The sequence below is a fragment of the Hakea prostrata genome, chromosome 4 (genome assembly GCF_041222555.1).
Source record: "Hakea prostrata isolate BN-2017 chromosome 4, UWA_Hpros_2, whole genome shotgun sequence".
NCBI classification, from domain to species: Eukaryota; Viridiplantae; Streptophyta; class Magnoliopsida; order Proteales; family Proteaceae; genus Hakea; species Hakea prostrata.
The window spans coordinates 1,576,695-1,834,289 of NC_142603.1; the positions used below are offsets into that span (position 1 = coordinate 1,576,695).

Here is a 257,595-nt window from a genome sequence, read left to right on the forward strand (position 1 = left end):
ATCATATGACATAACGATCTCCTGAGTTGGTAGAAGTGTAGAACTACCTACCAACCTTATGTTTCATAAATATCCTTTTCAGATTATTTATACATAAATAAAGAATGTTGACGAAATTGAAACTCTCGATAATAATGTTGTTTAAGATTTAATTAAAAAAATAATGCTTACTTCAATAATTCCAATGTGAATGCCAAAGATGTTAAGAAGTCATCAAGTTCCATTAAATTTAGGATTTGTATGACTTTGTACAGTAATTGAATTCTCCACCAAACTTTTGAGAGCATGTATAGAAGCATCAAGAAAGTAAAGAAATTAATGGACCGAAAAACTTAGATATAATGCACCAGAAATTAATGGCTGAATGAATCCTCTACGCAACATAATGAGTTGAAAATGAAAACAGATCTCCAGAGTCCACGGGGAGTACACTTTTTTTTTTATTTTTTTATTTATTAAAAAAAGGCAGACACGTAAAGTGTGAAAGTTAGGTTAGAAAACCTAAAATGAAAAAAATAACTTAGACTTGTTTAAATATAATTATTTGAAAAAAATGTAGTTAGTGGTTATATATATAACTTAGTTAAAAGATGTGGAAAGCAAGATGAAGATACCTAATCAAATAAAAAGTGTCTTCTTCAACCCAAACTGAGTTTGGCCATTTCAATATAATAGACACTGTGATATCAAACTGAATCTTGAATTTGTGTTTGCATTAGTAATATATCTATCTATTATATATATCATTACAAATTAACAAATCCCACAAGCAACTGATATCTTTATTAATTATCTTGTATTCTAAGGATGATCTTAATGCGACAGTAACATGGATTTGCTCAGAGATTCTCTCTTTCCTTTTTTTTCTCTCAAAGCTGGATATGAAGTCTTGGATTGGCATGGATGTGGATATATATATATATATATATATATATATATATATATATATATATATATATATATATATATATATATATATATATATATATATATATATATATATCTCCAACAGTGAAGTGACCATTACTTTTTTTCAGAAACAAAGATGGAAGCTTATGGGCATTTGGATCCTATTTTCAAAGTATTGGTTTTCAATATTAAATTGAAAGACATGAGCAGGTTTCGAGAAATATCCAAACCAAGCATCGTTCTTAAAAGTCTCATAAAAGAATAGTTTGATTTCATTGGAATTGGCGGCAGCAGGTCTGCCTGATGTATATGATCACCTTGACTTTCCAGTAACCCCAGCTATTTTAAGAAAGAGAATGAGATTCTCATCTACAAGTAACTCATATATATATATATATATATATAGAAACAGTGAGAGTCTGATGATAGATTCTCGTCTATCAGAAACCAATGTCGCCCACTCAGAACCTTATCCACATCATTCTTTAATTCATGAAAACTTTCGTTCAACATATATATCATATGACAAAACTCAAGTTATTAATTTTTATCCATCAAGTGTTATAGTTTATAATTATAAATACATTACATGAAAATGTTTACTTGTTATGTGTCTAATAGGGCTTACTTTAGTGTGGGTGTTAGATTAGACTATCATAGTATGGCTCAGTTACTAGGCTTGATTCAATATGTTCTCTCAGTTTTGGAGCTTTTGACACACCAGTCAAGTTTCTAATATTTGGCACTGCATCAAATGTTGAAAACCCAAAAAGAATTACTTAAGAGAGCTAGGGAAAGTGAATGAGAACCATCGTGGTGCATTGATCAGTCTCTCTTAGATCCTAAAGTGCCTTGGGCATTTAGGTTTTGTTAAGTTAGTGAATCTTTTAGGCTAAAATCCAAAAGAAATGGACAATTTTAATTAATTGCATGTGTGCTGTACAAGAAAGAACCATCCATCCAAATGGGTTGGTGGGCGGGCATATAGGAATATAATCTTATTGACTCAAATTTGGACTGTATCAATTCATTCCTATATACTTATATGGTAGCTAGAGAAAATTTAGGTATTGACCATTACTTATACGGTCGTCATACCTTCCATATATAAAAAGTGTTTTGATAACATATGATTAAGTAAGTTAATTATTTTATAATTATGGTCCCTAATTACTCCAATGGAGGGACCATTAATATGGATTTCTTGGATCACAACTGTCTTCTGTGGTTCAACCAAATTGGGTAGATTTGAGTGATTAGCACACAAGTAGTGGATATTGTCAAATGGTATCAACAAAGACATCAAGGTAGGTCATGTAGGTACAAATGGTACAAATGAAATATAATTGAAATAAAGATCTCAAAATAAGATCACTTATTATTTACCAAAACTAAAAAATAAGATAACTAATTCATATAAATAAGATAAAGCTCAACCATTAACTATGGGAAAAAAAAAACCCCTGTAATTCAAATCTTATTGTGAGGAGGACTTTACAAACCATATTGATGATAGGGTAGAGAACGGCATCATCCATTAGTTTAACATGGTCAAATCAAGGAGAGAGACTGTGTCATGTAGCACCATAGGTTATTATGTGAAAGGATGTATGATAGAATCTACAATATTCTATATTATGTGCATTTTTTTCCCGATAAAAATGATCATTTAGTGTTATTCTTTTTCACAAGAGAGGTTTCCCACAACGTAAGCGTGGGGAGGACTCAATTTGCACGTTACACTAATAGTTGTTCTTATATGTATATATATAGAATAACAGAGTATATGGTGGAAGTTACACGCATGTCGTCTAAAAAAATTATTTTTTTCCCACTTGATTTTTTGATAGACTAAATACACAATTTCGTTTTTTTACCAAAACTATATGTACAATTTGAAATCAAAGAAGTTCTTATTTTGACTTAAATAAAAAAAAAATAATAAAGATCCATACATTTTGAATAATTCAGATTACATTAGATCCACTATAAAGCATATACTAATTGCATAAAATAGTATAAATAGTATAATATTACCTACAAAAAGATAAATAAATTTCAAACAAATTAGTCAAACCATGAGTTTTTGCATCCAAGTATCCATTCTTTCTCCACCCATCCATTTAAAAGGAAATGATCAAGTTTCATTAAGCCATTGAAGAGGAAATTCCTTGAATGTCCATGGCCTTTGGACGAAAGGTAGAATTCTTTATGCAATACGAAAGGGCATTGTTGACTTCCCAATAGAGAAAGGGAATTATATATATATATAGAACTCTATGATCCTAATTAAATTCTTTCCACACAATTAATAGAAAATTTATAACTACATAGTTGGTACACTGTAAGCATGATTAATGTGTTTTTTAAAATAAAAATATTAAAATGATATAATAATTAAGTCTTACAAACGTGACAAGATTAAATGGTATTCTCATTATTAAAAATAATAAAAGACTTTATAGTCTTCTCTTCTCTTATTATTTTTCTTCTTTCAAGTAAAATTCAATTGGCTTAAGAAAGTAATATAGGTCTGACAATGCTAGTGTGATGAAAAATTTGGAAATAATAACAACAATGAGGGTTAAATATGGAATCGAAGACTACATGGGTCAAACAAAGGACTCAGGAAACCTTAGAGAAATTGCACTATGATATAGTGAAACAAAGAAAAAGACTTTTCTTTTGTCTCCAAGTGGAGAATAGCCAATAATTTGTTACATAGAAAATCAAATTTTCATGTTCTTAGAATGATTCAAATTACAGTCACGCATGATAGTATTCAAATTTTCCGTCTGTCCTGTCGACATAAATTAATTTTACCATGTAAATGCCTATTCATAGGATGTACTTGATTGACAAACTCAGTCAAAAGAACAAGATTTTTGTTTTTTTACTTTTATCTTATAATTTATCGGGACAAGATAAATCTCATCCGTCAAATAAGGATAAGTGGATTTTACCATCACACACGTTTTTTGCCAATTAAATATTATTTCATACGAGTTTCACGTTAAGAAGAAAATTTATTCGAGAAGGTAAGGCTATGGGCGTTTGGTTGGATTGTGAGAAACTCGTGGTGAATTGATGACGATGGGCGTACGTTTGACTGTTTGTGATGTTTCAAAGAAGGGTAGAATGGTAAAAGAGAGAGGGAAAGAAAGAAGTTAAGAAGAGATTAGAGAAGAAGAGATAATCATTATTGGTTTGGTTTCAGGGTCTCCCTCCCTCCCTGCCTGTCTGCTCTGTGGAGCTAGCGTATTAAATTTCCCTATTTGTTATTAATGATAATAAAATAAATAAAATAGGGGTAGTAAAGTAGAACTGTAGAAGAAGAAGAACCGTTGCAGAGAAGGGAAGGGAAGGGAAGAGAAGAGAAGAGAAGAGAGAGTCGCCTTCTCTTCCCACACTGCATCCCACGTGAAGGGTTCCTCGCTCGCGTCCCCACATGGATCCTCCGTATCCAAGAGTGGGCCTCCAATCTCTGCATCCTCACTCCTGGCCCACCAACTTGATTTGGACCTAGCTCAGAGACTTTGCCTCACTCCTCCCTCACACGTGTGATCTAACCCCCCCCCCCCCCTCGCACGTGAATGCCAACCGTGGCGCTCCCACCCTCCTCTTTGCTTCTCCCAAGTCCCAACCAACCAACCCCTCTTTGTCCCTATAAATAACAACGTGTATCTTTTATCCTGGACAGCAAGCACCACCACAGAGACCCAGAAGAAGAGCCTTCCTTCCATCTCCCTCCTCCGTTCACAGAGGCACAGAGGAAGAAAGAAAGAAAGAAAGAAAGAAGAAGAAAAAGAGAGAGAGAGAGAGAGAGAGAGAAAGAGAGAGAAAGAGAGAGGAAAAAGAGAGCGAGATTGGTTTATGATTTTGCTAAACCTGTAAGTAATAGGGTAACGTGAAAAAGCAGAGCAGGGAGCGAGGGGAACTGGGAAAGGAAAGGTGGGGGCGATAGGGGACGAAGCGAATCTCTTCATGTTGCGTATAAAATCTTTAAAGCGCAATCCAGGCTTACGTTAGCACCACGACTCCCCACGCAGTGTTTGCAGCAGCACAGCAGCAGCTGCCACAAGATTTTGTTCTCTTTCTATCCCCTCCAGAGTCCAGACCAGAACTTCCATCTTCTCTGCACCTTCGGGATGCGTAGTTTAACACTTTTCCCATCTTCTTCTTCTCCGTCTTCTTCTACTGCCTCTCCTGCTTCCTCCACTACTGCTATAAATTCCCAACACACACCGCGAGACACGCTGCCTTGCTACTCCCTTCTCCTACCAACTACAACTACAACTACAACTACAACTACAACTACAACAACAACAACAAAAGCAAATCATCCACCAGCACCACCACCAGCAGCAACAGCCATGTCTTTGATGGTTACCAAGCTGAAGCTGCTGCTCCTTTCTTTCTTCGTCAGCCGATTGATCTCCACCGTCGGATCAACCAAAGAAATGGTGGACCTCCATGAACTTATAAAGCTGGGATTGCAGACTCAGCTTAAACTCAGCGTCGACCCCACCGACGTGGAGGCGGCTTCTCTCGATTTTGGCGGAATGGTCCGTGCCAAGCCCCTTGCAGTCTTACACCCCACTTCCGCCGACGAAGTGGCCCGGATGGTTCGCTCGGTCTACGATTCGGGTCACGGTTGGACCGTCTCCGCCAAGGGTCACGGCCATTCCACTAACGGTCAAGCTCAGACAGACAACGGTGTAGTGATAGAGATGAGTAGCCACCGCCACGGCGGCGGCGGCGACAAGAAGACAATGAGCTCTCTCCGTCCACCGTCGCCTGTGGTGGCAGGGATTGATTCGAAAGACATGTACGTCGACGTTTGGGGTGGAGAGCTGTGGATAGACGTGTTGACGTCGACGCTCGAATTTGGGCTTGCACCAAAATCCTGGACAGATTACTTGTACCTTTCCGTTGGTGGAACTCTTTCCAACGCTGGCATTAGTGGCCAAGCCTTCCTTCACGGCCCTCAGATTAGCAATGTCTATGAACTAGACGTCGTTACAGGTTCGTTCATTTTTAGAGCTAGCTTTTCACTGTTGTTGTCTGCTATATACTTGTCCTGCATTTTGGTTGATCAATTTGATCTTCATGGGCGGGCTTACAGGAAAGGGAGAGCTCTTGACGTGTTCTGAGGAACAAAATTCACAACTCTTCCATGGTGTTCTTGGTGGTTTAGGACAATTCGGGATCATAACCAGGGCTAGGATTGCCCTTGAACAAGCTCCACAGAGGGTATATATCTCACATCCCTGCAGAGTTCAAGTCATCTTACAGTATTTTCTTTTCTATATTTTTGAAACTTCAAAGGGGTCTACTTTGAACAGCCAGAAAATCCATGAAATTAAGTTTTGAAAAAAAAAACTGCAAGTTGAAACAATTATTTTTTTTTACCACCCCACTGTTTTCCCAGTAGTAGAGAATCCTGATCATCAGACCTAAAAAGGCAAACTTGTAGCATGACCTAACAAAGTTTAAGCATTGGGGTCCAGTTGGGATGGGTTTTATAAGTTTCTTTTGCCTTTATTTATTTTAACCCTAATTGATCTCGAAATGGCTGTGACAAAGCTGGCAATGTTATTGACGTGTATGTCTCTCTTCTTCAGTTCTTTCTAATAATCTAACGTTTGTTTTATCCGGAACTGGCCCACTTTGGGTTCGTATAGGTAAGGTGGATTCGAGTACTCTACTCCAACTTCGCAACTTTCACCAAGGACCAAGAGTATCTCATCTCTCTGCATGGACGACCCGCCAGTGAGAAGTTCGATTACGTGGAGGGTTTTGTTATCGTGGATGAAGGACTCATCAATAACTGGAGATCCTCTTTCTTCTCCCCTCGTAACCCCGTTAAGATCTCTTCTCTTTCTTCTGATGGAGGCGTTCTCTACTGCTTGGAAATTACAAAGAACTACGATGAATATACAGCTGAAACCGTCGATCAGGTAATTCTTATTCTATTCTATTATGTGACCCGTTCAAGGGAAAAAGGCACCATGCATGCACGTATAAAAATGTTTATCTTTGGGTTCATTAAAGTCTCTATCTCTCTTACTTTATTATTATTGCTTTTGATGGTTAAGAATATTTTCTGAAAAAACAATATTATTTTTTGGGGGTTGTTGCAGGAAGTTGAAGCTTTGCTGAAGAACCTTAGTTTCATACCGTCATCCGTCTTCACAACTGATCTTCCTTACGTGGATTTCTTGGACCGGGTTCACAAGGCAGAATTGAAGCTCCGGTCCAAGGGATTGTGGGATGTACCACACCCATGGTTGAACCTCTTTGTTCCCAAGTCAAGGATCGAAGACTTTGACCGAGGCGTATTCAAGGGCATTTTGGTTAACAAGACAAGTGGGCCCATCCTCATCTACCCGATGAACAAAAATAAGTAAGTCATGACTTCTTCTCCTGCATTACTTTTGACATTTGGATCTCAATGGTCGAACCCCCGGTCGCCGGTCGGTTTTCCATGTAGCTGCCGCTCGTACTGTAGAAACGACAATGACTGAATGGGGCCCTTTCGATTCTCTCTCTAGATCTCTAGCCATGAACATACAGGGATGACCCATTAGAGGCCCATAATGACAGGGAAATCCACAGAGCCCATCGAACTTGGTTCCAACTTCCAACTAAGATGGAAGCAAAATCCAAAATACCCAGAAAACGTTAAAAAGGAGAGAGAGAGAGATTATGATTCCATGTGTTGATTTGAATGTATGTGTGATGCAGATGGGACGATCGAAACTCGGTGGTAACAATAGCCGAAGAAGAGTTCTACCTGGTTGCGCTTCTCCGATCAGCGTTGGATTCTGGGGAAGAGACACAAACATTGGAGTATCTGAAGGATCAGAACCGTCGGATCCTTGGGTTCTGCAAAGAAGCTGGGATTGGAATTAAACAATACCTACCAAACTACAACAGCCAGCAGGAATGGATGGACCACTTCGGTGACAAATGGGATCACTTCACCCAACTCAAGATTCAATTCGACCCCAAGCGCATTTTAGCCCCTGGCCAGCATATATTTCCCTCTTCCCTCCTACCTTTAACCTCTTCTTCCTAGTTATAGTTAAATAATTCTTTTCTCCTTGTATAGAGAATTTAATCTGAGAAAAAAAGGGAAGCTGGAGAGGTGGGGCCTTGAAAAGTTAGAAAAGATATCTGACGGCGGAGGTGGATTATATTGATGATTGGGTGTGGTGGCCCACATGAGTCAAAGTCTCGCACTCATGCACATGTGGCCGTGGCCGTGCCCGTGATCCCGACCGCCCGGCCCACACGTTGAATCCTGTCTCAACCTACTCTTCTCCAATCAAATGGAATCCCTTCCCTTTCTCTTCTCTTCCCTTGTTTGCCGAGAATCCTTATTGGACGGTCAATTTTTCATTTTTTTCCAATTTATCTTTACAGATGTAATAATTTTCCTGTTTAAAACTTAAAATTACATTTCTAGCTCTCTTGTTTTTTACTGGCTTGAGTAAAAGTAAAATTCTAGTTTCTACATCCAATATGGTACTACTGATAGTTACTGATAAAATTAGCCCACCACCAACCGGGCCCAACCTGTCAATTTATAATGGGCCAGTGAAAGGTGGACTTAGAATGGGGACATGAAAATATTCGAGATCGGATAGAAACCATTTGATAAAATAGACCAGCCAGCTCTGAGGACTGAGGTGGTTTTGTAACCATTCTATTTTCCAAACCGTGGGCATGAGCATCAGATTTTTGTTGAAAGCTATTGCGTTCGTCGATTATGTAAATGTCAATCTTTTTATATCTGGGTTTTGGCTGGCAATGTGATTAGGGTTTTGTCAACAATTGATTGACCCACATGTTGATCTGATTGATACCTGAGACTACTGAGTACTGACCTCACAAATTACTGGTATCTGCTGCACCCAGTTCAAGTACACCATTCAATTGATAATCTGGAATTCGTGGTGCCAAAGTTAGTTTTGCCGACAGAACAATTGACACTTCATAGTTTTAATGGTCAGAAACTGTACAAGGTTTTAATTGGTGAGGACTGACTAGACCCCACCAGTGAGAGTTCATGAAAGTCCAGGGGAAATCCAACTGGGGCCTTGCGTATTTGAACCGACTGGACTAAGAAGCTGGTGGGGTTCCAACTTCCAACCTCCAGGCTGGTTCGATGTTCTTATTTGGGGGGGTGTTGTCTGTCATCTCATGGACCTGACCATTAAAAAAAATACATTTTCATGATGTAAATGCATCAAAGAGAGTGAGTGGACTTGGGGATCTTTTGTCTCCTAGCCATGGTTACTTTCACACTGTTGGAGACAAAGACAAGAGTGTAAAATGACTCTTAAGGATACTAAAAAGTCTTAGCATAAGAGATTCACAATATACATGAAGGGAGAAGACCTCTTTGGACTTAATTGTATCTATAAAAGAGGTTGCTATCACTGTACTAGAAGCACATCTACTGTGTAACAAGAAAGATGAAATTGTATCATTTATAGGAAAAAAATATAAGTAACTTGATAGATGAAGATTTTCATATTGTGGACCTAAGTTCTCTACACTAGAAGACAAAACCATGTAAAATCTTGCTTGCTTTGTTTTTCTTGTTCTCCTTGTAAAGAATGAGTTTAACCACGGAAAGAAATGTCGGCAAAACATGGTAATATTTTGTCGGCTCAGTAGGTAAATGTATTATAGAGAGTGAGTGGACTTGGGGGGGGGGGATCTTTTGTCCCCTAGTCCGTGTTACATTCACACTGTTGGAGATAAAGACAAAGTGTCAATGACTGTTAGGATATTAAAAAGTCTTAGCATAAGAGATTCACATTATACATGAAGAGAGAAGAACTCTTTGTACTTAATTGTATCTATAAAAGAGGGTGCCATTACTGTGCTAGAAGCACATCTACTATGTAACAAGAAAGCTAGATTAAATTGTATCATTTATATAGGGAAAAAATATATGAGTAACTTGATAGATGAAGATTTTTATATTGTGGACCTACGTTCTCTACACTAGAAGACAAAACCATGTAAAATCTTGCTTGTTTTGTTTTTCTTGTTCTCCTTTTAAAGAATGAGTTTAACCACGGAAAAAAATATCAGCGAAACATGGTATTATTTTGTCGGCTCGGTAGGTAAATGTATTATAGAGAGTGAGTGGACTTGGAGGGATATTTTGTCCCCTAGTCTGTGTTACATTCACATTGTTGGAGATAAAGACAAAGTGTGAATGACTCTTAGGATGATAAAAAGTCTTAGCATAAGAGATTCACATTATACACGAAGGGAGAAGAACTCTTTGTACTTAACAGTACCTATAAAAGAGGTTGCCATCACTGTACTAGAAGCATATCTACTATGTAACAAGAAAGATGAAATTGTGTTTACCAAAAAAAAGAAAGAAAGATGAAATTGTATCATTTATAGGAAAAAAATATATGAGTAACTTGATAGATGAAGATTTTCATATTGTGGACCTAAGTTCTCTACACTAGAAGACAAAACCATGTAAAATCTGGCTTGTTTTGTTTTTCTTGTTCTCCTTGTAAAGAATGAGTTTAACCACGGAAAGAAATATCGGCGAAACATGGTAATATTTTGTCGGCTCGGTAGGTAAATGTATTATAGAGAGTGAGTGGACTTCGGGGGATCTTTTGTCCCCTAGTCCGTGTTACATTCACACTGTTGGAGATAAAGACAAAGTGTCAATGACTCTTAGGATATTAAAAAGTCTTAGCATAAGAGATTCACATTATACATGAAGGGAGAAGAACTCTTTGGACTTAACTGTATCTATAAAAGAGGGTGCCATCACTCACTGTGCTAGAAGCACATCTACTATGTAACAAGAAAGATGAGATTGTATCATTTATAGGAAAAAAAATATATGAGTAACTTGATAGATGAAGATTTTTATATTGTGGACCTAAGTTCTCTACTCTAGAAGACAAAACCATGTAAAATCTTGCTTGCTTTGTTTTTCTTGTTCTCCTTGTAAAGAATGAGTTTAACCACGGAAGGAAATGTCGGCAAAACATGGTAATATTTTGTCGGCTCGGTAGGTAAATGTATTATAGAGAGTTAGTGGACTTGGGGGGGGGGTTCTTTTGTTCCCTAGTCCGTGTTACATTCACACTGTTGGAGATAAAGACAAAGTGTCAATGACTCTTAGGATACTAAAAAGTCTTAGCATAAAAGATTCACATTATACATGAAGGGAGAAGAACTCAATGGACTTAATTAACTGTATCTATAAAAGAGGGTGCCATCACTGTGCTAGAAGCACATTTACTATGTAACAAAAAAGATGAGAGTGTATCATTTATAGGAAAAAAAATATGGGTAACTTAATAGATGAAGATTTTCATATTGTGGACCTAAGTTCTCTACACTATAAGACAAAACCATGTAAAATCTTGCTTGTTTTGTTTTTCTTGTTCTCCTTGTAAAGAATGAGTTTAACCACGGAAAGAAATATCGGCGAAACATGGTAATATTTTGTCGGCTCAGTAGGTAAATGTATTATAGAGAGTGAGTGGACTTGGGGGGATATTTTGTCCCCTAGTCCGTGTTACATTCACACTGTTGGAGATAAAGACAAAATATCAATGATTCTTAGAAAATTAAAAAGTCTTAGCATAAGAGATTCACATTATACATGAAGGGAGATGAACTCTTTGGACTTACTATATCTATAAAAGAGGGTGCCATCACTCTGCTAGAAGCACATCTACTATGTAACAATTGAAATTGTAAAGAATTCTACCTTGTATCATTGATAGGAAAAAAAAATATATGAGTAACTTGATAGATGAGGATTTTCATATTATGGACAAGTTCTCTACACTAGAAGACAAAACCATGTAAAATCTTGCTTCTTTTTTTTTTTTTTTTTTTTTGTGCGAAAAGAAAACTATCATTAAGTAAGGGTGTTGCAGTTACATCCATCATGTTCTATAGTTGCCACATAAGATAGTCCTAAGTGTTGCCTAATTAAGCTGAGAAGCCATAGTTTGGCAAAGTTCCTACTTAATGTAAAATCTTGCTTGTTTTTGTTTTTCTTGTTCTCCTTGTAAAGAATGAGTTTTAACCATGGAAAGAAATATTGGCAAAACATGGTGATATTTAGCCAGTTTAGTAACTAGCAAAATTAAATGGGGACCGAAAAGAGATTTTCAAAATATCCTTGATTTTTCATTTTATCGCGATAAATTCGAAAAAATAACGTCATTTATAATCTAATTTTGGTGCGATTATTCAGGTTTTTAGGAGTTTCTCTCATATTTTCTTGCATTCTTGAATTTTTTCTAATTAAGAATATACAATCATAATGATTTATACAATATTACAAAATTAATACGAGATATAAAAAGATGAATTGTAAGGATAATTATGTGACGAGGGTGGTGATTAGAGGATCGTGGTAGATATGGAAAGATGAAGTGGAAGGACAATATGATGAGAATGGTGATTGGTGAATCTTGGTAGATATGGAATGATGAAGTGTAAAGATGTAATGAGGGTGGCCATACTAAAAGTATAAATGTACAATATTTGTTGCATTCTTGAATGTTTCTTAATTTATTCAACACCACTTAGGAATGTACAATCATAATAATTTACTAGTTCAGCAACTTAGGCTATTAGACGTCAAATTTTTATCCAAAAATACCTAAAATACCCTCCAAAACTGATGGCCAAATTTGACCGAAACCCCCTGAAATTCTGGGGAATTTTGCTTCACCTAGTCTTATTTCTTTTAACCTAGATCTAGCTAATTGCCCAGAAAAATCTAGCTAGTCTACTCAGAAAATCAAAACTCTTGTATATGCTCATGCGTCAAAGCTGAATAAATTGATGTTATAACTGCAATTAAAAGGAAAGGAACGACAAGATTGTTTCTAAGTGTGTTGTTTATCCTCTAACCGTCCACGCTCCATCTTAACTTTGTCTGCCTAAACGTACCTTGGGTGATTTGATCACACTAAGTAGTAGGTCCCATGATCATTTCAGCTGGCCGGATATATAGAAATATACAAAAGAGCAGGTAAAATTGAGTCAAGATTGGAGACTTTGAATGCGCATGCCTGAACAGGTAATGAATTCGAAAGATTGTTTTCAACAGAAGAAGAGGTTTTGAATGTTTCTTATGTAACACAGACAAACCCACATGTAGTTTGATAAATAATTTGGATCCAACAACGATACGGTGACAATATATATAAATGATTCCAGATCAATCTATCAATGGTTTACAGTTTCTGACGCCGGTCCTAACCAATGAGATCAACTGGTTCCACCTATATTCTTGGCTCCCCAGAGAACCTGCAACCCACGTAGATCATATACAACTGAAGAGCTTTGGAATTTGGAGAAGTTTGGCTGTACTTGTGGAGAAGAAGAGGGTGGTGCAGAAACAAACAGAGATACAATACACTACGATGTAAGTCAATTTATGTACAGCAAATCAGGTCTTTCATGTCATGAAACCAAGGGACAATCTCGATCACCATCAGCCAACCAGGTTCGTCGACCCTTGCTCTCTGAGAAATGGACCGTATGTCACTAATCTGAACCCTACCCAGATGCGATGGGCATCTGGGTTTCTCCATTGGCGGCATGGATTGGACTCATTCGGGTAATTAAACAGGAAATCATAAGGGTATTCAAAGTCACTCAGTTACTGTTCGGTTTCTCTCAAAAAAAATCATTTGGGTAATCAAGGTTGTGTATGGTTTGTTTTCCATTTTCCTCTTTTGCATAGAAAGTCCGTAAAGTTACAGCCCAGTATTCTAAGTGAAGAAATTCAAATTCTGTTATAATGGAATGATTCCAGTTCCATTAAATTAAGCTGAAGTTGCATTATTATTTAAGAATCGAATTCCCCTCATAGCAGGGTGGAATATATAGGACAGGAATATTTATTGGGTTGATAATTCCAGAAAATAAAAATCCTTATTTAGGGAATTCTCCTAGCGAGTGTTGCATTCATCTTGTTGGAGATAAAAAGACGGGTCAAAACTCTTAGTATATAACAAAAAGTCTTAGGATAGAAAAAGTCTAATCATACATGTAATGGGAAAATTGAAATTATTAGGGACTCTACCTTGTATCCTATATTAAAAAACTATAAGTATTATTCATCATCAATAACTTGATGAGATGAGAGCTTTCATACTATATATAAGTTTTCAACACTGGAGGTCGAATTGAACCACATAAAATCTTGCTTGTCTTTCTTCTTCTTGATCTACTTGTTAATTATTGTGTGGAAGTGTGAGTGTGAGTTTTAACACATACACATTGACAGAACCAAGGACTTTTAAATACATGAGTCTCAAAAGGTGATTGACCTGCTAGTCTTATTTCTTGTAACCTTGATCTAGCTAGTTGCATGCCCAGGAGAAAAATCTAGTTAGCCTACTCAGAAAATCAAAACTCTTGTATATTCTCATGGGTCAAAGCTGAATAAGTTGATGTTCTAACCACAATTCAAAGGATAGGAACGACATGATTCTTTTAAGAAAAAGTGTCTAGTTCATCCCCTAACACCCTAATTAACCGTCCACGCTCCTTCTTTACTTTGAGTAAACTTTCCTTAATTGGGTGATTTGATCACACTAGCTAGGTCCCATCCATAGCTTCAAGACTTTGAATGCGCACGCATGTACAGGTAATGACCTCGAAAGATTGTCTTCAACAGAAGTAGTAGAGGTTTTGAATGTTTCATATGTCTCTTATGTAACACAGACAGACCCACATGTACTTCGGTAAAAGAATTGGATCCAACAACAGTATGTATGGCCCAGTTGTATTTTCATGCAGTGAAGAAATTCAAATTTTGTAATGGAGTAGGACAGGAACAAGTATTGGTTTAATAATACCGGATATTAAATAAAATCCTAGGCTCTAGTATATTGTACATTCATTATTGATCACCAGAGTAACTTATACATGGATGAAATTCTTTTAGATTACACACTATGACATTTAAATAATTACATATATATAATATATTGGGCTTGCAGTAGGTGCTAGCTGCTCATAAGGATCAGTTGAAAATTTTGTTGAGCACTGTCTTCACCCGACCTTGATCACCTAAACAGTGTTGTATATGAACTCCAATTGCATTCAGGTAACACCCACTTCTACCATGAAATCCAATCACTTTTCCTTCTGTTGTGGAACTGAAAAAGGTTCCAATTTCCTCCCCAAAGGAACCATAACTCGCTTTATTGGTACAAAATGAGAGAGACCTTATAACTTTTGTGAAGCCATCAACTGGGTCAGGGTCAGGGCCATAGTAACCACTAATGCGAGTAAGGACTTCATGTGGGTATTCAAATTTTATCTACTCAGAATCACCATTAGTTAGAAAGATTATGAGTATAACAAAATTCATGAAAGCATAATATTAGAATTTCACCATTGTTGAAGAATTGGGTTACCTTGTGGGTGCTATATCCACTTCCACCTCCATGTCTTGGAGACCAGATGGATTGTCCATTCATATCATACTCAATCTGTATCGAGCAAATGCCATCGCCTTTTACCAAATGAATCTGCCTAACCCCAGAGAATGCTCCGTCATCCCATGGGTGACCTCCGCCTCCACCCCATGGCCTATTTCCTTCCCCTACATGAGGCGCCAGTACAGCCAGGGATGGACCTTTCACCATCTCGTAACCAAGCTGAAGCCACAACACAACAAATAAATGTCAACCTCCCGTGCAACAGTTTGTTGACGTATATACATATATTGACGGTCTTGCTTGTTGAGGTATTTGAGTTATACCGAACGTAGGTTATTATATATGCCATTGCATTGGTTACAATCCAAAGGTTTAATGGGCTTTATGTGAGAGTTCAATTAACTATAAAACCTAGCATTGTCTATAAATACTAGCTAGAAACAACAGTGTAGGTATTCCAAACTAGATACTCAGGATCTAATGCTTCAAGCAAACTTGAGCTTAAACCCTAACCCTAACACAACCCTCATAGTTTGAGCTTTTTAGGTTATTACCTTGGCATTCAAGTAATTCATACTATAACCATCATCAATGGTAGGAGGTCTTGGTATTATAAAATTCCCTTCAAGAACATGAACACCAATGCTGTCCACAAACCATCCTTTACTCCCATGAAAACCCACTATCTTCCCTAGTTTGGAGCCCGAAGTGAAAGAAATTCCTTGTTCAACTCCAAATGGTCCATACTTCTTTTTTGTTGTCTGAAAAGTGAGAGACCTAACCACTGTAGGTCCCTTAAATATTGCTGACCCGTAATAGCCATTTATGTGGGTTAAGATCTCTGATGGATAATCAAACTCAACCTGCAACAAGAAAAACCCAACAAATGCGTCTTAGCTTAATCACCTTAAGGTGTAAGAGAGAATTAAAATTGAAGCTTCGGAATAGGAGATGGAGTGGTAGTTCATTCACCTTGTCAAGTTTGAGTCCAGCCTTTCCACCATTCTTGTTCCCCCAGAAGGCTTGACAGTTCCTATCATAACAAGCCTTTATGTAAACAATGCCACCATTATGAGCTATGTGAATTTCGCGAACACCTGTGTAGATTCCATCGTCGAAGCCCATCCCACCATCACCTCCCCAAGGACCACATCTCAGTACTGACCGTTTAACGTTTGGGGATGCTTTCTGATTATAGTGAGGAACAACTTGAACCTGGAATGAGTTCTACCCAAATTAATCTCTTAACAGTTATACAATGTTCAATTGAACCTTAAGAAGACGATCTCTTACCTGTGGTGGGTAACTGTTTGACAAGACCTTACGAAATTCTTCCTTTACAAGCACTACGTCGTAGGTTTCCTCTATTTCTTGAGTTACTGTATAGCCAACAATGTTGGATGATGGTGATGAACATTGAAGAATGTTGGATGATGGGAAGAGAGCTTTGGGTGGATTAATTTGATGTTGGAGTAGAGGCTTCAAGTAGACTCCAATTGAGTCAAGATACAAACTGCACCGGCCATGGAACCCGATGATCTTACCACATGTAACAGGGAAGGAGAATTTTGTTCCTTCTTGGGTACCAAAGGGACCATATTTCTTCCTATTAGTTTCCAATGAAAGTGATCGAACTATAACGGGACCCCAGTGTGTTAGACAACCATAAGAACCACTAATGGACATGAGGTATTCTTGTGGGAAATCAAGCTTGATCTGCAAGAGAAAAGGGTCCTTAGAATCTGAGATTATCTAAAATGAAAAACTGGAAAATATATCAAAAGCAAGAAATTCGTTAGGTGAATGTAGGGATTCAAGGTTACTGAACTCTATGATCTTAGAACCCATTTCTAGATTATTGTTTAACAGTGTGACAGATAGAACTAGATAGTTTTGCAGATGTTGGCATGTAGATTTAGAGAATACGAGTGTGAAGGGTGGACCTTATCGACTCTGCAGCCACCAGTTCCACCGTGCTTGTCTGACCAGATGGAGCAACCTCTCTCATCATACTCAATCTGGATGGAGTCAATTGCGGCACCGTGGCTTATCACCACTTGCCTTACACTGCTATACACACCGTCGTCCCACCTTGCTCCATCTTTCCCTCCCCAAGGTCCAAGCAATACATTTTGGTTCTGGATCTTCTCGTAGTCCTCGCAGTGCTGTTACACGATTAAAAATCATACAGTTTCCCCAAAATATATATAAAAAAAAAATACTCTAAAACATAAATCGAGTGCTTACCATATTTTGCACCGAGAAGAAGGGTGCAGCAAAATTTTGCAGAGAGAAAGAGAAGATCGCGATCTATGAAGGTCTTGAGTGGAAGGTGGTATTCATGCAAGGTTCTTATAGAGATGGGCTACTGGTACAGCTAACTAGTGACGCTGCTTATTCCCACTTCGGCATTGACTGCATTTGCGTAACCCTAAGTGATAGAAAAAATTGGGTGCACGAAGAACATTTTCTCATACTGGAATTGGGTGCACGAAGAACACAAAATGATAGAAAAAATTGGGTGCACGAAGAACACTTTCCCATACTGGAATTGGGTGCACGAAGAACACAAAATGATTAAAAAAATTGGGTGCACGAAGAACATTTTCCCATACTGGAATCACGCTACACACACGGGGTATGACGCCACCATTGAGAGAAACAAGGAAAAATCAGAATAGATATCTTTCTTTATTTGTTTTTGGGTAAAAAATCAGAATATATATCTAAGAACAAAAGATGGAGAGATAGAGAAGGATGGATTCCAACTACTGAAGGTCCATGTATTGCCACCTGGTCATTGTGCATTAGTTTTGGAACTAAACAAATCTTACGTACTCTTGAGGATTCATTCGGTCTGGTTCGAGATGTCCAGCATTGAAACCAAAATTGCATCCGATGGTATTCGGTTCACATCTTGAAATTGTAAGTGAACCGGTTATTATTTGGTTTGGTGACAACCAGTTCAATTTGAGATTTTATTTTGGTTTACATTCTTGATGGAGCTGATATCTTCACTCTCTTAGCTTCGTTTAGACTTCGGTTTTGCTGTAATTAAACACCTGGTTCCAATTCCGGGTTAGTATTTCGGACTATTAGTTGAAGTCCTTGTCGACACCTAGTTCGTATATTCTCTAAAACGAAAGTGGCCAAAAATATGAAAATTTGGCACAATAATCGGTTTATTTTAGATTCTTGAAGTTGGACGGCATCAACAAAAGAAGTTTGCTTAGGCCTATTTGGTTACTTGAGCCTAGAGATCTAAAAAATATAAAGATTTCAAATCTATGTTGTGAAATCTCCTAGATGTTTAAATCTAAAACCCATAACCCAAATCGGCGACAACTGTAAGCCATTTGAGTTGAGTCCGAAGATCGAAAGTGATCTCAATTCTAGTGGATGAACCTTTAATGACCCAACTTCTCTCCTAAGATTTAAGAGGAGAGAGAATATCAATCATGAAAGTATTAAAAGACGACTTTGGCACGTCTGAAAACCGATAGTGGAAAATCCAATTGACGAGGTTAATATACCCAAACGAAGAAAATCAAAAGACATTTCACTCAAGCTAAAACCACAGGAATCGAACCTTGGTTGAGGGGTCAACCAAGGGCCGGTCGATTGGATTGGTCAACCGGTCTAGATCGACCACCTCTCCCCAATGTCTGGGCATATTCGAGAATTTGTGTTTTAAAACTCTATTTTAAGTTTCTATTGACTTTTACACGTGGCTTTAATAATGCTAGTGCAACGCTAAAGCTTTGGGAGGAGGGGAAATCAAGAAGAAACTTGGATTCTATCCACACGAAGGCGTGCCAAGACTTGAATCATAGAGGAATCGTTGGGAAATGTGAGAACTCTTCAAACCCTCTTCTTTAAACCTACATTTGTGGAGTTTTTTTTTTTTTTTTTTAAATAATAATAAATACTAGATTTTAGTAGTTGGGGCATATTAGGTGTAATGAATGCTTGTAAATAGTTTTATTTATAATTCCCCTTTAGTTTGTGAGTAGTTTGTGCGAATCGTTACAAATGATTTCGCGTTTTGACTCTTAGAGATTCCCGCTGGCACTCACGAGAGCCAAATTTGGGGCATTTTGATTGAGATCGAATTGGGTTGAATTGATGATACATTTAGGACCCTATTATTGTTAATTAAATGTTTTCAAAGTTTTGTTTCCATTCAACTTAGAATCGGTGGTGAAATAATGATTTTTCTCCGAAACTAGGTTGAGAACGACGAGTTTGAAACCACATGATAGATTGGGTTTTTGTATGATGATTTTGGATCTCTTTTGGAATCCAATTGGTTTCTAATTAACGTATATTAATTCTCTTATATGATTAGGATTACTTTGAGTATAACCACCGGCTCTTGAGAGTGAATTTGTGACTTTGATGGATGAAATCAAGTTGGAAGGTGAGTAATAAACTAACCATGTTTAGTATGTTTAAGTATTGTTATTCTCATTCTATTAATGATATAAATTGCTTTAGTTATATCTATTATGATATGCTTGTGTGTGACTTTGCGCGAAACGAAAGGTAAGATTATATAATTGTGTATTATTCTTTCTTTTGAATCTTATATTATCAATATGATAATAATATGAGAATTAATGATATTGAATGAGATTATTCCTCTTATTCTATTTTTACTAGCTAGGGTTGTGAGTTCACCCATTACCTTATCAACCTTATGTGATTTCATTTAGATTTAAATACATGAATGTTAGGTGTTTAAAAGTATTGGGCTAGGTATCCTTATAAGTGATACTATCATTTTATTGTCATCATAATTTAGTAGGGTTGCATATAATAGAAAAGGGCTCCTAGGCGCTCAAGACTGATAACTAATCCGTGAAAGGATATGGAGACATCCTGTCTATTATATGTGGATGATCGTTGGATTAAAGAATGTGATCTAACAGACACCTCCAGACCTCCAGTTGAGGGTACCATTTATAGGTGGGAAAATATGGAACCAAAAGGACACTAGGCATGAGGGGAAGATATCTGAACCAATTATCTCTTTATGGATTGGCAAGGACTGGACTCATTCTTGTAATTAAATATGAAATCACATGGATAATTAGGGTTAGGGTTTGGTTTCAAAATAAATCATTTGGGTAATTTTGGGTTGTGTTTGATTTCTTTTCTATTTTTCCTCTTTTGGGTAGAAAGCCCATAGAGTTATCACCCAGTTGTATTTTCAGTGAAGAAATTCAAATTTGGGCCCATCAAGAAAGCCCATAGAGTTATGGCCCAGTTGTATTCTAATTGAAAATTTGTAATGGAATAGGACAGGAATAAGTAATGGGTTGATAATACCAGAAAATAAAATCCTCATTTAGGCTCTAGTATAGTGTTACATCAGTTCATGATCACCAGAGTTAACTTATACATGGATGCAATTTTCTTAGATTACACACTATGACATTTAAATAATTAATATATATATATATAGGGCATGCAGTAGGTGCTGCTCATAAGGATCAGTTGAAAATTTTGTGGAGCACTGTCTTCACCCGACCTTGATCACCTAAACTGTGTTCCATATGGACTCCAATTGCATTCAGGTAACTCCCACTTCTACCATGAAATCCAATCACTTTTCCTTCTGTTGTGGAACTGAAAAAGGTTCCAATTTCCTCCCCAAAGGAACCATACTTTGCTCTATTGGTACAAAATGTGAGAGACCTTATAACTTTTGTGAAGCCATCAACTGGGTTAGGGCCATAGTAACCACTAACGCGAGTAAGGACTTCATGTGGGTATTCAAATTTTATCTGCTCAGAATCACCATTAGTTAGAAAGATTACGATTATAACAAAATTCTTAAAAGCATATATATTAGAATATCACCATTGTTGAAGACTTGGATTACCTTGTGTGTGCTATATCCACCTCCACCTCCATGTCTAGGAGACCAAATGGATTGTCCATTCATATCATACTCAATCTGTATTGAGCAAATGCCATTGCCCTTTACCAAATGAATCTGCCTAACCCCAGAGAATGCTCCGTCATCCCATGGGTGACCTCCGTCTCCACCCCATGGCCTGTTTCCTTCCCCTATAGAAGGCACCAGTACAGCCGGGGTTGATCCTTTCACCATCTTGTAACCAATCTGAAGCCACAACACATACAAATATATGTCATATATCCTCCCATGCAGTGTTGATGTATATACATATATTGATGGCATCTGCCTATTGAGGTATTTGAGTTGTACCGAACTTATGTTATTCTTTATGCCATGGCATTGGTTACAATCGAAATGTTTAATGGGCTTTATGTGAGAGTCTAGTTAACTATAGAATCTAGCATTGTCTATAAATTCTAGTTAAAAGCAACCGTCTAGAGATTCCAAACTAGATACTTGAGGGTCAAATGTTTTACGTGAGAGTACAATTAACTATAGAACCTAGCATTGTCTATAAATACTAGTTCGAAGCAACAATCTAAGTAATCCAAACTAGCTAGAAACTCATGTTCTAATGCTTTAAGCAAACTTATGCTTAAATAATTTGAGCCTTTAAGTTATTACCTCATTATTCGAGTAATTCACATTAAAGAAATTATCAGTGGTAGGAGGTCTTGGTATCATAAAATTCTCTTCAAGAACATGAACACCAATGCTGTCCACAAACCATCCTTCACTCCCGTGAAAACCCACGATCTTCCCTAGTTTGGAGCCCGAGGAGAAAGAAGTTCCTTGTTCATCTCCAAATGGTCCATACTTCCTTTTTGTTGTGTGAAAAGTGAGAGACCTAACCACTGTAGGTCCCTTAAATATTGCTGACCCGTAATAGCCACTTATGTGGGTTAAGATCTCTGATGGATAATCAAACTCAACCTGCAACATGAAGAATCCAACAAATGAGTCTTAGCTTAATCACCTTAAGGTGTAGAGAGAATTAAAATTGAAGCTTTGGAAGAGGAGATGGAGTGGTATTTGATTCACCTTGTCAAGTTTGAATCCAGCCTTTCCACCATTCTTGTTCCCCCAGAAGGCTTGACCGTTCTTATCATAACAAGCTTTAATGTAAACAATGCCACAATTATGAGCTACGTGAACTTCGCGAACACCTGTGTAAATTCCATCGTCAAAGGTCATCCCACCATCACCTCCCCAAGGACCACACCTCAGTACTGACCGTTTAACGTTTGGGGATTCTTTCTGATTATAGTAAGGAACAACTAGAACCTGGAATGAGTTCTACCCAAATTAATCTCTTAACAGTTATACAATATTCTATTGAACCTTAGGATCGAAGACGATCTCTTACCTGTGGTGGGTAACTTTTTGGCAAGTCCTTACGAAGTTCATCCTTTACAAGCACTACGTCATAGGTTTCCTCTATTTCTTGAGTTACTGTATAACCAACAAAGTTGGGAGATGATGATGAACAGTGAAGAATGTTGGATGATGGGCAGAGAGCTTTGGGTTGATTAATTTGATGTTGGAGTAGAGGCTTCAAGTAGACTCCAATTGAATCAAGATACCAACTGCACCGGCCATGGAACCCGATGATCTTACCACATGTAACAGGGAAGGAGAATTTTGTTCCTTCTTGGATACCAAAGGGACCATATTTCTTCCTATTACTTTCCAATGAAAGTGATCGAACTATAACGGGACCCCATTGTGTTAGGCAACCATAAGAACCACTAATTGACTTGAGGTATTCTTGTGGGAAATCAAGCTTGATCTGCAAGAGAAAAGGATCCAGAGATTGTCTAAAATGAAAAAACAGGAAAATATATATCAAAAGCGAGAAATTCATTAGGTTAATGTAGGGATTCAAATCCTTTGCTTCCATGCAGGGTGTTTGTCTAGGCGTTCAACTGCTGGATGCCTTATTAGTGGTGCCAGACTACTAAGGTTGCTTCTCGAGAACCACGGGCAGGGCATCCAGCGGTTGGACACTCGGACGGATCACTTTGGTCTCATTGCTGATTTGAAATGAAAAATAACGTGGGATGCAGGAATACTTGAAGTAAATCAAGGAACACAAAGTGTCACCTCTTGAGTCTAGATCTACTGCATTTTTCATGGGCACTGAGCTCTATGATCTTTGAACCCATTTCTACATTATTGTTTAACAGTGAGACAGATAGAACTAAATAGTTTTGCAGATGTTGCATGGTATGTAGGTTTAGAGAATACGAGTGTGAAGGGTGGACCTTATCAACTCTGCAGCCACCAGTTCCACCGTGCTTGTCTGACCAGATGGAGCAACCTCTCTCATCATACTCAATCTGGATGGAATCAATTGCAGCACCGTGGCTTATCACCACTTGCCTTACACTGCTATACACACCGTCGTCCCACCTTGCTCCATCCTTCCCTCCCCAAGGTCCCAGCAATACATTTTGGTTCTGGATCTTCTCGTAGTCCTCGCAGTGCTGTTACAACGATTCAAAAGCTTACAGTTTCCCAAAAAACAAAGAAAAAAAGAGAATCTGAAACAGAAAAACATCCTAAGTTAAGAGGATCGAGTGCTTACCATATTTTTCACCAAGATAGAAGAAGGGTGCATCAAAATTTTGCAGAGAGAAAGAGAAGTTCAGATTTATGAAGGCCTTGAGTGGAAGGTGGTACTCATGCAAGGTTCTTATAGAGATGGGCTACTGGTATAGCTAGTGACGCTTATTCCCACTTCCGCATTGACTGCATCTGCGTAACCCTAAATGATAGAAAAAATTGGGTGCACGAAGAACATTTTCCCATACTACACACAAAACGCCAACTGGGTATGACCCACCATTAAGAGAAACAAGGAAAAATCAGAATATATACAAGAGCAAAAGATGGAGAGATAAGGAAGGATGGATTCCAATTTCCAACTACTGAAGGTCCATGTATTGCCACTTGGTGATTGTGCATTAGTTTAGAAACTAAACAAAGCTCACTCTTGAGGGAATTCATTCGGTCTGGTTCGAGATTACTAGCATGTAGAAACCAAAATTGCATCCGATGGTGTTCGGTTCAGATCTTGAAATCGTTAGTGAACCAGTTATTAATTATTTGGTTTGGTGTCAACCAGTTCAATTTGAGATTTTGTTTTGGTTACATTGTTGATGGAGCTGATAACTGTTTTAGTTTGGTTAGAAATTGGTCTTGCTATAAACACCTGGTTCCAAGTCGCGGTTAGGTTTTTGGACTATTAGTTGAACTCCTTTTTGACACCCAGTTCGTATATTCTCTAAAGAAAATGGCCATAAAATATGAAAATGGCATAAGAATCGGTTTATTTGCTTTGATTCTCAGGTTCCCCACACACATCACAGAGTGTGGATCAAGATAGAGTTCTTGCTCATCACCTCACATTTGAGAACAAAATAAATCAGAGATTGGACACCTAGGGGCCCTTACATGAGCCCCTACTGATATACAAAGGAAAAGTGTGAGGAGAGAATAGACCTCTACATACCTTAACAAGTATGTATTTTATTTTATTTTATTTCGATTAGAATATTGTGCATGCATGCTAATTGATACTAGAGATAGTTACTAACTTGTATTGATTTTCACGAGACCAACATGCATCACAGAGTCTCAATCCTCTACTAGTCAAGGCAAAGATTTTTGTGCTTCTTTCACACTTTTTTATCACACATTAAAAGTGAAACTACATTTAAGTGTTAACAAAATGAATCAAATGTGGAGAATCCCATTTAAACCCCTTAATATGTGATGAAGAAATGTGAGAGAAGTACTATAGACAATAAAGAATTAAGACCCAAATTCCGCATCACTTACATGTAATAAAGAGAAGAGTGACCGATGAAACCTGAAAATAAAAGAAAATTCAGGAGAAGCATGTTTGGGCATCATCATAGATGGATGTCCAGTCTTTGTCTGTTCATATGAACAATGCATGGGAAAGAGAGAAATACTTGTTCATCGCATCAAAACATTATTTAATTCTTGTTGCTCATGAAATTATTGGAACTTCTTTATGGGAGCACAGTTAAAAGCTCACTAAACGGAGATCTCATTTACAACCCATATTGAGATCATTCAAATCAGTCATCAGTTGAACAAAGAAGACCCACCCATATATATATTCTTGAAATCTCAAGTTTAATTGCAAGGAGTCACAAATTGTGGTAGCTGGGCATCTTTAATTCTTTTTCTGCTGCGATCATAACGCTCCCAACCACCTTTCTGTCTGCTCATAATCTCAAGTTTGACATGAAATAATGCGATTAAAATGATGGAAAATCAAAACGGTGTTTAGATGATTTTGTTTTTGCCACTTTAACGACTACTTCATCCCTGTCCACATGCATGCATGCTTTACAAAAAAAATTAAACCGTTGGAGCAGTTGCTAATCTAACTATATATCAACCATCATTTTATATGGATATAAGCCATAAGTGGGTAACGGAATTAATTAAAGATCCGGAGTAGGTGAGTATAGCTTTTAATTAAGGAAGTTAAAAAGTGCTAGCTGAAGAATTAATCTAACTCTTATATTCAGCTCAAACATTAATAATGAAACCCCATTTTAGTTTACCCTACCTCAGGTCGTTTGATTTTGCCTTTCACAACACTGAGATTTTTCTTACATATATTTTAGAGCAAATTGCACTGGTATCTCCAAAATAGATGTCTTAAAGCATTGATACTTCACTTTATGTTTGAAAAACACGAACAACCCAAAATTGATCTTCATTGGACAAATTAATCAAATTTATCATTGAAAATTGTTAAGAGCCTGTTTGGTTACATGAATCCAAAGATTTCAAATCTCTAGATTCACAAATGGGAGATTAATACCCATTTGGTTGTGTGAATCTCTGAATTCATGAAATCTAGAGATTCATTTTTTTACACTAAAAACGTGAATCTATAGATTTATAGGTATAAGGTGAAACCAGAAATTTCATTTCTACTACAAAAATATTAAACATTTGAACCATGACTTCATAAATGTTTTTTAAGAATGAATCTATAGATTTCATTCTAATGATTCAGGCTAACCAAACAATTTATTTTATGAACCATGACTTCATAAATTTGAAATCTTCAGACTCCAGTAACCAAACAGGCCCTAAAACAATTAACTAATATGTTCAATGAAAATTTAATTTTAGGATGTTTATATTTTTGAGGTGTCAATACAATTTGCTCTATATTTTACAATGGTAGAAGGATTTGAAGATTTCGCACAACTCAAATTCCTATTGTTTTTTTGCTTTTTTTTTTTTGATAAAAAGGGTCTAGAATCCAGATAAGCTCCAACGGTCAATATAGTTTTGGAATCATTACAGTATTGATGCGTAGTGCGTACGCTGCCGATTCCAGTGACGTGACGGAACGGTAAATGATACCGTTGATTCGAAATTTACCGCGTTGCAAGTTGCAACGGCCAAAGTCGACTCATTAATGCGTTCGAGTCTTTTTTTTTTTTTTTTTTTTCCGTTTTAAGGAAAAAAGGAAGAAAAAAAAATAATTGAGACGGCGTGGGGGTTACGCGAGAATGTGAGGTATTGTAAAAGATCGGTAGTCTATATCAACGGCTATATTTAGAAAGTAAAGTTATCCTTACGGGATCACATAAGACATAACCATTCAATATGGAAGAAAATAATAAAGGATTACATTTGTATCACATAAATAGTACATATATTTTTTTGGTAAATTGAAAAAAATATTTCATTCTTCAAAGTAGCAAGCGTTGGAAACTAAAGTATACAGATCAATCATGCATGAAGCGGATAATGTAGGAATAAAAAAAAATTTATAAAGTAGGAATATTGAAGAAATATCAAGAATATCTTGCAAGGGAACACTAACATCTAGCAAACACAGGAGAGAATGGTCCTGAAGAAACTCATGAGGTCCCAGGCAGTCAGTTTAAATAACAATGGTCCTAAAACCATGATTATAAGCCTATAAAGTCGCCTCCCTCATCGCACCAAATTGATCAAGACCTTCACATTGATAAATTGTACACACGCATCATGTGAAAACTTTTTTACATTTAATAGCAATTAAAAGTTACATTAATTTTATGGTACACCTAAAACAAAGACCCTTCACCAAATCGATCAAGACCTTCACCCTTGAGAAAAAGATATGGAAACCAAACCAAGCTTGTTTTCTATTTATTATTTTTCTCTCCTTATGTATTTGTATATGCTTGAGTGTCAACTTATACATACATACATATATATACATGGACGGCATGGGTTCTTCCATGTTGTTGATCTAACGGTACACAAAATGTTTACCAAAAGAAAAGTGATATATAAATCCCTCTTGATTGATGATGACAAAAGACTAATGCATTGGATGCTTAGAGAATTTAAGTCTTATAATTATAATCTAGAGAGTAGTAGGGTTTAATCTAGGAGATGACCCACCAATTGCCATTTAAGTGGTGGGGGCCACACAAAATAACAAAAAGGCTTTGGCCTTCCTAGCTCCCACACTAGCTGCTACTCCCCTCCGTCAAACAAGTAGTCTCGTTCTTCCTTTCTTTCTTCCTTATTATTATGACTTCAATAGAAAAATCTTTTTGTTGGTTTGTGTATTAGAAAGGGAGAACAACACATGGAATCTTATGCCTTTTTGAGCATTTATAACTGATATTTTTTTTTTTTTTGGTAGAAAAGGGTCTATATATTAACGCGTGACCCACGCAAGGCATCCAGATTACAAAGATCAAGAAACCCAGGATCTAACATAGGCCAAAGAGTCCGGCACGCTACGGACACAGCCTTACCAGCAAGGAAGTCTGCTACAGCATTACACTCCCTTTTAACATGAAAAAAAGAAATATTTGGAATTCTAGAGGAAAGATTCACCACATCCCAGACTAAGTTTTGAATGTCCACTGGAATCAGTTCCCTGTTGGTCACAAATTCGATCGCCTCCGCCGAATCTGATTCCACCAGGACATTAACAAAGCCTTCCTCTAGAGCCAACAAAATACCTTCTCTAATAGCCAGCATCTTGCCCATCAGGACAGAGTCAAAAAAGGCAGGGATCGCAACCCCTATAATGGGTTTTCCATCTGAATCCCTGCAAACGAGGCCCAGCCCACTTCCACCCTCACTTAGAGCTGCATCCACATTAATTTTGACGAAGCCCAAAGGAGGAAAAACCCATCTTACCAACATTCTGGACGATTCTTCTGCTTGAAGACGATCTGCAACCCGAAGAGAAGAGGTGAAGCTTATGGAATACTCCGCTGCCTCCATTGCTGCTTTCTCCACCACCTGCTCAGGAGACCATTGTAATCCCTTAAACACCAGGTCATTTCGGGCTTTCCAAATTCTCCAGCATATGTATGCGATGAGAGATGATGCTTCTCTGAAATCTGATTTCTCCTCAGGTAGGCATCTCTTCCAATTTGAAATCGCATCATGCATCAAAGGATTCACCGGAGGAGAGAAAGAAAAGGGAGATGCAAACCATACTCTTCGGGCGAAATCACAGTCCAGTAGAAGGTGATCGATTGATTCCAAAGCTCCACATCTGCACACTGACTCGGATCAAAACTTTCGATTCTTTTGGAAAGCTCCTCCGCCGCCGGTAAAGCCCTAGCACACACTCTCCATAACATGTTTTTAATTTTTGGAGCCGCATGACATGTCCATATATTTTTCCATACTCTAGAATCAATATTTGTTCTACTGGATTCTCCCGATGTTGAGGCTTGTTGTACTTTTTCTTTCTCCCTGATATTGAGTAAGTGATGGTATGCTGATTTCACAGAAAAGCTTCCATTCCTCGCCGGACCCCATACAATTCTGTCCTCCCTAGGAGTTAAGGAAATCTTCATCTTCAAGATAGCCTCGGCATCCCCTTGATCAAACACCTCCTTGATTAAGTCCTCCTTCCAGGTTCTAGACCCTGCATCAATTAGATCTGAAACCCAGCAAATATCTCTATGATCTCTGTTGTGGCTTCTCAGTTTGAAATCTGAACTCGAGATGATCCACTGGTCCTCCCAAACTCTTATAGAATTTCCATTCCCCACAACCCATACTAAGCCAGATTTAAGTATTTTCCTTCCTTCTAAAACACTTTTCCATGCCCAAGAGGGGTTTGTGCCTGCAGGGGTAGTTAGAAATTCTGAATTTGGAAAGTATATCTGTTTAAGAAATTTGACCCAGACTGCCTCAGGATTGCTCCACACTCTCCAAGCTAGCTTACATAGAAGAGCCAGATTCTGCAAATATGGATCCCGAAGCCCCAAACCTCCTCTGTCCTTAGACTGACATAGTCTCTCCCATGACACCCAGCAAATCTTCTTCTTGTTTTCCTTTTCTCCCCATAAGAAATTTATGGCATCCTTCCTAATCTTGTTATGATGAGATTTAGGAAGGATAAAATGGGATGCTGCATAGTTGTTTATGGTGAGCCCCACAGACTTCAGCAGAACTTCTTTTCCAGCCATAGATAGAAGGTTAGATTTCCAACCCTGCATTCTCTTACTTGTCCTTTCTTGTATTTCTCGAAAGCTCTCCTTCTTTGAAGCTTGAAACTCCGAAGGGAGGCCCAAATACTTTTTTGGTGGACCTCCATAAGGAATCTTCACAATTCTTGAAAGCCATCTTTTGAACCTAGGAGCAGTGTTAGGGCTGAAGTATATAGATGACTTCTGTTGATTTATTTGTTGGCCACTAGCAAGACAATAGAGGTCAAGACATGCTTTGATATTCTGGAACTCCTGTAAGTTGACCTCTGAAAACAACACAGTATCATCTGCAAATAATAGATGAGAAATTGGGTTGGTCCTGTTTCTGACTCTCAAACCAGAGATAAGATTTTCATGAAGGGCAGCTTTGAAGACAGCATTTAATGCTTCAGTGCACAGGACAAAAATAGCAGGGGATATTGGATCTCCTTGTCTAATGCCCCTCGTGGGTTCAATGGATCCCCTGGCAGCTCCATTAACTAACACATTGTAAGAGACTGACTTGATACAAGACATCACTAGAGACACCCATTGATCACAGAATCCCAGCTTAGATAAAGTCCTTTCGACAAAGTTCCATTCCAGACTATCATAAGCCTTCGCTTTCACCCAAAAAAAAAATGATATTCACTTTGAAACCTTGTATTGTATGGGAGAGTGAACTTAGGTAAAAGTACCATTAATTCTACATTTAGTCGACCAGTTATGGGAAGGGAAAATATGATTGGAAACGTCACACGATATTCCAACTGATTTAAATCCTTTGTACCTAAGTTGAGTGTTCACTTGTTTTTTTTCTTTTTCTTTTTGGGGTATAAAAACAAGAGATGCAGTAGTGGTAACCTTGTGTCCCTCGCTATGCAACGTTTTCAGTTTGACCTATGCAAAATTAACCCTTTGGACCCTGGGGGCGGGCGTGGGGTGGGGGGGGGGGGCCCCACAAGGGGGGGGGGGGGGGTGAAGGGGGGGGGGGGGGGGGTGGGGGGGGGGGGGGGGGGGGATACGTGGGGGGGGGGGGGGAAGGGGGGGGGAGGAGGGGGAGGGGGGGGGGGAGAAGAAAAAAAGATGGAGGGGGGGGGGGGGGGGGGGGGGCGGGGGGGGGGTGGGGGGGGGGTGGTGACCACTTGTTAGGTTATCAAGATTCAAGAGTTGCCAAACACACATCCATGCTCCACACACCAATTTGCTATGAAAGAGTCTAAGGTGTATGAATCTTGGGGGTCACGTGTTAGATTCTCTTGTCTTCACTTTGAAGACTATGATGCCCCTTTGTCCTATTTTCCTCGACCTCATTCTCTTTTTTCTTTCTTTTTTTGGTAAATCAAACTTTCATTAAGAAGTAGGGCAGGATGACACGGCCCAATTAGAATGACAAGATCCAATTTATCATAGGCCCAATGGTATAATATTCATGGGCCACACATGGGCTAGCCCAACTTAGAAATAACACTAATGGGCTACTCTTAGCCCACATTCTAGAAGAGAGGGAGATTCTAGAGGAATCTACATCTATAAAGTATCTTGTCTCTAGAAATATCCCTAGAAATATCTAGACCCACTAGAATATTCCTAACCATTAGATTCTAGACACTTGTACAAATCACAACCATTCATTGTATCCTACCTCACCTATAAATAGGGGTGGGACTCATTTGTACAAAGCATCAAGTAAGTGAGCAATACAAGTTCTCTCAAGGTTCTCTTTGAGCTCTAAGCTTTCTTCTACTCTCTCTAGCTGGGTTTTAGGCTGACTTAGTGCAAGAAAGTGCTAAGTGCCGGCACGGTTGGCTTAGTCAATAACTAAGGCCGTGACATTTGTGGTATCAGAGCTTCGGTTGGGTGTGTCAAGCGTGTGGGAAAACACGATGACGAGCGAGTCCGAGACGTTCAATGGTGCACAAGAGGAGCTAAACCGTGGGAGGGAGACCCACACCACCAAGGATAGGCGCAAGAGCAAGGAGAAGTCTGTTGAAGTTAGTGCAACTATGGAGCCACGTCTAACGCGGGTGGAATTGGCGATGGCCGAGGCAAGGGAACGCCTTGACGTTGGGGAGCAAAGGACCGATGAGCTCGATGGCCGGATGGACGAGCTCAAGGAGTTCCTATTGGGTGCTCTCAACACCATGGAGCACAAACAACAACAACAGTTTGAGGCCCTTCAGACCCAAGTAGTGGAAAGGATCGCCACGGTGGAAGCTCGTGTGCAGGAATTGAGTAGAGAGGTAGCAACGTGCAGGAGAACCACGACTGGTGGGAGTGTGTGGCGTGAAGCACCAAGGGTGGAGGTGCCAAAGCCTAAGGCATTCGAGGGAACAAGAGATGCTCGGGAGGTTGACAACTTCCTATGGCACATGGAGCGGTATTTCGAGGCTACGTCGATGGAGGACGAGTCTACCAAGATCAAGACCGTGCAACTCTACCTCACCGAGACCGCAGCTCTATGGTGGAGACGAAGGTACAACGACATGCAAAGAGGTACGTGCACCATAGACACATGGGAAGACTTCAAGAAAGAGCTTAAGAAACAATTTTATCCGGAGAATGCTGCATTCTTGGCCCGAAAGAACATCAAGAGGCTAAAACACACGGGGTCGATTCGAGACTACGTGAAGGAGTTCTCAACACTCATGTTGGAGGTCCCGAGTATGACCGAAGAGGAACTTCTCTTCAACTTCATGGATGGGCTCCAAAATTGGGCCTCGCAAGAGCTACAACGTCGAGGTGTACAAGATCTTGCTATGGCTATAGCGGCGGCGGAGTCCTTAATAGAGTTTCGAAGGGACGAGTCTAAGGCCAAGAAGAGCAATAATGGCAAAGGTGGGGGAGAGAAGGGGTCGAAGACCGACCACACAAGGGAAGGCACAAACAAGTTCTCTTCAAACAAGGAGGGTGGCAAGCAAGAAAAGAAGAAGAAATTCCAGCCCAAAGACAAGTGCTTCCTTTGTGATGGACCACATTGGGCTAGGGATTGCCCAAAGCGGAAGGCCCTAAGTGCACTCCTTGAAGCGCGGGTGAAGAGGAGGTGCACATGGGATCATTGCAGCGGCTTGGTGCTATCAAGGCCAAAGAAGACAAAGCCCCTACATCAACAAAGGGGTTGATGTACGTAGAGGTGCATATCAACAGCAAAATGGCAAGGGCCATGGTTGATACGGGGGCAACACACAACTTTGTCTCAACGGAGGAGGCAAAGCGTTTGGGGCTCAAAACGAGCAAGGAAAGAGGGAGCCTTAAAGCAGTCAACTCGAAGGCACGCCCTATCGAGGGAGTTGCCAAGGGAGTCGAGATGACAATTGGGGCTTGGAAAGGCACCGTGGACTTGTCAGTCGTGACAATGGACGACTTCGACTTGGTGCTTGGCATGGAATTCTTGACACGGGTCAAGGTCGTACCTATGCCATTCTTAAACAAGGTGTGCATTATGGAGGAAGGAGCACCTTGTATGGTCCCAACGATACAAGGGACTAAGGAGGGGCCGAAGCTTCTTTCGGCCATGCAATTGAAGAAGGGAGCCGAAGAGGGGCAAGTCACACATTTGGCAGCACTCTTGGAAGACAAGGAGGATGTCCCCAAGGCAGCCAGACCGAAGGAGGTCAAGAAAACTCTAAAGGAGTTCAAGGACGTGATGCCCCCTGAGTTGCCCAAAAGCCTACAACCAAGGCGAAAAAGGTTGGACGTGGCTAAGTCATACTTAGACAAAGCCACAAAGAAGATGAAGAAGTGGGCCGACAAGGATAGACGACCCACAAACTTCGGAACTGGGGATATGGTCATGGTGAAGTTACTACCCCAACAATTCAAGTCCTTGCGAAAGGTACACAAAGGACTGGTTCATCGGTATGAAGGCCCGTTCAAGATCATGAAGAAGGTGGGTAAGGTTTCTTACCAACTAGACCTCCCACCAAAGCTCAAGATCCATCCTGTCTTCCATGCAAGTATGTTGAAGCCTTACCAAGAAGATGCGGAGGATCCTAGTCGTGGGACTTCTACAAGGGCATCTACGAGCGTAACGACATCCTATGACAAGGAGGCAGATTATATAATGGCGGACCGAGTAATACGCAAACGCGGGGTGCCTCCGAGTCGAGAGTATTTGGTGAAGTGGAAGGGATTGCCCGAGAGTAAAGCAAGTTGGGAACCAGAAAACGCATTGTGGCAATTCCAAGAACATATAAGGAGGTTCCACGATGAAAACACGACGAGGACGTCGACGGAATAGGTGGGGGAGAATGACACGGCCCAATTAGAATGACAAGATCCAATTTATCATAGGCCCAATGGTATAATATTCATGGGCCACACATGGGCTAGCCCAACTTAGAAATAACACTAATGGGCTACACTTAGCCCACATTCTAGAAGAGAGGGAGATTCTAGAGGAATCTACATCTATAAAGTATCTTGTCTCTAGAAATATCCCTAGAAATATCTAGACCCACTAGAATATTCCTAACCATTAGATTCTAGACACTTGTACAAATCACAACCATTCATTGTATCCTACCTCACCTATAAATAGGGGTGGGACTCATTTGTACAAAGCATCAAGTAAGTGAGCAATACAAGTTCTCTCAAGGTTCTCTTTGAGCTCTAAGCTTTCTTCTACTCTCTCTAGCTGGGTTTTAGGCTGACTTAGTGCAAGAAAGTGCTAAGTGCCGGCACGGTTGGCTTAGTCAATAAAAGGGGGTGACAAGGAGCGGGGAGGGGAAAAAGAGGGGGGGGGGGGGGGGGGGGGGGGGGGGGGGAGGGGGGGGGGGGGGGGGGGGGGGGTGGGGGGGGGGGGGAGGGGGGGGAAAAGGGGGTAAGAGGAGAGGGGGGGGGGGGGGGGGGAGAGGAGACAACAATAAAAAAAAAAATATAAAAAAGAAAGAGGGGAGTTGGGGGGGGGGGTGGGGATGTCTCTAATAAATAGTTGACCAGTAGTTGGGAATCAGTCTCCATCTCCACATACTCAAAGCAATTAGCCATGGCTTCTAACTCATTAGCCCGCATTGCCTCTGCCTCCCCCTTCAATCACCGATGAAAAGAATTTGGGGATGGAGGCTACCACCAGCGGATTACCTTCCCAATTTATGATGATAATCCCCATTCCACCCTTCCTAGTCTCTTGATGCCAAGTTACATCAGTATTGATCTTTACAAAATGATAGTTAGGTTGCTTCCACTCTTCTCTTACCTCTATTGTTCTTCTAATTTTAGTAGAGACAATTTGATTTAGCTTCCTAACCGATGAATGGGCTATGTTCACCATTTGCATAACCTCAGCAGGTGATTTCCTTGACTCACCTATTAAACTTGAGTTTCGGACATTCCAAAGGGACCATAAAATGAAAGATATTAGACTCTTCATCACTTTTCCCCTTCTTTCTTTTCTAATTTTTGTAAATCAGCCCAAGTCTTCATCCATTTGGTCATTATTGTAAATTCTTTATGAGCGTCTCCATATTAATGGGCTACCATACCACACTGCTTTAGCAAATTTAGAGTGGAGAAATGTGTGAGTAATAGTTTCTTCTTCCTTACAACATACACAATAAAGCTGATCAACTTTCATACCTCTTTTACTCAAATGTATAAAAATGGCTAGACTATCATTACAGACTCTTCACAAGAAGTTCTTTACTTTTGGTAAAATTTTACACGACGTCCATCCAATTTTCCTCTACCTCGTTCTCAATCCAGCCATTCAATCTAACCATAACTCAAAGTATTAGATGGAAGAGTGGAAGTGGGGACCAAAGGTAAACTGATTCAATGGTTGTGATCATGTAGAGAAGGACTAAGTGTACGATCACCGACCATCTAGAAGACCCATTTTTTAACTTTCGGTTAGCTAAAAGACCCAATTCATGCGTTGTAAGACCCATGTTTCCAAAAGTTTTAACTGCTAATGCATGGCGGTAGGTGGCAATACCTTTGTAGTTTAATAATTGAAACACACAAGTGACTAAAATACACCTTCTCTTTAGTGGGATTAAATAAACTAATGCACACTTAACTAGTGCTTTGGCCTTTTAACTTTTAAAGTTTCAGTGCCCTAGAGACATAGGTAACCCTACCAAAGAGAGATCGAAGGCGACTATCAGAATTGGGATCTTTCATCCGTAAAGATAGAGTTTTGTGTTATTCTCATACTTTTCTACTATATATTAAGATGACTGATTACCTGTGAATTCTAATAAGATGAATTAGAGATCGAATCCTTAATTGATCATTCTTCTAATATATCATGAAAATGTGTGAGAGGAACACAAACCTTTATTCTGTCAGATAGAAGATTTGTTCTCGCAACGATAACAGTGACTTGCTTACAGTGACATGACAAGCTAGCCATTAAATCCGGAAAATGTAGCTTTGTGTTTGTGGATATGTTCCTCTTCCTTCTCATCCTCGGAATTTAAGGGAATGGGGGAGTTTGGAGGAGAATTGGGATTTGGAACCTCTGTTTTAGTTTTGTGCCCTAATAATAACCTTATTTTAATAAAGCACTTAGCCCACTTTGGTTGGCGGGAAATTGAGTTGTTTCGTCTTTCCCGCCATTCGTGCCGTCAAGGCTATTCTAGTAAAAATAAAATATGAATAATATATAAATTTAAAAAAAAATTCCTCCATATGGATCCGGATTCGGACACGGACTTTATCCGACCCAACCAAACTATACCACCGGAATTAGTGGGTAAGCACAAGAGAAGAGAAGAGAAGAGGAGAGAGAGACCGGCAAGGATTTGAGACCAAAAAGAGGTGGGCCATGGAAGCATCACATGGGACGCTTTAGCTCATAATGAGGAAGCTTCATGGATCACATGGGCTTTGTCCATCTTTGTTTTTCTCAAACACCAAAGCCCAAAAAGCAAAAACCCGAGACAAATGCAGCAAATATAGCCCCGCATCTTATTATTATTCTTAAAATGAGCCTCACTTGGAAATTATGCTCATGAACTACATTTTCATTTTCATAAATACTCAAAACTACAGAGTCCTAGTTCAGTCTACCCAAAAAAAAAAAATGCCCTAACTCACATACTGCAATTAATTCCTGTTCTGCATCTTAAGGAAACCAGAGACAACTAAGAAAAAACAAATACAAGTGGAGCTTTCGAGTCTTCTGACACGATAACCGATGCTGGGTACTGGAAGACCCAAAAAAAAAAAAGAAAAAAAGATTTGCATGAAAAAGAAAATATTTCAATTGGCTCTTTAAATTAATTCTGTAAGCAAGGAAAGTAATGGAGAAAAAAAGGTATCTTTAATATGTTTTTTACCCAAGTGAACTTGCTAAAGTTACAGGAATTTTACTGCTGTTTTCACATTTTTATTCTTTTGTCAGCCTTTCTTTCTTTCTTTTTTGTGGTCTCCGTGTCCAATTCACACTCCACAGTAACAACAAACTAGTCTCTCTCTCACCCCATATAAGTACAACGCAGTGGGGTGTTGAGTCTAAGAAGATGGACCGTTTAGTTGCAGAGTGGTAACCCAGAAGTTTAGAACAAGGGAAAAGGGGCTAGCACTCCCTTCCTGGATTTGCTACTTCCTTACATTTCACCCATCAACACTTCTCCATTTCTATTTTGTCTCCTTTTTCAGAATTCCAATCCACCCACACACATACACAGAAGGGTGTGAAGCAAAATGGAAATTTCCAAGTTCCTTTCCTTGTTCTGCTTGGCGTTGTTCATGGGTTTGGTCCAGTCTAGTGTGACTTACGATCGGAAAGCTGTTGTCATTAATGGGCAGAGAAAAATACTCATCTCCGGCTCCATACACTACCCGAGGAGCACCCCTGATGTACTGCTTCTATGCATTTCTTGAGCTTTCTATTATTCCTCATCTCTGCAATTGTAGACCCCCCCTGTTTGCTTTTCTAGTACAGTTTGCAAATTTAGCTAATTTAGCTTCTAGCTGAGGAGAAATGGTTTTTCTGTAGATGTGGGGAGATCTTATCCAGAAAGCTAAAGATGGAGGGTTGGATGTAGTGGAGACCTACGTTTTCTGGAACGGTCATGAGCCTTCTCCCGGCAATGTACTTACCCTAATCTCTCATGGCTTGCTCTTTTGTTTTTTTCTTATATTTTCTCTTACATTGTTCATGCTTAATGCTGTGGGCTGTCGGGATTTCAGTACAATTTTGAAGACAGATACGATCTGGTTCGATTCATAAAGACAGTGCAGCGAGCAGGACTTTATGTTCATCTTCGAATTGGCCCTTACATTTGTGGAGAATGGAATTTTGGGTACCTGCCATTCCGCCCCAGATCTCCCAGTTTCTCTATTTCTTCTACAGAGTGACTAACTTGATGCGAATGTCTATTCTTCATGTTGTTACCTTTCTTTTGTGAAGTAATGCTTTAGATGAGATGGGTTTTTATTTTATCTTTTCACTTGTGTTTCTATGTAGTGGGTTCCCTGTCTGGTTGAAGTATGTTCCAGGTATCAGCTTCCGAACGGATAATGAACCCTTTAAGGTCTCTTCTTCTACTTCATGCTCCTTTTCTTTCTAAGATCATAATTGGCGAATGTATCTCCAACTACAACCAATACATTGTAGGGAATCTGATTTTTTGTACTCTCCTTTGCTTACACTGTAGGCGGCAATGCAAGGGTTCGTCCAAAAGATTGTGCAGATGATGAAGAGCGAGAAGCTTTTTGAGTCCCAGGGTGGCCCCATTATTCTTTCTCAGGCATGTTTTATGGTATGTTTTATGTGAATTTCATCTTATTGTTTATCTGATCAGTGTACGATAAAAGAAATGGTAGCATTTACGGATTCAGAAGACAACATGCAACTCGCTGAAGGAAAGGCTTGGATGCAACTATTTTGATGTAAATTCTTTTGTTGACCTGTCTTCATTCTGTCCCTGCAGATTGAAAACGAGTATGGACCATTAGGCAAGGTATTTGGAGCTGCTGGTCATGCATATATGTCATGGGCTGCAAATATGGCTGTTGAATTGGGCACCGGGGTCCCATGGGTGATGTGCAAGGAAGAGGATGCCCCTGATCCAGTGGTAAGTAATCTAATGTGCTTCACTCACTAGATCCAGTGACCCTGCGAATTTATTCTTGAATGACTATATACATGTCCTGGCCTTGCAAGTTTTTCATATGCTTGCTCTGATGAACCAATATCTTTCTTGCCAAGTTCATGTTATGCTCCCTCTGTTCTCATGGTATGCTACCATCATATCATAAGCATATAAAGAAGAAATGAATTTTCTTTTTAAAAGAGTAGGATGCTCTAATTTGTTCCTCTTTTTAGTTTTACTTTCTTGGGTAGATAGAAATTCTTAGATCCCTCTCTGAACTATGTTGTTAACAGATAAACTCATGTAATGGATTCTACTGTGATGCCTTTACTCCCAACAGACCTTACAAGCCTAAAATGTGGACAGAGGCTTGGAGTGGCTGGTAAATTACCTTCTGTCTAACCCTTTAAATTATCATCTGAGTTAAAGAAGTGCACTCATCTCAGTGTTTTCCTACTTGTTAATCTGAATTCAAGGTTCACGGAGTTTGGTGGTACAGTCCACCATCGACCAGTCCAAGATTTGGCATTTGCAGTTGCTCGCTTCATACAAAAGGGAGGTTCCTTTGTTAATTACTACATGGTTAGTTTCCTTTGCTGTTTGACTCCCGGTTCCCCAATATTTAAGATTGGAAAGTTCAGTTCTACATTATGAACTTTTATGCTGATGTACCAGTACCATGGAGGAACCAACTTTGGACGCACTGCTGGAGGCCCGTTTATCACTACCAGCTATGACTATGACGCTCCCATTGATGAATATGGTGAGGAGGCTAGTGCAAATTGATCATGCTTTACCCATATGCATTGGCATTAGAGATATGTTGATTGATGGATATCTAATTAACCATTTCACCTCTTCAACTTTGATAGGTTTGATCAGGGAACCTAAATATGGACATTTGAAGGAACTCCATAAGGCTATTAAGCATTGTGAGCGAGCTTTAGTTTCAGCAGACCCTACTGTTACTTCTCTGGGAGACTCTCAGCAGGTTTCTTGGTTCTCATCTGGGATGACTTCTCTGTTTTCATTTGTATTATTCTTTCATCAAAATTTGCCTCTTATCAACTTACATGACTGGTCCAGGCTTATGTGTACTCTTCTAAGTCTGGAGATTGTGCAGCTTTTCTCTCAAACAATAATCCGAATTCTGCTGCAAGGGTGATGTTCAATAATATGCATTATAACTTGCCACCTTGGTCTATCAGCATCCTTCCTGATTGTAGAAATTCAGTCTTTAACACTGCAAAAGTAAGCAAACCGAACCATATCAGGGGTAGATTTTTATTAGCTTCAAATCAGGATGAACTAAGCATTAACTCTGTTATATTCTGCAGTCGTGCAATGCGGGGGATACTAAACCTATATTAGTTATCTTCTGCTAGAAAAAATTACCTGAAGATCATATTTAACTGGCATCTGTTGTGTTGAACAGGTTGGGGTTCAGACATCGCAGATGCAAATGCTGTCCACCAATGCTGAGTTGCTATCATGGGCAGCCTATGATGAAGATGTTTCCTCAGTGGATGAAAATTCAGTGATGACTGCTTCTGGTCTCTTGGAGCAGATAAATGTAACCAGGGACACGAGTGATTATCTCTGGTATATCACCAGGTAAGGCTTATTAAATTCGACTTTTTAAGTAGACATCCAAGTTACAATGTTTGTTGATCCCTGACCTTAATTGGTATGATCAATTTGGGTACCATCTGTATGAAAGACAGTTTAAATGTAACCCCTGAGGTGGCAAGGGATGGTACTCAAGCCCCACACGTCCTATGTGAATCCTTCATGTTTAGGATTAATTTTTTTTGGTTACCTCACTAATATGAATTTATACAAAAGAATTGTTATTTAGAGCTTGAATCTTGAAAGTAAAAATTAATTGAATGATTATTGAAAAGGAATCTCATTCGCCCCAAAATGAGAGTGAAAAAGGATTTCCTTCAGTAAATGGTTACCATCAGGCCATTTGAAATATAGTTAAGGACCACTCATGTTTCGGTAGTTGGTGCAGTATGGTTAGGGATTATATCATTTCTTAGTAGCTGGACCAGTACATCATAGAGTTTCTGCTTTGGAGGTCTTGTTCTATCCTTCAAATAGTGCATGTTTCACATGGAGTAGAACATAGATGAATGCTCTTCTCTTTGTGGCACAGTACATCAGAGATTCAGAAAAATCAGTACCAATTATCTATTAAGGGTTATTAATTTTAGGTGACATTCTGTTTACAGTGTTGAAATTGGTCCACAAGAATCATTTTTGCGTGGGGGTCAATATCCAAGTCTCTTGGTGGTGTCAACAGGTCATGCTTTACACATCTTTATCAATGGACAGCTTTCAGGTATGTTTTCCCTTGAACTTGGTTTCTGTTCTTGGATCTTGTTGGCTGATTTATACTCAAGTGTTGATTAATAATGCCACCCTCTGGCTTACCTAACTGTTGCTTCTCCCAATGTAGGATCTGCCTTCGGGTCCAGAGAAGACAGGAAATTCACATTTGATGGAAAGATTAGCAACCTCCGTGCAGGAACTAACAGAATTGCACTCCTCAGCGTAGCTGTTGGATTACCAGTTAGTCTCCATCGTCATTAAATTTGTTTTCTTTCTTATTGCAATATACGGTTTAGCAGTTCAAGTTTGCAATGTAGTGAAGAAAAAAACTACGTTGTGGGTTTTCAAGTAATTAAATTGTGCTTTTTTATCTATGGGTTTCTGTATTTACGTTATTTCTAAGTCTTAACTACTACTTTCATCTGTTGTGGTTAAAGAATGTTGGAGCACATTTTGAAGCATGGAACACTGGAGTCCTTGGCCCGGTGGTGCTGCGAGGTCTTGACCAGGGGAAAAGGGATCTGAGTTGGCAGAAATGGGCCTACCAGGTTTAAATTGGTCATTTCTACACAAGTTAAAAACAAAAAAGGAATTGATTAGTGCCTTTTGTTTTTCAATATAGATTGATTGATTGATTGATTACTTGTTTGTTTGCTCCTAATACAGGTTGGCTTGAAAGGAGAGTCCATGAATCTTGCTTCTCCAAATGGAATTTCCTCTGTTGAGTGGACGAGTGCATCATTAGTTGCACGGAAACAACAGCCTTTGACATGGTATAAGGTAAACAAAAGGGAAAAAAAAGTCTTGAATGTATCTTTATGCATGCATCTGGAGCTTTACTAATTCCAAATGCAACTTGCAGTCATACTTTAATGCCCCTAATGGAAATGAACCATTGGCATTAGACATGGGGAGCATGGGAAAGGGTCAAATCTGGATCAATGGACAGAGCATAGGTAGATATTGGACTGCTTGGGCAATTGGTAATTGCAATCAGTGTAAATATGCTGGAACGTTCAGACCACTTAAGTGCCAAACTGGTTGTGGCCAACCGACCCAGAGATGGTAATCTTTTAAATGCCTTATCAAACACTTAAGATTCCCTTGAATTTTGAATTTTGTATTTATCTGATCTTCTGATATTAATGATTTTCAGGTATCATGTGCCACGATCTTGGCTAAGATCAACTCAAAATCTTCTTGTAGTTTTCGAGGAAATTGGTGGCGATGTTTCAAGAATATCACTTGTTAAGAGATCGGTGACTGGTGTCTGTGCCGATGTGTCCGAGTGGCACCCCAACCTAAAGGATTGGCATACACAGAGTGATGATGGTAAGGTAGAAAATGTCCACCGACCAAAGGTTCATTTGGGTTGTGCAATGGGACAATCCATTTCTACCATTAAGTTTGCAAGCTTTGGCACTCCTACTGGCACTTGTGGAAGTTTTCAACAGGGAACCTGTCATGCTCCAACCTCATATGCCATCTTAGAGAAGGTAACTCCACTTGGTGATTCATGCATATCCTCTAAATTAGTGAATGAAAGCATCAGTTATTGATCTGGCCAAACCAGACCCTGTCATCAGATTTGTCAAAATCTGGTTTTTGCCAAAAGCCCAAGATAACATGACATGTCACCTTTAGGCTAAGCGGTGGTGGATTATTTCCTTATGATACCGACAATAACAGTTCAGAACTTTAGAGAGCTCAGACTTCTCACTTTAAAAACTCCTATAAATGCGTGCATACCTGGCGTTAGGAAATTAAGCAATGTGACAAAGCTGTATGGCACTTGGATGACCCATGAATCTATCTATATGTATTTTTGTTGACCTGCAGAATTCTTGAAATTTGTTTTCTACTGGTAGTGGTCTCACCTGACAGTTGGATTTTGTCTTTTTTTAATCCATAATATAGTAACCATTTTCAACTTAATTTAAAAGAGAGAGAGAGAGAAAGAAAACCAGTTTTTAGTTTCTGTTTTGTTTTTTTTGGTTCTAATTTATTTAATTACCCCTTCTTTTTTTTTTTTTTTTAACAGAAATGCATAGGAAAGCAGAGATGTTCAGTAACCATATCCAACAGTAACTTTGGAGCAGACCCATGTCCGAATGTGCTGAAGCGACTATCGGTGGAAGCTATTTGTGCCCCCACAACTGTGACAACCAATCAACCTTAATGGGAAGTGTAAAGTACTTTCCCTGTATCAAACACCATATGCTTGCATTTAATTGTATAGTTGCACCGACAGGGGGAAACTACAAAGAAACAAGCAAATAAGGAGGAAGACTCACTGGAAGGTGAATTTGATTCTTAGAAGGCTAGTTTCACTTAAATTTTACATTGGAGGCTGTAGAAGTTTGTTTTCTTAGTTTGTGGGCTAATGTTGTGGTTATGTGTAATAGGGAGAATTTTCTAGGTTTGTAAGATCTAGGGTAGGCATCAGCATCTGGGTCCTTTGTTTTGGTGAGAGGTACCCAGTAAGTAGATTTAAAGTCGTGGTGGTGTTCTCCGGCCATTTAACCTGAAATGGAGAAAAATGGGTGGTGGGCATTTGTCTGTCTGTCAATCTTTTTAACATAAGGAGGAAAGCAAAACCCCTGTCAAGCTCATGTAGGAAATGGGGTCCCATATGAGTTGTGTTTTATATGTATTTTGTTACTGGTTTCTTGTGACAGACAATCGAGAGTTGAATCTCGAGTCATCATCAAAAAATTTGAGGGCCTGAATCCTCTCTATTGAAATCCTCTCCTATCAAGCATCATCCCTTCCCCACAAAATAATCCTGTTTTTTTATCTGTTTTGCAATGTGCTTCTGGAGATTTGTTGACTTGGTTGCCTTTTAAATATGTAATAGTTGCCAGAACAGATCAGAAAGAATTAGTATTCCTCTTCCCAACCTGCAACTTGTTGGTGTTGGGTATTGCAGGTGAGCTGGACTTCTTTTTTCCTTAAATCTTTTCTCCAGAAGTGAGAGCATATGATCTGGGGTGTGAATTCAATGAGATGGGAAGCCCGAGACTTGAACAATAAAGTTGTTCTTGAGTCTCCTGTAGCGTGGACTAATTAATAGCTGTCAGCCAGTTTCTAATTGAAGGCCAAGCCCATATGATCTGACGACCACTTTAATCGGAAAACAAAATAATGGAGTAATTAATAGAGACAGAAAACCAAAACAAATATTAATGGAAACCAAGTGAAACCGACACAGAAGTCAACTTATAGTGTAATCAAGAATCTTTTGAGAGTGACTAAATCTAATCTTTGAATATATAATAATCGAGGACAGTCTTTCAATATCACAGGATTCCATCTCAAGGTTTAGGGGCATCTGTTTTATTGGAGAACCTTAGATTTGACAACAGATTTAGGCAAAATGGATAAACATGTTACAGAGAACCAATCGGTAAGAAGGCACACTGGCTTGAACACAAGACTAACTGAAATGAGACCAAACCATCTAAGAGTCCGACGAAATGTATAGATAATGCTATTAGCAGTAATAAACGAGCAAGCTGACTGAACTGTGGGCCTCTCTGATAAGCTGAGTTGCTCTTCAGGTCTGGTAAGCAAAAGTTAAACCTTAAGAATGGGTTTTCTTGAGCTTCAGGCCACCACATAGTGGAGTTTCTTGATCTTTGTAATCAAGACATCATTAGTCCTCCTTGCCTTCTTCACTGAAATTCTCTTACCAAAGAGAAACCAGATGTCATAAAATGCTCACAATCACAAAATTCGCCCTCAACAATAACCACTTCATACGCCTAAATAACACATCCCTCGTGTATATTAAAACAACCCAAAGCCTGGGAAGTTAAAAAAAGGGAACCCTCGCTGAGAGCCCAACCTGAATAACAGCAGGCAGTTGCAGGATTACCATGGCCTGCTCGGCAAAACAAGAATTTCGGGTGAAAAACATAAGTGGGTTCTCTGTGAAGCAGTATACAGGGCGATCAATTCTACATTTCTGCCTTACAAGAGGGTGGAAAAGGCCACGAAATCGATCTGGGCACTGCCACCGCCCTCCACTCAATTCTTCCAAGAAGGAATACCAATAAAAACTACACGGATTTAGGCCAATGATTGATAGAGATTCTCACCAATAAGTATATATTATTATCGCTGGAGTGATACCAGCAGCTATAAAGCACACAATATTCGTTTCTACTAATATAAGCCAAGTTTATACTCTGTCAAGCAGACTCATATCTCTTCAGAAGCTAGGAAATTAACAATTTAAGCAGCAGCATGCAATGCAATTTTCTGTTGGAGCTCATCTTTCTTTGCACCCACAATCTTGTCAACTATCTTCCCTTCTTTCAGGAACATGAATGTTGGCATAGCCTCTACTGCCCAATCTGTTGCCACGGACTGAAAATGACATTTCTTCCAGTGAGTAACAGAACTTTCAATTGGATGTTACATTACTAATAAAATTATTCCCAGCATGATCTTGGTTGAAAGTAAGAAAATAAATGCAATATTTGTACCTTCAGTTCGTCCACATCAACCTTCAGGAAAATGACATTAGGCAGTTTCTTGGCCATCTCAGCTAAGACAGGTGCAATAATTCGGCAAGGTCCACACCATGAAGCAGTGAAATCCACAACCACCTGCATGTAATCAGGAGCTTGATTAAAAAAGTCAACAACGACAGGGAAAGGTGCCCAAAATATGGTAGGATACTACCTAGTTTGCCTTTGACTGAGATCATCAAGAATGTGACTCTCAAAACAAAATGAGAAATATAACCAAGGCGTACCAACCCCAGAGGAATATGTGAAATTACAATGCCAATTTTTCCCAAACAAAAGGACTGATCTCTGATTTTATCTACCTATTATATCAGGAGAATTCGTTGGTTTGCAAGGCAATGGTATACAGATATTCAATCAAAAAAGACCACAATCCTCGCCTCTCAAGAGAAGGAAAAGATCTCAATGAACAGTTCTCTTCTACCTCCCGTCTTAAAAATCCCTTTTCTTTTTTTCACAATATCATTATTACTTGTTAATTAGCCCTGAAATTTGATAACTAACTTTCTGGCATCATTCCCAATTAAATTCACTTACTCCTAATCAGTTTGTCCACCAGTTCATATGACATATACCTGCAAGCTGCTCAATTTCCCTGAATTCTGTAACTATTCTGTATAATATGTTAAGCCCTGTTATTATGATGTTACCCTTGATGAAAGCTGTTTGCTAGGGCACTTCGTTCTATCCCTATAGTTCCCAGCCCAATCCAGAATGTTTTTGAGCAGTCAAGTTTTCTTGGTTACCTAGTTCACCCCAAGGTTGTTCCAGAGAAAAGAGGGAGAGCTATTTTCTTTATTTCCATTAAAGTCTTACCAATGACTTATCCTATGTTAATTACAAGTAAGCCCCTCTATTGTTAAGTTGTTTTTTCTAACTACATCCCTCCTTCAGGTAAAGCTCCAGAATTACCCTCCCTATTGAAAATTAATTCCTTATATAATCCAACTATTGGTTTCTTACTTTTAAGGGTTTTACCTGTCTTTAAGTTCATACCAAAAAGAACCACTCCTCACAAGCCTAGGAATATTTGGTGTATTTGCCAATCAAAGCACAAATAAAGTTCACTAATATTCTACAGGGCTACTAAAAAGAAATCTTTTGGGTCCACAATGACCCTATTCAGAAACCCAGGGTCACATCATGGTGTCTCAAATTGAATAAAGAATCAAAAGAGAAACACAATAAACATCAATCCAACAGGAGAATCCTGAACTGTGATACAAAGAGCAAAAGCTAACATGAAATTCTCATTTGCCAAAACTATTGACTGGACCATTTGGAAAGTCCACTTGAATCATCCAAGCTGACAACCCAAAGCATTTGAACAGTACAAAAGCAGGTCAGGTCATAATAACAAAAAAAAAAAAAAAACCAGGCAAATCTGTAAAAGAATGTCTTGATGTTCAACTAAAGTTAGGATCTAACAATTCATAATCTGGTACAACAAAGCAAGCAAGACTCGCTCTCCTGCCCTCTAGGATTCACTTGAAAGTTAAATGACCTACCTAGCTCCCCAGCCACCCTAACCACCCCAAAAAAATGAAAACCCATGCAGGTTGTGGCATGCTCAAGAAAGCCAGTAACACTCACCACCCCCATAGTTATCTAGATGGGTAGGCGAACAAAGATGTGTGAGAGGTATGAAGGGTTATTCCTTACTACAAATATGAATCAAATAAGGGCTATAAGGTTAAATAATAAAGTTAATTGGTGCCTACATAAAATAATTCAAAGTAACCGAGCATGCACATGAACACAAATAATGGCAGAGCACATCAATAGAAGAGCCCTCTGAGGGCTCTTGTTGCCTGAAGGAAGGAAGCAGCAAAGACTTGGTTGCATTTGACATCGTGAGGAATCCCAGTGCTCAATTAGGTTGCAATGGAAGTCTGCAGCTGCAGGTACAACATCAATCCATGAAGTTCCATGAAGTAATGTTAGATGGATTTCCTGCTTGGTAACTGATGCAGCCAGCCACACACAAACAGACATATACAAGTGTACACTTTTGGGTCTTGGGATTCAAAAAAAATCCTCATGAAAACCCATGCACAAGATGTATATTACAAATCCACACATGCATAGAGACGAGTGAAATAAGCATGGGAAATCTATTGATCGAATTGAAAAATCAAGGATTCAGGTGGATGAGCAGGCACACAGATTTGGCATGTTTAGTTAACATGGACAAAAGAACAATGCAACATTAGATCTTTCTAAAGTACATATATATTTATATTTAATACAAAATATAAGAAAAAGCAATATATATCCCCTGTCAGCATTGAGTAAACAAAATTTACCAACAAACCAAGTTAAGAAACCACCATGTTGTATAAATAGATTTAAATCTAAAATAGGTGATCAAAGAAAAATCTAAAATAAAGTCATGTAGCGAGGAAGTAAATTGGAGTAAATTGGCAACTTGATTACTAATACTTAAATATGAGGTCAGAGCCATTTTGTCCATGTTTAGAAAGAAAAAAAAATGAGTAATATAGCTGATTGCAAAATTAATGCTAATGTAAATCATGAATATAGGAACATACCCAGTCCCTGTGATACAAAAAAGATAAGGTCGGGGGAGGAGTTGAAAATGTTCTATTCACCTAGCCCCATAAATCTTGATAAATCAAAATTACAATGAGGGTCATGATATAACAGGGCACATGCCAATCAGATGTCATGTACAACTAAAATTGCTGAAAATCCTTGATAAGTTGATATGCATGTACAAATTTCTAGAGTCTCATGGTAGTAGATACTACCTACCTACAAACACAGGTAGAGTATACTTTTTTCCCCGGTACAAGGAAGCTTTTATATATAATGGGGAAGGGAACCATTACATATACCACTAGGGAGAAACCAAACCCATGAAGTATTCACTCAGAGGCGTCGATCATTGTCAACCCAGCCAACCTTCGGTGGTCGCAGGCTGACAAGTTCGAATAGTTTAACTGCATTAGATCACCCATGGATACAAAATTTCAGCAAATGGACATAGATAAAGAATGGACCATATAAATATGATGCACAAAAAGTGAGTCATGTTGGGTGCGCCACGAACACAGTGATCACAAGTTGGATTTGAATAGCTAACAAGTGGTACCAAGACAAGGCATTAGAGAAAATCTCTCAAGAATGATCTTAGTTCCCATAAGTTTACAGGCATGGAGGGGGGAGATTCTCAGGGTTTCCATGCAAAAGTAATGATTCTATGCACTAGTAGCCCGACTTGAAGGTCATAATGAGTTGGGATCCCTCTCTTCAAAGGCTGACTTTTAAGCGTGAGCTACTTAGTCCCAAAAAATTAAAAATGTGCATCACATAATGACCCAGAAACCCATCCAAACTGATAGAACCGAAAATAATATCATGAGGACGACTTCATCCCTAAAGAAGAATCACATTTTGCTTATAATCTGACCTCATATTTGAAATCTGTTGGCATCATAAAATCTCACCCAATAGTGTATTGGATCAGAAACAATCCCCAATACAAACATATGAGGCAGACGGCATTGGTGATAAGATTTTACATTCTGCATGAGAAGGGAAATTGGAAGGATATCATAATATTCAAACAATAAGGATCGACGTCGAGTGGTAGTTCAGAAATGGAATATAAAAGAATACGGTCAGTCATTATTTTCTACAAAAGATCAAAGTAATGATTCACTGAAAGGAGATGTCCAAAAAGTAGCTTTAGATCACAGGACCATCACAATCTTACAATTAAATGTAATAACTGCTGGCAAATCGTTACAGTCAACCATATGCAGAGCTTATAATTCAATTATACTGCTCTTCTCTCTTTAGTGCTGGAAAAATAAAAAAATTGGAAATAGGAATAACGACCATCGACTCTGCCAGCATTTAGGAAGTATATTTGTCAATAAGATTTTATATAGGAAAAGAAATCCACAAGGTAACAAGTCTGAATCTCAGAATAGACTAGCAGATATTTCTGTGAGTAGGTAAAGAACCACAAAAACCAATTTCGACCCAAATATATCGAGTAGAAGGACATAGATATGTTTTGTTTCCCTTTATTAACACGGACTGCGCTTATCCTAGAAGGCTTGTAAACAAAAATACAACATACCAGGCTTCACCGCCAGTAATAACAACAAGCTGGATCATCAATACAAAAATATTAATAAAATGAGGCCCTACCTTTTTTTTTTTCTTTTTCCAACACACAAACATCCAGCCTCAGAGAAGATTAAGAAGCTTCATGTATTAAAGTATAAGAAATAACGAGTATATCAATCGGACAGCAGCATAATAGGAGGAATAATGCAGACTGATCATCGCAATTCACGACATAAAACATTATACATAAACTGCAAGTATAATCACGAGGAAAATAAAATTGTTCCATAAGACCAAAATCCGAAGCAGAGCAACATTTCAATTCATCAAATATTCATCGAAAGAGTGAAACGGACATCCAACAAAAAGAAATCCATGCAGCTTTTGCAGCCCTAATCCCACCGCTCAAGAGAAACATCACAAACCCAACCCAACTTTTCTGAAAACACCTTCAACTGAAATTATCGAAACCTTCAACGAACGGAAAGCGTATCTCCATGCGTAAATCAAGAGAAAAATGGGAGGGATATATACCAGTTTCTTGGATTCGTTTCCCTTCTGAAGCTGTTCGTTCCAAGCTTCAACGGTGTGACAACCGATCACTTGTCCCTCTTCTGCCATTTCTTTTTTTCTACTCTCTCGCCGAGTTCAACACGAAGATGAAATTCAGATTTCTAAAGCTGTTAATCTCTTCCAGACTATAAGCCTGCAGCGCGCACAACTGTATATATAGTCAGTCCTGTACCGGCTGTACGTTTTTAAGGACGAAACTATCCCTAGTTAAAATTAAAATTACGATATTATCACCTTCACAAAGCGTGCAAATTGTGTATGTAGTACAGTATTGTCTCACACGTCACAAGTCACACAAATGACAGCTGCATAACAGATAGACTACACGTTTAGCCTGTTTAGAAGGTGAAAAGCGACGAGCATAAGCGGTTTTTTTTTTCTTTTCGAAAACAAGGGAAAAAATATAAAAAAAACGATAAATGTGAAAGGGAATAATATGCTTTAAAAAGAAAATAGCAAAATTTAGTGGCACCTTAAAAGTGATGCCTTAAAGTGTTGGCACTCATTTTTATATTTAAAAAATATAGAGACCTTAAAATTATATTTTCATAGGATAGTATTTATCTAATTTATCATTGGGCTGTGATAAAAATTTGTAATTTAACTGTTTTTAGTAATAAATTTGACAAATATATTCAATGAAAATTTAATTTTAGGGTTTATGTACTTTTTAAATATAAAGTGTGTCAGTGCTTGAAGGCCTCTATTTTGGGGCAGGAGTGTAATTTTCTCTTTAAAAAAAATTACCCACTATTACCCCACTTTCATCTTATCAAAAATCACCCACCAGTGTCCTTACATGCTTCCAAGAAAAAGAGCAAATCACTGATTAGGGCTTGAAAATGAAGAGATCTAGTTCGATTTCTGATGCTTCTCCTTTTCATCCACTAATTAGGGTTGTTCATTTATGTATGAGTTCAGTTGTTCAGTTCATGAAGTCTTCTTACACTATTTAATACCTTTCCATGTCTGACTGATTCATCAAACAGAAGAAAATGATGTCAATATCGACCTTCTCTCCAGTATTTCTATAATTTTCAGTTTCATTTTTTACTCATTTGGCACTTTGTATAAACCCTTAGAACTCAAGGATACAGAGGTACAAGCCTATAGAACAGATCCTGTTCAAGTAAGGTCGTCAATTTGCATAAACCCATTCCTCAATAACCAACGTGAAGGAATGTTTCAAAACTATAACCCACTAAAATTAAGCTAAAATACTCACCCAAAAGGAATTTAAGTGATCTACAGTACATGAAGCTATCTGCAAATCTGATCTCTGTCTCTAAGCCTTTTATTCGTTGAATAAGAAGAGGGAAAGCTTTATAAACCAGCAAAAACATAGGTATCCTTGGGCTCTCATCCATGATTTCTTTTTTGGGTTTTGAACCCACAAGGAATAAATAGAAATATCGAGTGTGGTGGTTACGAGATGAATTAGAAGAGGGAAAGCTTTGTAAACTAATGAAAGCATAGGCATCCCTGTGTTGTCATCTATGATTTTTTTTAGGGGGTTTTGAAAGTCTCTATTCCTTCTGGTGGCGGTGGCTCCGATGTAGAGGAGTAGGAGTATGCCGGAGGTGCAGCAACATGAGGACTCAATCAGATATCTGGTTTCCAATATTACATTAAGAGTTAAAAGACAAGCATAAATAAATGAATTTCTTCATTCTTGAGAATAAATTGTACTTTTATAAAAGAATCAAAAAATGTTTAAACAAGTGTCAAACAATCCTAGTTAAAGGTTATAAACAATCTTAAAAGTCCTACGTCGAAAATAGAGACGAAAACCAAAACTAGCAAATAAGAGTCATGAATAGTAACAAGTAGGGGTTGCCTAAAGAGACACCATCAACCCAGGGGATATGGTTGCTGAGGGAGATTGACCATTAGGTCAATCAACCCGGGGTATGGGTCGCCCGGGATTTATCATGTAAATCTTACACTAGTAATAATGATAAGTAACTAATCATCTTAAATAAATTCACTTGGTTTTTTTTTATAGGTCAATCAACCTGGGGGTATGGGTCACCTGATTTTTTTTCTTTCTTTTTTTTAATTAATATTGATGTTTTTTTTAATACGAGAAATGAAATACCGTCCGTAAGAGTCAATCCCACAACCTCTCCACTGAGAATTATGGATCTTTACCACTCAACCAAGGTTTAAAGTATCAGTATCGAGTATTGTATCGGTCAGGTGATTTTAAGAGATGTATCGTTCTGTATCGAGTATTGTATCGCTCTGGCTAATGTATTTTAGTGTAATTCAATGGAGAGATGCATCGAGATGTATCGTATCAGTTGGGTCAAATATAGATACGTATCGTGGGATACTTTAAACCTTGCACTTAACCAACCCTACATTGGCAATATTCACTTGGGTTTTGTGACTATGGATTCATCAATAAACCATCCCAACCATTGAATCCATTATATGATCACATCGGTTGGGACGGCTTCAGATTTTAATCCCGGGTTGAGTCTCCTTCAGAGTTGAGAAGGATCGATGAGAAAAAGACTAGATGATAACACCCATGAAGCAGATGAGTCCGACACAGGAGATAAATTGAATTATTCATTGGATAGCTGTCCTCATCACACATTATGTAATGACTGGTTGGTATGCTTCTACCGGTAAAGAAAAACAAAAAAGACTTGACTCTATTGCATTCCGACTCTATTTGCATTCTCAAGTTTCTCTATGTTCTGACTTCAAAATGCCTCCTGAATTCAAAGTCTATTCAAAGAATGCGAAGAAGAACCCCAACGGTACTTGCAACGGTCATCTGTTGCGCTCACGCTGCATGTTAAACGAATACCTCCTCACAAGGAGAATCCTCAGAGCCAATTGTTTCACTTCTGGCATATTCATTTGACCACAAAGGAAAGGGGGAAAAATCGTCTGCCATGCACATGCAGGTTCACAGAAGGACACATGTAATATACCAAATTAATGATTCAGATTGAAACAATATTCTAAATGTAAGTTTAAATGGATCTCATCCTCTACCCGATAGAAAACCCGATTCAACTCCAACCTTGCCTCTCTCATCTCTTTTCTCGTTCCTCCGTCAAGGAAACTTGAACTGTATCCTTCATTAATTTGGTATATTACATGTGTCCTTCTGTGAAACTGCACTGCTGTGCACAGCAAACGATTTTTTTCCCAAAGTAAAGCAATATCAAACATAAAACGCCAGTTTCTTCCCTCTTGCATGGTAGCTGATTTTGTTGTTCAGGGCAAAGAAAGAATCAAGATTTCACACGAGGAAGACAAAACTGCAACTTCAACATGTTACCTCGAAGAATCTTATGATTCAACAATCTGCAAGACATCACACGTCTGAAAATGGAACAATCTCATCTTATTAATTGCAACTGAATTTGTTGCAACCAGTGCACAAAAGTTATACTACGAATGTCACTAAACATGAAATATTATCTTGTGGTAAAGCACCGGGATTTACATTCATGTCAAGAAAAGCTACAACTGAATCAGATCCTTGAAACAATATGTACCAACGACAAACCAACCAACAAGAATGAAGGCAAAGAAAGCCAACCCAGTGAGAAAGGTCCAACCACCAAATGTTAGCCCTAGGCTAAGAACCAGAACAAATGGTAAATAGGACTTCACAATAGCCCCTTTACTCACCCATTGTCCCTTGAGAAAGATAAATGTTGCCAGGTTCACCACATTCCACCTGCCAGTGCCACCATAGCCCAACCTATTGAGATTGTTTGCAACAAAGGAGTGGCAATTACATGTAAACAAGCTGTACGAGTGATGTTGGAATTCCTGTGTGCTCTTCCGCAGAGCATCATCCCATGTCATCATTTCATTAACAAGATCATTTTGTTCATATCTATCAGGAATTTCACGCTCAACAAAAGGAGAGATACAGCACTGCTGGCAGGTGATTTTTGCAACTCAATTAGATACATCACTCATTAAGGAAAAAATTAGATACATCACCGACAATTTAAAGATAACTAAATGAACTGAGAAATAGGAACATGCTATGTTACCTCTTCTCTGTTTATCTGAATGTACCGGGCCGCTGCACCAAATGCAAAGTGGTCCACACATACAAAATTGGGTCCAGCAAAGTCCAAGATGACCCCATCCTCTCGGCAGATACCAATATGGCCAATGAAAGGTAGGAACCATGAAATGACAGGAAGGGGTGTCCACACAATACAATAGGGAAAACGAGCTCTTCTTGGATCAATTTGCACTTTTTCAGGTATAATTCTCTTGGCCATTAAATCATCCTCAGGATCTATATTTAATTCCATCAGTCAAAACTTTACTGTGCTCGATTGCTACCCAAAAAAAAAAGGATCTTGGAGTAAGCATATCAAACTCAAAAATAAATAAATAAATAAAGGATAGTGGGATGATCATGCTAAAACACTTTATTAGTGAAATCATATTTGCCTTGGATCATGTCCTAGTCACAAAATGTACTTTAATACCATAGTTCTTGCACTTTTAAGATGGCCACATTTACTAAAAATTACAATGCTGTCAGATGGATCCAACTATTTGCATAAAGAATGACCACACAATAAAGCGACACAATTATCAACATCTCCCAGAATCTTAATCTGAAGTCAGAAACTGAACAAAATTCTTGATTATAGGTAATATGTATTGGATTCACAACCAATCACCTGTTTCTGACCACAGAGAAAAATAAGATCATCTCCAAACTGGTAATTGGATATTATGAACGAGGACAAATTCATGCAAAGATGTGGATATAAATACAGAAGTTGAAATTAATATATCCAGTCCAGAAGAGATGTACCCCATGCACGAGGCTCCCGCCACTTTGGGATGGGAGGATCGCAATGTCCAGTCATTGAAACCAACCATTGAGGCAATCAAGCTAAACAGATGGCTATAAGAAAAACTAAGACTACTCGCCTAGAAGTAAAGAAAGAATAGCTACACAAAATAGAACAGCATTACTAACAAAGCTCAGTTAACAGAACAGGAAGAACAGAAAATTTCTTCTAAGAATTAAGTTGTATGATAGAAATAGTATATATGACATCAAATGAATCTTTCTTATCCGTTTCAGCAAAACTAAACAAGAACTACTTGTTTGCATGAAGAGATAGTATCAAAGAAGAATACCAAAACAGATCAGTCACACAGCCGAAATCCCAATGGGTTTGCATGCGTGGTGAACAAGTACTTCTGGCATAATGAATACATATCATGTTTTGCGTTGCTTTCTTTTTGTCTGTTTAATGCTTTAAGTGCTCCTTTTGATGGGATGAAGGAGATGAAGTGTATAGGCTGTAAAAATGGATTTGGGAGGATTCCAATTGTATATTGGGAATTAGGGTTTTCAAAAACAAAAATAGAGAAAAGGATTTAGGCTGAGGGGAATTGGGAGGATAGAAGAAAAATCCCATGGGATTGGGTGATTGAACTTACTATTGTTATGAAGAACAATAGGCTGGATGATGCTGATCGAAAGACCTACATATGCAAGTCAGGAAACTTCCCAAGTCTTACCCTTACTAGTAGTATAGAGGAACACACTTCAGGCTCTCTTTTTTGGGTGGTGTCGGTGTGGGTGTCGTGCAGCCTTTTAATGAGGTTTGATTAGACCCTGGCTCAATTTGGTCCAATTTAAGCGGAAGGCAAAGAGGTCTTTTAAATTCTAATTATGCAGGTAATTGGGCCCGGTTTTAAGCTGATTTGAGTTAGATTTAGAAGTCCTAACATCGAAAGTTTTTGCTTCAGTTAGAAGTTAGCTTGGGAGACCTAGTAGTTGGTTACCTTTAGGAGTTCAATTCCTTGAATTTGTCATCAGTTAGGTAAGCCATATAAATACGCCCCTGGATGGGAATGTAAGGAAGATAGATTAATTGACTTTTCAGATTGCTATTGAAGCTTTATTGGCTGTTGCCTAGTTCTCTTGAAGGTTGCTGCTGGGATAAAGAACCCCATTGTTGGACCTAAGGTTTCAAACCTATGCTCCTGTTATGGCTGTTGGACAGCCATCCTAGTTGATTTGCCAGCTGGGAAATTAGGTAAGTAAGGAATTAACAACTAAGCTATGACTCAGCATCCTGATCTTCAACAATCAGGGAAGTTTTCTCAACAGGTTCCCCCCATATCAATGATCTGGTTAAATGGTGCTCTAATTCTTTAGCCTTTGGGACTCTCCTCTGTTACTTTTCCCATTTGCCTGGGATGAAACTTGACATGTGGGCAGACTTCGAGGTCTACCCGTTTAAGCCCCTGCAAACCCATCCAAACATATGGTAAAACTAGGTGTGCAGCTCGTAGATGGCAGATGAATAATCATCCATGGAATTTATCAATATGTACCAGGGAACAGGAAATGAATCTAACCAAAGAATTGCAAAGAGGGGAAACTTCAATAATTTTAGTATCTGCTCTCCTTCCATCAAAAATTCCAATTCTATTTCTTCTTACACCTCATCCTTTTTCTTCTTTAGTAAAAGAAAACACTTGTGAGAGGTTGAAATACTTAAAACTTGGGATTGCAAAATTCATCTCCGCCAACCATAGTACGACATCGACTCCAATAATCAAAACAATACATTAAGGTAGCCAATCCAAAAACCCATTCAGAGAAAGATTGCAAATTTATGAAGTTCCATAAGCATTTTATAATAAGGCGACTATCACGCCGATCGATTAGGAAATAAGGCTTCTTAAACCCCAACCCCCTCCCCCCGAAAGAAAAAAAAAAAAAAACATTTTACGGCAATTTGTCAAGTTGTAGATCATAAAAACCCTAGACCTCCCCTGATCTCCAACCGTCTCATAAAAAAGAAAAGGCCAAGAATTTGACGAACTTTACAAGCAATCGATTCCAAAATCCAAAGACAGGGTTGGATCTATGCGTACCTGGACAATGGTATAGGAGCAGAAGGACTTGAGAGATCTTTCAGTTTTTAACTCCTGCTGCTCCTCTGAACCGTTTGTGTCGCATTATAATTTCTACCTATTCTTCTTCCATCGCCATGATACCATAAAACCAACGGGCTCCCACGAACCTACCCCAGTCATCACAGCCGTATATGAAGATATTCATGCCAAATTTTGGGGAACAGATGTTTGACACGTGTCATGTCCTCATTGTCTCCCTTCATCTGACCCTACAATTTTATCGCGTGAGATGAACGGTGATGGAAACCTCATTCACAATCAACTATATATCTCGAGAAGAAATGAGACCAGTTTCCATTTTCTCGCCCTTTTCTCTTCCCTCCTGCCTCGTCTCGTGTGTGTCTCTCTCTCCTCTGCGCGCCTGTTCTAGAAAAAGAAATCTCAAGTCTTTCCATTTCTTTCTCTGTACTCAGCTTTTTATAACTTAAGAATAAGAATTACATAGTGCATGTCTTTCTTGTTATTGCGCTCTTGCTTCTGTTCATGGCGAAAGCTCGGCCACCGAGAAGGACAGTAGATTCCTACACCATTAAAGGAACCAACAAAGTAGTCCGAGGTAAGAACCAAGCTTCCGACATTTTTTTTGTGGAATTCTGTCTTGTAATTGTTTTTTCTCCTGTGTTTGTTTAAGGCTTTAAGCTTATGTTCTAACAAGCGCACTTGACAGTTGGGGACTGTGTTCTTATGCGACCTTCGGATTCGTCTAAGCCCCCTTATGTGGCAAAAGTGGAGAAGATCGAATCGGATAGTAGAGGGCATGTAAGGGTTGAAGTTCGCTGGTATTATCGCCCGGAAGAGTCGATCGGAGGTCGCAGACAATTCCATGGTGCTAAGGAGGTTTTTCTTTCCGATCACTATGATGTTCAGAGCGCGGATACCATCGAGGGCAAGTGTACGGTGCATAGCTTCAAGAGCTACACTAAGCTTGATGCGGTTGGTAATGAAGATTTCTTTTGTCGCTTCGAGTATAACTCTTCCACGGGAGCCTTCAATCCTGATAGAGTTGCTGTGTATGTCCACTCTGTCATTGACTTGATCTTATTATATACTGTTGTAGACAGATGTTTCAATAATTGATTACTTGCTTACCAACTGGTTCGACTTTGAAACTAAAATTTCCCAAAAAGTTTACATCTTTCTACTCCCTGTTAATGCAAGTTCTTGAGAGAATTAAGAATGGATTCTGATTTCACATGTCCCCTTTCTGGTGGAAAATTTTCTTCTTCCTATCATTAGTCAATGCATGTTTGATCCTGATGAGGTAGGAACGTTTGGTTTTTAGGTCTCTAATTTTATGCACAGAAGAGTCCCCCATTGTTTGTGTGTCTTCTATTGTTGTAATTTGGGGGATGGTGATATTCTTTAGTTCAGTTTTAATAACTTCCTAGTGATCTCTTGTTTTGATTTGACCAATTCGGTTGGATTTGTGGTCATTTTAAGCTGGTGCTTCATGCTCATTTGAAAAGTCATGCTCTCATTCATCTATTTAACTTGGATCAACCTTCCTGTTGATTTGTTTAATCTGTGTGGCAGATACTGCAAGTGTGAAATGCCATACAATCCTGATGACCTAATGGTTCAGTGTGAGGGCTGCACTGATTGGTAAGCTGCAATGCTTATTTAGCTTTTGACTCTGCCCTTTTTTTTTCTTTCTGGTATAATGGATTTTATGTCATGGATGATAGATTATATTGATTTAGTATGAAGTATGACTCTTGAGAGACTTCAAATTTTAGGTTAGCCTATACTTACTTGGAATTTTGCTTTGGATAGAGTGTATTTTATCTCAACTTTTCCGTGATGTGAAAATGTTAGCAAGATTTTTTTTTTGGATTAATTAAATAATTATATCAAATAACAAGAAAGCAAGAATACAAGGCCTTTAAGCAGAAGACCGAAAAGAAGAGCTAAGGCCCTAGGAGACAACATTAAACTTGTTCCTTGGGATATCATCAACAGGGGGTGGGGATAGCTAATAGTCTAGAAGAAACATCAAAATAGATGGCATTCCAAATCCTGCAAAGTTTCTCAAAATCCAAGACTAATCACGGATAAACCCGAAGGATCACCTCGAACGGGGCCAAATGGAAGCTAGGGCTTTTCCCCACATGGATTTAAAGAAAGGGCAAGAAAAGACGTGGTGATCATGGTCTTCCAAACTGTTCCAACAAAGGATGCAGCTGGGGCTATTGGGGATATGGCTTCCAATAAGGAAGGACTGGGTGGGGAAAGCAAGGTTAAGGGCCCTCCAAAGGGTTATGGAATGACGGGGAATGTAGCCTTTGAACTAGACCAAAGGGGGCCAAGGGGGCTTAGGGTTGTGGGATCGGAGAAGGTTTTGGTGGGCGAAGGCAGCCACACAGTAAGGTCACAAGAGGAGCTCAAGAGAGGGGGAGAGACTCTTAAACCTGTGTGAGAATGGGGAGAGGTGCAGGGGACCAGGTGCCATTCAAGATGAAAGCAAACAGGGGGTGGATTTGGGGATACGGGTATTATAGACAGTGCGGGGACCAAAATGGTTAAAGAAAATTTCCATCAGATGCCACGGGTATAGCCAAAAGGAAGTGGAGGAGCTGGAAGAAATGGAGGTGGATATAGCAGAGATGGCGCGGGGGCACAGCAAGAGGATTTTCCTCCAAACCCATGAAGGAAATACTAGAATCAAATACCAATTGCAATGATGGCTGGCTCATTGCTTCTATCTTTGCTTCTAGTGGTGAAACCAACACTTCTTAGTGAAGAGGTCGTGGGTTCAACTCTTGCTAAGACATATTAATATCCTCATCCCTGGCTTAATAAGCCCCTTTGTACCCCCCCCAAAAAAAAAAAAAAAAAAAAAACCCTGGTGATGATGCAGTGGTTTGTAAAGTTTAAAAGGTGGCTTAGACCATGGATTTTTTTTTTTTTTTTTTTTTTTGGGGGGGGGGGGGGGGGGGGAGGGGATGCTTGTAGTCCCATGCAACAAATGTATGCTTGTTAATTTCTTCCAGAATTTGATATTATTTCTGTCTCAAAATATTTATTTTTGAATACATTTGGTAGTAATTAATTGTACTTAATTGAGCCTTAATTGCTGATTTGAGGGTCTGGGTGACTGCACTCCCCTTGATGTTCATAAAAAACCATTGTGCTGGTTGGTTGTAATATCTTTAGCGGGAATGAGTTATAGGCTCTTGTAACTGGTCTAATGAAAGCCTGATATCCTCTTTGAATACTTGCACTGATTCCTTGATCTGATCTTATTAGAGCTACAGTATTATATGAATAGAACCATACAAGAAGTTCTTTTATCGTTGCAACATAAGTTTATTGTTTTTGTTATCCATCTCTGCAGAAAGTGTGGAAGATATATTTTACAATGTATTATATTATCTTCTTAAAAACTTGATTCCCAGTTTTGATTCTAAAAGACTTTTTTCATTGATTCAGCAAACATATCTTAAGTTGTTTCGGACTCTGAATACTAACTTTCTAGATGGATCCATTTGTTTGTTCTTTGAGTTCCTAGTTGTTTGAGTTTGGTCTGAAAATTATGTTTTAGACTGTTAAAATGCACAGTACACTTCTATTCCAGGTTCCATCCCCATTGTATAGAGCTTAGTCCAGAGGAGGCCAAAAGACTTGAACACTTTTACTGTCAAAGTTGCTTGGCTGAAGATCAGAAGAACCTGAACAGCTCTCACAATGCTTCTAGACATCCAGAGACAAAGGTAAATTTTGTGGCGTTTTATTCCCTTATTGCTTTATTATATTTGCAAAAGCACCAAGGCAATGGCTGGGCACTTTTTTACTTTGGAGGGCAACTAGGCAAGCAAGGCGCATCAAGGGAATATTCATTTAGGTTTGAATGTTAGGGTTTATACCTAAATAACTTACATGGTATTGTCTTTATTTCATTGCATTCTATTTTTATTTATTTTTTCCTCTATTTTTGTGTGTGTGTGTGTGTTTTTGTTTGGGGGGTTGTGATACAGGAGAATTAGGGGCAAAGCCATTGCATTGTAATGTTGGTGTATGGCAGCATGTAAAATTGTCAAGCAATAATAATTCCAAGAAAAAAGAAGAAAATTGGCTAATATGGTACCGCAAAACGGTCAAAACTTTGTCAAGGCGCAGAAACTGATTACTTGTGAGCACTGTATTCACCAAAATAAAGCATCCTCATACCTTACCCATCCTACATCAAGGCAATGCATTGAAAGCTATGATTTGTACATCTCTTGTGCAAAGGGTCCGGACACAAGACAATCTTTGACGGTTGGATTCGTCATAATTGGAGCCTTGATTTGTCATTTTAAATGATTACTTTGAAAAACTGACTATGATTTTGTGTTCAAGTTGATTTGTGGGGCCACCCTTTTGGGGGGGGGGGTTGTAGAGGTGTGCCTTTTAGACCCGGCAGCATGTCCTAAAAATTGATACAGTCAGCAATTTTTAGGGCCCAGACTTTTCCATGTTGACATACTTAGCACTATTTTCGTTGTGTTTTTCAGGTGGATACCAAAAGGCGAAGGAGGTGATAAGGTTAGCTTTACGTACATACACATCAAGATAGAGATATTCTTAAGTAAACATGGGTTTCTCTCTCTCTCTCTCTGTGGGAGGCTTTAGGCAACAGAAATGTAGAAAAAACTTATCATTAGCAGCATGTGATGGGAATGAAGCTGGGTCACTTACTGTGATATGAAATTTGATCTGGGTGTGTGTAAATTGCTACCTTCCCCTTGGGGCCATGGGGTTCAAAGAGGTTCTTGTCGGTCTGTAAATAGGTATTATCATTCTCCTGTTTTGTGGGTTTCTGTGTTTCTGAAGTTCTATATATATATATATATATCTCATCCAACCCATAGGATGCTACTCTGTTTTTAAGATTCTCATTTTTTGGTTTCGGTACTCTTTTCCTCTCCAACTCTGCCATATTTTTAGTGGATTATGTTGAAATGAATGGGGATCCCCCCCCTGTTGTGGGGTATATAACATTTAAATGGAAAGGACTTTGATATTTTCTGTGGTCTTTATTCTGACTGCTTCTGTTCTTGTATCAATGTCTACGGATGAAGCAACCTTGGTGGAGTTCTGATGCTTTATCCAGGTTTGGGTGGTTGACCATGTTATGCAGGCATGTGAATTGGGCTGTAAATTGGCCTGAATCTTCAGTAAGGTCTAAGCCTGAGGCTTTGACATTCGCACGATCCAGTCAATGCTAGACTTGCCTGTCATGAATTTCAGTGACTTTCTTGGCTTTTGCTCCAGAACCGGTTTTGACCAGAATTCTGATTTAATGTTTAGAAAGCTTGGGTTTGAATTTAGTGGCAAGGACTAGAAGCAATCAAGAGACGACGAACCTTATTTGGAAAAATGATACATGTAAAGTAGGTCTTTTTAGGGTTTAAGAAGAGGATATGTATATTGCTATGGTGTTCCCAACTCTGTGTCGGCTTCATCCAAAATTGTGCTTGTTGGGGATTTTGTCGGGCAATTGATCATCTTCTACCCAGAAAAAGGTTAAAAAAAAAAAATTCTGTATTTCGTCTTTCGATTGGAACCAAATGATTCAAAACGAAGAGATTGAATCACCAACCGGATAAGCACCTGACATTAGACCCAAACTAATTTAACATCCTATAGTTGGTGTCACGATGGCATCAATATGGTCTTAAATAATATTTATTGAATTTCAATAGACGAAATTTTCTTTTTCTAAGGTACAAATTTTCTAATAGATAAACATGATAAAGGGTTTGGATCCCTTCTTCAATAAATGTCATCGAATTAGAGTATTTCATGTGATTAAATCTTGTTACTCTCACAGAACACTCATTGTAAGTTTCCATTCTAAGAGTGGAACCAAATATAACAAGCACCCATGTCACACATATAGTCATGCGGATAAGCAATTACCACTTGGAAGTGTACAAACCACATCAAAAGACCCAATTAAACTCACAAATCTAGGAACAGTCTTTCACACATTATTCTAGAAACGGATATCATTGCTTTTGTAACCAATATTCTTCAAGTTGTCTCTACTTTCACAAAATGTAATTTGATATTAGTACATAAACTCTCGTGATCAACCAAAAGTTGCAACCCCTTTTAATTAAGAAGAGGCCACTAGAGGGAAAGAGTTTCCCAAGGAGAATATGTAATAATCCCCATGAAATCTGGGAACGGCAGCATATTGGGCACACCTGCTAGATATAGACCCGTAAATCGTATAGGCGAAATCAGCATTTCGCAATTAGCATTAGTTAAAGGGTTTCCATATTTGAAAACTTTCTTATTGAAAGATATCTGTATTTGTTTGCTAAGCAACCGGATTCAGATTCAGATAATTGTTTATCAAATTAGATAATATCCGAATAAAAATTTATCCTAATAGAATAAAGTATTGGGCATTTTTTCCTCTAAAAATGGATGATAATCGGATTCGGATATCGGTAATCGGATAATCTTCGATTATCCGATTAAAGTGAAGCATTAAGGAGAGGCTAATAATCGGATTCGGAAATTAAAAATTAAAAAAATAATAATCACCAATAAATAATTGGAAATCGGTATCTACCTGATTCAGATTCAATTATCGGATATCCCATAGATTCAGATTTGAATGCCTTTCTCAAATAGTGATTTTGATAATTGAATTCGAATTCAGATACTGGAGTATCCAAGTCAAATCCGATCCGTTTAGTGGGAGCCAGAGCTAACCAGAACTGAGTCGCTTATGTTTGCGTTTTTCTCTCGGCTTTCTCCAATTCCACGCTTACAAGTTACAACATCAGAAACACTCACACCACCTTCAAATCTCGTAGAAAAGGAATAAGAAGTGTTGGGAACTGCAGGCTGACAGAGGGAGTGGAGATAGAGAAGCGAGGCGAAGGCGAAGGAGAAGGAGGAAGCATATCATCCATTACATTACATTTGCAAATGGAGAAAATAAAGAATTGCAGACAATCGTCAAAGACTTAGGTGAATATTATTCGTGAAACCTGATCGATCAACCGTTGTCGACAAGACAAGAGCAGTTTGGAGTTACAGGAATGGCACTCTCTCAGCTGATACCCTCATCATCCTCAGCCATTGACTTACAAATCCTCTGTAAATCCTCGTCCTACTTCCTCCCTAAACTCTTATTCCTCCTCCAACAAACTCGATCGTTTTTGTATTTACAAATCCCTAATTTCTCCTTCTCGTATACCAAGTCTCCGTTGCTCCGCCTCTTCCTTCTCAGAGAAGCACCACCACATCGGGAAATCCGATGAATTTGTGGAACTCCCTCTCTTCCCTTTCCCTCTGATCCTCTTCCCCGGATCCATCCGCGCCTTGCAGATCTTCGAATTCGATCATCGCATCATGATGCAAACCATTCTCCAGACCGATCTCCGATTCGGTGTCCTCTACGACAACTTCAACTACGGCACTGCCGATGTTGGCTGCGTCGGCGAGGTTATCAAGCACGAACGCCTCCACGATGACCGATTCTATATAATATGCAAGGGGCAGGAGAGATTCCGTATTTCCACAATAGTTCGCAGCAGGCCTTATTTGGTCGGCAAGGTCAGTTGGATGGAAGATAGACCCTCGCCGGACGGCGACAATAATCTCGAAACCCTAGCCAATGATGTCGAGACCTACATGAAGAATGTTATCCGTTATTCTAACCGATTGAATGGTAAACCAGAGGCTGACACCAAAGATCTGAGACGGAATATGTTTCCCACGCCGTTCTCCTTCTTTGTTGGTAGTACCTTCGAAGGTGATCCCATGCAGCAACAAGATCTGTTGGAGATGGAAGACACTGCTATGAGATTGAAGAGAGAAAAAGAGACGTTGAGGAATACCCTTAACTATTTGACTGCTGCCTCATCCGTCAAAGATGTCTTCACAGCAACATAGGTGAAGTGAAAACAGCAACTTCAGCTTTCTTTTCACTGTAAGGAAGGATGTTTTCCTGTTTCATTCTTTACCAAAATGATCCATTTTTGCTTTCATTGTGAAAATTGATTCCTTCCAACTATTGACACATTAAAGGATGGATGAAAATCATGAAATAAAGTGATAAATTGCAGGGATCATCTTCTTTCATTGTGTATTCTCTTTGATTACAAGTGAACTGAAAGTCTTGTTCATGGCCGTGTGTTCGTGTCGAATATCTCTACTAGAAAAGCCTACGACATCGGTTAAACTCCATGTTTTACATAAGAAAGCAGTAATCACCCAGATAAACCAAAATGCCCCTCAAGATTTGGTGACCGTAGCTTCTCCATTTCGGCTCTGAATTGGGCACCGATCGTCGCCATGTGTTCGTGACGATTGCCATTACCTACCACATCTTCCACATCAATGAATCTATACCATTTTACACAGGAAATCAAATGAAGAATCACTTGAATTGGCCAACGGGGGGGGAGGGGGGGGGGGAGGCCCCCCCCCCCGGGGGGGGGGGGGGGGGGTCCCCCCCCCCCGCCACCGAAAAAACCCCCCCCCCAAAAAAAAAAAAAAAACAAAAAAAAAAAAAAAAAAAATACTTGAATTGACCAAAATGCCCTTCAAATTCTGGTGACTCATAAGTCATCCGTTTTAGCTTCAATTTTTTTTTTTTTTTTTTTTTATCCGTTTTAGCTTCAAATTTGACTGTGCGTCCATAACGATTTGCCCTACCCGTAAGGATTTCCATATCAGCAAATATCATTGTTCTTAACATGAATACAAGAAAAAAGTCCTATTGACCAAAATGACCTTTAAATTTTGCAACCTAAATCTTCTCTATTTCAGCCCCAGATTGACCACCATGTCACGGCCATGCATGCATGACTATTGCCAGTTGCCACTACCTACCAAATGTTCCACATCAAGAATTTGGTAATCCTTTTCAAAAAAATAAAACCCATTTGAGTAAAATTCTTTTAAGAGCATCTAATTAGATAAATATTTTTCAAAATTAGTAAACATTCCCCCTAAAATCTAGAAACTCCTGATGGATGAGTGACATGTCTCCATAAATCACATCAAATGATTAAGATTAAATCAAAATAAAAAAATTTCTAATTTTTTTATCTTCTAAATCTAACCACAATCCATAAAAAATCCATCTAACGTGCCACAACTTCAACTCCCCTGATCCCTTCCTTACTTTATTTTAGTACTATTACAGGCTGGAAGGGCAAATGGAATCATACAGTCAGTGCATAAGACATTTGCTAGGGAGTCTAGATTCCGGCATGGCATTTGATGGAAGGGTAAATGATTAAATTTGAAGCTGAAGATTCACATGTGACCAAGCTAAGCAATTCCCTCAAGGCCTATACAATGGTCAAAATTTTCCATGTCACTCCTCCATATAGCAAAATCAAGCCATGAACATGAGTATAAATCTAATTATAACCGATGTGGCCAAGGTTTAAAGTATCCCACGATACTAGCCGATACGTATCTTTATTTGACCCAACCGATACGATACATCTCGATACATATCTCCATTAAATTACACTAAAATGCATTAGCCAGAGCAATACAATACTCGATACAGGACGATACGTCTCTTAAAATCACCTGACCGATACGATACTCGATACCGATACTTTAAACCTTGAATGTGACTATAATAGATTTTCTTCTTTATATTCTATATTTTGAAGACTCCAGAGATTTGAGAGTTTCACATGAAAAACAATGAGAAATCATATCGGTAATATAAAGGAAAGGATGATATGCTAGTAGACATGATTCATGATCCACATCACCAAGTTTGGAGCTCAAACTGAGCTTATTACAATGCCTCAAGAACATAGAGCATACTTCTACCCAAAAAAAGAACATAGAGCATACTGAATCAATGAAAAATTATTTGCCGTATGATGTACAGATAATTCAAAGTACAGTAAGAAATAATATTGAGTATCACAGCAACAACAAATAATAACTACAGTACCTTTAAGCTATTGATTTTACCAATTCAAAGCCTCAAGAATAGACTTCCAACCTCCGGACTTCCCAAATGACCCTGCCTTCTTAATCCCTTCTACTCTTGAGAAATTCCCAGTACTCTGCAGGCATGTTAATCCAAATAAGCATGAGAAAGAAAATTAAGCCCCAGTATTCTAGTTGTGTGGCTTGTGCCACTATCAAAGCAATGAAAACAACCATTACTAAGGTTGTAGTTTAGCAGTTTCAACCACTGGCTCATGGAATTAGTCATAACTTGATGATGTGCTTGTTAAATATATCAACATTGGCAGTAAGTGAAAGAGAAGAAATATAAACCTTGAGGCATTGTTTTCTTTGGGTGTCACAAACTGGATAATCATGAGGGCAACAAAAAATGCGATCCTTGCAACACACTGCTGAATTTAGCTCGCAACATTTCCACGAAACACATATTCCCAACAAGCGCCAGGAACAGCAGCAGGTTTCCCCTTCTGAGCAGTAGGACAGGAGACTGCATCTAGTTGGACCAGGGGAAGGCGGAGGAGGGGGGTTTGGACTAGTCTTAGTTGGATATGAAGCTAACATGTTTATACCACAAACCCCTTGTGAATTGCCAGTGTTTCGCACCATGTGAATGTAACCATTCATTCCCCAACCTGTACCCCAGGAGTTCTTCACAATCCAGTAATTAACTCCATTCTCTGAACCATAACCAACAATCAGTACAGCATGATCCAAAGAAGTTGAACATGGGCCAGTGAAGATCCCCTGTCAAGAAAGAATTGAAGAGTCCCACATCAGATCTATTAGGTCTAATGGAAAAGTATCACTTCAGTCGACTATTGATTTTAGGAACACACCTTTGAGTACAACTGGAAAGCTCTTTCACTGCCACATATACCGACACTCACAGGTTGAGATGCAACAGCCTGGAGCAGTTTCTCCTCGCTATTGGAAGGCACATCAATGTACCCATCAATGGTTACAACCCGTTTTTTAAGCTACAACAACAGATGATAGTATCAGAACAAACCAATCTAACAACCTTTTAGCTGCACAAACAAATGTGCAAATTCCCCTTTTAATTTTGGTGGATGGGGTATGTTGTGGAGGTTGAGGGTGGAAGGAACACTACCTTATTTTTATTGCAGGCCTTTTCTTCTCTTTGATATGGATAGTCCTGTTCAGTGTCAATTCCATGATTTTCTATAACCCACTCATATGCATAGTCCATAAGTCCACCACCACACCCAGAATTATAGGATCTGTCACAATCAATTAACTCTTGCTCTGAAAGGCTCAAAAGAGATTCTGTAGCAATCTTATTTATGCCTTCTATTGCACCAGTGGCAGAGAAAGCCCAACAAGCACCTGGGAAAGAAACCAACTAGAAAACCCCTCAGGCAATGCTATACAAATCAACAGGAACCTGCTATTGCTTCAGTCAAGCAATAGTGCAGAACCAACAAAATTAAGAAGAAGCAATTATTAAAGATCTTGAACTATGAACTATACAGATTTATTAACCCCCCCCCCCTCTTCCCCTTTTTCCCCAGGTGGGGGGCTGAGAAGGTAGGGGAAGACAAACGTAAATGATATTGAATCGATAATTCATCTGATGTACCAACGGTCTAAGAATGGGGCATTAGTAACGGGCTCATGACTTTCTTATCTGATAGTTTGGCTTCTGTTGGTTCACCTTACTAATGGGTTTACCCTCAAATACAGTTCAACAGTACACTCAAAATCAATCATGAATCAAGTATACTCTTAACAAGACCAAGCATAACGGTTTACTCTCTTTTAAGTTCCTAAAACTAAGAGAATGGCCAGGAAAGACTCTTTTGAGGTCTAATCCATGAAAAAATGATTCAATGTATGTATCTCATTATTCTCTAGCAAAGAGAACTTAAAAGAGAGTAAACCCTTATGAGGAGCCAAGAACACCTTTTGGCTTCAGTTGTCTTCCCAGAACACCTTTTTGTATGAGGAGCCAAGCAATTTGCATTCTGCATGACTAGCAACAGTGCTCCCCCACAAAATACACTACCATAGTCCTGCATTCAGAAGCACAAAAGCCAATTTAATACAACAATCTCAGCAGCGGTATCCACAATAACCGGCTACTCAAAATACAGCCAAGTCTCCAGCAACCAATATGGAGCTTTTCCTACTTCCCACCCCACACCCAAAAAATAAAACCACCTTGCCCATAAGCCCAAAAAAGAAAAAGAAAAAGAAAAAAGGAACACCCAAGTGGACCCTCCTTTCTTCGAGGCTACAATTATTCATTGTATTGATCAATCCCGGCATTCGAATTCTGAATCTTGATTTTTATTATGTGCAGCTTCAAGTGGAAGATATGATTAATTCCATCCTAGGTTTAAGGACTTAATGAAATTATGACTGTTCATTCTCTATTAAGTCATTCTTATTTTTAAAAGAGGAGCATCCCATTGCAAGGGGGGTTCCCACCACTGCAGGGGTTTTGGTAGGGAGGATCATAATGAAAACATCCCTATCCCGGCTTCTACAAAGAAGTTGTTTCCAGACTCGATCCCATGATTACTTCATCAATCAAGCAACTTTACCATCACATCAAGGCCCACCCTATCTTTAAGTCACTTTTATGCAAGAATTAAACGTTACAACTGAAGGTTATTATCTAGTGTAGCTTATGACATATAGGATGGAGCACTTGGGTTGTTCATTAAAATAACATTTGGCATATCTTAAAGACAGCATAGCAGAACTATCTGAAGCTCAACTTTTTAAGTTCTAGTGCTGAGCTTTCAGTTTAGCCAAAGGGGATTCAAATCAACCAAACTGGGGTTCAGCTAAAACCTGTAGCTAGTACATTCACAATATATTTTAATTTGGGAAATCAAATTTCCTGTTAGGGTAAGATAGGACTGTTTCAAGTCCAAATGAAACCGGCATAATGGATTGCCTTTAGTAAGATGACTCACTTTCCTCAAGGGTAGGGGTACTGCCGAGGCAAGAATCAGTGGTTCTAAAAGCCATAACAGAAACAGAGATCATGGTAGACATCAAAAGGAGGAGGATCAGGTAATATTAACGAGGCCCTAAATTGGAATGGTATTTAACACTCAGTATATACATCAGATGACTGGAAAGGAGAAACACTCAGTTTTGGTGTTTGTGGTAAGACTGAAAAGGCTTAAGAAACATCAAAAGCCGACCACTCGCTATAATACTTCCTTAGTATTAGTTGTTGTATGTAAAGGAAGCAACTAAACATTGATGCATAAACAAGATATTTCGTTGTGAAGGCAAAAATGCTATTTAAGATGCAAGTGAAGTGAAGCAAAAGGCCAGAAACATACCACAGCTTCCTTGATCTTTCACCTTGGTGACTGCACCTTTTTCCCTCCAATCGATGGAAGAGGGAAGCTGAGCTGAGGAATGGGGAATTCTGAAAGACGAATAATTTCGCGAGGAAGAAACAAGGGCATCGGCAGAAGCAACACTGAGGCCCAACCTGGACGCCCTGAACTCATGATGGGTGAGGTCAGCGAAAGCATTGAGGGAAAGCGTATAAGAGGAATTATCCGCAGTGTTGTGGTGGGTAACGAAGGCAAGATTGTCTTCAAATACGCGGAGCCTGAAGAGCTTCTCTTCCTCCGAAGAGTAATTCTTGTCAAACTCTTTGCACCAACTGTCGAAGAGATCAGAAATGAAAGAAGAGAAAGAAGGGGGAAAATGACCAAGGAAAACCAGAGCAAGCAGAAGAGAAATTTTTAGAGATGGAGAATACCAAGAAGACATTTTGGGAGAAGAAGACATAGGATTAAATTTACTTTCTCTGGTTGGATAAAAAACTGACCGCCTTCAACTCTGAATCTTTCCGATTCTTAGGGGTCTGAGGATCTCTCTCTCCATCTATCTGAGGCACCCAAGTGCCATGCTGGCGCTGCTATTAAAGGGCAATCTGACTTTTGGTCTTAGCCTGCCAGTAACAGTCATCATCAAATGAAGAAGAGAAATCTGTTGTTGTGGGCCATCAAAATCTGATACGCACGATACTGTTGCTAATAATGAAGAAGATGACGATTACGAACACGGTAGAAGGAGAGCAATCCAAGCCAATTGTTTTCAAGTTCTCTACTTTGGCAGAGGCAAAGTTATATAGTAAAGTTAGTTAAAGCCACAGTACATTTGGGTGATCTAACACCACCTGTTGGAAGCTAGTGCAGAAGATTCATATGCTATATGGTTAAACCATTGTTTGACCTTTCTTTGATCAAAAAAAAAAAAAAAAAATATTTTGGGGACAAGGGGAGACATGTTTTCTTTAAAGATGACAATGACAATTGTGGTAACATAATTATAGGTGAGCGCTAGAAGAAACCAAAATGAATTGAGACTCTCATAATCTCATTTTACATGAAGAGGCCGATGACATTTAAGTCAATGGAGGTTACTAGACAAGGCTGAATCATAAATGTGATCCCCAACAAGGGAAATTTTGTGGAGCCGACGTGCCATAGCAAGGGAACAATGTGGAAACAGAGGCACCGCAGGTGGGACGTGCACCACATTACCAGATATACAATTCATTTCCACACAAGGGGTGTCGATCTTGATTGATGGTGAAAGTTCTTATTATTCAGAAACGAAAAAGAAGGTCGTATTATGCTGGTGGTGATGGAAAGACCCATCAATTAAGTCATTCTATGGTACCCTTATTCAGGGTACCAAGTTCTCTATAAGAAAGGCTGCTCTACATCTTCTTCCTTGTGCTTGTATCACTGAAGTTACGCATTTGAAATGGTGATCCTTTTTTCATAAAAACACTCAACTAGGGAGGCGCTGGAAATTTCCCTTTTTCACCAAAAACAGCGTGAACCTTCTTAACCAAACAAGGATCTTTGATGCATTAGAATCAATCACTACAAAAGGTTGACCTACCGATCTATGAAGTCAACAGTACAAATGGATAAATGAAAGTCCAACATACCCCAGAACGTTGTTTATAAGAAACTCTCCCCGTGATATTTTCCATCCAGAATGTTGTTTACAAGAAACTTTGCATGGGTGGCGATGCACCTTACGTACCATCAACAGCGCCAACACCAAAAACAAGAACCATTTTAATGTTCGAATCAAATGCATTTAGCGCTCCAGAGCATAACACTTCATGCAAGAGTTACTGTGGCAGGGAAAGTGCAAGCAAAGAACAATTTAATGTCAGATCTGCTTGAGTCATACTTCACCTTCAACACTGTCAATAGACTCAATACCCAAAAAATGTAGTTCTTTATATGTGAAAATAATTATCAATTCAAGCTCAAACTTCACATTATGCACCCGTCTCTGGTTTGTGTTGCAATTGGAAAATTTGATTCCAGCCGCTATTTCCTTTCTGTAATGAAATGGTACAAACACATTCAGTTATTATATCTTCTGTACGTATTCTGCGACCTTCTTCTTTTTGGGGGTGAGGTATTCTGCCAAATTGACAAAGTAATGGCATGGCCAGTAGAGCTGGCATTTCTGTAAACTTCTCTTGATGTAAGCGTGGCCAGTAGAGCTGACATTCCTCTAAACTTCTCTTGTGGATATTTTTAGGATCCTTACCTCTGTATGAGTTAACTTGTCTTTGCCCGTTTCCATACAATCACTGTGCCATCAGAATCAGATGATGCCAAAAGATTATCCCCATGGTTCCAAGCAACACCTATGACTGGAGAACCATGACCCTGCAGTCAAAAAGGAAAGGAAAAAAATGTAGTTGGAGTTGAAAAAGAGACATGAGAAATATTTGACAGACCACATTATTAAGGATAAAAATGTGAGCAGATGGACCTGTAACTTGTTAACACAAGTGTGCTTTGGTCGAGTCAAGTCATAGAAGTACACACTTGAATCCTCGCTTCCGGAAACTACATACTCAACAAACAAATTAGATCAGTACACATGAATGGACCTCCAAACGGATTGCAAACAAGGAGCAACAAGGAATAAGAATTATACTTTGGTCCAACATGACATGGTAAGACATGGATTCATTCTACAGCACATAGTACACATCCAAACAGTACGTTGTTGAAATTGACCAACCAAAAAGGTTAAGCTAAGAGGTGGAGTTGTCCAACTGGTTTATGGAGACATCCAAGTTCCCAAATGATCTTCATGTCTCAACTATTGACTTCACCTTAGGATCTGGTCTTGATTAAAGAAGTCAATAGATTGGGTATTCCCTATGTGGGCCATTTGAATGTTGGGTCAGAACCCCCTTGGATGTGCATCAGAGTTAACTGCCACAAAATTATCCATCCTTCACATACACATGCAAACTTTTACGGTATGATCCTCATGTGTGGGAGAAATCATGGGTGAATATACAGTCAGGTTCATTACAGTAACAAAACAATAGGCACCGAAACACATCATTAGGTCGCTATAGAAGATTTGTCACATACCAATCTGACACAGTTTTGGATTCAATCCAAAACCATCTAAACTTGGACAAAGTCGCAAACAACCTAAAGAATTTGTAATTTTGCCTTAAAGACACAAGACTCACAAGAACCCTGTATACCATGCATACGGACCTATAAATTCGCCTTTCTCAAGGGACAGCAGGGGGCAGAAGGAAGCACGGATTCTGTGCACTCGAGGAGCCAATTTGAGAGAACAGCGGAGAGTCAAATAACCTTGTACCTGCAAAGCAACACTATTGCAAACAAAATTATAATTTTCACAATAATCTCCATCTGAAAAGAAAGCCACAAAAAATGAAGGAAATGATAGAAATATAATGGAGTAAAAAAAATCATGCCTGAAGAAAGAAAGACTTCCATCTTGTGTGCATGCCAACAGTACAGGGCCCCTTGCCAGCAGAGAAAAGGTCCGATATTGCACTGTTGTTACTGGTGACTTACCCTTACTGCTATTTCGATTGCGATGAGATCTGGATAATTCACCAGTACGAGAGTCCATACTGACAGTGTATATGTTTCCCTGCAATTTTGCAGCTAGTTCAGCATATATGTTTAGGTATGACGTGTCTTCACCGAACTATTGAAGCATTACCGCCCAAAATGAAGGACTACGTATACCTGAGCATCCCCACAAAATATGAGATTCCCAGTATGATCATGATCCATAGCTGTAACCTCATCGTGAAAGACTGCTTTCTTCACAATTCTCCCAGTGCTGAAATTGATTACCTGGAGTTAAATTTGATCAACTAATCACAACCAAGGGAGAGAGTGAGAGCACCAGAAACCAAAAACAATAGATATACATAATTTGCCAAGTTCAATGATTAAACAAAGCATGTTTTAGAAATTGCAACAATGACTTTTTTATCTGATTCAAATATGTAGTCAGTAAACACAAAAAGAAGCCTAAGCTCAGTAATGTCATCGCCTTCAGCCAGTTGAGTCAGTTTAATCGGTGATGTTACTGGTTAAATTGCTATAGAGAATTGTCAAACCTATTGAACACCTGTTAGACCCAACACCACAAGTTTCGTTTGATCAACATCAGCTGCCTTCCACCAATTTCAACAAATATTTGGATGAGGAGCTCTCACCAAACAAAAAAAATATCTAACCAACGAAGCAACAACTATCATATGAGGCTACTTGAGGTAAGAAAACTACCGTAATTTCTCTGTTTGCATTGCCAACTGAAAGGAAGTTATTGTTGACCTGTAGCCAAACAAAAGAAAGAACACGTGAGGAGTAAATTTCTGACATAATAGTGGTTTATTCAGACAAGTTATGTACCTTAAGGTAGAAGTGAGATTTCATAACTGACCAAAATTAATCAATTAGAATACATGATTTTGAAACGGAACATGCCTTGTCTCACTACATAAGAATCCCTGCACTAAATGGATCTCAAATTTTAAAAATTTTCATGAGAACTACACCATCATTCTAAACTGGTCTCAGAACTAATTATAGGCCTTGTTGATCAACTTTTGACAAATATTCATCCCCCCCCCCCAATGACTCATACTCATCTATGAGACAAGAAGCTTCATTTGTATTATCATGCAACTGGCCCTCATGCACCTTTAATACCACGAGTATACACAGTGAAGAACTGGATTTTGTCTTGACAGCAATTGAAATATGGAGAATAATTTAAGGGTCACGATAGAGGTGCAAATTTGGCCTTGGTGACCCTAACCTCTGTTGTCCCACCCTAACCCCGAATAGGGCCTAGGCTCAAGATTTTGGCCCTGAGGGCAGGTTAGAGCCAAAGGCGGGCCTGAGAGTACCGTTTGTGCCACCCAGCCCGGCTCGACCCATCCCTAATTTTTGGCCTTAGTCCTAACCTTGATTTGGCCCTGCTCCTGGCCTTGATTTTGTCCCTAATCCTGACCCTAACTTTAACCATGGATTTCATCCTAATATTGACCTTCATACCAACCTTGATCCAAACCCTAATTTTGACCCTAAGTCATTTTGATCCCATTAGTCCACTTAGTTTTATAAATATATATTCTTTTGTTGTTATCATTGAGTATAAATAAATGATTTTTTTTTTTAAATGTAACCGTAAACAACGGACTTATTTGTTACATCCTATATTATATTTAACCATATTTATATAAATAATTGTTGACTTACTTGGTCATCATCAACCAATCAAAGTGGGGGCCCAAGGGGTGGTAGGGGCAGAGGTTCAAATGCATGACCTCCTTGGACTTACTACCTCTACATAAGATACTGTCACCACTGTACTAGAAGCGCATCCATTGGACTTAGAATCAGATTTCTAATCAAATATAATTAGGGTGTTTCAAAAATTTTAATTAAACTTGGGTACATTTTAAAGGCCATAAGTTTAAGGTAATAGATTGTTACTCTTAACCCAGGGCATTCTATAATAAAAATTCCAATTAAACTATTCTAGGTGTTTTTTAATGATCAAACCACAAAACAGGTTTAAGAGTGTAAATATGTGTACTTGCCTCATACTATAAATAATAATTGAAAACCAATTCAAGTTGTTCTTGCACCTAAGCGTAATTTTTACATATTGACAATCTTAATTTGGAATATCCAAGTAAAATTTTAAAATAAAAGGTTCTCAAGAAATTTGAATGACATGATCTATATATTAACTTTTTCATACAATATAATGTAATAAAAAAATGTTTTAAACCATATTAATTGTTGATAATGTATCAAGCATCTAATATCTATTGTATATTTTTTTATGAATGAATCAATCGAGTGAATGTGAAATCAACTTGCAAAAAGATTGACAAATGAATCATTGTTAGAATGTAGTTCATTTTTATTTTTTTTTAATAATAAGAATCTTATTTTTCAATTTGGAATTGGCCAGAATTATTGGTATTCTTCGAAAAAATCGATTTGATAAACTTATACTAACCTCTATTCTAAATGTAATTTATATTCATACTTTCTTCTAGGTAAAAACAATTGGGTTTTAATGTAAAGGGTATAATAAATACTTTACGTCATTGGTCAAGTTTTTGTCTTTTAAAATGTATTCTGTTGGGTGTGACTGATATTTTAATTTGTTCCGTGGAGACAATAATATTAAAATACAAATCAGAAATTGTCACTGATAATTTGTCTATATCGTATAAAACTCCCTTCTGTGCTCATTTAGAAAGAAGAAAAAAAATTTAATCTTGTGCATTGATTAGGCATATATTAAGATTGCAATAATGAAAGTTATAAATTCTAAACACTAACATCAAATTGTATTTGTTAGTCACTTAACTACATAATACGTTTATAATATACAAATATTTTTATATATTACATGGTTCAAATTGAAAACTTGTTAGATTCAAAACTAATAGGAAGTTAGCTTATGCATTTTATCAATTATATATGATTCAAATTTGATTGGGGACAGGGTAGGAATAGGGCCAATAAGGGACATGTTAGGGTTAGGGTCAATCAGGGATAGAGACAGGGACAGGGTTAGGAGCAATCGGGCCCAAGCCCAGGCCCAACCCATCCCGACCCAACCCAATTAGGAACAATTAGGGTACGAACGGGCTTGGCTTAGACCCATAGGGCTTAGGGTTAGGGACAAGAATTCTAAGGCCCTGAATTAGGGTCAAGGCGGAAATAGGCTTTAGCTAAACACATATAGGGCTAGGATTGGGATTGGAAAAGCCCGGCACCGCTCAACACTATTGCAACCCTAGGTCACAATCAAGGTAAATGCCTGGTGTTGCCGTTTTTTATTATTTTTTTTAAAGTTTAAACTCACGCACGGGAGTTCCTACAGTTTCGTGTATCCTATAGAGGATATCACTAAGTAGTTCCAAATAATTAAATGATAGCCTTAGGCTTAAAATATAAGTACACGTGAATGGTAGACAACTTCATGTCTGCCACATACGACAAATATATAGTATCTTTTAATTACATAAATGAAAATAAAATGGTTTCTGACCAGAATAATCAAATTGCAAATATCATGTCTACTCACAGGGTGAAAACGGATGCATAATTGTGAAGAGACCCCATAAATAACTCGAATGCAATTGCCTGTTGATATCTCCCAAATTCTCACAGTTTTATCTGTTGATGATGAAGCAATATAGTTGTTGTTGGATGAAAAGTCAAAATCTGCAATAAGAAAGGAATTCATGATTAACAAATGTAATATGTAAGTCAAACATATGAAGATAAAATACTGCAGGGCTACATTATATCCATGGAGCATTTCTCCGGCAAAAACCTGAACACCATCTACAAAGTATTGATACAAGAGAACGAGGCTTGAAGCGCAAGCCCAGCCATGGGACCAGCATGGCCAGCCTTCATGGGCGTGATGACTTGAGCTTTTAGGCCCAACTAATGGGCCATGCATGAAGGGACCCACCAAGTGGCTTGAGTGGGAGATTTTATTGCATCTCTATTTCTAGGTTTAAGTGACTACTTTGTTTCTAGTTTTTAAGTAAATAGAAATAGAAATTATAAGTATGCTAGGTTCGTTTTTATTTTTATAAGCTCGTTATCTTGTAAAGAATATATCAGTCCAGCAAAAGTTCACCAACAAAGAAGTAACAATACCAGTTATTGTTGTTTCAGTTGTTTTTAACACTACTAGGCTGTTAATCGACGACTCCAAGAAGCTGGTTGAAAAAAGAAGGAAAAAAACTCCAGCACTACCTGTAGGCCTATTGCACCCCTCTTTCAAAGCTTTCTGGCAGCAGAGCTCCATGCTGCACTATCATACCGTCTATCCATCTGGCATTCTTTGTCCATATTACAAACACACTTTTACAGTGAGTTCAAGCATTCAAGCCCATCATTAATTTAAGCTCTTAAGCCTGTAGGCTGCTATAACTGTATAGTTTCTAATTTTGACCAAAAGTATTCACACGCAATCTAGCCATCACCTTTAGCTAGTATTTTAAATGGTTACTCAGCATTGTATGCCTTCCCCACCACTCAATAAGAATTTGAGACCCCTTCTACTTGCTTTGATCCCCCATCACTGTCTTGTTTAATCATCCAGAGCCTAAAACAACAACAACAACAACAATAAGCCTTGTCCCAACTAAATGGGGTCGGCTACATGGATTCTTGCCTTCCAATCAGTTCTGTTTCGGAGGCCATGCTAGATACAAGGCCTAAGCTATACATATCCTTTCTCACCACTTCTCTTAAGCCTTTCTCACCACTTCTCTTAAGGTTATCTTAGGTCTACCCCTAGCTCTTCTAGCTCCTTCAATCTGGATTATATCACTCCTCCGTACAGGGGCATTTATAGGTCTCCGTTGAACGTGGCCGTGCCACTTCAAACGACTTTCTCTAAGCTTATCACTTATGGGAGCAACTCCCAAACCAACTCTAATATGATTATTTCTTATCTTATCCATCCTAATTTTGTCACTCATCCACCTTAGCATCCTCATTTCCGCAACACTGAGTTTATCTATATGATTCTTTTTAACAACCCAACACTCTGCACCGTACATCATAGCTGGTTGAACAATGGTCCTATAAAATTTTCCTTTAAGCTTTTAATGAAATACGCCGATCACACAAGACCCGGACGCACCTCTCCACTTCATCCACCCTATTTTAATTCTTTGGAAAACTTCATCCTCTAAATCACCTCTTTTACTTATGATTGAACCTAGGTACCTAAAACAATCACTCTGAGGAATCTCCTCATCGTCAAGTATAACCACCTCATCGTCTGCCCGATCATGACTAAAACCAAGCCCTAATTTCCTTCAAAACCATAAAACCTGCAATTTTAGCTTCTAACACTCTAGCCATCAGAATTTGCTCCAACTTGGAGAATATCACCCCCTCTATAGTCCAACATCCAAACCATCTTTCATCTGCCAACACCCTAGTTCTTGGAAAACCCTAATTCCACCTAAAACCCGAAATTCAAGAGCCATACTTCTAACCATCAGAACCTTTCCACATTTGGATCAAAGCTTGATCCTATCCCTGTAGAACTCGGATTCAATGATAACCCTTCCAATTGAAGATCCTGCACTTGGCCCTCAATCCTATAAAGGCTACATCAACTTCCATGCATTCGATCTTACCATGGGGTTTGGGTTGATGCTGTTTATTGATCCCGTAATCCCTAATAGTAATCAACAACTGAATCCCCCAAAATGGCCACCCTACTTAAATTGCAAACAAGATGACATGCACCTAAATCGGAGTTAAATAAAAGACATGCAGGCAATGAGTATATATAAAAACTTGAGAAGGGAAATAAGTAACAGAAAGACCACTTGATCCAACCTGTGACATCTTTCGAGTGCCCTATCATCTGTTTGATGATTGAAGGTGGCTGAGATACCGTGCAAACAGTCAAGGTTCCATCAGATGCTCCATATGCAAGTAGATCAGAATTCATGTGCCCAAACTTCAAGACCGTCACTGGAAACAAAACTATATTGTAAGCCACTTCGCAAAACAAATTCAAAATCCCACAATGAGATGTTCAACCAAATGGAAGATAGAAAATTTTAGCAAATAATCAATCAAAAATTACCTGATGCTTTGCAATTATCAAAGATACAATGCATTCCTACAAAAGAATATGCAGGTTCAACCTTGTAACGTACACGTTCAGAATCACTTGTACTAGAGCTGAAACTTGTACGGTGGCCGGGAGATTGATTGAACCCGCGTAGGTCCTGTAAAGAATGAAACACTTCCTGAATCTTCAACCTATCATGACTACAACGAATTTCTCAAAAAAATGCAAAACACCTTGTCACATGAAGTAAACTGAGATCAATTTGTCTATGAATGCATTCACCTAGTGACACTGCCTATAAATGCATTTTCTCCGACCTTCTGCATGCAACTAGAAGGATTGACTATTTAGTGCATCAAACTTAGGATGTTCATGACTCCAAATCCTGATGATTACAACCATCTGATCTACAAATAGAAGGGCCAGGAAAAATGGGTATGCTAGTCCAAGGGTCAAGGTGTGTCCTTAATTGTTGCCATCACACCTAGGATGTTCATGATTCCAATCCCACCTTTCCAAAACCAGCATCCAACGGTCAACAAAATTGAGTATCGATGGATCATAGGCAGCTGGATCCACCCTAACATTACCATAAAATATTCCAAGAACAAGCCTGTAACAGATGAGCTAAACAATACAAGCAGTGCCAAGTGCAGCCCCTAAAGTGCAAACCGTTCAAAAGGACAGTTAACAGGAACCTTCGATATGAAGAAGAAATTAATTTTCCATTAATTGCCACCATCCTTCAGTAATTTTGCATTTCTATTACATTAATCAATTAATAACTTTTGCATCCACAATTCCATTTTTTTAATGTTTAACATGTAAAATGACACCAACAGCAGTAGGCACTTAAGCCACTAATCCTTGTATGAGTCCTATCTTAAAACAATGAAAATTAAAGACAGACAAAACATAAATGAAATATAAAGGATCAGGAAAAAGTAAGGACAAGCTTAAGGTGGATTGACGTTGGCGCAAACAAGAGAATTGCGCAGAGCACTCTGTTGAGTCAGTGCAAGCCCAGCAAATATGAAAAACAGAGATTTGGGGCAAGGCCAAGGGCTAATTTTATCCAAGAAACTGATCAATGTATTTGCATTGTGCTTGGGCCACCCTACATCTAATAGGTGTCAAAAATCCAGAGCTAAATCAAATAAAAGTTGCAAAACTTTTTTGAGAAATGAAGGCTCCCTCTTTTTATCTGATATCTGCAATTACATATTAATAATCTGTGTCTAAAATATCTATTTTCATACAAATAAACTATGGAATAGCCTTATTCTTATCTCAGGCTGTCAATTGTGAGTCATCATGACCAACATTGACCCCAGCACTTCAAAAACCACAGCTTGATACATGACCAGTAATCAGTCAAGCTAAGGACTAGGGGCATAAAATCCAGCACACCAGAAAGAGAAAATTTTATACCCAGAGTATCAAATGGGAAAGAATCCATGACAAAAAGAAGAAGATGCATCTGGAGTCGTACTTGATTTTGTATAAAATAGACAGATAGACATAAGATGCAACACCACCCCAACATGTCAACTTATGAAACACCAACCCTTTTCTAGTTTCCATAGTGCCGGAATTATAAGATAGGTTAGACTTGGCACTTGCCAGAGGTTCAGGGCTGTTAGCAGTTCCTCCTACCGTGACCAATTGACTTTCATTGCTGGAAAAGAATTTAAGTAAGAAAAGGAAGTTCAGAATAGTTTCTAATGCTATACGTACGTAAACATATGAAATGGCTTCAGAGAAAATGATGTCATGATCAGATATATTGTTAAAAGGAATGTTTTCTATGCTAACCATTAAGGAAGTGTATCCTTAACAGCCGACATAAATCTACCACGTGGCAAATCAGATGGGGCCCAAATTTTGTGCACACACAGAACTTGACATACCCGGCCACATGTCAAACTTCAGCACAATTGGGACTTCGCCAAGAGGGAAAACAGCTCCAATTATCAAAGATTAAAAAAGCATACATATTAATGGTCAGAATAGCATAAGCGAGCACAGATATACATGGAATTGTGTGCAAGCAGCAGAACGTTTGAATTAGGGTATGAAATTTGACATCTCACTAATGCACACCATACCCTCTCTATCCAAGGTCAGAATTGCTATAGGACACAGTGATAGTGGACCGTGAAGGAAGCTTTTACTTAACTGCCCAGTTTAAAAGAATTTTCCCTTATTTGAAATTTGTTCTTGTGCAAATGGCAAAACATTGTCACAATTCCAACTGTCAGATAGATGATGATGGTTAGAATTTGCAACAAGATACTAGAGCCAATTTCAATCATAAAACACCCTGTTTGAATGCACCCTCTCAACTGTCCATACATTAATGTGCATCCTTTCTGTAATCCTGGATTTTCAAAGCTTGCTACTTGGCATTTTGCCTGAAACTTGACATGTGATTGGAACCATTCACAAAATTTGGGCCCATCTGACATGCCACATGACAGATAATTTGGCTGCCAGATAGACTTCCTTTCAGATATTTGGGCCTACCTGATAACTTTGCCCTGAAAAATAAGCAACAAAAATTTGATTTTCTAATAAGAGATCGTTGAAGCAATTCAACGAACGTTAGAAACAGTTGTATTCAGAAAGAAATCTTATGGAAGGGCTAAGGGAAGAGAGAAGTTTTCACTATCCAGTAGACTTGAATGACTTACATATGTTAAGTTGTTGAGACTTGAGGATGTGGATATTTTAAGAGCAACAAACGAAGCCACATATCCCACAAGATGCTAATTCATTTTATCATATTGCTTTTTATCCAACACAGAACTAGAAAAGTTTTCATACAAAAGCCATCTAGATTTCCCAAGGGTTGGCAAGATGGTTACAATCATCAGAAAATATTGACCAGAAACAGGATATGTTTTAACAGTTTATAAAGTGGCAAATTCTGCTTGCACAGCTGCAACTCTACTAATTGATCTGGAAAATGCATCACCCAGGCCCCAAGAATAGTAACATTTACAAACTCGTGATGCACATTCAACATAGATGGTCCAAGACCTCATTCCATGTTCTCTAAGGCTGCGTTTGTTTGCAAAGGTGGAGTGGGAAAAAAGGGGTGGGAAAAAAAAACATGTGGGTCCCACATGTAGTGGGGTGAGGGAGAAGAAAAGGAAAGGAAAGGGTTTTGTGGAAAAGTGATCGGGTGGGTCCCACTTTTTTACTTTTCCCAACTTTCCCACAAAATCCCACCAAATATGTGGAGTTTTAAAATAGCATGGGGTGGGAAAGTTGAACTGCCACATCAGCCGACAAGGTTCCTTGATTCAAGGAACCTTGTTTCCCACTTTCCCACCCCAAGCAACCAAACACTCTACCATTTTAGGATTTAAAGGAAAAGTAAGAAATTTACACATTTTTCAAGAATTTTTCCACCCCTTTTTTCCCACCCCACCTTTATTCCAGCAAACAAACGCAGCCTAAAGCTCTAGTATATGTAGTCCAAGAGTATAAAGAAGAATTTCTGAAATTTAAGAAATTAAACGCTCCAGTATATGTAGTCCAAGAGTATAAAGAAGAATTTCTGAAATTTAAGAAAATAAACATCATAATTATCATACGTACCCTGCCAGGACTCCAGCTGTCCACCTCAAACAAAATAGAGGATGGACCTGGAGATGGAACCCATCGCCCACTGATGCATCAAGTAGTAAATTACCCTGATGTCAGAATTGTATGAAACATAAATTTACAGAACACTCGTAAATAATTAAACTGAGGTGTTATTAGAACGTCTTAGAGCATAGGATATAATATTTAAGTAAAGGAATATTGACATTGGAAGTTGCTTTGAGAACTTGGAAAAAAATGAGGTTTAGCTTAATGCAAGAAATAGAAAATAAAAACCAACCAGATTGTAAGACTCCTTCCGTTCTTTCACGCACCTGAATGAAGGCGGATAGCAGAAATACTTTCAGACCATATATAGCCTTGAAATTTTATTACCACTGCTGTCATTACAGCTCCTCAATTTTCACTGATGGAGCAAAAGACGAAATGCATGATGACCTAATTCCATTCCTCACTATTGTACCAAGCAGATCAGAGGAATGGCTGCCAACTCAACAAAAGGATAGCTGATTTCAACACCAGGGGACAGCTTTTGAAGACACATTCTATATACCTAAAACAACTTTATCTTAAATATTTCCAACAGAAACTAAGGAGTGCAAAAGTCAGATAAATCTTACTGTGGTCCAGGTCAGAAATAAGCCATGCTTACAGCAATTTGTCTGACATGGATCCAGTCCGAACCCATTATTTGGAGAAGGTCATATGTCCTCGCCTGAACTAGTTTTAATCTAGGTTATCTTTGTCCAAACATTGTCCATCCATAAATATCACATAATGTATGTTGTTGATTAGATTAAAAGTGATGTTAAACATTCTGTTTTCATGGTTTGAACTCAAAACCTAGTAGTCAAATACCAACTATTACCAGCTGCATTAGCACTCATATAGTCAAATTAAATGGGATATCCAGTGCACAAGGCTACTGCCACAAGGGGTCTGGAGAAGGTAAAAGTGTATGCAGCCTTACCCCTGCTATTGCAGAGAGGTTGTCTCCAGACTCAGACACAGCCACTTGGTCACAATGGAGCAACCTTCTCCATTGCACCAAGGCTCACCCTCAAGGTAGTATTCATATTATATCTGCAAAATCAATTACCCACCATGTCTTAATATTTTAAATTTGGATGAGCAGATCAACTTGTCAAATTGTCAAACCTGAAACCAACCAAATTTTAAATCCAGGGGCTGTTCTAACTGGGTCAAACAGAATCAGTCAGACCAACTGGGCTAAATATTCCACTCTAAAGAAAACAACACCCTATCACAATAAGTATTTTACCAGTGTCCTAATTTTCACATAAAATTATGTTACTTACGGAAGATAAACCTGTATGTATACTTTCATTCATGAAGTTACCAAAGAAAGATATTTAGCAGCAATTACCTCAACCAAAAATAGAGGCAATTTCGTCAAATTACCGATCATCATTGACTACAGTTTCACTGACCTTTGTCCAGGTGTGCTTGGATTGCTTGGTATACGCAAACTCTCCAAATTCCTTGGCCTGCGAATATAATTACGGTAGGCTACATAACCTTTTCCATTACATTTCCAGTCCTTCACCATGAAATAAAAGTGGGTAAGTTACAAATTTATCTACATTTTTGCAAATACCAAATCAACAACAGAATTTCATTTCAAATGACATGGGTTGATGTTTTGCTCAAAAGGAACTGAACATTCAAGGATATCATCATATAAGAAAATGGAGAGATTAAAGCACAAACAAAAGATGCTTCATATTTATTTCCTCTCCCAAACCCTTCACCGCACCCCACCCCACCCCAAAAAAAAAAATCCTCACTTCTTTCATAGCTAGATGATTTAGAAGCAGACAGTGACAGCCAAAAACAAAGAGCTTTCACTTTTGAACAAGGCTTAATGAGCTACATAACAAACTTAAGCAAATGACGACTCTCAAACCATATGAAGGTACCTAACTCACTGCATTACCCTTTAGACCACAAGTATACAATTTAGCATCATGCAAGAATCTAGTGAAGTTACTCAGACCTCCACAAGGACATTATCTACTCATAACGCAACCAAGAAGCTACCAAATAATTACCCTTATATAATCCACAAATCAAATTCATATTAACACAAGGAATCACAAGCCAATTTTAAATAGATACAGGGGGGACCTCAAAACAAAATGATCAATTATCCTTCTAGAAAGTTTTAGTATTCCAAATGAAGGTAGCATTACTTGCCCAACCAAATGCAAGATGAGTGGACCAACCTCCTATTCTCGGTCTTTAGATTCTAAGACACACTTGACCACAACATTACCTTCCATTCTCCAATAACTTCTTTGACCATTTCCCTCTTTTCATAATTACTATAATCTACCTGGACATAAAACTGAGTTTCTGAGGTCCTGATGTCCATCTGTGGTACAAGATCACAGCCCATTCACCACAATTATTCTGTTATTCCTACTAACAGTGCAGGTTGTCCTCACCCACGAGCAATGACCTGAATCCCTAAGAAAAACCACTTTAATGAGAACCATAATACCACCTTTTGATCATGTTACTATCACACCTAGAATTAAAGATCTGGACTTTCTTTCCATGCCATGCTTGGAATTTACTGGCATCATTAAATCATATACATACTAAATAAATGTATTGCATCATTGGAAATTCTAAACTTCTTATGGCTAGAATGCATATACTGTTTTAATAGGCCCCCAATATTCAAAATTATGTCTTTCTGCAACTCTCTACAACAACACATGCCCCCCCCCCCCCCCCCCCTTCCCTAAACACATGCTCCTCTACAATGCATTGAAAAACTAGATCAGCCAATCCACATTCACTATTCTTTGGTAAGGCTACTCCTACTAAATTGCAATGTGGTCAGGTTCGGATAAAATTCTTCGTAGTCAGCTACTGGAAACATGTATGCTCAATCAAGCTGATTGATCCTTCTTTCTTACACTCAATCATAAGTCGTAAAAGCTGCACGGAACAGTGAAGAAACAAACTAGTTAGCGAATGTTGTCGGCGGCTAGTTCATATGGTTGACGGTCCACTGTAACTTGCTTTCTCCATTCACCATGGTACAATGACTTCTAACTACCTTAAGCACACTACAGTGGAATGCACAATCCAGACTTTCCGTTTTCATCAATACATAACGGTTGATAAGATGCAAAGATATCATAAATCAATCTGACAAGTTATAGAACAACACAAGATAAAGCAAATAAAAGAAAACGCAAAGCAGATGATCAACACTGAAGGAAACAGCAAGCATGGTACGGATAACCCAAACCTTACGCCGATCGACACCCTGCTCAGCCTTCCTGTATAGAAGAAGCCGGCGAATTCCGACGTACCGGGGATCAGCATCGGCATCGTTAGTCGGAGGCTGAAGTAGACAGCTAAAGAACTCCAGATCTATGTTTTTCTTCTTATCCTTCTCTTCTGAAGAACCATTCTCCAACCTCGTCTCCACCATTCTAGCAGATCTTCAGAATTTCCTTCATCAAATTAGTGTTCGATAGCATGAAGCGACAAATCCGTTCACGAGATCTAACCGCAAATCTATTCTTCAACAAAAACTAAGGCTTTGACATTTGAATTCAGGCAACTGTCCTCTAATTTCAAACGAAGGAGTCGTCTACTGTTCTTCGTTGGGGTCGCCGACGCGGATCCTGAGGGAGCCATGGAAGGTCGAAAGTCGAAACCCGTGAAATAACCACGCGGGAAGGAACATAGATCACAGAATTGGCACAAGTATCGGCCGCCCATAGACCGATATTATCAGTTGTACCGGTTAGTGCCGCCAGATACAAAAGGGCGGAGTGCTGGTGAGATTTACTGATGAAATTCGACATGTGGCATCTATTTGCTGGTACATCCCAATTGTGCGATTCACACTTCACAGACATTCAGACAATCTTGTACAATAACGGAATCCAACGGTGGAGAGCGAGCACGCGTAGATTCTGAATTACGGGTCACTAATGAGGCTCATGGTGATGGGAAATATATCGGGTCCATTTCGGCCAAATTTATCAGGTCCATTTGTAAGTCCATTTCCTTCCAGATGTGTGACAGAGTGTCCTAGCATCACATATCTATTTATATGTCACATCAATCAGTTGATGATTGATGTGACCTGTAAATGGATTTCTATCATTTGATATGATCCTAAGATACCTGTCACACATCTACAAAGAAATTGATGGAAAATTGACCATTCATTTCCTTGTAAGAAGTGGACCTGATTTTAGTCCTATGGATATGGGCAACCTTCTTTTTTTCTTTTTCTTTTTTTTTGTAGAATAATTGCATGTTAAAAGAAACCGAGATACACAGTTGACCAAGACAGATCTCTAAACCAAGAAGTGGAATCCTACTCAGTATGGACAAGGCCTTCCGAGTGAAGGTATGAGCCATAAAATTAGACTCTCTTTAAACAAAACCAAAAGCACAAAGCTCAAAGAGCCCAACCATTGATCGAATATCATCTAAGACACCTAGTACACTCATTAGAATATCCTCCACGCCACAATGCAAATTTGGAATATTGATTTTGATTATTTGAAAAAAACTTGTATACAACCGTAACCACTATGAACACCATCTAAAACTGTTGCACGTAGACATAAAGCCTCCTCCAGCAATGCATAATCAAATCAAGTTGGCACCGAAATAGCAACTAGAATAGCATTATTTGGTGAGAAGAGCACAATACTGAATACCCAAATTGACAAGGATAGTGGGAGTCAAGAAGCTTGCATCATAATAGAATCAAACTTGAACCTCATAGTCAACATCCAACCTCATGCTGTCAAGAACTTCCACCAATGAAAGAAAAATAGAGTGATAACTTGAAAATAACAAGAATAGAACATATTCTAGCCCCTCAAAAAATTCTCAAGCTTATGTAATTCAGGCTGGTGATTTGATTTACTAGTACAAAAAAATCCTAATAATCAACCATATCTTGATTGATCAATCAACCATTACTTGTCTAGTGACAACAAACTCGCTACAAAGAGAGGATTATGATAATTGTCACTCGCAATTTCACTAATAAACAAAAACTTTTTAGTTTCAGTAATATAATCTGTAACCATAAATACATGAATGTTTCTCTACTAGAAGAAATATCTTTCCTTTATCTATGCATGCAGAGAGGTTTCAAAATCTGCTACATGGACATAAGGTCTTCATAATAGAAGCCAGCAAGTTGGTTCAAAAACCTATTGGTGAGTACTCATCCTTTGTACAAATAGTAGTTATTTTACTAAATTCTTGATAGTGTGTCAAAAATAGTCTCCCTTACAAAAATATAATAACAAAACAGATAGTATATATAAAATATGGATCCATTGAGGAGGGAATATTAAGAGATTGTATTATTTAAATGTAATTTTGCTAGAAGCCTTATGTCATGGCATGCCCTTATCGTAACACTTACAATAAAATATGTCAATTTATAATTAAAAAAAAAAGTTATATTAATTTTATAGTAAACCAATTAACTTGGTAAGATTAACTTTACATTACTCCATTTGCAACCAAGTGGTATAAAAGGAAAAATGAATTCTTTCACTTTTTTCTCATCTCTTTTTCTCATTTCTAAAACAAAAATACTTTTTGATGAAAAAAGAAATTCCATTAAATCATAGAGCTATTTGAAAAATCGACCTCTGTGCTGCAAATATGCCCAAGCTAATGATCCATTAGTTGAAAGCTCTACTGATATAGCCAACTTGGACAAAAAAATAGCACATTTTTAACATTCCTTAGAACAATTTCAAAACCACAACAAATATAAAAAATCACAGTGATAATTGTTGCGTCTAGAACTTCTTCGAGGGCCGGATATTGAGATGACTACCTTAAGAGCTCTCCAGCCAAGTTGGAATAACTGGGATGCCTGCACACAAAGAAAGCAAGAACGGTCCGGCCTAGTTTTGGCCGGGGAACCGCCTCCGACGCTCAAGTCAGCCTAGGCAACAATAAGAGTTATTAAGAGAGTTCTCAATAACGTAATGAGTAATTATTCAGATGAAAGTTCTCATACCTTTCTCCATGTAGGAGATGGGTTTATATAGAGGTTACCTGGAGGCGGCGATTCTTTAAGTTTCGGATCGATAGTTGAGGAATGAGTGGAGTAGTGGAATAACGGCTCCTTCTTTGTCGCACCTGATAGTGCCGTTATGCTGACTCACCTCCCCAATTCTCGAAATAGATATGCTGAGTGTTTATGCGTAACTAACTCTTCTTGACTTGGTCAAGAGAGTCTTTTGAGAAATGCTTGAGTTGGATATATATTTTTTCCGAGTGAGGCACTCGGGACCCTTCTCCAAAGAAGATATCAGACAACCCAAAGGGGTGCATCTGTCCCGAGTGAGGCACTCGGGACCCTTCTCCAAGGAAGAGATCAAACAACCCAAAGGGATGCATCTGTCCCGAGTGAGGCACTCGGGACCCTTTATGAGGGAAGAGATGCACCAGCCCGAGGGAGGTGTATCTCTCCCGAGGGGGGGGACTCAGGACCTTAGTTCCCCACAACAATAATCATTACTAATATGCACAAGACAATTATAAGAAATATAAACCATTCAAAGGCAATCAAAGTGCATCAAAAGGACATGAGTCCATGCCACCAAGAGGCTAGAACCTTAAATTCACACCTAAAAAAAAGAAGAGAATACCACATGGTTGAATCAAAAAAAGAGTTTATATAGACTTTATTGTGTCTAACACAGCTGATGATATCATGGAACGTCGCGTCTCCTAAAATTGCTTAGGAAATGCGAAATAATTATTCAACACTGGACGATCATTCTCTACTGTTCATTTTAAAAAAGTGATTTTTAGATTTTTTTAAAATAGATGGTCGATATCTTAATCTCGACCGTTCAAATACAGTATTACGCATTAATTGCACAACACTAACATCGAACTCGTACCCTCGTACTGCTAATGTTCTTTTTGCCAAAATAGCTCACGTGGTATCAAAGAACAGTCAACTATTGACGAGGGAAATCCATGACAATACACATATGTAATGATATGTGTCACGTTCAAACTTAAGTATTACCGCACGTGTAAACAAACTTAGAAGGTCAGAATTGATCCCTTCGCTTGGCTTTATCATTTCTCACTGCTGCTGCCACAGAAATACTCCATCACTCCACGTATCATGGACTCTGGAAACCGTTTCGAGATTACCAACGCGTTTCGGGTGTTGAGTTTATCTTCTACCGTCTCGGATGACACCTGCCCATGCACCAAACTGTAAACGTCACCTAAACGGCTGCAGCATGTTAATTTAGTTCATTGAACGTTCCTCATGAACATGTCGAGAACTTGTGAGTGAAGTAATGTTGAAAGACTAAACAAAAAAAAAAAAAAAGAATGGAATCTGGTTGTAACAATGCAAATAAGCCATGTGTATCTGGGTATTGTAGTGGTTGACAAGTACAAAGCCTGTTGCAGCTGACAAATCTTATCCATGGTTTTTAGCAGGTATAAGAACTGCTACCCGGCCTTCAATGATTTATTTATCCAGAAAAAAAAAAAAAGAGAAGGAAAAAAGAAAATGAAGGCGTGCATAATGGGTGTTGGAGAGAAGAATCTGAAGAGATCAGCTGGTAATAATCAGATTCCAGTTCAAACACAGAGAAGTTCCAGAAAAGGGTGTATGAGAGGGAAAGGAGGTCCAGAAAATGTGATGTGCACTTACAGAGGTGTTCGGCAGAGGACTTGGGGTAAGTGGGTTGCTGAAATCCGGGAACCAAACAGAGGTGCTCGGCTTTGGCTTGGCACTTTTGAGACATCTCGTGATGCTGCTGTGGCTTATGATGTTGCTGCTCGCAAGCTTTATGGCCCATCAGCCAAACTCAATTTACCCGAGTTATGGAACAATCCAGAACCACCACCACCATCATCACTTGATTCAAATTCTGATTCGAATTCGAATTCAACAATCACTACTGCAACAACCCACCAACCCAAGCTTGAACCTGAACCTGAACCTGAACCAGAACCAGAACCACCTCGTTCTTCTCAGGACAGTGTAGCAGTGGTGGAATCTAAACCAGAATGCGTTCAAGGTGAATTTGAGATTGGAAAGGAAGGAGCAGTGGAAGATGGTGTGTGTTTGTGGGGAGAGATGAATTTGAGTTTTCCAGGAACAGAAATAGAAGAGTTGACAGTGTCACCATGGGACCTAGATGAGATGCCAAGTTTGATGGATTTTCCTTTAACAGTAGGGACCCATTACCCTGAAACTTCCACTTGTGAATTAACAATGGGAGATGATGGGGTTGGTTGGGATGCACTGCAGCTGCAGTGGTGTATGTGAATAGTTAATTACAAGTGACCTAAACTTCATAGTGTCATAGAAACTCTCTCTTATATATCCTCCTCTCTCTCATGTATATCAGAGATGAGAGGTGACTGATAAGTATATAGTTATATTACTAGGGTTTGTGTAATCTTTTATGTAAATATTGTATGATTGTGGTTTAGTCAGAAAAATTAAAGATTATGTATACTGTATGATTGTGAATATAACAAGGTTTCACTATTTTCTTTTTTATTAATAACAATTATGAAATTGTCATTTGTTTTCTGATCATTCAGATGTATTAGTAGAAGAGCCAATCATGCATGTGTTTCTTATGTTTGAACGACCATCTCCACTTTCATCATGCAAATGACAATAAAAGTACCCCTAGTTGGTACCAAGGTCCAAAATGTCAACCCCACCAACTCCCGAAATATCGGTGATGTTATCAACACTCGAAATGTTGGCGATATTTCGCTGTTATTGGCGTTAGTGTTGGCCTAAAAAATGTCTCCTCTCCAAGGAAGGAGACCAATCAATGACAAACTGAAATTTTCTTTTTCAATGCGAAGAGTTATTGATGGAAATAATAGTAGATCCAGATTTTCCACGTTGGTAGAAGGATACATGGAAGGTACTGTCAATGGCAAGAATTTACATGGTAATATGTAATGATTTTGACAATATTCCTATGCATGGAGTCATGCATGATTTTAATCAATCTTACATTTAAGAAAACTACCAAAATTTTAGTGTGTGACCATTACAAAGAAATTTTCAAATAGATTGGAAGAGAGTTAGAATGAAAAGAGGAGCTGATGGTGAATTTAGAGACAAAAAGTGGAAGAGACATCCATGTAACCCTCAAGTCAACTTATATGGCAATTTTTTCCTGGAAATTATCGTGATTTATCAATATATTGTCAAAATTATGGATATAATGCCGATATCTTGGCAATATTTGGCACTTCTCATATCACACGCTGGTCTCGTGTCGGGTCCTTCCAATAAAACAATATATCGCCGACTTTTTGTACCGTGGTTGGTACTTAAAAGGTACCTACCACCTGGTATTACAAGTGAGGAGAGAATTTTGAACTTACAAACAAACCCTAATATTGGCAAATTTATGAACCTTAAATGCATCATATAGTTCAATGAGGAATTTGAAAATCAAATTGGGCAGCCTAGATTTAGTCTCATTGGTCCACCTTTAAAAAGGGTGAGTCTGTCGACTCTGTCCATGTCAAGCAAAGACTGTGTGGATCCTATACTCGTATGAGTGTGACTGAATAAGTGAAAGAACATATTGGGCAGAGAGAATCTGAACTATCTAGTTATCTGGTGACAAACACCTCAACCATGATATACATACAATCCATGAAAGTTTTCTAAGTTTCACCAGCGATAGGCATCATATGCAGGGAATGTGCTCAAAGGTCAAAATTCAAAATATTTCATTAATTAAGATAATTTAGAAAACAAAATTCGAACAAGATCAGCACTCAATCTCTGTTGCAAAAGTAGAACATATATAACTCGATAACTTCAATAAATAAACACAAGCCTTCTTCATCTCTTCCTCAGAGTAACTCAACATAATTAACTAAACAACTTTCTTCAAAGACCCAACGAAAGCTTTTAAATTTCTGGGGTGCTGGAAATCAAACACTATCAGTAGGAGTTGAAGAACGAAGAAGTGGCTGGACGAGAGAAGACTTGACATGGCTAGCTGTGATTCCATGAGAATGATCCGCAGCAGGAGAAGATGCAATCACGTTCACAGCCGCTTGTTTTGCGAACTTTGACTCCTCGTTCTTGCCCCATAGAACCAGATATAATCCAATGATGATCAGCACTGCACCTATGATCCTGCATGTTTGTGTAGTGCATCCATTAATAAATTAAGCGAAAGAAACCCAACCGAAAGATAAAAATAGATCGGTGAATTGATTGAATTTCAATCCAAAGCTAATCCAAAATCTCTGTTTATTTAATGGAGGATATCTTAAAAAAGGGTGGGTAGGGGGTCAGAAGCTACTTGAGTACACATACCCTCCCAAGTAGAACTGCTCGCCCAAAGCAACAGAAGCCATGATAGCGACAACTAAGGTCTGTACGGGTTGATACACTGCAACAAACACTGGGCCTCCCCTGTCGATGCACCAGATCTGAACAGCAAATGCGATTCCTGAAGCCACCACTCCCTGCAAGGCACAAAACCACACGGGTTCAGCTTCCTAATAAGTTCCTATGGAGATGTACATCATTCAAAACAAAAAGGAATATATATATATATCAACGAACCGCATAGAAAACACTGAAGAGTTCGGCCCCAGACTGAACAAGCCAGGCATTTGAGTTTCTTTCTGTGAATGCAGCAATGGCTAGGAATTGAAGTACACCAAAGAAGCATGTGTAGGAGGTTACAGAGAGCCTTGCTGGGTACTTCTTCAGCACTGGTGCCTGCAACACTAGCCAAGCAGACCAGCTGAGGCAGTGACCAATTAGGTAAACACAACCCAAGGTCCAGTTCTTCCCATTGGCATCTCCCAGGGACTGAAGCAGAGGATGCTCTGTTTTTAAATGTGGTGCTGCAGGACCAAATAAGGTTGGGCCTTTGTAGAGTGTGATGACAGAAGCTCCAGCCACACATGACAAGGTTCCCACCATCTTGCCTATGCCATCTCTTCGATTTAGTCTCACTTTTTCGATCCTGAGCAGGGCAGCCATGAGAAATGTGATTGCTGGAACAGAGTTCTGGATAGCTGAGGCAAATGTAGGGGAAGTGTTGTCTAATCCCAACAAGTAGAATCCTTGATTTGCTGTTATTCTGTAGATACCCAGAAAAAACCATTCAATCAGGGACCAAAATTAAGTATTTGAAAGTCATCCATGCAGTGAAGATCAAATTTAAAACGTACCCAACAAGTGCAAGGAGGAAGAACTGAACAGCAAAGTTAGCCGTCAGCGCTGGCCTCTCTTTCCTGCAAAAACACAAAAACAAGTATAAACCCATATGGAAATGAACATTAATTTGATGGGTCTATGTCGTATTGATGAAGAGATTGAGTATACTTCTCCAGGAAATAGGCGAACGGAATGAGAAGTAGCAAAGCAATGATGTTCCTGTAGACGGGAAAAACAAGCATGCTGATACCCATGTTGAGAGCAGCTCTGGAAACAACATGAAACCCTGCATAACCAAACTGCAAGGCCAACATGGCCATATGCAGCTTGGCTCGCTCAGGTACCGCACACATTCTCTTGGAGGCAGATCCACCATCCGCCATTGATGAACTGATTAAGCAGAGATTAGAGATAGAGAAAGAAATGAGAGAATAGAGAGACTTAGAGCATGGAGATCCAAAAACACAGATGAGATGAGAAAGCTTGTGTGATCAGTTGAGTTCTAGTTCTGTTCGACTGAGGAAGAGAGTAGGGAGGGGATGTAAATATATAGTGGAAGAGCCAATGGAGAAAAAGGCTATAGTGTCTGTTTGGAACGGTGTCCCACATTCATTCATTCCCTAAGACCTTATGTCAACTCCAACTGTTGCACTCATCAGGGGAATAGAGAAAAATTTTTGGGAATTTGAGTCTTTTGACCCCTTGAATTTCATGTTAGGATAAGAAATATGAAATTATAAGTCGTGTTATACAACACAACCCACACTCTTTACTTCGTTGGGCAACTTTAATGATCATTTAGATTGAATTCTTATTAGAGATTTTAAATTTTGAACAAATCATTTTCTTTATTAAAAGATTTATAAGAAGAGTCAAATCTATAAAATTACTAATCTTTTAGGTGTAATTTAGTAGAATTTAAACTTTAAGTTGATGCGTAGAGGTTGAAAGTCATTGTCAACCTTAAAATTAAAGGTTCCATAAAAAGGTAGAGCTACAATTAACATAGGAGGGGCCAAGTTTTGATAATTTAGATAGAAATGATGAATTTGTCAAAAAAAATTGGGGAGAGAGGGGTCCGAGGAGACCATGGCACCTTGACCTTAATCTAGATCCATAATTCAAATCTACATGAATCTAGCATAACTTTGATAAGTTTCCCCCTCTTTTTTTGGTAAAAACTTTGATAATTATGTTTTTATGGTTTTGATTTTAGTATAAATTATTAAATTATATTTACTAAAAACTATCAAACTATAGAATTATTTTGGGAATTTTTTTTTGATGGAATGTTGGAAAGACTTGATGGAGGATTTAAATGCATAAAAATACCAATTTTAGAATTAATTCTAGAGACAAAGATAAATTTTGTTAAAGTTCATGTATGAAATTAATATATGAGACAGATGAATATTTTACTATCTATGACTGTAATAAATCTAACTTAGCTAGGTTAAATACTTAAATCATGGTTGAGTGAAAGATTAACAGGGAGACCAAGGTTCTAAACCCCGAAAAAGCTTCAGTCCTATACATTAGCGTGAAATTTTAGATGGATGAAATCTCAACGAAATCTCGATCCAACCGTTCTTATATCTTGTGATCCTGCAAATTTATTACGCAAAACTGAAGTAAGGTCCCTAAACCAACATCAACAGTAGTCTTAGAGGGGGTTAGCAGGTTCTGTTTTGGCTACATGCCATTGATGATGATTAATTATTGCAGGGGAGCCACGGAAGAAGAGCTGCCACTGATACATGGCACGCACGAGGGAGGGATGCTAGCCCATGCGTCCCTATCGTCATTAACTCTTGACCTCTCGCCTTCTCTCACCCTTCATTTCATCACCATAATCTATAGGCTATGGCACTCCTAATTCACATTTGGGACCAGCTTTCAATCTCCATCAAGGATTCAGAAAAGATTAATCATTTTTTCTTCATAGATGTCTTCGCTTTTTCAGAAAAATTCGCGCATGTATCTGTTAAACTACCCAATAAATCTTTTCTAGATCTTCTTTCTTGCTTTTCGTTTGCTTTGTTTCTGTGGTTCTTTTATTCTGGAGACCACCCACTCCCAGAGAGGTGACTGAACTGCACTGTCAAGACCGAAAGGTCCCACTAATTAATTGAAAAGAATGAAGAAAAGAGAACCACTGTTTCTTATAGGAGAGGAATCTCCCATCTCTGTGTGTGTGCAATGGAGAAAGCAGATGCCCTGTGATGCTTACTGGTTCTTAAACCTTGATATTTAGTTTTAAGATGATAATTTAAGCAGACCCACATGAGAAAACTAATTAAACGTTTACACGAATGATCTCCACTCCACTCCCAAAGTTGGGCTCTGATGAGAACTTTAAGACCAGTGCTTGCTTTAAGAGACAAGATGCTTGCTCTATTGAGACCATCATCATCATTCCTCAAATTTCATCTCCCCAAACAAGTAAAAGAAATTTGAAAAAGAGAATCAAACTACACATCTCTGAACCTATTCTCACCAGACATTAGCCCATTTTCTATGCTCTTCTTATAATCTCAGAAAACAATCCAAAAAGAAACAAATAAAGTATAACTGTCGCGCTTTTGACACAACCCATGCTCCGGCCAGTTTCAACCAGTCTCAGACACTACTCTTATCCATTCCAGCTTGCATTCTTCCTTTGCTTCCTCAATCAATGCTACCTGCAAACACTGTCTTTCTTGCTGTGATCCACTCCTGTTCCCTTGTTACATTCTTCAACTTCATAGTTCTTCTTTCGGTTCACATAAGTACATGGCAGACAGGTAAAATAAATGAAAGATTCTTGATATACAGCATCTGTAAGACTGTAAACCCACGCGTTGCTGCACTTTCTCAGACTTGGGTTTTGAGTTCTTTTGAATCGACAAGACAGGGTTATAATCGCAACTCGATTGCAAAAGATTCTGGATCTCCTTTTTCATTCAAGATTGGTCCAGTTTTAAAGAACCATCTTTAAAAAAAAAAAATCTATATTTACAGGGCACACCACAATTTTGAAAATTTTATTTTTCACCCACTTAGGCAACATGCTTAGATCCGATAACAGTTTTGCATATTTAGCACTATGAGAAGTATAGAATTGAATAGGTCCGACCTAAACCTAACACACTGTGAAGTTGAAGAGCCCCAAAGGAAAGTGTTGGAGAGAACAGAATTTTCATGAATTTGTAATCTTGGACCATTATCAAAGAGCCAATTAAGAAGAGTCGAACTCTTAACCTCATACTAAGAGGATTTGATCTGGCAGCAAAAAGTTGTTATGATCGATTGACTATTGCTTTTCCATTTCTTCAGTTTTATTCTTTCTCTGGTTCTCTTCTTTCTCCAACCAGCCGTAACCCTATTTTTCTCATTTGATGTTTGATCGGATTTTGGGTTGATCCTGCTATGACCACCAACAGTGAACATCCCAAAAAGTAGAAGTTTAATAGAATGATTCTAAGCGTTACTATCATTTCCGAAAGCGAACCTGAAACTTTAGACCAATCTAGATTTTCAATTAGTTTGATATATGTATCCTTTTGTTCCTTTTGTTCTGCATGTTCCCATCATTCTTGATATTACATCCATATCATCCTTTCTGGTTGAGACAATGATACCTTGAAACCTAAGGTGTGATCTGCAACTTGCCATGAACTTCCAACGAAAATGCCTTTCTGGAAATTAAGGATCCACTGATGCTCACTTCCAACCCTGACCCCATAGATCAACAAATCAGACGAGATGGTCGACAAAACCCTAAAAGGGAGCTACAAACCCAACTTGACAAAGGAAAAAAAATAAATTTGCAACGGAAGAGTAGAATCTATTCATGAAACTAGCCATGGACTACACACCAACGTCGTCCCATGATCATATAATCTGAATCCATTTGACGGGTTAGGGAGGACCAGCAGTACTGTGGTGGAAAAACAAATGAAGAAAAGTAAGGTAAAGAGTTGGCTCTATTGACAAATATCAATACTTTAATAGTATGAAGTCAAAAGTTTGAATCAAGAGCAAAAGAAGAGCTCTATTGACTACTAACATGTCATTTTCAAGATCTTAATCCAAGAGCATAAGAAGAGCTCTATTGACTACTAACATGTCATTTTCAAGATCTTAATCCAAGAGCATAAGAAGAGCTCTATTGACTACCAACATGTCATTTTCAAGATCTTAATCCAAGAGCATAAGAAGAGCTCTATTGACTCCTAACATGTCATTTTCAAGATCTTAATCGTTCTCCCCACACGTCAGATATGTAACAGCAAATCTGGATCAGCTTCCTTTACACTTACCAATCACAAAATTGAGTGGGGCCCACAAATAAAACAAACAAAAAAAATTTAAGAAGTCTTGAATCCATAGTAATACATTGTGAGTTGTGACCCTCCCTGTATTTTGTGGTTTGGAATAGTGTGCTCCCTGTGAAGGGTAACTGATCCAAACTTAGGTATTAGCAGCCACTACTATTATATATGACCCGAATTCTTGTACCTAATTTAAAAAATGAACATATATCGACATATTTTGATAAAGCAACCCGAATGACCTGTTTGGAGATCTACAACGAAAGCCAAGGATTTGGGCCTAACCTACCATGATCTCGATCTATGAGGGGGTGTGGAGGTAACCCTTGTGGTACGATACAACCCAACCTAATAGATTGATCATTTTACCCAATTAGAGTTTATATATATGTATGTTACGTTCGCCTACCACATTATTGAAAGATTTGGAAATTTGTTAGGGTTGTGATGAAAGAGTGCTTGTAAGGTTATTCTTGGCGATTAGTTTTAAAATCTCCTTCCGCTCTTCCACATTGTGAACCACATTAAATCTCTATATATTTTTATTTTGTTTCTTTTCTATTCGCTATTTTGTGATATTCATTTTAACAACCACGAATCAGTGGGCGACACCTTGATACTTCAGCTACCATTCTTTTCGGAAGAGAATTATTTATTATTATTATTATTTTTTTTTTTTGAATCCAAAGAGTTTATATATAGGGAGGGGGGAATATTACTAATATAGGTGCCGCCGGATGGGTACAAACCCAGGACTTCTCCGTGGGAGGTTGGGCTTTTAACCACTCTACTAATCCACCATTGGCAGGAAGAGAATTTGGTCAAGGCACTCCACTGTACAGATTTGAACCATCCGAAAGGCAACTAGTTAATGTCCCTTCGGACGCCTCGAAAGGTGCAAGTTAACCCCCTTCACTAATGCTTACAATGGAAAAAGCCTGATCATTTTACTAGGCCTAAGGGAAACTTTTCCCCTTCCAACCATGTTTAACAGCGGGGTAATCTTCAGCACCATTAATTGAAAGATCGTCATCATAGAGATTCTTCACATGTATATTAGGCTCAAAACAGGTCCTGATGGTTCCAGAAAAGTGGATCTATATCTGAGAAACATCAGAGTGGATTTATATCTGAGAAGCATCAGAGTGAAGAACTAATCCTAAATTGTTGTTTTGTGCATGTACACATGACCCATTTTTCTATGAACAGTGGACCTGTTGTTGATCAAATAATCAGGTTCTATTATGCTGAACAAAACCTAGCAAATTATGAAATGCACAAGTGAGAGTATTAACAGGAGTAACAACGTAATGAGGTAGCTGAGAGGGAAATTGTGAATCCAAAGTGATTCATCACACTTGTTGCTGGAGTGTTAAGTTCTTATTATGCACAAGAAAAGAGCTCATTCTGTCCCCACATACACATCTAGCCGCACTAAATTTTGATGTCATATAGTCTTTACAATGGCAGCCAACCAGCTACCTTCTCTTCTTTGGGTGAAGCACTAAAAGCTCTTGAAGAGTACTAAATAAGGTGATTCTTGTGTGAGTGTGTAGAGAGAGACAGAGAGGTTGACAGAATCTAAAGCTCCAACTGATGGATGGTGCTGTATAACCACTAAATGTTATGTTATCACAAAATGACCAAGAAGAAATCTTGACAGATCTGTGTTATTCCAAGTCCTTGAATCAAAATTATGCCTATCTGCAATGGTAATGTGCTCAGATACAGAAATGATGTTTTGTCTTCCAATAAATCATTGGATGCTAAACTTCTTAAATCAAAACTGTCCTATTAAATAAGCATCCAGGGTTATAATTCTAGAAACCAACTTTTGTGGTCATACACACTGTGGAAAGCCCACAGAAATCCCTACTAACAGGCATCAAGTAAAGGGCCCCTTGCACACATATATAATCAAAACTTAAAAATAATAAAATTCACACGTGAGATTACAACACGGTAAGAGAATATATAACATACGGCAGGTATTCAAGAGGAATCTCATGAAGTGAATCCCGCACTTGTTGCTATACATAAGAAAGAAGCTCAATTTGTCCTGAAGTACATGTCTAGCTACACTAACATTTTGACCTCATACACTTCATTCACTGGTAGCCAACCAGCTCCCTTCCCTTATAGTGAAAATTATAGAACCTTTGAAAAATGATTTTATGAAGTACTTAGTTTTCTGCCACAATGAGGGTTTGAAAAATGCACCTATTTTGTTCCACTGTTCGGGTCTATAGCTCTGCACTGATGTACGATATTATAAGATCTCTGAATATTCTATTTATCACTAATCGATCAAGAAAAAAAAAATCTTGACAGACTCGTGTTGTTTCTTCTAAGTACGTGGATGATAGGGTCAAAGTCCTGCCTGCAAGGGTAATGTTTTCACATATGGAACTGATGTTTGTGTTTCCAGTGAATCTAAGGATTCAAAATTTCCTACAACACTAAGTACCTATGGCATTTCATTTTTTGGACGACCTAATTTGAAGGCACCCAAAGACCAAGTGCAAGGATTTAACTATTTCTTATATTTGATTTACATAGAACTGGTTAATCTAATAATCTCAAAGAAAGAAACTGACTATAAATTATCAAAAGAACTGAAGGCAATTAGTTCCAAATGAAAAACTTGAGTTAAACATATGGTGAAACCATGAAACCCAAATAACATTACATTAAGGAAACAAGCAAAGAATAGACACCTTTAATAATATTAAACCTCAAACAGAAATGGAGAGGTATGAATCTTAAAAGATATATCATAAATAGTATTTGGTTTCAAAAGAAGTATGAATTTTTCTGTCATATAATATTACTAAAGAGAATATTAGCACGAAGTTTGCCCCTAACTTTCTTTATTTGACTAAAATTATATAAAATATAAACAATCATTTATTCTACCAAAATTGTCTAAAGTTCTCTACAGATTTTTTTTTCCCCCTGTCACAGTAATTATCTAACAGATCATGTTTTCCAACTATTTTTCTTGATTTTCTTAATAGTATGGTTTATGTATGCACGTGGTCAATTGACTAGGCAGTACAGGTAGTGCATTGGCGGCTAACAATAAATGGTGTTGCATCACCTTCAGGGATTTTGTAAGAACCCTCCATATCAGGCAATTAGGGGGGCTAAAACTCACCTGTGGAAGCATGATCAAGAACCAAATCAATCAGTATTTCACTTCATGAAAATAAAAGGGAAGAAAAATTGAAGAATCATGAAGAGGTACAAATATGGAACTGAAAGAAAGGCTTCGAAACAATGAAACTACAATGGGCCTCAGGTTTGGACATATCTTCGGCTTAGAGTCCACGCTTTAAAAGAAGGATAAAACTTTAATATCCATCATCAGTGGGATTTTTATTTTGTTTGGCTGGGGGGGGGGGGAGGAATCGGGGGTCTGCCAATAACATTAACCATTACAATGGTTATCTGTTCATTCCACCTAGAAAGGCTTATCCGCCTATCTGACCAGCACAAAAAATTCACCACATAGCCAGTAAGAAGATGCTAAATTTTGTGGACAGAGGCTGCCCAAGTGATATCACCAATTGTAAAAATAAGGTTCTAAAGATACAGAACTAACTTTGAGACTGCCCATCATGCAGCAATATATATATATATAGATATATATTACTTTTTGAGAGGTGGGGGGAGGTGTCCTTGCTAATTCAGCGGAATGTTAGGAGGCATTAAATTATTGATTTTGAAACTAATTCAGCAAAATGTTAGGAGGCTTTCAATTATTGATTTTAGTTACTCAAATCTATGCACAACCAATCAGCCCATACCTTTTTAATCCAATGACTGAAACTGACATATCATTTTGCCATCTGGCACAACTAGGTAGATTTAACCAGTCAAGACAGCCTTCTCTTGCAAGGACCCTATTTCAGAAATACGCCAATAGTTTTAATAAAGTGCAAGAGAAAGAGGGAGAACTGACCATTGATAAAACTTGACATACATGCAAGTATAAAATTAGTCAACCCCATCCAGTCAGGACATTGGACAAGGATTATTTGAATTGAGTGATGTGCAACAAGAGGCAATAACCACATAGGTGGTAAGAAATGCAACCCTGCAAGTTTAAAGCGTAGAAAGTCATGGGAAACAACAAATTAAATGATCAAATCACAAGGCAGAAAGGGTGAGAGATTTTAGGTATACTGTACATGAACCTACAAAGAGAAATATGAAAAACTCACATAACCAACCTCAAGTAGTGCGGATGAGGCTTTGGGAACTTCTACGTCCAGCTACGCTTTATGAAGAAGCTTGGCCCTATTCTTTGGACATACCAAGCAATTGTCCTCTTTCGAAAAACCTAGCCAGTGAAGCTTGTTGCAGTCCACCATTTATGTGATTTATCTCAAGTGAAGGCATACATTACTAGCAACTCAAATACTACCAGTAACTAGCAACTCTATTAGATCTTCCATTTTCAGGAAAGAGCTGAAGCAGCTCTACACATCAGATAAGGTGGTCCACCCTTGGCATCATTAACCCTTCACTCACTAGCCGTCATGAACTCAATTTATATTGGAGTGATGTACAAATCAAGGCAGTGTACACATGGGCTGTATTCTGGATACAAAATATTTATTCAGTATGTCCTTCTTAATTCCTATTTTACATCTAAATTACTCCTTTACCTTGGCTGGGTTATTATTACATTAAATATCTCAGAAGGTGTAGAATCACCCCTAAGGTGAAGCTCTCCTAGAAAAAGTAAGTCATGCTAGCTTGCACAATCAGTGAGTTTACCCAATTATTCAGCATCAACATCCGAAGCAGATTTTTTATATTCTGGCTTGAGCTCATACGTTCCTTGATTTGTTCCTCTCTTATTGTACACACACAGCTCGTTCAATATCTCTTTCAAGAATTGCTGCAAAGAAAGAGAAAATTAGAGCTTGAAGAGTTCACAAGTTCAGTAAGATCTAAGTACTATATTGCCACAAACCCCTAATAAATTTGCAAGGACCAGAACATTATGTCATTTGGTTATGGGGATGAGGTGGAAAGTGCTGCAGTGCATCCAAATGACATTAGAAACTTCTACCTATTTGAATTTGTAATTGACTTGTCCTGAAGTGCACGGGTGAGTGTGAATGCGTAAGTGAGGGGCAGGGGGAGTGATAGAGTTTCTTTCTGAAATCACTTTTGACATATTCAAGATTCTCTCTTATCAAAATATCATTTTTTACCAGTATTACACGTTTATTTTTATGAATAAATAAGCACATAATTTACTCATGCAAGCATTGCTTCCCAAAAATAAGTTATGATTTTATTGCTCATGCAAAATTATAACAACATAAAAACATACCGCAGGTTGGTCAGTCTCTTGGACCAGCTGCTTTAATGCCCAATTTGGTTGCCTCTCAAAGAGCTTGAACATAATTTCTTCCAGCTCCCCACGATCTCTTCTTGTTCTTTTCATTTCTGGTCCTTTCACAGGTGTTGCCTTCTTCTTATCCTAATCAGAATTGCAGTACAGAATTTCATATAAGAAATGTTTGAAAGCAAAAAGTAATTGACTGGACCTTTAAGATATAAAAACTTCACAATTTTGGACACAAAGAAAAGACTAAACTATTTTCACTGGAAAAGCCAACTATGACTCACAAAAGATAAAAGATAAGCAAGAGATGCTTCCTTTCCTCAATTTATTAAAGGTGGGGATTAAAACCTCAGAAAAAGATGCTTAAAAATCAAGTAGAGAAGAACAATTTGAGAAGAAGCTACATATTAGGCAATCAGTCAGACAAACAGCAACTAATTTAACAAAGCGATTAATACAAATAAGTACCTTAGAATTGGGCAACCCAACCATTCCAGGCATTGGCCTCATAAGCACTCCTCGATCATTGTCAATCACCTTACCAAATATACTAATTCAATAAACGAAAAAGAAAAAAGTAGAATTCAATTGGAAGAATGTAGACAATAAACTGTAAAACATCAACCTGTATTTGTCTAGTTTTAATCATGGATTTGTTTGTCCTTTCACGACACAATTTCCCATACTCTTCAATATTGTTATTATGGGGCTTCATGTCAAATTTATGTTCCACTTTTCCTTCAACAGCAACCCTTCCTACAAAAGACATAAGTCTCTTGTAAAGTAATTGACTAGCTCAACAGCAAGCTCAAAAGTAGATCTTCAAAGAAAATGCCAAGACATAGAGCAGTCCGGATTTGGTTAGAAAATAAATGGGCGTCCACTGCATTAGTGCAAATTGATGTCTAGCAATGAGGATCCACGAATGAACACAAAAACTTTTAGCTTGACTTATTTTCTGGCCCTGAGAACCAACATGCAGTTGTACCTAGGACCTCCTACATTTCTCAGATCAGATATAAAGCTGGATTGCATAATGTGCATTTTCTTGCAGGAAATTATATTCTTTCATTGAAAATTTGGGCATCTCCACTACACAGTTAGGCATTTCCATGTGAAAATAATACAGTATGACTCCTGCAAACTCCCAAACTATATAAAGTGCAAAGGTTGATGGCCATATCTTGTGTGGAAACAAGGGGTGAGAAAATGGAAACACTGGATGAGAACAAAGTTTCTAGCTTAAAATTGAAAGCTCCATTTTGATAAGCATGAACTGTCATATCTTTCCAGTCCAATCTTCCAATGGAACCACTAATTGGAAAGACAAATCTGAAGCATCAAATCCATGGTGTACATGACTTGAGCATTGTTCATCTTCATGTATTCTCAACATGGTTGTCAAGGTGGCAGGGCGACCAAAGCTGTTAGGGCTCTGCCTAGGCGATAAGGCGACCAAAACAGTTGGGTCAAATTTTTTCCATACACTTTTAAACTGATAAGTTTCTATTATAAACTAAATAAACTTTCAAGAATTACATTCACCCCCCCCCAACCAAAAAAAAAAATTCAAGAATCATGATTATAAAAGTTTATCAAAAAAAGAACACAAATATAAGTTCATCTCATCAAGCATTGTAACATATGACTATAAACTATACCAAATTATAACTATAAATGAAAGTACTAATTTTACATTTTTACTTACCTCTAGGATAGTGAGATGCCAAATAAGTGTCTTGTCCATCTAATGATTCATTGATTCCCGATTCCGAAATGATTAACTATTAAATTGGTATGTGACCTTGTAGAATAAAATTTGATTAAAAAACAAAGAAAAAAAAATATTGTGATGTACAAAATGTTAAAAAAAGACCACTTTGGCGTCTAGGCGGGCAATAAGACGCACAAGGTGACAAAGTGGCAGCAATTAGGCGAAAAAGCGGCTGAGAAACTGCATGTCAACAAAGCGGTGGCAAATAAGGCCGTTGAAAAACCGCCTTACCACCTACGTGGACGCTTTGAAAACCATGATTCTCAACTGTCTTCAACCCATACAGATTGAAGCAGGTTTCATGCTAATTGTCTTTCCATAAGTGTATATTCACAAGCATGGGCATGCTCAGTGTTGTAAAATTCTGTCAGGCTAAATAAGAGCTGGTTCAACCACGAACAACCCCCACAGCAAGGTAGAAAACTCGTCTTGAAACAGCCGTCTTGACAAGGTCAAAGTTTCTTGAGATCTTGGTGAGAGTGCCTTTTCTTCCCCATCTTGAAATGATGTTTCAGTCAAAAAAATTACAATAGTTTGCTACGAAAAGGTAAGCTTCTATTAGGTTTATAAACTACAAAGTATTTTTAATATTCAAATTGTAAAATAATAATAATGACGATAATAAAACACCTAATTTAGGTTTTGTTTTGCATCCTATGTCGGTAGTAAACTTAACCAGGCCCATATTATAGCACTTTAAGGCCTAGATACTGCCATAAAATGACCTGCACATCTGGAAAGTGACCGAAGAGTGTGGATCACATGAAGTTTTGTGGAGAGGAGAATATCTAGAAGATTTGGTTGCTTGAATTGTTCCTTTTGACTGATTTTGTTAAATTTAATTAAGTTTCCGTATCTTGTAATACTCAAATTAGTTTGTTTCTACTAATTTAATTCATTCTTGTACTGCAGTAATGGAGGAGGCAGATGGAATGAATGGGTTATTACTCCTTATGTATTTGAGTGTTCTGTGGTGATTGAGAACTTTTCACTCTGGTGATGCAGAGACAATCCTATTTTGGTGAATTAATAGGTTGGGATTGTTCTATCACCGCAGGTTTTGGTGGTGAGTCAAAAGTCATATCCTTTCCAAGTGAAATAGAATAGAATAAAATAAAATAAAGAAGTGTCAGAAATTCTGTAATCACGCTGATTCGCCACATGTTGTGAATTGTGATTGATCTCCACCAGATCTTCACTGGTCGAGATTGATTATGCATTACAGATCCATTTGTGAAATTTAGTGAAATCACAAAAGGCTGTGAAGCTAATATAAGCCCTCGTATAATATCAAAACTAAGCATGTGTATCTATGTATATTGTGTATAACTACCAAGAAGGTGTATACATTCGACAAACAGTATGATCAGTTGGACTTCTTGTCACAACGAAAAATTGAATCAAATAACAGAAAGATGGAAGAATATAAAAAATATCAAATGCTAAACAGGAAAAATGAGACTCACCTTGATTTGTCTCAGAAAAAACAGACATTGGGACAAAGTCTTTAAACATATTCAGGGTGTAATGCTTTGGCATATTCGCAGACTCGGTCCCAGCTAATTCCATTGTGAACTGGTTATCATTTAAGAAACGTGTAAAAGAAACAGAAAAAGTGATTCACACAGAGAATGAATTCTAATAAAAATTAACACCAAAATTTTAATTCCATATGGATAATCTTAAGTTGGTAACAAATATGAATTAGCATAAATGCTTGTAGTCCCTGGAACAAAATGCATTTTACCCAAAAAAGAATGAAAAATGCTTTTTGAGGATTTAAATTTGAAAGGTGAACAGAAATGCATTTTATTAATTTATTATAAGAACAAATAAAGCTTTTTTAAGAACTAGATTTGTTGGTTTTCTTTTCTCATGTAAATCATTCCAACAGTGTTTCTATACACATGGTCCCATGCTCAACTTAGGGCAACCACCTAAACTAATGGGCACATTAGCCAAATACTCTCTTTTGCTTTCTCTTCCTGCAGCTTCTAAAGAGGCAGGTTTTCCACAGACCAGCAGAATTGTTCCATTTTAGACAGGAACGTAAAGAATTGGGCAATCTAGCTAAGTTTAGGCCTTTTTAAAGCAAGTGGGAATATCTAATAAGCAATTAGTCAACAACTTAACATTGTGTGGCCGTATATCATGTATCAATTTAAACCTAACTGAACGTCTTTACTTTCTTTAATAATCATGTAGCTTAAAATACAGGAGAAACCATAAAACTTGAATCCAAGTCAAAACTCAAATATGATATCGACAATAAATGCCAAGATAAGCTAAAGAAAAGTGAGTAAGTGACTGGGATTTCACAAAAAGAAAATAATATCATACATAATCAAATGTGTTAACAAACCGATTAGCAGGGTCCAGGGGGCTAAAGGATCTATAGTATTTTAAAACACCTTCATAGCAACAGCATCGCTTGCAGATGAATTACCTTCTTTACCACTCCATAAATATTCCAGAATGCAATATAAAAATGAAAATGAAGAGCATTATCATAAATAGTAAATGATGGAAGTTAGAAAAAGACTTTCACCCAATTTTTTTTTTACAACCATATACAGATAGCAAACTAGTCCTCAATCAAATGGGCAGACCTTATTCTATTCCATCCTTATAGTCAGGAATAGAGCTGATAGAGCTGAGCCCACAAAAGAGCATCCAATGTCCTCAGCTAACAATCCAGCAACTTGAACCCACCCTTTTGATCCCACAGTGGAGTTAAAAAGCCCAATTTGAAACTACAGCTTTAGTAACCACTGGTGCAGAATGCAAACAAAGAAAAAACATGAAAACCAAATTTTCAAATTACCCTAAATTAACACCCAGCGTAGTGATGCTCATTCAACCAGACACAAGCATAATGATGTTGAGGCAATGTTACAGCTGACCAAGAATTAGAGACAGGGGTTGTGCCAAATGGAAGTTCAGTAACTAGGATTCAGGATGCCATATTAAATAGATGAAAGTAGTTTGAATTCAGGATGGCACAGGTAGCAGTATGAGTCAAAGTGGACAAATATCAAATACCAACATAACCTAACAATTGAACTTCTCCGTTTTGTTTAACGGCACATAAAAATAATCAGGTACCACTAAAACAGTAGAAACTGTAAGACAACCAGGGATACTAGACAATCTACATGGATCACACTGACATCAATATTGGGGAAGCCCCCTCCAAAACTGAAAAATTATAGACTCAGACATAAATACTGACAGCTAGGAAATTCTAAACATTATATTTTCATAAATCAGAAGAGTTCAAAAGGAACTGCCTCCTAGTGAAGGTGATTGACCGATAAACCCAAGGATCTTCAGTCAGACGCCACATTAATTAGTAGAACCACGGATTTAAGAAACTTAATATTCATTGGAGCTAAAGAATTATATCAAGATCATACGACATCTAGATACTACATAGTAACTTTTGAACCTTCGTCCCCATACACTATTTGAGTCCAAATGACTTGAAATGGTAAAAAGAGCAGGAAATTCCCTGGCCTCCTCTTAACTAGACTAAGTGGCAGAAAATGAGAGCCAGCATTCTGTTTCATTTAATATCAACAACATTCAACACTCTCTCCAACCTCCTCCCCACCCCCTAAAAAAGGAAGACAAAATCATTCTTTTCTTTTATGAATAAAAGCTGATCTTGCTTGAATCACATAAGAATAAGAAGATAGTGGTATGCACCAGCTTGACAAAGCTTTCCTTACAGAAAAGTTGATTTCTTGACTAGAGATGTTAATAACTAAACAATAATCTAGAGACGTTAATAACTAACTTGACTTCTTGTTATTTTGCTATTTGCGGTATCTTAGATACTTGGTGAAGCACTACTTGTACAGTACTAAGATGATAAGAATTGAATTCCCTAAAATACTCTTTAACAAAGAAGATAAGCGAAACCAACCCCACCCACCCCCCAAAAAAAAGTCCTTTCTTCCATAAATGAAATTTCTCTATTTTTAGACATGTATGCACATATCTGTGCTATTTGATATATGCAGCCAAAACAAACGCTAAAACTGAATTGATGTTACATAAAGCAATACAACGGTGCCGCTGAGAAGTTTACTCTTAACAAATGATTTCCTTACCAGTAGTCGTAGTCTATCAACCATAAGATAAATAGACTGAAGTCAATCATGGCAGTAGCAGAAAGAATTGCCCTATTCTAGATCAGATCGATTCCTTCTACTTACCTCAGTATCTCAATTACAGCTATCAGGTCAGCAATTTGTGTAAAGTTAAAACAGAGCATGCTCGATTCCTCCAAATGAGTCGGTAAATTACTTTTCAACAAATTATGCTAGCACGATACTTCAATTGAAATCAGATTTGTAATGCTTTTGATGTAAGACTAAAATCCATGCAAGATCTTCATTAAAAACACCCAAATACAAGTCATGAACCATACCTCCTTAGGGATTCTAATATATAGAGATTCATGACGGTTTGAAACTATTTCTCCAACCTCAGCAAAGACAAGAAGACTCAGACCAAGAAACTAGAGAGAGCAATTACCTGGAGAGAAGAAGGGCCGTCTGAGTGGAGAGGGTCAACAGAGAGGACGACTTTGGCGACCGGGTTAGAGTTAGATGAATGAGCTTGCCATGACTTTGATACCACCAGCGGGCACTTCATCAGCCACACTGATCTCTCTGCTTTTCCCGTCTCCAGCTGCTTCTGCTCTTCCAACTCCATTACTGCTACTTCTACTCTCTTCTGGTTGCCCTCGCGTAAACCACGTTTGGCCACCTGAGAAGAAAACGAACTTCCGATATTTCCCGACGATGAGCAGCAAATCCAAAGAGCAAACCTCTCCGCTGCGCCGTCTAAAAGCTCTTGACCTCCGATCGATTTTACAGCCGTCGGATACGAATAACTTCTTTCGTCAACCAATAGGACCAGCACAACAAGTTGAGATTCTCCACCGCTAAGTACACTTTCGTCTATCCATCGTATCAAATATTTTGGAGGGTCCATCATCACCGTTGCTTTCATAAATGAGTGACTGAAAAGTGTATGCTAAAATCCTCTGAGTGGCAGAAAATCTATAGATAAATCCGCCCCTCTTATCGTGTAATGAAGAAGTGTCAGGAAAACACATAGATTTCTTTTGACGAGAATGTGATCCAAATTCCTTAATTCTTACAGCTAAATTCGGTAGTAGAACCTGAAGGTTTGTAGTCTTTCCCTAGTCATCTGCTTTTCTATACTTGCATAAACTTAGACTTTAGTAGACACAACATATATTTGGTGATCGAAACTCTAAAGAAAATAGTATAGATTTGGGGGGGAAATTCAGTCCTATGCATTTAACGAGCAGACATTCTTGCAACACTATCCTCGACCATTGGATGGCGAAACTTTGGTCAAGATCGAAATCTTGGCCCTTTGTGCTTTTAATGGTTGAGATTTCCATCTTGACTGAAATTTTGCCATCCAACGACCAACGGTCGAGATTATCGCAAGACCATATTACCCTTAACACCTAACACAAGATATCCCCCAAAACAAGCTAATGAAATCCACTCCTTGATCTATTTCTCTTGAATGCCTGCCCTCCAATTCTTTGAGGTCATTGGGTCTCTCCGATTCCCTTCAACTGTACTACTCGTGCTCAAGAGCAAAATTCACTAAAGACAGAAAGGCTTGCCCAGGGTCCTCCTAGGGATCCTACTTCAATCTTTCCCTCATTGGATTCTTCTATCTCTTCCTCCCTCGATCGTTCTAATGTTGCTTTAGTTGACTTTACAATGTTGCTCCTAATAAAAAGTGAATCATTAATTTCATCTTATTTCTTCCTCCATGAATTCCTTCTTCTTCTTCAATTTGTCATTTTGTATCATAAGATATAGAATATAATACAAAATATAAAAAGAATAATTCAACTAAAAGTATATTTATCATTTCCATTAGTTACTTAAAAGTTTCTAACAAAATGGGTGATTGCTAATTTGGCATAGTTCTATGGTATTTCTACTTTTCACCATATATCTTGGGGTGTCCTTGAAATTAAAAAAAATAAAAAATCATGCATAATATATGAACAAGGATAGATTACTAAATTACCAAAAAATAATAATAATAATAAAATACTCTTAAAACACCTTATATGATTAGCATTTTTAATAAACATCATAATTTTAAACATTTCTTTGTGTTCACTTGTATTCACTACTTCACATTATATAATTCAAAATATTATTTGCCTTTATAATACAGCCAACAACCTTATAACTAATAATCACCTACGAATATTATTTGGAATGGGCTTATCTAATTGAAAGTTGGCCCAATCTAATATTGACAAGCTTTACCAAATGTTCAAACTCCATAAACAGGATATTATGAAATCTATTAGTAATTTTGTACACAAATCTAAAATCTAATTAATTGCCATTTTTTTCTGTATAAATTAATTACAATGCCATATATATATGAGATATATTACTCCCCTCCTCTGTTTGATATTTTTTTATGCCCTCATATATAACTACACATGAAAGTTTACTAGTAAACTGAGAAATGGGATTACAAAGCAAAATTGACTAATGTTATTAAACCACATCATGACAGAATCCAACTAAATAGCATTAGGGCTCCAGGATGGGAAATTACATGGTTTTGGCGTAAAACCACTTCATTAGCCTATTCCAAACAGGAATATACTGAACTCATCCAACTGGAAGGATTACTTGAATCATCTCTATATTGGCACATTCAATTTCCTCTCAACTATTTCTGAGATTCCCTGAGATTCATGCATTAGATAGTCTACTCATCTTCTTCATGAAGCAAAACAAAGGAGAAGGGCAAGAACTTGTAACCATCTCCCTCATAGAACTTGTTCATGAACTCTACCCAGTGAAGACGCAAGGCATGTAGGAACGCACTGAGTGTTTCCATCACTAGCAACACACCAACAGTCGCAAAAATAAATATGATTATGCCGATAACCAAGATAATAATGTTATTGAACCTGCATTTTGCACACACAAAAAGGAAAAATCATCATCATTATCAAAAGTATTACTGTTACAATTATATCTTTTAGCTTCTTTCCAAGGGTATAAGACTGGAAAGAAAAAACTACTGAAATCTTGGCAGTAACTCACCCCCAAGCAAGAAGTAGAACCTTCTCGTAGAACACACTTGATAGCTCCGAATGAGCAAGACTAGAACAAAGTAATTCAGACAATTGCATGATCAGTATTTGCTATCGAAAATGGTGAATGATAATATAAAGCAGGCTACATATTACAAATGTATTGGAGTCAAGATCAAAAGCAGATGCATCTTGCCATATCTCCTGCATAAAAGAAACAAGGTAAAATACCCTTCAATTCTCCCCCAAACATGCAAAAGAAATATTTGGCCCCACCAAGTTTTCATCTTGCACCGACAACATGATGATACAATAGACTGCTACATAGCATAACTCTTCCCACTATCAACTATAAGGAAAGATAAAATAAAATAAATAAGCTCTTCTTTATTCACAACCACACTTCCTGCTGAGTGTAGAACCAGTACTTAATGATCACTGTAAGACAAGGAAGCTTGTGACCCCATCCTTTCATCTTCCCACAAGGATTCCCTGGATATTGGCTGATGCACTGTGAGGAATGTCTTGAATCTGTAGTTAAAAGGACATGCTCTATAGGGAATAGGCCCCCAAAATTTTCCTGTTTCTCATATTTGATTCAAAGGTAAGGATTGGTCCCACCCCCCAAATTTTTCATGTTTCTCATATTCTAATTTGCAGGTAATGACTGGTCCCACCTAAAAAGTTATCACTCAGAAAAGTCAATTGATAACATGATTCACAGATTGGAAGGAGTCCCAATACTCTAAAAGGCAAGTTGGAAGACTCAAGGTATGTCCATACCAAATATGAGGATTTGAACAAGCCACAGCCAGGCATACCCCATGCAGCTCAGGGCACCAGTGGCAAAGATTTTGATGATTTGAAACTTTTATTACCTGAGAGCCCACAACCGGAGATATGAAGCTGTATTTGAGACTGATCCAAGGACAAACTCTATGGTATGAATGAGTTGGTGCACAAAAACTTCACTGAACTCAAATTCCCCATGGCCATGGGAATCATGATGCGCCTCCACTTCTAAAGAATCATCAGTACCGTGCAGTAGTGTGTAGGATTGACTTTGATGCCTCTGAAGAAACATAAGATTCAGATGGTAAAAAGCATTTAACAACACCTGGAAAATGAGTATGGTCCACAAAATATCAACCAGAGAGAGGCATGGGCATACTTCTTCGTGTTGCTTCTTCAAGAGAAAAGGCTTTGGAAGTAGCATCCATGGAACAGCAACTAGTGCCAGCAGTAGCAGTGTAAGCTGGAATGGAGAAGAAAACTTGCTTTAGAGCCCAAGGGAGAAACCAATATAACATAGACATAAGAAAAGACTATACCTGAAGGGTTTTCTGCCCAACAAAAAGCTGGTTCTCACCCAGATCATCTGTTGGACTCAGGAACATGTATATCATTATGTGGTATAAGTCAGCTTGTGAACCGGTACACCACTTCACGATTATGAGGAGAGAAAGGTAGCCAAAAAGACTGTTTAAGAATATCATCTGAGGAATAAATTGAAACCTGGAAGAATCCACAGTATAAAATCATTCATTTTTTTTAGCAACCAATATACAATGATTACAACATGGAATGAGGAGAAAGTCATGGGAGTAAAGCAAACCAGATACATACGCAACAGAAAATGGAAGAATGAGCACTAATTCATCAAACATGCACATACAATATAGAATGTGAATTTTATTATGATGGTTAGGATCAACAAATCACTTGAATGTAAAGCACTTGAATGCATTATATGATGGGGACATCAGTATCTTTCATCAGAGAATCATGCTAGAATTTAGTGATTGCCACATCAGGTGTTTATTGGCATGCAAAATATGCAAAGTAAGTATCTTAGTTTGCAATCTATCGTACCAGATGTTCAGGCTATTTCTAAAGAATTTGGCATTAAAATAGCTCAACACAATTCCGAGATTCATCTGGGATACACCTAGAAGGATTGACATCTTCATCTTCAAAGAATTAAGGAATGGCAATTCACTGCGGCTACCATGCCATGCAGGATCCACACCAAATGGGTAAGTGGAGCGCACTTTGATTAATCCAATAGTTGAAGCATCTCTACATTAAAGAGTTCAAGAATTAAGATGACTCCAGTAAAGAATGCAGAATTAATGAAATGGTCAAATCATGGACAGTCAACATTTTTTAACTACTTCATCCATACCTGCAGGAAGGATCACGACATGCATAGGCAGACTTTCCGAAAAGCTCAAATGGGACTGAAAAGAACTCATTATAGATCAAACCCGTGTAAATTGAGAACAAGGCCATCAGCATAATACAATACCGACCACCAAAAATCATTTCTGTCATGTCTCCAAGCTTCTGTTATCATCAAAATCAGAGGGCAGTAGGAGGTTAGGTCCATCAAACGCATAACATGAAAAGGGGAAAAAAATTTCAGACAGGTAAATATCACTCAATGAATAGGAAGAAGAAATAACAAGCTCACAATAGCAGAGGATGCATGGATAAATCTAAGGCAGCCAAGAACCAGAAATGCTCAAAGCTTCATGTAGAGAAGTCATTGTACTCTAAGGAAGAACTTTATTAATTTTGGTATTAGACTATAGAATATGGTACCTCTAAGAAAAATGACGTTGGAGTCATAAACTGATGTATCCAGCCCCCAGGGCAACCCCAAAAGAGCCTAGAAGGGGCCCAGGCCCATCTGAAACAGGGCCCAAACAAGGGGGCCGAAACTGACCAAAGGGCAAATTGGTCATTTTCACCCCTTAATCCAAGTAGAGTTAGGTCAGAATTATTTCTGAATTTTTTTAATTCTGTTTTTAAATTTTAATTTGGAGTCTTAGTAAGTGATGCAGCACAACCAGAAGTTACTGTTCACGCTACAGTAACGTGAACAGTAACTTAGATGATAATTTCATATTTGGTGGGCCCCAAGTCCATCTTGCATGGAAATAGATTCAAATTTGGTGGGCCCAAACTCCAGCTTGCAAGAAGATAAAATAGGAACTGTTTTTGTGGGAGTTCTAGAGATAATTTAGAATTTGTTATTTATTATTGGGATAATCATGTAATCAAAATTTTTATTTGGGTAGGATATCTAGGATAAGTTTTAGTTAGTTTTAAATTCCTAAGAGTCCAAGTAGGATCAGTCTTTTGTTAGTTTTAAATTACCAAGAGTCCCATTATAGTTGTTTTCGTATCAAAAATGTTTGTTTTGTTATTTAAACACTTGTAATCAGCTTATTGAGCATGGAGTAGAAAAATATGAATTGAAGCTTTGAGCTTTGTGCGTTTGCAGCCCCCCCCCCCTCTCTCCTTTTTTCTTCTTCTTCTTCTTCTTTTTTTTCTTATGAGTGTTCTTCTCTCTCTTCCTCTTCTTCAAGACTAATTCTTCTAAGATTTCCCTTCTTCTCCCTATCTTCTTTATCCTTCTTTCTACTCTATTCTGTCCCCCATTAGTAAGTCTGTCTTGTTTTCCTTTTTAAGAGTCAATGAGTTGTAAATTAGGAAAGAGTTATTTCCTAATAAGGAGTCCTAAATTTTAGGCACTACTCTAGTAGCTTTGGGTTGCTTGGCAATCAAGTTTCCTTTTTTGAGTCTGAGTCTTTTGTTTACGCTATAAATAGCCTATTTTGCATTGTTATTTTCAGACTTGATTGGTGGAAGAAATAAAGTTTGAAATTTTCGACTTGGGAAGTCGTGGGATCCCCAGGAGGGCGACCTGCAGCTGGTTGAAAGTGTCTTCTACAATTCTAATCACCTCCTTCTTCATCTTCAAGTAAGTACTAAGCCCATTCCCTTTAGTTACAGACCTTAGGAACAACCCTAACCTCATCACAGACAGTCCCAGCCCCTTCCCCTTTAGTTTTCTGAAAATTCCAACCCTTTCCCAAACCCTAGAAACCATTAACCATCCCTTTTCTGCTTCCAACGTTTTCAGTCCTAACCCAGTTAGGAAACCTCACTTCCCAGCCCCAAAACCCTCCTATCTACCCCTGTTAGAATCACCCAAGCCTGTTGAACAAAGGTCTAACCTTAGTTTCACCATGGCAGCCCTAAATTCTGGTTTTCAGAATTTCTGCACTTCATCTTCTTTGTTGAGAAGTTGCAGATATTTCGAGACTCTGAAACTTCCCAATTCCCATCCCTTTCTTCTTAGATCAATTCCGAACAGCAGAAAACCATCAAACAGTCCTTAACAGCCACAGAACCACCTAACCCTAATCCATCTCCCAGCCCAACCGAATTCCTAGATTGACCTAGAATTCAAAACTTGAATCCTGAATTTTGAAATCCTTAAAGTTTCAGACCTAGTTCAGCACTCCAGCAGCCTTGTAGACACCCTTAAACCCTAGCCAAAACTTCAAAGACTCCTAACTAGCTGCTGCAACTTTAATTAGAAGATCCTGAAGATAACCCAAAACCTGGGTTTACATCATAAACAAAGCTCAATTTGATAAATGGCTAGTAAATTGGATATTAAACCTGTCACTAGCCCATCCTCTTACCACCTTTCTTCTTCTGTCTCTTTATTCCTTATCCTTTTATATATATATATATATATATATATATATATATATATATATATATATATATATATATATATATATATATAGTTAATTTGGTCTTCACTACTGAATTGATCCTGGCTGCAATCAACCTCCTGCTGGGCTCCCCAGTTCAAGGTCAAATCTTTCATTACAAGCAGCTCTGGCAGGAGGGAATAGGATATGTGGGTTGGCCATCGCACAGATCTTTGAAGGTGGATCACGTTGTTAGCGAGTTTTAAAGTTTCTCACGAAAAACACTAGTGCCTCTCGGGGAACTGTGACTTGTGTCATCAAGAGACCAGTCTAAATTTATTTACAATCAACTATTGATGGAGTAAAAAGCAGCACAACATTACGTACTCCAATGACAGTTTTACCCTTATACCCCATCTTATAACAATCCCCCTCAAGTTGGTGCACGGATATCCAATATACCCAACTCGCATACAAGAGGACTAAAAACTCTACTACCTAAACCCTATGTGAAAACATTGACCAACTGACCTCCAAATTTGACAAAAGGGATGCAGATCAGACCTTGTTCCTTTCTTTGATACAATAGTGATCAATTTCCACATGCTTGGTTCTTTGATGCTTGACCAGATTATGGGCAGTAAGGATCACAGACTTGTCACAGTAAGCATCATGGACAATGTGGGAGGTCCCAAGTATTTTAAGAGTCCCTAGAGCCACATTAATTCACAAATGCTATGTGATTAGGCACGACACTCAGCTTCAGCACTTGATCAAGACACTCAGCTTCAGCACTTGATCAAGCAACAACAGTGTGTTTCCTACTTCACCATCGAACCAGGTAGCCCCTAACAAAAAAGGCCTCCACAAGAAGATGATCATGCAGAGAAAACAAAATTCTTTTCCTTGGAGCAGCCTTCTATGGTATAACTGTAAATGCCATGCCAGGACAAATATGAGAGTACAAGCTCATTTTGGCAACCAACATCTGATATTTCCCTTTATCCACAAGGTCATCTGTTTTCTCAAGAGGTGAACATTTGCTTAAAGATGGGTACCTGAAGGTTTACATCCCAACACACCAGTTCTAGATAGTACATCTAAAGTGTATTTCCATCCAATATCAATGCCAAGAAAGCATCAGACCGTGCCAAGGTCCTTGATTTCAAATTCTTCCTCAAGATATGATGTTAGTTAAGCACTCTATTCAATGTCATTGCCTGTAACTAGGAAATTGTCCACACAGATCATAAGAATTGCAATCTTAGCTATAAATCACTTGCAAAGCAGGTATAGTCAGCATTGCTTAGGATGTGGCCAAATGAGATCATTGCACCATGAAATCTTCTGAATAAAGCTTGTAGAAACTACTCTAAACCATACAAGCCACGCTTCAGGTTGCAACCTTCCCATGAGTTCTCCTGAGTAGCAAAGTTAGGATGGATTAGTGAGTGGGAGATGTATATTAATATTATATGAATTACAATTCAAATATTTGAATTTGAACTTCAACTTGTTGATACTTTGACTATAACTCAAACTCTTCTTGATCGGTTGGAGATAAGATCAATTGAGGATACAACTAGTTACGATGGATTTGAATTTGAATTCAGAGACTTATCCTTTAAACTCCCCCGCAAGGTCATTGGTTGAGAACAGACAATAAGCTTGGACTTTAAAATTTTGAATCTTGGAGCAGATAAGCCTTTGGTGAGAATGTCTGCGATTTTGTCTCCTGTGGGAACGAATCGGATTGAAAGATTATTGGTGGTGACTTATTCACGAAAAAAGTGATAGTCAATCTCAATATGTTTGGTTCGTGCATGAAAGACCGGATTAACAGCAAGGTAAGTAGCTCCAATATTATCGCAGTATAGAGTTGGTGCAAAAGTGACAACCCCAAGTTCAAGTAGTAACTGACGTAACCATATCAGCTCAGCGGTAGCATTAGCAACCCCTTTGTACTCAGATTCTGTAGAGGAGCGGGCCATAGTGGGTTGTTTCTTGGAACTCCAAGAGATTAAGTTAGGGCCGAAGTAGACACAATAGCCACTTGTAGATCGTCAATAAATAGTTGAGCCGGCCCAGTCCGTATCACTAAAGGCAATGAGAAAAAGATTAGTTGTTGGCCGAAATAGAATTCCATGGGATGGGGTCTCTTTTAGATAACGAAGAATTCGCTTAACTACATCCCAATCATCAATTGTAGGGCGACGCATATATTGACAAACTCTATTGACAGCAAATGGTATATCAGGGCGTGTGAGAGTCAAATACTGAAGGGCACCCACTGTACTTCTATATTGGGATGGATCATCATAGAGGGGAGGTTCCTCAATGGTTGCTTTGGTGATGGAGGTCGGGGTTGCTACTGATTTTGCTTCATGCATACTGGTCCTTCGCAAAAGATTTGAAGAATACTTTGACTGGCAAAGATGTAAACCGTGAGATGAGAGAGTGACCTCGACCCCTAAAAGTAGTTTAAGTCCCCAAGATCTTTGATGGCGAATTCCTTGCCAATGGCCATAATGACAAAATTAACCTCAGAAGAACTAGATCCAGTGAGGACAATGTCGTCCACATATACAAGAAGATAGATTGTTTGATGTGCTGAAGTACGAAAATATAGTGCCGTATCAGATGAGGATTGTGAGAATCCCAGAGTGAGTAAATAACTGCCAAGCCGATGAGACCATGCCCTAGAGGCCAATTTTAAACCATATAAAGCTTTCTAAAGGTGACATACATAAGTAGGTCTCTCTGGATCAATGAAACCCTATGGTTGAACCATGTAAACCTCTTCAGATAATTCACCATTTAAAAATGCATTTTGAACATCCAATTGGCGAAGAGTCCATCCTTGGGCAACTGCTAGCGATATAATCAAGCGTATGGTAGTAGGTTTGACAACGGCACTAAAAGTTGTAAAATAATCAATTCTTTCATGTTGATGAAATCCCTTGGCAACCAAACAAGCCTTATAACGTGAAATAGAGCCATCACTGTTTCGTTTGATTCTGTAAACCCATTTATTTCCAATCAAATTCATGTGGGGCTGATGAAGAACTAGACTCCAAGTACCATTGCTTAAGAGAGCATCAAATTCGTCACTCATAGCAAGCCTCCACTTGGGGTCTTTACTGGAAGTGGTATATGAGGTGGGTTCTGTTTCAGGATTATCAACAAAAGAGGTGACTAAGAGGTTCAGTTTAGAGATGGGTTTAGGATGACCCGTTTTGGATTGTGTTAGCACATGGTAAGGTTGAGGTTGAGTTGGTTGGGATGGTGCAGGTGAGTTATGGGCTAGGGTTTCGGGTGGGTTATGGGCTAAGGTTTCGGGTGCAGGGAGAGGTTGAGATAGAGTTTCTGAAATTTCAAAATTTTGAATTTGAATTTTGACTAGGAAAGGAGAGTTCAAAATTTGAATTTGAATTCGAAGTTCGGGTGGGGTGGGAAAATTCAAAATTTGAATTGGAATTGGAATTTCGGGTGGGATGAGAGATTTCAAAATTTGAATTTGAATTTGAATTTGAAAAGAGATTATCAGTTGTAACTATGGTGGGAGTGGAGTGAGGGCGGGAAGGGTGGTTAAGAGGTTGAGTTGCAAAGGGAAACTTGGTTTCCTCAAAAACTACATGTCTAGAGATGTAGGATCGACCAAGAGTTGGATCATAACATACATACCCATTGTGTGAGTTGTTGTATCCAAGAAAGATACATTGCCTGGAGCGATATTGCAGCTTGTTTTTGTTGTAAGGCCGTAACCAAGGAAAACATGCACATCCGAAGATTCTGAGAAATAAAAGATCTAGATCTTTGTGATATAACACCTGAAATGGAGATTTATTCTCAAGTACCGGTGTAGGCATTCTGTTAATTAAGAAGACGGCTGTTTCAAAGGCGGCTGGCCAGAAAATAAGGGGGACTGAAGCACGAACCATAAGAGCGAGGCCTATTTCTACTATATGTCTATGCTTCCGTTCCGCTCTCCTATTCTGTTCAGAAGTGTGTGGGCATGAATACTGATGAGATATACCATTCTCTTTAAAAAAAATGATCAATATATTCATATTCCTTGGCACCATCAGATTGAAAAACTTGAATCTTGGAATTAAAGACATTGGCTGCATAATAATAAAATTGTTTGAATACTAAAATTGCATCAGAACGACGTACAAGTGGAAAAATCCATGTAAATCTGCTGTAATCATCCAAGAAAGAAATATAATAACTATGACCTTGCGTAGATGGTGACGGAGAGGGGCCCCAAATATCAGAGTGCAATAGTTGGAATGGAGATACTGCCCTTTAGGACCATGACATACAAGTTCGACCATAACATTTGGAGCAGATACCGGACCAAGATATTTTACCTAGAATCAAGGATTCTTTTAAAAGGTACTCTGCCTATAGTAAAGTTGTGTAGTGTTGTGTCCCCTCCGGCTATAGAGAAAGGGGCATACTAGTGGAAATCTCTCTAAGGTTTTGAGAAGAGTGAACGTAGATTTATTTGAATCGAACCACTGTAAAATCCTTGTGTCTTGTCTCTCTATTATTTATTTGCTTAAAATTTTAATTGTCAATTAATTGTGAGAACAAGGCATACACTAGTCTCAACCTTTTTTTTTTTTGGATAAATAAATAATATGTTAAAGACAAGGAAACAAAATACAAGGTCTTTAAACAAAAGACCGAAGGAGAGAACTAAGGCCCCAGGAAACAACAATGAGCCTGTTTCTTGGGGAATCAGCAACAGGGGGATGGGGAATGGCACACAGCCTAGAAGAAACATCAAATAGATGGCGTTCCAAATCCTATCTATATAGTGGGATTTGGAAGTCCATCTTCTAAGATTGCGCTCCCACCAAAGATGATGGATAGAGGCACAATACACTAGCTTACCAATCCGACCGCAAATGGAGGTTCCAGCAAAGTTTCTCAGAATCCAAGGCCAATCGCGGGAAAACCCGAAGGAATGCCTCGAACAGGGCCAAATGGAGGCTAGTGCTTTTCCTCAGAGCAATTTGGAGAAAGGGCAAGAAAAAAATAGGTGATCCAAATCTTCCAAACCATTCCAACAAAGGATACAACTGGGGCTGACTGGGATATGGCGGCTGATAAGAAAGGATTGGGTGGGGAGAGCAAGGTTAAGGGCTCTCCAAAGTGTTAGGGAATGACAGGGGATGAAGGTTTTGAACCAGACCAAAGGGGGCCAAGGGGTTTTTGGGCGCGGAGGAGGTTCCAAGCAGAGGAAGTGGAGAAGGTTTTGGTGGGGGAAGGCAACCAACTGTGGATTCATGAGTGGAACTATAGATAGGGGGAAGAGACTCCCAAACTTGTGTGAGAATGGGGAGGGGTGTCGGGGACCAAGAGCCATGCAAGATGAAAGAAGACAGGGGCGCAGATTTGGGGATACGAGTGTTATAGACAGCGCGGGGACCAAAATGATTGAAGAGAATTCCCATCGGATGCATAGGTCAAGCCAGAAGGAAGTGGATGTACCAAAAGCAATAGAAGTGGAGATAGTGAAGATGGTGCGGGGGCGCAACAAGAGAATTTTCCTCCAAACCCATGAAGGATTGGACGGCATTGAGGCAGTCCAGAAGGAGTCAGATAGGAGGAGGTAAGAATAAACCCACTTAACCCAAATGGAATCTTGCTTTAAGGCAATTTTCCAGATGAGTTTGAGAAGCTTTTTCAACACCCCTTTGCAATGAACTATTTTCTTAGAGCAAATTGCTCCAGCACCTCAAAACAAAGGCCTTTAAACATTGACATCCCACTTTATCTTTGAAAAGCAAAGAAGACACTTTCATTGGACACATTTATCCAATCCGAACTGAATGCCGCTAACCATCATTATTTTTTTAATCCCAAAACTACCCTCTGAGTTATATAAGAGTACTTAAATACCCTTATGAAAATCAGAGGAAAAGAAAGAGGTTGGGTTGAGAGGGAAATTGTGAAGAATTGCTGGATAATAAGTCCAATGGAGAAGATTAAACGAGGCCTTCTCACCCCATTTTGCATAAGTGTATAATGGTCTACTATACCATTAATCATTCTGTGAGAACTAGAGACATGTGCTTGTCAAAGGTAAAGTGAGGTGTCAATGTTTAAAGGCCTCTGATTTGGGGTGCTAGAGAAATTTGCTCTTCTTTTATGTCAAGAGAGAAACTAAATCCCAACTACAAATTTTCTACAGGAGCATGAATTTCTTCCATCACGGCTGCTTTCCACTTAGGATAAAAAAGAGCTCCCCTGTCAGATTTTAGGAAGAGAAACAGAGGACAAAAAGGATATAGAGGCACAGTAGTAAGGCTCATAATAGTTGTTGCATACAAGTTCAAACCCCTTTACGAATAACAATAGGCAAATCTAAAGAAAAAATCTGAAACAATGGAGAGAGTGAAGAAAGGTACATGGAGAGCAGGTTCAGTAGTGGAGAAGCCAGTGTATTTAGAGCAGCTATACTGGTGTCTATCTGCGCCCACATGTCTAAGAAGTGTATGTATGAACAATGGGAGGTTTAACAATAGACTGCATAACCCATTGGCAGGAGACTCTCCTTGGATAGGAGAGCTGATGTCCACAACAAAAGGCATAGAAATGACCTGACAAAAGATCAGGCATATCTATACCACAAAGTCACCAATCGGCAATATCTATGTGACTACGGATGTGGTGTTCAGTAAAGTTGTCGATGAAAGCACCGTTAGCAGTTTTGACTAGGCCAATTGCAGCTAAAGATTCACTTCAACCCATAGTTTGAAATTTTGGTTGTCTCGAGGTAGTCGTTGTGCCAGGTTTCGGTGGGTTTTATGCATGTTTTTCACCTGGTCTTCGTTGGACAGCCTACTTTAAGGTTAATAAACACATTCCATGATTAGCTTGCTCAAAACACAAAACATAAATTGGTCTTTTTGATTTGCCCATACTTGATATGTGCATGACAAATACACATAAGCATGGTTTGAGTATCTCACGAGATATCTCGTTTTCTCAAGATGCCGAGACAAGATTAGGAGCAAAATCCAGAAAATTCTATATCTCGACCGAGATCTCACGATCTGGGCCCGCACATAATCATGGCAGGACTGAAAACAAGGGAAATGTCACTTTTTATGATGTAGTAACTAGTAAGTAAATCCAAGTACAGTGCATATGGCAACCAACAAAAGAGAACCATTTACACCAGAAATTGAAGAACAACAGATAAAGGCCCCACACATTAGAATGAAATAACATAAAAGGAGAACTGTCGAAGTACTCGGAACATTAAACTAGGATAAGAAGAAAGTATTTGCTTGGCAAAATGAAGACCTCACAAAAAACATCTTTGGGATCACATTTGGAAAATAAATTTGGGAATGCTTTAACTAAAATTCTGGAACTTCTGGGGAACAGTGACTTGTGTCATTGAGACACTGGTGGACATTTATGTATAACAAATGAATGATGAAGTACAAAGACAATAAAGCCCCCTAGGGTAACATTACATAATTTTATGTACATCACATGTTTTGTAGATAGTTGGTCAACCAATAGCCTTTATTATTTGGAGTGCCATAGCAACGTAAGGATCAAATTTACATAGCCTTTATCATTTGGTGATGCAGACAGCACAGGGATAAGTTTAAGAGGTTTGCCTTCCAAGTTCCATGCTGGATGGTGCCTTTAACTAGTTATTAGTTTATGTATGAAGAAAAGGAGTGGGGGAGTACAAAGAGGATAGCAGGGCTTGGATACAGTAGTGCCTACAGGAAATAGGATGCTAAACACTATACATCCAAAATGTAAGCAACAACTAAAAGCAGAAAACAATACAATTATTGAATATGATTTTTTGCCCATAAATAAAATAACATCCAAATCCCACAAATCATGGTCAACAAACAAGGAGTAATATAATGATTACCTGACCAGAAAATTTCTTTTCTCTAGATATAAAGAACAATGCTGCAAGTAACAAGCATATGCCATGGCCCCAATCACCAAACATGACTGCAAATAGATATGGGAATGTAATAATGGTATATAAACCAGGATTTGCTTCTTGATACTTGGCCACCCTACAATTACAAGAAATCATTAGCTAAATGCTCCAATCAAGATTTCATCATTCAACAAATTTCATCAAACTTCTCAATTTATGCAAAGACTACAAATAAGGATCGTATAGTGTGAAATCCAGCCCAAACCTAGCCAGGACACCCTATCTGTTTTGGGTAAAGAAGGGTTAGTTTAAATGTTACACCTTAAAGTTGGACCTTGATTTCAGTGTTATTATCTTTGAAAGCCTTAGGAAGTCATGCCAGACCTTTCCCTTAGGGTAAATCTGTAATGTCCGGCCTTATCCTAACCTTGACCCGGCCCGGAATCTGTTATGTTTGTAGGTCCGAAGACCCGAAGTGGGGGAAAAAGAGACTTGTAGACCCTTTTGGTTGATGATTCGGTGTCGGAGCCCAAGCCCATGGACATTGACGATGATGCCCCTAACTTGAGAGCATTGTCAATGTTAGTTTTGAATCTGCGCACCGAAGAGGGGTGAATTAGTTGAAATACCTAATGAACTCTTGTGCTCAATCCGAAGGTATCTCCCAAAACTATACTTCTTGATGGACTTGTAGGAGAAAACCCCACTCAATTTGACCCCATATAACCCTCCAAATCTCTGTCCGAAGTTGCTGAACTATGTCTGGCAAATCCTGCTTGTGCATCGAAGAAGGTGAGCTTAGTTGGTGGACCTAATGAACTTCCATGCTTGATCTGAAGGTATTTCTGGAAACTAGACTTCTTTATTGACTTGTAGAAGAAAACCTCACTCAATTTGACCCTGTATAGCCCTCCGAATCCCTGTTTGAACCTTGTTGTTCTGCTTGGTCGACTCCTTGGTCGACTGGGCCAGTCGACCAAGCACTTGACCAAAGGATTGCCAAATTCGAGAAATTGTAATTTTAGGGTTTTTCACTTATATTTAAACCCTACTTCGTGTTTCTTTGTTACGGCTGCCTCCTAAACACTTTTTGAACGTGAGAAGACCTCTCCGAAACTCTCTTTGGTGATTTTGAAGACTTCTTTGCAGATTTGAAGCCTCTCATCTCTGATCTAACAATTCAAGGTTAGTATCTCTTCTGAATTTTAATTATTCTTTCTTCGATCTTGTTCTTGTTTGAGATCAGGAAGAAGATGCTGCAATCTTGCAACCATCTATTCCATGATCTCATTCTATTCTTTGAGATCTATGATCATCATCATGATCTCAACCCTAGCCGGATTAATTCTTGAAACCCTAACCCTTGCTTGATTTCTGGAAAACTTTGGTGACCTCCCATGCGAGGGAAACCTCATGGGTAATGTTTCTATTAACCTAAACTAGAATTTCTATGATTTTCTTATTATGTTCTTGATTGCAATCATTCCCCTACATTCTGTGATCATAACCTTTCCTGTGGAGCCATAAAGGTTGAAACCCTAATTTCTTGGGTTAAATCAAGAACCCATATTTTTACCATGATTTGATGTTTTTATCTTCCCATATGATTCTAATACATCCTAGGAAGTTCCCCTTCGAATTTCGGATCAATCCGACTTCAAACGAGGAAGTTATGGCCAAAGCAGTCTGTACAATTCCGTATTGACTTGCTTGGTCGACTGCTTGGTCGACTAGGCCAGTCTACCAAGCACTCGACCAAAGGAGTCAGTAGCTTCGTTTTTCGCTCGATTTGATTCGTTTGCTCTCTGATCTTTTAGGTATCTTTCCTAATGCTGTATCTATGATTATTAGGAGTTTATTTACTAGGCTTGGAGTTGCTCTCTTTGATCTTTGGATTATCTTCGGCGATAATCAAGGTAAGGACAGTTATTTCATAATAACATGGATCACATACTCTCTGGTTTCTACTTTATGAAACTATGAGTTTATGTACTGTTCTTGTACTTTATACTTCTGATATACTACTATAAGTACAGTAGCACTACTACTGTAAGTACAATAGCACTTGTTTATGTATTCTTTTTCATTATTCAAGCTTATATGAAATGTTTATTACTGCTTGACTGGATTATGCTTTTACATTCTCTTTTATATGATGAATTGTTGGTTGTGTATGTCATGACTGATCTGAGAATGTGTTTGATTAGGTATGGTTTGGGATTGGGAAGTGTCCTTTTGACACTTCTGTCCTTGGATATCGGAGGGAATAGTATGGGATGTTCTCCGAAGATGCCCATCGACGCTTTCCCGAATCATTGGTTGTCATACCTAGGGCTGTCTAGCAGTGTTTGGCTAGGATGTCCCTGTTATATCAGACCCGAATCGGACGGGAATTGAGACCGAACGACCCGTGGTAGCAATGTGATTCACGGGCGCTCAAGACCGGTAACCAACCCGTGAGAGGACGGGAATCATATTGTGGGGGCCATTTATTGGAGGGTTGCATATGACTAGACTTGGGCTCATGGGCGCTCAAGACCGGTGAAATGATCCGTGAGGGGACATGAGAGCTTCCCGTTTACCATATGTGGATAACCAATAGGGTTGATGAGTCCATAGTCCGAGACTATTAGGACTCTAGTGGAAAGGATACCGGAAAGGATCGTCCGGGGCGAGGAATGGAAGTATCTAGACCTGAGTTGATGTAACTGAGTAGATGACTTGCATTGGGCTAGGCTTTTACCCTGACATGCGCCAGTACTTAGACCAAATGGTGATGTGAGAGAGAGGTGACTTAACCCCCAGCCATGGATTGTCCCGAGGGATGCCGGACCCCACTACCAACAGGAGCCGTACGCGTGACCTACCCAAAGAAGTATGGTGCAATGACTTAAAACATGTCTACCATAGAGACCAGCATACATAGAGTTTAGATGCATACATACATTATCTGTTTCATATTGCATTGCATCTTGTTATGATCTGCAGCATGTTATTTATGTTGTTATGAGTTAACTTGCCTTACTGGGTTTCTTTCGAAACTCACTCTTTTTGTACCATATCTTTTGTTAGACTTCTCTACAGGTTCAGAATACTTTGACGGTACGTATGAGGAAGCACAAGGTGAAGAAGATGAAGAAGAACTGACTGAAGATGTGGATTAGATTTCTTTTGTTTCTTCTAGACTTATCTTTTACTTTACTTGTATTTAGAGCTTTATTTAGATTTTGATCTACCTTCCACATATGTTGTGGAGTATATTCCGCTAGACTCTACAATTGTCTTTTGATTTGGTATCTTGTTAATTCGCACTCTGATATTCTTAGTGATCCTTCTGAGATCTTTTCTTGAATTTTATTATTAACTTATTAGAATACAATGATTTGTTATTGCTTTTGATTATGTTATTGTGCTAAATGGATATGATCGTTCCTAAACTTGATCTTTTGGGCTGTGGATCACTCCCCCGGGTAACCCAGATAGGGTATAGGCTGGGTGTATTTGGGTGGGATGTGACATATAGACCCTGTGATACAATCAAACTGTGTGCTGAATTGCAACCTAAAATTCAGCATAAGCAGTACAGATGTAGATATTGCATCCCCTACACCAAAGTTTTGCTTCAGGTGAAGCAAATGAAAAATGGGAATTAATACTGTAATGCACAGAAAAAACCATCTTGCATCATACTCTATATACTTGGGTGACATTTAGAGCAATTCACTTCATTGCATCTTAGGCTCTTAGCTACATCAAGATAAAGAAGGCATTTCTAACATTAACAAAGTCCAACTCATTTCTTTCCTTCTTTTTTTTTTTTTTTTTTTTTTGGGGGGGGGGGGGGGGGGGGGGTGGGGGTTAGTTCCCTTCTAAAGTAATAACAAGAAGATGCATGACAGATTCTTAAATGCTAAAAAGGAGAAAATTATTTCTAAGAATAAGCTATTACATATGCTAACCTGCCAAGTCATTAATCATGAGATTGAAACCGAAACAACCCTAATTTGAGCCATCTCTTCTCGTCAAATCCCTCTAATACAGTCTAGTTGGTACCTCACAAAAACATAAATGTTCCCTGGGTTCTGCCTTAGTTCTAGTTGCATTACTCTGTCCCTAGCTCTTGATGGTTGGGTCCTGCATTGCCCAATTTGTTTTTTCTAGTATTTTCCTTCCCCATTAGGAGGCTTTTGGTAATGAACTTTTTTTAATTCATCCAATCACCCCCCCCCCCCCCAAACACCAAAAGAAGGGAGGGGGAAAAAAAACTCCATATCCCACATGATCCATACCTTTGAGGAATTAGCAAATGATATTAGATGAATTGCTAAAATAAAATGAGATACCAACACCCAAACACACACCCCCCCCCCCAAAAAAAAAAAAAAAAAAAAAAAGAGATACATAATGTACTAGGTTATTGAACCTGACCACCTTTCAACAGCCTGGCCTGGCTGCCGCTACTCCAATGTTTGATTTCATTTGCAAGACACAACAATAATTAAACTTGTGTTCCAATAATCTTACTTATCGGTTTGGAGTTTTCAGGCCTACTTAAGTGATCAAGATAATGGAATCTTTCATGTAGAACTTTTCTTTGGAAATGGCTGAATCTGCCAGATTTTTTCACCAAATCAGTTGGGTTGTTGTCTGCATTTCCTATATCGGGTAAATAGCGCCTTTGATTGATGGTATGAAAGTAAATCAGATAGTTTTTGCCATTCTTTCAGGCTTTTAAATGTGCTTTAAGAAGAAGTTGGGATTGGGATAGATACGAAGAAGTGGGAAAGATGGGTGAGTTGCAAGGCTGCCAAGCATCCAAAGACAGGACAATAATGCCATATTGCAGGTTATTTTTTCCCATCACTGTGCATTACATACATCCAAGACAAGGAATGAATTATTGAATGCACGTAAAAAGTCTAGAAAATTAATTAACGATTATTATATATTTGATTCTTTCTGCATTTCAATGGAAATGATTTAGTAAAATCATCTCTGAAAAGCTCACCCATATGCATCAACAATGGATTGAAATGCATAAGTGAATTTGTTTGTCCGGAAATATGTAGGTGGTGATTCCATTGTATCCAAAATCTGGAGTATTGATCCAACTTGTGAGTTGCTGTCTGATGCGGCCCGACATAGTGCATCCTGAACCTGCAGCAATCAAGCACATAATTGTTCAGTGAGAAGCACACCTTGCTTCTTTTTACATCTCTTTTAGATCCATGTAGCAGACTCCATTCAGTTAGGACAAGGTTATGGTTGTCGTTGATTGGGACCCACACCATGAACTGTAGCAATTAAGCTGGCCTGCTAAGGATTAGTGATTGTTGTGCCAAAAGTCCATAACATTTAAAGGAGGAATATCACAAATAAAGGCAGTAAGTGTTAGCAGGCTTACCACATGAAGCTTTCCTGCAATACCAGCTACTACTGCCATGTACCAATTAGATTAAGTACACATACTCCACATCATTTTCTAATCATGGGGAATTTTGCATGTCATTAAGGTTTCCAAAGTGACTATCTAAATGTCATGTTGGTGCTCAAAAAAGTGTTGGAAAGATGAAAAATCTAAGCCAACCCAGTTCAATAGGAAATATCGAAAAGCCAAGGTCGTCAACACCATATATGTTGAGCCACAAGATTAAGAAAGTCAGGTGGTCTATCCAGAGGTGGACGAGAAGTAGCATCCCAGAGTACAAGCCACACCACTATGGCATCTAGAGAGGGTCTAATATATGCATTGCTATATGCTGTGTCCATCTACTCCAATAGGGCATGTTTTAGGCCCAGTTTCTTGTAATTAAACATTTATGTTCTTTTGTTCAATTGATGTGAAATTGAAGGACCACCACCTCATGAGTAAGTCCCAAGAGCCAAAGGAAAGTATAGGGCTGCTGCCCACCCAGTGGCCTTCCAAGAAGGCCGAACCACATTTAGGGCAGTTTGAATGTTCTGGGTACCTTAGTCCAGCTCAATTTGGTTTTATTACAACCAGAGTCTTAATGGGACTCCAGTCCTAATTCTTTTTCTGATTTGAATCGATCCTTTATAAGTTTTTAATGTGTTCTAGTCCAGTTAGGAGTAGTTAAGTTGGAATCTTATCTTAAATAGGATTCCTTCTGGGAGTGGAAGATGTTTTAATTGCAGATGTATTTAGTTTGGAGTTCTCCTAAAACAGAATTCCTAGTTGTTTCCCTTTCAAAGTGAGAGTCCTTGGTAGATTAGGATTCCTAGATAAAGTAGAAATCCCTATTTGTTTTGGTTTCAAAGTTGAGTCCAAGTTTGAGTTATTCATTGTAGGCTATAAATAAAGCCTCAGGCATGTATCAAGAAAATATTTTGATGAATAACAAGATACTGTTGAGGGAGATATCTGTTGGAGTGAGAGCTTCCGAGGGAGGAAGCCCACAGCAGCCTAGGTTTGGTTACTTGTTCATGTGAATTGCCCTCTTTGTCTTCTCAACTAGTAAGTTCAGCAATCTGACTACTCCCCCTCTCTTTCGTTCCATCGTGGTTAGCCTAAACCCTTTCCCCCATTGATGTCAACACGGTTTTGCACCCCACCAAAACCCTAAGTAGGGCCCACAAAATGGCCCTAAGAGGCCTCCTTAGACTGGCCAAACCTTGTAGAAGGAGTATTTTGGGCATTTTCAGCCCTATTGAGTTGCTAGAATTTAATTCCAGACTTAATTCTAGAGTCCCATTTGGTTAGTAATTCTTAACTTGAGTTAGTAGTTGAGTGCCCTAAGGAGTTCTTTTTCAAGTGAACTTCCTTAATTTAGAGTTTTAAGTTATTTAAACTTTTATTTCAGCATGTGTCTAATAGGGACCCTTAGATGTTTTAGTTTTATTTTCAATGGTTGAGATTAATGTGGTAGGATCCTAAACTATAAAAGGAATCCCACTTAGTCTCTAGTTCCTTTAGAGGCTATAAATTAATGCCTACTTGTTCTTTATAAGTTCAGTCTCATTATCGAATGGAAGTTATTGAATTGAGGACCGTGGTTCCTGTTGAGGGGGGCCCAGCAGATTTTAGTAAATTCTTCTTCAATATTCAGCACCCTTCTTCAACCTTCTTCAAGTTCTTCAAATTCTCCACAGCCTTCTTCAAGTTTCAAGGGTCATTGACAATGACAGCAGCCCCACCCCCTTCCCTCACCTCCCAACCCCATCCCCTCCCCCACCATCGCAGCCCTCCCACTCCCCTTCCCTTGCTGCTGTGACGTAGCAGCAACCTCCCCCACCCCCTGTAGACCTTCCAGCCCTTACCCCACATCCCTACAACAACCCTAACCCCTCCTCTGCCCCTCCCCTGTTCTGTGCACCACCCCAAACCCCTCCCCCTTGCTTCTGCATCACAACAGCAGATTTCCCCCACCCCTACAACTCTGTATCCCTCCCCTACCTCCCAGACACTCTCCCACCTCTCCCCAACCCTACAGCCTTCCCATTCCCTCCCCTCTACCTATCATACCCCTCCAACCCATCCTGACTTGCTGCAGATCTGTTTGGGGGGGGGGGAGAATAATAGAAAAGAAAAGAATAGAAGAAGAAGACAGAAAAGTAAGAAGAAAAGAAAAGGAAAGGAAAGAAAGAAAGAAAGAAAAAAGAATAGGAAAGAGTGCCCAAGATCCATTCCCCAAACCCTAAATTTTTCTACCATTGAATAATCCCTCAATCTACTCTAGACCTTACCAATCATCCAAACTATCTCATTCTTCTCTCTCGTCAAACCTAGAGTATTTTTGCATATCTCAAGAAAACCCTAAACCCAATCCATATCAAAATTAGTTAATTCCTAACTTGTCCCTAGGATCTTTCCATTAAACTCTAGAGATCTACAACGCATTCCAAAACCTTCCCACAATACTTTAGCATCATTTGCTGGAAGATTCTCAGCAAATCCTAAATTATAGGGAAATCCTCTTAGAAACCCTAACCCTGGAATGGGGTCACATCACCCATCCTGCGGCATCCCTTCTTCCCTTCCCCAATCCCCACCCTGTCACACCTCTCCACTTCAACTCTTTTTCTCTCTTGCTGCAGTCCTATTCTATTCCCCAAACCCTATTTTCTGTAACTCTCAACCCCACCGAATAATTATCCCCTTCCCCTGCCCAGCATTCAACCCCAATTCCCCACCCAAACCCTGAAATTTCTGCACTACAACTTCTTACCCAAAACCGTAGAAACCCTAATCTCCTCTCAAATAGATCTCTCAAACTCATCACTGGATTCCAATTCCCTTTTGGATTCATCACCCCCTTCCCATCCTCTACCTTTGACCCAAACCCTAACTGCAGCCACTCCCTGGAAACCCTAGAAGAGAGACCCTAATTTCTAAGTTCCTGAAACCCTTGGACCCTGAATCTAAATTTAAAAATAACACAATTCAGATTTATATTTCAATAAAAACCCTAGCCAAACCCTGTTTACCCTTCCACAAACCCTAGATTGTTCAAAACAGCCCCTACACCATAACCGCAGGGTTTAAGAAACCCTAATTTATTGCTGATTTCATATAATTGATTCCGGATATTGACCCTCAATTTTGGGGGTTACATCATCAATTCATTCATATTCTTTTGTTTTGGTAATATAATTCATTCATAATCATCATTAGATTGTTGTGAGCAATCGGCAAACTGAGACCATGTCGTTATATGACTGTAGTCATGATTAGGATCTCAATTGGGCAGCTCTAACCATGTGGTCATTACATTTTGTATGCCTAGTCAAAGTGGGGGAAGGGCACAAATGTGAGTACGCATGGTAACACGCAGATTGCGCCATTTTTTATGGAGGAATGGACATGTGGCACCTTGACCTTATAGTTGAGGGGACACAAGTCACTATGGTACAAATACTTATCCTTTGGATTATCAATGAACATAGTTCAAGTGAACTTACCCCATTACTCTGGGAATCAAAATATGGACCACAAAAGATGGTGCCACCTGACAAAGTATCTATTACCCATGCCAGAAATATTTGAGATGGAATTCGAGTTCATATATTAAATGATAAAACTGGAACCATTGTATTTTAAGTCTGGTTTTACATTAAAATTTATAATGTGTAATTACTTATTATGTATTTAATCTCATTTGTCAGAAATTATTGTATACTTGGACTTACTAATTGGGCCTAAAACACCAGGAGCTTGGTAGTAGTTAATTACTGCACTAGGGTATATTTTGTAAATATTAGGAAGTTGAGGGTCATATATGTAATCAAATAACCTTGAGGAGGCCTGCATAAATACATAATTATCTAAGGATTTTTATGGAATATGCATATAGATAAATATTTAATTAAAGCTATGCAATTAATTAATTTAATCAATTATCAATTCCTTTTTAGGTTCTGCTTCTAAGCTTCTTTATTATTCAAGTCCAACTAGAACTTCCAAATTAAACTAACCTATGAAAGAGAACACAATCATACTCGCTCCACGGAGCAGCCCATGGGCTGCCTATATAAAGGAACCAATGGGTGAGTGTAAAATACACCAGCAAGCCCCCTCTAGCAAATCCGGTCTACTCTCTTTCCTGGAATTTTTGCAAATACACCCCATCTAAGGTGCACCCAAGGTTTTAGTTCAAAAAGTGGGTTCTGCAGTGACTGACTTCAAGGACCTAGTACAAGTTGGTACAAGAAGAACCATTAGATGAGGAGGTCCGCACTTAAGGCTCTCCAAGAACGCATTTAACGCATAGATAGATAATGAAACAATTATAGCAGGGAGGAGTCAGATAAATTAGTAGTTATCTATTAAATGGTTGTCAAAGTGGTTATATAAGTTGATGATATGCACGTGTAGTTATTGCTTCAAAAGTGGTAAGAGATGGTAACCGTCTAGAACTTTATCTATTGACAAATAACAAAACTATCATGGTGATAAGTTACCTTAGTTACACTCTTGTGTAGAGGTTGGCCTCCTCTTTAGACCAAATATTTAATATCCCAAACCGTTATTCAACCCACAAAATAGGTACACACAAAGATCAGAAGGTGGATGATGAAACCCTAATAATATTTCCCAAAAATTCATACAAGAATGCAAGAAATAACAAGATAACACTGGTTTCTATGGTGCCAGTCACCCCCACACCTCACAGTGTTCCCTCAGCTACGGCTGCCCACAAGACTCTCCAAAATTCGATTCCCTCTCTCTTCCCTCTTTCCCTCTATTTATTATCTCAAATAACCCTAACTAACCCTCATTCCAAAAGGCCTCATCCCTAGGGTAACCCTAACTAACCCTCATTCCACAAGGCCTCATCCCTAGGGTCCTAACACTACCGACCCCTCGAAAATCACCTTGTCCCCAAGGTGATGGAATTGTTGAAGTTTAGTCGTATGATGGTGCCGCATAACCGTAGTAATTCAATATTGTCCTCCCAGGCTGAATACCACACCCACTGCTCAAAATCAGACTTGGAGCGTTTTTTTTTTTTTTTTTTCCTGCAACGAAATTAATCCCCATCGCACCGCTGCATCTCAAGGAGCATACGTGCAGCTGTTGGAAGACGATGGATTTTCCTCAGTCGCTGCAGCCCCAACGTTGTCGCCTCCCTTTTTATTCTGAAGTTCAGAGGTTGAAGACGATGGTTCCCCAACTTGTTGGTTCGGTTGGACCATTTTCTGGCAAGTTCTTGGTTCAGGCTTGGTTTGGGTTTGAGTTATGAAACTGTAATGGGCCCAAAATAATTCTATTACATGGGCTAGACATAAACACTTAAAATCATGGGTTAACAAATATGGGTTGGATATTGAGTTAATGAAATACGATGGGTTGGGCCCAAGGGGGTTTCTTAGGAAAACGTACGGCCCAATCTTTGAACTTGGATCTCTTGGGCTCTAAATCTGATTCAAAGCATACCTGAATTGGGCCCGAATTAGAAGCTCCTTGGCCCTTAATGTTTAAACCAAACTGATTGACCGGTTTGGGTTGAGTCGAACCAACCTCAAAAACCCTAAAACTCCACCGTATTCTTCCTTTCCTGCGAATAGAATTTTTGCCGCCTGCAACTTGCCGTCGATTGTACCTGGCCTCCTTCTATGCTTCTTCACTTCACCGCATCTCGATTTTATAGCAGAATATTGCTCCTCCACTCTGGTCCGGTAGGTATCTTCACTCAATCCTATCTTCATCTTTTTGCTCCACATTTGGTGATGCGTGACTTCCGTAGCGGCAGTACTTCATCCTTCATTCGATACTTCTCAACCTGGTTGTTGTCTATCTCCAAATTTGATGTTGGTTGTCTCCCGTCGCTAAACTCACATCTCAAGGCTTCTTTGAATCCCGTCCAAGAAAATGCCGTCCAATTCTTGTGATAGATCCAGTCAAGTGCCTCTCCTTCTAGATGTTGGATCGCTACCCCCAACCACTGCTCTTCCTCGATCTGTTTCTCCCAGCAGAAGAGAAGAACCTCTAAAATCCATCTCTGAACTCCTCCTTCACCAGAAAACGAATGCAGTGCCATAACCTCCCTGGATCGTTACAGCTCTGATGCCAATTGATGAAACCCTAATAATATTTCCCAAAAATTCATACAAGAATGCAAAAAATAACAAGATAACACTGGTTTCTATGGTGCCACTCACCCCCCCCCACACCTCACAGTGTTCCCTCAGCTACGGCTGCCCACAAGACTCTCCAAAATTTGATTCCCTCTCTCTTCCCCTCTTTCCCTCTATTTATTATCTCAAATAACCTTAACTAACCCTCATTCCAGAAGGCCTCATCCCTAGGGTAACCCTAACTAACCCTCATTCCACAAGGCCTCATCCCTAGGGTAACCCTAACTAACCCTCATTCCACAAGGCCTCATCCCTAGGGTCCTAACAGTGGATGTACCAGATAATACATGTCCTTCCTATTTCTAGATCATTCATAGAACCATAGAAGGGTATCCGAAAATCAATTCAACATTCCACTGCACATTGGGATGCTGAGATGTGGTTTAGAGTAAATCGATTCTGGAAAGCAACCTAATGGAGGACAGAATAGAGATGAAGAAAACAAGAAAGAAACCTGAGAAGACTCAGAGTTGTAACAGGGGAAAAGGGAGAAGAACATTCTTAAGAAGAAGAAAAGGAGAGAGAGTATTCCATCCTCATTAAGCTCAAGTATTTAAATTATAAAATAGACATAATTCAATAAGAAAGCAACGTAGTAAGACCCTTGGCAATTTAAGACTAACTAAAATTGATCCTACAAGGACTATTAGCAAATTAAAACTAACTAAAACTGATCATAAATATTCTACCCAAATTAAAAATCTGATTACATAATTATCCCAACAAATAAGTAATTAAATCCTACATTATATTTATCACTCCCATGCAAAATAGCATCTTTTATTTTATCTCCTTGCAAGATGGACTTAGTGCCCAGCAAACAGGAAGAATAATCTCCTAGGTTACTGTTCACACTTTACATTTCTGTAACATGAACAGTAAACTGGTTTTGCTGCATCAGAACCTCAAGAATTCCTAAAGCTCTCATGGAAAGAAAATTTTGTTTTTCTTCCATGGGGTCAAAAAAAACTGAATCTCATCATCCACCAATATGTGTTGCCATAGTAGCGCCCCAACAAGCAGCCTTTCCCTACTTGTGCAGAGTGAATATTTCCATACTTGAACATGCAACCACCTGGTCACAATGGATTATGAAGCAATCTTTACTGTTGCACCAAGGCCCGCCCTCTAGGTGGTCAATGCAAAGAATCACCCATTTTTTCAATGGTCAAACTACCAAATCAGCCATCAGCTTCGCAGAAAACCGAAGGCATGGAAACAAAAACTGTTTCTACAAAGTGCCACAAACATTTGCCTTTTTGTGGCAAAAAGAAATATGTATCTTTTCTACAAAAGAGACCAAAAGACTACCTGTTTTGTTGCAAAAACAGGGCTCCACCCCTCTGCCACAAGACACTTTCTTGTCACATCAATGCTCAGCATGCTTAAAGTGTGATAAATAGATTTCTCCTTCCTCACCTAAATAATTTCAAAACAAAGTTAGACAATCAGTTAGAAATTTCACAACAAATATTGTATCTACATTGAAATATGGTAAATAAATATTTCCAACTTGAAGGTCATCTGTTGCATTGAGGCTGGACACAAAAAGAAAATAAATAGCCAGTAAAGAAGAGAAGGAAAAAGACACAGATACACTTTTAACATTCTAAATACAAGCAAAGATTTCTTTCTCTGCTTTCTCTCCAGAAAATTGAAGAGCATCAACCTCAAAATGTCTATTTTCCATTCTCAAAAAACTAAATTGCAAATTTTCACCAATGTTTTTTGAAGCTTTCAAACTTCCACTGGACATAAACCACCCTCCCAATAAAACACAAGGAAAAAAATAAATGTCCATGCACAGATTTTCAAAGGCAAAAAATATTCTACTAAAATTAGTCCAAACCAACCAAAAGATCCCACTTCTCAAATTGACAGCTGATGGTTTTTAACAGATTATCCCGGTGTAGTAGCCCAACATCTATTGTAGCCTTCAGCTCTGCGTTTTTCCCAGAGACCTGAAAATGGAATTGTTATTGAGTCAGACTGACAAGAAAACTGAAATTGTAGTGATTCAGACTGTCTTATTAAGGTCCAATGCAGCCATTCCTAAGTCCATAGATTACCACCCTATGTAAGTTCATGCATCAGAATACAACTACCATAATCTTTAACTAAGAAAAAGGTACATTCAGAGTAATAAAAGCAAGAAGCAAACATAAGGCAACAAAGGCCTCCCACTGCCTAAGGCACAATACCAGGAACACACCTGACCGATCGGATGGCTATGTACATGTATCCAAGTATGTATTAACAGCACAGATGGTAAAAACAATAGACTATGTGCATGTTGCCCAAGCAAAATATCTAGCGAAGATGATGAAAACAATGGTATTAAAAACAACATCGTATGGTGTGCCATGAGATTGAATCCAGCAGCCTGATCAAAGTTGAGTTGCCTCCATGCTGGGCAAGGCAGGTGCACAAGGTACAAAACTAATCTGATCTGAAGTGCATTCTATCTATTGGCATTTGCCCAAGAAGCATAAAAATATCATACTAAAAATGTTAGTACAACAAAATGAGCAACCCAACAAACAAATTAAATGATGTCATGAAGCAGTTAAGCGGATAAATGGAAAAACACTTAAGAAACTGAGGATGAAGCATGCTGCGCACCTCAGTGATCATCTGAGCTTGCTTCCCCAAATCATCAGGATACGGGTAACGATTTGCTCCAAAAGCTTCACATATCTTCAGAATTTTGGTTTTAGCCTTTTCTCCAGAATAGAAGACCACAAATACATTTTTCTCAACCTGGAGGATTATATTAAATGAGAATTAAAGCCAAAAGGTGAACCCCAATTTTTTTCATCTAAAATTAAAGCATATGAACAATACAACACCACCAAGAAAGGAGTAACATTTTTCTGCTTATTCAACAAATTTTCAAGAAATCTCAAATTCCTCTGGTCTAAATAGAGGATGAACTAGCAAATATTTTAGTACGGAGCAATTGAAATGCATGCCACCATAATGAGGGTAGAAAATCATTTGAAAATCAAAATGATCAGGTAATGGAATAGAAGCCAGCATATTTAAACATCTATTAGGGCTTAGACCACCTCCAGCATATTCAACACCAAGGATGGCCTTCTATTGAATTCATATCATCAAACATTTAAATTTATTTATTTACTTATTCAATTTTCTTTTTGGGGAGAGAGATTGAAAACTATAATTCCTTACCTGAGGTGAAGTAACATCCCATAACTCAAAAGAAAGTTAGAGCAGAACAGACAAGTTAGCCATGCTGTCAAGTTGAAGTAACATCCCAAAAGAAACTCCCTCAACATGGCATTACTATTTGGTTGCAAGCTATTATGTGGATCAGTTCAACGTGGCTGTCTCCCTGCATATTCACACAGAGGGCCAGTATTGATTCTTTCCCAAAAGCCGTGGTGATATGCAAACTTTTCATATTTTTAGGTTGAACTTGAAAAAAGAATTTGGATAAACATGATATGCAAACTTACACCTTTAGCAATATCTTTAATTTTGGGGAATGAAAGAAACTGAAGGGTGTCCAAGGAGAAGCATCCGAAAAACAGGCAGGGTAAAGGTCCAGACTATAGATGTTGACAATTAATTGGGTAAATGTGCAACCTTTTTGAAAGTCTTAAGGGATTAACACCCAGAAGCTCACCCATAACCGGTCAAATATGCTGTTCTGAATGCAGCATTTCTAATCTTTTGCAGTGGTCATCCTAAAGTAGTAGATTTCTTTTTATAATTTTTTAACATATCAAAAATTATATGTCATAAAAGAGAAGAAACAACTTAACAGTTACTGAGGTCATCTGCCATGTCTTCATTAGTACTGTAAAAAAGAAAGAGCTAAGAAGCATATAATTTTAAAAATCTGTTTCAGCAAGACCGAAATTTCGCAATAAAGTGCATTTTGGCCAGTCTGTTTCACGGAACAAATGAACGAAATATTGAGTGAAATTTAGTGCCAACTCTAGGATTGTCTCTAACATGAACTCAGTGAAATTGGCCAAATTTTGTCAATTTCTTTAACTACGGCCAGAAATCTTAGTGATGAATCTGACACGGGCAAAAACATTAGCCATTGGCAATTCAGTGCACTATCCACTATTATCACCATCCAAATTCCAGCAACCATGCAATGCACCATGATTCAATTACAGGAGTAAGGAAAAATTCTGAGCAGTAAAGAGAAACAGAATTAGCACATGGCTTCAAACATATTTTAAGGGAAGTATCACTAGAAAAATGTTTACCTTCTGCGCAGACACTGGATCAATTACAGGATTTTCCACCACAGCTTGCCTAAGAAACACATTTCCCCTTGTAGCACGAAATATAACCCTTTCAAATGCCATCGACTTTTCCCGAGCAATAAGGCCATTAACAAAACCTAATTTAACTTGCTTTGAAGGATCCGCTGACATTTCCTAGACACGCACCCATTCATACAATTATTTCTGCAGAAAAGCAAATATTTCTGACAATAATAAAATAATTGGAAACCACAAATTTTTACCTGGTCCAACAATAAAGGAGTGTCAATGGATCCTTCACCAACTTGACGAGCTTCAATCTCTCTATGCTGAGCAGTAGCTCTACTCTGGGCTGCAGAAAAGAACTCTCCAGCCTGAACGTTCAAGCGACAGGGAAAAGAAAAAAAAATTCATTTAATATCATTTGTATTGGCAGTAAAAAAGAGAACCCAAAAAAAAAAAAAGTTACAACTGCATATGGGTGAAGACTTAAAAGAGTTCAATCTAATCAGTCACAAGGCATGGAAACAGGTCTTAACTTTCCACATCAGAACTGACTGAAAACAATTTACCAAAGAAATGAATGTAGTACAATACTCAGAATTCCTTTGGCATAAAACACAGGAAAAACTGAACAAAGGATTGTCAGATACCATCAATCAGATAGACCGTGACTCTAAATATGTAAGAAAGTGGACAGGGTGTATCTGATGTTAATCTAATAATTGCATGATCATTAGCAGCACTAACCAGCATAGACCAAATGAAAGTAGCAAAGGAATAATAAATAACTAATATGACACCACCAAGGCACAAACAATAATTACTACCTTCTGCAGCACTAGCTTATATTCTAGAAGCTCATAATAAGAGCGTTGCAATTTTTCACTGTTGGCGTTTATCTCTATCAACTCAGCTTCAAGCTCTCCAAGTTTTATCTAGCAACATCAGCAATAAACAGGGATATTTTAAGACACATAAAACACGTAAACAAGAATGATGAAAAAATAATTGTACAGATACCTCCAAATCATCCAAATCAATATCAACTTCTGTCAGAGGACTGGCTGAAGGTGAGAAGCCTGCCTTTGTCATTTGCTCCCAAAAGAAGCGTAGCTTGCGAGCCATTTCTCCACATCTTTTAATCTGCATCGGAAAAAGAAAAAAAAATTGCATATGTAGATCAAAGACAATATGGGTGTATCAACTGGCAATATACTCCTAGATTCATAGAAGACCCACTAGGAGGCCATATCCAGGTCTTCTATGAACCAGCAAGTTCGAGTAGATTAGAATAGAGTGCTAGATCTGCTTCACGGTTATGGTTTGGCAGCATGGTTATGACCATAGTATGTTTGGGAATGGATACATAAGACAATTAATTGGCCTATCAAGCAATAAGTCATTTTCAAAAATCTAAATCATCACAACAATGATTTAAATCTGGAGCATTCAAAGGCATTAACATGGCCACGACACCTCGAATGAGTTTCCCATAGCTTGTCATGTATTAAAGCTAATCCCAAACCAACTCTAATGATCAATCCCTACTTCAAAATTAATACTTTTTACCACTCATCCATCTCAATATCCTCCATCCTATTACACTGAGCTTATGACATGATATTTCCCAACTACCCAACATTGTGCACCATACATCATGGCCACTTATATGACAGTCTCATAAAATTTTCCTTTAGATATGTCAACCACACAAGACCCTAGACACACATCTCCATTTCATCCATCCTGTTTAATTCTCTATGAAACACCATCCTCTATATCATCTTTTTTATTTATGATTAATCCAATATACTTAATATAATAGTTTTGCAGAATTCCTCTCATGAAGTTTCACTTCTTCATTATCAATCCTTGTATATCCAAAGGTAAACACTAGATATCTTGTCTTTGTTCTACCAGCTTGAAGACTTTGATTCAAAAGTTGATCTCCATAACTCTGATTTAGTGTTAATCCTTGTTTTTGTCTCATCTACCAAAACAATATCACCAGCAAAAAGTATATGTTAGGGAACCTAGCTTCAATTCAACAACAACAAGAGCAACACGCCTTATTCCAGCTAGATGGGGTTGTTTACATGGATCCTTGTACTTCCAATCAACTCTTTTTTAAGCCATATTTCCAATCAACTATTTTGAAGCCATATTTCCAATCAACTCTTTTTTAAGCCATACTAGGTAAAAGGCCTACGCCATGCATGTCCTTTCTCACCACTTCTCCTAAGGTTATCTTAGGTATGCCCCTAGCTTTTCTAGTTCCCTCGATTTGGATTAACTCAAAGGAACTGTAAGAGCTAGGAGCAGACCTAATAGGAGAGCTAAGGAACCTCAGCTTCAATGTCTCTACTTAAATCGTTCATTCTTGATAAGTGGAAACAAATAAGAGCTCAAAGTTAATCATTGATGTAACCCAATTGTAATCAGGAATTAACTACTTGACCTTCATCATTCTTAGACTTGTCATTACACTATCATACATATCTTCAATTATGTCCATAGATCTATTTGAAACTTTATTACTTGCCAAATTAACTCTCTAGTAGCTTTATTGTAGGCTCTAACTGTATTTTTCTGTTTCTTTTCCTTTAAGTAAATAAAATAACCAGCTAACTTTCTCCAAAAGCTTTATTGTAGGCTTTTTCTAGATAAACAAAGACAATACAAAGATCCTTCTTAAAAACTCTAAACCATTTCATAAGTCTCCTAATAAAGTAAATAGCTTCCATCATGGATCTTCATGACTTAAAACCAAATTAATTTTTCGTAATAGTAGCTTCTTGTCTATAGTGGTTTTAATTACCTTCCCCATAATTCCATAGTATGACTGATTAATTGTATGTCTAGTGTCGTTGCAGCTTTAAATATCACTTTTATTTTGAAAATCAGAACCACGATGTTTCTCCTTCTTTCATCTTGCATTTTCTTTGTGTTCATAATATTATTAAACAGCTTGGATAACCAAGATAAATACCATAATAATAATGTGATAAACAATCAAATCCAAAAAGCTTGGATGGACCTCAAAAATAATGCAACCATATACACCAATGCAAGAAAAGCGTTAAATTCATTTACAATGGAAAATAATGGGAAGAGACATCATATTCTAAATTTATTCAGTGAGAGCTGTTTACACTTCTAATTAAAATAAAAATTAAAAAAAAAAAAAAGAAAAATCAATGCGGAATCAGCTAAAGTCTCAAAATATATCTCATGCCTTTTGTGAGAACAAAAAGTCCGCACTTCTGAATAATATACTGAGGTGCTTTTATAAAGAACATTGGATTCATACTCTCATTGAAATAAATAAGCCCCAAAATTTTCTGTTTCTTTTTCTGATACCAACAACTAAGAGGATTTTGAGCACTACAAAGTACAATGGTTACATCTGTGTGACTGGCAACTATATCCGAATAAATGAGGAAATGATTGTACTCAATTTGAACAGGAAGTAGTGGGTCCAAAGATTTCCAATAGCTAATCCCTACAGAGTCTGCAGGTATGTGATGATGACAATCTTAAACAACCCCCCACCCCCACCCCCACCCCCACCCCCAAAAAAAAAAAAAAAAAACCACAACAGGTGTGGGGGTGGGGGGGACAACTCGGATAAAGAAGTTAGAACACAAATGTACCTGAGCTGCATATGTTCGCTGGAAGGGACTTTTTTCTGCATTTAGCTGAAAGAAATATAACATGGAGAAATTTTACAATTTTATAGAAAAGTTGAAGTTGAGAACATCCGCACAAAAACCCATAATAATTGAAGCAGAAAAATTATTACATCTTTGAATTGAACAAGCCCTATATCGCCAAGGTAAGAAACTGTCCGATAAGCTGACTCCATGGGGATGATCAGCTGCACCAAGTGCATTGGCTCCGAACGGAACAGCTCCACCGGCGGACAACACCCGCCCTCCCCCATTGTTGTGTCCCCTTCAAACTCACAGTTCCCACACAAGTTGCTGTGAATTCTTTGATTCACGAAACTGAAATTTCTCCACTTACTGCAATTCAGACTATTCAGTACAGATCCCTCGCTTTCGGTATCACCGATAGTTTGATGATTATAATGCGCGATCGATTTGCGTACACCGCCGGGTTCCTCAGAAACGACACAACACGACCTCTCCGACACGATAGTCGAACCAATCGGCCGGGTCAAAATCCAAAACGGTTTGGTTCCCAAGTATCAAAACCAAAACAGTAACGGATCCAACCGGTCCAATCCTTAGACTAGGACCCAACCGGACCAATCCGATCATATCAGGCTGGTTTGAAATCCTATGATAAAGCTTCATTTGGATTGTTGAACTGGGATTTGGATTGTTTTAAACTCGGATCAATCTGATAAACTTTCATTCGATTCTATCCTAACCGCATGAGTTTGTTATCTAAAACATATCATATTTGTCGATACCAAAAGAGCATATCTTATGGCAAACCTCTAGATTCTTCAGCTTATGAGCCTTTTTCCCAACAAATTAGGCAATATGTAATGTTACTAAATCATCTTATTCTAATAATTCAATAGTAATTGATATTGTAGATATAATTATATAAATGAGACCATGTCGCCTTAATTTGCTCTAGCTTCCAAAGGCAAGTGTGAAGATTATCCCATGTTTCAAAACGATATTGAATTATGGCCACCTTGTGCTTAAAGCACTTGAATTTACTGTAAACAACTATCCACAATGAATATTAGTCCACTGCTTGAAAACGTGAAACCATTCAAGAACATAACGGAACCTCAGTCGTAGAACCCCACATCACATTTGCTCTTTGAATAAATAATGATCAATAAATAACTTGACAGCAGCCAAACCCACATGGTTGAAGTCTAGCACATGTGGAACTCCCTCCCCCCCCCCCCCCCCCAAAACAAAAAAATTAAGCTGCTACCGCCCATTGTTTTAATGGTAGTCTTGCTTTCTGATCTTCACATTGTCACCATGAAAAACCACGACTCCCTCAGTTACAAGGGAGGTAAGTGCATTCCTTAACTGAGCCAATGAAAAAAAGGACCACATCAGCCCACTATACCATACAATACTAATCAATACGCATCCATATTTGAGCAAACTCATACGATACATCTCGATACGTCTCTCCATTGAATTACACTAAAATACACTAGTCAGAGCGATACAATACTCGATACAGAATGATATGTCTCTTAAAATCATTTGATTGATACGATACTCGATACCAATATAGATAGATAATGAAACAATTATAGCATGGATGAGTCAGAGTAGTTATCTATTAAATGGTTGTCAAAGTGGTTATGTAAGTTGATGATCTGCACGTGTAGTTATTGCTTCAAAAGTGGTAAGAGATGGTAACCGTCTAGAACTCTATCTATTGACAAAATAACAGAACTATCGTGGTGATAAGTTACCGCGACAAACACAAAGAGAAACATAAAAGTTGGCACACGAATTTATTAAAAAAAGAAAAACCCCAAAACAAAGAACTGTCCAAGGATAGAGAGAATCAACCAGGAAGTTACAAAGCAAAGAAGAGAGGGAAAAAGTCAATCACATTTAACAACCAACTCCTTTTTCACGTTTACATAATTTAACAATTTTTATCTGACACCAAACATTCCTTCAAATTTATTTCGAAAATACCAAACCATTTTCTTCTTGACCAAAAGAATTGTACTTATTTTTTTAAAAGGCTTAGAGATGAGATGTCCAGGCCTTAGTTACACAGTTACACTCTTGTGTAGAGGTTGTCTCCACTTTAGACCAAATATTTAATATCCCAAACCGTTATTCAACCCACAAAATAGGTACACATAGATCAGAAGGTGAGCGTACCAGATAAAGCATGTCCTACCATAGAAGGGTATCCAAAAATCAATTCAACATTCCACTGCACATTGGGATGCTGAGATGTGGTTTAGAGTAAATCAATTTTTGGAAAGCAACCTAATGGAGGACAAAAGAGATGAAGAAAACAAGAAAGAAACCTGAGAAGACTCAGAGTTGTAACAGGGGGAAGAGGGAGAAGAACATTCTTAAGAAGAAGAGGAGAGAGAGTATTCCATCCTCATTAAGCTCATTACAAGTATTTAAATTATAAAATAGCCATAATTTCAATAAGAAAGCAAATTAGTAAGACCCTTGGCAATTTAAGACTAACTAAAATTGATCCTACTAGGACCATTAGCAAATGAAAACTAACTAAACCTGATCATAAATATTGTACCCAAATTAAAATTTTGATTACATAATTATCCCAACAAACAAGTAATTAAATCCTACAATATCTTTATATCTCCCATGCAAAATAGCATCTTTTACCTTATCTCCTTCCAAGATGGACTTAGTGCCCAGCAAACAGGAAGAATAATCTCGTAGGTTACTGTTCACACTTTACATTTCTGTAACATGAACAGTAACTGGCTTTGCTGCATCAGAACCTCAAGAATTCCTTGAGCTGTCATGGAAAGAAATTTTTGTTTTTCTTCCATTGGGTCAAAAAATACTGAATCTCATGATCCACCACTATGTGTTGCCATAGTAGCGCCCCAACAAGCAGCCTTACCCCTACTTGTGCAGAGTGAATATTTCCATACTTGAACATGCGACCACCTGGTCACAATGGATTATGAAGAAATCTTTACTGTTGCACCAAGGCCTGCCCTCTAGGTGGTCAATGCAAAGAATCACCCATTTTTTCAACGGTCAAACTACCAAATCAGCCATCAGCTTGGCAGAAAACCGAAGGCATGGCAAAAATACTGTTTCTACAAAGTGCCACAAGCATTTGCCTTTTTGTGGCAAAAAGAAATATGTATCTTTTCTACAAAAGAGACCAAAAGACTACCTGTTTTGTTGCAAAAACAGGGCTCCACCTCTCTGCCACTAGACACTTTTGTCACATCAATGCTGAGCAATCTTAAAGTGTGATAAATAATTTCTCCTTCCTCACCTAAATAATTTCAATAAAAAAGTTAGACAATCAGTCAGAAATTTCACAACAAATATTGTACCTACATTGAAATATGGTATAGAAATATCTCCAACCTGAAGGTCATTTGTTGCATTGAGGCTGGACACAAAAAGAAAATAAATAGCCAGTAAAGAAGAGAAGGAAAAAGAAACATACACTTTAACATTCTAAATACAAGCAAAGATTTCTTTTTCTGCTTTCTCTCCAGAAAATTGAAGAGCATCAACCTCAAATGTCTATATTACAGTTTCGAAAAACTAAATTGCAATTTTTCACCAATGTTTTTTGAAGCTTTCAAACTTCCACTGGACATAAACCACCCTCCCAATAAAACACAAGGAATCAGTTGGAAGATCATTAAAGCTCAGGTCATCCAGCTTTTGCAATTCATGGAATGAATTAAGTTGCTGCTGCCCATTGTTTTAATGGTAGTCTTGCTTTCTGATCAAATCCTCTTCACATTGTCACCATGAGCAACGACGACTCCTTCAGTTGCAAGGGTGGCAAGTGCATTCCTTAACTGAGGCGATGAAAAAAAGAATCACATCAGTATGTTTCTTTGCAAGATTATTATGGCTGAACATCTGTAATAGTGCATATGCATGTGGTGGTGGATAGATCCTCGACCCCCCCCACCCCCCACCCCCGCTTTTTATTGGGCTGGATCAAGTGCATTGGTTGGTGAGATAGTGTGCAAGAGGGTCAAAGCACAACTTACATCATTGAGATGGATCTCTCCAGAGCTTTGCTTTTTTAGCTCGTCCAGCAACTGCAGGTGAGAAATATAAGCATCAAGGAATTGGTTTACATGTTTTCTAGCTGAATGCTGCTGTACTATAGTAAAACAAAATTGGATAAAATGAAAAGAGTTGAATACCTCCAACAAACGAATTGAATTTCCTCCAATTTCCATCTTTTCCATAATTATGTTCCGAGTTGCTAATAAGAGATTCTCTCGTTTCATCCTTTCACTTGCAGAAACTCCAGTGGTAATAAGATCCATGTCAATAGTCCCTGATCACGAGAAACATCATATCAACTGTACGAACAAACAGCCAACAGATATATCCTACAAAAGCATGTCATTGGCTAGACATCTACCAGTGGAGTGGTCTGTAGCAGACTGTTGTAGTGCAACTTCTAGCAGTCTAAATGCCTCTGCAACATCCTGCTTTTCAACCTGCACTAGGCGAGACACTGAATCTCATTCTGTTAACGCAAAAGTCCTAAAATTTAGAAACAAAGAGCTTCACTAACCAATTCTGAAAAACGAATCCGAGCCAAAGCCTCGCTAAGTCGTATTAGACTCTCAAGCTGCCTAGCAGTTGCAGTTATCACCTGTTGAGTGAGGACATGAGAAACATGCTCATTGGAGGATGTAAGAAAGCATTGCAAATTCTGATTGAGAATAGGTTAAAAACAAAAAAAGACATGGTCAAATTTCGGTACCTTCTTGCTGCTACCTGGAAAGTTGCCTCTTTTCCTCATCTCAACGTAACCTCTTGTTAATTCCTCTGCAGCTTCATCAGATAACTGTGGATGAATGTGCATTCTGGCATAGCTCACGTAGGCAATTAATGTAGGAAGGTCTAAGACATCCTGCACGGTGCTCTGCATGCAGAAACTAGGTCTTTTCAACATGCCATTAGATCTCTAACAGGCAAAGGCACTATTGGCAATCATCATACCTCAGGATTTTCAAAGTGCAAGGCAACAATATGCTTTGCAAGACGCCTATCAGTTTGTTCATCGGCCTTGTCAAGAATCAAATAAATCAGATCGAACCTACAAGCAAAAAATCTGGTCAGACGAACATGCTACTTCAAAAAGGGGGTGGAAGAGCCCATAACAAACTTCTTGTGGCGTCTCACCTCGATAATAAGGTAGGTGGAAGGTGTATATTGTCAATAACAGACAATCGAGGGTTATATCGTGAACCACTTGGATTAGCACAAGCCAAAACAGAAGTCCTAGCATTAAGAGAAGCAATAATCCCTGCCTTTGCAATTGATACAGTCTGTTGTTCCATTACCTTTGGAGGTTCCATGACAAAAAGAGTAAGAAAGCAAAAATTTGAACAGTGTTTCATCAAGTGATGACAAAGGAAAAGTAGATAAACCTCATGAAGCATGCTCCGTGCACTATCAGACATTTTATCAAATTCATCTATGCAGCAAATGCCTTTGTCACTTAGGACCAAGGCCCCACTTTCAAGAACCTGAAGTTTTTACAATGATGTCAGAAGCCCATTTTGAATTGAATACCGCATCATGAATAATACAAAAATTCCTATTGAGATATCATACCGTTTCACCTGTTTCGGGGTCTTTGGCGACATATGCAGTCAAACCAACTGCAGAACTTCCTCTTCCACTGGTGTAAATGCCACGGGGTGCGAGTTTGTGTATGTATTGAAGCAGCTGAGACTTACTGGTTCCAGGGTCACCAACAAGAAGTATATTGATGTCACCACGAAAGCTAGCCCCAGAAGGCAGCTTCAAAGCGTTCCCACCAAACAACTGAAAAAATGAAAGCAATCTACGACATCAGTGCAATTCTGAATGAAAGGAAGCACAGAAATTAATTCTAGCAAGAAACATGCAAGTGGAAAAAGTTCAGCCAGACAACCTGGCAAAGAAGGCCCTTTTTAACATCATCCAATTCCCATATGCTTGGTGCAAGGGATTTTGTTAGCTTGTCATAGATATCTGGCTGCTTTGCAAGCTCTTTCAGTTGCTCTACCTGGAAATCACAAGAATAAGTATTAGCAGTCAATAACAAAAGAATTATATCACTAAATATGATTGGGGGGGGGGGGGGGAGACTGATAACTCAACCAATCTACCTTTTGGTCATAGTCAACCGGGAAGTCCTCATCACTGTTGCGAGATCCATTGTCAATATCCATAGGATCGTCAGCCCGCATCCTTGATTTATCAGTCTTCTTTAGATGAAGACAATCAATGTATGTCTGCCATTAGTGGATAAACTCTGTAAGTCTTAGTAACATTTTCTGCCGTTAGCTCTAGTAATAATTTTAAGTAGGGTTATAATATGTACCTTGAATAAAGATTTTACAGTTCTGTGTGCTGGCCCAACTCTAACGCTCATTGCCCTGTAAATCCCAGTGACCTGGAGGACAAATCAAGGCTTGACGGTTAAGAGGAAAATTTATACAACTCACATGAATCCCATAAATTTCCAATTTGCTGCCCTACCTCAACTCTGTCACCTGGCTTTCCAGCATCCACGAGTTTATCATGCATCAACAAGCTCACAGTATGAGGTGTTCCTCCCTCGGGGATCTCATCTGGTGTCTCCTGTAACCTCACAATCTGCTTATCCGCAAACCTGGTTTTCACATGAAAACCTAATGTAAATGCAATTACATGGGGCAAATGGACAATCAGTATCAAATTAAAGCTTTACCTGCATCGATTATGGACCAATGACATAGAATTCGGAGTCTGGCACTCTTGTCTCCCGCACTTAGTAGGTTCATTTATTCGGCCTAGAAATTCCATTGTTAAAAAACAAACCAACAATTGGTACCGCAAGTTTACATCACCAAATATGAGAACACGAAACAGGCTTGAACTGATAACTTACCTCGGTCTACAACTATAGGGTCGGAGTAGAACCCACAAACAAGGCATCTGAATACAGCTTCCCTGATTTCAGGTATTATTGAACTACAACGGATGATCATACCTTTCACAGAAACCATCTTCTCGATGTCTGGTCGTATGAAATCCAGAAGCATTAGAAGTCTTAATATGATATACAATTAACTTTCTCAGCGCTGTTAAATTTAAAAAATAAGAAAGAGAAGCTGACCTGATGGGTTAAGATTCCTCATGGAAATTGACGTTTTGAGGTTGAAAATTCGAGCTTGGATGTGCTTCTCGGACAGAGGTTTGATGCGGCTAACCAAATCCATGAGAACAATATCGAAGATTGCCAGCACCTCTAGTGGGTAACGAACCATCTTGGTGTAGAGGTCGGCATCGTAGTCGTATACATCCTGAGCATCGACATCGAGTGATTCCCCTTCCACATCAAGAATGTGATGAATTGCCCTCATGTATTTCCCCTCTGTGTGAGATGGGTGGTCTCTGAAGTGTCTCAGGAACCGGAGAATGGCAGCATTAACATCCTCTACGCTGATGTTGGTTCCCCAAACAAACATTGGAGGGGCTTCTTCCGCATCGTCACCTTCTCCACCCTCCGAAGACGGTGGTGCATCGTCCGTCGACGTGGGAGTAGCGTTTGGGGTAACCCTAGCGCCGTTCCTCCTAGACCTCCTACTCTGAGTACTTGATGGGGTTGGAGTCGCATCCATGGCACCAAGTCGAGAGGGCAGTGGAGAAGGAGTGAGAGATGCGCGTCTTCGCCTTCTGCCATTAGGGTTGCCGCCGGGAGATGAGAAGGTGTTACCAATCGGACTTGAGTATGAATCGTCCGGAGAAGAAGGCCCTGCAGTCGAAATCGTCCGACAAAAAAACAATAGTTAGCACTATGAGGTCATCCTTATCAAATGAAACAGCAAAATTGTCAGCATATTTCACAACGAAAGATGTCGAGGATAGTGTTCGCACCGCCTCTGGTGTTGTTGTGAGTAGAATCAGAAGACATGGTGGCACTCTGGAATAACAGCGAAAACTATCGATAGAAGAATACGCCAAGTGATGGAGTTTCCCTCGCCAGTACCACACAAAGCAGGAGCTTCTCGGACGATGATCTCCGCAAGGGTTTAGGTTTCCGGTGGCTTTGGCGGGAAATGACTTCCTCATTCCCGCCCAAAATGGTTTATAACGTATGGCAGTGATGATCTTTTTTTTTTTTTTTTTTTTCTTTTTTTTTTTTTCTTGGACAGGCGCTTTTTTATGCATATTTGAAAATTATATTGTTGTAATTGTAAATGTTTAAAGGATAGGGGAACTCCCAAGTAACAGGGCAAGGTACTGTCACTCACTTGGATGTTGATATGCTACATGGCACGCTACGAGATATATACTGCAACTCTTGCAGGATCATTGTACAATAGACAATATTTTTCCCATCTTAAGGGATTTTTATTTATAGCTAAAAGTCGAGATTCTACGGTCTTCGACTAATTATAATATAGATGTAAATAACTTTTATTTTTCACATTTAAATGATCTTTACTTACAAATATATATATATTATATTATTATTTCCTACATTTATAAATCAAATCCCTAAAATGTACTCAACTCAATCAACGATTCTCTTTGCTTACCTATTCTTCTTCTTCTTCTTCTATATTGTCATTCATATCTCATTTCTCTTCCTTCCCTAACATCATCACCACCACCTCCACTTCTTCCTTGCAACAAACTTAGTCACAGCTTACATTTGGATCAACCTCATCACATTCTTCATCTCTTTTGGTTATATAACTCCATCTATTGGTGGCTTCTTATTAAGGACACCACTCTTTGGTTTCTCGACCTCTGCAAGTTTTGCAACCACGGCTTCCACTTTGACCACATCTAACCTAATTGTTGGATCTAAAGTCTTTTATGCCCCAAAATACAATGTTTTTTATTTGTTAGTTTTATAAAACTTACTTTTAAACCCATGATTTTGTTTGTTGAAGGGAACTATGTGATACTAGCAGTGCAATGGCATGTGATTATTGATATTCAAGACCAATTAACAAAAAAACCCAAAATTTGAAAATGTTGCAATCCATTTTGAATCGATCGAGATGTTTTGAAGGTTTGATATTGCAACGGATTATCCGTGGAATAACATAAGAATGGAAATACTCAAAATCCCTATTGTTGCGTCCATAGCTAAATTGACTATTGCAAGCCATTGATGAAGGAGGTAATCGTGAAAGCAGTGTAGGTGACCTTGGAGAGTTCCATTAACCAACAGCATGACACTTGGAAAAATTAGGGAGTCAAACCTTAAATGTCTCTGTTTAACTTAATGATCCCCGCATCTAAATCTCTGAAATTCAATGAAGCCGAACAAAGAAGAAGATTTATTTATAGAGTCGGAACGACTCCTTAGGGAGAATCCAACTTACAAAAAGAGGAGAGAGACTTTCAGAAGGGGGGGGGGAGGAGAGAGAGGATTGGGTCAGTAATGTTGGAATACTTGTTCCTTTTAACAAATAGAATCACGGTTTAAAAACGCAAATTTATAATATCAAACTTGAGTGTAACTTAAATATTTTGTATTTACGCATATATCATGGCATTTTGATTTATAACTGTTGGAGACAAATTTGTACAGGTGGCCACCATTGGCATGGTCTTGGCCCCTGGCAGCCAGCAGCAGTCGCTGCTGCAAATAAAAACCCCATCCCAAGTCTCAACTCAAGCTCAAAACTTATTTGTTTGAGATGCAGGGTAAAGAAGAAAAAAAAAAAAAAAAAAAAAAAAAGAAAAGAAAAGAAAAAAAGAGAGTATGTATTAGCATTATAATTTCATATTCTTTAAGGGTCATTTGGTTAATCGACCTCTAAATTTAAAATTTTATATTTATAAAGCAGTAAGGCCTTGTTTGGTTACATGAATCCATCAAATCTCTAGATTCATGAAAGTGAGAATTATACCCGTTTGGTTGTAAAAATCTATAAATTCATGAAATATAGAGATTCACCTTTTTGTACTAAAAACGTGAATATGTAAATTTATGGGTAAGGGATGAAATTCAGAGATTTCAAAAAAAACTATACATTTGTACATCCACATAAAATCATGTGGATTAAATAGTTTTTAGGATGAATACACACATTTAATTTTTTAAATTATGATTTCATAGATTTGAAATATCAATATATTTGAAAATCTCCAGCTCATGTGCCCAAAGCAGTTTGGTTGGTGGTTACGGTTTTAATTCAGAAAAAATGTTTTGATATATATATATACTAAAAAAAGAAAGTTTTGATATATAAAATGGCATACAAAATGTCGGAAAACCCGAGTACGAGCGAAAAACACATGACGCGTAGAGAAGTCTAGAACTTGGCAATTCTTCCGTTCTTCAGTAAGGTCTTGTTTCTGATTGCAAGTTTGCAATCCATATTTCGCAAGGGTTGAAGTTGTTGAATTTAAATATTGTATTTCCCGAAGGGCCTGAACCCCTGTGTATGCGAAAGAAAGCATTTCCTGTCGATCAGGATCTGCAGAGACAGAGGCTAGCGAAAGATGAGGAAACGAGATTTAGCCATTCTGTTACTTGCCGCCTTCGCCATATTCTTCTCTCTTCAGGTGTTTGGTAACTTCTGCATTTTCTGTTAATCGTATTGAAGCTTGTTAAGTTCCACAACCCTAAACAACTACTCGACCATCATAGCTTCGGAATTCAATTTGTTCCGTTTAATTTTATGTATCAAAATGTGAACAGCGTTTTATCTCAGTTAATCCCTTCCTGTTTATAATCAATATTTTCAATTATTCGGATGATGTTAATCGAGATCATAACCCGAGCGAATGTTATTAATGGGAGTTGAGTTTAACATCACACGACTTATGGGGATTTGCGCTTTTGTTTCAGCATGAAGGCGACTTCTCGTTCAAGGAAGCTTGGGTTCATCTTTCCGACGATTACCCTATCAAATATGAAGCTGAGCGGCTACCAGTTCCAGTTGTTGCCGACCTTAATGGCGACGGAAGGAGTGAAATCCTCGTGGCAACCCATGATGCCAAAATCCAGGTATTTTTTACTAAATTATATTGTGAGCTCCCCAAATATAGTAGCAGGACCCATTTCTGTATTGCATTTCATGATTGCGCCAATCAGAATTGATCATGGGAGCGAGGTTTAAGCTAACTGTTGAGGGGTTGGCCTCTATTTCTCATGCGAACAGAATAAGAATTAGTTGGTTACAATAAGAATTTGTATAAAGTTCAAAATATTTTAGATGCAAGCTTACAATCAGATTCTGATCAAAGAGAGATATTTTGCCAATGACAATCAAGAGGTTTTGGTGTCTGCTAGACTATTGCCCCATCAAAGCCAATATTTGTTCATGCTGTTTGGGTGGTGCTGTTCCCTCATTTTCTAAAACTTGTGGGAATTTTTCTCAACAATGATAGAGTTGATGCAGGTGCAAAGTGCACAGCCTTGGACCACCAAACTAATCCGGGCATCCATGTCGTTAATTAGAGACTGAACTAAGAAGGAAATGGAAAGGAGAATAGAAAAAGAAGATAATTGAGCAATGGAATTGGAGGCGACACATTAATTGTGAAGACCTCCTGTGAACCATATATCTATAGAATAAATGCAAAGGACTAACAAGAATCCTCACAAGAAACGAAATAAAAAACCAAATGTGTTAATCCCCTGTCGGGATTTCTTTACCTTTGTGTCCTTAACCTCGTATTCTAATACATGCGAAGATGGATCAGATCCTTGGTTTTTAGATTTTATGTTCAGCAGGATATTTAGGAATCCTCTTTAATTAGGAAAATAATATAATTTTCCTTTTCTTAATATTGATAGAGTCATAACAACAAGTTAGAGTTAGAATTCATTTTAATTTTAGAGTCCAGAGTGGAGTTGATGTCAATCTCAATTTAATGATTGGAATAGGAATGTTGACTCTTAATATACCCCTGTAACCAACATATTAGTCACGTTTGGCTTATAGAATTTAAGTCATTATTTATCAGTAATGATGGTGTTCAGTGCTAGACAATGGTTTTTTTTTTTTTTAATTTTATCTTTTTGTTCACCCCGCCCCTCTCTCTTCTCTTGTGCAATTTCTTCTCCCGGCAACTCTGGCTTCTTCTGGGCTTTCCTCACCTATCAGTGGGACTAAAGAACTCCCAATTATTTTGCTTTACGGGAGGCCATGGGTTTGAAATTTGGGGGTGGCTAGAGAAAGAACGTGGTATTTTAGAATTTGTAAAATACAGCAATTTCCTGCTTGCTTGTTAGATATTCTTGACTATATATATCAAGTGGGGAGGTGCAATTACTTGACAACAGATTTGTGATCGTATTCCTTTTCTTAAGGAGCTCCCATTATTTTGCTTTACTAAAAGCAACATTGGGGAGGCCCTGGCTTTAAACTTGCAGGTGACTAGAAAAGATAGTTTTATTTTACAATTTGTAAAATACAACAATTCCTGACATGCACACATTAAAAAAAAAAAAAAAAAACACCAAGTAGTATAAAAGATTCATGTTGCTTATGTGCTCCTCTTCATTGAACTGCATGCCTACTTTGCTTGTTATTTTATCTGTGAAAAAAGTATGAACAATTAATGTGTCTTTAGGTTTTGGAACCACATGGTAGGCATGTGGATGAAGGATTCAAAGAAGCACGGATACGAGCAGAGATTTCTTTATTGCCTGACAAGATTCGCGTTTCGTCAGGGAGGCGTGCAGTTGCTATGGCCACTGGTGTTATTGATCGTACTTATAAAACTGGAGAGCCACAGAAACAGGTCCTGGTTGTTGTTACTTCAGGTTGGTCGGTGATGTGTTTCGATCATAACCTCAAGAAGCTATGGGAGAATAATTTGCAGGTTCAGTTAAAAGTTTTATTCTTCCTTTGTTTAAATAAAAAAAGCTTAGCTCTGTATCTTATCGAAAGTGCTGCATGGCTGTAGTCACTCTTTAAGTTTATTAGAACTGCTTCTTCTTATGTAGTTTCTACTTTTTTTTTTCCTCTCTCTCTCTCTCTCTGACAGGAGGATTTTCCGCATGGGGCTCATCATAGAGAAATTTCAATTTCCATAAGCAACTATACCTTGAAGCATGGAGATGCAGGGTTAGTTATTGTTGGAGGCAGGATGGAAGTGCAGCCACATGTATGTATCATAATTGTCTTGCAAGATTGCAGCCCTGATGAGCATATCCATGTTCTTTGTTAGAAGTGTAATTTACAATATGTTAAGAGTAACTGAATGTTTTCCTGAAAATTTTGACTTATCCAACTGTTCCTTAAGTTCAAGCTTGGTGATATGGAACACTTTATCTCTTCAGCAGTAAAATTCTGTAGTTGTCGCAGTGATACAGTGTATCTGTGAATTCTGCTTCAGTTGAATGACTCCTCTAATTGTAATTTTAGACCTCGTCAACTTATATTTCACTCAGAACTCGCTTGTCTCCAGGAACTTACAAATATAAACTTTCCAAATCTTCTAGGTATACATGGATCCTTTTGAAGAAATTGGGATGGCAGAGCGGAATGCTGAGCAACACAGAAGAAGCGCTAATGAAAAAGAGGTATTTGAAGTTTGTGATTCCGTTTCGTTTTCCATTGCAAGTCGTTTGTAGGACATGGATATTGATTACTTTGGGGGCAGTACTAGCTATTTGTTGCTGTGATATGTTTCTTTTTCTTGAAGTATAAGTGAAAATTGTATTATAATTGTATGATGCTCTTGTTTGAATAGTAATATTTCCACAAATCAGTTTGGAGAAATCTTGTTTGGACGCCCAAGTTTTGTTGAATATTGACATTATGTCTGTGTCCCTATTATATTACCAGCTAATATGTCCCACTTGGAGAAATAAAATGCCTTAATTTTGTTGAAAATTCTAACTTAAATAAGTGAGCGTGTGTCATCATCGCTGATATTCTGAGAGTAAAAGCCAGAATGGTGAATTGTACAGTTAGGTGGGGCGTTGTTGTTTACCCGTCCACTGGTCGTTGGTCTTCTGTACAGTCCTTCACATGGGTGAAATGGGTGGCTCTCAAGAAACCTTATCTTGATAGGTCATCAAGCAAGTCTTTGTCCATGACATACATGGTTTTCTTTGTCGTGCGTATGCTATTGATGGTGGTCTTAGAATCATGAATTTGAGTTTTATCAAGTGGGTGATATTTTGAATAGGAAATGAGTTGTAACTTATTTTTCAGTTTTAGAGTCCTATAAGGAGATTTTTTTTTCCTCATATAATTTTCTATACCCACTGTTGGAAACTTAAAATTGAATTGAAAAGTAGAATAAAGTTTTGCTGAAGATGAGTTTTTTATTACTTGATTTCTCCTCTCCTGCAACTATTGCTCCTCTTCTCCAGTTGGCCCTCCACCAATTAGGAAACCATAAAACTGGAATATTTCCGTCTCCCTCTAGTTCAATCTCTCTGCTTCTCTTTCTCTCTTCTTCCTCCTTCCCGCCCTCTCCTTTTTTTTTTTGACTGAAATCATCTGGGTAGTCATTGCTGGATGTCTATCAGCAGTGATGTCAAGCCTTCCTGCAATAACCCATCCCACCTTGATGAGATCTTAGCATGAAAAGAAAAGGAAGAAAATGCTGTCAATGTGGTTACTGTTCACTTGGTACTTCTACGTAAACAGTGGTGTGGGCCCATTGACGAAGTTTAATGGAAGAAGACCTTAGTGCATTATTTAGTTTTATTTTCGGCTCTAGTTATGGGTTTTATTTATTTATTTTTTATCTAGTTCCTTTTTTATTCATTTATTTATTTATAGTAAGTGGGTGTTATTTAAACTAATTTTAGTCTCTCTTTCTTTTTCCCTAATTGCTTTTATGAACAAAAAGAAGTGGAGGACACCAGCTTACGATTTTGAGAAAGAAACTTATGCTTGGCTGAGTGATTCAGTTTCCAGAAAAAAACCACTTGCTCATTGAGAGAGTAATGGGGAAAGACCTAGGAGCGAGTGAAAGGCTCGATCTATTCTATCCTTCTCCCCCCCCCCCCAAAAGAAAAAAAAAAAAAAAAAAAAAAAAAAAAGAAAAAGAAAGAAGAAAAAGATTGATTCCCTGTGCTTGTGTTTCTGTGCTGATTTTACTGCACAACTGATTCCCTGAATAAGTTATTTGAAGGGGGAGAGGCGAGCCTAGAATGTTGTGTCCTTGGTTGGTGTATTCCTTTCAATCTTGAAAGGAAAATTGTGATTTGATTAGCTACGATGCATGGCTCAGGATGTTGGGCGGTTTGAAGTGTCTTTTTGGTTCACTAAGTGTAGCAGGGATGAGGATGTTGAGATTTATGTGTGATTGTGTGTTAAAACTTGAGGAGTGACTGAGTAAGGAATGATCATACTAGAGCTGAGTTGGTGGTATCTGTGAATCTGTGATACATGATAAGCAACGAGAAAGTTGTTGGAGGTAGCATGGCCATGTCCAACAGAGGCCTTTAGATGCGCCAGTTTGGAAGAGTGACTTAATTCAGATTGAAAGAGCTAAGAGAGCCAAGGCAGGCCCAAAATAATGCTAGGGGATGTAGTTAAGAAAGACATGCACAGCGTAGGCCTTATATCTTGTAGGACTTCAAATGGAGCTGAGTGGAGGGCAAGGATCCATGTAACGAACCCCATATAGGTTGGAAATGGCTTTGTTGTTGTCATGTGGTGTATCTGGTCACCTAAGAATTAGGTTTAGAAAGCCCAAGTAAATATAGAAGTCATGTGATGCAGTTAAGATTGTCTAATTGGGCCTCAAAAGACCATATGTGGACAATGTTGAGATCTTGGGCCTCATTTTTGGGTTTATTGATGCAATTGCCTAATTTATAAGTCCATAAAATGGGGTAATGTTAGTACATAGGATTAGTATCTAGGAATATTTGCTTTTTATTTATTCTTTATTTAGGTCTTATTTTGGAGTTGTAATATTAATTAGGATTAGACAGTGAATCTTAGTTGGTAATTTAAGCTTTAGTTTGAGTCTGTTAGGGTGATTAAAAATCCCCTCACAAGTCATATTAGGAATTTAAAGGGTCTATATGTATGTAATCCCCCCTTCCCCTTTCCTCAATTAGAAGTGATCTTATTAAAGATTTAACTCCCCCCCCCCCCCCCCCCTTTTAAATATACCTTTTAGTGCTAATGAGACAGTCATATAGATTGACCTTGCACACCTGAGTTGTTTTCTTCCTCCCAAGAACATCTTCAACCATTCAGGTTATCTAATAAAAAAGATCTTTAACCATATTAAGTTGGACCACTTCTTCTTCTAATCCTCTAAACCATAAACCCCTGCTTTTCCTTCATCTTTTGAAATCATCTACAAATCGTGAATTAAACAAACCCAACTATCAGAAACAAACCATCATTTAGATCATTCACTCTCTCCCATAGAATCTCGATCCAAGGCCCATCTCTAAATTTCAACTGCAAGGTCTAAAATTCCATATGTTTCACTTTTCGAAACCCCAAAACCTATCCCTATGTTGCTGAAACAATAAACTAAGCATTATTCTTTTGTTGACAGAAACCCAAACCTTCACTAATAGATCCCTCGTCATTCAATTGGCATGACCCTACCACTGAAACCCAGGTCTTAACAATCCTAGCCCTTGTTTGACTTAACAATGCTTATTTGGTGGTGACAGAAACCCCAAACCTTCACTGATAGATTCCTCGTCATTCAATTGGCATGACCCTACCATTGAAACCCAGATCTTACCAACCCTAGCTCTTGTTTGACTTAAAAATGCTTATTTGGTGGTGACAGAAACCCCAAACCTTCACTGATAGATCCCTCGTCATTCAATTGGCATGACCCTACCATCGAAATCCAGATCTTACCAACCCTAGCTCTTGTTTGACTTAAGAATGCTTATTTGGTGGTTTTACTAGTTCATCCCATCTCCTGGATATTGGCATCTAGCCGGTCTCCTACCAATCTAGGAATACACCACAGGGATAGGAACCAGATCCAGGGGAAAACACCATGTGGGAGGATTAAGTGCCATGGATAGCCTCTTCCAATTCTTTTTTACTCTGCATCAGTGGGCCTACCAAGTATCCTCCCAAAAGCCAGGTTTCAGAATTGGTTCAGTGAGAAATCACTTAGTATGCCAGAGTCGACTTGACTTTTCCATTGTTTGAGCAGCCTGTAATTCTCCATCTTTTACTGCTAAACCATGAATTTTATTTATTCCCATGCTCTGCCTTCAAAAGTAAAGTTGATATTAAAGGTGTAAGTGGATCTGGTGTTTCTGCCCCTGTTATATTCTTACCCTGCAAAAGCGCTGAGACATCTTCTACAGAAGGTGAAATTTGCTTGCAATGTTACTTTTTGTGTTTCCAACATTATTAAATATTCATCTTCTTCAATTTAACAGTTTTTAATATTCTAACCTTCACAGACCCCAGAGAACTCTGGGACAGTGGATCTTCGTCATTTTGCGTTTTATGCGTTTGCTGGTCGCACTGGCACACTCCGATGGAGTAGGAAGAATGAGGTAAGTATTGTCCTAATCGATCAATTTTTATGTTTTTAAATATTTCTTTCTGAATTTTCTGACTCTATTTCTAAGTGACAACTCTGTTCCACTTATTGCTTTGTCTCTGAGAGACTGCACCATATGACATCCAAACCTTTGTTCTGTTTTCTGTAGAATAATGCATTACATATTTACACTTAAAAAATTGTTTGAATTTTTTCTGTTATTATTTCCTTCTGCTTATTATAGTTTTCCCCTTGAATTTTCTGTTGCTTTTATATACTACTGATTTCTAGTGGAAGAGGGGACTGTAATTATTGCAAACAGGTGATGATGGCCTCTGGCATAAAATTTCTTGGTTATGTGACAGCTTATGAAGTTCTTAACTAGAGTTGTGGGGACGGTGAAGCTAGGTGTTTGAAAACAAAAACATTTCTGGTTTTATATGCAATTATGCATGCTGTGCAGCTATATTCTAAACTTTTGACTTTTTGAGTACTCCTTGGATCCTTAATTGGGTTATTTATTTTTTTTTCCTCTCTCACTCGCTCTCTCTCTCTCTCTCTCTCTCTGTCTTTTTGAAAGGGGGGGGGGTTGGGTGATTAACTCATTCCCGTCTTTAAACGATTCAACCCAAAGGAAATTCTTATACTAAGTTACTAACAAACTGAAAATTCCAGTTGCCAGCTATTTTAGCTGCCTGTATGGATCTTTAAGGAGAGAAATGTCCAAGGTGGCAATTTGTAGAGCTCAATAGTGGTGGACAATGGTTATTGGATTTAGAGAAACTTAGGGGGTTATTTATAACAAAACAGGCATTTTTGAATGTATTAGACATACCGGAGGTTTGTAATGCTCTCTTGGTGACACCTCTTAAAGTTATACTTAATGAGTTCTCATTCAGGATTGGGGATTTCTCAGTTGACACTGGTGGATTTGAAGGTTCTTTAGAGTATAGGATCACCAATACTAGGAGCATTCAAGATTTTTGGGGAAGAGGATCACATAAGAGTTGAATTTTTCTTTTTACCTTTGGTTTGGGGTATTTATAATTTTTTTACTGCATGAGAGCTTTTAGTGGGGCTGAATTGTTGTTAAACAGGGCTTCATAAAGTCGCATCTTCTATATAAATTGCCAAAGTGATTTCCCAGCAGAGCTTGGTTTCTTACCATTTATATTCATGTCAACTGATTGGATCACTGGTGATGGAAACGGTTCTTCTCTTGCATTCTGATATTTTCAACTTCTTCTGATTATCTGTGTACCCTTCATCGCAAAGCTTACGGTTGCCTCTACTGGAGACATTTGTTGCCCGTAAGTGGAGATGGTTTTATCAATATTTGTATTAAAACAGGTGAACAATCATGGGATTGTTAGGGTTTGGTGGATATTGGTAAAGATCTATGCAATCTTTCTCATGGATTAAGTTTCTTTCTGCTGGTCGTCAGGAGTGTGTTTATCAATCTTAATTGTCAAGTGTGCCTGGATGCCTTGTCTGTGGCCCTCTTCCAAAGCCTCGTGCCACCTGGATGTTCTGATAACTATGATGATGTAAAAAATTGTAATTAATGTTTCTTTGTAGTCGTCTTCTTTTTCAGAGTATTGGATCAATAATCTTGAGATTTGAATAATACAAGAATTCTTCTTCAGTAATTATTCATAAGTGGTAACTTGGGGGATTCTTGAATTTGATAATTCAATGGATAGTTCTGTTCATGTTTTTGGTCATCCATGAAGTGGTGCTATGATACCCCTTAAGATGTGTAAATGTTTTTCTAAATATTTATTTTGTCAATGATCTTCCAGAATATTCAGACCGAGCCGACAGATGCGTCGCAGTTGATCCCACAGTATAACTACAAGCTTGATGTTCATGCTTTAAACAGTCGTCATCCTGGAGAGGTATGCTTTCAAGAGTCTTTTCTCTTCCAACTCCTGGTTGGTTCCATGTGCATCCCGTGGGCACAAATTTCAGAATGTAAATTCATATTTGTGTAAGAGTTTGTCTCATGCATTCCATTCTGATTGAGTTTCTAATGCAGAACTGACTTTGAATGGTGGAGGAACCAGTGGGAGATCAATTATAATGGGATCAGTAAAATGGGAAAACAGAATCAAATAACAGAATCACCCCGCATGGCTACATAACTATCTTTTTTGATAAATTCTTTTCCATCTAACGGTTCTGAGAATCTTTTTCTCTTTTCATATAATACATATGCGATTGATGATAAAAACTTCATAATCCCAACACAGGTTTTAGAGAGTAGCCCGTTCACTATAATAGATTGAAATAACAACCTGAGGTCGACCACATGCCTGCAACTTAATACAACAAACTCTGCCTTATCCAAACTTAATGGGGCCGGCTACATGGATCCAAACAGCTAAAGGTTGGGAGAACAAGTTTCGACTTAGAAAAATGAGAAGATTAGGCAATTGAAATAGATGAGGGAAATAAAAATAAATAGAAGAAACAGTTTAAGGAGACCCCAGAATTGGAAGTACTCCCTATGCAAGGTAACAGTTGGCTTGAACTTGAAGACAATCCTCAATATATCTTTGCTAACTTTGTCTTCAACTGGGTCCACAATTCCTCCTGTAGTATGTGTCTTCTTGTGCGATAATACCACAAACAGTTCCCACAGTTATGACATTCAGTTGTATGAAATCTAATTTCTGAAATTTAAATCTACCAAGTAGTAGAATTTAATATTGAATAGCTTTTCAATGCTTTTGTCCATTAAAAAAAAGAGAAGAATATTGAAACACTATCTAACATGTTACATGTCAAATTTGTTGAAGTGATTTTTTCTTAAACAAACAGAACCCAAGCTATGCTAATTTCTTCGCAGTTGTAGGTTGCTTTGAATAAAAATGAGAATGTATTAGATCACTTACTGTTTTATATCTGCAGTGAGAGTTACATCGAATGGCAAGTATCAGACCTAGTAGATATACCCTGACCTTTGTGTAATTAATTATGCATATTTTAAGTGTCGTTGGTTTGAAACCACCATATATAATCCTGTAGAGGTGTCCCAGGCTTCCATCTTCTCTTCTGGTTACTGGTTCAAGGACCATGAAGTGTAGTACTGTATATGAATAATCAAAGCTATGGCAAATTACGAGTTCTTTCAGTCAAAGAATAGGTTTGCATTGGAGGGGATTGTAGTAACAGAAATCAGGTGGTTGCATGGGTTAGAACTTAGGTCAGGTGTAGTTAAGTTAGGGAAGATGATGTGCTGAGAGTTGCAACTGAATCAGGTGATTATATCTGGAGTGCTCCCCATAGCGATAGGAATGAGGGTATTTTATATACTGAAGCTAGGGGTTAGGATGGGTAATTAGGTTATTGGTGTCAGTAGTATTTTAATCTGAAACTGAAATCTGAGACTGTATATTTGTGAGGATCAGAATCAATGGAGGCTGGTGGAAGGTCTAATAGGGTGTATTAATGGAGTTTGGAGTAGAATAGGGGTGTTTGATATATTTCCAACTGGAACAAAGAAATAAGGTCTGTTTGAATCAAGTTCTGTTTTAGACTCAATGAAGATATGGTGAAAATTTAAGGTCTATTGGGTGGCTGTTTTGCTTAATCTGGAAAAAGACTTGGCATGTGATCTTGTAGAAAACAGGGGCAGAGGTTAAATTCAAGTTGCAGATTTTCAGGTTTAGACTTGTTAATGGCAGTGACGTGATTTTCGATCTCCCCAACATTAGTGCAGAGGAGAGTAGCCAACAAACCACCCAAGCTTAGAGGTGCTAACCGGATAGATGGAGTCCTTAAGTCTTGATCAAAGACAGGACAAATCTCCTTGGAGAGATGAGTTGCAGAGCTGCAGCTTCATTTCCTTGCATAGAAATTCATGTGTAGGCGAATGAACAAGTAACAACCAAATCACACAAGGAAAAGTCCACTAGCTGACTTACATTACAAGATACAACCTCCCTATGTGAGGAGAGAAATGGACCTCAACCAACCAAAAAAAGAAAAAAAAGAGGCAAGGAGTAGGATCACTTAAATGGGACCACATGTTGGACCCTTGATTTCTTGAGTACCTGCATCAACATGCCTATCAAAAAGCTATACCAATAAATCAGATGCTAATAGGGCCCTGGGATCGCAATATTATGCTACATTGAGGAGAGAGAGCGGAGATTAGGGTTGATTAGGGGTCATAAATAGGGTTAAGATGTGAGTAGTAGGGAGGGATCATTTTATGTGAGTGTTTGGGCAGCCGTAGGCTGTGGGCTGTAGTGTGCTGTGGGGGTGACTGGCGCCATTATAACCAGTTTATCATTGTTCTTTGTTATTCTATCAATTAAATAATATTTGTTTTGCATTCAATTCGTGGGTTCTTAACACTAATTAATTATTATGAACCAGGAATCATGGTTTAACTGAGTAAAACTACAAAAAGCCCAGGGGGTGGGGGGAGGGGAATAGAAAGAAAAACCTTCATTAGTTATTTGATTATTTGGGAATTCAGATTAAGCAAATAATTGCAGGTTGGAGCAAGAACTGAAGGCTGACGAAGGCTATACAGTCAACCTAAAGCACCAGCAAAGGAAAGTGATTCTTAAGTTCTTCCCGCAGCGAAGAGCATTGCTTAACCGTAGTAAGAACTAGATTATTCATCCAACTAAAACTGATTTCACTTACACGAAGGAAATGGGAACTAGGCTTCAAAGGCAGATTGGACAGGAAGTCGAGCTAGCTAGCCTTTCGAGATATCTGCCAGGCGGTACAGATGTTGATATCCGTTGCATGTCTTATCCTTCAACTCCACCTACTCCTAATGAGAAATAACAAATAGGTGGTTTCTGAGTTTCATAGTCTGCCTGGTAATACGAAGATACTCTTCAGAACCGAAGGAATTCCACTCAAGAGAGCAACCACGGGACCCATGCTTTCCTTCCTACGCACTCCTATTGAGCTAGCCCAGCTTCTTCTGTCCGAAAAATAGGATCAATTGTTGGTCGAGCTGATCTACAAGCAAATAAGGAACTCTAGAGCTAGCGCGAATCCGTTGCGCTAACATGTGCAACTCCTCCTTGCTTGGCGGCTAGGAACAAGAAGAGGGTCAGTAGTCTCTGCCCTTGCAGGTCCTTCTCCTTCTGCTGAGACGGCCATCTTCTCTTTTTGGTTTTGTTCGTTCACCGCGGGACGAGCTCATGAAGAAGCTGGAATAACTCAGAATAGAGTGGTGCCTAGCCGTTGAGAGCATCTGTTGTCTTCTTTTGAGGGAGGATCACATCTCACACTTCAGCTATGATGTTGTCGATAACCCAAGAAGAGCAGGGAAGTTGACAGCATTTATAGTTTTGTTAGAATCTGATTCTATGATGCAATCCGAAGCTTCTAAATTATTGGCTAGGTTGATAGTACTGAGAATAGCCATAGCTTCTGCTTCCAGGACTGTTTGGTATTGAAAAACTTTCAAGTACCCTGCGTCCTGCGATAATACTTCCACTCCATAGGATGATCTCCCCTCTCTTCCCGAGTGTGGGCTGGCTGGCTTGATTGCCTAACTAATCTGGTCAGACTAGAACGGGTAGCCGCTAGCTGAAACCTGGATTTGGTAAGTCTTTCATGACACAACCTACAATTCCCAAAGTAAACTGAACCTGCCTATAGGCTACCTAATGTCTGACTATCCTAAGGCGGACACATTTACCTGAATCGAGTACCCTTATGAAACAAATGGAAAACAAGATCTTGATCACCAACCTTACCTCTCACTTAGAGAAAGAGGAAGAGATATACCTATGGAAGACAGAAGCTACCTCTGAATGATATCTCACAGAAAGAGGGATGAGAAATGAAAATGGAAAGTAAATAAAAGAGCGGAGAATCTCCGGCGAGGAGAGGAATGGATCTCATCACACGAGAGTTTTTCAAGATTCTCTGCCATCGGATCGGCGACAACTTCAGAAGTGACTGATTGAATCTTGAATTTACACATGCTTTCGCCTTTTATCTTCTTCCTCTATTGACTTTCACATCTTCCAATTGGCACAAGTCCTACTCCTTAAGCTCATTAGCAGAAAGACTCGAACTGAGGGGGAGGGGAATAGAAGGAAAAACCTTCATTAGTTATTTGATTAGTTGGGAATTCAGATTAAGCAATAAAGCAAATAGGTGCAGGTTGGAACTCAACCATTATTTGGCCATTGGAACCAGATGTAAGGTCTTCCAAGATGCGTTACCTGCTTTTTGAATCCTAAATGCATTGATTACCTTTATCAATTCACTTTTTGGCTTTCACAGGCTAAACCGGAATTCATTTGTTATTCTATTATATATTGCTTTTTGTGGTCTAATGAATAATTTTAACAAAATGATGGTTTAGTGGAATCTTCTCAGTATAATTATCTGTTTCAAAATTTTTTTAATTAGATTTTCATTTTTGGTAACCAAAGTTCAGTTTATGGATATTGACATACTAACAATTTCTAATATCATTTGGCATACTGAGCTAATATGGTTTACTTTTGATCAATGAGAAAACAATGGTCAAACTATTACCTGTTCCTGGTTTCTTAAATGACATTTTTTTTTCCTTCTTCCAGTTCCATTTAAGAAATCATGGCTATTCTTCACATTTTCTCCATCATTACTTACATGTTTGTCTATTGAATCTGTTGAAAGTTTTCTCTTATGGGCACATTTGTGGATAAATAATCTCAATTATTTTTGTCGGATGACACTAAAACATGTTGTACCACAGTTTGAATGCAGAGAATTTAGAGAATCAGTTCTTGGAGTCATGCCACATCGCTGGGTATGCTAAAATAATTTGTTCACCTTTGTTTCCACATGTTGGATTTGATGAGAGGGTGCTATAAATCTATGCTTAAAATACCTGTCATCAGGATAGGAGGGAAGATACTGTCTTTAAGCTGGCGCATTTTAGAAGGCACAAAAGGAAGTCTCTGAAAAAAACACCTGGTAAAGGTATGAGTTACCCTTTCCATAAGCCTGAGGAAAACCATCCTCCGGGGAAGGACTCGACCAAAAAAATTGCAAATCTGATTGGGAAGGCTGCAAAATATGCTGGCTCGGCAAAATCGAAGAAGGTGATTTTTCAATTGACATATACTGCTATAAGTTGTTTTGGAACTCATTTGGATGTCAAATGATTGACATTTGTTTGTAAGTGATTTAGATATTAATACTTATGAGTTATGACTCTATGCAGTGGTTAATAATTTAAGTTGAATGTTCCAAGACATTTCTATAATTTGCTTTTATTCTTCCATGAAGTGTACATGCATCTTTATCATTATAATAGGATGTCCTGGTGTGGTCTTTGTTGTTTATTTCAAAATTTGCCATTCTCTGTTTGCCCAGTTTTCTTTTGACGTTCGATATGTTTGACAGAGCAAACATTAGCATTTCTACTTTCTTCTCAACTAAATCTATTAAAAAGGAAAAAGTTGAGTTAAAGTCTTTGCATGTGTTACTTAATTTGAGTTTAGATCCACCACCTGTTCCGTAGAGCAAATTCCTAAGTGCCGCTGATACTACATCTTTTCTCTTTCTGCAACAAATGATTTACCTTTGTTATTGACTGCTACTGATTGAAAGATAGCACTCTACTTGGACTGTTGTTTTTCCTGTCATGAAGCTATGTGATCCTTGATTTCATGTGCACAAAGAAGGTATTGAACTTTGTAAACAATATTTCCATTTATGTTTTGCTGTGCTTTATTTAACGAAAGCATTTGGAGAATCTTTGGTGATATGGACTGAAATCTAATTAGGATCTGTGCAGATATCTGCTTCTTTTAATGACCAGGCTTTTGTTCTAAAATATTTTATGGGTTTGGAGTGGCTGCTTTGGACTCAATTCTACATCTTGTATTTAGCATCGGGAGATTGCCATATATATTGATTTTACAGTTTTAGCAAACCATTTATTTGTACGAAGTTTTAAAATACCTCAATAAATTTTCTGTTTCCAACAAAAATAATCAATATCAAAATTCTTCTATAGTTATAAATTTATAATCATAGAATTCTTGCAATATATAGTATCACTTGTTTAAATTCCATTTGATGTAACATGCCCTAGACAGCCCCTGACGAAGGCGGAAGGCCCAAGCCCATCTGAGAGCAAGAGACAATCCAGGGGGAGCCGAATCTGTCCAGGGGTAGAATGGTGATTTTCCTACTCCTGGATCGAGCCATAATTGATTGACCAAGTCCGATTTTATTCAAGAAATTTAATTCTGTTTTTATTTCCAATTTTGGAGTCCTAGTTGTTGAGTTAATTTTGGTATTCAATTTTTAGTAGGAGTTGTTTTGGATAGGGTTTCATAATTTAGTAACCTTATTTTAGTAGTAGTTCCATTTAAGTCAAGTCCTATTCTAGTAAGTGTTGGATCCCAAATAAGTAGGGGTTCCTTATTTGAGTCTAATTTTAGTTTTAGAGGCTATAAATAGCCTAATCCATTAACATAAGAATCAGTTTTTGATGATTAAATAAAGTTTATTTGAGATTTGGCTTTTGGGCACCCTGCGGCTGGATTGGGTGCTTTCATACTTCAAGTTCAAGACCCCCATTGTCTATTTCAAGCTTCCGTCTGCAAATTCCTGCAAGTACCTTCAACCACATTGAGTGAGAAGACCCCTACCCCTTCCCCTACAGTCACAGCCCTTCCGTATCTCCTTCCCCAACCTTCGTGACCTTCCCCTACCCTCCCCCTTTCTGCGTCACTGCCAGTCCCCGTCCCCTATTTTCCCTTCATCCCCCGCCCCTTTAACCCCTCTGTTACCACCCCTAGTGTTGCCCTAGACCCTAGAAGGCCTCCCTAACAGGTTCTGCCCCTTCAGCCCTAATTTCATGAGTTCTGAAAATTCTGCAACTCATCTTCCCTAAATCAAGTTCTGCAGAATCTTTGCAAACCGTAGTGCAGTTGAACTCAAACCTGAAACCACTACTTCAGCCCTTATCTGAACCCTAAAACCCTTCATAGACCCTGTGGATTGGTCAAATTCTCTTCCTGGACCTTCCTGGGCTAACCCTAGTTTTGGGGGATTACCTTGAAACCCTAAGTCCCTAACCCTAGACCTCGGGTTTCATCATCATTTGATATGATTTGATTTTCGGAAACATTGGTACATCCAGTTTTGGTATTACGCTGCCAACCTTCACTTTTTGCCTTTTTGGAAATTAGTTTTTTAACTTGCTACTTGACATTTTTGCTTCTTGATATTCTATAGGATCACGTCCAATGTCATTAAAATTCTTCCTCAATGATTTTAAATGTTCAATTATACTTGATTTCAAATGCTATGCTGAAACACCAAAAGAGATGGTACATAAGATTTTGGGGGGTCTTTTATTATTCTGGGGGTGGGATTGTTGCCCATTAGAAAATAGTAAGAAGGGCTAGGTGCTTGAGTTACTGTTCAAACTCTGTGGAATGGAACGTTTAGGACCTCTACATCCTTGATTATTTGATCCAGTTGGGCTTTTGAAACATAGTTCTTGTTAGTATAGCATGATCCTTTATCAATCAATAGTAGCTACATGTTCTAAGGGTGTACATTTTAAATTTATTTTTATTACAATTCAATCCATGAGTTTCTTTATGGAACTGGAATTTTCATTGGTTATGTTGGCTTAACATTGATGGGTAGAATTTTACTGGTGCTGTTCATGTCTGTGTTTTGAAGATTTGGTGGATAATTGTCGGATGTACTTTTGGTAATGCCTTGCAATAGCATAAGCAAAATCAGCACCAAACTGTTGATTAAAATAAGTTCACTTGTTTTCCTTTTGCTAGGGTAGCAGTAGTTTTAATGATCACCCATATGATAGCTTAGTTTGATGAAGTTCTTCTATTTTATTTTATCAATGCAGCGGTTTCCTTACATTCCTACCATAACAAATCACACTCAACTTTGGTGGGTTCCTAATGTGATTGTCGCTCATCAAAAGGAAGGCATAGAAGCAGTTCACCTGGCCTCTGGCCGTACCGTTTGTAAGGTAATAAGTAAGCCCCACAATTATATTAAGGCAGTAGTAGTTGGAGTAAATGTAAATCTCAAAATGATTGCATTGTTATGGAAATTGCTTTGGTTACAATGCTTGATTTGCTTCATGCCTTGTATAGCTGATTATGTGAGTTTCAGTCCTGAGATGTCTAATTATTATATAATAATCCTTACCTAGCTTGAGAAATTATTTTGCTGTTCGTAAGAACGTTACAGACTGCATGATTCTGAAGACTGTATGTATTTTTTCGGGTGAATTACTTATAACATATAAAGTTGTGACTTATAGGAAGATAATGGGTTATAAATGTGTACTTTCTCTAGAGTGACTGCTTAATGTTTATGAAGTCTTTTAGCAGAGAGTGGTTACAAAGGAAAAGGTTATAAGGTGGTTCTTGTTTAAATCCCTTTGCTGGAAAGATACCCTCCCCCTTGATTGTGGGGTTCTGCTCCCAACCCAGGCTAATCAACTGTGGGTTTGCTACATAGACTGTAAGTAAGCTCATGTGTGCCTGCTCACTAAATTTATAAGAAAAAAGTGCAAAGAATGCACTGAGCTCCCACTACTGCAGGGTTTGGGAGAGGTGGATGTACGTAGCCTTACCCTCTGATGTGCAGCAGGTTGTTTGGACCACAACCAGCAGGTTGTTTGGACCACAACCAACAGGTTGCTGCAGCACAACTTAACTGTTGCACCAAGAGTCCAAGACCTATTATCATTGATAGGTTTCCAAATGTTGAGAAGTATGATAGTTTTCCAAATCTAGGGAATATAGAGACCTATAGCAAATAGAAACCCCTCAATATCACAGTTAGGTTTATCTAGATCCAGAAACCAGCAATAACAACTTGGGATTTTGGGTGGTTTTCAGTAAAAGCTAACTTGAGTTTCAGATGGAAACCAAAGCAAGGTTGAGTGACCAGTTATAGGAGCACAACAACGCCTATGATCTGCTGGTCAGATTTTAAGTAATTTCATGAATAGATTTTCTAGCTATTCTCCTCTGAACAGTGTTGAGGCACTTGGCCATCCAAGGCATTCATGATCTTAGGCTCTTAGGTGATACCTAGGCAGTGTTAAGCACGTTCTAGTATTATTTTTTAAATATATGAGTGACACAATTTATATCTTAAAAAATCAATTTAAGCCTCATCAGTTCATCAAAAATCAACTCTAAGTCTCATCAAATCATCAACTCAGTTTAAGCCACATAAAGTCATCAGGTTTCAACATGGAAGTAGGCAAAAGCATAACTGAAGAAGCAAGATATTGGAGGTTTGGGACTATCAACATATATTTCGGTTGATATGTCCTTGGACCTGGTCATTTTCAGGTAAACCATGTCTCACATTTGGTTATAGGTTACACTATTCTTTGAAAATATGATCTTATCAAGAAGAAACTAATATGTTCTCCATTTAGAGAATTTTTCTGTTTCTCTCATAAATTGATTCGTCAAATGTTTGTTTTTTTATATTTTATATTTTTATATATAACATGTGACTGTGTGTCAGGTAGAGCACCAAAGCATTCATACAAATCCAAGATTACTTAAATATGAGAACTGTTCCAGTGAAACCTTATTTGGTGTACTTGAATGCTATAGAAAATACTTTAAATGAAATCATCTTTCTATATCTCAATACAAATGAATATTTTGCTGCATTTTTTGCTTTTAGCATTGTCATATCTTGCTAAGATTTATGGATTTTATAATTTTGAGGAGTGATATAATCTAGATTGAAGGAACTAGAAGAGCTAGGGCAGCCCTAAGATAACCTTAAGAGAAGTGGTGAGAAGGGATATGCATAGCTTAGGCCTTGTATCTAGCATGGTCTCAAATAGAACTGATTGGATGGCAATAATCCATGTAGCCGACCCCATTTAGTTGGGATAAGGCTTATTGTTGTTGTTGTTGATAATTTTGAGGAAAACCTTACCATTAAGAGTTACAATTCCACCTGCTACCAAAAATCCAGGTTTTTTTTATTGAACCCCGCCCACGTGGGGGGGGGTTGCTTGTAACTTTATAACCTTATTGTATAAGGGGTATTTGCTTATTTATGAATAATACCTTTAGTAAATGAAAAGCACTCGTTTACTTAAATAATATTTGGCAATAATTTCCAAAACCTGGTTTGGTGCCAGTTAGATTAGTGAAAGGCACCCCACAATGAGGCTGCAGCCGCCTAGGCCCATACAGATCCACGTGGATGTCCAAGTGGTGCCTTGATATCATGACAACTATGTATATACCTATGGACTAAAGGGTAGATTTAGTCATATAAGCAGATCTATGTATCTATATTTGTGTTCTCATGCTATTTAGTAGGTCTAGTACTTGAATTTGCACAACCAGAGGAACACAAATCCTCTGGACTGGCTGATATGTTTCGGACCAATGGTTGCCCGGTACAATGTTTAAAGAATTTTGCTTCTCTGTGTGGCCTATTGATGTTAGACTCTGCATTCTAGTTCGTGCCCAAAATTAGCCAACAATGCTATGATATGAAAATGAAAATACATAGCATGAAAATGAAAATAATTTTTTATGTAATCAAGTATACTCGGTGCTTCAGTTTAGAGTTCTGTTTTATGGTGTTGCTGTGCATTGTTACTTTACTAAATGCATAATGTTCACACATGTCTCTTGGTGCTCACAAGATTACATACACTGCATATTTACTTGGAAGTTTTTCATGGAAGATGCATGTATCTGTTATATCAAAACTGGGATGTTTAGGTATTTTTTTCATGTCGATCTTTCTTTTTCTTTTTTGTTTCAGCTTCATCTTCAAGAAGGGGGCCTCCATGCTGACATTAATGGAGATGGAGTTCTAGATCATGTTCAGGTTTCTCTTTTGTTTGGCTTAGCCATTATTTTTCTCTGATTTTTATGGTTTTTGTTTCATGAAATAGTAGAGGCTTTTGGGGGATTTTATTCTTTTGGATATTGGTGCTGCAAACCTGGAGTTATGTTTGGTACCTTTGATTATATCTGCCTCCTTAATTCCCCAAGGAAGAAAAACCTTCAAATACGAAGATCAATGTGATATTTGCTAGTGAATTGCAGCAATAAAAGCACCCTGTTGTAAAAATACCAGTTAAGGTGGCAAACAGCATTAAATTTTGTTTCTGCAAATTGGCCATAGGAACTAACATTTCTTCATAATTTTGGTAGGATTAGAGTGTGGCTGACAGAGTGTAAAATTATTAATTGTTTTTAGGTTGTTGGAGGAAATGGTGCCGAGCGGACTGTGGTAAGTGGGTCCATGGAAGTGCTGAGACCTTGCTGGGCTGTTGCAACTTCGGGTGTACCAGTCCGAGAACAACTCTTCAATGCTTCTATATGCCATCATTCCCAGTTTAATATGTTCCAACATGGAGATTTTTTAAGAAGCTTTGATCATGCTCATGATGTTGGTTCCCTAGAGGTGGCAACTCCCATCCTCATCCAAAGAAATGATGGTCATAAGCATCGGAAAGGAAGCCATGGTGATGTTGTATTCTTGACAAGCCGGGGGGAGGTATTCGGCTTGTGGATTTTTGAATTTTTCGTTTTACTGCAACAATCTTATATAGCATGTGCAGCTTCCAGTTCTATTTCTTCAAAAATAAAAATGTGCAATAATAAATGACAATGTATGGTGTATTATGTTTGCAGGTGACATCATATTCTCCAGGCTTGCACGATCATGATGCTATCTTCCGGTGGCAGCTTTTGACAGGTGCCACGTGGTCGAATCTTCCATCACCAGCTGGAATGATGGAATCTGTAGTGGTGCCCACCCTGAAGGCGTTCTCCTTGCGTGTGCATGACAATCAAGAATTAATCCTTGCAGGAGGAGATCAAGAAGCCCATTTGATTTCTCCTGGAGGAAGCATCTTGACTTCAATTAACCTACCTGCCCCTCCCATGCATTCTTTGATTTGCGAGGACTTCTCAAATGATGGGCTTACTGACATTATTCTGGTGACCTCCTACGGGATATATGGGTTTGTCCAGACCAGGCAACCAGGTGCCCTCTTCTTCAGCACACTTGTGGGTTGTCTCATAGTTGTGATGGGTGTCATATTTGTCACCCAACACCTAAATTCCATCAAGGGGAAACCTCGTTCTGTGACCGAGTACAGGTGAAGCGTGAAATGTGGTTAACATGTACCTGCCAAATCTAGTGCTGCTGATGCTTTACACACCATAGTTTTAGACAGAGAAGCAAATCTACCTGGCTTGAGTCGAGGACTGAGCAGATTCGGTTTTCAAGATGAACCTTGAAGCCAGGGGCATTGGAATTGTGGTTTACATCTCTCCTCTTCCTCATTCCTCCTGTTATAGCTCATAGCTGTGTGTTTAATCTCATCGGTGTACGAAGCTCTTAACAGAAAAAAAAAAAAAAATGTATAACAAACATGCATCTCATATTGATAGATTGTTTAGATTTCAGTTTTCATGTGAGATATCATTCTAGGGCCCAACATGCGCTGGGTTTGGGAGTAATCTGTTAAATTTAACATGTCTCGTGCAGCTTGTTTAGATTTCATCCTTCATGTGAGCTATTTTTTCGTGGGCCAACATGGGTCCTTTGGACCGTAAATCTCTCTCTCTCTCTGTGCCATCGTTTGAATTTGCCCTATGAGCTCGTTGGTTAAGAAGCAAGTAAGTTTTCTTTGTATGTTCTTTTTTGTTGTTTTAAGATAAACGTTCAGATTAAATGGATAATTAAATGTCCATATAACAAGATGGGGAGATTTGAATTAGCTTTCTCTATGCATGCGTTATAAGTACATTTAGATGATGATATGTATTCCGGAAGCACGGCAGCACAAAATAATATTCTGAAAGAAAAATGAAAAGAAAAACAGAGATATGTGATCACAGAGAAAATTCTTAATGTGATTATTTTGCAGAGCAAATTGCACTGGCACCCCAAAATGGAGGCTTTAAGGCATTGACACCTCACTTTATGTTTAAAAAACACAAAGACACTGAAAACAGTTAAATCAGTGTTTATTTTGTTTCAATTCCAAAAATATCCTTCTAATAAACAGTATTTGGACTGTTTGAAGTGATAAATTGGACAAATATATTTAATGAAAATTTAATTTTTGGCTCTTTGTGTTTTTTAAACATAAAGTGGAGTGTCAGTGTTTTAAGGCCTTTATTTTGAGGTGCTAGTGCAATTTGCTCTATTTTGTAATTGATCAATTTTATTGAAGCTCCCAATTATCCAGCCAGCCCATCCATTGGACGTTTGTAAGACTCTTTGGTATTGTGACTTCCAAAGAATATCTAATTTTTTCTTTTCTGGGAAGAATTTCAATGTCAAGAATCTTTTTTTTTTTGGTAATATATTTTTGGTAATCATATTTATATGTCAAGAATCATATAAAAGCACGGAAACTCCCGTTTTTGCAACTTGGGCAATGATGACTGATCTGAAAGTCATTAAATCATGGTATAAGCCAAAAAAGAAATTCAAAAGAGAAAACCATGGAAGATGGAACCTGGGGATTTATTTATGTGGATTTCATTTTATTAATTTAAAATTATTTTTTTAAGGTCCCACCCTAATTGTTTTGGGTTGAAATTTAATCAATATGTAATATAAGCGCTGATAGTGGTGATATATTAGATGTCATTAACCATGGCAATATCAATTAAGGACCTAATTTGCACTTAGTTGGCACCAAAGACTTTGAATTCATCATTCTCACATTAACTTTCTGTCAACAAAACCTTTGTTTGTTTGTTGGTTGGTACCTCGATTACCAAGTAATAAATGCATCTGTTGGCATTAGAGAGGATCTGTTCCACCGAATGGAATGGATAGATAACATTATACTGAAAATTAAAACTGTAAATATTTTGAAGAATTAACTCATTATGAACCCTAAAAGCGCAATACGTGATAATGATTTGCAAAAACTATCCTTTCCCCCAAAAGGAAATTCGTTTTTTGGATCAATCGAAAAAGAGAAATTAGCAAAAGCTATTACATGATCCATCAATTCTACAATTCAAAATGAAAATTATTTGTACAACACCTACAGCGAAAGGCCGAGAAAGAGTCAAAATGGCCTTGGAGAGAAATGCATGTACGTATCAAACAAGTTTTCCACGCATTACATAACGTGAGGGTCCTTTCCTTTGGAGTTTTATTTATTTACTCCAATAAGAAGAGGGACAGAGACGACCAAAAACCAAAAGAAAAACAAAAACTAAGCGCAAAACCCTAGTGATCCGTGAAAATCTATCGAAGGGCTGTATTTGTACTGGTCTGCGGTGATTGTTTGGGTAGGCTGATCATCAGTACTGAAGAACAGCAACTGGGTTGGAAGTTGGAGTTGATGCTCAAATTCCATTTGCAGGGATGGTGCTGCAACCATAGAATGGGAAGGTAATCTTTTATCTCTACCAGTCAAGGAAGGATTTCGGAATGGCACAGGTAAGTCTCATCATGACAAACAACCCTAGTTGGTGCATACACTGATACACATACGATGATACGAAATCTCCACACGGTACGTAAGCTAGCAATTAATCAAGCATAATAGCACGCACCCTTTTGTTTTCTTTCGTTTTCTCTTTTGGGGTTTCAACAAAAGTAGCCTGGGAGGCCTGGACCACTCTCAGAGTCTCAGAGAACACTGCTCAGCTATAAACGATAACCACCACAACTAGAATGAATGCACTTGGTACTACTTGGAATTCTAATTCTTCACGCCTTGCCCTCCTACCTTAACCAGTGCCACAAACACACTGGCGTAGAGCGTAACGCGTGGCCCTCTGTACGTACGTATGGACACCTTAATGACACACTCCACACTTTTGTAAGAACACGCTCTTGTCAAAGCCTCAAAAGATCCTACTACTCATTTCGTACATTGTTGTCTTCATTCTTTCCAACCCACAAGTAAAATCTCTCTCTCTCTCTCTCTACCATATATGATGATGCAAGAGGATAGACTTTCTGAGAATAAGTTGAATCAAGGTGCCATGTTCTAGAGGGCTTTCATTTAGACATTCCCCTCACCAGGTTTGTTTTCCATATCTGTTTAATATCTTGCCCACTGTTCAACACACTGGGTAGAAGGCAAGAACCTGCCCTAGCTAACCTTGCTCTTGTTACCAACATTGTCCTTTCCAATGACCTGCAACTAGTCACATCTGCCATGACTTCCACCTAAGACAGTACACTTCATTACATATGTTATATTGAATTATATTAATCCCTGTAATTAAGTAGTGGGTGAAGTATTAGCAAGATATCCCTAATCTTTGTTTTGTCCACTCCTGACCTACAAGCATTTTCATACGAATTGCATACAGAATGTGGTTATTACCACTGTAATATCTGTCATTTCCAAAAGGAAAACTTAGTTACCAAAAATACAACATGATGCTTCTTAGCTTTTTAATTTTTTGCCAAAAAAATCATAACCAGAATTTCTTTATGCAATCATCTTTCACACTTTATTCTGGTTACTTGGTCCTTGAGTTCTTTATTCCTGTCAATATTTTAGTCCATTCACGGTTGCCTGTATATATATATATATATATATATATCCCAGTTATCAAACTTCTAACAAGGTTAGTTATAAAATCATTTTGTAAGTTGAAGGACACATTTGCATGTTCCATTTTCTGGCTTCTATTCTGTATCATGCAACATTATTATTTTTCCTTCCTAAATAGCTAGGCCTTGTTGAGAATTTGAAGCATTTTCAAATGAAACACTTTCACCCTACATTGTTCTATACCCTCTTAAAGGTATAAACTTTCTGTCTTTATTCAGTATTGAAAATCCAAGGCTCTAAATGTTTACAATATCTAGGATGTCATGGTAGGATACATAATTTTTTTATTTGTCGATAGCATGGTTAAGAATCCACTCAAGTGATGGTTTCCTTGTATGGAAATGTGCAACTAAGCTAAGATTAGATAGAACCATTACAAAGAAAGACTTTTTAAGTCCTCTTACCCTCTCCCTGCTATTCTGTCCTTAAGGGTAATGAATCTTTTGCTTTTGATTGAGTGTTGTGAATGTACCTTTAGAACAAATGGCTGACTATGGGGAACAATCAAATGTTTATCTATGGTTAAAGTGTCCCTTTGGAAAAAATGGCTTAGTACTACTGGGAACAATGAAATAGTTTTCTATGATTAAAGACTCCTTATATTCTGTAAGGCATTGATTAGATGCCCAACTAATTAATCTTTTCTATCATAAAATAGTTTTTTTTTTTCCTTTGAGGAATAGCATTTGCTTTATGGCTATTCTCCTTCCGTAATGTTTCCTGGCATATAATTTGCACTTGATGCATGTATTCAAACAATGCTGCTGTGTCATTCTTCCTGAAGAACAACTAGCTAGACAAAGTAATGCAGATCTTTTTGTCGATCCAAAAAAAAAAAAAAAATGCAGGACGGGTAAGCATGGTTTAGCTTTTGTGTCCTAAGGTATCAGCACTCAATCATAAATGAAGAACTGATATACTATCAAAAACATGTCAACAAAGTAATAGATAAAGGTTTTATTTCTCCCTTAAGGAGCATTATCTGGTGAAGCTCTACAGAAGAAAGAACATGTCATGGGTCTGATAGTATGTCGATATAGGTGAAATTCTCATCTTTCCCATGTGTCACTCTAAGAAGAGTCTCCATGGAAGAAACTGAAATTGATTAAAGAGTCTCCATGGAAGAACTGGAAACTGATTAGACTTACAATAACATCAACTAGCTAGTTGTGTACATTAACAAATGCATAGTTAGATAAAATGCCTCCATGCTGAATGGTCAAAATAACCTTCTGCGTAAGGAAATGGAGAACCATGCATCCAGTTCTTATAATTTTTGATTCTTTAAAATCTTGAGTTTGTAATGCATGGATGAACATAGCCCTAATAGGCGTGTCAAGATGGAGGACCTGGGCCCAAATCTCACATGAACAAGGAGACACGAGTGAAGAAGATCCACACGCCATGGATGATAAAATCCATGTCAATGAAGACCTCATATCTGCAATTAATTAATCTGGAGTATGGATCCTATATTCACAAGGAAAGTAAAATTTTCAACCCATATATTTACATTCTTGATACTTTGTTCAATTAGAAGCAGAATTCATTTTTGAGTGAGAGAGAGAGAGAGAGAAAATTTGGGGGGAAAACAACAGAAGAAGAAGGAAAATAAAGGAAATAGTGATAACAGCATTTGCCCAGCCGGACACGGAGCCCATAGCGTCCAATGTCAAACCGGCAAACAAACGCGTAAACAGGAAAAAAAAGTGGCTTCAAAGTTCAAAGCCAACCAGAAAGCCAGTTTAAATCCAATCCATTCAAAAGAGAAAACCATATAATAAAGAAAGAAATTAAAGGACTATCAAATACATATCAAAATCAAACATAGAAGACTAGACTATGGACGCATTCAACACGCTGTTGACATTATGCACTGCACTCTAATTAAGTCTTTCTTCACCCACTACACAAGAACTCGAACTCTCAAATTCTTAGCTAACATATTTAAACAATGGAGGAGATGAGATATATATGATAACTCGGAGAAGAGCAGAAAATATGTAACTGATAAAATCTGAAATGTAATTTGAAAGAGAAAAGGAACATCTTTGCTACATTTATCATCAGTCTCTCTGATCATCAGTGATCAATGGATGTAAGGTTAGTCAGATCAGAAAGAGCCCAGAAGGAAAGAAGAGAAGTGGGGAAAGAAGTAAATGTGGCCAAGCTCCTAAGTTCAGGATCTTGGAGGTGGGAAGAATTGCGTACCGGCCATGAAAGCGCTGAGTGGTGTTGGTGGGTATAAAGATGAAGGATCAAACATTGCTGCGGCAGCGGCTGCTGCTGCGCTTGTGCTTGTTGTCATCATTGCAGCTGAAGCAGCTGAAGTGGTATTGGTGGCAGCTGCCGCAATGAGATTATGAGGACCTCCTCCTCCACCTCCTCCACCACCTACGGAGGAGCTTTCTCCATGACTGTAATGGATTTCAGGGCCTTGATCATAGAGGATACCCTTGAATACATGCCCTCCAATGTTTATGGCCGTCTGATATGCATATTGGTCATCTGGCTCATCGATAGAACTCACTCTCACGCAACGAAACACCGCCTGAGAATTCACTTCTGCCGGAAAGTTCCCCACTTCCAACCCTGTCAAAACTCCAAATCCACATACCATGAAAATTAACTTCACAGTAAACAATGCATCAAACGAGAGAAATTGTAATCTCTACCAAGTTATGGATCATTCTCATGCAAAAGTCAGCTACAATATAGTTGTTTGTGAAATGGGCTTTCTCGATATTTGGCTCAATATCCTTCTTTTTTTTCTTTCTTTCCTATAAGATATAAACATTTCCAGAGATTCATATCTACATAGAAGTTCACATCTGGGTATCTAATGTTTCATTCTTTTCCAAAGTCTATCGTGAATCTGTTCGATCTTGAGCGCAGGGAAAGAGAGAGAGAAAGAGAATTACTAATCTCTGTCTTTTGGGATTCTCACCTCGGAGGTGCCGCTGTTGTTGTTGTTGTGGTGGTGGTTGTTGATGTTGCTGGATAGCTGAGAGCTGCTGCTGGCGCTCACGCCTTCTAGAAGCAGGAACCCAAGTGCTCTTGACGTGGGTAGGGCACTGAAACCCTCGGCTCTTACAGCAAGTCCTGCATCTCATATGGATGCAATCTTTCTTCGCTTGGTTCCCACAGTCTTGGCAGCTCGTACCTCCTCCAGGTCCTTGCCTCATCGTCGTCCTCCCACTACAACTACTCAAAATTGCTGCTGTTGCTGGTGATGTGTCTCTGAAACTCAGCTCATCGGACGTCGATGATGGGGAGCAGATGTTTTCTTGAAGCCGTTGTTGATGAAGCTGCTGCTGCTGCTGCTGCTGATGAAGGTGCCATAGCTCGAAACCCTTGTGGCTATTAAATGAGATCTCTTTCTCTCCGTTCTTGAATAGGAATAAACTCCCCGGAGGAATTTCACTGGGTGATTGCTGTTGTTGGTGGGTTCCACTTTCACCTCCTCCTCTTCCTGCTCCTCCTCCTCCACCTCCACCTAGAAAGAACCAACCGGCCATCTCTTGCACCCTGAAGCTGTGGCAAACTTCAATTGGAACAACTGAAAACCCATAGCAGAAGCTCAGATGAGCCTGAGACACGCCGCTTTGGAGTAATTGCTCCTTTATTACTCCAGATTAGGACGGCCACTAAAGATGAGAGAGAGAGAGAAATACTTATAGCAGTAGTAGTAATCGTAGTATCTCCACCAATCAATCTCTACCGTACTTACTACTGTAGGTATGACTTTTTTAGGTATGTGGGTAAGGTTTGAATTGTGTAGAGTAGAGTAGTTACAGTAGTACCCTATGTACCAAGTTTCTTCCTTTTAATTTATTTCCAGGAATTCTTCTTCTTCGTTTCTCTCTTTTCTTTTAATTACCTTGATTTCAAGACTGCGTTATTCTTCTCTCTCTCTCTCTCTCTCTCTCTCTCTCTCAGTGTTTTCTAGTTGGCTTCTGCAGCTTTTCCGGAAACACATCGCATTTTTATGGGCTGTCGTTGATCGATCGTTGCTTCAATTCCTTTTTCTAATTTGAAAACATTAAAGACACAGAATTCCAGCCCTGCAACGCCGCCATGGCAACAGCGCCCCTCTACCTTCTGCAACTTCAATTTAAGGCAGACAGAGCAGAAGCAGAATCAGAACCTATTTCATCCTTCAATTCTCTTTCCTCCTCTCTCTTTCATATATAGTTCATTCCCTGTTAATGATCGTAAACATCACGACAACTCGTCTGCCCGTGGAAACTCTCCCTCTTTCTCTCAGCTTCATCTTTAGCGCTCTTACTACTCGGATGGAGCTGAGATGATCATCTACGGTTTCATGGTTTCCACGCGTCAACCCAGTTACTCATGCGACTAATTTTTTCTTATTACCAATTAATAACATCAAACTATGACTAGGAAACATCTTATTCTCCTCGGTTTCGGTTAAAAAAAATGCATTTGTTAAGTTTCATCTGATTCATATTAAAAATAATAAAAGAAAACCATATAGGAGAAAAAGAAGCTTCCCACCTAATTATTTGTCTGACTAATAACAGAAACTATTAGGGTAAGTATGATTTCAGTGTTACCTTTAAGTTCAACAATTTACCGTATGATATATTATAGGAGGTTAGAGTTTGAATTTTCTTGAGTTTAGTAGAAAATATAGTGGTTGATGCATTAAGTAGAAAGTCGCAATGACATTTTGTTGCATTGATAATAATCAGTCACATATTATTGAAGATGCTAGAAAGTTGGACTTACAAATTGTGATCGATGATTCTAGAGCTTACTTGACAAATTTGAATGTACGACCCTCCGGCCTCCATCTTTGAAAGGACAAAAGAGAAACATAAAAATGATGAGTTCCTTAACAAAATAAAGGAAAGAATGCAAGATGACAAACAGACAAATTTTAATCTTGATATAGAAGGATTGCTTGGTTGTCATAGAAAAGATGGTTTAGCTGTGTGAGATGAACACCAAAATCTCGAAAGAGAGAAGTTTACCGAACTAGCTTGCAAGTGGCCATCGCCATGGCCTGAAGGTAGGCCCTTAAGCAACCCATTATCTTAGCCTGACTCTCTAGAAGTAGTAGATCCTCAACCACTTGGTCCACCCCCTACCTTAGTGTAGCTCACTATTTTGTGTATACACAACAAATTAATGTTATTACCTTAAATTTCACTATCTTGGTGTCTACATGAATGTATACCTAAAAAATAGTTAAGGTGTGGGTAACTTTGGCCCAAGCAAACCTCAATTCCAGAAAAACAAGAAAAACTTGTCATGAAACTATAAAATCACATTGAGCAGCAAACCATGAAACCTTCGATCTCGACATGAATCACACCATTGTAATTGAATCGCATTAAATCCCTTCTATTCAATGCATTAGAGCTTCAATCTCAGCCTCCTAATTTGTTTTAACTCTTAGATTTACTCTTTTTTTTTTTTTTTTTAAGAAATAAAATAAAATAATAATAAAGAAGAAGTTTATTTAAATTTAAAAGCGAGCTGTGTTGTTGTAAAATCAAGAAAAATTCCTGCTGCAGCTGCATTCTTAGATGAACACATGTTCCCAGAAAGAGAAAGAGAAAGATAAAATACGAAGGAAGGAAGGAGAGGAGAAGACAAATTCTTAACAATTTCTATCTTTATTTTGTTTCCCAGGCACAAACAAGTAGTCCCAGAGAAGTAAGAAGGATATTTTCCATGGGCCTTCCATATACAGAACATCATGGTGGCCAGATTCTCTTTGAACCAGAGGATGGCGGATATTTATACTTTATGATGGGAGATGGTGAAGGTGATAATGATCCCAACAATTTTACCCAAAATAAGAAATCTATTCTTGGGAAGATTATGAGGCTCGATGTCGACAGACAGTGTTCCAAGTGAGTACAAATGACTCCTTAGATTAACATGTTTTCTCCTGTTGTAACAACCATCAAATTCCTGCATTCACCTTTCTCCATCAGCAATTTCTGCAATGAAGTGAAGCACATAAACAGATAATATTAGAACACTCTTTTTGCTATCATCTTATCTGCAAATTCAGCTGTTACCAGTACAACATGTTTCCCATGTATTCTTTATGATTGATCTTTCCTCTCCCCTTTCTTCTTGTGAAACAAATAGAAGTTAATCAGTAAAATTTATCTACTAAGAGTCATCTCCTTGCACTTCTTAGACTATATAGTATTCAATTTCACTCTGGCTTATCAATTCCCAGGTGCAAAAGAAATGGCTGAAGATCCCCAGTTGCTACCTGAAATTTGGGCCATGGGGTTCAGAAATCCATGGCGCTGCAGTTTTGATGCAGAAAGGCCTTCCTCGTTCCTACTTTATGTGCTCGGATGATGGCGTGGTGAGAGATTAGTTAATTAGTTTTCTTGCAACCATCTGTAGATGACAGAAACATCTTCTCTATTGTCATTCATCTGGTTCTGTATCTGTCCATCTTCCCAGAAAGAGAAAGATAAAATACCAAGGAAGGAAGGAAGGAAGGAAGGAAGGAAGGGAAGACAAATTCTTATTTTTCCGTTCATTTTGCTTTTCATCATTGGTTAAACACCTAGAGAGTGAAGCCAGCGATTCCGATGATGAAGAAACTCGGAATTCTCAAATCCAATTATTAATTCTTAAAATAATAACGATTTTTTAATATAATATTTGGTTTTTAGGGGCCCTAGGCGACGCTTTCTTTTCTTTTCTTTTCTTTTCTTTTCGTATGATTTTTTAATAATTTTTTCCGTCGCATCACCACGTGAGGACCATGACTGCTAATTTATATTATTTTATTCAAAAGAAGAAAAAGCAAGAAATGCAGAATTTGGGACGTGAGGGAAGAACGAACGAACAGGTAACTTGACATGACGCGAACGAGCATTTGTCACTAATTAGGTCCCGTTTGTTTGGTGAGGTTTAGGTGGCTCTGGATTATGGGTTATATGCACTGTCAAATATAAGGCAGTGTGTCTATTAGGGCAATTGCCTAAGCTTATCTCTAATTTCTTATTACCCAAAGGGATTAACCTAATAAATTAGACAATTTTGGTAGAAAATTGGGTTCATTTCATGGGATAAGCTCTATAGATTAAAAATGGAACTAGAAACTTGTATTTATTCAGTAGAGCTTTATTAGTAAAACAAGCACGGAAGTTACTTCAAAATTGTGGGCATTAGTTCTTAAAGATAAATATTTTCTCATTGTGGTTTTCTTGATGCAACCTGCGGAGAAAGAAGTTCATGGGGGTGGAGAAGCTTGATAATTAGAAAAGAAGTGTTGCAAAAAGGTCAGATTAGAGGAATTGGTAGTGGTCAAGACACCAAGGTGTATAGTGATCCATGGGTTCCTAGTTTACCTTTGCATTGTATTTTGCATCCTTCAACTTTGGGTTAGTGACTTGATTCATTGTTCTTTTCGGTCATAGGTTTATTCAAAATTAAGGACTTCAAAATTAAGGACTTGATTTCCTGTTTGTGAAATTGCTGCAATTTTTAAGATTCTTATTGATGAGGATAAAATAATGCCAAATTGGGTTTAACCACAGTCGGACCATGGACTTTAGTTAGGAATAGATCAATCATGGCCGAGACTGGTCCAGAGTTCGAACCTAGTAGTTACATAAGGAAGAAAGAACTCTGCGGTTATATAAAGGGTAACTACTACTAACGTGAGATGGATGATTGTGCTAAGCAAAGTAACTGCTCCTATCTTCGAAAGGAAAGAAAGGTAAAAACCCTAAGATGGAACAACCACAAAAAAGAGGCACGAATGAATTCAACGATTAAGGAAGGAAGGTAAATCCTATATAAACTAAGGTCCACACACAATTAAGGTATTTAAATCGTTTCCCTCTATTAACATTATTCAATTAAGCTTTGAAACTTACTAGAGCTTTGTGGTGATCCATTATTGATTTAACCTTTGGAGGTGATTTTTCGATCGGCATGGTCGGCTCACGTCTAACCTTGTTTTGTAGGGCAAGCTTCAAGAAATCTGAGGGTTAAACAGATTTTGGACGCATCGCCTATGTTATTAAAGAATATGAGTGATACTTGGATGTGGAAGCACACTTTGAAAGGAAATTTCACAGTAAAATCATCAGCTTATTACATGGAGCTAACTTTGATGGATAGACAGACCTCTAGAGGAGCCTCATCTACAACTTTAGGTTTTTGGTCTAATGTTTGGAAACTACAAACTATGCTAATTCCTTTAAAAAAACAGGTCATAATGCTCTTTCAACTAATTTGAATTTGTTTTAGAAAGGTGTTTGTCTAACTGATGACTCTTCTATATTTTCAGATTCTATGTCTTCGCCATCTGTACTGCAGTTACAGTCTTCTTCAGTAGTTAATGTGCCATGTTTTTCATATTTTTTCTGATGGTTCTTGTGAGACATCTTCAACTAGAAATGGTCATGCAGAGCATATTTAAAGTTCAAATGGTGATTTCATAGCCAGCTCGTATGAAAGTAGGTTCGGTTAATTTCATCAGCAGCACAACTGCACAAGTTGAGTCGGAGGCCATTTATGATATTATCCAACTTGCTGCCGCTATTGGAATTAAAAATGTCAAGTTTTTTCCAAATTAGTCCAGCTTATCAAAGACACTTTGGTTTCATTTGACAAAACTTAGGTTGTTGAAGTTGATAGATTTGCTAATAGTTTGGCTGTTCTGTTAACTAAGGGTGCTTGATGTTTTGGGGTTGTCAAAGGTTTGATAATTACATCGAAAAAAGATATATTGTAAGAAATTACCTTAATCACTGAGTAGATCCACCATAAACAAACACAATAGATAAATAATGAGGGAAACTTCCTAAGGTGTTTAATCTAATGATTCGAATGACAAGAAAGAAAGAAAAAAAAAGGTGTAGAAGACAAACTAGTAGGTGGTATGGAATCTAGTTATCCGTAAAATACTGATGAGGCTTTAGGACTAAAGTGGTAGAATGAATCTACTCGGGATGTGTATGTGAAACAATTTTTATTTTGTTGCAGACCTAAAAGGTTCAGTAACAGAGCATAGACAATAGACTATACAGAGTGTGAGAGAGAGAGAGAGTGATGAGCTCGGCTCCTGCGTGAGCTGTGTGTGTCTGTGTTGGGTTATGAGTTGAGGAATGAATGAATGATGAGTGAGACTCCCAATAATTCTGCTTCGAATCTGTCATACTCGAGCCCCGTGCTTTCCTGGGGTTGACTCTTTCGTCTCTCTCTGTAGCGGTTAAAGTCTTAAAGACATATGAGAGAGATTCTGAGAGAGAGAGAGAATGAAGCAGCTACAGAGACCAGAACAACGGAAGTCAAGTCATGAGGCCTTTCTCTCTCTCTCTCTCTCTTCGTGAAGAAACAACGCCTTACTTCATTACTGGAGTCTATTTCTCTGAGCGTGAGGGAGAGCATCAACAGCTCCCCAGGGAGAATGCCGAATTAAGCTCAGATACACACAGACACAGAGAGAGAGATCTTAGTGATGCGCGAATTCGAACTGAGAACAGTGTCGTGTCGTGTCGTGTCGTTCCTTGTCTTTTCCCACGCTCAGCAAACTACCAACTCTGTCGCGGTCTTTGACTAGCCTGAACCGTCGGATTAGAATCTTTTCGGCGTGATAAGACTTACATCAGTCTAGTTTTATGAGGACTGGACCCACTGGTCCATTTTGTCGCAATTAGAATAGAAAACTCCCCCGTGCTGAAAAAACAATCATATACGAAAACTAAGGAATCACTTCCGGATGTTCAGAAGAAGAAGAAAAAAATCATATTTTTTTAATAACTTCCGGTAGAGGTAGAGGATAAGCAATCTGCAGGGAACTGAAACTGGGTGGGATGGATGACCCAGTTGAAGATCTGGAAGTCTCTTTCAGCATTAACTGAGTTGATGTTAACAGCCATGTGGATCCATGTTCAATATGCCAAAAGTATTTGGTTTGGTGGCTGCTTCCCCCACCGCAATTTCCCGTGATACACACAGAGAGAGAGAAAGAAAATCCTCCCATGTATCTAATCCAGATCTTCCCCACCGGCCCAGGCTGACACGATCAATCCAAGCCAGGAATTTAGATCTTCCACCCAGGCAGGCCGTGGCTTCCTTCCTCTCACCCTTACAATTGAACTTACATAAGCGTGTTCGTATATCATGGTATCAGAGCATCGGATAATTGCCTGGATAAAGAAGATGTAGACTCCTAAAGCCAATGGGTGGGGAAATTAGGAGGGAACGGGATCATATCTCCTCAGGGGAGCATATCAACGCCTTTCCAACCTAAAGACACAGTGGTGCCTACATGTGAAATTTTGAATTTTTTTTTCTTTTTAAAAAGTGTTTTTCACCGTCGACCTCCCTGTTTTTTTGTGGTTGAGAAGGTGGGGAGCACAAAGCTCGAGATGGGAGAGGTCTGCCTACCTGAATGGAGAGAATTTGAACTCTTAGATATAAATCCATGGATTACGACCTAATGGATTGATTTGGACCCGCTCTTACTATGTAGTGAAGGAGTGTCAATAACAAGTTAGGGTTGTCAAGGTCCAGCTCAGATGGTCTAGATTTCTCTAGAATTGTTACGTTTCTACTACTCTTTTACGGGTCAAGAAAACATGTCGTGTGTGACTTTGTCATCAACACTGCACATGATGAAAGTGATGCACCGCCCAGATTTGTAATGTGTCAAAATCCCACCCTTGGCTTCTTCAGATGTGCAATCCCATTTTGAATCTAATCTTGTTCCAACGATATCTACGCATCATTTGACATTGCTGCCTATTTGCCTCGTAAAGAGAAACCATCTGAGAGAGAGAGAGAGAAGAGCAAGTTTCCAGTAGAAGACTTAATGGTAGATCATGGCCCTAGCTAGGAGTTATTGCCCTTAAACCACTCACAACCAAAGCTTCTGTCCATTAAACCATCAACTAAACCTGTAGTTTGTCCAAGCTTACAAAGTGAGTTTCTGCAACAATACCTTGAGATTGAAGAATGGTGATAAGTGAATTGAACAGTCATGACTAGCCAGTACATGGTTATCATTAATTCATATATATTCCAACACATACAGAGTTACCAACAAAGAACAAACATCACTTTACCAAACCTCCTTGTTATGGAATAAGGCCATCTTTCCTTTCCTGAGTTTCCTCATGTCACGGTCTCAATTACACAAACTAAAGTGAACACCAACTGCTAAAGGTGTGGAACTCACAGGTCAGGGGACACAAATCTCTATAATAACAGTGCAGAATGTTCCTCCACAACCCATGCACGGTGAAGAAAATCACAGGACTTCCTTCCATCCCCTACAAGATTTTCAGGTTTCATACCTGTTCTTGATTTTTTTTTTTTTGGTGACCATTGCTTGTGTGGGAGATGATGCGGCGTAAAAAGGGCTAATCAGTGAAAACCCTATAAATCGTGTTCTATTTCTATGCTGGTCTGATGGTTCGGGATTCAATCTCTTTGAATCGGCCATCGAACTAACCAAGCTAAACCGGAGTATTTAATCTGTCTTTTGGGTTTTCTCTCGTCTCTTCGTCTCTGTGTATGGTATATTCAGGCTCTAATCTTTAGGGGCTTGGTGTTTTCTTTTGTAATATTTTAGACCCTTTTATTGTGCATTTGACTTAGTATTGAGCTCCGAAGATGTAGACTTGATTAAGCCGAACTCTCTTACCAAATTGGTTGTGTTCTTCATTTTTCTTGTTGTATTTCGTGGACTAGATTACCAAATCTAGGTTCGTGAGAAGGACTGGTTCAACATGAGGGATCAATTCTATTAGTTAAATATCATACTAGAAAACCTAAATTTTGTATATTCGATCAATAATCATACATTTGGAACGTTAGATGAAATTTTCTGAGAAATCTTTTGACTACTGACTGGTTGGAGGAGGTCAAAATTTTCGCCTAGAAAAAAACAAATTTAGGAAACACATCATTAATTTGGACTCTAGATCATGGGTAGAAGTTAAGGATTTATTTGATAATCCAACAAGTGTTTCTGCAGAAAAAAATATTATAAGCAATTATGAGTGTTTCTGTAGGTAGAAACACTTTAAAAGATGTTGGATAAAACTTATTTTTTTTAAAAAGCAAAAATAATATGTCAATAATAGGAGATCGAAAGTAGATGAGGAACAAAGAACTCCTTTCTACAAAGAAAGGGAGTAGAGTTTTATTTAAGATAATTAGGGTTTTACTTAATATAAAGATGACGAAGAGGAACTTGGGCCTAGAGGGGGAGGGAAAACCCGGAAACTTTGACTGAACGAGGAACAAAAAAGAAAGAACCAATCTCATTAGGGTTGAAAAAACAACAAATGAAAGAGATCTATCTCAATATGAAAGGGTTTTTAAGATACTAAATTCAAAAAAATACCCGTCTTGAAAGCTATCTCATTAAACCCATTGTGACAAATCGCATTAAGAAATAAATGCAACTGTAGGCTTCTTAAAGGCTTTCTTCTTAATAATAAAGTACTTATTATTACAAAAAAAAATTAAAAATAAATAAATGCAACAATAATCTATGTTATTATGTCAGAGTGTTTTTATTGAAGGAGAAATGTTCATAAATTTCAATTGACGTCGTAAACATTCCTTAAGGGCCGGGTACAGAATCTAAAGACAAACCCGGACAGAAGAGAAATACCCGGGTAAAAACCTAGACAGAAATCAGACACGAGGAAAAGGGAACAGATTAGGGAAGGGGAAACCCGAGATTTCAAAAAGCATACAATTGTACATCACAAAACAGTCGATCAAAAAATAGGATGAATTCACATATCATTCCACAACCAAACACTAATTATAAATAAACCCAAGATTTGAAGTCTATAGATTTGAAATCTCTAGATATTTGAAATCTCCAGACTCATGTAACCAAACAGGCCCTAAAAAAACAGTTTTATCAGATAGTTCTTGGCCAATTTATTTGTTTCTCGAAGCACACATGCATGGGTACATCTTGCGTCACCATGAAGATTGCATGGATGCCCATCAGATTGGGCTTGTGTTTGGCAAGAATCCCCCAAAATGCATTTTGAAATACGAAATCCACGTACGAAGAGGGAATCTATAGATATCTAAAATAGGGCTTTTGCTTATTTTCTACCTAGTGATGAATGCATTAACCAGAATAGAAATAGTTTTCATTTGGCATTACTGCAGCTAGCATTATCCTTACTGAAGAAACTCTTTCTCATTCACCTGACATGTCCATATCCTTCCTTTTCTCCTTAACATTTCTCTGTAGACCTTAATGATTTTTAGATTGTTATGGATCTTGAATGCATCTGTACCAAGCAAACAAGACTAAACCTGCATTATGCTCGTGCTTCAGACTTCAGAGCTTTCCCTCATGAGAAAAGAAAGAAATATTGCTGCACCAAACAAGAAAAGAAAGATTCTCCTTAACAGACTTGGTAAGAGGAAGGAAGGAAGGAAGGAAGGAAGATGGTAGATGTTTCTTTCACAATAATTGAAATTCCATGAGCCCCTTCAACCACCAACAAATTCAAAAAGTGACATTTACCTGATTTTCTAAGGTTCTTCTACAACATTCATTCGTGGACTGAGTTAGAAAAAGCCATACAAAGGGTTGATCAGATGTCCAATCCATTGAAGAATCTTCTCTACCAAGTTTTATCTTTAATCACCCACTCCTTCTGTTGAAGGTAAATATTTATGGTTCGCACATGTTTACTTTAAATGAAAGATGGTGAAACATTTTGTTTGCTTCTGATCAGTGACTCCCACCTCGAATCAGACCCAACTCATCCTTGAAGCATTAGTCCTGGATAGGCACCCAACAAATCCCTTTCATTTCAAATGAACATTTCCAAGAAGGTTTTGCTGATGATTTGTCTTTTTCCTTTCACAAATACCCCTCTAAACACGTTTAAAAGTTTGAGAGATTATTTCTCAGAAGGTATAATACATTCTAAGTAGAAAAGAAAAATACCTATAATATATTCATAGGCCCCTATGGGTGTTTGTAGTTATAATCCGAATAAGTCCTAGTTTGAGTAGGAAAAAAATACAAAAGCAAGAAGGAATACAAAAATTAATAGACTGATTAACATAAAATAGAAAACCCAAATGGAAAAGTTAACAAATCAAAATAGGAATTTTAAAGAGTTATCCTATTACAATTAAGAAAGTAGAAACCTTAGTCCTGCTCTGATTGGAGACTGTAATTAGAAAATCTTCGTTAAGAAACCTCGGTCCCTCTTGACAACACTGTCCCTCAAGTTGAAGCATCATGCTCAACTTAATCAAAATATGATGAAACATCGGTCTAGGCATGAAGACATCTATCTATAACTTGACCTAAAGACTTTACAAATGGGACAGACTATGCTTAGTCTCAAATTTCCTTTGAAAAAATGTTTGTCAATTTCCACTTGCTTTTCAGCCAAATGGATTTATCAACAAAGCCCATTCTCCTAAGAATCTTTTCAAATAAATCCATTCCTCCCTATTCTACCCTACCATAGGCTTGGGCCTTGGGTTAAATTGGATTTGTATTATCAAAAAAAAAATAAAAAATGAAAGAATTGGAATTGGTTGATTTACTTTATTAAAAAGAAGAAGAAAAAAACCTCCTCCAAGATGCAATCGAGGTGTGCACAACTTAACACAACTTAGCAGACCAGGAACGGAAATAACCATGATTTATCCTGAATTGGGCAATTATTCCTACTGTTATTGGTGGGACCCAAGCATGTTTCAGAGGCTAAGAGGTCGATCGCGCAAGAAATAGTCTGAGGAAATAGAACACCAAATGATGATCTTCATTAGTCCAGTTCAGATCAGGCTCGAATCGGTATGCAATGGCCCTGGAATCAGAATATTCTTGATATCTAGGGTTTTTAACTCCGATGTAATCAAGATCGACAAGTCTGATCCAAATCAGACAGATCCTTAAATACTTTCCCAAGTCGGCCTTTTCCCAACTTTTCTGTTGCACCAGCTCCCTGAACAAACAGGAGATATCCACCATTACAGAAGGTCCCTGACATGTTTGAACGAGAATCCACACCCAACATAACCGATTTCGACCTCAAGATAACAAAAGAATGTGTATAACCATAAAAATGTCCATAAATTATCCAAAACACGACGAGCTGCATTGACTACAAATCCAACATGATCAGCTCTGCAAGACATCCTGTTTATGTACGCAAGCATAAAGAACATGGAATAGATTCTGTAATAAGGCACCAGGTATGATAGCTCCATGAATTGCCTCATGTTTGGATCCGTGACAGCAGTGCAACATATCCTCCTATCAATTCAAAATTCCAGGCCAACGGGGTTCCCCTGACTCCTCTCTTCATCTTCCAAATTTCTAGTAGAAAGTTACTGATCTCTGCATTCATTACATTCACAAAGACTAAACAATATCCAACTTCTTGTTAAGTTAACACTTCTGATAGCAGCAGCTAGAACCAAAATCCAAACGGCCCTAACCTATATATTCATGGATCAAAACTCCCCAAGACATATGTCACAACAAGTCAGACACAAAAGTAATGGGTCCACATATGGGAAGTAAAACATATTTGACTAAAATTAAATGATAAACCACACTGAAACAAAATCATGTTAATATCAAGCCAGATTTATCTGTTCAGTTTCACTGTACAGTATTAATATCCGTTTGGTCATTGACTACCCTATTTGAGAATTTAATTCAACATATAATACTATTCTACGAAACCAGAAAACAGAACAATACAGTGAATAATGTCCACCATAAAACAACACACTGTAACAACAACCAAACCAACTGAACGTTAGGAGTGCATTGCCCAGCTTCATAACAGCACATTGCATGTCAGTAGACTTCCATACTGTTATCAGTGAATATAAACAAGGCATTTCCCATTCTCATCCAAAAAGAACTAACAAATCAAAATTCTCAAAGTTTATTACAGTAAAATCATAATCATCGATAGAAAAAAATTTGAAATTGAAAGAACCAAAAAGGGAAAGACTAAAAGATACCAGTGAAACTGTACTACTGTGTTTCAACCTTCCTAACTCTGTTCACAGAAAACAAAACAACCAACATAACCAATGCCACCAGTAGCCCGAGAAATTTGAAAAGACTCCTCTACTTGGCAGCTCAATCATCTTATCTGGGAAGGAGAGCAAAGCAGTCCAGAAGTATCTGCTCCAACCCCTGCAAGATCACATACAGTACAGAGTTGCCCTTCCTGGGCTGGCACAAATCGAGAAGTGCAATATGGACATTGCACGTCCTTCTGACCACGGTAGATTGGCACGTAAGTCGCTCCACAAACCACAAATGGATTTCTAAAATCATAGTTAAGTTGGGTCCCGTCTTTCATGTTTCTTTCTGCAGCCTGGAGAACTTGTCTTGCCGTCCTTGCTTGGTTATCAATGGTGGGGTTGGTCTCTATTAGCCGCCTCGCAAAGTTAGCTACAGTGCTAAGGTTTCCCGCCTTTGTAGCAAACAGTCATGGCATTCAATAATGCTATTCTCAAGTGTGGCATCTGCAGGTTACAGTGGGTGAAGTATGCTGCAAGCTCTTATTGTCGTACTGGATTATCTTTAGTTTCCCTCCTCTTGAGTTCCAATTTCGAACCCAGCACATACTCTTTTGCCATGATAATCAACTCCTTCACTTCGTCAACTTCTCTCCTTGAATCAACCACAATCAACGGAATGGAATGAAGTATACTCAAGAAAAGCTCTAAGGCCTCTGTGAACTTCCCACCGGGCCTTGTAACCTGCCTTAAGCTTCTCTTCCAACTGTGAGAAGTTGTACACCAGGGCTGGAGGGAGCCTCACATTGGGACTAGCTGATTCACTCCATCCTCTCTCAAGTGCCAAAGGATTCACAGGAGCAGAGGGAAAAGCATGCAGGTAGCTATGGCTCCACCATATATTTAAAAAATATAGTGACTCTAAAATTATTTTTTTATTTAATATATTTTATCAAATATCACTGAAAATAATTAAAATTTTATTTATTTTAAAGAATAGTAATATCAACGTAGAGCTGTTCTAGTGGTAAAATCAATACATTTTAGTGAAGAGGTCATAGATTCAATTCTTGCCAAAGTATATTACTATCTCCATCCAGTAATAATAATGTTATTTTCATCCAAAGTATATTACAATCTCCATCCAAAGTATATTCGGTTGTTTTCCTTTAAAAAAAAAACTTATGCTCATCGCTCACGCTATGTGTGACTTGTGTGTCGTGAGACAATACTGTACGTACACAATTTGCACGCCTCGTCAATAGTGATTATATACCCAGGCGTATAAGTATCTTTCCCTTTTTAGGTTAACACTTTACACTTCTAAGTTCTAACAATGTCTTCGAGAAGAAATGTTTTGTTCGCCAGAGCTGCTGCGATTCTGAGGAGGAAGCCCAATGCTGAAGCTGCTTTTTTCAGGAGGAAGCCTTTGGCTACTTCTGTTGCAGAATGCCGCTGGCCCGACGCTAGCAATGTACATAGGATGCTGCTGCGTTTTTTTTCCTTCTTTTCTATTATAGCCCGTCATTCCCTTCCACATTTATTGCTTTTTTTCGGTTGTTTTCCTTAAAAAAAAAAAACTTATGCTCATCGCTCACGCTATGTGTGACGACTTGTGACGTGTGAGACAATACTGTACGTACACAATTTGCACGCCTCATCGATGGTGATAATATCGTAATTTTAATTCTAACTTCGGATAGTTTCGTCCTTAGAAAAGTACAACGACTACAGCCGGTACAGAATTATACCTAGGTATAAGTATCGCTTCTATTTTAGGTTAACACTTTACACTTCTAAGTTCTAGCAATGTGTTCGAGAAGAAATGTTTTGTTCGCCGGAGCTGCTGCGATTCTGAGGAGGAAGCCCAATGCTGAAGTTGCTTTTTTTAGGAGGAAGCCTTTGTCTATGATGTTCCCAGGTCTCAATTCACATTAGCATTAGGTGATTAACTCATATATATTATCAATTGAATCAAAAGAAATACGCAACCTATAAACCCTAACCTAGTCAAGCCAATCGGTCGTGTGATTTAACAAGAAAATTGGAAGCAAGCAAGAAGAAGAGACACAGGCGTTTGATGACGGAGTTCGGCTCTTGAGCCTACGTCTCCGGGACTTGGGATAGAGTCCAATCTACTATAGCTTGAGAGATTACAGATAAACAGGGAAAATAAGGGTACAGAGATGACCGTATATGGCAGTAGTTGATGCTCAAATCAACATCGAGTCTTCCTCTTCATATGAGGAATGAAAGCCCTCTGGTATCGCCTCAAAGAACCAAACACAGAGTGAGATCAGAACATCAAGAACAACTCCAAGCCATCACAGAATCACTCAAGAACACCACCGAGTGATTCCCTTCCTTTGCCAAGCACTTTGCCTCAAAGTACCACAAGAATCAACCATCAAACGAAGGTAGAAGATGAAGAGCAGGAAGAAGAATAGCCATCTCCGAATCTCCAGAATCGCCAGAGCTCAAACCCCAAATCACAACATGAAACCCTCGACACTGTTTGCATACATGAATGAAATAAACCAGCCCAACTATGCCTTATACAAACACATGAACCGGACGGTTCAATAACAAACCAGGTAAATACATGAAATACCCAGATTACCCCAACAGTCTACTTCTACTGCGGAATGCCGCTGGCGCGACGCTAGCAATGTACATAGGATGCTGCTGCGTTTTTTTTCTTCTTTCTATTATAGCCCGTCGTTCCCTTCCACATTTATCGCTTTTTTTCGGTTGTTTTCCTTTAAAAAAAAAACTTATGCTCATCGCTCACGCTGTGTGTGACTTGTGACGTGTGAGACAATACTGTACGTTGTGTGAAATGAGTTTTTACAATTCATATTATTTCAAATTACAAAGTGTTTATATAAGAGACCACGTGTAGTCTATGTACTATGGGGATCTCTTTCCTTTACACTCCCCCGCAAGCGTAATGAATCCTGGACCGTTAGCTTGTCTCGGAGGAAAAGAAATCGAGAATGATGTAAACCTTTGGTGAAGATATCGGCAATTTGATCATGAGGTAGAAATATAACGAACCACTAGTTGCGAGAAGATACCAAATCACGAACAAAATGGAAATCAATCTCGATATGTTTGGTGCGCGAATGAAACACAGGATTCGCCGTCATATAGGTGGCACCTATGTTATCACACCAAATAGTAGGAGCATGAGGTAAGAAAGTACCAATTTCACCAAGCAAGGAGCGCAACCATAATAACTCAGTCGAAGTAGTGGTAATAGCTATGATACCATGTGTGAAATGAGTTTTTACAATTCATATTATTTCAGATTACAAAGTGTTTATATAAGAGACCACGTGTAGTCTATGTGCTACGTGGATCTCTTTCCTTAGAAACGTACAACAACTACAGCCGGTACAGGATTATACACAGGTATAAGTATCGCTCATTTTTTAGGTTAACACTTTACACTTCTAAGTTCTAACAATGTCTTTGAGAAGAAATGTTTTGTTCGTCGGAGCTGCTGCGATTCTGAGGAGGAAGCCCAATGTTGAAGCTGCTTTTTTCAGGAGGAAGCCTTTGTCTACTTCTGCTGCGGAATGCCGCTGGTGCAACGCTAGCAATGTACATAGGATGCTGCTGCGTTTTTCTTCTTCTTTTCTATTAGCCTTTTTTTTCTTTGTCCAATGTTTTGATCTTTCTCTGTTAATAGTTGGAATCGAGAGTATCCAAATTGGAGGCCGAACTTTCTGGATTTAAACATGGGGTCGAACTGCGCCTGCTCCACTTAAGGTTGGATCATCACTGTTTGGAGAGACAGTATAGGTAATGAATCTGTGTTTTTTGCCTTTTATTTTTGTTTTATTTTTGGTTGTTTTCAGAGATTCTCAGACACGATATTACTGGACGGTTGGAGTTCTACTGACGTGCATCAGTGCCAGCTTTGCAGCAGTCTTTATTTCAGTCAAAGAGGAGTTTGAGGAGCCGGTGCCGGAGCCGGAGAAGAAAGAAGAAGTTGAGAAGCTCGGGGCGAAAAAATTGGATAAACTAGCAGAGGCAGAGGCAGAGGCAGATAAGCATAAGCCACAGGCAGAGGGGGCGAAAAAATCGGATAAACTAGCAGAGGCAGAGGCAGATAAGCATAAGCCACAGGCAGAGGCTACGAAATGGTATTCTTTTTGAATTAGGTTCTCGTTTTTTTGACGAATTAGGGTTTTGGTTGTTGTTTAGCTATCATCTTGCTTTTTCTAATTTGGAGCCATTCCATTGGTTGTTGTCGGTCCAGTGTCATACCTGGACGTAGACTGAGTCCACGGCCATATAGGGCTTTCGAACGGTGTAGACTAGACAGACCATCCTAAGGTTTGTTGCAAATCAGAAAAAAGCAAGATGATAGCTAAACAACAACCAAAACCCTAATTCGTCAAAAAACGAGAACCTTATTCAAAAAGAATACCATTTCTTAGCCTCTGCCTGTGCCTCTGCCTGTGCCTGTGACTTATGCTTGTCTGCCTCTGCTAGTTAATCATCGTCCATGCTGTTCGTATTCTCCGCAACGCAATTCTTAATGCATGCTTATGAGTCTTCAAAGTAAAGTAGAAAATTATTGCAACGGTTGAAAATTCTAAGTCTGAAAATTAAAAGGAGGATATGAACTAATTAATTGGGTGATGAGAAACTCGATGGACGATGATTACTCCGGCCCAGGTATTAGTGGAATTAGGATCCGGATCGACAGCGATTACTCCAAAAGGTTAAATCAGAAGATTTTTTTTTTTTTTTCTTTATGGAAAATCAGAAGGTACACAAACGGAAATCATCCAAAGTACAAATAGGCCTCCGTTTCGTGTCGCCTCCCCTCTCCATCTCCGTGTATCGTCGCTCCTGTATGCGCTGTAACGTCGGCACGATCTGCACCCAGTAGCCCTCGAAGTAGAAGTCGGTTTCGACGAATATCCGCTCCGTTCAACACTTGTTCCTTAATAATTACATGACATTCATGCGTTCATTAATTTCATCTAAATTTACAATAATGCTCGCACTCACTAATTTCCTTGAGCAAACGGGAACTTAACCCCGATTACGGACGTGTCAACAACTGCAGTCACTGAAGAAAAGTTGCAGAGGGAACTAATTTGCAGTGTTACATGGATATGCTGTCATTTCAGAAGGTAGCGTACTGAAATACTGAAACTAATTTGCATGTCATGTCATGTCATGTCTCTCAGACCTTCTTGCTTGAATTAAAAATTTAAGCTGATCGCTTTGCAATTGCATGCAGTGTATTTACGGACTAAACACTGCACAAATTTTGGAACCATTGTGTTTTTTTGCATCCCAAAATCTCAAGAGAAAGGTGGAGGAGGAGGAGGAGATCATTAGATCATATAAGATCACTTGGACAGAATTCTAACGGCTCCCTATTCGTCTAGTCGAGTGCAGGGTGAGTCTAGAAACAATTGCTCATATCCTGATTTGCACTACTTGGACAAAAAAGGGGTGCACATATATAGACCTGATTTGCACTACTTGCGGTAATAAGCAGGAAGAAACAATTGCTCATATCCTGGCATGGGGCTCTCCAGGTATCGTTTGGTAATTCCCTTGGCTGGCGTCCTCCGATCCTCTAACTGATGATTCTTCAATGGAGCTAGCAGTGGGTTGATTCTTGGGCATATCTTGAATCTGCTAAGGTAAGAAGCTGCGATGCCTCTCTTCATTCTTACTTGGTCAATCCGAAAACTAAGCCAGGAACGATCGTTGTACTGGATCTATCCCAAGTATGGAAGCCCGGCGAGATAATACAAAGTGCAGAGAGAAGGGAATCTGGGATACAATAAATAAAATTTAGGGGGCCAGAAACTCAAGACAAATCAAATTAAACCCAACGGAACTTGTAATCCTCCCCCCGACCCTAGGATGGCCAGGGCATTAAGAATCAAGGTTTAAATTAAATTTAAATTTTATTTAAATTCACCAATAAATTTGAATTTTATTTAAACTCTAGTTTGTTGGATAACCATTAGATTACTTAAATGCCACATGGCACAATCCTATGAGAGAATTATAGGGAATTGTAGGTAAAGGAATTACAGAGGATGTGAATCCCGAGCCCGCCAAAGCTATGTAAATTCCTTAAATACCCCTCTTATTTGTATCTCATCTACCAAAACAATATTATTCGCAAAAAGACACTTTGGTTTTATTCGACAAAATTTAGGTTGTTGAAATTGATGCATTTGCTAATATTTTGGCTGTTCTGTTAGCTAAGGGTGCCTGGTGTTTGGGCTTGTCAAAGGTTTGATAATTACATCGACCAAGCCCAAATATATTGTAAGAAATTATCTCAATCACTGAGTAGATCCATATACAAACATGTACAATAGATAAGTAATGAGGTTTCCAAAGGTGTTCAATCTAATGATTCGAATGACAAGAAATAAATAAAAAAAAGGTGTAGAAGACAAACGGGTCTGAAGGTCCTAGAAATAGTAGGTAGTATGGAATCTAGTTATCCATCGATCAAAATACTCGTGAGGTTTTCAGGACTAAAATGGTAGAATGAATCTACTCGAGATGTGTATGTAGTGAAACAAATTTTATTTTATTGCAGACCTAAAAGGCTCTGTAACGAAGCATAGACAATAGACACCACATGACAGAGAGGGAGGGAGAGAGAGAGAGAGAGAGAGTGATGAGCTCGACTCCGGTGTGAGCTGTGTGTCTTGGGTTATGAATTGAGGAATGAATGAATGATGAGTGAGACTCCCAATAATTCTGCTTCGAATCTGTCATACTCGAGCCCCGTGCTTCCCAGGGGTTGACTCTTTCGTCTCCCTCTCTCTCTCTGTAACAGTTAAAGACACGAGAGACAGAGAGAGAATGAAGCAGCTACAGAGACCAGAACAACGGAAGTCAAGTCATGAGGCCTTTCTCTCTCTCTCTCTCTCTCTCTTCGTGAAGAAACAACGCCTTACTTCATTACTGGAGTCTATTTCTCTGAGCGTGAGGGAGAGGACCAACGAGGGAGACACAGTGTCGTTTCGTTCCTGCAGCAAACTACCAACTCGGTCGCGGTCTTTGACTAGCCTGAACCGTCAGATTGGAATCTTTTCGACGTGATAAGACTTATATCAATCTAGTTTTAGGAGGACTGGACCCACTGATCCATTTTGTCGCAATTAGAATAGAAGTCACCCCCATGGCCATGTTGAAAAAAAAATCATATTCGAAAATTAAGGAATCACTTACGGTTGTTCAGAAGAAAAAGAAAAATTCACTTCTGGTAGAGTATAGAGGATTAGGGAACTGAAACTGGCCTGTGACCCAGTTGAAGATCTGGAAGCCCTGGAAGTGACTTTCAGCATTAACTGAGTTGATGTTAACAGCCATGTGGATCCATGCATGTTGAATGTGCCAAAAGTATTTGGTTTGGTCATTGGTGGCTGCTCCTGCTTCCCCCACCGCAATTTCCCGTGATACACACAGAGAAAGAGAAAGAGAGAGAGAAAATCCTACCATGAATCTAATCCAGATCTTCTCCACCAGGCACCCGCCCAGGCTTCTGCCAATCCCATCCAAGAATTTAGATTTTCCACACGCACGCAGGCAGCCCGTGGTTTCCTTTCTCCCACCCTCACAGTTAAACTGACATAAGCCTCTTCTTCGTATACCATGAACATTGATTTTGCTTCACTCCTCCCTATCATAATGCTGTCACCATGGTCGATTTGGTCGACAGGATCGTCATTCCCAAAACCAATGGGTGGGTGGGTGAATGGGGGAGGACGGTTGGATTCCCTTAATGGAGAGAATTTGAACTCTTTAGACTTAAATCCATCCATTACGATCCAATGGATTGATTTGGACCCCTTTTTATTATGTAGCGAAAAGAACTGTCTAACAACAAATTAGGGTTGTCAAGGTCCAGCTCAGATCGATGGTCTATTAGATTTCTCTAGAATTGTTTTTCTCCAACGGTCGTTTCTACTACTCTTTTTAAGGGTCGTGAAGACTTAACATGCATGTCGTGCGTGACTTTGTCATCAACACTGCAGTACATGAAAGTGATGCACCGCCCAGATTTGTAATGTGTAAACCCAAAACCCATTTGAATCTAGTCTTGTTCCAACGGTATCTACGCATGCATCATTTGACATTTGCGCGTTGCCCTAAAGAGAAACCACCTGGAAGAGCAAGCCCAGCTTAATGCATGGTATAAGATCATGGCCCTAGCTAAGAGTTATTGCCCTTAAACCACTCACAATTCACAAACAAAGCTTCTTTCCAGAAGACGAAGAGCAACTAGTTTTCCAAGCTACAAACGGTTCGGGTGGTGCGCACAAAAAAACCCTTGAGGAAGATAAAGGTGATAACTGAACGAACAGCATGACCAGCCAGTGCATGGGTGGCTTACTTAATGGATGGTATCCCACACAGAGTTCCCAAGATCAAACACAATTTGAATCGGCCATCGTCAACTCTAAGCAAAGCTGAACCGGAGTATTAATTAATCTTTCTTTAGGGCTTTTGGTGAGGAATGATTATTAAGTCTTGTTTTTTCCTGCTGGTCCGGGTTGGGTTCTCTTCGTCTCTGTGTAGGTGGGTGTTTGGGCCCTGTCTGTTGGTATGTTCAGGCTCTAATCTTTAGGGGCTTGGTGTTTTCTTTTGTAATATTTTAGACCTTTTGTTGTGCATTTGACTTAGTTTGAAGCTCCCAAAATGTAGACTTGATTAAGCTGAACTCTCTTACCAAATTGGTTGTGTTCTTCAATTTTTTACGTTGTATTTCGTGGACTAAATTACAAAATCTAGAATCATGAGAAGGACTGATTCAACATGAGAGATCAATTTTAATAGTTAAATATCATAGTAGGAAAACCTAAAGTTTGTATATTCGATCATGCATCATTCATTTGGAACGTTAGATGAATTTTTCCAAGAAATCTTTTGACTACTGACATGTTGGAGAAGGTCAAATTTCCCGTCTAGAAAAAAACAAATTTAGGAAACACATCTTTAATTTGAACTCTAGATCATGAGCAAAATTAAGGATTTACAAGTGTTTCTACTTAGAAAAATATTATAAGCAATTATGAGTGTTTCTACAGGCAAAATGTTGCATAAATTATTTTTTTAAAGCAAAAATATATGTCAGTAATCGGAGATAGAGAGTAGATGAGGAACAAAAACCCCTTCTATGAAGACAGGGATGAGAGTTTTATTTAAGATGAGGGTTTTACTTAAGATAAATATGATGAAGAGGAACTTGAGTCAACAGAGAAAGAGAAGATGAAGAGAAACATGGGTCCTCGGAGGTGGAGGAAATCCGAATAACCATGAACGATCTCGTTAGGGTTGAAAAAGCAACAAATGAAAGAGATATATCACAGTATGAAAGGGTTCTAACAAGATTCTTATATTTTAAGATACCAAATTCCTTAAATACCCCTCTTAAAAGCTATTTCATTAAACCCATTGTAACCAACTTTTTACTTTAAGAAATAAATGCAATGTTATTATTGCCAGAAGTGTTTTTATTGAAGAATAAATTCTCATAAATTTCAATTGATGTCCTAAAAATTCTTAAACAGTAAACAGTTTTATCAGATAGTTCTTGGCCAATTTATTTGTTTCTCGAAGCACACATGCATGCATGGTACATCTTGCGTCACCATGAAGATCCATGGATGCCCATCAGATTTGGTTTGTGTTTGGCAAGAATCTCCCAAATGCATTTTGAAATACGAAATCCACGTACGAAGAGGGAATCTATAGATATCTAAAACAGGGCTTTTGCTTATTTTCTACCTAGTGATGAATGCATTAACCAGAATAGAAAGAGTTTTCATTTGGCATTACTGCAGCTAGCAGTACCCTTACTGAAGAAACTCTTTCTCATTCACCTGACAAGTCCATATCCTTCCTTTTCTCCTTAACATTTCTCTGTAGACCTTAATGATTTTTAGATTGTTATGGATCTTGAATGCATCTGTACCAAGCAAATAAGACTAAACCTGCATTATGCTCGTGCTTCAGACTTCAGAGCTTTCCCTCATGAGAAAAGAAAGAAATATTGCTGCACCAAACAAGAAAAGAAAGATTCTCCTTAACAGACTTGGTAAGGAAGGAAGGTAAGGAAGGAAGGAAGATGGTAGATGTTTCTTTCACAATAATTGAAATTCCATGAGCCCCTTCAACCACCAACAAATTCATAAAGTGACATTTACCTGATTTTCTAAGGTTCTTCTGCAACATTCATTCGTGGACTGAGTTAGAAAAAGCCATACAAAGGGTTGATCAGATGTCCAATCCATTGAAGAATCTTCTCTACCAAGTTTTATCTTTGATCACCCACTCCTTCTGTTGAAGGTAAATATTTATGGTTCGCACATGTTTACTTTAAATGAAAGATGGTGAAACATTTTGTTTGCTTCTGATCAGTGACTCCCACCTCGAATCAGACCCAACTCATCTTTGAAGCATTAGTCCTGGATAGGCACCCAACAAATAATCCTTTCATTTCAAATTTCAGATGAACATTTCCAAGAAGGTTTTGCTGATGATAATGTCTTTTTCCTTTCAAAAATACCCCTCTAAACACGTTTAAAAGTTTGAGATATTATTTCTCAGAAAGTATAATACATTCTAAGAAGAAAAGAAAAAAACCTATAATATATTCATAGGCCCCTTATGGGTGTAACAGGTGTTTGTAGTTATAATCCGAATAAGTCCTAGTTTGAGTAGGAAAAAAATACAAATGCAAGCAGGAATAGAAAAAATAATCAGACTGACTAACATAAAATAGAAAACCCAAATGGAACAGATAACAAATCAAAATAGGAATTTTGATTGAGTTATCCTATTACAATTAAGAAACCTTAGTCCAGCTCTGATTTGGAAACCCTAATTAAAAAATCTTCAATTAGGAAACCTGGGTCCCTCTAACAACACTGTAGTGTTCCTCAAGTTGAAGCATCATGCTCGACTTGATCAAAATATGATGAAACATCGGTTTAGGCATGAAGACGTCTATGTGTAACTTGATCTAAAGACTTTACAAATGGCATACAGATTATGCTTACTCTCAAATTTCCTTTGAAAAATGTTTATCAATTTCCACTTGCTTTTCAGCCAAATGGATTTGTCAACAAAGCCCATTCTCCTAAGAATGTTTTCAAGTAGATCCATTCCACCATCATAGGCTTGGGCCTTGGGTTAAATTGAATTTGTTTTATCGAAAAAAATAAAAAATAAAAAATAAAAATCAGGAAAGAAAGATTTGGAATTGGTTGATTTACTTAAAAAAAAAAAAAAAAAAAATTGACAATGTTGAATTAGCAGATCTGCAACAAAAATAACCATGATTTATCCCGAATTGGGCAATTATTCCTACTGTTATTGGGACCCAAGCATTGGGTGGTTTCAGGTAGAGGTTGATCGCGCAAGAAATAGTCAAGGAAATAGAACACACCAAATGATGATCTTAACTAGTCCAGTTCAGATCAGGCTAGAATCGGTATGCATTGGCCCTGGAATCAGAATATTCTTGATATCTAGGGTTTTTAACTCCCAAATGTAATCAAGATCGACTAGTCTGATCCAAATCCGACAGACCCTTAAATACTGAAGTTGTGGTCATAAAGAACAGCCAATTTCCCAACTTTTCTGTTGCACAAGCTCCCTGAACAAATTTCCACCATAACAGAAGGTCCCTGACATGTTTGAACGAGAATCCACACCCAACATAACCAATTTCGACCTCAAGATAACAAAAACATGTGTATAACCATAAAAATGTCCATACACGACGAGCCGCATGGATTACAAATCCAACATGATCAGCTCAGCAAGACATCCTGTTTATGTACGTAAGCATAAAGAACATGGAATAGATTCTATAATAAGGCACCAGGTATGATAGCCTCCTGTCAATTCGAAAGTCCAGGCCAACGGGATTCCCCTGGCTCCTCTCTTCATCTTCCAAATTTCTAGTAGAAAGTTACTGATCTCTGCATTCATTACATTCACAAAGACTAAACAATATCCAACTTCTGGTTGTTAACACTTTTGATCGCAGAGGCTTACCCTGAAATACTTGGACAACCTTCTGTCCTTGACTTGATGCCCTTGAGATACTGGAAAATTTTGCTGGTAAGAACCACCCTCCTGCAGCAATAAAGAAGCAACATCAAGAATGGAGAAACATTCCAATCTGTCCCCAACTCCACTTGAGACCCATGATATATCTCACCGTTCTAACATTAAGTTTGTCCAATCCGTTTATTAATGACGCCATATAATTCATCAGGCAAAACTTCTCCTTTTCCAACAGTCAGGCCATTGATCAGCGGTCTACTCCATTAATCATCAGGTGCTGCAGGTTGGAAAACAAGAGTCTTCGGTAACCTGGCAGATTATGTCCTCCAAGATGCCTACCTAATATACAGAGAGAGCTGGAAGAAAGACACCATAGCTATGACAGTATATATCTGATGCATAAAACAGAGTAACATAGCAGCAGCTAGAACCAATATCCAAACGGCCCTAACCTATACATTCATGGATCAAAACTCCCCAAGACATATGTTACAACAAGTGAGACACAAAAGTAATGGGTCCACAAATGGGAAGTAAAACCAATTTGACTAAAATTAAATGATAAACCACACTGATACAAAATCATGTTAATATCAAGCCAGATTTATCTGTTCAGTTTCACTGTACAGTATTAATATCCGTTTGGTCATTGACTACCCTATTTGAGAATTTAATTCAACATATAATACTATTCTACAAAACCAGAAAACAGAACAATACAGTGAATAATGTCCACCGTAAAACAACACACTGTAACAACCACCAAACCAACCGAACATTAGGAGTGCATTGCCCAGCTTCAAAACAGCACATTACATGTCAGTAGACTTCCATACTATTATAGTGAATATAAACAAGGCATTTCCCATTCTCATCCAAAAAGAACTAACAAATCAAAATTCTCAAAGTTTATTACAGTAAAATCATAATCATTGATAGGAAAAAAAAATTGAAATTGAAAGAACCAAAAAGGGAAAGACTAAAAGATACCAGTGAAACTGTACTACTGTGTTTCAACATTCCTGACTCTGTTCACAGAAAACAAAACAACCAACATAACCAATGCCACCAGTTGCCCGAGAAATTTGAAAAGACTCCTCTACTTGGCAGCTCAATCATCTTATCTGGGAAGGAGAGCAAAGCAGTCCAGAAGCATCTGCTCCAACCACTGCAAGATCACATACAGTACAGAGTTGCCCTTCCTGGGCTGGCACAAATCGAGAAGTGCAATATGGACATTGCACGTCCTTCTGACCACGGTAGATTGGCACGTAAGTCGCTCCACAAACCACAAATGGATTTCTAAAATCATAGTTAAGTTGGCTCCCGTCTTTCATGTTCCTTTCTGCAGCCTGGAGAACTTGTCTTGCCGTCCTTGCTTGGTTATCAATGGTGGGGTTGGTCTCTATTAGCCGCCTCGCAAAGTTAGCTGCAGTGCTAAGGTTCCCCGCCTTGTAGCAAACAGTCATGGCATTCATTAATGCTAGTCTCAAGTGTGGCATCTGCAGGTTACAGTGGGTGAAGTATGCTGCAAGCTCTTGTTGTCGTACTGGATTATCTTTAGTTTCCCTCCTCTTGAGTTCCAATTTCGAACCCAGCACATACTCTTTTGCCATGATAATCAACTCCTTCACTTCGTCAACTTCTCTCCTTGAATCAACCACAATCAACGGAATGGAATGAAGTATACTCAAGAAAAGCTTTAAGGCCTCTGTGAACTTCCCACCAGTCATGGCCTTGTAACCTGCCTTAAGCTTCTCTTCCAACTGTGAGAAGTTGTACACAAGGGCAGGAGGGAGCCTCACATTGGGGCTAGCTGATTCACTCCATCCTCTCTCAAGTGCCAAAGGATTCACAGGAGCAGAGGGAAAAGCACGCAGGTAGCTATGGCTCCCTGTATGTAAATCAAGAAACATCGGTTTCAATGGGGCAAAGTTCTTAATGCCCAGTTGCCGGCTTAGCAATCGCATGGCAGTATCAAAATTTCCAGCAGCTGCTTGTTCACCAGCAAGAGATGATTTCTGCATCCAGATCTGACTGACCGGCATGCCAGGAGTTGGTGCAACAAACACCATAGAACGGGCACCAGTGGCAGTTTGCTGGGTATCCACTTCAGGAGGGAGTTCCAGATCCTCAAGGTCCCATCCTCCTTCCTCGTCATTTTCTTCATGCACTTCCCCATCCTCGTCCACCTCTATGCCAATGTCTCCATTCTGCAAGCCCTCCACATCAACAATATCCAAACCCTCACCCCAATCAGCATCAGCAGCCTCTTCATCTTCCTCTTGGGCACCCCTACCTTCATTGCCCAGTCCACCCTCAAAAATGCCTTTGGTAACTCTCAACAGTGGCCAATCTCCACCACAAAGAATAGGTGATGGGGGCATCAGAAGCGATGATACTTTCCCCTCTGGCAATGTGGGAACATTATCACCCAGCTCAGAAGCAAGCCGCTCAGCAACATCGTGAAGACCATGAGAAACCGCTGTAACATAAGCGAGAGGCAAATGGCCAGCATTCTCCAAGATCTTGACACGCTCTCTCATATCGCCCAAATAAAGAGCATTGTGGAATTGACCCATCACATCATTCTTGATTTCAGCAATCCTCAGCATTTTCGACAGCTTATCCAAATTTCCTGTTACCAGATACAAGAAGGATAGTCTCTCAAAATTCTTTGTTCTCTGGTAAGCGTATTCTACAATGCTTGCATTACCCTGACGAAGTGCCTCAACCCCCAACCTGTACCAGTGATCTTTCTCATCAATTTCCTTAGCAGAAGCAACAGCAATCTGGATGTTTCCACTTTCCAATGCCAGATTGAACCGTGTCCTCTCATCCTTCACAAAATGGAGGGCAACTTCAGGAAATCCTTTCTGTTGCAGGTATGCAATCATAGCCTGCCCACACAGCTGTGAGTTCCTAATCATACTCATAACTTGATCATATCTTTTCTTTAAGAGTGAGAGCTTAAAAGCATACTCAGTTGCATCTATAGTTATGGTGCGATTCTTCCCATCACGATCCAAGCAATAGATAGTATTGCCAGAAACCTTTACGATGTATATGGGTACATCAAGGGTCCTAATAATCCCACTGTCACCATTAGGAAGGCAATACTTGACATGGTTCAGTGTTGTATATATAAAGACACCATTGTCATCCCAAGCTCCACCTTTCACACGAATTGTCTCATGAAGAGTGCAACGGTGAACAAGCTTCTTACTTGCAATAACGATAGCATGTTTGCTTAATAATGCAACACTCTCCATGTCATTTGACCAGACAACATATTTAACAAAAGGGGTCTGAAGTTCACCATGAATAATTCTCTGTTGGAGATCAAAGATGACTACTCTATCCTCTGCCCGGCATAGTAGATTGCCCGTCCCAGCATAGAATATTGCATCAGCAGGAACAGGAAGAGCACTCTTTTTCACAATTTCATTTTTCAAGTTCTTCACCAACACTTGATTGTTGCTTTTGTCAAGAACAGCAAACCTGTTCCGTGCCACAAAAACAGCTGACCCCCCAGTTCCTCTTCTTGCATCTTGTCCAGTATCACCCCTTCCAACAGTTTCTTTGGGTACAACATAAAGCTCATAGGTACCTCCATCAACATCTGAGCAGAGCAAGATGGCATTTTCTGTAGGACTATAAGACATTGTCCTAGGTCCTTGATTCAGGCTGGTGGAACCAGGGCGTCGAATTGGGATCACTTGAGCATCCTTCTGAGTTGAAAACTCATAATAACGAAGGAAACGGTCTTTGACATAGTACAGAGAATCACCACTCACAGAAAAAGCAGGTCTTTCTCGTTCCAACTTAAAAACTATCATACCATTATCATGGCCAGCTGCCAGAAGGTTCATTTCTGGATGAACAGCCAGAATCCAAAAGCGGTCATGCTCCCTTCGGAATGTCTGAACACCAGTCCGCTTCGTTACATCCCACACACGAATACTTTTGTCCTCAGAATTGGAAACAATAATGTCTTGTTTAGAATGAAACATCACACATGAAACATTATTCATGTGTCCTCTCAGAGTGTCCACTTCCCAAGCTTTTGTATCTGAAGACAATAAGCAGCCCGGCTAAATGGCACGATCTCAAAAAGTTTCAAATGACAAGAACAAAAGATAGAAACAAATGGGAAAACTGGAAGCTCAAGAGAAACAGAAACAATAGATTTTCAAATCATTACCATTCATACGCCAAAGTTTCACTTGGCGATCATCTGCTCCAGACACAATTAGAGGCAGGGTGGGGTGGAATGATACCCAGTTGACTCCCCGATCATGGCCTTCCAAGACATACTTAACCACAACGTCAACACCGCCAAACAAATCGGAGTTCATTTGACTCAGCCGTAGGATGTCATCCGCAGGGGACACGGTCTTCTTCCTCAAAGCACCAATATCCCAAACACGAACTGTTTGATCCAAGGAGGCAGAGACAACAAGGTCTTCTTTAGGATGGAAGATGGCACACATGACGTAATGATTGTGTCCAGTTAAAACAGAAATACAAGTACGAGATTGCCAGTTCCATATTCTGATAGTCTGATCATCACTTGAACTAACTATCCACGGGGCCTCATTGTGAAATTGTACAGTACGAATGTAATCCAAATGCCCGAGAAGAGTAAACAGACATCTGTGCAACTTGTAATTCCATACTTTGATCTTGTAATCATCTCCTGCAATCACCACCGTTATTCATAAAGCAAGAAAATGTGCACCTAAAGTGAATATACAGGACATGAAAAGTATAACCAACAAAAGCAGTCACTACAGTGAGTATTAGCATCAACTACCAGAATCCACAACCAGATACCTACAATAAGTACAATTTACTGTTACACGGTCAGCTTGTTAAGTCATCACCGATACACAAGTTACCAGCTGAAAGAGTGCCAGAGAAAACATTTGACCAACACAATGACTAAGATTGAGAAAACACATCCATTGACAGGATCGTTGTATTGCGCAACAAAACACTAACTAGAGTATCAGATCCTATGAGACAGAGAGTAAGTAGAAAAGCAACTGATTTGCGAACGAAATGAATCGACTTATAAAACAAAATGGGATATCCAAGAGGAACAGCTTTATACTGACATTGATTAGAAACAAGACCAAAGTACCGAAGAGGACAAGCAGTAGCAAAGTTCCATACCTCCGGAGACGAACAACGGCTGCGAATTATGGAAATGAACACCACGAACGGGCCCATCATGCTCATCAAATCTGTCAATAAGAGTACCCATCCTGTGATCCCAAAGCTGGATCACACCACTGTGAAGACTTGCGAGAATCCATGGTCTCTTAGTATGAAAACTTAGGCCCTTCACTCGATTACTCTTGGTTTCGAATTTGGTCAGCATCGTCCCAACTCAAGTCTCAAAACGCTGCGAAGAGCAAGAGAAAGCCAGATTTCAGTGTCACACGGGAAAAACTAGAACTCCCACCAATCCTTGAATATATTGAGAGGTGTTCAAAATATCCGTCAACACAGTCTTGTGCAATCAATTTAGGGCTACGATCCAAATGCCAGATATAGATCTATAGGAATAAACTTTGTTGACAACATGAGAGAGATCATGAAACGGGCAGTGAGAAAATTTTACCTCAGATTTGAGAAGAAGTCCAGATCAAGCTGAAATCGTCACCGCCCCCCAATCGCCCAAAATTAAAGCATTAGAGGGACGGATGACAAGATAGCAGATCGGAGAGTACTGATTACAGAAAAACACAAGAGGTCCCTCCGCAGATCTGGCTATCAGTGACTGTGCTTTTAGAAGGGAGTGAATCTAGAGAGAGCGAAGAAGAGGGGATCAAAAATGCAAAATAAGGGAAGCCGAAAACCTTCTGAGTTGATTCTTCTCTCTCTCTCTCTCTGCGCTTACTCGAATCGAATTTATTTTTTTGTTGGCGAGAATTTTATGTTAACTCTTAAGCGTTGTTGTCTGTTATTTCAACGTTAATGATCTTCCCAACCACGTTTTTACGTGATGCTTCGGTTTCAAGCTTTCTTGATTGTCATTTGAACGGTTGTGATCTATTGAAAGACGTTATAGAGAAATGCATACAAGCACAGTAGATCTGAGATTTGTCTGATGCGTGTATGCCTTTTGGATCAGCGTTTTATCCATGGGTTGAATTGGATTTGGTCGGGGAACAAAATTAACCATGATCGAACCTGAATTCGACAATAAGTCCCACTTTTGTTGGGTCCAGATCATTACGCTTCAAATTATGGGGCTGATCCTAGGGTTTTAGTATCGATTTCGATCTTGATTGCTCTTCTGGGGCAAGAAAGGCTTGAAGATTTAGAACACCAACTAGTCATGACTGGTCAGTCCAGTTCAATTCCTATTCAGTTCAGACGGCGCTTGAATTGGTGTGGCATTAGCCCTAGAATCAATATGTTATTGATATCCAGGGTTTTACCCATAGAATGTCTGGACCAACCAGAATCAAAACCGCCGTAGATATTGAAGCATGAATATTAATACCAGAGCTCTAAATCTGAAAAATGTCATTTACCCCCCCCCCCCCCCCCCCAAAAAAAAAAAAACACTGAAAATGCCCATCAATATCAGTTATCTCAGGATTTGATTATAAATCCATAATGATCAGCTCCAGCTAGACATTGTATGTAAGCATAGAGAATATTGAATGGATTCTATAATAAGGCACCAGGTATGATACAGAACATTGAATAGATTCTATAATAAGGCACCAGGCATGATAGCTCCATGAATTGCCTCAATTTGGATCCGTGGTAGCAGTGCATGATATCTTCTTTCAGTTCAAATTTCCAGGCCAATGGATGCCGTGGCTCCTCTATTCATCTTCCGGACTTCCGGTGGAAAACTACTCATCTCTGCATTTGTTACATTCACAAAGACTAGACAATACCCAACTTCTGTTAAGTTCACAATTTTGATCACATTGGCTTGCCCTGAGGTACTTGGACAATCTCCCGTGTCCTCGACTGGATGCCCTTGAGATACTCAGTTAGAACACGTTGCTGGTATGAACCACCCTCCTGCAGCAACATAAGAAGAAACATCAAGAATGGAGAAGCATTTGAAACTAATTTCCAATTGAGACCCATGATATGTCTTACCGTTCTAATTAAAGTACGTTCAATCCGTTTATTAATGACACCATATAATTCATCTGGCGGAACTTCTCCTTTTCCAACAGTCAGGCCATTGATCAGCAGTCTATTCCATTCATCCTCAGGTGCTGCAGTTGGAAAATAATAATCTTTGGTAACCTGGCAGATTATGTCTTGTAGGATCCCTACTTAATATGCATACAGAGCAGGAAGAAATACACCATAGATGATAGCAATGATAGTATATCTTTTTTTTGGCCAAAATAATAGTGAATATCTGATGCACAAAAAGGAATACCACAGCGGCAGGTAGCAGTAAACTGAGATTCAAACAGCCCAAACTTAAAAATTCATGGATCAAAACTCACCCCAGTTATATATGTGTGTATGCGCGTTGTTAAAACAAGTGAGACAAATAAGTAATGGGCCCACATATCAAATGTAAAATCAACTTTTAGCTAATATATTTTAAATGGGAGAGGATTTATTTATTTTACAGGGTGGGAAGAATGTGCATAAATCATGCAACTCCTCCCGTTCTTGCATTTGACAGGCTATGTTTGCATGAACCCATGTTAGCCTCCACCCCACTTGCTTCCCAACAGATGAATAAATGAAACATATTGACGACCTGAAAATGTCTTCTCCAAGAAAATGGTGTTACTGTATTACTGTTCAGAGAAAAATTTATAAAACTCCACCAAGTTTAACATCAGCCAATGAGATATAACCCAAGTCTCCATGAAAGTTGGAGGGGGAAAAACCACGAAAAAGGAAAAATCTGAAACCATGAAGATCTGGAAGTATTACGTAAATGCCAACACCAATACTGCTGGAAAAGAAATTCAATAATCGAAACAAAGCAAGGGAAATCATCATTATTAATTTGACTCATTTATAACTGGGAAGCCATAGTTACCATACCTTTGATTATGTTCTCAAGAAACTCTTCAGCCTTCAAAATCCCATTCCCTGCACCAGATACATCGAATGAAATGCATCCAGTGTAAGAATCCAGAAACAGGTGTTGATGTCTTAGGTAGTCAAGCAAGTCTATGTAATCAAGCAATCAAGCTAAAGGGGAAAATCATAATAAAATGCCTAAAGTAACCAAGGAAATGATTGATCTAGCAGACAGTGATAAAACAGTAGAATGCTTTTCAAATTTGATCTACCCTACAACTTCTTCCTCCACTTATGAAACTCAACAAGAGAAGGAAGAGGTCGTAAAAAATGTAACCCCAATAATGTGTCAAGATCTATTAGTATGCATCACCCTTTGAAACATGCTTTTCTGACCAATTCAACTTTCTTGTCAGTGCATCACTACCCTTTTATTAAAAGGAGTTTAAATCATAACCTATTAATTATAAGGAATGAACCCAAGCCTTGAAGTAATACATCCCTAATTTAGTGGCCTGAAAAACATGCTATTGGGCAAGCTTTGACATAATGGTTAAGTTGCAGTATTGCAACCTGTTGATTGCAGATTTAAAACTTGGAAATATCCTATCCTATGAAGCTGGGACCAAAACTATGTATATTTGCCCTCCCACACCCTGAAGTACCAGAAGCCTCAAGCACAGGGACCCTCATAAACTAAGAAAGACACTCAAGGTATGATGATCTTGCAATAATCAGCTTCACGAACTAAATTGTCAGTAACCATGCACATTCTTTCCCACATAATTCAAAACCAATACCTTACAATGTCCCAAAACTTGAAAATGAATGCTTTATCCACTTGGCACTTCAGATCTTACCAGTCTGAATAGACATAAATTACTTGTGACAAATTCAATTAACCTAAATAGAACAAACATTAAGCCATTCACATAATCACAACACTAATTCATCATATTAGCAAGCACCACCTCCCTAAATAGTTGGCCCAAGGCTGAACAATTGAGAAAGCGAAAAATGTAACTGTTGGCCACTTTATATACAGAAACCTCATGATCCCATGACATAGTTCTTTGTCACAACTCACAATTTCACACTTGCCTTGTACAACTTCTGACCCATTTCTATTCTAGACAGGCTTTCTGACCAAGGAAAACTTAACTTACTTAAGCTCCCTAAAAAATATTGACTCCATTCAAGCTAAGTAACGTTAGCTCAAGTACCTTTCTTTGCAAAGCTACGTTTAGAGAGAACTCTGGAAGCATACAGCTGCAAGACTTTTTGCAACATAGCCTCCAATCCAGGCTTATCTTCATCCCCTTTTGCCTACAAATGAGTGTCCAAAATCAATGAGAGGATTAAGAAATATTATCAGAGGGCATCTCTAATGACAATGAAGCAAGAAGCTTTGGTGCATTCAACTGGAATTCAGGAATTACTAATAACATAAACAGGATATAGAGTGAAAAATTCAATATTAAAATGATCTCAACATCCATAATTCCTTCACACCTTAACCCCTCTTTCCCTAAATCAGTTCAAACCTGCAGATTAGAGGCACTACCACTTCTAGACTGCAGAACAAAAGCCCAATTCCCCAAACCCTAACCCCAGTTGAATCCCAGTTCAACTAGGATTTGAAATTCAAGTTTCAGCAACCTTTTAGGCCCTTTAAAACCCAAGCCAAACCTCTAATAGCCCTAAATAGCTGATGCAACCTCACTAGAAGATCCTGGATATCCAACCCTAACCCTGGGTTACATCATCCCAAGGCACCCAAAATTCAAGGTCATATCTATGCCAATCTGAACATTAAAACTATCCCAAACTTTGGGAACCTCATCCCCCCAACCCTAGTGAGCTTAGATCCCAATTTCAATTCCGACATCTAATTTTAAGATTTAAGTGTTTTCTTAAATTTCTATACTCCCCTAAAACCCCTAAAACAACAACTCCAATTTAGGCATCCAAACCCAACCAAACTTGGGGGGATCATATCTTTGTATTATTTACCTACATTCCCCTTCAAGTTTTGCCACATTCCCATAACTTTTCATGTCATATCTCAAGAGCATGCCCCATTCCACCATTCTAAATCTTTCCAAAATAAACACACATCACCTTGATACAGATCCAACTAACGAATTCAGAGGCCAATAACCACATCCATCCTTGCTAGCAAAATTATCCCATCACAGCCCATATCACAAAGACCTCCATATCCCAAAACCAAAACTACAAGAAAAACTTTCTTGGTGCCATATGGTTGGTTCTCTTAAAAGATTTTGGAAGAAGTGGCCCTCATTTAATTGGGGCTGCATCAGAGGTATAGAACTAGAACTCAAAAGAAACACAATAAGTCTATCGTAGGAAACCTACTAAGAATCTACGTTTAATTACAAATTACAATTAAGCGATACATATAGAAGACATAACCATAAACCTAAGCTCTAATCGCTTTATGCACACATCATGCAGGGAGACTCCCATACTGTGATTACACTTTGAAGATAACATTGGTTGATCATCCCGCCTACCAATAAGGTCTTCTGATTTAAGTAGCATAGGTAATGCAAGGGTGCAATTTGATCCCCTAGGTCAATGGGACTTTGAAGCCCAATTTGAATTATTTGATATAAAGGACTCCAATCTTCCAGCAACACCAGACAGCCCTAACTAAAAGAAATCTATAAAAATAGAGAATGAGGGTGAGGGGGAGACAAGACATACTTGCCGTAATTGTGCATTAACTTCCGAAAGAAACCCTTCATCTAGCTGTCCTTCTTGTTCCCTTTGAATCAACTCCTGAAGGACAATAAAGAAAAATACCTTTGAGTCATAAGCTACAATAGTATAGCTCTTCAGGAATATAATAAGCACACAATGCTATTCATGCAAAATTTTCACTAGTACCATATCTTAAACAGCATATGATGCAGTTAAGATTGCCCATCTGCATTAATGAGGCCTCAAAAAACTACATTTTAGCCACATAGAGTTATAATTCTCTTTCTTCTCTATCCTAGGGGTTCCATAGCAGTGTCTTTCCTTCTATCTTAAAAGAAATCACCAGGGCACTTCTTTGAATCATGAAATAAGTGACAATTAAGCTATGTGATGCGCTGTGAGAACTTAGAAAGACAAGAACTCAAAATTTACATATTTGCTAATTTTTCATTCAGAGGTAAATGTTGACTTACTTTCTCCATCTGAGAGAGAGCCGCAGGATCTTTTGGAGGCCATGATATCTCTTCCTCTTCATTGACAACAGGTTTCAAAATTTCCTTTAGGACATCAGTTGCTGATTCTATTTTTTCCTATACCCAAAATAAGCAGAAGACCAGAGATGCAAATAAAGTATTTTTTTTAGTGAAAGGTTATCAAGAAATACAGTTTAAAAACTTTCACAGACAATGTCAAAGAAGTTTACATTTGTTTTATGGACAAGACGATCCACCAAGCTCATTATCGATGATGCCAATTCTTCATAATCTTTCTGCATACATAGAATTGCAACTCCTAACTCCTAAGATTAAAAGAAAGTCTTCACAAAAATCAAGAACTAAAATGGGCCAATATCAAAGTATTTTTGAATTAGAGACTCAAAATCAAACCAAGTCAAAACCATGCTTTATCATCCTCAGATTTGCATGTCTCGGCTCTAGCTGCAAGCCTTATCCAGAAACTCTCGTTGAATGCAAGGACATTTTCAACTACAAGCTTCTGAAGCTGTGTGAAAAAAGAGATTAGAATTAGTTCATTACAAGCAAATGTCACTTTCAAAAGCCCAATAAGGCAAGTGCCAATTACTAATTTCTACATAGCTCTTCTAGCGGTTGTGCATTCATTAGCATCAGAAATATGGACCCAAAAACAACACAAGGAAACTAATTATAACTTGTGCAGGATGTGAACATATTTTGGGCAACTTACAGGGGGGGGAGGCACTCATCAGATCCATCCTTCAAAAAGATATGTTGCCAAAACAAATGCCCTTCAGCTACCAACCTAAATGGTTGTCAATCTCACATAGTACACAATAATGATTTAATGAGTTTTTTTTTTTTTTTTTTTTTTTTTTTTTTTGGGCGGGGGACAGAGAACCTGACAGGTGGATACAACATTCTGATGAAGTAGGTTTATGGTAGAGATATTCTATGGAGGATCCAACAACACATTGGTTTTTCTATCCTCCACTTTCATCTTACCCATCACTTACATTCTGCCCAGAAGGCTTAAGTGTCAAAAGTTTCATATACCTAGAATTTTTCTCCACGCTGCTAAGTGGCCATTACCAACACAACATCAACCCTAAAAGAACAGAACTCTTTAGTCAAATGGTTTGTACTTTTATACACACTTATGCAGCTTCGAGATAACATGAATACGTCATGACATTAGTAGTCCATTAAATAACAGTTTGTGCGCAGAACGAAGAAGTGTAGCCTATCGTACATGGTTGAGCCGCTACCTCTTTCATGTTGAATGCCAGAAGTAAACCTTGTCTAGACAATACAAGCCCACATATTTACAAATTTCTCATACACGTCTACTTAGGTTATTAGTTCGAACCCCAACCCCACCCCCAACCACCACCACCGACCCAAAAAATCCTGGGGGAAGAAGAGAAAATTCCTGTGTCTGCATCTGCTGTTTACTAAATAAGCAGGTATTGATAGCCAACAACAGCACTGGTATTGATGCTTCAAATACTAAAGATATGATTGATCTGTTACCTACAAATAGAGGTAGAAACATCGAATATACACACAATAAACAAATTAATTAAAATGATCTACTTACATCATTTGCATTTGCATCCCTTAGCATATCTATAAGCCTATCCACTTCAACAGTCTTTTTGAATGATTGTTCAGCATCTTGATGGACTGCAAATATCAAAGTTCCCCTGTTTATTAAATCGAGACATTATCATTTCACTATCAACAGTTCAATCCATCAAATACAAGAAAATTAATACATTGAATAACTTTGGAAAAATTTTCCAATAGCTCGTTCCAGTCATTTCATGCATTTTGCAAATCATACATAAAAAAGAAACAATTTGATCAAATTTTGCTTAAAAATGATGATTGAGCTAAAGGCTCTAAAGAAACTCGCAATAATAGATTTGAACTCTAAAACAACAGAATACAGCGCTTAGAAGGCTAAACACCATGAGATGGACAGTTTTATCTCTACAATCTGAACAATGTCGCAAAGGATCAATCCTGATTACCTCTTTATCCAAAGCTTTGGAATCGTCGATATGTATCCTCTCCTCTTTTCCATACCCACGGTCCCAGTGTTCCATCGTTGGAAACATGATTTCTGGAAGTTGATTAAAGAGGGAGTACCCAAAAAAAAAGAAAAAAAAAAAGAAAAAAAAAAAGAACAGAATCAACTAAGATCCAGATAGTAAGATATCTCTTCCGAATAAACAAATTCAAGTGCAACGAACAACAACAAAGTTAGTTTTTGATGAAAGATTAAGTGTAGAGCCTTAAAACTTGGATTAAAACATAACAGGAAAATTTTTCAGAAGGGAAACAAAGAAAAAGAAGAAACCAGTAGTGGTACCCCGTGAAGTTGAAGACGAGAGAAACCACATTCCAGAACGATGGGTGCCGTACCAAAGAACGTTGCCATAAGCGATAACGCAGATACGAAATGGCTGGCTGGATCTGGATGTACAAGAACAAAAGGAAAAGGAATCGGTAATAATCAATTTAAAAACCACCTGACCCTAACTCCCGTATATAATCGTCCCAACCTGGTTTGGCCGGAATCTGGTCCGACCGTATCTGTCTAACTATTTGTATGTCTTACTTAATGAGCAAATGGCAATTACACCCCCTTCTTAGTTGGATAATATAACTCAAAGTATTTTACGTGTGGGTCCATTTAGTGGACCATAAATTAATGTTGAGTCCTCTTACCGCAATATATTACGTGTGAATTCCAACCATACTAATGCCGTTAGCTGCGGTTAAATATAAATAGCTAAAGGGCATTTCAATCATAAAACAATGAATTAAATAACATGAGGGGTATTTTGGTCTCTCAAAGGTTAAAATTAGTATATATTTAATAGGGATTAACTACGTTAGTCTGGTTGGAGTTCATATATAATACATTGCACTAATTTATCGTCTACTAAGAGGACTTACATGTAAAAAACTCGGTAACTTGTTTCTCTTTTTGTATGGCAAAGGTATCAAATCACTCTCTTCTATTAATTTTTTTTAAAACCCTAAATTGCCCTTACCTAAGAATATATTTTTGTGAAAATCAATCTAAAATACCCCTGATTTCCTTTATAAATCTAGACGTATTCCTTGAATAAAAGGAAGTAGAAAATACCGAATTAGCTACATTAGGGCCTATTTGGTTACATGAATCTAGAGATTTCAAATCTTTGGAATCATGAATGCAAAACTTTTACCCATTTGGTTGTGAAAATCCTTAGATTCATTTAGATTCAAATCATAGCAGAAAATCTAAACCGGAAATCTTATCCAAAAAAAAAAAAAAATGAGGAGTCAGGTCTTTTTTAATGAAAAGAAGACATAAATAACAAAAGGGTATTTTGGGATTTTAATAATTAAATTATTTGAGAATAATTTTAGGGTATTGTAATTCAAGGTAATTTGAGATTTTCACTAAAATATCTGATTGAGGTTTTTTTTAAAATATTTAAAGGCAAAGAGACAATTTAATTGAAAAAATTAACATAATAGACGGGATAAGTGGCATTTGAAATATTTGAATAACAAACTATCCATTACCTTTTATTGTTGCTGAGATCATTCAAGCTGTTCATCACCTTTATTTGTTACAGCATTTGGTTACTATTAATTGCAGAAACACGACCTCTAATACATTATGACTGGGTGGAATGACCACGTCATCATGTTTTCAACCCCAAATACAAGAGAACCAATCCAAAGTAATCTAAATGATAAAGCAATCTGAGAAATTTTAGCTTGAAATCATTCCATGGAGGATATCGAGCTCCAGGTTCCAAAAAGAAAGTTCTGCCAAGAACAACCTTTTCATGGCTAAATGTATCAAAAGAAAACTTCCCATGGTAGCTTCCAAAGCCACTTTCACCAACACCACCAAAAGGTAATGCATCAGCCAAGTACTGCAAGTAGAACAACTCCATTCATTAAGTTTCATGAACCTCTAAAATGAATAAGAAGTAGCACTAACAAGGAAGAAAAGAAGAAGAAAAAAATGAATTCCAACAATTACTTGAATCAGGACATCATTAAACGTCACACTTCCAGATGATGTTTCTGATAGAATCCTCTTCTTAAAAGCTTCATCCTTGGTGAAAGCATAGATTGCAAGGGGCTTTGGCCTTGAACTTATAAACTCAATGCTGTCCTGAATATTCTTCAACTGCAAAGTAGAAATTATGTGATTAAGACATTCTTCAGTCATTGTTATTGCATATTCCAAATTCAAAAAATTAAGGAAGAGGATTCCATACTGTGACTATTGGAAGCAATGGGCCAAAAATTTCTGAGGTCATGATGTCAGATGATAATGGTGGATCCAGCAAGATTGTTGGCTCAATAAACCTAGAATGGAGATCAGATCACGTAACTGTCAATATGTTTGATGTTGTTCAAGCATTTGACATAGCAAATTAAAAATTGTTGGTACTGAAAGGGAAAATGGAATTACAATTTATCTTCATCTACTGAACCACCATGAACAACTGAAGCTGATACTCCTGGTTCTTCAAGAAGACTGCGCAATCTCTTAAAATGGTGCTTGTTGACAATCTTTGCGGCAGTCTTTGATTCTGCTGGGTTTTCACCATAAAGCACATTGATATACCTCTTAAATGAATCAATCTGAGGAAAAATAAACCAAAGTGATTGACAAGGAGAATTCAAATTGTGAAATCAAATAACAAAAATGCAATCAGCAGAAGAGTGAGGCTATTGGAATACCAGAGTTGAAGCCAACTTCTCTTCCACAAGTACATAATCTATGTCCAAGCAAGCTTGACCAATACAGCATCCCCACTTTGCTGATCCCATTCTTCTGATTGCCATCTTAAACAAAAACAGAAAGGAGAGACAATTAGTTATAAAAATAAGTTTGTTGCAGATAGTAGATAATCAAACAAAAACATAATAATAATGTGAACTTTAACAGAACTTAATAGAACAGTAAACCTCTCTCTCTGACGAGCTCAGTTTTGAATCAAGGACAGCTGGGCATTTTCCACCCAACTCTAGTGTAACTGGTGTGAGATGCTTTGCAGCTTCAGACATGATTATCTGTCCAACCTGTTTACTTCCTGTGTTTTCCATTTTTATGGTATTAATTAGTAGCAGATCAACAAAAAAGGCTTAATGCTACTTGCCCTTGTGTATTTATATACCTGTGAAGAATATCTTGTCCCATTTCTCTTGTAAGAGTTGCTCACTGATTTGTACTCCTCCCTCGATGACTTTGATGGCTTTATTGTCCATGTATCTTGGGATTGTTGTGTTTAGAAAAGAAGAAGTTGCAGGAGCATGCTCTGAAGGCTTTATGACAGCTACACAACCTGCAGATATGGCCCCTATCAATGGTTCCAGTGCCAATGCTGCCCAAGAAACAACTTAATTAGAATCAGTTATAACAAGCTTTTCTATCTGTCTCTCTCTCTCTCTTTGAGACTGAAAAACCAGAGCAACTTACCAAGAGGGAAATTCCAAGCTGAGATTATGAGAACAAGACCAAGAGGCTCAGGGAGCAATTGAGCTTTTGCTGGAAAGAAACCCAATGGAATTTGTCTCTGATACCATATTATGAGAAAGAAAATGCAGTGAACAGTGTGAACTCATTGTGCGTTAAAACACTTGAATTTATATCAACAATACAAGAATACAAGAGCTATACAGTAGCTATACAAGAATATAATGTATAATACAAGAAAACATGTAATTACTCTAATATCTTACAAACGAAGTAAATACTCTTCCAACGACCAATCCAATCCAGCAAAATTTTGAAGTGTATGACAGGAAAGGTTTCATCTGAAAAATATGGCAACTTTGAATGTTTCATCTCAAGAAGTCAAGAGGTTAGGGGAAGGGACTCTCAACTATAAGGGAAGCTATATGCTTGTTGACAGGGGATGTGATACAAATCCCTTAACATTCCCCCAGAAAAGCAAGAAGTAGCAAATCTTGTAAGCTTCAAATCTGTTTTGACATAACCAAATCCTATTGCTTAGATCCAAGCAAGGAGAGGTTAGCCTGATAGGGTTGTTTTCCCTCCACAATATAATCTTTGTATCTTACTTTAGTTCCCCATCAAAATTTGAAGTCACAGGAAGGAAGAAGTGATGGACAATCACCAATAAAATGAAATTTTGATTGACAAATTAAAACCAACTGACCTTTTTGGGTGCCATCCATTTCTTTACATGGCTCAACGTATAGTTCAAAGATTTTAGAAGAATTCCAATCTACAGAAAAGGGTGTGAGGGAAAGAAGATTAATATTGAATCTGATAAAAAGATTCCAAAACTTTTATAATGGAAGCAAAATGAGTGAGAATTTCATGATAGACTGAGATTTCCTTTAGGGCATTGTTTGGTTACACGAATCTAGAGATTTGAAATCTCTGGATTCACAAATGGGAGATTTTTACCTGTTTGGTTGTGTGAATCTCTAAATTCATGAAATCTAGAGATTCACATTTTTACAATAAAAACGTGAATCTGTAGATTTATGGGTATGAGGTCCAAAGATTTCACCCATACTATCAAAGCGTTAAAGATTTGAACCATAATTCAATAAATATTTTTTTAGGATAAATCTAGAAATTTCATTCCAAAAATTCAAACTAACCAAACAATTAATTTTACGAACCATGACTCTAGAGATTTGAAATCTGTAGATTTGAAATCTCTAAATTTTTGAAATCTACAGACTCAAGTAACCAAACAGGCCCTTTAAGTCATTCCTTCATCAACAACCATCATTTCGCTTGACTTAACGTTCATGTTGAACTCTAATTGATATATATATAGATTCATGGGTAACACCTTAATTGCGCAACCTAACATTACAAGAAATGAAAGCCTAAGTGAAGACTGGATCTTCTATCCGTTAGATTAGGAATCAATGTTCCCCTCATGTCTTTGCACCACAAGTTTGGAGGTAGACCCACTTTTGAGTTTTGAAAAAATAGATTGGAGTCAAGACCCCACGGAATTCTATCAGGACAAAAGTCTATGCTCCCCTCACACATTTCCATCATATATTAAGACAGAGCAACCGTGTCCCACCTCTTATCTATTTAATCTGTCAGTACTTAAAGGTAGACCACACTCTGCTTTATGAGTAGGTGATTAGCATTCAAAACCGAATTCCAATCCACTTCAGTACCAAGTGAATGTTGAATGCTCTCACATGTGGGCTGTTGCCATGACGAGCAAGTCATTAATTTATTTACCCAAAAAAGATCATCATTTTATATTTTTGTTTTTATAGGTACCCTTACTAACTATTTCTTTTGTTGTGGTAAGTAAGTACCCCATTGGTTACCAAAAACAAAAAAAAAAGTAATTACCCCATTCTCATATAAAATGTAAATGGCATTATCAAATTAATGTTTCACATGTGGGTCGCTTTAATTTTTCCATCCTTTTTGGGTAAGTACATACGTAGTGTAGAGTCGTGAGGAAGCACAATCAATGGGTAGAGGATTTGTACTTGAAATGTGAGTGGAGTAAATGAAATCTTACCAACTTAACCAATCTAAAGAATATTTCTCTTTCAGCAAAAGAAAAAAGAAGAACAGAAGCATGTGACCATACAATTAAAATCTTATCTTATCAATAACTTCTAATTATCATAGATGATAGTCAAAGTTAGGTGATTCTTGAAATCTTCACGAAATTCCTTTGGTTGTGTTTAGCATGCCTAATTATAGAATTATAGAATTATAGAATTATAGAATTATAGAATACACACTAAACAAAGCAATAAACCTGCAAGGCGGTGATATATATTTTGCCTAGCTTATATGACAAACCATACAAATCAGTTCTAACGATACTTAACTCTTTTGAGAATGAGTGCTTAACGAAGATACAGTATAAATAAAGGATTAATATCTAATCTATCCAGAGTTAATTCTTTGTTTCAAACCTCCTTAATTTCTTGCCTTGGAATTTGATCTAAACAATGAGAAAAAGAAAAAGGAAAAACCATATATATATATATATATATATATATATATATATATATATATATATATATATATATATATATATATATATATATTATATATATATTTTTATATATATATATATTATTTATTATATATATTTATGCTACTAAGTACTAACCTCATCTCTGTAGGCCTCCTGGTGATGCTTGCCAAGATCCTTGTGGAGAACTGCAAAGATTTGGTTTTCCTGCTCGGTGAGAAGCCTCTGGAGAGCTCGCAGTTGTGCCTTTCTCCACCCCAAAGTTTTCGTCTCCCCACTGGTGAAAGTTGTTCTAAGCTCATTCAAATCTTCTTGCAAAGCCACCAATGGTGCCATCATGCATATATCTGCTCTCACACACAAGCTGCTAGCCTGCTTCTCTTTAATTAGTTAACTGGGTTTTCTATCTTTCTCTCTTCTCTGCAGGAAGCCGTATTAATAAGCAGGAAGGAAGGAAGGAACTGGGGAAGGCCTGCAGCTGCATGTCTTAAAACAATGGACCTGAAAGAAACATCCTAACTTGCAACTCAAATCCAGACAGTTGAGAGAAATAAATGCCCAACGACAACCCAAAAAAGAGAACTAATTATATCTTCGATTCATTGCTAGAGATAAGTTCTGATCGATGACCCTTAGATCCATGGATGATTGCATGGTAAATCTGGGAGTAGGGTCCATAGTTCAACCACTCAATACTAGAGAATGTGAAACTGATAAAATTAATAGTTTCAGTACATCCAAGTGATTTGATGCGAAATCAAAACTACCCAACTCAAACAGATCTGAAAACTGAAAGAAAATCTCAGTCTTGCAATAACTTCATTCCATACGTTTTCTTTTTCGGTAGATAGGTGTGGACTGTGTAGGGTAACATACAGACCATCGCCTTCATTCACATTGATTATTTCGCTTTTCAATAATTTGTATATATATACCGATGCTTTAGGCTTGGATTCTTTTTTCCTTAAAAGGATGTTTTAAGATGTAGATAAAATAGACTTACACCATACAAGTATAATTTTTCCTTATTGTATACATACACTTAAAAAAAAAAAAAAATTTGCCATATAGGAAGTTTTCCCGACAGGTTTTTTGTAATCGTCGCCAAATAAAACATTATCAGCAACGGTTCACAAAACACGTAACCAAATCAAACACTCCCCGACAGATCTTATTCTAAATACAATTTATAAACTAATTTAATGTTTAAGCATACAACTACTCAAGCAAGCCCGTGAGAGGTTAGTATTATTCATGAAGGACCAAATGGCCCACCATTTCCCTAAGTAGTTGCATAATCTTTATAGTGCCCGTTCATGCTAAGATATGAGTCATATCAGCAATTTAATGCTAAAATATGAGTCCTATCACGGGGAAGAAAAAGAAAGATCATAGCTATAAAACTAATTTTTATTTATTACTACAGTTTAATATTTTGGCTAAAGTGTAGTTGAACGGACGTGTGAATAAGTTAGATGAACGGATCTAAATATTCACATATCCGTTCAACTACCACCTTCCCCAATATTTTTTAAACATTTGGTTTTCACTTTTATGATTGCATACTCGATTTTAATTATGATGATAATAACATTGCTAAACCTAGGGGAAATTTTTAATTTTAAAAGACGGATAATTGTCCCATCAGATACCGGGTCCAGTCCAATTCGGATCAAGAGTAGTTGGAAAATAATTGAGTGTTTAACTTTCTGGTGAAGCCCAATTAGGACCCATATATTGGGTACAGCCCACCGAATCAGGAGTAAGTAGTTGGAATTTGGAAAATAATTAGAAAAATCACTTGATTAGCTGCTTTTAGGTTTCTATTTACAAAAGTAGCCATTTAGTGTTTCAATTAACAAATCCATAAAGGATCAGCTCAGTTGATAATGACCAATGCTTCCTAGGGAGTTAGTATGAATCGCCTTCTTTAAAAAAATGAGGGTCTTCAAAATTTTCCAAAAAGAGTGATTCCCCTTTAGATATTTTTTAATCTTAAGCAACCATCATCTTCTTCTTATTATTTTGGTTTTCTTTTTGCTTTTTTGAAGGGAAAGGTAATTGCAGAGGGTGAAGACGGGTTGGAGATGAAGTTTGAGAGAGAGTAACAGAACAAGGGCATTTAAGACAATTTACATAATAATGGCAAAATGGTATTTTAAGGTATGGTTATTAAAGACATTTTACATGATGGACGGCAAAATAATTATTTTGGTTCAAAGTAAATAGAAAATAATTTGAAGGCAGACCGATTTGAAATTTGTAGTTTTGCATGTATTCCTAGAAGAGGATCTCCTAGCCAAGGAGATCCGATTGATTGATTATATACACAATTATTTGGTTACGTTTCACTTTTTGGCTGATGAACAGTATAATGTATGAAGAATCGAATTTACCGTTTAAATAATTATATACTCTATCCAAAAAAAGAAAAATGAGCAAAAAATATCGTTTAAATTCGGGACTTCTACCTAGGTTAGCGGTGTTTTCTTCTTTTTTATTTTTATTTTTATTTTTTGGCAGCTGAGGTTCATTCGGGCTAGCTTACGCGCACCTTGATTACATCCTCACGGGGGTGCTTGTCGTCTGCAATGATCAAACTCATGACCTCTTCACTGAAAAGTATGGATTTTACAACTCTACCAACTCTGCATTGACGTTCCCTTCACATTTTTCCACCTTTTATAAAGAGAGTCCGGATCAAGGACCGTAATAGGGAGGAGTTTGCTGACAATAATATAGGGAACCACAAATACTACTGTAGGTCCTACCCTTCTTAATTTATAGGTGCTGATACCTATATCAAATTGACCTTATCAATCTAGAACACTTGTTTGACAGGGACAACTAGCTAGCGTGGCAACTATAGGAAACCCATAACCTTTTGTTGTTTTGATTGATTCACCCTTTTGGTCCCCACCACTTTTTTTTTTTGGGCCAAAACAAAATAGGGTCCCCACCACTTAAATGGCAATTGGTGGGTCATCTAATCTTGTAGATAAAACCCCACTCCACTCTTTAGATTTTTTTTTTTTTGGCCAAAACAAAATAAGACAATAACATTGAAGAATCTGGCAGTCCATATATGTATGGTTTAACACTGAAACATATACAAGAATATTGGCAGAGGGAGAGAGAAAAGACACCTATAAAACAAGCTTGGTTTGGTTTTCATACCTTTATCTCAAGGGTGATCAAGGTATTGATTAATTTGATAAAATATCGTCATTTTAAGTGTACTACAAGTATAATGTGACTTTTAATTGCTATTTAATGTATTTTTACTAACCTTAAGAAGTTTCACGCATCAAGACTATAGTGATACCAACCAAAACTCCACTGAGTGGTGCTTATCTCGACGCAGTGACCTACTATTTTCTATGGACCGATTTTACCAACAATTAAGAATTTGAGCAATAGAAAACCTTGAAATCCTCTGTGTAGATCCTTTGCATCTCGACAAGGTAGAAATTGAGTAGTAGAGATCCTCTGCATCTCGACAAGGTAGAATTTGAGTAGTAGAAAACCTTGAAATTCTAGGTACAGATCCTCTGCGTCTAGACAAGGCATTCGTCTGTGTGTTGGAGACAACCTGGTACTGCAGAGATTTTCTCACACCATATACACAGTCAGATCCTTGGTTTGAATCTTCAATAGTCATTTTATTCCACTAGCACTCACAATTGAATTGATGACTTAGTTTTGCATCTTACAGGTCAATGATCCATAGAATGGGCCTAGGCCCATAAAAACTTATTTTTCCTTTTTCCTAATGCATTCAAACAGCTTCAACTCTTCAAGTCTATCGGTTGTCGGTGGAAATTTTTTTTTCTTTATTGATACCTGTTTCATGCCATGGATAAAAAAAAAAAAAAAAGGAGAAAATTTAAGATGCCAAACTGGCTGTTGTTGTCGTCCCCTCCCCCCTTCATGACTCTATATTCTTTATGACGCCTTTAGCTAAGTGTTGCGGAAAGTACATATATAATAGGCCATGCTTTTCATAGAATTTTTTTTGCCGATGTTCATTAAGAAAGTGTCGCAAAAAATATATTCTGCGACGTTTTGAGGGTAAGGTTACGTTATTGTATTACAATCGTGAAAATACATTTTCGGCGACGCTTTCTTAGCATAGGTTAAGCAAATTTCTTAATAGCTGAAGGCATATTCAATAGATACAGGACACCTTACAATTTATTGTAGGACTTACTATTCTAAGATGGTAATGTGGCAAGCAAGTCCCTTATCTGCTCATTCTTGATCACAAACCCTCTAACAAATATCTCACTCCTTTGTTTGGCTATTCTAAACAACTTATCACAAACTGGTGATAGCAAATACTACTGATGCAAGGAACCCCCAAAAAATTACAGCAACAACAACATCAGAGTAGTCACCGAGTAGATATGGAAGATGCCACGAGCAATTTTCCTACATAAAACTGCATTTCAAAATTTAATATCAGAAAACTCGGAACATATTGAAATCTTGATCATTCATTAACATATTAACGTGACAATTAAGTAGGAAGAAATACAATACAAAGAAATCTCTGTGGCTTCCATTGGGTAGAGTTTTGCACTTATTTCATGTTTTTCCACTGCACATTTGGGAGTCCGGATCAGCTCTCCGTTGAGATAGAACATTAATGTAAGTGCATTAATGTGTCACTTACAGTTTCGAACTACATAAGAGGTGGGGCCCACTCAATTTTTTTTGGGTAAAGTGGTAAACGTTCATTGAGATTTTTACGTCAGATTTAAAAAAAGAATACATATATATATATATATATATATATATATATATATATATATATATATATATATATATATATATATATATAGCCCTACCCTTATTATGTGGTTCAAAATCGTTACGAAAACACATTATTTTTTCCCATTTCACAATTCATATTAGGAAGGGGTTCACGTTAGGCCCAATGAGGACCTTAGAGATGATTTATTTTGCTTGCACTTAGAGGTAGACGTTCATCCTGATATGTGGTGGAGAAGCATGAGAGAACAGAGACCTTTATCATGACGGGTAAAGAATCCGGACTCTTTGTCGTTAAGACAAAAGGAAGTGGGGACCTAATGGAAACCACTCTTTAGTCTTTAGGAGTCTAGCAATGGGTAAAATGTAGGGTCTTCGGTGGTCCTGCAACCCCAGAACCCCACTTGTACGATTGAGCAATCGAGGAGGCCCTCCTTAATTAGATCATAGTGCGTTTCCCAGTGGACGCGTGTCCTCTACATCAAGTGCTTTTGACCGTTAGATCGGTGCATCAAGATCCGAAACCAATAATTGATCTCGAGATGATCAATTGCCGTATATTATTTCAATACGGATCTGCGTTGTACAGCTTACGGTGAAATGGGACCTCAGTTTGAAGTTTCGGTCATCACATGTCGGTATACGATACCACAGCCACATTTAATAAAAAAGAGAGTTACGGATGCCGATACCGATACCGAAATCAGTCGACCTGATCGAAGCTACTGTGACGATGATGGCAACTTCTCAGAAGCCAGGAGTGAAGACTAGGAGACGCCAATTGGAAAACTTGCCTTTTTGAGTTTCTGCAAGTAGTAGAAATAGAGCGGTATAGTAATAGGGATACATAAATCATCCAACAAAAACAATTGAGTCACCAACCATGCATACCAAGACTGTGATAAATGATATACGGTCTCATATATGCATGCATGCAGCATTCATTCATCTTCTTCATCCCTCTCTGAAGCTCCAGAATGCTTTTCCATTGCATCGTCTCTGCTACCCTGGACCACCTGCTTTATCCAGCTCCAGTAATTGTAGTAATTGTCTTTGTCCCTCTCAACACCGGCTCAGAACTACTGCTGGAGTTAAAAAGTAAATCAAATGTTGTTTTCAACTTGGATTGCCAAGCCTTCATGCAATGCATTGCTCTGTGTGTATGATGAGATGAGCTGCCGGTGATAGAAAATATATATATCACATCTCATATATCGGTAGGGAGACTAAAAATTCGTGACCTCTTCACCAAGAAGTGTTGATCATTAATAACTAACAATCTTGTGAGGGTACTCCATAACCTTATGTAATTCACTTTTCTGCAATCCCTTACAATACTCCAATGGTCACAGGTAGAATTCAATTAGAACCGAAGAAGCCACCTCTAGTTATATATTCCTAAAATTTCTCCCAAATTGGTCTTTTTTTGTTTCACAATGTGTAATACAATCCTAAATTTCTCCTAGAGCGGATTTAATGGTTATAACTACATCATAAAAGGTCAGGTGCACAACCCTAGTAGGAAATTCCTGGAAATTGGATTATAAACGTTGTTCAAGTAAGCGAGTTAAACTTTTCAAAAAGACAACAATAGTCTTGAACGAAAAACCTTACATTTGTTTCTTCATCTTCCTTCACTGTCTAGAGTTTACCAATCATAAACCCTCACAAAGTTTTAACGATATGATTCATAGATTGTACTTATAAACTTAGAATGTGTGGACAATACTGGAAATAGATCAACAAAAATAACCATGTTTGAGAGTAATAGAGATCTAGTTATGAATTGGATAATTCAAGAGATGACAATAATATTAGAGAATAACTCATAAGATGTGACTAATTCGATACGTATCGGAGATACTAATACAGCTATAATCAGCATACACGACCAACCCCATAACCCAACTGATGAGAATCAGATTGGAAATTGGTGAATCGGTGGGCCCCAGGCTTTGCGTGACACAGACGTAGAACTGAAGAGAATAAATATCCTGTTAGTCATGTCATGGTTGAAGATCAACCACCCCCTCAAACAGTGAAGAAGATGGAACGAGAGAGGTAGAGAGAGAAAGAAGAGAAAAAAAAAAGGGGTTTGGAGTGTAGGAGTGAGTAGTCTATGGAAGGCAGAGATGATTGATGTGGACCGATTCTTAAACCGGCGTAGACACCACACGTTGTCAGAGCCTGCAACACTTTCACGGAGTGGGAACACATTTCCATTTGTGGAAACTAAAGCTTTTGGTCCCTACCTCCAAATACGGAATGCCTTCTGCTTCTTGACCTTCTTTTCCCTTGCTTTGTTCCCTCTTCCTTTATCCACCTCTTTTGTTTCTCCCCTCTTCATTCATTGCCTCCATTTATTTCCCTGCCATTTCACCCCCTCAAACACAAGCGCTTTAGCCAAACTAGGTTCTAGTGAAAGAGGAGGAAGAAGAAGAAGACACAAAGAGTGAGAGAAATGGGACGAGGAAAGATCGAGATCAAGCGAATAGAGAATACCACAAACAGGCAAGTTACCTACTCGAAGCGACGAGGCGGTATCATGAAGAAAGCTCGGGAGCTCAGTGTTCTCTGTGATGCCGAAGTTTCTCTCGTCATGTTCTCCAGTACAGGCAAATTCCATGAATACGTTACTCCCAGCACAACGTAAGCTTATTACTCATCTCCTTTCTCCTTCACCTTCTCTCTCTCTCTCTCTGTATTTGATTGATCTGATCCTTTTCCTTTTTCTCTTCTCTTCTCTTCTCTTAGAACGAAGAAGATTTTTGATCGCTATCAGCAAGTTTCGGGAATTAATCTCTGGCAGCCTCATTACGAGGTTAAAGTTATCATCGATTGCTTGGATCTTGTTCTGCTTGGATCTTGTTCTTTTCAAATTCTGCAACATTTATACGAATGTTTCTATTCATCTTTTTGTTTGTTTGGCTCTATTGAGTTCAGAAAATGCAAGAAAGCTTGAATAAGCTGAAAGAGACCAATAATGGTCTCCGTAGAGAAATCAGGTACGAAACAAAACGACCTGCTCTTTATTTCTTTCATTTCCTTTAGAAGACACTTGATTTTAACGTAAATCTGTGAATGGATGAGCCTTGTTACGGCACGTTTGACAGGCAGAGGATGGGTGAGGAACTCAACGATCTGAGCATCGAAGAACTGCGTGGTCTTGAGCAAAACATGGCCAAATCCTTGACGATTGTTCGTGAACAAAAGGTACGATCGACGATTTATTTCTATGTAGCCGAACCTCTTTTGTGTTTTTTGGGTGAAAATGTCGCGGATCCTTCCGTGCAATCTCTACCGTGCGCTGAACCAGATTATGATTTTCTATACAAAAACTAAAACTAACTGTATCGATCTTCGGTTCATCATTTTTCACAGTATCACAAGATCCAGACTCAAACCGACACGTACCGGAAAAAGGTTTTGTTACTCCAATATTTTGCCCGAACTTAGCTATTTAATTTTTCTTCTTTTTTGGTACGAGTGATAGAACATTGTTTCCTGTGTTTGCAGTTGAGGAACTCGGAGGAAACACACAAGAATCTCCTGCGCCAATTTGTAAGCATATAAAACAGAAACTCTTTCATTTCCAAAAAACATCGTTAATCTATGCTTCAATATTTGGTATTTATTTTTTTTATCAAAGGACGAGAGAGATGAAGATCCAGACTATGGCTTGGTGGACCATGAAGGCGATTACGAAGCTCATGAGCTTGGAGTAGCAAACGGAGGCTCCCATTCATTTGCTTTCCGCCTGCAACCAATTCAACCTAATCTTCAAGATGGAGGAATTTTTGGATTCCATGATCTACGCCTTGCTTGAGTTGCAGTCTTTTAGAGGTCAAATTATCCTACAGACTTTAATCTTTTGGGATAAACACTGAATTGAACTGAATTTTAATTATTGTTTAAGTACTCAACTAATTTTATACTTCTCACCTACTTCTGATTATTTCCTACCTAAATAAATAAATAAATAAATATCATATTGTGGGGGTCGGATCAGATCTTTTACGCAGGGCATGCGTCGTTGGTCGTCTGTGGTACTCGAATTGGTTGATTGATACCACGGGATCTGGTTACTAGATGCCATGCCTGGACGCAAAGAATGTGCATGGGTAGGGGTCTACCAAGGAGTCTGGATAGCTACCCCGGAAGTGCTCCCTGACGCTGACGACCACAAAGATCAGTGGAGCCCACGGTGAAAAATACTTATTGAAAAAAATAAAAATAAAAAGTTTTTTTTTCACCAGTGGGACCCACTGGTTTTTGTAGTCAGGAAGCCATCGAGTGCTCTCCCGACCGGGAGATGATCCGGATTCTCTACCAAGTTGATGGAAGGTGAGTATCGGTGGTCCAGTACTCAAGACACTGTGTGGTACAATGCCTATATGACTAAGAGTATCGGCCCACACCGAATTTGATATTGAATCCATTTGATACACAATGAGTATGGATCATCTCTCCTGACTGGGAGTACTCTATGCTCTCCGACGGCTTTACAACCACAAACTATGTGGGGTCACAAGTAAAAAATAATAAAGTATATTTTTAAAAAAACTCATCATCTTAATTTTGTAGTCCCTTGTAATTTGTGGTCAATAGCTGTCAGTGTCGGGGAGATCATCCGAACTCATACCCAATCACTAATACCATGAGAAAACTCATCTTTCTTAGTACACATCCAACGGTTAGAATAGCATCATTCACGTATGGACGTGTACCTCGAGAAGGCCATGTGTTGGCAGCCCATCCATGATCCATGTTTGCTTTCCAGAAGAGTCAGTCGTTCCACATGCTGCTTGCTTCATTACACTTCATTTTGAGCTCCGATAATTTGGCTTTATAGGAACAGAAAAGGGTGTGACAAGCTTTTTTCCTTTTTTGGTTGAGAGATTTTGCAAGCATTTCCTGGAATGGGTTGGAAATATTTTCGAAGGTAAAAGGTTTTACAGGAATCCCTTCAATAGATTATTTATGGGAAACTTGCAGTAGTGGCGTCCACTAGTGCCATGTGAGTTAATGATGTGACCACTTCATCATTCAATATTGAAAAGATATTGTAAAATTGAAGGGTGCCCAATACACGAATAAAGTCGCATGAACATCAATCCAATAGTTGAATTCTGCATTGGATTAAAGTAGCACACTTCAGTTTATCAAAAAAGAAAAAGAAAAAATCTTGAGAGTTAGGTAGCGCAAGATGACTTGGGTTGTAGGTTAGAGTGGGTAACTTAGATTGAAACCTTGGTGGGTTTTGGGGGCAAGGAAAAGGGGTGGAGATATATATTTTTCAAAAATTGAGGTTTGTTTAGTTTCAGCGCATCTTGACTAATCCTTAAATAAACTTTATATATGAAGAGATGAGAAAATAATTATTTTTATATATGAATTTTCTCCTCAGCCTAAAGGATTTGAACTCTTAATCTTTTCTATGAAAACTTAATTTTTGCCAATTTTGAATCAGCTCTTTAGATTACTTTTAACATTAATATATTTGTCAATCGATTGCATAATTTTACACATAGATACAAATTAAGCTTTATTTGCGAAAAGAACATTTAGCTTATGGATGTAACATGCATGTCATGGCCATGAATATATAGCTAGTTGTTATTAATGGTTAGCAATCTCTTGCCTTTGTGGAGATATGTATCATACATGGCCATGAATGGTGGTGAACTGGTGATCTTACATAAAACCATCGGTTGGGCACTAACGGTTAGCTGCTTATGGTATATAACTCTTCATCCTGGTCTAATGGTTTGGTGTTCATTTGTGTACCATCCTTGACCTTTACCAATGGTTCGAAGTGTTGCCGATATATTGCTATGCTGGCGACTTGACACCCTCTCCGACACGAGGTCGACAAAAAGGCGACGATAAAGCGTCGATTCATCGATATGTCGCCAATGCCTCTAATATGTCGCTAATGTCGTCGATATGTTACTGATATGTTGCCAATATCACTTCTCTCTCTTGTTTCTTGCATTTCAACCCTATTTTGCTATAATATTCGATGTTTATGAGTGCATCTTACTTCGTTATCACTTACTATTATATTGTTTGTATCGATCAAGTAGGATTTCATACAAATTTGTGAGTTTTCTAGACTTCCAGTTTTTTCTGCATACAACTTGGCATGTGTCGATCATGAACATTAGTTTAGGTGATGTTTTAGGTCAAAATAATGCTCCCAGTGTGTTTATTGGCCTCAAGTTAGACTACATAACAAAATTCAGACTAAAAGACAAATACCCCTCGAAACTGGGGTCGATTTTTCATTGACACCCCTCCAAATGTTGCCTGACATATCACAATATGCCGTTGTGTCATGGTGTTGCCAACTGGCGACATGGTACGATTTTTCGAATCTTGCCTTTATGTAATCATAAAAACTTAAATAAATAAACAATACAAAACAAAACGTGTTCGGCATATGTCCTAAGCATCCAAATTTGGTCACATTTAATACTCTAGTTAGACACAAAGGGACCAAAAGCTGATATACATAGTTTCAAGGCTTTGATTAAAGGACATCGCAATGTTAGAGACAGCCAAAACGATTTTTGGTGAATTAGATGACAAAGGTTCTTGCACCGAATTGATCCACTTTTCAGGCACTTTTCCTTCCCTTTGTGAGAAAGAGGAATTCGATCTTGTTCTTAAGCTTTGCGAGGAGAGAGGATTTTTTTTTTTTCCTGGTACAAATGTGCTGTTTTTAGGTCTCTCGAGTTGAGGCTGTGGCTTGTGTTTCACGTGGGGAAGTCTTGTAATGGACGGATGCATGAGATGGTTAAAGTAGAGTTGGAGAATTGAGAGGCAGTCAGGCAACTACCACAGAATGGAAGGAAACGAGGGCAACGGCAGAGGAAGGGCGGTAGTCTCCTGCAGAGGAGGGGTGGTGGGGTTTCCGTTTATGGTATATAAAGAAGATAGGTATCCCTTCACCCGCTTAAGGGTTGGCTATAAGAAGGGCATTATGGTCATTTGCATGAGTGAGGGGTATATTTGTCTGTTAATAATTAAATTTTGAAAAAATAATGGTTAAAGATGGAAAAATTAAAAGTGTCTAATATAGAATTAAAAGAAAAAGTGAATTTAGGCAATTTGAAAAATTTTCTACTCAAGTAGACAATCAATAATTTAAGCACAACTTAATAAACATTACGAAAAAAGAAAAAAAATCTCAAAAATTTAAATTTAAATGACGTAATAACCTTATATGATGTGGTATGATAAAACTGCCTTCACCAGTCTCACTGTAATTACCTTCATACCTAATCTTCAGGTGGGTGAAGTAATTTTTGTTTTATCCATCTTCTTCCTACACTTTGTCAAAAATCACCCACCACTTTCAGAAGTCACTACATCCTCTCCCATTGCCGCACCTCCCCACTACACCTATCTGATTTTTTTTTTTGCCAATGAAGGGTTAGTACGACATATATATGTAATACTCCTCCAAATATAAAAAATTCTTATTAAAAAAAAATTATATCTTCTTCCGTTCCAAACAGCCTGAAAGTTTAATGGTCAAGAAAGTAAAGATAGTCTACCAAAAAAAAAAAAAAGTAAAGATAGATTATGTGGATAAAGATATTAATATATTTAGGAAATACAAAAATTAAGTGAGGTAATTCTAGCATATCAACAAATTGAGTCTATTGTTTTAAAATGTGAGATTAGACTTATGAGAAATTTTTTGGTATGTGAATCTAAAATTGAGGGGAGGAGATTTAGTGAGTTATCAATAGTTAATTTTAAAATATATATGATTGTAATTATGAAATTCTTAAAAAGGAGACGCAACTAAGAACAATCAATTATATATTTATTAATTGATTTAATTCTAATTTTAGACCTAATTTAGTCACATTTATTATTATGAACAAGGGCTTTTAAGCAAAATTAAATGTAGCCATATATGAAGGTAATTATGACGTCTTAAAAAAAAAAGAGATATAATAAATATTAATTAATTTTATATTCATTAACGATGAATTTATAATTTTATAACTTAGTCACATGATTAATCTATGGTATTCAATCCGTTCGATCACTTAGATATTATAATGAAATTCATCAATATAATCATTATATATTATCCAATATAATATTTGACATAAGTAAAAAATGTGTTGGCTAAGTGGGTGTTTATTATTTGTTTTATTAGTTTCAATGCCCAATTGACCGAAATTAACGACTCCAAATCTTTTCTATCCAGTCTACTCGTTAAATCATCATCCCACATTCAAATTATTTGTTGTCTGTGTCAAGCAAGGCAGTGTGAGATTTACGCTCATGTGAATGTGAGAAGATGATTTGAAGGACAACATAAGTAGAAGAATCTCTACTAGAAATTCATACATTTAGATCATATGCCTCTAACTTGCCCGTGCTTCTATGTTTTCACACTTACATGAGGTAGTGAGACCCACAATCACAAGATCTGCTAGTATCAGGTCAGTGTTGCGTGTTGACATGCCTGCGTGAGCAAGGTTTAAAATATCTCACGATACAATACGATACTATATTTGACCTAATTAATACGATACACCTAAATATGTCTCTCTATTGAATTACAGTAAAATACATTAGCTAGCCCGATACAAAACTCGATACAGGATGATACGTCTCTTAAAATCACCTGATCGATACAATACTCGATCGATACTTTAAACCTTGTATACGAGTAGCATACGTGGAGGCGGGACTGGGCATGCTGGGGGCAGGAGATCTAGACTCGCTTCGCCTCGTTTTCTTTTGGAAACGAGCGACTCCTGATTTCCCACCTCTACGTTGTCGTAACCGCTCAGGTTGCAATCGACACGTGGCAAATTAGAGAGTGTCCAGCAACCGTTCTAAGTGTTCTACACTTCCACAGTCTGTGTTCCCTCCGACGAAGATTTTGCGTTGGGCCCCTGGATGAGGAAAAGAGAGAGAAAGCACCAAGCAACTCGTAGATTTAATTCTCATCTCTCTACTGTGAACTGCTTTCAGTGAGAACTCAGTTCCGCTAGGTTTAAGGCTTTTCAGCGTTCGGTTCTACTTCGGAAGTCTTCTTCTGGTCCTCAGAGAGGGATTTCTTAGGTTTCGGACATGGGAGCGCTTGCTCCCATATCTCCCTGGAATCCTGAAGACGATTTCCAGTTGAAGAATGCGGTCGAGGTAACATTTCGATCATCCTTTTTTCTACTAGTTCTAAATTCTCGGTGTTTGAATTGAACGAAACTGCAATAAGTCTCTTATTGCTATGTTTCAGTAAGTTGCTTGCCTTGTATAATCTTCGTTGCTTTCTTGGTAAAAAGCAATCGAAACACTAGTGAGATAACACCAACCTGAATTGCTATTTCTTGGTATTTCAAGCATACTGTGTAACGATCACCTGGTTTGTTTTTATTAGAGAACTGGACCTTCAATTGAGAAACATGTCAATTTGTTGATTTAGGTAATGTCTTATGGCACATTCTTGTGGTGACGCCTTTATTTGCCTGGGAAGTTGGTAGCCTTGACATGAATAAAGACGTAACTTATTCTTCTGGAAGGCAGGTGTGGAAGAAGGAGGCGTAATGTAATTCTAAGTTAGAAGGGGATCCAACTAGAAGCGAGTAACCAGGATCTGACATGAGCTTGTAACTTGACTAGGCCAAGAACGGGTTTAAAATCAATTTAGGGTTATGGTGTGGTAGCACCTAGTTTTTTATTGTAAAGTTAAGTTAATTTAAGGAGTTTGTCGCTAGAGGTTGCATTGAGTGTTAATGGGGGAAACTGTGCTGGAATTGAATTGCAGCAATTTAGGGTCAGGTAGATTGTTAGGAAGGGAATAATGAGGAATCTAGGGTTCTCATATGAGGACCAACTTGGATTGAGTTTGCCAGGTTAATGCTTTCGAGAGACTGTTGAAAACGATCTGATGAATTCCATTCTGTTTATGGTGAACAAAGGAATGTTAGTAAGCAGGAGCTTCTATATGATTGGAAACCTCCCAGTTGTTCAAAGTGCCAGGATATTTGGCTTTTCTCCATAGCAGTGTGGGATGTCAGAAGATGAAAGAGTTTGCAAGGATTGGAAGATTAAAATTCAAATATTGTTTGCCAAATGCTGCCATGTTTTCATCCAAGTGGGCCATTGGTGGTGCTAATTCAAATTTGGGGACCACAAGAAATTTACAATCTTTTTTGTTGGTTGCAGGCAAAGCATTTTGAAAACCAAAATCAAAATTTGAATTTGAATTTAAAACAGGCAGCTCTATGTGTGGTGGTTCTACTAATAAATGAAAAGAAATATTGATTGAGAAGGGTAATCAGTTTATGATTTTGGATTTACTGAAAAGATAGATGCTGATTTCTTGGGATTGTGTGAGTTGGAAGAGGAGAAACCATCAAGGAAGGAGGAATTTTAGAAAATTATCCTATTTCAGATAAGAATTAAGTGAAAGACACGGCTGGTGATTCGGTGAAGCAGCACATAGTGAGATGGTGGAGTTAAATCATTATGTAGCTGCTACTCTTTTGGTAGGCTGATTTTTGGATAGGTTTGGATGCTAAGAAAGTGAAACCGCTAATCAGATTCAGATTTCCAACATGTGGAAGCTAATGCCATTTCTTCAATCATATCCCACCAGATTCAGATTTCCATCGTGTGGAGGATCTTCCTTAAAATAAGGACACCCAAGCTTTTTCCTTTTTTTTTGGGTTGGGGTGGGGTTTTTTTTTTTTTTTACCCTCCCTTTGGAGCTTTAATGCTATGCTGCCTTGAGTATGTTAGCCCCTTTGTTGCTTCTTTGTGTGAGAGTGGATCTAGGTATTCTCCTTTCTCCATATTACTGAGTCACTTTCTCTATTACTTGCCTCACTAGGGTTGGTGCATCTCTTCCTGAAGAAGCTGACAATCTGACATTCAGTGTTCTATAGATATTCTTACTGTAAAATGGAGTCATCATACTGGGTTCTCCTGCTCTCCCTCTAACCATGGTAGAACAGTTTAGTTTCACTTAAAACTGTTCTTGGCCTGTGTTGCTTCCATTTTTTTTTTTTTTTTTTTTTTTTAATTTTACTTTTTGTGGTTGTTTGCTTATTTGTTTTTAAGTTGTGGTCCTCATTCACCCAAAGAGAAGAAAAGAAAAGAGTTGGGCAATGTTCTAGACATGGGGTGGATAAGAAATCTCAGCAACCACACGTGGAACTGTATGTTTCTTCGGGTTCGTTTGACCACTGCCTTAGCTGCCTCACATCTAGATCTTACATAATGTGGGGTTATTTTTGCTTTTGGTCTTGTGCCTCCTATGTACTCCATAGCTTGTGCTTTTTCATGTTTGTGAACTCTAACCTGGGATGCCATCTATTTTGTTGACTCTATTTCACTCTGTAGACTATACATTTTGTAGGTTTAACAATTAAGCAAATCGTTAGGCGGGTAATTTCTACATGTGTCTGATGTGGATTCCTAACCTTCCACTGCTTGGATTGTTCACCCTTCAATATATTTCTACTTCAGTTGGTTGGTTTATTATGCTATGTCTTTTCCTTCCTTCTAGGCTCTTTTATGCATATTGGAAAGTAATTAAGAAATGAAAAATGCTTTAACACCACATGGTTACTAGTTAAGGCCTCCTAATATTTCATTTTGTGTGGCGGATTTTGATGATTTTACTTACTGTAGTTTGTGAATGTCATCATTGGCTTTTTGCTTCTATTGATGTGCTTCTTTATCTTTTATATGCAGGCTGGTGCTTCTTTAGAATCACTTGCTAAAGGTGCAGTGAGATTTTCTCAGAGGTATAGTATTCATGAACTGCATGACCGGTGGCACTCTCTTCTCTATGATCCAGATGTTTCAGCTGAAGCCGCTGATCGTATGGCTGAGGTTGAAAATTCTGCTTCCAATCTATCATCAAAAGCCAACAGATCTTTCAATTCCAAACGTAGTGGACTTACTTTAGGGAAGAAAAATGTTGAAAGTGTTCGTAGCCTTTACCATTCAAGGCGAAAGAGGATTTGCAGTGAACCTCGTAACTCTATCAACATGAGTTTGGGTTTTAATTGCACAACTAATGAAGGCCAACATCAAGAGCAATTAATGCAGCCAAACGAAATTGAAGGTCAAAATTGTATGTTTAGAGAGCATACCTCAAATCATTTTGGACTGCCAGAGTCGGACTTGGATATTATGTGTGATGAGTTTCCTGAAATTGTAGGGGATGATGCTACTGCTGGTGACATTGATGGTCCTGGCTGTGCGTTTGATTCTGGACACCTGAACTCACTTGAAGGTGGCCTTTCTGATGGAGTGATTGCTAGGAATTGTTTATATGGAGTTACTGGTAATAATGATGCAGCACAAACCGGAATTGGACATTCATTTGAGCATAATAATGTACATAAAGATATTCCTCTTCAACAGAATGCAACTGTCTTTGGGAACTGTACTGGTGCTCAGGAAATAGGGACACATCATGAGATGCCAGTGAGTGACCTATTTGAGACAGGTGATTTAGAAACAAAACCATTGTCTTTAATTGGTTGTATTAGTAACAACCCTGGACATGTTTGCTCTGGATTTGGAGGGAGTCAGTGCTTTAACTCTGGGGTTTCAGATTATAGTGCTGCATTTCACCAGTTAGGATATTCATCTACTTTACCTACAATGCCTGTGTGGGGACCAGTTGATGGCATTTCTACATCAGCAATGCAAATCAAGGCAGACCATGGAGACAAAGGTCAAGTTTCAGAAGATGCATTAGCATGCACGGGTGATGGTGGCACTCAGAAAGTGTGTTCATCCAATTATCAAGTTGTGCCTTCAGAGCCTAATTTAGCTGAAAGAATATATATGGAAGGATTAACTGACTCAACTGCTATGCCAGAGGGCAACTTCTTGGATATTCCAAGTTCCCTTTTGAACTTTGCAGCTGAAAGTGAGCTTCTTTTCATGGATGTAGATGTGAAAGACATGATGGATAGATCTTGTCTTGATGGTCTTAACTCGATTTGTTCTCCTGGGAAACCTCATCATGATGATAAGCCTGGTATTCCTTCGGAGTCTAAAGCATTAGAACCACATGAAACTTGCTTGATGGTACCTGATGATCCATTTAGTGGAGAATTTGATGATCTTAGTTACCAGTCACGCTTCCCACAGGAGGATGGGCACATGGCTCACAATTCAGTGGAAGATAAGTTGGTGTCTATATCATTGCCGAATCCTCATTCTCCTGAATTTCAGGATGGGGTTATTTGCTGCAAATTCAACACAGAGGACCCTGAAGTCCCAGACAATGATGACATCTTTCCATCCGCTGAAATGCTTGAATCAGTTGAATCCCCTATAACTCAACAAAGTTCTGGGGATTCTCCTAACATCACAGCCTCATTTCCGATGGAGGGTCATGATGCTCAAAACATTAATGAACATGGATCAAACTTGGCGAAGGGAGAAGAAGAGGCTTTTGTGCAAAGGGTTCTAGCTCCCAGGATGATAAGGTCACAAGTGTTGACAGAAACGGGTCCAAATGTTCCTGTTGATGGATGTGGATTCAAATCTGACTTGCCTGTGAGTGATTATACTAATGTGGTATCCAATCACATAAGAGCTTCTGGTGGGAAGGTTTGCCGAGGCATACCGATGCCTGTAACTCCAAACTTTGTTTCAGGTAGATCAGTTGCAAGAGTTGAAATGGGAAAGCAACAGAATTTTCATTGTTCTTCTTTATTGGGTATGCCAGGTCATGGTTCTAATCATGCAAAAAGTTGTCCACAAAACATCCCAGGTGGCTATAATCAGGAAGAAGATGTGTCAGTTGCAATTCATAGAAGGTTGCAATCAAGTGCAGAAACAGATTTCACAGAAATGGCTATTCCAGAACCAGGAGCAAACCCTCAAACTTCGGATCACGAAGAGCAACTTTCTGAAAGTGATGGTGACGTGCCTTATTTTTCTGATGTTGAAGCAATGGTAAATAATCTCTCTACACTTTGATTCATTCTTGCCTGCTTACAGCTTTATTTAGCACCTTCACTGGGTGTTTATTTGCAGATACTTGATATGGACTTGGATGCAGATGATCAAGAGTCATATTTCAGCAGGGAAGGTAATTTCTTGAAATATTTAGACAAACTGTCCATATTGTGTCTATTTCTTCTTGCAAGAGCATATGAAGGGTTTACATGGACATCTCTTTGAGGGGTCTGTTCTTTTCTTTCGCAAGGAAGGATGATGTTTTGGGTTTTGCTCCCTTGTAATACCAGCTGTTGAATTTGTTGAGAAAAGGTGTCTTTCTTTCTTACATGGTAAAGTTTCAGTCACACCATCCCAGCCACAAACATACCCTGGACAAAATTTCTGCCACTGTAGCCCATTTGACTCTACATTTTTCTGGCAAATGGGCTGGTTGGTAAAAATTAGAAGGTTATCTGGGTTATGGGATTAGAGTAGTATAAATATAGTGCCACTGACACACTCTTTGGCGGCTGAATGCATGTTACTTCTATTGCTGATTGTTGTAATGCACAGTAGGATGATTTTGAATTGTTTATCCTTTCTTGATTTGTTTATCCTTTCTCTCTGCCAGTGTTAAGGTATCAAAACATGGATACTAAGAGGGCAATAATAAGGCTGGAACAAGCTTTCCAGTCTCATATGCAAAGAGCTATGGCTTCTCATGGAGCATTTGCCATTTTCTATGGCCGCCATTTGAAGCACTATATTAAGAAATCAGAGGTATGGACGTCAGGTTTTCTTCTGGTGCAACCCCCTTTTCTTAATATGCTTTCACTTTTTGTTATTGTTTATTTCACTTTTTATGCAATTTATGCTATTTTTTGTACACTTCACAGCTTTCCTGTGATATATGTGATGTGACTCCAGCTTGAAAAAGGCGGGGGGGGGGGGGGTTGTTAAGAATGTGACAAGATATTTGGATTTTCCCCCCAGCAAAAGAAAAAGGAAAACACTTTACAGCTTTCCTGTGATATATGTGACTCCAGCTTGAGAGGGGGGGAGGGGGTTAAGAATGTGACAAGATATTTGGATTTTCCCCCCAACAAAAGGAAAGGGAAAAGATGACAAAGTAAGATCAGAATGCCTTGCTGGAGCTCTAGATAGTGTCTTGCAGTCAGGAATGATGTCTGTAGTTTATAAGAGATGTGTTAAATGTATTGAAATATTTACCATGTACTACCCGATACAAGCATTGCTTTATTTATTTATTTTTCGGGGGTGGGATGGGGGGGGGGGTTGTATCGTATTGGTATCTTGAAGATATGGTATGCACTGATGGACAGTTAAAAGTTAAATCCTTGAATGACCCGACATTTGTCACCTCTATGCTGATGACTCTATGGGTGGGATTGCTAGATATACAACATTGGATAATCTCAGCCATTTCACCCCAAAAAAAGAGAAAAGGGGGGGTTGGGGTTGGGAAAATCTCTGCCTTATCCAACTAAGTGGGTTTCTTTAGATGGGGTTGCTAATGTGTGATCAGTCTTTATTCTAATGTTTGTGGTACCTTTTTCCTTGTTTTTATTGATATGTTCTTCACAATGTAGGTACTACTTGGAAGAGCAACCGAAGATGTGGATGTTGACATTGACCTAGGAAGAGAAGGGCGTGCTAATAAAATATCTCGGCGGCAGGTTAAAATTGCTTTGATTGTCTTACATTGGATACTTTACGATTTGAAGGATATATTTCAACCCTCACCCAAAAAAAAAAAAAAAAAAAAAACAACGATATTTGTATTATCTCCCATAAGCCATCTCCTTTTGTCTTGGTTTAAATACAAACTATTCCTCTGTCTTTTCTATATTTATGATTATGATATCATTTCTAAGTGGAAACTAAATCTTGATAAAATGAGGATGGAAAGTACTAATGTCAATCTTTTGTTACATGGATATTGGAGTTGGAGTCTGTCATATATGTAAAGGGTCGGATACGCCAAACCTCAATAGTCAGATGTGGTAATATATAATTAAAAATCTTTTTATAGGGTAAATTGCTTCCAGTTCTTTGCCTTGCTGCACCTAGGCTCCTTAACATTTACTTTATGACCCAATCCTAATAGTTGGCAGATTCCATCCATGGACACTTGGACCAACAGAATCGTTTGTAAGCCACTAAGGCTACCAATAGCACTGTTTCATGGATATGAATTTTGAACTATATTCAATTAAATGATTCAAATCCCTATTCTGAGGGCAAATTCTTCTTCATATTACAATGGCTAGTTTCTAGCATAAGCCTGTTAGGGGATGACTTCTTGGTAACAGCTTGGTGTTCCTTTGAATCATTGCTTCAAAGGGGAGCCTACATATCCTATATTTTGACGGAATATTTTCTGTCCCTACACCAGCAGTAACTTTCTCTGTAAACTTTTGCCAGAGAACAGACACATTAATTTTCAAAGACAATTCTTGCATAATTTGGCACTTGGAAGACATCCAAAATTCCAAATATTTATGTCATTTTTAATGTCTATGGCAGAAATATTTATTGATTTATTTATTGTATGGTAAAAGCCAGATCTTCATCATATGAGCTACCTGTTTGAGGATCCTGGGGTAGAAATGGTGCATATATTTCAGGAGAGTGAAAATATTTTCTTAGTTAATTCTTCTTCTTCTTTTTTTTTTTTTTTTTTTTTTGGGGGGGGGGGGGGCCTTAATATTGCATTTGTTCAGTACCACGTATATGTTGATGTTTTGCTGGAAATCTGATCCTTGGAATACAAGACTCACAGATAGTGGCCGGTGCTGGTCCTCTGGTATAAAATGGAAATTTCATAATTATTACTGATGATGTGTTCCTAAATCCATTAATTTAAAAACTTATGAAATTAATCAATTAAATTTTAGTTTAGTTTTCAATTGATCCAGACAAGGAATTTATAAAACCTGGAAATACTTATCTAGACTCAGCCGTTTCCCAACTAAATGGGGCTAAATGGGATCAGCTATGTAGATCCCTTAGGCATGCATGCTTTACCTCTTTGTCTCTTATCATAGAGTCAGGTTACTTCTTCCATTGTCCCTTTTTGCTCCTTCAATCTGAAGCAGATTACTCCTCCATACTGAACATCTAAATTCCGAAGGCCTCAACTGTAGATGACTGTGTCCCAACAAGTGAATTTCTACTTGGAATCTAGAGGTTGTGAGAGAACACGGGAAGAAGAAAAAAGATGAGAGCAGGAGTTAAAAGAAAAAGGGGGAGAGAAGTTGGCTGATAATGAGTTATAGGAGAATAGATTTCTCTCCCCTTCATCAACTCACTTGGCCACTTCCCATGCTAACATAAGATGGCAAAGGGAGGTAAAAGGCACAAAGCACAAGTGCATGGCACAATATAAATTTAGTCTAAAAGTATCCTTATTACATGAAATCTAACATTTCTTGCAGATCACCATGTACCAGAGATATCCCAAGTCAGCTCTAAATTGTTCATTACTTATAGTATCCTTCTTAACGTGACGATTTCATCATGTGTTGGAGAGGCTTCCAGGGTAGTTCTTATTTATTAATTCCTTTTTTGTCCTTCTTTGTTTCACTAAGGATTGATATCTCTTGATATCTCATGGACTTACTTTTTATTAGGCCTGCAAGTGAGATGTCCCCAATCTCATTTCAAGGTTTCAACGTCAAGTTTTGACCTTGAACCACCTAGAGTTGAAGCTCAGGATCAAAATTTGGGTTTCAACCGTGGGTTTCTTTTCTGCCAAGCTTGAAACTGAGACCACTCATTAATTTTGGGTAGTTTTGCCAGAAATTTAGTTCAACAGTTTTCCATACATGTGTCTCAATATCCTTGTTTTAGCTACATGGTATTTTTCTTATTGATGTTCCTCAACTGCCTACATTCTGCACTATACGGTATGGTCATATAATTGCTTTTGAAAAATTTCCTTTGAGGAATATTTTGATCACTTAACATCCCAGACACTCTTCATCTATCCTGTTCGAATTCGCTGTATGGTACCATCCTTTATTTCTCCTCTATTTATGATTTATGATTAATTCATGTACTTAAAATAATCAGCTTTGATTCATGCTTGTCACTTCCACCAGAAAAATTCCATCAATAATAAAGATTCACACCATGGACCTGATCATGAATGTCTCCAATTACCTCGCTCATTTTAAGTGCCATAGTTGGTAAGGTGACAAGGCAAGGCAAGGCCATAGAGGGCAAAGAAAACCAATGCTGCACTAGGACTCCTTGACCCAAAGAAGGGCGAGGATGTTTAGGTGATGCCTTGAAGACAACTATGTTAAGCGCAAACAAATAAGTTGGTCCTTGATGTAGCTCAATTGTAAGGGAATTCAATGTCCTGTTCTCCCCATATGTCTTAAAACTAGTCATCACACCATAATACATATCTTAACTATGGTCCATACTTGTAATAACTTCTTTGCTCCAATACATGCAACTTTAAGTCTCTAGGACCTTATCGTAAGCTTTTTCGAACCCAAAGACCACATGGAGATCCTTTTACATTGTCAAAATATTTGCATGAGTCTCCAAAGTATAAATAGCTTTTGTTGTTGATCTTCCTAACAGAAAACCTAATTGATTTTGTAATCATAGTTTATTGTCTCAAGCGAGTTCAATAACTCCCTCCTATTATTTCATGGCGAGACTCGTTATTTTTATGCCTTTTAAGGGCCACGATATCTATTCAGAAAAGGAATAATTATCGTTATTTGGTTAGAGTTTAAAACCAAAGATTCCATTTTTGTTTTACAACTAAGGGAAAAAAGATTGGTATTCACCAAAAAAAGGGTAAAGATTGGGTTTGCTGGCAGTATACTGTATGCTATCACTCTGTGTGTTGATCTCTTTCTTCCTCCTTTTAAAGGGTAAGGAAGTCATTTCAAGAAAGGGAAGAGAGACACAATGGATACTAGCATACCACATACTACTAGCACATTTATCCCTATCTCAATCACTAATTTCACTTTCCTTGCGTGGAAGCTTAAGCCATTCAATTATGGTCTAACAGTACTTGCATTCTTGTTTCTTCATGGTGCTTCTGTTCCTGTAGAAAAAACGGTCATGGTGTATTACTAGCAACAGCTTGACATACTAATATATTGTGTCTGAGGCATGCAATATTTATCCCCGTCCATTTGTGCAGGCAATGATAAAGATGGATGAAGATGGATCCTTCTATCTGAAGAATCTCGGCAAAAGTCCAATTTTAGTTAATAGCAAGGAAGTTGAAACTGGACAGCGTCTTACTCTTAACTTGTGTTGTTTGATTGAGGTATGTACTTTCTATTGCATGTCTATCTCCTTATCTCTTTATCTGGAGTGTCTCTCATATGCCCTTCATCTAGGATCACTATACCATCAAATGTTTCCACCCTTCAAACCTTAGTGCATGAAAACACCTTTTAACTCCCATTAATATATAGTTTTGAGCAAATTGCACTGGCATTCCAAAATGGAGGCTCTAAAGCATTGACACCCCACTTTTTATTTGAAAAACACATAGGTCTTATTCTATTAGAATGGTTAGTTATATTATCGCAAAGACTATTATACCCTTCCAAGAAATCTTATTCTCATTTACCTAAAGAAAAAGAAAAAGAAGAGAAGACATTCTTCCGCCTACGAAGGTTATTTGGTGAAGACATTGTTGTTGGATTTTTTTCCCCTCAGATTTTGGTAAGGGCATTTTTGGAATTAAAGAAAAATAAACAATGGGTTAACTGTTTTACTAACATAATGGATTTATGTGTTTAATGAATTGGGGTGTCTGTGTTTTTCAAACAAAAAGTGGGGTGTCAATGCTTTAAAGCCTCCATTTTGGGGTGCTAGTGCAATTTGCTCTATAGTTTTTTTAGATTGTACCTTCTTTTGTGAGAGGCAATGCTTTCTATAATCTGCCAGGATGCATTTGTTGGTTATTGTCTAATTGCCACACATTGTCTCGTAGAGCTTTTAGGCCCCCTTGGTTGATATGGAAAAGAAAATAAGTTAGCCAAAAATCATAGATAGCTGTTCGATGATACTAAAAAACGGATCTATGTGGCCGGAGTGATGACTTTTAACATATTCCTCAGGCTTCCAACATATATGATCTCAGAAAAGGAAGAAGGAATTGAGGAGGAGAAGAATAAGGTTGAACTTTATCATGTACTGGACTATTCTGATGTCTATTAGTACTCCAATCACCATCATTTGTTATTGTACAAAAGTAGATCATGTTAAGAAAAAAATATATATATCAGATGATAGTAGCCATTCTCCCCATCACAGGAAACACCAGAAATGGAAAAATAATGCGGGGGAGAACACCGAATGATGATCCATCAACATATGGCAACAACAACCAGTCATTATGAAATAACAATAACTGGTGGTAGTGTAGACTCGGAGGTCCAAGTGTATAGTATTTCAGATCACATCAGGAGTACTCAGGGCTTGTGCAGATGATTAGAAGGCCCACTTGCTTGTACATAATATCTGCTCCAATGCAGTGAACCTCTCAAAATGGAGGTTGAAGAAGGGACCACTGCACAATGTGCTTTTAGTTGATGCAGTGGCCAATTGTGCCATGTGACCTGTCTCTCTGTTGCTGTTAAACTTCAGCCAGATGGATAACTACAGAAGATTTTGAAGGTTCCAAGTGGTTGGTCATGAGATGCCCAATTTTCAATTTGGAATGGTGCATTAGCCTTATCCTTGCTGGACTGACATGATCTACTTTGGAGACCCAGATCAATTGCTGGTCCTAAACTGGTTTTCCTAGTCTGGGAATGGTTGGTAGTTTAGTTATTTAGGAGGGAGTATTTGTTTGCTTTGTTGTGGGTAGATTATGTAGAGCTTCTTAGGTTTACCTAATCCTGAATATGGGCTATTATGGTTAATTTCCTATTTGAAGTTGTTTTCATTTGAGTTAGGTTTCTATTTTTTATGTAAGGTTTAGAAGGAATTGACTTTTGACATTTGAATAATGAATTTTAGTAGTCAATCTCCAGTATCTTCTAGTGTGAGTGTGATGAGCCTTATTAAAAGGTTTTGAAGTATGGCAGAGGTTCAAGTTTTGGGATGGTTCTGTCTGTTCTGTTCGACACTCTCCCCCTGGCACAGAAAAGAAAAAGAAGAAGTGAGCATACCTGTATTAACTTGTACATTTTGTTACAGTGACATTATTTCCTCCCATCACATGCTTGTAATCTAGACTTTTCAGTCCATTGTAAGATCTCACCCAAAGGGAGAATCTGGTAAAAAGTAACTTTGGGAGTCCATGATTATAGATTTTTAAAGCCCTACTACTCCAATTCATCTTTCTCAGTCTCATTACTCCTGTAATTGTCAATTTACTTAGTTCTGCCAGATCCTAGTTGACTTTGTAAGTGAGATGTGAAGTCTCTCCTCCCCCCTCCCCCCTTTAGGGTTTTCCCATTTTAGGGTATTCTGCTAGGTGTTTGGCTTATCTTTATGACATGCTATGAATTTGTTGACTTCAAATTATATTGCAATTGGTAAAGAAGACTGAGAGAGGAGACACCTGGTGTTGTACTTCGTTTACTTGTTCCTATATCCTTTGGTGTTTTTCTTTTCTTTTGAATTAACAGTTGATTTTTATGGATATGCCAATTCACAATTTATAGTCTGAAGTAGTGCATGTGGACTTTGCATCTGAGATCTCTTTTTGAGATTTTTGGAGTGTTTTTGTGCTTTATTGCTGCTGTTACATCACTTGGTTGGAACCATTATTGAGGAAACATTGCAAGTTGTGAACACATTTAACTGATGGAAATTATTAAATTTGCAGATTCGAGGCATGAGGTTCATGTTTGAAAAGTTCCAGGGTTCTTCGAGATAGTAAATAGCCTAAATTTCCAGCCAGTAGCCAAGATGAATACCAAGCCCAAATATTTGGTTCAGGAGTGAGCGTTGGATGTTGTGGCATTCCACCCTATCCCTGAGCTGTTGTAGGTTATAGCTAAAATTGTTGTATATTGAATCTTTGTGGGCTGTTGGGTTAATATCTGTGTTTGCTGTTAAATGGATCTCTCTTTGGAAAAATGGTTGCATAGAGGAATTAGTTAGAATAGAATACATCCATTCTGAATTTTCACTTTTGTGCATTAATGGAGTAAATACTTTTCAAGGTTTAGAGATCACTGCTTGGTCATGTAGATGTTGCACTGGTACAAGGGCTACCGAGAACAGGCAGGAGTATCAACACAAACAGGTAATCGAATAGGAAGGGGCTGAACAGTAACTATACATGAGTGTCTGGGGTGTAAGAGCCACCACTGAGCAGTGTTTAGAACACATCATTGGTATATGGTTATCAAGGACTAGGTAATTAGGGATGATGGACTGTATAGTCTTGAGAGATGGCTGGAATTTCAAAATTGGTGTGACCTTGAATTGAAGAAGAGGCTTCGGTTGATTTAGGATTGGTTTTGGCAGGGTTAAACCACCTGTCTTTCTTTCTTTCTTTTCTTGTCTTTAATTACAGGTTGGTGCAGTTTTACGGTGACATGGCCAAAGAAGCAAGTGATATCTTGTGTAAAGCTTGGTTGGAGTTGAAAGTAGGCCAACATTGTGGACATGGCGACATTCTGTTTATAACTTTAGGTCAATCATGTATTGGTGGAATAGTAGAGATCGGGGGGTAGAACAGACTATATAGCCGATATTTCAGGAAAACAGGGCAGAGGTGTTGGATATTAGCAAGGTGTTTAGGGAAAGTCATTATTCTCATGGGTTTGGAGAGAGGGTTAGGAAAGAAACATGGCATTTGGGGATGATAGACAGACTTCAGAGAAAGAGAAAGAAGGGAGAATTTCATGTTTCAAAACCGAACAGCAATGTCTGGATTGCACTAGGGGTTTATTCGTTTTGGACATCCAGAATCTCCATAATCGGCTTCGACTTATTAAGAAATGCACTTAAAAAGGTTCACGTGCGCACCCCAAAAAGGTCACGTGCACACCCCAAAATCGGCTTCGACTTATTAAGAAATGCACTTAAAAAGGTTCACGTGCGCACCCCAAAAAGGTTCACGTGCGCACTTAATTGACCTTGTTGGAATGAACAAGAATGAACAAGGATCACAGAGAAAGCTCCCCACTTTCCCTGTAACGCAGCAAAGTACTATTATTTGGCTATTCCATAACAAACCACAATTCTTCAGAAATGGAAGTTAAATGTCAACCTCCTCCTTGTCCCGCACCTGATTACAATCAGTCAAAGGCAACCCCCAGCCATTCCTGGTACCTTTGGAAATGCCGAAATATGAGTCCAGATAACTTTTTTTGTTGGGTTTTGATCACAAAAATAGAGTGGGTAGATTTATATTTTTTTATTAATTTTTAATTTAATATTTATTCAATGAACTTTATCCCTATAGTTTTTGTGGTCAAAATCTGTTGGGTGAGCACATTGGGCTCTGCAGCTCTGCGCTCTGTTAGTGATCCGAACTCAATACGAAATATTCTAAGCCTTTAGAAGTCTTCATGGGTTACGGTCCACAACCAACGTTCATTTCGGCCATGACATGATAGGATACAACAGGACCATTGAAATTTTTATGTTTTCTTTTCGTACAGAGAAGAATAGATGGTCCATTTCTTTGTCAAAAATGGACCTGATAAAGTTCCCTCTAGTTTCAGGGAAAAAGAAGTGGTCTACGATTTGTTAAGACTCTGTCTCTCTATGACAATCAAGATTTACCACGAGCTTTAAATGACACATTGGAATTCTACCTTTCATACCAAGTCCATTCGAGACATAGAAGCAGCCCAGATGTTTGATATATTGACTGAGAAGAATTCTCTTTGTTGTTTAAAGACCATCATCATCATCTCTGATTCTTTTTAGTTGCGACTGATTGGTGCTTATAAAAAATACCCTGGATCAGTTTCCTCTATCATAAAATAAAAGAAAGAAGCTGCTCATTTTGCTCATACAAATCAACCATGGTAAAACAATGATGCAATACCATCATGAGGAAGTTGAAGAAAATGTCTTTTAAGAATAGATAGAAAAAGCAGAAGGAAGGAGAACTTGTCGGTAGATCATAACTTGTTCCATTCAATGGGCAGCCCTCCACATTCATGGCATCCGATGCTCTATGATTGTTAATGGTGGATAAACTTTTTCTGTGGTAATGGAATACCATATGGGTTTTGTTCCCTATGCTTTCCAAGTATAGAAATATTATATCCCTCACCTCTGGGACCACACACACCTTCCCATGTGTATATCTATATGTGTAAAACAGAGAGGGTTTCCATCACTTTGATTGCTTTCAGATGCTAGATTTGGCCTTTGCCAAATAAAATTGTATAATGTGTGATAGCTCCTATAAGTGGAAGGGTTGTCTATGGTGTGAGCAACCCAAGAGTCCTTTTCAATCCGGAATCTTCCATATACAATGTATGTTATGTAGTAATGCAAATTATACTACTCAGGAATCAAGATCTCCACATTTATTTTCTTCTAATTTTATACTTAAATGGTGTCTCATTCTGTTTTCTAATAAATAATTGGACAACTATATTACATTCTGGGTTTTTTCTTCTAATCTCTTATAATTGATTAATACAGAAAGTTCATCAAAAAAGTGGTTTCTTGTCCTCTACTGTTATCTCCAATTACATACTACTCCTCATCTCTATCATTTCCTTCCCTGAAAATTCAACATTTCTCACTCAAAAACCTCTTTTGAAACTAGAGACTTCCAAGAGTTTGACTTTTCGCCCTGGACATGTACATACGTTTTGAGGGTCTAACTAAGAA

The 257,595-nt window shown here is 38.3% G+C and overlaps 20 protein-coding genes across 25 annotated transcripts; 6 read left to right on the forward strand and 14 right to left on the reverse strand.

Moving 5' to 3' along the window:
• Positions 1–4,551: 4,551 nt before the first annotated feature.
• Positions 4,552–8,450, forward strand: LOC149016966 (cytokinin dehydrogenase 5-like). The gene is made up of 5 exons (XM_089151270.1): positions 4,552–5,934; positions 6,035–6,162; positions 6,594–6,869; positions 7,053–7,315; positions 7,657–8,450. The coding sequence occupies exons 1-5, from the start codon at positions 5,058–5,060 to the stop codon at positions 7,988–7,990; spliced, it is 1,878 nt and encodes a 625-aa protein (XP_089007396.1). The 5' UTR covers positions 4,552–5,057; the 3' UTR covers positions 7,991–8,450.
• Positions 8,451–14,809: 6,359 nt separating this feature from the next.
• On the reverse strand, positions 14,810–17,696 carry LOC149016967 (jacalin-related lectin 3-like). Its single transcript, XM_089153793.1, has 7 exons — positions 17,637–17,696; positions 17,333–17,554; positions 16,683–17,105; positions 16,362–16,604; positions 15,944–16,252; positions 15,366–15,608; positions 14,810–15,268 (listed from the first exon to the last, which is right to left on the reverse strand). Exons 1-7 carry the CDS (start codon positions 17,637–17,639, stop codon positions 14,969–14,971), a joined length of 1,743 nt encoding a protein of 580 aa, XP_089009919.1. The 5' UTR covers positions 17,640–17,696; the 3' UTR covers positions 14,810–14,968.
• Positions 17,697–20,673: 2,977 nt separating this feature from the next.
• LOC149016968 (jacalin-related lectin 3-like) lies at positions 20,674–23,990 on the reverse strand. Its single transcript, XM_089153795.1, has 7 exons — positions 23,903–23,990; positions 23,580–23,801; positions 22,682–23,104; positions 22,357–22,599; positions 21,940–22,248; positions 21,277–21,519; positions 20,674–21,178 (listed from the first exon to the last, which is right to left on the reverse strand). Exons 1-7 carry the CDS (start codon positions 23,933–23,935, stop codon positions 20,885–20,887), a joined length of 1,767 nt encoding a protein of 588 aa, XP_089009921.1. The 5' UTR covers positions 23,936–23,990; the 3' UTR covers positions 20,674–20,884.
• Positions 23,991–37,203: 13,213 nt separating this feature from the next.
• On the forward strand, positions 37,204–44,430 carry LOC149016969 (beta-galactosidase 3-like). The gene is made up of 19 exons (XM_089151271.1): positions 37,204–37,619; positions 37,759–37,854; positions 37,953–38,065; positions 38,230–38,296; positions 38,420–38,512; positions 38,696–38,839; positions 39,151–39,239; positions 39,334–39,439; positions 39,533–39,620; positions 39,730–39,848; positions 39,944–40,108; positions 40,293–40,471; positions 41,095–41,204; positions 41,322–41,434; positions 41,632–41,742; positions 41,861–41,974; positions 42,057–42,259; positions 42,351–42,690; positions 43,236–44,430. Exons 1-19 carry the CDS (start codon positions 37,464–37,466, stop codon positions 43,371–43,373), a joined length of 2,544 nt encoding a protein of 847 aa, XP_089007397.1. The 5' UTR covers positions 37,204–37,463; the 3' UTR covers positions 43,374–44,430.
• Positions 44,431–45,144: 714 nt separating this feature from the next.
• TRX1 (thioredoxin H-type 1) lies at positions 45,145–50,540 on the reverse strand. Its single transcript, XM_089151272.1, has 3 exons — positions 50,365–50,540; positions 45,685–45,807; positions 45,145–45,565 (listed from the first exon to the last, which is right to left on the reverse strand). Exons 1-3 carry the CDS (start codon positions 50,449–50,451, stop codon positions 45,431–45,433), a joined length of 345 nt encoding a protein of 114 aa, XP_089007398.1. The 5' UTR covers positions 50,452–50,540; the 3' UTR covers positions 45,145–45,430.
• Positions 50,541–53,424: 2,884 nt separating this feature from the next.
• On the reverse strand, positions 53,425–57,406 carry RTH (RTE1-homolog). 2 transcript variants are annotated; one of them, XM_089151273.1, is made up of 3 exons: positions 57,307–57,406; positions 54,435–54,731; positions 53,425–54,315 (listed from the first exon to the last, which is right to left on the reverse strand). In XM_089151273.1, exons 2-3 carry the CDS (start codon positions 54,702–54,704, stop codon positions 53,890–53,892), a joined length of 696 nt encoding a protein of 231 aa, XP_089007399.1. In that variant the 5' UTR covers positions 54,705–54,731; positions 57,307–57,406; the 3' UTR covers positions 53,425–53,889. The 2 variants fall into 2 exon arrangements, with proteins under 2 accessions (XP_089007399.1, XP_089007400.1); XM_089151274.1 differs by having other exon boundaries at positions 53,428–54,312.
• Positions 57,407–57,662: 256 nt separating this feature from the next.
• LOC149016972 (chromatin remodeling protein EBS-like) lies at positions 57,663–62,814 on the forward strand. The gene is made up of 5 exons (XM_089151277.1): positions 57,663–57,904; positions 58,016–58,358; positions 58,882–58,950; positions 60,923–61,058; positions 61,842–62,814. Exons 1-5 carry the CDS (start codon positions 57,832–57,834, stop codon positions 61,866–61,868), a joined length of 648 nt encoding a protein of 215 aa, XP_089007403.1. The 5' UTR covers positions 57,663–57,831; the 3' UTR covers positions 61,869–62,814.
• Positions 62,815–67,037: 4,223 nt separating this feature from the next.
• Positions 67,038–71,403, reverse strand: XBCP3 (xylem bark cysteine peptidase 3). Its single transcript, XM_089151276.1, has 5 exons — positions 70,623–71,403; positions 68,411–68,646; positions 68,136–68,276; positions 67,612–68,043; positions 67,038–67,394 (listed from the first exon to the last, which is right to left on the reverse strand). The coding sequence occupies exons 1-5, from the start codon at positions 71,080–71,082 to the stop codon at positions 67,296–67,298; spliced, it is 1,368 nt and encodes a 455-aa protein (XP_089007402.1). The 5' UTR covers positions 71,083–71,403; the 3' UTR covers positions 67,038–67,295.
• A 416-nt stretch (positions 71,404–71,819) lies between these two features.
• LOC149016974 (Transducin/WD40 repeat-like superfamily protein) lies at positions 71,820–87,605 on the reverse strand. The gene is made up of 12 exons (XM_089151275.1): positions 87,170–87,605; positions 85,335–85,444; positions 83,878–83,947; positions 80,284–80,428; positions 80,031–80,168; positions 77,740–77,879; positions 74,910–74,957; positions 74,361–74,471; positions 74,081–74,262; positions 73,854–73,975; positions 73,105–73,181; positions 71,820–72,998 (listed from the first exon to the last, which is right to left on the reverse strand). The coding sequence occupies exons 1-12, from the start codon at positions 87,353–87,355 to the stop codon at positions 72,888–72,890; spliced, it is 1,440 nt and encodes a 479-aa protein (XP_089007401.1). The 5' UTR covers positions 87,356–87,605; the 3' UTR covers positions 71,820–72,887.
• A 6,037-nt stretch (positions 87,606–93,642) lies between these two features.
• LOC149016975 (protein WALLS ARE THIN 1-like) lies at positions 93,643–95,651 on the reverse strand. The gene is made up of 5 exons (XM_089153796.1): positions 95,288–95,651; positions 95,134–95,196; positions 94,517–95,042; positions 94,265–94,416; positions 93,643–94,081 (listed from the first exon to the last, which is right to left on the reverse strand). Exons 1-5 carry the CDS (start codon positions 95,500–95,502, stop codon positions 93,874–93,876), a joined length of 1,164 nt encoding a protein of 387 aa, XP_089009922.1. The 5' UTR covers positions 95,503–95,651; the 3' UTR covers positions 93,643–93,873.
• Positions 95,652–99,324: 3,673 nt separating this feature from the next.
• Positions 99,325–111,473, reverse strand: LOC149016976 (transcription initiation factor IIF subunit beta-like). 2 transcript variants are annotated; one of them, XR_016172743.1, is made up of 7 exons: positions 111,114–111,473; positions 108,038–108,146; positions 105,423–105,553; positions 105,266–105,334; positions 104,783–104,932; positions 103,397–104,341; positions 99,327–102,589 (listed from the first exon to the last, which is right to left on the reverse strand). XR_016172743.1 is itself a non-coding variant. In XM_089151278.1 (6 exons), the coding sequence occupies exons 1-6, from the start codon at positions 111,291–111,293 to the stop codon at positions 104,222–104,224; spliced, it is 759 nt and encodes a 252-aa protein (XP_089007404.1). In that variant the 5' UTR covers positions 111,294–111,473; the 3' UTR covers positions 99,325–104,221. The 2 variants fall into 2 exon arrangements, 1 of the variants encoding a protein (XP_089007404.1); XM_089151278.1 differs by having other exon boundaries at positions 99,325–104,341.
• Positions 111,474–112,464: 991 nt separating this feature from the next.
• Positions 112,465–146,196, reverse strand: LOC149016977 (V-type proton ATPase subunit a3-like). 2 transcript variants are annotated; one of them, XM_089151279.1, is made up of 18 exons: positions 145,798–146,140; positions 145,649–145,693; positions 143,016–143,138; positions 142,823–142,930; positions 142,256–142,366; positions 141,993–142,166; positions 140,368–140,505; positions 139,599–139,706; positions 139,057–139,164; positions 131,159–131,307; positions 126,133–126,286; positions 115,886–116,046; positions 115,573–115,779; positions 115,032–115,215; positions 114,872–114,955; positions 114,579–114,772; positions 113,711–113,770; positions 112,465–113,574 (listed from the first exon to the last, which is right to left on the reverse strand). In XM_089151279.1, the coding sequence occupies exons 1-18, from the start codon at positions 145,936–145,938 to the stop codon at positions 113,370–113,372; spliced, it is 2,454 nt and encodes an 817-aa protein (XP_089007405.1). In that variant the 5' UTR covers positions 145,939–146,140; the 3' UTR covers positions 112,465–113,369. The 2 variants fall into 2 exon arrangements, 1 of the variants encoding a protein (XP_089007405.1); XR_016172744.1 differs by having other exon boundaries at positions 113,536–113,574; positions 113,711–113,904; positions 145,798–146,196.
• A 2,431-nt stretch (positions 146,197–148,627) lies between these two features.
• Positions 148,628–153,764, reverse strand: MCM4 (Minichromosome maintenance (MCM2/3/5) family protein). Its single transcript, XM_089151281.1, has 18 exons — positions 153,578–153,764; positions 152,817–153,455; positions 152,589–152,717; positions 152,409–152,490; positions 152,198–152,330; positions 152,040–152,111; positions 151,825–151,950; positions 151,608–151,721; positions 151,286–151,498; positions 151,099–151,197; positions 150,851–151,011; positions 150,668–150,764; positions 150,429–150,590; positions 150,237–150,317; positions 150,081–150,159; positions 149,857–149,993; positions 149,698–149,748; positions 148,628–149,499 (listed from the first exon to the last, which is right to left on the reverse strand). Exons 1-18 carry the CDS (start codon positions 153,612–153,614, stop codon positions 149,425–149,427), a joined length of 2,487 nt encoding a protein of 828 aa, XP_089007407.1. The 5' UTR covers positions 153,615–153,764; the 3' UTR covers positions 148,628–149,424.
• Positions 153,765–155,927: 2,163 nt separating this feature from the next.
• Positions 155,928–177,739, forward strand: LOC149016979 (FG-GAP repeat-containing protein). The gene is made up of 13 exons (XM_089151282.1): positions 155,928–156,229; positions 156,516–156,674; positions 158,246–158,497; positions 158,663–158,782; positions 159,120–159,200; positions 163,038–163,133; positions 164,923–165,018; positions 169,851–169,904; positions 169,996–170,199; positions 172,992–173,117; positions 175,913–175,978; positions 176,354–176,653; positions 176,791–177,739. The coding sequence occupies exons 1-13, from the start codon at positions 156,167–156,169 to the stop codon at positions 177,262–177,264; spliced, it is 2,091 nt and encodes a 696-aa protein (XP_089007408.1). The 5' UTR covers positions 155,928–156,166; the 3' UTR covers positions 177,265–177,739.
• Positions 177,740–182,525: 4,786 nt separating this feature from the next.
• On the reverse strand, positions 182,526–184,338 carry LOC149016980 (protein SHI RELATED SEQUENCE 1-like). Its single transcript, XM_089153797.1, has 2 exons — positions 183,652–184,338; positions 182,526–183,296 (listed from the first exon to the last, which is right to left on the reverse strand). The coding sequence occupies exons 1-2, from the start codon at positions 184,220–184,222 to the stop codon at positions 182,884–182,886; spliced, it is 984 nt and encodes a 327-aa protein (XP_089009923.1). The 5' UTR covers positions 184,223–184,338; the 3' UTR covers positions 182,526–182,883.
• Positions 184,339–209,637: 25,299 nt separating this feature from the next.
• On the reverse strand, positions 209,638–215,191 carry LOC149016981 (coatomer subunit alpha-1-like). The gene is made up of 4 exons (XM_089151283.1): positions 214,423–215,191; positions 213,972–214,203; positions 212,998–213,492; positions 209,638–212,865 (listed from the first exon to the last, which is right to left on the reverse strand). The coding sequence occupies exons 2-4, from the start codon at positions 214,177–214,179 to the stop codon at positions 209,909–209,911; spliced, it is 3,660 nt and encodes a 1,219-aa protein (XP_089007409.1). The 5' UTR covers positions 214,180–214,203; positions 214,423–215,191; the 3' UTR covers positions 209,638–209,908.
• Positions 215,192–215,387: 196 nt separating this feature from the next.
• On the reverse strand, positions 215,388–222,530 carry LOC149016982 (uncharacterized). 2 transcript variants are annotated; one of them, XM_089151284.1, is made up of 11 exons: positions 222,405–222,530; positions 222,064–222,155; positions 221,628–221,733; positions 220,455–220,553; positions 220,255–220,320; positions 220,025–220,141; positions 219,555–219,629; positions 218,048–218,150; positions 216,846–216,893; positions 215,928–216,049; positions 215,388–215,846 (listed from the first exon to the last, which is right to left on the reverse strand). In XM_089151284.1, exons 1-11 carry the CDS (start codon positions 222,471–222,473, stop codon positions 215,745–215,747), a joined length of 999 nt encoding a protein of 332 aa, XP_089007410.1. In that variant the 5' UTR covers positions 222,474–222,530; the 3' UTR covers positions 215,388–215,744. The 2 variants fall into 2 exon arrangements, with proteins under 2 accessions (XP_089007410.1, XP_089007411.1); XM_089151285.1 differs by lacking the exon at positions 222,405–222,530 and having other exon boundaries at positions 221,628–221,713; positions 222,064–222,151.
• A 1,039-nt stretch (positions 222,531–223,569) lies between these two features.
• LOC149016983 (aldehyde dehydrogenase family 3 member F1-like) lies at positions 223,570–228,541 on the reverse strand. Of its 2 annotated transcripts, XM_089151286.1 has the most exons (10): positions 228,193–228,540; positions 226,234–226,302; positions 225,531–225,627; positions 225,229–225,435; positions 225,020–225,144; positions 224,792–224,896; positions 224,520–224,692; positions 224,323–224,413; positions 224,082–224,231; positions 223,570–223,971 (listed from the first exon to the last, which is right to left on the reverse strand). In XM_089151286.1, exons 1-10 carry the CDS (start codon positions 228,391–228,393, stop codon positions 223,735–223,737), a joined length of 1,455 nt encoding a protein of 484 aa, XP_089007412.1. In that variant the 5' UTR covers positions 228,394–228,540; the 3' UTR covers positions 223,570–223,734. The 2 variants fall into 2 exon arrangements, with proteins under 2 accessions (XP_089007412.1, XP_089007413.1); XM_089151287.1 differs by lacking the exon at positions 226,234–226,302 and having other exon boundaries at positions 228,193–228,541.
• Positions 228,542–235,120: 6,579 nt separating this feature from the next.
• LOC149016984 (agamous-like MADS-box protein TM6) lies at positions 235,121–236,699 on the forward strand. Its single transcript, XM_089151288.1, has 7 exons — positions 235,121–235,476; positions 235,582–235,648; positions 235,771–235,832; positions 235,941–236,040; positions 236,209–236,250; positions 236,344–236,388; positions 236,477–236,699. The coding sequence occupies exons 1-7, from the start codon at positions 235,289–235,291 to the stop codon at positions 236,651–236,653; spliced, it is 681 nt and encodes a 226-aa protein (XP_089007414.1). The 5' UTR covers positions 235,121–235,288; the 3' UTR covers positions 236,654–236,699.
• Positions 236,700–241,711: 5,012 nt separating this feature from the next.
• On the forward strand, positions 241,712–255,151 carry LOC149016985 (uncharacterized). The gene is made up of 7 exons (XM_089151289.1): positions 241,712–242,001; positions 244,558–246,786; positions 246,868–246,922; positions 247,403–247,551; positions 248,382–248,468; positions 251,966–252,094; positions 254,615–255,151. Exons 1-7 carry the CDS (start codon positions 241,933–241,935, stop codon positions 254,663–254,665), a joined length of 2,769 nt encoding a protein of 922 aa, XP_089007415.1. The 5' UTR covers positions 241,712–241,932; the 3' UTR covers positions 254,666–255,151.
• Positions 255,152–257,595: the final 2,444 nt, after the last annotated feature.

Bases quoted from the DNA above. Each gene is read 5' to 3' on its own strand.
- LOC149016966 (XM_089151270.1), top strand. From the start codon at position 5,058: ATGCGTAGTTTAACACTTTTCCCATCTTCTTCTTCTCCGTCTTCTTCT. The intron at 6,163-6,593 runs GTATATATCTCA...GGGTTCGTATAG, and splicing joins TTGAACAAGCTCCACAGAGG to GTAAGGTGGATTCGAGTACT. The intron at 6,870-7,052 runs GTAATTCTTATT...GGGTTGTTGCAG, and splicing joins CAGCTGAAACCGTCGATCAG to GAAGTTGAAGCTTTGCTGAA.
- LOC149016967 (XM_089153793.1), bottom strand. The intron at 16,605-16,682 runs GTAAGAGATCGT...AACTCATTCCAG, and splicing joins CAAACAGTTACCCACCACAG to GTTCAAGTTGTTCCTCACTA. The intron at 15,269-15,365 runs GTAACCCAATTC...GATTCTGAGTAG, and splicing joins GTGGATATAGCACCCACAAG to ATAAAATTTGAATACCCACA.
- LOC149016968 (XM_089153795.1), bottom strand. From the start codon at position 23,935: ATGCACCCTTCTTCTATCTTGGTGAAAAATATG. The intron at 22,600-22,681 runs GTAAGAGATCGT...AACTCATTCCAG, and splicing joins CAAAAAGTTACCCACCACAG to GTTCTAGTTGTTCCTTACTA. The intron at 21,179-21,276 runs GTAATCCAAGTC...GATTCTGAGCAG, and splicing joins GTGGATATAGCACACACAAG to ATAAAATTTGAATACCCACA.
- LOC149016969 (XM_089151271.1), top strand. From the start codon at position 37,464: ATGGAAATTTCCAAGTTCCTTTCCTTGTTCTGCTTGGCGTTGTTCATG. The intron at 37,855-37,952 runs GTACTTACCCTA...TCGGGATTTCAG, and splicing joins ATGAGCCTTCTCCCGGCAAT to TACAATTTTGAAGACAGATA. The intron at 40,109-40,292 runs GTAAGCAAACCG...TGTGTTGAACAG, and splicing joins CAGTCTTTAACACTGCAAAA to GTTGGGGTTCAGACATCGCA.
- TRX1 (XM_089151272.1), bottom strand. From the start codon at position 50,451: ATGGCAGAAGAGGGACAAGTGATCGGTTGTCACACCGTTGAAGCTTGG. The intron at 45,808-50,364 runs GTATATATCCCT...GATTACATGCAG, and splicing joins GAAACGAATCCAAGAAACTG to GTGGTTGTGGATTTCACTGC. The intron at 45,566-45,684 runs GTACAAATATTG...TGTCATTTTCAG, and splicing joins TTGATGTGGACGAACTGAAG to TCCGTGGCAACAGATTGGGC.
- RTH (XM_089151273.1), bottom strand. From the start codon at position 54,704: ATGGAATTAAATATAGATCCTGAGGATGATTTAATGGCCAAGAGAATT. The intron at 54,316-54,434 runs GTAACATAGCAT...ATCACCTGCCAG, and splicing joins TTCAGATAAACAGAGAAGAG to CAGTGCTGTATCTCTCCTTT.
- LOC149016972 (XM_089151277.1), top strand. From the start codon at position 57,832: ATGGCGAAAGCTCGGCCACCGAGAAGGACAGTAGATTCCTACACCATT. The intron at 58,359-58,881 runs GTATGTCCACTC...TCTGTGTGGCAG, and splicing joins AATCCTGATAGAGTTGCTGT to ATACTGCAAGTGTGAAATGC. The intron at 58,951-60,922 runs GTAAGCTGCAAT...CTTCTATTCCAG, and splicing joins TGTGAGGGCTGCACTGATTG to GTTCCATCCCCATTGTATAG.
- XBCP3 (XM_089151276.1), bottom strand. From the start codon at position 71,082: ATGTCTTCTTCTCCCAAAATGTCTTCTTGGTATTCTCCATCTCTAAAA. The intron at 68,647-70,622 runs GTATGTTTCTGG...TTTCTTTCCCAG, and splicing joins GAAAGATCAAGGAAGCTGTG to GTGCTTGTTGGGCTTTCTCT. The intron at 68,044-68,135 runs GTGTGTTCCTAA...CTTTCTTGACAG, and splicing joins CTTTCCAGTTGTACTCAAAG to GGGATCTTCACTGGCCCATG.
- LOC149016974 (XM_089151275.1), bottom strand. From the start codon at position 87,355: ATGGTGGAGACGAGGTTGGAGAATGGTTCTTCAGAAGAGAAGGATAAG. The intron at 80,429-83,877 runs GTACGTATGATA...CATTCTTTACAG, and splicing joins ACAGCTGGAGTCCTGGCAGG to GACCTACGCGGGTTCAATCA. The intron at 77,880-80,030 runs GTTGGATCAAGT...TTCTTATTGCAG, and splicing joins GCACTCGAAAGATGTCACAG to ATTTTGACTTTTCATCCAAC.
- LOC149016975 (XM_089153796.1), bottom strand. From the start codon at position 95,502: ATGGCGGATGGTGGATCTGCCTCCAAGAGAATGTGTGCGGTACCTGAG. The intron at 95,197-95,287 runs GTATACTCAATC...GTGTTTTTGCAG, and splicing joins TTCGCCTATTTCCTGGAGAA to GAAAGAGAGGCCAGCGCTGA. The intron at 95,043-95,133 runs GTACGTTTTAAA...GGGTATCTACAG, and splicing joins TTCCTCCTTGCACTTGTTGG to AATAACAGCAAATCAAGGAT.
- LOC149016976 (XM_089151278.1), bottom strand. From the start codon at position 111,293: ATGGAGTTGGAAGAGCAGAAGCAGCTGGAGACGGGAAAAGCAGAGAGA. The intron at 108,147-111,113 runs GTAATTGCTCTC...AATGATAACCAG, and splicing joins ACGGCCCTTCTTCTCTCCAG to TTCACAATGGAATTAGCTGG. The intron at 104,933-105,265 runs GTACTTATTTGT...AATTCTGATTAG, and splicing joins TTGGGTTGCCCAATTCTAAG to GATAAGAAGAAGGCAACACC.
- LOC149016977 (XM_089151279.1), bottom strand. From the start codon at position 145,938: ATGGGGGAGGGCGGGTGTTGTCCGCCGGTGGAGCTGTTCCGTTCGGAG. The intron at 142,931-143,015 runs GTATCTGTACAA...TGATGTTGCTAG, and splicing joins TTGATTTGGATGATTTGGAG to ATAAAACTTGGAGAGCTTGA. The intron at 113,575-113,710 runs GTGAGTTACTGC...TGCAAAATGCAG, and splicing joins GTTCTACTTCTTGCTTGGGG to GTTCAATAACATTATTATCT.
- MCM4 (XM_089151281.1), bottom strand. From the start codon at position 153,614: ATGTCTTCTGATTCTACTCACAACAACACCAGAGGCG. The intron at 152,112-152,197 runs GTAGGGCAGCAA...TTTGTCCTCCAG, and splicing joins AGCCAGGTGACAGAGTTGAG to GTCACTGGGATTTACAGGGC. The intron at 150,591-150,667 runs GTATGATGATTG...TTCTGCATGCAG, and splicing joins TGCACTTTGAAAATCCTGAG to AGCACCGTGCAGGATGTCTT.
- LOC149016979 (XM_089151282.1), top strand. From the start codon at position 156,167: ATGAGGAAACGAGATTTAGCCATTCTGTTACTTGCCGCCTTCGCCATA. The intron at 156,230-156,515 runs GTGTTTGGTAAC...CTTTTGTTTCAG, and splicing joins CCATATTCTTCTCTCTTCAG to CATGAAGGCGACTTCTCGTT. The intron at 170,200-172,991 runs GTGATTTTTCAA...TTATCAATGCAG, and splicing joins GCTCGGCAAAATCGAAGAAG to CGGTTTCCTTACATTCCTAC.
- LOC149016980 (XM_089153797.1), bottom strand. From the start codon at position 184,222: ATGGCCGGTTGGTTCTTTCTAGGTGGAGGTGGAGGAGGAGGAGCAGGA. The intron at 183,297-183,651 runs GTGAGAATCCCA...GAGTTTTGACAG, and splicing joins ACAACAGCGGCACCTCCGAG to GGTTGGAAGTGGGGAACTTT.
- LOC149016981 (XM_089151283.1), bottom strand. From the start codon at position 214,179: ATGCTGACCAAATTCGAAACCAAGAGTAATCGAGTGAAGGGCCTAAGT. The intron at 213,493-213,971 runs GTATGGAACTTT...TGGTGATTGCAG, and splicing joins GCCGTTGTTCGTCTCCGGAG to GAGATGATTACAAGATCAAA. The intron at 212,866-212,997 runs GTAATGATTTGA...TATTGTCTTCAG, and splicing joins GAAACTTTGGCGTATGAATG to ATACAAAAGCTTGGGAAGTG.
- LOC149016982 (XM_089151284.1), bottom strand. From the start codon at position 222,473: ATGGCAACGTTCTTTGGTACGGCACCCATCGTTCTGGAATGTGGTTTC. The intron at 220,142-220,254 runs GTAAACTTCTTT...TTTTGGGTATAG, and splicing joins GTCTTGTCCATAAAACAAAT to GAAAAAATAGAATCAGCAAC. The intron at 219,630-220,024 runs GTAAGTCAACAT...ATTGTCCTTCAG, and splicing joins CTCTCTCTCAGATGGAGAAA to GAGTTGATTCAAAGGGAACA.
- LOC149016983 (XM_089151286.1), bottom strand. From the start codon at position 228,393: ATGATGGCACCATTGGTGGCTTTGCAAGAAGATTTGAATGAGCTTAGA. The intron at 225,145-225,228 runs GTATATAAATAC...TGGAAAACACAG, and splicing joins GGACAAGATATTCTTCACAG to GAAGTAAACAGGTTGGACAG. The intron at 224,897-225,019 runs GTTTACTGTTCT...TTTTTGTTTAAG, and splicing joins TGAGCTCGTCAGAGAGAGAG to ATGGCAATCAGAAGAATGGG.
- LOC149016984 (XM_089151288.1), top strand. From the start codon at position 235,289: ATGGGACGAGGAAAGATCGAGATCAAGCGAATAGAGAATACCACAAAC. The intron at 235,477-235,581 runs GTAAGCTTATTA...CTCTTCTCTTAG, and splicing joins TACGTTACTCCCAGCACAAC to AACGAAGAAGATTTTTGATC. The intron at 235,649-235,770 runs GTTAAAGTTATC...TATTGAGTTCAG, and splicing joins TCTGGCAGCCTCATTACGAG to AAAATGCAAGAAAGCTTGAA.
- LOC149016985 (XM_089151289.1), top strand. From the start codon at position 241,933: ATGGGAGCGCTTGCTCCCATATCTCCCTGGAATCCTGAAGACGATTTC. The intron at 242,002-244,557 runs GTAACATTTCGA...TTTTATATGCAG, and splicing joins AGTTGAAGAATGCGGTCGAG to GCTGGTGCTTCTTTAGAATC. The intron at 247,552-248,381 runs GTATGGACGTCA...TTCACAATGTAG, and splicing joins ACTATATTAAGAAATCAGAG to GTACTACTTGGAAGAGCAAC.